Here is a 288,358-nt window from a genome sequence, read left to right as displayed (position 1 = left end):
TTTATAGTTTTTAGTTTCCTGTTTCATCATCAAAACAACCTCACAGGGTTTGTATGTCACTATAAGCTCCCTGTTTACAGACAAGGACTCTAAGTACTGGAGAAGTTAAGTGAGTTACTCATGGAGTAGTGTTTGAACCCAGGTCTTATGGAATTCAAGACCCATACTATGTATAATAAGCGTTATATTAATATTTATTCATTACCTACTCACTGTGAGCCAGGGACTAGAGCAATAAAGTGATGGTGGGTTAGAAATAGGAGGGTGAGGAGAGTATGTGTCAGCATGCAGGCAGTGCAGCTTATAAACGGACTGTAAAAGTGTTTGCCAAGAGGACTTATGTTCTGAATGGTGCAGCTTGGTTGTAAGCACGTGTGGCCTCTGACATACAAGTCAGCAAGAGCCCGAACCTCTCTGGTCTGCTCGCCTTCACTGGCATGTCTCCCGGGACCCTCATGTCATCTTGCTTGAATTACAACTCATTGTTTACATTCGCTGCCATCCACTTGTCTCCAAGGGCAGGACTGGGATTTCTTCATCTCAGCACCCCCTTGCCCAATGCCACGCATGCGATGAGTAGGACAGCACACGCAATAACAATGAACCCAGGCTCTGTAAGAACATACGCACATTTAATCACTTCTGTAAACCTTCGTTCCTTGATTGGCAAAACATGGGAATAATGTCTTTAGCCTACTTCACAGGGGTTTTGTTATGGTTAAACTGATCCATGCATCTAAAAGACCAGAACAGTGGTTCTCAACCTTCCTAATGCCCCGACCCTTTAATATAGTTCCTCATGTTGTAGTGACCCCCAATTTCACTGTTACAAATTGAACATAATTAAAGCATAGTGATTAATCACAAAAACAATATGTAATTATATATGTGTTTTCCGATGGTCTTAGACGACCCCTGTGAAAGGGTCGTTCGACTCCCAAAGGGGTCGCGACCCACAGGTTGAGAACCACTGGACTAGAACATCAGTGTGTTCTTAGCTTTCTACCAAATATTAGACCTTTCTTATACCCAAGTTGGCCCTACTTCCCTCTTTGCCTGGTCTCAACCAGCTCAGCACTGCCCGGTCTTCCCCAGGCAGAGGTGATGTTTTCAAAGTGTGGGTCTTTCCATGATTCTTTATTTTTATCTTCTTGAATTTAACCCCGTTTAGACAAGTGGTTAGAGAAAATATTGAGTGCACTATCATACTTTATAAATCTGGCATGCTAATTTAATATATGACCAACCACTGGAGAGTCACAGAAACATGGGGTGAAAAGACACCAAGCCAAAGAGATAGTCTACAAGATATAGCCTACCCCTTAGTCTATGAATTGTCCATACATACTTATATATCCATTTTTTGAATCTATAAAGCCACCTGTGTCCTGTTTGATCAATTCTTTATGTTCAAAATTCTCTAAGACAATTTTATTTTAGAGGACGCCCTAATTAGAGAAGAATTACTCAGCTAATGGTGAATGTAGCTCAAATGGTAGATGTAAATGTTCAAAAAGGTTTTGACCTTAGAAAGTAGAGTGCGCCGAACATGTGACAGGAAGAAGGAAGTAGTTTGGTTTTTAGCTTGTACCTTTCACGTTTATTTAAGGACCTGTACCTAGATCTGCTCTTAATTTAATGGTTTTGCCTTTTCAGGATGAATTCAAGGCCCTGCTTATACTGTGACCTCCATTCCATGAGGTACAGGACAGGTTGTTAAAGAGTTTGTTTTTTTTAAATGCCTGTGCGCTTTCAGGAGAGGGAGGATGAACTTGCTCAGATGTTTTGAGTTCAGAGATCTGCAGCTGTTTGAAAACCCAGGGAATTGAATGGGAATAAAATTGTCCACATCAGACAAAAGCTGTCCGTGGCTTTGTGCCCAGTCTGATTCTTGGAGTATCAAAGAAATCCTTTCCCTCCAGGGACAAATAACCCCATAGAAATCAATAAAGCAAGAGACAGAGAGAGAAAGTTTGCTAGATTCAAGCAAGTAGATAGAACCAGAGCTTGGGATTGTCGGAAGGAAGGAGCATAGCAGGAGAGTGAAGGAGGAATAGAGCTGGGAGGGGAGGAGACCTATGCTTTCAAAGGGACAGAATTGGGCAGTGAAAATCATGACAGGAGTTAATGAGAGAGATGGAGAGAGAAGAGAAACAGAAAGAAAGGAAATGTTGGGATTGATAAAATGTAGGGAAAGGAAAGGCAGAAAGAATTAACCCATTAAGCCATTCAACACATTTTTACTATGTATCTGTTAAAAAGGCACAACTCTGAGGTCTCCTTAAATTTTAGGATCTGGGTACCTCACTTCCCTCACATTAGTCCTGGCCCTGGTACTTAAAATTCATGGCACTGTCCCAGGTCCCTCCAGAGAGCCAAAGTTTCCTTTGTCCCTGAAGGTCCCCACAACCAGGGAAAAAATACACAGGCTGGATAGAAGCCAGGCATCACTGTTACTGTCTCTCTGGACAACATTAGTGCTCTGAACACACCATGCCTTTCCTGCAGTCATCTGGAAAGGAGAACAGTGAGAAGGGATTATGAATATAATTAGAGGCCCAGTGCACAAATTCGTGCACCAGTGGGGTCCCTTGGCGTGGCCTGTGGGATTAGGCCTAAACTGGCTTTCCTACATCCCTTGAGGGATTGCAAGAGGGTGCAGGCCAGGCTGAGGGACCCCACTGGTGCACAATCAGGACCAGGGAGGGATGTAGAAGGTTGGCCAGCCAGGGAGGGACCACAGGAGGGCTCCAGGGCATGTCCAGCCCATCTTGCTCAATCCTGATTGGCTGGAACCCAGCAGCAAGCTAACCTACCAGTCAGAGCATCTACCCCCTGGTGGTCAGTGCACATCACAGCGAGCAGTTGAGTGGCCTTAGCATATCATTAGCATATTATTCTTTGATTGGTTGAACAGCTGACTGAACAACTGGACACTTAGCATATTAGGCTTTTATTATATAGGATACTGGGAGGGAGGAAAGAAAGAAAGAACGTGGGCATAGTGTGGGGTGTGAAGAGGCAGCAAGACATGCAGTAAGAACCATTCCACTCAGCCTGTTAAAACTTAAGAAAAATTTCAAGACCAACTCCTTAATTTTATAGATGGGAAACTGAGGCCCACAAAAGATCAAAGTCCTCCCTAGATCACACAGCATGTCGAGGCCAAAGCCCAACTCGGCCCCAGGCTTCTGCCTGATGTAAAACTCTGACACCTCATCTATGATGAGGAGGGAATGAAGAGACAGGGGATGGAGGCCCCTGGGTAATTAAAACAATGTTAAGGGCCCGTCTTGTGCTTCTGCAATTCCCAATGGCAAGCGCATTCGCCTGCAGGCACGCCTCTGAGTTGTGGGAGCTCAGGTTGTGATACTGCAGATCTAAGCAGGTGGTGCTATTTCGGTCCTACTCTCTATTTTCAACCACAGGATGCAGCTTTCTCGCTGCGGGAAGGACTTGTGAAAGGTAGATCTGCTATCATTCCTTCCGTTCCACCCAGTCTCCTCTTCTACAAACCGTACCTCCAGCCCCGGCTTATTCCTGCAGATAAGGGGTGCTTCTATACCCTGTGGGCTCTGGCTAAGACAATCTGCTTTCTGTCTAGAATGAGTCACTCCGGCATCTGCAGGAGTAGGTATGGAGGTTACCTCATATGGCCTCTCTGTGAAGATGTCATTGGGGAAAATTGGGTGCCCCTTTCCCCACTGAGTGCTGGGAGTGGAGTCTTTACAATATCCAGAGAAAAAGAATTTTCTGAGACCCACATGGGAGAATGAGTGATTTTTGTTTGCATGAAATTAAATCCCTGTATTTCTAAAGTCCCATTTCCCTTCATCCAGCCATAGACGAAGTGCAGTTGGGCTTAACAATTTTGCACCCTGGTAGTGGCTGCGCCCATTCTAGCCAATGACCTGTTCCCAGGTGTGACTGACAGACAAGTACCTTCCCTATGTCACCCTAATTGTGCATGTGTTTATTCTCCCCCCTGTCCAGTCCCTTCCCCCAGTGACCTGCAGGGGAATAGACCCATGGCTTCCTGGGGAGTGTAAAGTTGAAGCTTCCTGGTGCAGCTGCCCCAATGACAAGCCTATAACATTTGGCCTTCCCTTTGCTCCTTTTCTGTTATTAATAACTACATTAAAGGCATGGTAGCAAAGGCACCCTGGAGATCCCTTAAACTGACATCAGTGAGTTTCCTAGCAAAGGATAAGTTTTTAATATATGTGTGCGGGGTCAATGAGTAGATGAATGAATGAATTAATGCATATTTAATCCCCTGAACAAAGAAGTTTGTTCCATCTTTCATAACAAGTGAGTAGCAGTGCCAGAACTAGAAGGTGTTCTGGCTCAGTGGGCAGGGGTAAGGGTTAGGGACCATCTAATACAGCTATGTCATAACACATCCAAAGGCAGTGTTTCAACTAAATTCTCCAGGCTCCATCCATGCTGGTGAGTCCAGGAGCAAATCAAGAGAAGATTCCAGAGACAGGAAAGAACATGAGAGTATGAGTCCTTGGATTGACCCAAAGAGGTCAGTGTTTATGGGGTGAGTAGGGCAGAGAGGGAAGTAGGAATGGCAGTAGGAAGCCTCAGAGAGGCTGTAAGTCAACCCTGTGAAGTCATCTGGCTGAATTTCTAAGAGATCCTGGAAGGATACCAAGGACAAGAGGAATGGAGACTGAGGATGAAAGAGAAGCAGCAAAGAAAGAAATTGTGGCAGCCCAGCTTGTGTGGCTCAGTGGTTGAGCTTCAACCCATGAACCAAGAAGTCACTGGTTCAATTCCTGGTCAGGGCACCTGCTGGCTTAATCCCCAGTATGTGTATGTATGGGGGGCGGGGGGAGGAGTGCAGGATGCAGCCAATCAATGTTTCTCTCTCATTGATGTTTCTATCTCTCTATCTCTCTCCCCTCCTCTCTCTCTAAAATCAATAAAAACATATTTTAAAAAAATTGTGGTGAAGGGACGAGAATTCTGCCAACCGGAAGCTGCCCTTTGGAGATATTGATTTAAGCTGTTTATTAAGAACAAAAGACTCCTAAAGAACCTTTCGCCCTCCCCCTTTTCCTGCCTGAAAGATTCAGACAGAGAAACTGCTTCAGGTAGGAGAGCTTCAAATGCTGCCTTAGCCTAATTCAAATTACATATGACAGCTTTCAGACAGGTGCCTGTCAGCTAGAGACCCCAAGTGCCTCATTGTTTCTGACTGATCTCACAAAAATTTCCCTGCCTGGTTGGTCTGCTCTCCCCCAACTACCTGTGAATCACCCTTAAATTCTCACTTCTTAAATCTAATACCTTGTCTGTCCCCACTTTCTCCTTTGTCCAACAATATCTTATACAGTGGGGCCTTGACTTACGAGTGTCCCGACTATCGAGTTTTTTGAGATACTCGCTGTCTCTCGGCTGATTTTTTGCATTGAGTTAATAGAGTAATTTGAGTTAACAAGCTCCTTAAGGAGCCCTGTCTCGGAACGAATTAAACTCATAAGTCAAGGCCCCACTGTATACCCAATAGTTATCTCAGGAATTTAATGGAATTTTCCATGCCCATGTGAATTCCCCATGTGTATGTCTTAAACTTTGATTTGTTTCTGTTAATTTGGTGATAAGCCCAACCTGAAGAAAGTTGAAGGTGGGAGGAAAAGTGCTAGTAATTTTTAGCTCCCACAGTGGGTTCCTCCAGAATCAACAAATCACACGCCAAGGGAATGGCCAATGGGTCCCCTATGTTGTGTGCACTGGGCAACAGTGAGAAATTGTGTGGAAGGAAGATATTTGGAAGAGCAGTACTACTTGAAAAAGGGTTTCGCTCTCAGAGGGGGAGAAGGAAAGGGCGGTCAGTAGGCAGGGGCTGGCCTGCTCTACTGAACCAATGGGAACCCAGAACTCATAGGTGCTGCCTTTCCCAAGGTTCTCTGGGAAAGTACGCTCAGGTGAACATGGAGGAGTGGGACCCGGCTCTCTGGCAAGAGGAATCTTCTTGCAAATGCAAAAGAGCCTAAAGGTAATTCTAGAGGAATTGTTTTGGTTTGTTTTTTGTTGGTGTGTTTCCTTAAAGTAACTGTAGAAGAACTGAATCAGTACTGGAGATGGCAGGAGACCCCTGTTTCGTAGGAGGTCAGAGCTAGGGCGGTGCAGTGAGCAGTGGGTGACTGCTCTGCTTTTAGCTGGGTCTGTGAATTGGAGAGAAGTCCCTTCCCGTCCGGAAGCCTTGGTTTCTTTATCTGTTAAATAATGACAGTGCATTCGATGTTTTCTGAGGCCCTTCCTTATATTGTCTTCTTTTTTTTTTTCCTTCTATACTTTTTGGTAAATATTTACTACATTCATTACACTTTCTTTCTTGATCAGGCAATCTCTGGGGATAGAAAAATCACTTCTCATTTAATTGCTCTTACCTGGATGAAGCTAGAGAGGCTCTCAAACCAGGAGTCTCCGGGAGGAACTTTAATTTAGAAACGTTGGTAATTGCTTAGAAATCATTCACACTCTGAGGTCCTTGAGAACTAACCTAAACGCTGAGAAGATTCTGGGTGCTTTCATATCTCAGTTTCTTGAAAGACCCCCCCCCCCCTCCTATGCATAAGCAAAATCGCTTTTTTAACTGAGGTCAGGTGAAATTGACTGGCCCCAGGTGCACTCCCCATTTGGCTGCGAGCCAGCTGGAGCTTAATAACCATCACATTCCGGCCTGTGAACTTCGTGGGTTGGGTCGGCTTCACCTCGCTTTACAAGCTCTTTTTCTGCGAATACCTCCCCTGGCAAAGAGCATTTCTAAAGGTTGACTCTTGTGATTAGTGACACACGTTTTATCTTCTCCCGTCTTCCCCTGTCTGAGGATCCCACCGCACTCCCAGTCCTTGGAGTTTTATGCCTGTATCAAGGAAATGTTTTCATCCGTCTCTCCGCTAGTTTCTTTCCTGTCGTATAAATCCTTAAAGAAATGTAGTGCGAGCGACAGGTTCTCTTCATCTGAAGCAGTCTCTACACACACAGAGGAGCAAATGGCATCTTTCAGTTCTGCCAACGTGATTATGAAGCATTTATGGAGCCTTCCCCTCTTTCGCTGTAACCGCTACAAGCAGTTTAATTAGTTGGTTTTCACCCCAGAGTTCTAAAGATAGACGATTCAATTTACCCAACCTGAGATTAATTGCGCCTTTGAACCCGTGCTCTCTGATGGAGTGTGCGGCATGGCGCCCGCGCCCTCGGTTAACCTCGTGGGCCAGCATTTTTTAAGCTGCGTGACCCGATGCAAATCATTTTCTGATTGCAGGGCCAACGTGAAAAAGAAATGCACTTCATGATTCCAATAAAGCATGCATTCTCAACGGGAATAAAACGGGGGCTCTCCCAAGGGGCTTAAAATTGGCTCTTAGGGGATGAAAAGTCTTGCTCTATAGGCATAAAGCACAGAGTTATATACTGTAAAGAAAGAGTTCTGTAGTATATTTGTACCATTAAAGTTTTATGGGGAGGAGAGTTAGAAAAAAAAGTCTTAAAAACTATCTTGATGGACAGAGGTGGCAAACACACACACACACACACACACACATGCATACAACAACAACCTTGAAAAACCATGCAGTAGATAATAAATGACTGTGTTCCAGCCCTCATGCCTCCATTATCTTCACAACCTTGTAAGGAAACCATAGGTATGTTTTCATTCTTTGTGTGGTGGTGGTTGTTTTTGATGCATCACTTTTTTTTATTAAATTTATAGTGGTGACATTGGTTAATACCATGTATGTTTCAAGTATATATTTCTCTAATGCATCATCTGTATATAGCATTCTGTGTTTACCGCCATCACCCTATATCTGGCCCCCTTTACCCTCTTCAGCCTCCCTCACCGGTTTCTTTATTTAATAAGACATGGGATAGGAGAATATGTGCAAAATACCTTTTAAGTGATAAAGTTCCATGCAAATATAAGGTTTTAGTATTGGTAACTTTTCTTTTAGTATTGGTAACTTTTAATATACATTTCACCTAGCAATGAATGGAAAACAAACCACTCAAAAGCTAGTAGCTTAAAACAACCATTTCTTTAGCTCTCATTCCCGTTGAGAATGCATGCTTTAGGCTGGATTCAGCTGAGCAGGCCTGGTGTGGGCTGGGTTCCCTCAGGCATCTACAGCAAGCTGTGGTCCTAGAGGCAACCCTGCCTCTGCAGGTCGGCTGCCTATTGGCTGGTTGTCTCCTAGGATGCCTCACATGGGTGTCTGTGATCCTCCAGCCCATTGGACCCTGTTTGTTGTCACAGGCCATCAGCAGGGTTCCAAGAGACCCATCTGACATGGGGAAGACACCTTGAGGTCTATGCTCAGAACCAACACGCTGTCTCTGCAATCGTAGCCCATATGTCAGGGCAAATCTCAAAGCCAGTCCAGTTTCAAGCAGTAGGGAAATCAACTCCACCTCCTGGTGGGATGGGCTACAAAGTCACATTGCAGAGAGTGTGGTCAATAGCAGTAAATTGAAACCCTTTTAATAAGCCATCTTTCTCAACTTACACATGGCGAAATAATGGTCAGTGGCTTATCTACCTTATAAGCAAAAGCACATCTTTAAAACTTTAAATTATGGTACGGGTATTAATCATGCCTCCATTATCTCCATTAGCTTTGGATCCTTAAAACCATGCTTGGAAAATGTGAGTAAAAAAAGTTAATACAGCCCTAGCTGGTTTGGCTCAGTGGATAGAGCAGCCTTGGGCAAACTACGGCCCGCGGGCCGGATCCGGCCCATTTGAAATGAATAAAACTAAAAAAAAAAAAAAAAAAAGACCGTACCCTTTTAGGTAATGATGTTTACTTTGAATTTATATTAGTTCACACAAACACTCCATCCATGCTTTTGTTCCGGCCCTCCGGTCTAGTTTAAGAACCCATTGTGCCCCTCGAGTCAAAAAGTTTGCCCACCCCTGGGATAGAGCATCAGACTGCAGACTGAAGGATCCCGGGTTCAAATCCAGTCAAGGGCACATGCCCGTATTACAGGCTCCATCCCCAATGGGGGGTGTGCAGGAGGCAGCCGATCGGTGATTTTCTCTCATCATTGATGTTTCTTTCCCCCCTCTCCCTTCCTCTCTGAAATCAATAAAAAAATATTTTTTTGAAAAGTTAATACAACATCCTCTTTCATAAGAATAGTGGCAAAACAAGCACTTGCTAAGTGAAATAAGTCAGTCACAGAGGACAAATAGCACCTGGTGCCACTTATATGAGGCATCTGATATCATCACACTCCTAGAAGCGGAGAATAGAAGGGTTGTTGCCAAGGATGAAGGTGAGGGGAATGGGGAGTTGTCCAATGAGTATAACGTTGTAGTTATACAAGATAACTGAGCTCTCGAGGTTCTGTACACAGTGTCTATAGTTAACAATATGGTGTGTGTGCTTAACAACTTAAGAGGATAGATCTCAGGTTAAGTGTTTTTATTACTCACACACAAAAAGCAAGGTGACAAAAGGAGGAAGGTGTTTTGGAGGTGATAGACACATTTATTACCTTGATGGTGTAAGGTTTATTATCATGATGGTATAAGGGATGTGTGCGTATGTCCAAACCTGTCAAAATGTATATATTAAGTTTGTGCAACTTTTTGTATATTAAATATATGGCCATAAAGCTGACAAGTTTAAAGAAAGAATTGAAAGAGAGACAGTCCTTTTCCAAAGCTCACTTGAAACAGCTTCCATTTGAGAAAGGAAGCTTAAAAGACACACTTACTGGCCGTTCAACCCAAGTCTCTGCGTTCTATTCAAGCATTAAGTGAGGGCCTGGGATAGCCGAGTAAATGCTTGGACACCATTATATCAGCCTCACACAAGATTGCCTGCCCTGAGCGATGATTTAATGTCACACCCTCTGCCTTTATGGAGAGCCAGACTGAATCATCCAGGAGAACAGCATTTCTGTATCTTTTGTGGAACTCCTCTTGTGGATAAAGTGCTCTAAATACTGTTGTACGTGCTAAATTTCTTCTTGAGTTAAGGTCCAGAAAGAATTTTCTCTATAGACGAATTTGTATGATTTCTACTATTATGTAATTCAGCATGTTTTTCTTTATAGCTCAGCTGCCAGAAAATAAACAAATTGTCCCAGTACTATAATCTTTTCAACTCAAGTGCCTGAAAGTGCCAATACTTTTTTTTTCAAATGACTTTTCAAATAACCTTAAATGTTACTTCTGATTGTTTTAACTGCTGATTTACCTTAAGCCATTTCAGAAGTCAAAGGACATATTTAAAATATCTTTCTTAAGTGAACTAATGCCCTAAGGAGATGTTTGCATAATGATAAGCCTGGGTTTGAAAGATCAGACCTTCAGATGCTATTTTTATCACCCTACATCCAAAGACCGGTAAGCCACCTCCACATGAAGGGGGTGCCTGTGTTTGGCTTTTTGGTACCAATAATTTTACTCTCTTAGCCTGTGGTTATCTGCAGTAAAGACAGTGGAAATGAAATGCTACTGTGAATTGTGAGGTGACGTGTGTGAGAAGGAATCTTCTTCCTCTGTGGCCTCTTTCTCATCCCCAACTTGATCCTTGTCCTTAACTCATGGTCCCACCCTGGAAACACAGTCTAGGTACTGTCCTCGAGAGTTGTTTTTGCACTAGCACTCATGAATGTGCTGGAGGTTCCCTGGCCAGCACACCTGTCCAGGGAGGTCTTCTACACCCAGGTCGTCTTCACCTTGGCCTGTTCAGTGAAAGGCCCCAATTGCTCACAATTATAGGGTATCCCCCCAAAATGTATACACACTTAACAGCTGATAGTTCAATTGATGTCTCTTTTCAGGTTTAACCCGTTGGAATTAATAATTATTCAAAGTGTGTACACATTTTGGGGGACACATGTATTGAATTCTTGCTTCTCAATTCCATACATGGCCTTCAGTTCTGTTATGCTCTCATAACATTTAGTCTGTTATGCTCTTCGCTGAAAGAAGCGTGAGGCATCTCTCCTTCTTTGTCACAAGCCATCAATGTCCTCCCATTCTAGGGAGTATAGAAGCAGGGGAGATGGTGATGATGGGAGAAACAGAGAAGACACACACAAAGACAGACAAAGCACCCACTTCTTTAAAAACTTGGAAAGGATAATTATATTTAACACATGTTATTTCACAGTGACAAGCTAATGGGACCCAAACTGTGATATAGGAAGGAAGAGAATTCCTGAAGAAAAAAAAAATACAGTTATTTTATAAGAAAGAAAACTAGAGTAGGCTACAGACGAGAAAGTCACAACAGGGCAATTACGGAGGTTGTCAGCGATTACACCTGAGGCCAGGGGAAGAGCACGTGTAGCCGGAGGCCTGGGTCCTAATCTTGGATGAGACTGCAGCTCTGTGAACCTCACTTTCCTCCATCTGTAAACTCGAAGTTCAATGTCAGGTGGTCCCCATGATCTTATACAAGTAAAAAACCCCATGACTCTGTCCACGAACGAGTGGAAGCAAAGGGCACCCATTGGATTCAAATAACAGTTGTACCAGTTGCTCCAGAGTTCACCCTTTCTTCGCCGTTTTTCACGTGACATTTGTACATTCTTCTGATGTCCAGAAGGGCCTCTGTAGCTCCCTGTGCTTTCTCACTCACAGTGACTGTGAAAGGGCTGGGGAGGGGGGCGGGGCTCCCCTCACAGATGCTCCCCTGAGACCCTGGCGGGGCTAGTTAAAAATGCATTTTAATCAAATCACCATTAGTTTTGTGTATAGTTACCGCGTTCAATGTATTTGTTCAAGTGGCAAATAGCGGCAAAGGATAGGAAAAGATGTTTAGTTATCCAAAAGAAGCATGCAGTTAACTTAAAAGTGGAAACTGAGTCCTAACCGGTTGGCTCAGTGGATAGAGCGTCGCCTGTGGACTGAAAGGTCCCAGTTTCGATTCTGGTCAAGGGCATGTACCTTGGTTGGGGGCACATCCACAGCAGCGGGTGTGCAGGAGGCAGCTGATAGATGTTTCTCTCTCATCATCGATGTTTCTGACTATCTCTCTCCCTTCCTCTCTGTAAAAAAAATCAATAAAATATATTTTTTTAAAAAAGTGGTAACTGAGCACATGTCATAGCCCATTGAAACCTGTAAGTTTCTCCAGCATCCACCCATGGGCTGTTCTTCCATGGTAAGAAATATGATTATTTTTTAACATTTTATCCTCAGCCTAACCAATGGAGGAGCCTTGATACATGTGGAACTAAATTGAATCTCTCTTATCTGTTTCCTAAATGAAAGCCTATTTGAAAAATACGACCACTGTGTTTATGTGAAACGGGACGGAGACAGCAAGCAGAACAGATCCTTAATCCTGTGAAGTTCTTTATCTGGGATTTAGTCTCTCAAATGCCTTTATAGAAAAATGGGCTCTTTTTTTTGGTAGCTATAAAGTTTTAAAAAGTACTGTGAAATCTTGAACAAGTAATAATTTTACACTGTGTGGTTCATAAAAACATCAGTTATGGAGAACTATGTAATAAATTAAATATGAAATGTTGTTGGGAGTAACAGCCCTTCAAGGTATCAACCTCATGTTACATTAGAGTTCAGGCAGACAGATATAATATTTATTGAATAAACTGGCACTATTGACAAGCTGAAAAGGGGGCAGGTATTCAAAAAATGTTACTTAAATGGTCAAAGAAATAATATATTTTGTCTTTTATGACTAATAGTGTAGAATTGAGGTTGTTTAGAAAAAGCACCTTTTGAGACAATATTCGGTTGAACCTATTGTTTGCATAGGTTGAAAGTAGTTGGATATTGGCATGTTTATCTGGTGACAAAGGTTCTCTCCTGGACCTAACTCTAACCAGGCTCCTTTGGACTCTTCATCAGTTAGGGTTCCATCCTTGGGCATGTCCTCCAAGAGCCCAGGTTTAGCAAGAATCCTAACAAGTCGGGTTGGTTTTGCCCAATCCCCAACCCTCAACATTTGATCACCCTCCTCATCAGTCAGTAACCCCCAGATGGTGTCTGATCACCTTGGCCTGCCATTATCAAGAATCCTATTAGGTCAGTTTAGCAAGTATTATCTTTTTAGCATTTTCCATCCCCCAACCCCTTACCCCCAAACTACATCTTAGCTGTAAATTCCCACTTTTCCTTACTTTCCAAACTACACTGAGGTTTTTTTCCACCACTACAAAAATCCCTTATTAATATATGTTTTTATTGCTTTAACTGCTGTACACCTCTGGTTTTAACAATGGTTCCATCTAAAACTCTAAATAGTACTAGAAATAATGGGATTTCAAAGATGAATATAGTTCTTACTATATTAACTCATTGAAATTCTATTTTGTTTGATAGAGAATGTGAAGAGACTAACCAAAAGATTAACAATGAAACGGGGTGGGGGGGCATAAATTGATTAAAAATAAAATCAGGAAATCTAAATATTATATGGAAAATCAAGATCAGGGAGATTTTAAGATATTCAGATCTGATGATCTTATCAATTAGTAAAACTGATTCAAAATATGAGTTTCCTAGCAGCCAAGACAAGGGAGAAAGAGTCAAAAGAATATTGATTTTCACATCAGTGAAAAGCCTACAAAAAATGAAATCTACATCACTTTGGCCTGAGTCCACATGGAAATGAATGGTGTGTTTAATTAATATAGATTTTTAATATCAGAAGCTAAATGAGGTCAAGGTATTTTTTGTTGTTATCATTGTTATGTGCTAGTGGTGGTGTTTTTAATTTAATTTAATTTTAATTTGTGATACAAGAGAATAAGAATCCAAAGGGAGAAATTTTGGGGAAAAATTTGTAGGGAAATGTCATTAGAATTGCATTCACAAAAGTGTATAGGATAATGATATTTAACACATATAGTATTTAATATGTACAACACATCATCCTACATACTTCACATTTATTAACTTATTAATTCTCACAACAAGCATATGAGGTAGGGGATATTATGATTTCCCATGTCACAGATGAGAAAACTGAGGCATCAAGTATTTAAATAGCTTGCCTGAGGCCACACAGCTGATATGCGCCAGAACCAGGCTTCAACGCTGGTAGTTCACAGCTTTTTTTGCATATATTTGTCCAATTTCCCAACAGCATTTATTAAAAAAGACTGTCTTCACCCCATTGTATCTTCTGGCCTCCTTTGTAAAATACTACTTGGCCCAGTGAAACCTGTAAGTGTGGGTTTATTTCTGGGCTCTCTGTTATGTTCCATTGATCTGTATGTCTCCTTTTATGCACGTACCATGCTGTACTGATTACTGTGGCCTTGTAGTATAGTTTAATTGCAGGTGCATGATACATCCAACTTTGTTCTTCTTTCTCAAGAGTGTGTGTGTGTGTGTGGGGGGGGGGGGTCAATGGAGGGATAAGGACACATATGTAATACCTTAATAAAGAAAAAAGAAAAAATAATAAAAGATTGCTGTGTCTATTCAGGGTCTTTGGGCTTTCATATACATTTTTGGATTATTTCACCTAGTTCTGTGAAATATGTCATTGGTATTTTGATAGGAATTGCATTGAATCTATATATTGCTTTTGGGAACATTTCAGTGATAATTCTTCATCCATGAGCATGATCTGTGCTTCCATTTGTTTGTATCTTTTTCAGTTTCTTTCTTCAGTGTCTTATTATTTTTCAAGTATAGGTATCTTATCTCCTTGGTTAAATTCTTTCTAGGTCTTTCATTTTTTTAATGCAATTATAAATGAGAGTGTTTTCTTAGTTTCCATTTCTGATAGTTTATTATTAGTGTATTAAAATGCAACCAATTTCCGAATATTAATTTTGTATTCTGCTACTTTATTGTGAATTTACCTATCAGTTCTAGTAGTTTTTTGGTGGAATCTTTAGGGTTCTCTATATACAGTATCATGTCCTCTGCAAATACTGAGTTTGACTTCTTCCTTTTCAGTTCAGATGTCTTTTATTTCTTCTTCTTGTCTGGTTGCTGTGGCTAGGACGTCCAGCACCGTGTTGAATGAGAGTGGTAAAAATGGACATCCCTGCCTTGTTCCTGATTTTAAAAGATTTTGTTTTTTCCCCATTGAGTATGATGTTAGCTATGGGTTTGTCATATGTGGCTTTTATTATGTTGAAGTATGTTCCCTCTATTCTCACTTTGCTGAAAAATTTTATAATTGGGTGCTGGATTTTGTCAAAAGGTTTTCCTGCATCTGTTGGTATTATCATGTGATTTTTATCCTTATTTTGTTTATGTGGCATATCACATTATTTGTAGATATTGTACTAACCTTGCATCCCAGGAATAAATTCCGCTTGATGATAGTGTAGGGTCTTTTTAATGTATTGCTGAATTTGGTTTGCTAATATTTTGTTGAGGATTTTTGCATCTATGTTCATCAGGGATATGGCCTATACTTGTCTTTCTTTGTAGTGTTTTTAGCTGATTTTGGAATTAGGACAATGCCTGCCTCCTAAAATGAGTCAGAGCTCATACTTTCAATGGCTACACCATTCTACCTCTCTTAGATCTGCTGTCTTACATATTTACAGACCTTTAGAAGACTTTGAAAGTAGCTCAACATGCACCCAGCTCCACCACAACACACACAAATGTAGGGAGTGAATGGTTTGTGACCGGGAAGAAGAGGTGCTCACACACATGGTGTTGCCAGACAACGGGCACAATGAAGTAAGTGTGGATACAACTTGGGAGGTTGTGGAATGTGGTGATGAAGACCATGGGTTCTGAAGCCAGAAAGAACAGGGTTTGAGTGTCTGCAGTTTATTGCCCAAGATATTTTTAGGACATTTTCTCATTCCTCTTAGCCTCTGTGGTCTCAATCTTAAAACAGAAACACTAATTCCTCCCCCACCGAGTTTGTGCAAGGATTACATGACAAGGTGTGACAAATGTTTTTGAGTGTATTGTCTGGCATGCGGTAGCTCCCCACAAAGGGTACCAGAGATGGTGATGGTGAGACTGGAAGGCACAGCCAGAGGAACAAGCCCTCAAACCAGGACTCATGATCCCAGAAACCTTAGTTGGGGCTCTCCCAGTAGAGAAAAGAGAATCAGGTTGATCTAAATTGAGAGACTGCCAGCCCCAAATATTCATCAATAGGCAACAGTGGAGCATCAAAATGAGCCCCTGTCAAGACTTTAGGACAACTTCATTTTATAACTTGAGAAAAAAAAAAAGTTAGCATAGCCCCCTCTGGGTTGGCACTTCAGCTTTATGGGCATCGTCACATTACAGGGCATTATAGCTGAAAGAGCCCAAAGAGTTTAACAAATTCAATGGCTCCACTCCAGAATTCATGGGAAAGGAGGCTCAGAGGTAAACAAGCTGTTCAAAGGCCTAGGGCCAGTCCATGGCCAACCTGGCTAGTGCCTCTCACGCCAAAGTACTTCTCTGCTGCCAAGGCTGCCTCTCTGAGGCTGCCACTCATTCACTGTTAATGATTAGGGGTCGCCTGTGCCAGGTACTAGAGTTACAGAGACGAGCGTGATTTTTCTCCGCATAGCTTAGCAAGACATGTATCTCTGAAGCAGACCTGGAAGAAGAAGAAAGGATTGGACCAGAGAATCTATAGAGAGATTTGCTCATTATGATCCATAGGGACCTCAGTAAAGGGCTGCTTGACTTGGGTGTGCATGAGAAATGCTCAGAGGCGGCGTCTAGAAATAGCTAATGGCTGAGCAGAGAGAGGAGGAGGTAACTTGGAGAAAGGGGAAGGTCACTTTTTCAAAGAGGGGGGAGGGGTCTGAGAAGAAATGAAGTTGGCTACCCCTGTTTAGAAAGCATAGAGCCCACACCCAGGGGAGAAGGTGGACACAGTCAGTCACAAAGGATGGGGCAGATGCCTCCCAATACAGTGCCACTGCCTTGCTGCCTCCTGATCATTCTGTTTTCTAGATGAAGAGCCGTTAGCACAGGGAAGTCAAATGACCTCCCCATGTTATGCAAGGAATGCCAGAAATTGGATTCAAAACCCAGGCATCCTGCTCCAGATTCTGCACCCAATCTTAACACATTGCGGACCAGTAGTTTTATTGCTAGCTTTACCCAGGGGCCGGATAAGTTTCTATTGAACAAGGACAAAAAACGTTTTACATAAATGTTAAAGGCATGCTTTAAAATTAAATACCCATTGCATTTTGAAGTTATTTATTACATGTTCTTACAAGCTAATATCTTTTTAAAGTATGGTACTTTGTAAAACACTGTGTAATATGAAGCAAGAATGCTCGTGATCCGTCCACAGTGTGTTAACTACCTTAAGTACCATACACTATCCTTCTTGGAAATCAGATCCGCTCAAAAGTGAATCTAACCTCAAATAGAAACAGTTCCAGAGAAAAGCATGCAAGAAGTTTGGCAGATGAAACCAAAATGCATGAACATAAGATTATTTTAGCTTAGATAGTCAGAACTTATTTGATAATTTTAACTGCATGCTAATTCGTAAAATGATCAGGAAATGAGCCAGGTCTTAATTTTTTAACAGACTTTTTTTTTCTGACAAAATTGTGTGATCAAATGAAATGAAATCCTTCACTTTGCATTTAGCTTTCCTATCATGATTGCGAGGAAGGTAATTTTTGTAAAAATATTTGATAGATTCATTGTGGTTTTTTTTTTCTCCCCTCCAAGGCTTCTCCTAATCCTTTGATATTCAAATATTTCCCTTTTGAAGTTTCTAATCACCATCCTTGTTGATTTTCTCTTTTTCTCGTTGTTAATTGGTCTAACTCGGCCTCATGCTCATTTGCCAACGGCTCTGAACGTGATTCCAGGGGACATTGGCATCACTTGCCTCAGCTTCATGACGCTGTACAGCTCTCACAGGACTGCGGTTTCATTTTCAGGTGACGAGCGTCGCCTTCTCATTATGACACGGGTGCTCGAGATAGTTTCCAAAATCAGTGAGAGCCTAAACGACAACACAAACCATTTCGACAAGATGGAAAGAAATAGGGTGACTGCCTGGGTGGAGACTGATTTTATTACTGCTAGTCTTTTAAAACATGTTTTCTGTGTAGTGACGACTTTTTTTGGACAGCCATGACTCTCCGAATTCAAGTAATGAGCACTCATCTAACTAGGATCCCACATATCCCACAGATCCCCCGGGATTCCTAAGCTGCCAGGGGGAAGCAAGAGACCCATCTGCTCTACTGGAGAAGTAGAACGTCTTGGGCAAAGAAGCAGGAAAAAGATTTTTATAAATAGAGTTGTATTTTTTTTTTTTTTTGGTATTGATTTCAGAGAGGAAGGGAGAGGGAGAGATAGAAATATCAATGATGAAAGAGAACCAATGATTGGCTACCTCCTGGGGATCGAGTCTGGAACCCGGGCATGTGCCCTTGACCAGAATCGAACCTGGGACCCTGCAGTCTGCAGGTTGATGCTCTATCCACTGAACCAAACGGGCTAGGGCAATGGTCGGCAAACTCATTAGTCAACAGAGCCAAATATCAACAGTACAACAACTAAAATTTCTTTTGAGAGCCAAATTTTTTAAACTTAAACTATATAGGTAGGTACATTGTTATTAACTTAATTAGGGTACTCCTAAGGCTTAGGAAGAGCCACACTCAAGGGGCCAAAGAGCCGCATGTGGCTCTTGAGCCGCAGTTTGCCGACCACGGGGCTAGGGCAATAGAGCTGTGTTTTATGTGTACCTTTGGCATAGGGACTGCGCTCCTGCTAATCTATTTCCCCAAGTTTCTGGGCAGAACCAATTTTCTCCAGGACTCCGATGACTTAGGACACGCTGTGACCGTGGCTTTCTGGGGAGTTGCAAGCCCGGTGGCGTGGTCCATGTGCCCACTGCCTGGAGTGGATGAAGGACCTCGGGAATTCAGCCCCTCCCAGGCACCATCCCTCCCCCTGGGAAAAATAAATAATTAGCTCTGTCTCTTAAATCTGCAGCTTCCTTGTGGTGCTGGGGAGCGGACCCTTTCCGGAAGAAACGTTGAACCACATCAGCTACAGACTGGTAAGTCTGGATGTCGAGGGCATCGCGCCCAGTTGATTTCTTGTTGTCAATACCCAGAAGGAAGAGGAGCCCCTGCTTCAGTTCAGGGGGAGTCACTGTGAGGATGTTCTCTCTCCCCGCTCTGCCCCCTGCTGGTCTGCAGAGCTGGTTTGTGCACAGAGAGCTGGCCATCTGCTGTGTGGGGTGAGGGGAAAGGCGTGTGTCTGAGTGCAGGAGGAGAAACAGAGACGCAGCTTTTCAGAACTGAGTTCCAGAATCCTGTGTCTCAGGAGCTTCCTGGAGCCAAGAAGTAAAGGAACACATGTGGTCAGGGGACTGTTCTTTCGGTTTGAAGCTCAGCCTTGGAATCCGTAAACCCCTCGAGTCCCAGCATGTGACTCAACGCTGCTCGGATCCCACTTTTTCACTAAGCTTCTTGTTTAATGAGAGTTACTATGAGAGTCATGCTTGTACCTGCACGTGTGCACACACATGCACACACGCACCAGCTACCATGTTCTATACATGCTGTATCATCCAGGTACCGCCGTTAGAGATGTATGTCCCTTAACTTGTACCAATTCTGGCAGGAAGGTCCTTTCATTTACGTTCTGTAATAAGAAAATTGAGGCCAAGAAGCTTAGGAAACGTGTCTAAGGGCACAGAGCTAACCAGCTGTGAAGAGCTGAAATTTGAAACCAGGTCTCCTTGACTCCAAAGCCTATGCTCTAAAGTTTTATCTCTTACGAAACGTGTGTGTGTGTGTGTGTGTGTGTGTGTGTGTGTGTGTGTAATAATCTAAATTATTTGAATTACACCATAATTACTGGACCAGAGATGAAAGCAACAGCTCACTGGGAAGGTATTGGTGTCTAGTGTGACTGAAGCCTCAGATCATAGACTCTCAGAATTAGAAGGGATATCAGATGGCCTTTACATGACCCTGTACTCAAATCTCTGCCCCGATACGAGTCAGAAAGGGTTATTCCCAGAAGCTGTTTCAACTCTGAGATGTTATGACTGTCATTGTTACATAATATCAGTTGCTGCTTCTCAGATTAGAATGTCTGTACATCCAGGGATATGCCAAGGATCAAGTTTACAGAATAGTAAGCATTGCAAAGCCTATCTTAAAAAGGGGGGGGAGGGGGGACTTATTGTTGACTTTAATGCAAAGTGTGTGTGAAATTTTGCTGTAAAACAGGAAACTTCAAAAAAAATATTGTCGACCATATGTCTCAGATCATTCCACTGTCATTCCTAATTCACAGAAGGTATTTGCACATTTTGAATTCCCTTCCGTTGCAGCTCTAAGTGTTGAACTTCCTCTGTGGAAGTGGCCAATCTTTTTACTAAGCAGGATTTTCAAAAGAGGCACATCCTCTCTGCCAGAATCTCAGCGCCATTTTTATCTGTGCTGTCAAATGGTTCATCAACTCTAGCCAGATCATGTGACCAGTCAGACCCATTTGGAACCCACATCACACAGCTTTCCTGCCACAGAACCTGGATTCAACCAGTTCTGGGACCCAAGGAAGACAATTCTCCTTGTGGGTGTCCATCTTTTCTCCTGGACAGCATGACAGATGGACACGGGTCATGTCTCAGGTTGGCTACTGTGGCTCATGAGCAGAAGAAGCTCAGAGCTGAGACATTGAGAAACACTTGGCATTGCCCTTGAAGTGAGCATCCTACACGTTCCTTGCTTTAAAATATCATCTCCTGGCACCTCTAAAATGAGCCAGGCCTGCAATTCCGTAGTAACCCCTAAAGGCTCGTATTTTGGCTGTTTAATTTCTCTGAATAAATATCAGAGGTGAGCAACTGCATAAGAGCAGCATCCTAAGTAGGAGGGGCACTCTTCCCTCCAATCAAGAATCAGAGCAATAAGCTAGGGCCGCTTGCGCCATAACGAGTCATTGCTGATATTTTGGAGGGCACCATAATGCCACAGAGAAGTTTAATAAATGAGAGGAACCTACATCCCAGGGGTTTCTTACTCTCTAGCATAACCAAGTAGTTTATCCACGCTGACCAGCCCTGGCTAACAACTCAGCAAGCACACACGCTCCCCTGGCTTTCAAGCCTCTTCATAAGCCCACCCTGTTGCCCTCCTGGTTCAGCTTCCCCCTGCTTCTCCCTGTTCCTTGCACATGTTTCCTGTGTCTCTGCATCTGCAGAAGCTGTTTTCTCTGCTCCTCCCCCAACTTAGCAAATTTCCTCATCATCCTTGACAATTCAGGTTAATTAAGTCTGAGCTTCGGAGATGCATAGGGCAGGGTTTGAAGCCTTATATTCTAATAGGTACATGGCTTAGGTAAACTACCTCTGAGTTTGTAAATGGAGTACAACAAGAGTTGTTATATGATTGCTGTGATCAGTCCATTAAATACAGTTTTAAAAAATGGTTAGTAGTATGCTTATCACACTGTTGCTATTTGGTTATTTTTGTTATTAATAGCATTTTTACTGGGGTTGAAACTGTATGTGCCTCATTCCTAATTACTTATTCTTAATTATTACTCAATAAAAATCCCTTTATTATTATAAAACAGGGATCAGCACACTTTTTAAAAGGGAGAGAATACTAAGTGCTCTAGGCTTTGTGGGCCATAAGGTCATGGTGAGCTCTGCCATTGTAGCAGGCCATCGCCAGTATGTAATACAAAAAATGCATGGGCTAGAGCAGCCGTGGGCAAACTACGGCCCGCGGGCCAGATCCGGCCTGTTTGAAATGAATAAAACTAAAAAAAAAAAAAAAAAGACCGTACCCTTTTATGTAATGATGTTTACTTTGAATTTACATTAGTTCACACAAACACTCCATCCATGCTTTTGTCCGGCCCTCCGGTCCAGTTTCAGAACCCATTGTGGCCCTCGAGTCAAAAAGTTTGCCCACCCCTGGGCTAGAGAGTTTTGAACTCTAGATCACATACCAGACTTTATTCATTCCGTAATGCTCAGCTTCTAGTTCAGATGTCTTCAAACTAAAGCTCATGGACCAAATCTGGCCATCCAGCTGTTTCTGAAAATAAGATTTTATTTTAACACAGCCAGTGTCATTGGCTTATGTATTATTATCTGTGGTTGCTTTTGCACGATAGTGGTAGAGCTGAGTAGTTGATAACAGATACCCTGTGACCCTCAAAATCTGCTGTCTGGCTTTCTTCAGAAAATTTTGCCAATCTAGCTCAATGCTTGGGACCTAGTTGTTGAATGAATGAAATCTGACTAGAAATAGTCAGAATCAACAATCTGGCCTGAGCGCCATGCAGGCTTTAGCAAAGGCAGCTGGACAGAAGCAGGGGTCGGAAACCTTGGCAGGTTCAAAGAGATCAGAACCAGCCAGAGTGGTCAGTGACTAGGAAATGTGAGCCTTGGTCCTAGAGCTAAGGCTAGTATCTTGTAACCCTCTTCTGGGCTCTCTGCTAGATGTCGATGGCCATGTCCAGAAGGGGAAACTGAGACCCAGAGAAGGTAATAGTTTGCCCAAGGTCATATACCTGGTGCACTGGGATGCTATCAGGCTGACTGAAGTCCAGATTGTAAATGATATGTGCACCTAACAGAGGCATGGGCCAAAATGCTTGCATCACCCTGCTCCCAAACTAGATGATCACAGTGGAGCTTCTAATACCTGCAGTGTTTACCCTTTATTTGTCCATTGGCATCTTCTTGGCTTATGGTTCAGATGATCAGCTTAATGGTGTGCTTTTTTTTTTTTTGTAATGACTACCCATTAAATTTTAAAAATACATTAGAGCACTTCATAGATGAGCAAGTCTGTGACTGATGAGGCATGGAATTTCCATTCAACCATATTTGGCCAATATTATTCTCTACCCTGGTCCCCCATTTTAAGGCCCATCATATTAGAGTCAGATACTTGTGATAATTATTTTTAGAATAATTTTGTTGATATGTCTCCTTTTTGGCCCCCAGTATTACCATGGGACTTTGGGGTATCAACCAAGTTTTATTTGAACATGGCTAGTTAATGAATTCATGTGGAACTACTTTTAATCAAAGATAAACTATTCATTTTTGCAATATCCAGCTGCTACGCTGACTCTCTCCTACATTATTTATAAATGTCTCTCATAGTCATAGCCAGATATCACATTTCTTGAGATGCTCAAAGATTGTAAAAATCTTAGCAGCTGGATTGAACTTGGAGGGGAAAAAGAAAAATTTGCATTTACACAGAAATGTTCACTGCAGGCATTAGGTATGTGTATCAATTTTAAACTTTGTTATCTGGAACAAGAACAAACTGTCTGTCTATAGCAAAATATCCCCCTATGATCAGAGAACTGACTACTGATCTTGGAAATGTCTGGCCCACTGTTTCCCAAACCCCTTTCTTGCTAGTGTACACCTTCCCCTAATGCAGTGGTCGGCAAACTCATTAGTCAACAGAGCCAAATATCAACAGTACTTCCTCAAAATAGACTCGCCCAGGCCGAAAACCTACTTCTGCACATGGGCCACGAAGTTTCAATCGCACTGTACGTGTGTGCCCGCACATGGTATTTTGTAGAAGAGCCACATCAAGGGGCCAAAAAGCCGCATGTGGCTCGCGAGCCGCAGTTTGCCAACCATGGCCTAATGCATTAGACTCCTCTGTGCACCCAAACTCCTCAATATGTGCTTTATCCTTGGGAAGAACATTTCCAGGAATGGAGAATTCAGCCTCTCTAAGGTCTCACACACGCCTGCTGTGATGTCTGATCATATGAAAATGTTACCTAAAGTCCATACACTTTAACTTTCATCCAGTGTCCCTTTTCCTGACTTTAGGGCCAAATCAAGCAAGTATCCTCCCTTCACAGAATTGAAAATGACTATCATGCCTCTCCCCATAGCTTCTCTGCCTTCAAGTCCAGTATCTCCAATCCCATCAGTCATGCCAGTTAGTTTGAAATCCCAGGACACCTCCCATAGGCATAATCCCACTCCCCAGTGCTCACCAAGAAAACTTAAGGATCTTCATTTACCAGTTGTCATATTTTACAATTGTTGAACTTGATTGCATGGTGAAAGGAGCAATACATACATTCACATCTATTATTTTTGTGAAATCATTTGTTCTAAGGTCCAGATTCTGGAGTCCAGAATTAGAAAGACTTTAATAAGATCATGTCTATCTTATTTTTCATCTGCTCCCATATATCATCTATCTTCATTTTTATCAATGATAATGATATTGTTATACCTTAAAAAAATAGAATGGTTTGCATGAGTTCGTACTGTGAAATGACATATCCAGGCAAGCATTTAGAGCTAAGAAAATAGTATTTAAGTAGAACCACTATGTGCCAAGTGCTTTGAACATGTTTTCTCATTCAGTCTTTACAGAAAGCTCCAAGCTTTCATTCCTATTTACCAGATAGTGCGACTGAGGCTAGGAAGAAAGGAAGGCCTTACGGATGCTCAGTGGAAGTGAGCCGAGAGATCTTAATCGTTTTCCAAGAAGACCACCCTGCCTTTCAACTGAGAGCCCCATTTAAATCATAGCCCTTGCAATCTTAGGCCAACAATGCTGTTGCTTTCTGAGAAAAGTAATTATTCATCTTTTCCCATAATTATAAAATCTTTGAGCAGGAAAAGACCATATGGAGGTTGTCGAGTCCAATGTGATTACTAAGAAGAAAAATATGCACTAATATTGCGTCCCTGTGTACTTTAACATCTAGCACCCTATATTTTTGTGAAGTTAATATCTTAAATTAAAAAGAATTCATCATCACACTCACGTAGTGTCACCTTATGACATCACGGTCACCATAGCAACAGCTGCGCTTTAGCAGCATATCGCCTTCGGTTAGGGATCTCAGCAATGCGTTAACAAAGTATGACAGCCTCAGATGCCGATGTGAACAGGAAGGGAGGATGGGGAAAAGGTGGAACAGGTGTGCTGCTTTTCCTGCCAACATTCCTTAGACCTGAGATGAGGTGGGAGTGAACATGTGAATAATCCTTGAGGAACAAAAATAAATCTCCGAACCACCTAGCCAATAACAAGAAGACAGGGAGGAGGACAGGAGAGAGAAGAAGGAGTACTCTGGTGTCCTATTTCCAAATGTCAGAGTGTTGAAAATTCTTGATCCTTTCTCTGCCTTTTGCCCTTGAGCCATGTAGCATTATCAGAAAGAACATAGAATTAGATCATCCTGGGTTGAAAATTTCTTATTATTTCACTTAAAAGCTTTTCACACTTGGGAAAAGTGTCCTCATGTTTTGAATCTCAGTGATCTCATCTGTAAAAGGGATGTGAAATTTGCATCCAGAGCCTGTCAGGAAGATCAAAGGGGAATGCCAGTAGGGTGCCTGATGGGGAAAGCCCTCAGTTTCCCCTTTTCTTTCTCTGGGGTTGAAGTTCAGACTTACAAAGTGGCAGGCACATGGTCGGCCATTGTATCCATTTCTCTACTTTTCTACATGTTTGAACTACCCCACCTTTGTTTAGTTTCTAAACAAAAATGGGTCATTTGTTGAAATCCCAAATGGGTATCAGTTCTAGATACATTTTCCTCTGGGAGCTTGGTCAAACCCCTGCACTTCTCTGAACCTGAAAACTGTATGAAGAGGAAAATAGATTTGTGTGCTTCTGTTATTCCTTGCTACTTGTATTACACTTGAGAACATGCCTTTCAACAACCAGATTTATCCATCACTGTACCTGCAACATCGAAATTGGATATTTCTTTCTGTTCTTTCTGTAGAATGAATGTCTTCCTAATTAGATTTCCACAGGTTTTGTGTTTTGGGTTCCCAGGTTCCAGCACAGTCCCTTACACAGAGAAGGTGTTCAATACATACATGTGTTGAATAAACAGATATGTAGCAGATATCTTTATTGGAGATAAGTACTGAAAATGTCTGCAGAATAGTATTGAATACCTATATGTGTATACTCATTAAAATAACCAAGCAGGCCCTTATATATGTCTGAGTTTGTCTATATCTCTGCCTTTACACTTTTGTCCAGGAGTCTCTGTCTGTTTCTCTGTATATCTTTCTTTATCTTTCTACATAGACACATGTGATTGTCTTCTTTCTCTGCCCTTTTAAATCCCCCTCCCTCTCTCCTATACTAGTCTCCCTGTCTCTGCTCTCTCGTCCTTAGAAGCTTTTCCGTGGGACTCTCCTGCCAACATAATTCCATGTGAGTTACATTCGTTTGCAAAACCTTTCACCACATGAAGATGTTCTATTTAATTAGTCAAAGTTCATTTTTTTTTGGTCCCTGACAGAGCATCATACATCACCAAGTCCAGAGAGTCATTAGCTCTGAAATAAATCAGGATGGAAGGAAGCAGATTAAACTCACCGAGTCTCAGGCTCAACCGTGCCTACCCTGCAGGACCCAGCCTCTCAGGAACTCTGGGGCCAGGAGTGAGGCTGTTCTTCACCCCAGCTGATGCCATGTTCCTGTGGCTGAGGGCAGGGCAGGGGACCAGAGAAACGGAGGGTGGACTATCTCCAGCTCAAAGTATCCCACCTGGGAGCCCCCATGACTCTTGTGAGAGACAGTATTCATCTGCCAGGGCCTCTTTCACTTTGGGTGGAAGGTGACTGCTCTCACCCTTGGGCGATGAAGAAGAGCCCTTGTTTTCACATTATGTCCTGCCCCATATAGGACCTTCAGGAATGCTGCCCTAAGGTTATGCTATGACTAGAGGCCTGGTGCACGAAATTTGTGCACAGATGTGGTCCCTAGGCCTGGCCGGCAATCGAAGTGCAAGCGTCTGGCATGGAAGGGGCAGGTCCCAGCTGATCTCTGGGCCCTGGGCAGCACATGGGCTCCTGGACCCCTTCGTGCCCCCCTCTGCCTGAGTCATCGGGCCCCCGCCCGGCTCCCTCAGCACCTGGAAGCCAGGCGGCAGCCCCCCCCCCCCAACTGCTGCTGGTCAGTCTGCAGGGTGATTGGCCTGGCGACCGGGCCCTGCCCAGCTCCCTCAGTGCCTGGGAGCTGAGCACTGCCCACTCACCTGCTCCACCATCCCACCACAGTCTCGCTCTTGTTGGGACCCATTGGGGCTGACAGTGCCTCCACTGCCACCTGCTGCCAGTGCCGCATGGCTGACACCCACCATGTTCCGTGCCACCACCTGGTGGTCAGCATATGTCATAGTGAGTGGTTGAACTCCCTGTCGAGGGGGCAATTTGCATATTAGGCTTTTATAATATAGGATTGGGAAAAGCACAGGGAAGCAGAATGTCTATAAAGGCCCAAGAAGCATCTGGCCTTGATATGAATAATGTTAATTGGTTGTTTTCTTGGTGTTAATGCTCTCTGGCCTCATTTTCCATGTCAGTAAATTGGGAATTATAATGGCCACTCTTTTTTTTTTTTTTTTTTTTTTTTTGGCCTCATCGTTGTGAGAGTAAAAGAATAACACGAACACTGAGATGTTAAAATGACACTTTGTTTACTTTCTTAACACTCTCAAAACGAACTGGTTATCATATGTTGGGGTTAAAAACAAAACAACACATGTGACCACCAGTCCCACACATTCTGCCCACCCTGTGGACGTGGCAGGCAGCTGTCAAGTGGCAAAGAGAACACTAGTCTTAGCTCATCTTCACCCTTGACCGTGTGACCTCAAGTGTGTCTGTGAGCTTCAGCCACAGCTGTGACATGAGGACAGTGGAAGTCCCCTATCAGGGTGTTGCTATAAACAGAATAAGCTCATTAACACGCCTGCATTTATTTTGTCTCAAAATATCCTTAGCCAAACGTGACTCTCTTGATTGCTTCAATGTCCCTCTGCAGCCATCACACTATGGATACGGCCTACAATGTTATTCTCGCTCCTGGATTTTGACATCAGTTTCTTTCTTTGGAATCCATCACTTAGGCAGCTTTTACTAAGCGTCACATGCTACATAAAGGAGTTTGCATATGCGCCCTCATTTACTCCTCTGAACGCTGTCAAAGAGGCATTCTCTCTGTTATACCCAGAGGAGGTGACAGTGTTCTGTGGTGAGTAAGCAGGAGCCCCAGTATCCAAGGTCACCATATTCACCTCTGAAGCTGGAGCTCATTCCTCTTTACGCTGCTGAGCCCCGCCCCGCCCCGCCCCCCCTCCCGCCACCCCCCCCCCCCCCAGGAGCTTTCTCTGAGGGCTGTGGGAATCTCAGAATCCCCGCTGGGATGGGAGATGGGTTTGATGCTCAGGTATCAGGGATGGGCCAGCCTGAGGTCAGGTTGGATTTCCAAGCAGCAGCTGATGGGCTTGCTTTCTGGCCTTTTCCTTTCAAATGCAAACATTATGCACAGCCCAGCGGGTGACCACAGCTAGGCCACTGGGTGAATTGTAATAACAGTTATACTTTGCATCAGTCCAGTACCATTTACCCAGAGGCATCGGAGGACTCAGCGGACATTAATTAAACTTCACAGCATCCTAATTCTTTAAGGTCAGGACTGCACCAATTTTAGAGAGAGATAAACTGAGATAATGACTCTCACAGTATCTAGATGGATCATTTGTCAGCGTAGTTTCTGAAGCAGATAATAGAAGCCCAGTCTCTAAGTCAGGGAAACAGTCATTAGATAAATATGCCAGGAAAGCCCCAGCTGTGAAGTCTGCGGGCGTGCCTGTGACCTGACCTTTCCATTCTTTATCAGGGCGGATAGAGTTGAGCCACATCTCCTTGTCCTTCTCCCTGTACCCACCGGTAACACAAGGGGGATGCTGATGACTGTCTTACATAGAATCGCTTACTTTCACAGCAGGATGGTTCTTAGGGACAATCTGCCCTCGGTTTCATAAACAGTGCTTCATGACTGGCACTACCAGGAGGTTTCAGAATCCTCTTGGTGGGTAGGTGGGGGTGGGAGGAGTAGCTTAGGGAGCTTTCAAAGAAGTAGTTGCCAGGGGGCCCACTGCAGTGATTCTAATTTAGCCTTTGCACCAGAGTGGGTAAAATGGTCAGGAGATGGCAAAGAGGAGTTTCTGGACTCTTGGGTGTGGGAGCCCTGTGAAGTGTGGTACCCAAATGCATTGGTGAAGTTCTGGTGTGGGCTACAATTAGACTGAGAGAGCATACAGGTTATTCTCCCAAATGAAAGGGGTGATAGGATTATGAAGGTTGGAATGTTTAAGCAGATTTATGCAAATAACTTATTCTGTAGGTGAGGAATCTAAGACACAGAGAGGTTAAGTAATTTGTCTCAGGTCAGATAGTAGAGCTGGGATTTGAAGGAGGACAGAGTCTTTCCTCTTTCACCCCATTTATATCTCAAATGAGCTAGAGAAGCAAGAGGATGCTAATGATGACACTGTGTGAGGAGTTTAGCCATATGAGACTTCTGAGCATCTGATGAAAGGAATGAAAGCCTCACCCAGAAAATGTTGGCTGTCATTTAAAAAGGCAATAGACCTACCTGTCTCTGTGGACTTTGGGTAACATTGTAAAGGTGGTGTGCTGTGGTTAAACACAAGAAAGATGTTTTTAATCATCACAGCTGTCAGTTTTTAATAGGTAGAGTGAGCTAACCATTGCAAAAGGTGCTCAAGCACATGCTGGTTGGCCAATTCACAGGGATGGTGCAGGTACAATTTTTCTACGACAAATCAAATTTCTGGAAAATAAAAAATACAACTTAATACTCTCTAAAGGAGGACACCAAAATCCAGAGCCTCAACAGTGTAGCATCCATAATGTCCAGTATATAATCACAATAAAATATTACTAGTTATGTAACAAAGCTGGAAAATGTGGCCTCAAACCAGCAAACTAGCCTGAGATAATCCAGCTATTGAAATTAGCAAAAGAAAAGAAAAGAAAAGAAAAGAAAAGAAAAGAAAGATGTGAAAGCAGCTGGTATAAAATAAATAATCAAGGATTTAAGGAAATAAATGGTCATAAGCTGAATCTCCAGCAGACAAATAGAAACTAAAAAAGAACTCATGGAAATTTTAAAAACAAAAAGTACAATATATACAATTTCACTGATTTGGCTTAATAACTGATTGGAGACCGCAGGAAAAGAGATCAGTGAACGTGAAGACAATAATATAAGATGTGTGACACCGTTTTAAAAAGGGTTGGTAAATTTAACTCAGTGTTGCAAGGTTCTTTCACTTTTGGAAGCAGTGACATTAACTCTAAGTAGACTAGAATGACTTAAGGACGCATAGTGGAATCCCTAAGGCAACCATTAAAAACAAATATTGAAGAGGCATAGCTGAAAAGTGAGTAGAGGAATTAAAATTAAATGCTAGAAAATATTTGATTAACTCAAATGAAGGCAGGAAAGGACAAATAGCAAAGTAATAAAAAAAAGTAGCCCTAAATTAAACTACATGAATAATAATATTAACTCTAAATGAACTCAAAATTATAATTAAAAGGCTGAGATTGTCATACTAAATTTAAAAAAAGCAAATCACAACACAATCATATGGTATTTAAAACAGGAAGCCACAGATAGTTGGAAAGTCAGAGGATGGGGGAAAGGCCATGCAAATATTAAGATTAATAAAGCTAAAGTAACTATATTAATATCAGGCAGAAACAGACTTCGAGACCTGGGGTATTGTTTTCTTTTAATTTTAAAATTATTTCAGATGTATAGAAAATTATAAAATAAAGACTCTCTATATGCTCTATCCCCAAATTCCCCAAATATTAATATTCTATCACATCTCAATATCATTCTCTCTCCATTTCTCTCTGTTTCTCCCCCTTCCCTCTCCCTTTCTCTCTTTACCTTTGTTAAGCTCTTCCACACAGTAAGCCTGTAGATCTTTCATTCTTGCATCCATAATTCTCTTCTACATGTAAATATTTTGTGTTTTCCCTAAAACCAGGACAATTTCTCACATAAATACAAATACAATTCTCAAAAGCAGGAAATTGACATCGTTACCATATTATTATTATTATTATCTAATCTAGAGGTCCCATTTGATTTTCCCAATTGTTCCACTGAGATTTTTTTATAGTAAAGTCATTTTTCTTTGGATTCAGAATTTATTTCAACCTTTAATTCAATGTTGTACTTAGTTATGTCCCTTTGCTTACCTTTAATGTGGAATGGTTAGTCTCTGTCCTTCATGACCTCAACATTTTAGAAAAATCACGGGTCTTTTTTATAGAATGTTCCTCAAATTGGGCCTCAAGGTTATGCACTTTGGACATAAGTATCTTGGGAGTGATATTGTGTCCTTTTCTCTGCAAAATATTAGGATTATCATGGTGTCTATTTGTCCGATTTCTGGTAATTAACTTTGATCATTGATGATGGTGGTGATCATTGATTGACGCTTCTTCTTATAAAGTTACTATTTTTGTATTTGTCATTAATAAGTACCTTATTGAGAGATTCTTTGAAACCAGGTAAATATTGTATTTCTCATCAAACTTCCACTTACTGATTTAGCATCCATTGCTGATCTTTACCTGAAGCAATTAGTAAGGTGACTTCCAAACAAAAGCAGGGAGAATAGCCAGAGATAAAGAAGCAACAGTTAACACTGAAAACAGCCAACTCCTTAGGAAGACATGGTCATCATAAGGGGATAGATGCCCGATGAGAGGGCTTCACAATATATGAAGCAACACTGGATGAATTAAAGGGGAAAAGAGAGAAATCCAAAACCATCTGGAAAATGTTAAATACATGAAGCAAAGCTGACAGAAATTTTAAAAAAGGAGAACCCCAATCATAATTGAAGATTAATACTCCTCCTCAATAATTGACATACTTTGTAAGTTATACGATTATCTAACCACTTTGTTATACACCTGAAATGAATACAAAATAATATTAAAAGTAATCTGTAATTGAAAAATAAAATTAGCCCCAGCTAAGGGCATGTACCTGGATTGCCCTTGATTCTAAGCCACAGTTGGGGCGTGTACAGGTGGCAACCAGTCAATGTGTCTCTCTCTCTCTCTCTCATCTATGTTTTTCTCTCCCCTCCTCTCCTCTTTTCTCCTCTCCTCTCTCTCCTTCCTCTCTTTCACTCTCTCTCAAAAAGTCAATGGAAAAATTATCCTCGGGTAAGGATTAAATTTTAAAAAAAGAAAGAAAGAAAATTAAACATTAAAAATATTTGCTAGATAACAAAAAATCCAGTAAGGATATAGCTCTAAAAACACTGTCAACCACATTGACGTAAATGACAAGGTTACCACACTACACCCAGAAATTACAGAGCAGGCAAACTTTTCTAATGTATGTAAAATGTTCATCAAGATAGACCATACGCTGCACCATTAAACAGGTCTCATCTTTCAGAGTATAGTCTCTAATCAAATGGGATTATATCAGAAATCAATAACTTTAAGCTATCTAGGGAATATATATAAATTAAAATGCTACTGGAGTGCATCAGCCAAGAAGGTGGCCTTGGAGACAAGTTCTAAATATAAATTCCACTGTGAGATGCCCATAGGGGGTCTTGGGAGATAAATGCTATTTCAATGCCATCTTTCATTATTATTTGATATTTGCATATTTCAACAGAGAAACGTACAGGTAAAGAGAGGATGACAATTATAATTAAATATGGAGGCAGCTGTTTGATCCCATGACTTGGCAAAGACTTGTATCGGTGAGGGAAGTAAAGCCTGAACCAGACCACATGCAGTGTGCTCCCTCAAACACATATAGGGAGGGCCCGGTGCATTTCCGAGGACCTGCTCCTGCTCTTCCCAGATGCCAGCATTTAGAGAGGTTGACATTATTCTCGCTTTGGGGAACTACAGAAATGAAACGGCGGCGGCAGCGTGACCTGGCAGCACGTCCTGCGTAAATGCCACCAGATCTTTATTAGGATGGGAACCGGATGCTTCTGAGCAGCTGACCTCAGAGGCTGTTCCTGCCAGTAGACTGGGAAATCAAATTGCATCTGTATCTAGACATACCTTTGTATAGTTTACTTTTTGGTTTATCTTCAGCAGCTAAATGTTTCATTATGAGCACTGTTCTTTATACAAGATATATATAGTTCTCTGTATATGTGTGTGTATGTATACAGGGTGGGGCAAAAGTAGTTTATAGTTGTTTTTGTGGGAAATAGTACAATAATTAATGCATAATAATACAAAAACAAACCCTGTTTCATGTACTCACAGCTGTATGCCTACTCTGCCCCACCCTGTACGTCTACATATATTCTCTAAATTTTAAAAGTGAATTCAATGCTCCAAGCAAAGAAAGTTCATTTTTTTCATTATCCTTTTAGAATATTGCACTGTCCCCATTATTTTAGGAAATAAATTAGGAAACTAAAGGGAGGAAAGTCACACCTGACTTGTTTTTTAGGCGATGCGCTTCACCCTTGAGAGGGAGAAGGGGCACCTGAGAGGTAGTGATGCAAGTTAGGCATCAGTGCGCTAGCCAAAGCGGTGTGGAGGAGAGAAAGATGGGGGCTGGGAGCATTACAATTTAAGAAAAGGGATTCAGTGCAGAAGTGACGCAAAAGGTCAGGCTGCTAAGAGTCCCTGCGGGGCCAGCACCAGAAATCACACGCGGCAGCCCCCGCAGGCCCACGTGAAGGACCAGAATAATTGATAGAGGAGCCAGGATCTGCGTAATTCACAGGATCTTAAACGCCCACACACGTGCAGCCCAACTGTCTCTGTGCGAACATCACGGAGCTCCGGTGATGGTAGGATGGTTTGGGGCTGCGAGGTAATCGGGAAGCTAAAGAGAGGGTTTACATAGACAGGGATCTGAAATATGTCCCTCTCCCACCCACGGTGTTTTGAAGAGAAACAAGGAGCTGTGAGCATACGCGAGTCAAATTCCCCACTTTATGCGGCTGTGTGCCAGTTTCTAATAGCATAGCAAAAGGCTGAGTTGGAATTGATGGGTAGCTTCAAAGCCGAAGTCGACATCCTCCTGCTCCTTACATCTGACTTGTGCTGGCTCACTCAAGCCTGCCAGGAGGAGATTCGTAGCCGGTTCCCAGGGGAAGCCTGGCGTAGCTTGTGCTTGCTGCTTCTTGAAGAGGTAAAGGGCATGCAAGAAAGATGCTAATACCCGGTCCCTGCTTTCTTTAAGCTCAGTTATCCTGTCTGTTATTAATGGCAGTTCAGTTCGTGACTCAGACTTGACCAATCTGATGAACAACTCTTCCTGCCTTTGGAGAAAGCTAGGAAGTGGGTGGCGAGTGACAGGTCTGATGTGGAGAGAGGGGCAGACGGGCCCCATCTGCCATATCCGGGACCTGGCAGTCTCCTTCAAGCATATGCATTTCAGTATTGAGTGAGCCTGGATGTCGTCCCCTTGAATGGATTTGAGCTCCTGGTATCTGTTCTCAGTGGGTCCTAAACCATCAGTGCTGCTACCTTGAATCTTATACTCATGACCATCTCTGAGATTTCTCCAAAACAGCGCAGGGAATATTCAGGTTCTTATGTTGGTATGTAGTGCACTGGGAAAATCACTTAAGCTTCTTGGGTTTGCCACTTTTATGAAATGTTTGGATTTATTCACTGGTGCTGAGCCAGTTCTGGGAACCTTAGGCACAAAGCTTAACAGCTGCTGGCCTTGAGGTGCTCACGATGTAGTTGTGGAGGCCGAGAATCATATATACTACGGCAGGCTGGGTTAGTTGCTAGGGCTGCCATAACAAAATTACCACAGACGGGTTGGCTCAAACAACAGAAATCTATTTTCTCACAGTTCTGGAGGCTGGAAATTCAAGACCCAGGTGTCAGCAGGGTTGGTTTCTTCTGATGCCTCTCTCCTTGGGTTGCAGATGGCCACTCTTGCCCTTTGTTACCATGTGGTCTTTCCCCTGGGCACACTTAAGTCTGTGTCCTAATCTCCTCTTAATATAAAGACATCAGTTGTATTGGATTATGACCTCCTTTCACCTTAAGGACATCTTTAAAAATTCTATATCTAAATACAATTACCTTGAGGTACCAGGACTTCTCCGTATGGATTTGTGGGGTTGGACAAACCAGTCTAGAACACAAGCATTATCCTATATAATAAAGAGGTAATATGCAAATGGTCATCACACAGTGATGCATAACGACTGATCAGCAGGAGGGTGGGTCAGTGAGCTACCTGCAGCAGAGAGCTATGAGAGGCGGTGGGAGGGGCAGCCAGCTGAGGCAAGCGGCAGCGAGCTACTTGCACATGGATTCATGCGCAGGGCCGCTAGTGTTGACTATAATAAACAAGAAAACAAAAGCCTTACTTTTGAGACATTTGAAGCTAGTGGCCACATCCCATTTGATAAATGCAAACTTGTTTGCTCAGAGATTATCAAAGATTGTTAATTATTGCCATTTAGCTAAAACTATCCTAATTCTCTCAAGGATGCTTATGTGAGAACTAGGAGGAGACTTAAAATTCTATGAAATTAAGGAAGAATGTGAATGGGATTTAGGGACAGCTGGGAGCCTCTTAAAACAATATTCAACTTTATAAGTATGCATAAGTTATTATGGATAACGTCCATATTTCTCATTACATAGAGGTCATTCTTTGATGTCTTAATCATAAAGATCAAAAGAAGACTGAAATTTGGAAGGATAGCAATGGAAGAAATAGAAATATCACCAAGAACAAAGATGTGTCCTTAGAAACCATGGCTAAGGTCATCCACACCTTCCTACTCCCAATTCCTATGTATGGATGTGACAATTGGACAGTGAAGAAGACTGATAGGGAAAAAAAACAACAACCCTCAATTCATTTGAAATAAGGTGTTGGAGGAGAACTCTATGGATACCCAAATCCTCCAGAAAGACGAACAAATGGGTCCTAGGGCAAATTAAACCTGAAACATCACTGGAGGCAAAAAATGACAAACCTGAAGCTGTCCTATGTCAGGCACATCAGGAGCAGGCAGAGTTCTTTGGAAAAGACAGTAATGCTGAGACACAAAGAATGCAGCAGGAAAAGAGGAAGACCAAATACGAGATGGATTGGCTCCATAGAAGAATCCACGGGCGTGAGTCTATAGAAGCTGAGCAGGGCTACTGAGGACGACACTGTGGCCCTCACTCATTCACAGGGTCGCCAGGAGTCAGAGCCGATTCAATGGCAGGTCACACACACAACATATGTCACTGTTTTATAGGAAACCCTCCAAAGGCTTCCTCCCATGGCACTTGGAATAAAATCCATTCTCATTACTAGGCCTAACCGCTCTCCCCCTAACTCCCTGAACGTAGCTACCTCAGCCTTCTTTCTATTCTAAAACACCCCCATCATTCTTGCTTCAGAAAATGCACGCCAGCTATTGCCTCTACCTGGAATGCCCTGCCATAAATCTGTTGCTGGCCTGGTTCCTTCTGGTCATCCAGATCTTAAATATCTCCTTCTTGGCACCAAATGATTTACTTAATCCATCATTGTTTATCACAGTACCCTCACTGTTCTGTTTTGTTTTCTCAGTATCCCCTTCACAATCTGAAATTATGTTCTTCATATCTTAGTTTACTTTCTTATTTTATCCCACACAATGAGACTGTGAGCTCCATGAAACCAAGACCCATGTTCATGGAGGTCATCCAAGCATCTGTAATTGCATCAGGCACATAGCAAGTGATTGATACATACCTGAACATAAATCCTCAAAGTGATCTGTGATTGATTACTCCACATCATGCTCTTTAAATGAACAAATAACCAACAACTAACAAGTAAAGAAGTACAACTGAGAAATACCAATTGCATTGAATCTGTTCATGTTTTAAATGAGGCCCAGAAGAGTTCGTTCATTTTAACAAGCCCAGTAAGGAATCATTCCAGCCCTTTTGTTATTTAGGAGCTCTCGTTTGGACCCCATCCAATTGTCAACACTCTTCCCAAAATGTGGCACTGGGGAGACCTCCTAATAGGGTGACTGGAAGAGAATAGGACCATCCCCTCCCTATCCTGAACCCAATGCGCCTCCTACAGTGGTTGGATTCTCTTTCAATATCTCCCTTTGCCACCAGGCAGCTCATTTCTTGCAGTTCTTTTGGAAGCAGTTGCCATATTTTCTGTTATTAGTTATTACAATCCAAACAAACACTTTAGTTTCCCCAAACTCTGGAAGGAGGTATTTTTTAAAAGGCCATCTTAATTATATGTAAGCAATGGAGAATCACAGAGGATTCATTAACATAATCAACACAAGTCTCTTTTCAGCATCCACAAGCAAGGTGATAGAAAAACAGCCAATATTTGCAGCTCAGAGCTGTGGGTTTCTTTTCCAATGGCTCCTCCTGGCTTTCTTAGTTCTGACACTCTGTTATCCGCCCATCATTTCACTTGAGGGGAAAAGGAGAGCTTTAAAGAGCAGGTGGTTGTTGGTCTTTGCCTTGAGAGAGAAAAAGAAATGAGACCAGGAATACTCCCAATAGAGTCTCAAAACAATAGAGATGATAAAATACTAGGAAGAGTGGAAATGTGAGAAAAGCATGGCCTTAGAACCAGAGAGACAGGAGGTCTAATCGTAGCTCTGCCACTCTCTAGCTGTGTGGCCTTGCAACAGCAGTATAACCTCTCTGATTCTATTTCTTCTCTGCCAAATAGCGTTATCCTCTCCTTCATTGGGCTATGAAATACATGTGTATGCGTGCATCTCCCAGTACATCCTCAGAAACCATAGTTTCATTACCCAAAAGAATGCCTTTAGTGGCTGTTCTACGCCTTTCCCCGTCTTCGCCTTATCCTGACTTGGGAACTTGACCTAACTTGATTCTTCCTGAAGCCTCAGGGCTGGTTCTAGCAGCCAGCAGGCTCTGGGTGGTCAGTGCCTGCCCATTGGCAGGGAAGAATGGTGTGCTAGAAGTGGGGATGAGCTGTTGCCATTGGAGATGGTAGCAGAGACGTCCTGGTTGAGGCTGAGTTGGCTAAATCAGAACTCTGTGGCTGGAGATAGAATCCCACAGATTTCCAGTAGGAGATTGCAGTGATAGCTGCTCTTAACCCAACCCTCCTGTGGGCTGCAGACCAGGCCTCATTCAGATGAGATTGTTAACCTAACTCGAGATCGGTGAGGGTATCCTCAACCCCCATCACACTTGAATTAGTTAAATCTCTCTCTCTGAACCTGAGGTCCCATTCCTCTTAGCTTAACAGTGATCCTGGGAGGAGGCAGAGGGCCTGAGAAGAAGAAATGGGTTTAGATTCCAACTCTACCCTTGCTGGCTGTTTAACTTCGGGCACCTGGGATCCTCTTTTCTCATCTGAAATGAGGATGATAACTTGGGTCTTGTGATGATGAAAGTGAGTGCCTGGTGTGAAAGGCTTGGTGAATGGGGAAGGACCATACAAGGTCCTCCTTATCCTAGGTGCCCCTTCGTGGTGAAGTCAAGCCCGATAGAACCAGTAAAAGAAGAACTAAGGTCAGATATAATTGATGCAAATATATTGTAAGGCTTACTCCCATCATTTAACCTCTCAGAACATTTTTTGTCTTTCAAATTGAAGTAAAATTAATAGTAGGAGCCTTGCCTCACAGGGTTTACAGTTTTATGAGTGTAATGTAGAGCCCTTTGTAAACTGTAAAGTGCTCTGTACACATGAGCAATTCTTATGTTCTTAGGGCTTCTTTTTTTTTTTTTTTTGGTTTGGCATCAGTTGAGTCAGCTGAATGCTCTGAGCAAGAACAATCTGTTTTCTTTCCTCTTGGCAAAGAACACAAGAGACAGAGCAGCTCATAGAAACTGGGGCAGGAGAAAAAAGTTAACTCTCTCTCTCTCTCTCTCTCTCTCTCTCTCTCTCTCTCTCTCTCTCTCTCTCTCTCATACACACACACACACACCCCTCCCCCACAGGTTCCCACAAGTCCAGCATCCACTGCAGAACTTGGGAAGTGGCCTCATTTCCTAACCAGTTTGAGTGTCTTTAGTCCCGATGCTCACCTCGCTCATTGCCCAGATATCGTGAAGATCTAAATTAAGAACGAGTCCCTGGCTCCCGCGGTCCTTGTCACGCTGCCTGCAGTCCTAGACTTGGATCCCAGGTGACTGGCTCTGCATTTTTTTAGTCTCTCCTCAACCCCAAAGTCAATCAGTCTGAGTTATGTTAATTTCATGTCTAAAATCCACCAACTTCTCATCAATTCCTCTGACACTTCCCAGTTCAGGCCACCGCACCCTCCTCTCACGCACCCCCTCCCTCCTGGAAGAGCCTCCCTCCCAGCCTCCCCATCCTCAGGCCAAATCTCATTTAATAGATTCTCACCCTGCAGCCAGAGGGACCTTTTTAAAATGCGTAAGTCACTCCTCTGCTTACAGCTCATCAAGATCTTGCTACATCTCTACAGTAACAAACAAAAGTCTGCACACAGCTCATAGGACAACCTATGACCAGGCTCTGCTATTCTATCTGGTCAGCCTCTGCTATACTCCCCTTTGCGCTGTGAGCACCCAGACTACTAGCCCTCTGTTTGGGGAACCTATTCCCCCTGCTTCCGTCTATTTATGGGATGTCCTGACAAGCCCCTCCTTCTCTGTTTACTCTGTTCCACTACCAACCAGTTAACTCTGTCCTCTTCCTGTGAGTACCAGGGCACAGGTCCCTCCACCCATCCTTCTCAGAACGAATACTATACATGCTCATGGCACTTCAGCTTTTCCATGCAGTAGTTTTCCCAGCTTGCCATTACATATGTGTTTCTGTGATGGCATCATTAATGCCTCACAAGGTTCAGACCTCCGAGAGTGCAGGAATCATACATTTGCTAACCACATAGTCCTAGGTTTCCACACAATACACGGCACAAAATATTTCTGGATGAATGAGCGTGAATCTGGGCAGTTCCTGTATCCTTTCACATTGTTCTCCTTTCTTCTCTACAAAATGGAGCTAATATTACTTTCTCTATTTACTTTAAAAGACATATGAAAAAGACAAATAAGATAATGCTTCTAATTAGGGCTATGCAAATAAAACATCTTTTTTAAACCTTTTTTTTCTTTAATTTTTTTTCAATTACAGTTTACATTCAATATTATTTTGTATTAGTTGCAGGTTTACAGCTTAGTGGTTAGACAACCAAATACTTTACAAGGTGTTCTCCCTGATGTTTCCACTGGCACCATACATAGTTATTAAAATACTAGAAGCCCAGCACATGAAATTGCATGGCCCCGCCCACCCACGCACCTCGCTGTGCTCGCAGCCCCGCACACCCTTGCCTCATCGCCAGGGTGACAACGCAAGTGTTCCACCTCCCCGCCCCCCCACCCCCCCCTCCCCCCACCGCTCCCGCTCTCAGCAGTCACCCGCCAGGACTGGGGGACTCTGGCAGGGCTGAGAAGACTGGGCACCGCCATCTTTGTGATGGAGTGATGGTTCATTTGCATATTACCCTTTTATTAGACAGGATTATTGACTGTTTCCTATGCTGGACTTTACATCCCCATAACTATTTTGTAACTATCGATATGTACTTCTCAATCCCTTCACCTTTTTCATCCACTCTCCCAACCCCCCTCCCTTCTGGCAACCATCAGTCTGTTCTGTGCATCTGTGAGTCTTTCTGTTTTGTTTGTTCATTTATATTGTTCTTTAGAGTGCCATAACCAAGCTGTGGAAGCTAGTCAAGTGCCCATCAATAGATGAGTGGATAAAAAAAACGGTGATATATATGTACAATGGAATATTACTTGGCCATAAAAGAAAGAAAATCTTACCATCTGTGACAGTATGGATAGACCTGGAGGGCATTATACTAAGTAAAATAAGTCAGTCAGAGAAAGACAAATACCATATGATTTTACTTATGTGTAGAATCTGAAGAACAATATAAACAAATACAGTATTCTCTTTTGAACTAGCACAGGCTGGCTGAACAACAGGGGCAATAGAAGGCAGAGGTGGGAGGCATTGTTTGGGTTTGCATCCCAGCCGTGGCACTTGAGTAAGTTCCTTAAACACATTTAAACTTGTTTTACTCATCTGCAAACTGGGTATAACATCAAAATTTCAGAATCATTATGACTATTAGGGATTGTATAAAGCAGGTAGGTGCTCAGTAAAATTTATTATCACTATTATTTTTAACATTGTAAATATTCATAAAAAGTTGTTTTCTACTTTGCTCCATTTTTTTGCCTCTTCTAAAGAGAATTTCCTGAAATATTTTGTTGATGATGTCTTTTTTTTCCCCTGAGTATTGGGTCCTCTAGCCATCTCTGAACTAACCAATGATGATTATATTCAGATGGATGTGATTCTCTGATTAAATGTCCGCCATCCCTGGAGTTTCAGGGAAAGTCATTTCCATATTATCCACATGAATTAAGAGTAGGAAAGGAGTGATTTTGACCTCGTATCAGAGTGGATACAAATAAGCTAGAGATGACATGATGTGGGCTACAGAATCATGCCCCTCTCCTTTTGAGTTAAAAAAAAAATCAAATGAGATAAAGTCACCACATTCTTTAGGAAATATGAATTAGATGGTTATATGAAAGGCCCAACCACAGTAGGCCCTCAAGAAATGTCAGTCTCCTTTCCTTCTTCACCGCCCCCCCCCATGCTATTTTAGTGTCTGAATGAGCCAATCAAACCATGTTGAGAATGCTGTTAATACCTAAAGATCGGTCCAAGTATCAAGTCGTATAACCGAACTCGAACTTCCAAGCACTTGAGAAAGTCTTTAACCTTGGTCATGAGATCAGTCCTATAGGAAGCCTGACTGTATCCTACTGAGCATTCTTTAATTGAATACACCAAAAATAGCTGTGTTTCCATACACCACACACCACACAGCCCATCGAGTTATACATATTTATTAGTTTAAATGCCACAGGAAAGACTTTCACAACTTTTCTCTCAATCCATTATGAAGAATTTTTTCCTCCCTTCTCTCTGAAGACATTAGTAGTTCAAGGTAGCTGTGACCTTTTTCTTCTGTCTTCTCTTTCCTAACTGCTTTGGGCTTCCATCTTACCTTTCTCACCTCCTCTCATCCCTCTTGATTTATCTCCTGCACTCTCTTTGGCCAGTCTCTCTGTGGCATCAGGGCAGCCTCTGTTTCCTGACTTCTTCCTGATCTTCATCTATTTTTGCCTCCTCTTGGACCCTTTGAACTTCTTCATTCCTCACCTTAGGTCCTGCCATGACATTGCATTCTTAAATATGGTCTTCCCCAACTGGGAGCCAAGCAACCTTTGTTTGCAGAAATCACATCCATATTCATAAGTTGCTAAGCATATTTTATAAATCAGAATTCACTGTGAAATGCATTAACCCCACCTGCTGTTTCAGTGCCCGATGGAGGAAGCTGCAGTCTCTTGCAATTTTGTTCCAAGGAATAAAGGCAATGTTGGGTGGTTGAGGACACACTCAGCTCCTGCCCACGCGAAGATACCAATAGATCACAGTCCTGTTAACCTGCTGGTGCTTTTGGCTCCCCAGCAGTTGCTCTCTGTGCAGGTAAATAATAATAATAATAATAATAATAATAATAATGAAACTGCACAGACAAATATATTTTTCATCAGAAGTTTCCCCTCCTTATCCCAAAACACCTTAGCGTCTGGAATGAGTGTCAAGCACCCGCTATTGTCCAAGAACCAAGAAGGTCATTCAGCCAACAAGGAACTGAAGCTCAAATATTGCCTTCTATACTAAAAGGAAAGGGGAGATTAGAACTAGTGTTTATGGGACATCTTCATGTCTGTACAGGGTTAGATGTTTGAACTTTTTGAGTCTCAAAATGATATTATTACGTATCTATATCAATATCTAGATATCTATATGTAGATATGTAGGTAGAGATGTAGGTATTTCTTAGCTCAGGCTACTATAATAAAACACCATATACTAGGCGACTCAAACTACAAAATCTTAATTTATACAGTTTTGGAGGCTGGAAGTCTGAGACCAGGGTGCCAGCATGGTCAGATTCTAGGGAGAGCCCTTCTTTATTTCCTAAATAAAGAAGTTAGGAGGGCTATATGAGGTCTGTGTCCTGCATGATTAAAGCTAGTCTTGGCTTACAGATGGCTGCTTTCTTCCTGTGTCCCTCACATGGGGGAGAGCAAGTTCTAGTCTCTTCCTGTTCTTATAAAGACACCAATCCCACTGCTGTTTTTCACGGCCCCATCTAATTCTAATCACCTCCCAAAGGCCAGCCTCCTAATATCATCACATTGGGTAAGGGCTCCAATGTATTAATTTTGGGGGAACACAAACATTCCATTCATAACAACATATGGTCCCATTCTTACAGAAGGCAAGCTAAGGCTCTGCATAGCCCAAGATCACACAGTGAGTGATTAGGGTGAGTTTCCAATCCCGACCTTTTATTCAACCCAGGAATACTTCAAAGCTTATTCTCAAAAACAACAATAGCCCAGCCTTGTGTGGCACCGTGGTTGAGCACTGACCCAATTACCAAGTGGTCCCTGGTTCAATTCCGGGTCAGGGCGCATGCCAGGGTGGTGGGCTCAATCCCCAATAGGGGGCGTACAGGAAGCAGTTGATCATTGTTTCTCTCTCATTGATGTTTCTGTCTCTCCCTCTTCCTCCCTCTCTCTAAAATCAATAAAAATGTATTTTAAAATAATACTATAATAAAATAAAATAATTCAAGCTCTTTGAGTCATAGGGGGCTCAGTTTCCCTGAAGGTATCTTGGTGTTTATCCAGTGTGGGATCTAAAGCTTGGATTGAGGATTATGTTCACTTAGTTTATAGACTAGCTTCTGCCTCCATTAAACAAGCTTCCTTCTCTGAGGCTCCGCATTTCCTCAATAAAGAAGTTGGGCGGTGCTATGTGAGGTCCGTGTCCTACATGATGAAAGCTCTGTGTTGTGGAGTGGTCACAAGGTGCCAGGTACCCTGCTCCACACTCATTTAAATCTCCCCTTGGCAGCAAACCATTTTTTAGATGATGAAAATGGGCTCAAGATGTTAAGTTGCCCCAACTATCAAGTAGAAAGAACTGCAGCCCAGATCTGACCTGCCAACATAAGAATATTCAATCAAACCTGTAGAGAATTTTTACAGTTTATTTGAGCCAAACTGACAGAATGGTGGGAAGCAGGATCTCAAATGCTCCCAAGAATTACAGTTTTGCAGTTTATTTTATACACTTGGAATGAAGGTAGGAATGTAAGGAAAATTGCATGAGGGTGGGAGAAAGTAAGGTACAAGATAGTTAACAAGATTATGTGCTTCCTTGAGGGTGGTTATGCCTTTGAGGGGTCTGGAAAGAGGGTTACTGCAGTCATTCCCAAGGTGTGTTAACCTAGATGCACAAGAACAATGGACAGGGCTGACATACCTCTTACTAAAGAAGTTATGGCCCTAACCAGTTTGGCTCAGTGGATAGAGCATCGGCCTACGGACTGAAGGGTCCCAGGTTCGATTCTGGTCAAGGGCATGTACCTTGGTTGCGGGCACACCCCAGTAGGGGGCGTGCAGGAGGCAGCTGATTGATGTTTCTAACTCTCTACCCCTCTCCCTTCCTCTCTGTAAAAAATCAATAACATATATTTTTTTAAAAAGAAGAAGGTCCAGGCCTGGGGTGTGACTGCCCTCCCTGACCTGCCAAATTAGGAACTTATGGACAGATCACCCTGTGAGGTTACTTTCAGCCATTGAACTTGTATATTTCTCATGATTTGATCCATAGACCTCATCCTTTGTCTTAATTACAAGACCAAATAACAGTTTAAATATTCTTTCCAGGGAGTGCAAATTTCTATTAAAATGTAAACAGCTCCATGTGTGGCCTTATAAGTGAAAGTGACCAGGGCACTATCACTCCATTGATCTGTCTACTGTAAACACAACCCTTCAAAAGAAAAGATAAACATGGTCTACCTCCCAGGTCAAATCCAAGCTCCTGCTAAGGTCGTCTGTTTGTGGTCCACTCATCCAAATACAGCTGAAGGATGGAGAAACAGGTTGATCTGCTTGGATTTGAGCCTCAGGAGTTTGCAGGTGTTCCACTAATTGAGCCTCCCACTGACTGTCTGCCTCACTGTCTGTATGTCATTTCTGCTAGTTCTGTACACACCCTACTTAAACTGCCATCGATACTGTACACTCCGGTAAAACCTTTCATCTTTCTATTTCAGGCTGCTTTGCAAACAGTAATTAATTAGGTCTCATAACCCCCTGATGAGATTATTATGTATAAACACAGTCTCTTGCACGGCCCGGGGGCTTTTGTCATCAGAAGTTGTAAGTTTAATTCACACCTTCACCGTGGACCTCGGGCTCCCACCACAAAGGCAAAAAGAAAGAAGAGATGAAAAAGGGTGACATTATAATTCAGATCACAAAACTCTTACTATGGAGCGAAAATAGAAATATTTTTCAATGTACAAAATTCACTGGTAGCGTGAGGGTCACTCATGGAGCACCAGAGCTGGAGGGTAGGAGGTCTTCAGTGGACACCAGGTTCATGGCAGTGATGTCACCAATGTGACCTTGGGGAAGCCAATTAAACCCCCTCAGCCTCCATTCCTCACCGGGAAATAGTTCCTGTTTTACAGGCTTCATAGAAGAGCCTTTCAATCAAGCAGGCCACAAATAAGAATGACTTTTGAAGCCTGGGAAGTGTTATACAGAGATTAATAATTGCATGTCAGTATGATCCGAGCTCAGGGTGACCTGCAGGGCATAAAGACACGTTCTGCCCCCTTTACCAGACACCTGTTGAGTGCCCAGGGATCCCTGCAGACTGTTTGGACATGGAAGGTGCAAAGAGGAATACAATTCATTTTCTGAAGGTTTCCTGCCTCCTTGGGTCTATGCCAGGATGCTATGGAGACAGATCTTGAAATTTTAGTCAGCACTAGTTGTAGTCCTGTAATCATTCTCTATTTTTTTTGCTTTTTGTGGAAAGTGTGAAGGCAACTACAATGTGAGATTGCTATGATCTGAATGTTTATGTGCCCCCTAACCCCGCCTCGCTGATTCATATGTTGGTATCCAACCCACAAAGTGATGGTGCTAGGAGGTGGGGCCTTTGGGAGGTGATTAGGTCATGAGGGTGGAGCCCTCAGGGATAGGATTAGTGCTCTTAGGAAAGAGACCCCGCAGAGCTCCCCTGCCCTGTTTGCCATAGGAGGATCCAGTGAGACAGTCCTCCTCACCCAACCAATTTCTGTTGTATATCGCTACCCAGTGTGCGATATTTTCTTATAGCAGCCCTAATGGGCTAAGATAGTGATAAAAGTGGCCCCTACGGCAAGGCTATTTACTTTTCTGTAACATAGGATAAGGTCCTACTAGCATATTACAGGAAAGGGAAGCAATATATACCCCAAGTCTACTATTTGAGTTGGAATATAAGCAGCTTTTCTTGCTTGATAGCATACTACCTCTATTGCTCACTTTGAATCTTTTTTTGTCAAATTTATGATATTTTAAACTGTATGTATATAGCATTGTGCCGAAACTTATTTTTACAACAGTCATAAATCTGAGGACTTCAATTTCTGAAAGCAGTTTTGTGATCAATTTAATATGTACCATGACCCTTCTTGTTACCCTTTAAGAAGAAGGAAACAATTTTTACAGAGAAATTTGCTGTGGGGTTATTTTGTGGAAATATAAAGTCCTCTGTATTCATTGCCAATAAGGTAGTTAATGAAGAGATATTTTATTAATTTACAAATATTTCTTGCATGTGACTGGTGGAAGCACAACATGGCACAAGCATTTGGAGAAAAAAATACAAAAACGTTTGGCAGTATCTTACAAGGATAAAAATATATGCCTAGCACATGGTCCCAAATTCCCTCAGTAAGAAAGAAAATGTCTCTTTACCTGAAAGATATAAAAATATACTTTCATTAAGAAGTCTTATATAGGAATGTTCATGCGTCTTTATTTAAAATAGCCAAAAATTGGGATAATGTGCAAAACCAGGTGAATGGATGAACAAAATGTGGTATTTCCGTAGTAGGTAATATTAATTAGCAATACAAAAGAAACTACCAATACTTTCAGTTCATCCTGTGATGGTGGATTTTATGTGTCAGCTTGACTGGCCAGCAAGTGCCCAGATATCTAGTTAAACATTATGTCTAGGATGGTGGTCCCAGGTGAGTTTAGCATTTGAATGGGTGGAATGAGTCAAGCAGGGGCCCTCCCCAGTGTGGATGGGCCTCATCCAGGCCACTGACGGTCTGGATAGAACAAAACAGAGGAAGAAGATTGAATTCACCCTTTGCCTCACTACTTGAAGTAGGACATCAACCTTCCCTTGCTCTCAGCATGCCTGGTTCTCAGGCCTTCAGACCCAGACTAGAGTCTATACCATTGGCTCTCTGGCCAGCAGGCCTTTGAACTATACCACCAGCTTTCCTGATCCCCAGCTTGTAGGCATTAGGTCATGGACATCCTAGCCTCCATAATTGTGTGATCCAAGACCTTATAAGTACCTTATAATAAAATAAATCTCTCTCCCTCCTTCTCCCTCTCTCTCCCTCTCTCTCTGAAGAATCCTGAGCAAAGGAAGCCAACCCATGAATCTATTGTGTTAGATTCCACATACATGAAGGTTTGGACTAGATAAATCAATCTACTGTAATAGGAATTGGGTCAGTGGTTGCCTGGAGTAGAGGGTGGGGGATTAACTGGAAAGGGACACAGTGGAACTTTTGGGAATGATGGACATATTCTATAGTTTGATGGAAGCAGTGGTCACAGGGATGTATACATTCATTAGAAGTCATGGATTTGTATACTTGAAATAGGCACATTTGTCTTATTGTTGTAAATTATGTCTGTCAAATTGGTTTTAGACGTGTATACAAAGATTTTTTTATCACATTCAAAGTTGTCACAATATAGGTTTCTTTCCTCACTGTCTAGCTAACTTATCACTAACTTATTCATTAGCAGAGATACATAAATGAAAGGCTCCCTCCAATGGGGAGTTTCTGTGCATCAAATAATCCACTTGAAATTTCAAACTATCAGACTCCACTTGGAAATGCTCAGGTTATTTTTATGGATAAAAAATAAACTGAGAGCACCTGTTCTGGTTTTTCAAACCAAAGTTTTCTCTACCATGTGGCATTTCACATAATTTTGTGAACTCAACCAAGTCTTTTGCAGGAATATATGAGCACATTGGAGATAAGTTTCTGAGAAAATATATAGATTGGTTCTAGCTGTTAGTACCTGCTGTGCAGGTGTGCTTAACTCATAAGAGGATTAAAATATCTGGTTCTTAAACTCTCCCAACAGAATGTCATCCTTCAACGTTCCTTTCCCATATGGTATCTGAGGCACAAAGTTCTCACTTCAGTGTGTAGGATGCTGAATAAGCCTGACATACAAATAAACTTTTCCGAGTCCTTACTCTGTACCAGGCACCATACTAATAACTACTTTTTGACATTGCCTAATTTACTTCTCAAAACAACCTGAGATAAGATGATCTTACAGCTTTTATGAATGAATGAAGTGACTAGTGAAAGTCCACATAGGTGACAGGGTTATGGCACACCTGGATTCCTATCCCAGGGGAATGGTGACCATCATGTGTGTTACCCATAGAGCACCATCAGCTGTTGGATGACACAATGTCTGCCAGAAGCTGGCTTATCACTTCCGGTTTTGGAGACAGCTAAGATAATATAACTTCTTCCCATGGGCTAAATCATCTTTTCTGAATATAATTGTACAGAACATATGATCTCAGGTCACTGGCAGAAATATCATTTCTGTGATTCTCCTTCTACTGTGTCCTCTGATTTGTGGTAGGCCAAGGCCAGTAGTCTTCATTTTAATCGCATTTATGCTTTTATGTGAATATATAAAACCATATCAGAATGTAGGGTGACCTTTGTAATAAATGGGGTTCAGTTAAAAATAGATAGTTTGGCCTTGATCAGTCTCCACTTCCCACAGATCCTTGTCCTCACCCATAGTAGAGGGGCCACACCCCAGGGATTCCAGTCGCTCATTACAATAGCAAGTTGTTTAGTACCTGGATCAAGGGAATGCATCATAGTGATGCCAACCAGGGAAAGACACCCACAGCCTTGTGCCACCCAAAGATGGCACCAGGCACAGGCCCAACCTCGTGCAGGCCCCCACTGGGGATAGAGGAGGAGGACGAAACATGTTCTTTGCTCTGCCAGTGTGATCTGGTCACCACCCTGATGGAGGGTGGCAGTGGTTGTGAGGTGAGGGTGGAGAGGTGGAGTGTGGGCAGGGCCCAGGGCACCAGGGGTAGAGAGCAGAGTCTATGAACACATCTCAGGGGCAGAACCACATGAGAACAGTGGCTCCAAGACCTTGGCACCTCTTCTATTGTCCCATCAGAATTTACTTAATTCAAAGATGAAATAATTATTTAGAATTTCAGGACAGCAACAACAGAGCATTAAACCCCATACATGGGGTCCTCCCAGCAGGGGGCTCCTTATGGGGTGACTGCATTGGCCACACCCCCATGACGCCATTCCTGTCTGAAGGCTAGGAGCATGGATTTGGGGATGAGACTGACTAGATTTGAATCCCATTCCACTGTTTATGGACAGTCCCAAACACGTGGTGTCTTAGTGTTCTTATCTCTAAAACAGTGTTGTTATGAAGATTTCAAAGTATAAAATGAATTAAGTGCCCAGGCGATAGTACCTGGCACATAGTAAAAGTCACATAAGTATTAGCTGTTTGCTTATTACTTATAAATATTGCCACATAAATGTCCCAAAGCCCTTGTATGCATGTCTCTAGGCAAATCAGTTTTAACACTAATTCGCTGATATGATTTATAACAAGTATGCCTACTTAGTAAGCTCCTGCTGCCTGGTTTTCCTTATTGAATAGATGGTTTCAAAACAATATTATAAAACAATTTGTAAAAAGGAAAAAATATTTTAAGTGCACATCCATACATAATTATTTCAATTTCTGCATATAAGATTCCAGTACTTGCCAATATGCATGCATCTTTCTACAATGCTGCAGTTGTACTGTATATATCATTCTATTTTTTTCACTTAACATTAAACGGTAAGCATTTGTTCATGATGCTACATTGCCATAATTATTGTAATGGTTGCATAATACCCTATTATGTTGATACATCATAATTTACTGTAAATGATTCCCCTATTGATGGACATTTAAGTTGCTCCATTTTTTTGACAATTATGGCTAATGCTATAGTGATGAGCACTTTAGCTTTATCTTTTTGTTAAATTATTTTCTGGAGATTCATTTCCAGGAGGGGAATTGATGGGGCAATGAGAATAAATACATGTAGGGTTCTTTCTAAATATTGAGCTATTATTTTCCTAAAGGGTAACAGTAGTAGTAATTAAGAAGAAGAAGAATAGCAGCAACAAAGGGCATGATCTGCACAGACTCTGTGCTAAACTCTCAGCAGGTATTGTGTCATCTCATTCTCTCTGTGGCCCTACAAGTTATTCCCATGTTGCATATGAAGGAACTGAGGCCCAAGGAAGTTAAGTAACTGGTCCAAGGCCATCTAATTACTGAGTAGAAAAGCTGAGAAAGGAACTAGTCTAGTCTGATACTGAAGCTGGTTCATTAAACATTCCTCTTTATTTCCTGCTGTTGATGTGGCCAAGAACTTAATAAATTTTCAAATAATTTCCATTTGGACTCCGCATCGAGAGTCCCCCTGCCACCCAATCACAGTGAATGTTTGGTCCTTTGAAAGGCTTGCTCATTCTATGTAATATCAGAGTAATGCAATTATTCCCCTTCATACAGATGTTCTGCCTTCTTCTTTCCTTCATCTGTCATTCTCTCCCTGTCTTCTCCTCTCTTCTTTCCTCCTTCTGTCTTTCTCCTCTTCTCCCTTTCCATATATTTAGATTATCGTTTATGTGCTAAGTTTTACTAGAACTTTATATGGAGTTTTTATTCTTAAGCAATTGTGCCAAATGTTAATAAAATTTTTCATCTACTTTGCATTTAAGTTTTGCAACTTGTTTTGAGTACTGTTAAAATTTAATTGGTGAAATCATATTTTTCTTTAAATACTAGAAGCTAATTAAGAAAGTTGCAGAAGTCTTAACTATAATTTGCATCCATCTAGAAAAATTGTTTTCCAAAGAGCTTGTTCATAATACCTGTAATGTATATTTTCATAATATATGAAAGACTTGTAGGTATGTGCAGCCTTTCTTCACACACGTTTTAGGGACAGTCATTTAGGATAAAGTGAAGCATATTTTGCTTCACAGAGTTCATATATTGTCCCAAGTATTCTTAGTGTGGATTTGGTCTAGTCCTGTGGTTTTAAATATAATTTCTATTATGGGAAAGGAAAGTTTACATGGTTGTATGCAAACATTTACTGAGCCTTTACTCTGTATCTTGAAAATAACTGTGAGAAAAAAAGAGATGTGAGACTAAGTAAATAAAATAAAATATAATAGCTCTGCCAGTGATTGAGCATTGATCTATGAACCAAGAGGTCATGGTTTGATTCCTGGTCCAGGCATATACCTGGGCTGGGGCCTCTATCCCCAGTGTGGGGTGTGCAGGAGGCAGCGATCAATAATTCTCTCTCATCTTTGGTGTTTCTATATCTTTCTCCATCTCTTTTCCTCTCTGAAATCAACAAACATATATTTTAAAAATATAAAGAAGAAGAAGAAAGAAGACCCAGAGAGGGAAATTGAACAGGTTCCAGTAGGTCCTGAAATGGAAGAATCATCTCACACCCAGCACAGTCTGTTACAGGTGTGACAGGTACACTGGGGACAGTCTCCAAACATGCAACACATAATTCAGTGGTGAACTTTAAAACTAGGCCCAGCTGAGAAATAACTTTCCAGATTACAATGCCCATCACTTGGGGCTTACACGTTCCTCTCTCTTTCTCATTTCTTTCCCTTCTCACCTCTTTCCCCTTTAAGCCCCTCTCCATCTATAGCAAAATGAAACATTCAAATGCATTATTCAGTCCAGAAGAAAATGTCAGCTCTTTTTTTTCCTCTCCCCGTGTATTGTTTTCTCCGATTTTCCTTCTGGTTGCTGCTGCAGACCCAAGTCTCAGTGGGTTTGCCTGTGATATTTTGAAATAGAAAGTTGCAGGGATATGTTTTCCTAAGCACTGGAGAGTTGAGCAGCTGAGAACTCAAAAATCAGAGGTTTCTAACTGTGCTCTTTGGCTGTGGTTGTAATGGGGTGCCTAGGGGACAGGACACAGGGAAGAAGAGATCAACCCAGATAGGCTCTTCTAAGACCCAGGTCATTCTCAGGCCTCAGGGGTCCTGACACCAAATTCCCTTTAAAAAATCTTAAGAGTAGCCCAAACCCAAGAGACCTTAAAGAGAGCAGCAATAATATAAATAACAGTGATTTTCTACCAAAATTGGGAGACAAGGTCACACTTGTTTCTGTCGTGCTGAATGTCTCCATAGTATCTACAGCTCATTTCTCTATCACACCCTCAGGTCTCCACACCCAGAGCTGGGCTGGCTCGTCTTTGAACACACAGCTCCAGGTAACCCTTTGCTGAATGAACTGCCTTGGGAGCAGCCAGGGAAAGAAAGTCCAAGCAAAATGCCTATTGGAATTCTTCCTGTCACCTTTTCATAGTGGATCATAACAACCCAATAGGACTTCCTGTAACAAATGGCCCACTTGAGTGATACAGTTGTGGAGCCTTTTAAATGTCTGTTATGATGCTTATTTCAGCACTGCCTACAAAGGAAACAAAACTACAGAAGATAAGATACCTTCTCAATTCCATCAGTGAAGAACTGAGGAGGTACATCCAAAAAAAATGGAATATGCATTTGAGAAGATGAGTTCATGTCAGCAGACACTGGAAAAGGCCCACATAATAGTTTAAGGGGAATAAAGCATCCTCTATATATAATATCTAGACTTAACCAATTGTTCAGATATGTTGTGGATCTGAAAGGCTGTGCTGGAGTAGCTAATGTGGGAGTTCTCACTGTGGGTCAGGCATTGGACTGATGTACATTAATTCATTTAACCCTCACAAGCAATCCTGAGAGAAAGGTCATGGCATTGAGTTTTTCACTTGAGGAAACTGAGAAGGTGAGTCACTTTCCCCAGATCACAGAGATTGGAGGTAGTAGAGCTGGACTACAAACCTGGGTAAAAAGAAGCCAGAGCAGGGGTGCTCAGCCCCAATGCTACTTCCCAGCTAGAGTCAGAACCAACGAAGACCTGGGGATGGGACCAGTAAAGAGCTTTCTCTTTCTATTTTATAGTCTTCCATGTAGTGTAATTTAGTTTTACTTTAAGCAAGTATTGTCCCAAAACAATATGTATTGTTAAAAATTAAAAAGCAGGTGCAAGATGAATTAGGGGCTATTATAAGTCATTTTGAGCTAAGTCTTAGTCTGGAAATAAAAAGAAAATATTTACAATTTCAGTGACCAGATGAGTGAGAAAAGAAGGGGAAGGTTAAGCTGAAGGAGGAGGAAAAGGAGGAAGAGAAGGAGGGAGAGCGGGAGGGAGGAACCTTCTTTTCTTACTTTATGGCTATAGGGCTCCAGGGAAGCTTAAGAGGGCCCTAAAAATAGTAACCGCAACATCAAAGCACTGGTTTGCACTACATAACTACAGCCTCCTTTTTCATAGTATTTATTTTTAAATCCCGCAAATTTCTTCTTTTCCCTTCCCTCCTCCCTCATGCCCTTTGACACCTCGTGTGGCATGGCTCCCTGGCCTGTTCTGGAACATCTGCTATGATGAGTTAGATTCAAGGCAAAAAATTAGACCTTTAATTATTTGTACAGTTCATCAATACAAGACTTAATTGTACAATTACTGGTTTCTCTTCTTTTTCTAATTGAAGTAGGCAACCTTGTGTGTAATGTAGGGCAGCATTGATCTGCTCTGCAATTCTGCCCAAAGTTAGAAGGATAGGAACCAGTGTGAAGGTTTAGGCCAGGCAAAGGGAAGGGGCTCATCCCTGGGTCCCTGCATCTCAAGGGAGCTCTGGGTGGTGAGCAGTGGGCCCAGGTGATCACACCGTCACCCGTGGCACTGAGAGGCCGAGGTGAAGGTGTAAGTTGAAGTGTAGAGTGGGAACTTCATCCTTGAGCTGCACAGCTGATAGTTTGCTTGGCACCTCAGGGGACGAGAATCAGTAGAGCCAGTTGAGTTGTTTATTCATAAACGAGTGACTAAACTTCCTGAGCTTCATGAAGTGGGTCTGACTGCCCACCTTTCCAGGGCCGCCCTGAGTATCATGTTGGATAAAACACGCATCTGTAACACTCCCAACAAATGGTAGGCTTCAAGCATTGCTCATGCTCCCTCTGCTTTCTTTCCAACTCCTTTGCCCAAGTCTTCCCAGGGCTGTTTCCACACCAACAGAGCTTTCCACTTTTTTAAAGAAAATATACCAGTTGTGTCCTTTAATAGCTGATGCAGAGCTCTGATTTCTGAAGCTTTTCTAACACCAAGCAACACTGACCAACACTGAGTGGTACAACCTCCCTGAGACTGTTTTCCCCACATGCAAAGTGAGATGGTTGTAAAGCATAATATTAAATCCCCTGAATTCCACATACTTTCATCTCCCTTTCCCTCCTTTGCATCACACTCTGCTGGTGCATAGAATTCAACATGAAACAGATTCAGGTGTTTACTTGCGTTGCTCAAAAACAAGACTTAATTGTGCAAGAATAGGTTCCTCATTTTCTGATTGAATTAGTCAGTTCTGTGTCTTCCTCCTTCCTCCCTCTGGCTTTCCATCTATTTTTAGATAGACAGTCAGAAAATCTTAATATATCAATGACATTTTTAACACATGTTAATATCTAAAGCGTCAATGCTCTATTTGTAGAAGTGACTGCTGATGAGATGCTTTTGTGATATCAGTGAATTTATATTATAAACAGGATGAAACTGTGCACTCTTTCTGGAAAACTAAATAATAATGAAGTATTCTCTGCCCCAGTTTGTCCAACCATCAGCTGCCAGTTCTAGGTTTTACTTCTTTGGTGCACTTTTTATAAATTGCTCTTTGCAACTTCAGGGTGAATATCTGTCTCCTGCAATAGATGACAGCAGTTTTGTTTGGGAGAAAGCATTAGGGAGGGAAATGCAGATCCCTGGGGATCCATTTCGTAATCTTCGTAGCTGCTCAGGCTCCCTAATGGCCCCGGTTCCTTAGATCTCTGGGGGTGGACAGTGCTGTGGACTTCATATAAAAGATATAACCTCATCTCTGCATTTCCACATTTTGCCTCCCTTTCAAGTGCATTTCAAAATTATGTGAGTTAGACATTAAGAGCGTCTGTTTGGGGAGCAGGCAGACATGAGCTAGAGTTGCCATTCTGCCCCTTACCAGCTGTGTGATTGGGCAAGACACTTGACCTCTCTGAGCTTCATTGTCTTCATCTATAAAAGATGGACAATCAAAGAGAGAGTGTGAGGATACAAGATGGTGTGTGTCAAACATGTATGACATATTAAAGGCTCCAGAGTAGAAGCTTTTGTTAGAATTATTTTTCTTATTACCTCATTCTTGAAGAATTTCTTTTCTACTCTGAAACTTCATGTCAACCTTCTGTTCATCTGATCTTCCACTGAGCTGTAGTTAAGCATCATTTGCCACTTTCTGGCTGCCCAATTTTATCATGTCCCCTCCCAAACCAACACCTATCCCACACATACACAACCTACACTCTACCCATGCAGAATTTTACTTTCATTCTCAAATGTGCAGAATTCTGCAAGCCTTGATGACTTCTTGCTATTCCTTCTGCCTACCTGTCTTCCTTTCTCACCTTAACTCATTCTCCAAATTCTTAGATTTCTCTCCCCTAGAAAGTCCTCCTTGTCTGATTGCAGGTTAATCTCTCACTTTGTGGCCCCATATTAGCTCTGTCATAGCTCTTGCCAGAGGTATTAGTATAATCGACTATGTCATCTCCAGAACATGAGTTCATGGAGGACAGACCGTCTGTCTCATTTGCCTTTGTATCTCCAAGTCCTAGCACATAGCACAATAAATTGGTATTGATCAACTAATTTCTGTGCATTTCTGATCCCTCTCAATAGATTTTTAATTCTTCTAGGGTGTGGGTAATTGTGTGGTTTTGCTGGCCTCCACTGCCTCTAGCACAAGTCTTTATTTAATCAACAAACAGGCTTGAGTTTTTATACTCTGTTGGACCTAATGTGGATGATGAGGTGTGGTGATACATTATGTAGAAGAAGAAATACTTTCCATGCCCGTCATGACTGGGGCCTTGACAAGGAATGAGAAGAGGCCACATTTCCCTAGGAGGCAAGATTGCCATACCCTCTGCAGGGTCCCGTACTTCTCGTATCTTTACTCAGACAAAGAGGAAGTGGGCCACTTGGGGCAGGCACGTCTTCTCTCCGTGCTTTTCCTTCTGTTTCCCACGTGGAATTGGTGCACTGAGCCATGTGCTGCTTCTCAGGCTTGGCCATGCTGTCACCCATCTCCCATTTCATTTCCTTCTAGCAGGTAGAGAAAATCATAAGATTTCGAGATGTAATTGGGGGAGGGGCAGTTGTGCAGTAGGAGAAGTAAAAGGCCCTATTTGGACCTTAAACCAAAGTCATGTGCACCCATCCAATCTTTCCCTATAGCAAGCATGTCAAACTCAAAGACTAACACGGGCCAAATAAATGAGGCATGTGGCCCACGGGCCTCGATTTAACATGCTTGCCCTAGAGCAGTGATGGCGAACCTTTTGAGTTCGGCGTGTCAGCATTTTGAAAAACCCTAACTTAACTCTGGTGCCGTGTCACATATAGAAATTTTTTGATATTTGCAACCATAGTAAAACAAAGACTTATATATTTATATTAATTTTATATATTTAAATGCCATTTAACAAAGAAAAATCAACCAAAAAATGAGTTCGCGTGCCACCTCTGACACGCATGTCATAGGTTCACCATCACTGCCCTAGAGTGTTGCACTGTAGCATCAGGTTTGTGGGCAATTAATAATGATTTCTAGTGCTTTGTGTTACTATGACTTGTTTATCTAGGAACTCCTTGGAATCCATGGACATTACCACAACAGCAATCAGGTATTCCTAGATTTCTCCTAACACCATAGGATAACACCACAATTTTAGCCTTAAATTAGAAGGAATACATCCAAGCCCTCACCTCCTTCACTTGCCAGGAGAGACATCCTGAAACACTAATAATTATATTATAGTGAGAGAATTATATAGAGTGCTAAGAAGTTCAGTGTGTATTTAACCAGCATTATGACATGCATGGCTTTAAGGAATAAGTCTCACTCTCCCATGCTGTTACTTCTATAGACTGAAATATTGTCTTCCATGTTTGGAAACCCTACAGGACATTTGCTGTTTTCCCCATGGCCTTTCGGAGCGTTTGTATACTTTCTAAAGGAGATGTAAAAGCTCTCTGCTTTTGACACCCCTCCAAATTGCTACAGGTTCATATAAGCATATTAGACGTTACTCATTTCTCTTCAAACGTCCCAACTTTGGAAGCTGTGGCACAAGTATGTCAAACTCGTGGCCTGCGGGCCTCATGCCTCATTTATTTGGCCCGTGTTGGCCTTTGAGTTTGACATGCTTCCTGTAGCAAGTGAATGGATATAAAGTGGATGTAAAATGGTTATGAAATAGACCAGTAGAAGGCACCTTTGGCAAGGATGAATTAGACTGTATTCCTTAGCTGTTGCCATAACAATGATCTAATAACAAACCACCCCAGGTCTTGGTGGCTGACACCAACAAGCATTTCTCTTCTCACTCAGGACTCTGTGGGCTGGTTGCGGCAGTTCAGCCTCAGTCTGTAGATCCGATGGGTGTGTTTCTAGGAGTCACATTTGACTTTGGTGTCTCCAATTCCTCCTTCAATTAGCAGAAGTCATGGTGGTTTCAGTTTAGTTGTTTGAAGACGATTTGCCAGAGGCCCAGGATCCACATGAAGCCCCAGGGCACCTGGCAGTGCCTCACATCTGGGTACTGCTGCTTCCCAACCTGGCTGCCTTGAAAGATTTGAAAGATTTGAGAAAGGAAAGAAGCAGGAAGGGGAGGGGAACAAACAAGCTGAACTTTTCTACCTTCCAACTGTCCTCAGCCACTTGCAAAGTGAACTAATAGAGGGTTAGGACTAGAGGAGACAGACCCTTGCATGCATCCTGCCAAGCGAGGAAGGAGCGGTAACATTGCAGAGGTGTTATTATGCTGTCTCGCTAGCCTCTTTAGAATAACCCCCAGAGGAGTTTAGATTGGAGTGGCACAGTCACTGCAGAGGCAAACCCGTCCTCCCCTTAGAGTGAGCCAGGGTGGCACTGCACCTAAGGACAGCCGGGTGAGCAGCTCTTCCAGCCGCTGAGATTCCTGAGTGTTTACGTCCTGTGCTGGGTTTTGGAGACACTGTGTGCACCTCCAAAAATCCTGCGAAAAGCATACTCATCCCTGTCTTTGACTACCTTTTTTAAAGAAGAGAAAATTTGCTTGGTGATCACGTGTGTGTGTGTGTGTGTGTGTGTGTGTGTGTGTGTGTGTGTGTAGAAGAGAAAAGGCAGGAGGGACACGTGTTGTTGGGCAGGCATCTGCTATGGGCCAAATGTTTTATACACTTCACCTCATTCAGTCCTCTGGACACCTCTGGGAGCCGTGGCTTAATCATGAATCCTGTGTTGCAGTTAAGGAAACTCTCGATCAGGCAGCTGGCTGATGTTCAGGGCAAAATTAGAAATGACACAAGTTTACCAGGTCATGCCTCCTTCAACTACATGAAAGGGAGTGGGCACAAGCAGCTTAGGGAACTCCAGCTGCCTATCTACCACTCCCTGGAGTTTAAACACAAAACCTGCCTCTTGGTCAGTTTCCCCTTCTCATTCTCTACCCCATGCAAGTAGCTTCACGTCCCACCCCCACTTCTGTTTTCACATCTGTCAAATGAGGGCAGTAAGGAATGAAATCAGCTAATACGGGAATGCTTTCTAAATAAGGCCTGGTGTGTATTTACGCACATCAATAAAGGTTATCCATCTATCTATCATGATCGTCACCATTGTTAGCATTAATGACCTTGATTTTTGTGCCAGTCTTGCACAGGCAAAGTCACACACAGTCATCATAGGGTCTTCCATTTCTTCAGTGTCTTCCTTACTCTCCACACAGGCACCAAGTCCTATGGATTCCGGCCTTCATCCTATCTCCTATCTTGATACCCTCCTCTTTGATAACTCAGGGGGAAAATAACAGTAGGGATTCTGTCGATATGGCAGCTCTCTCCCAGGGCTTAAGCTGAAGGATCAATGCCTACGAGGCTCAGGAGGACGAGATGGCCCTTGGAGAGACAAGATAGAGAAATGGAAGGCTGATTAACAGGCAAGATAAGTGATCACTCCGCCACCTAAGAATGTTCCACTTCCTCTGGTGTAACAGGCTCAGGGAGAAAAGAGGATTCTCTATCTACAGAGGTCTTTTCCGAATCTAAGCCAACGTCTGTTCTGCTAGCTTATCCGGCTTAACGGAGAGCAACCGAGCTACTTATGCTGGGCCTGTGGATGCAGGAGCCACATAGAGCATATTTGAAAAGAGGTGGAAAAACAATTATAGCATTAAAGGCAAAAAAGACCATTGTTTTAAATACTTGGCTGTGTGATTTTGGGGTTTGTAACCTCAGCTCTCTGAGCCTTGTTTCCCTATCTTGTGGGGCTTTTATGAAGATGAAATATATGTCATCAATCTGGCAGATAAGAGGGAATCAATAAATGGTAGCTATTATGATTACTGTTGTGGGTGATAAAATGAGTAAGGCACAGCTATTTTGTTCTGGTAAAAAAGTGAGAAGCAAATGGACATTTGTTGAATTAACTTTAATGAATGGCAACTCTATCTCCTGTCGTATGTGTGTATGTATATGTGAATGCACACATGTAATTCATGCATATTATTAATAATTGTTAAAAGTTAATGGTTGTTCATTGGTAGGAGTTGTTAATAGTATCCTAGCTTTGGATCCTTGTGGGGGTACTGCTAACTCTTGGGGGTTTAGTGCCAGAATTACACTGTAGTACACCAGTTAGTGGTAGAACAGTTAGGGTTGAAACAGAAAAGTTAATCTCAGGATAGTTATCCATCATTTAACAAGCTAAAGAAAAAATTACACAATCATATCAATCTTTGTGCTTTCATAAGAAAACGTCATAAAATTCAACTTTCATGATAAATATTCTCAGAATATGGGAACAGAGAACTTTCTCAGCTTCATAAGAAGTATTTGTTCAAAAAACAGAAAACAAAATCTTTCACCAACATTATGCTTAACAGTGAAAGATAATGTACTTACCCTGAAATTCTTAGCAAGGCAAGGATATCCACTCTCACCACGCTTATATAACAGAGTACTGGAAGTTCCAGCCAGGGCAGTAAGGCAAGAAACTGGAAGAAAAAGCATACAAATCAAAAAGGAGTCAAGAAAAAATTTCGTATTTGAAGATGACATGGTTATCCACGTAGACAATCCCACAAAACATTAAAAATAACAGTAAACATAAAACTAGCGAGTTTAACAAGGTGTTACAGAATATAAGTGTAAAAAAAATAAATGGTGTGTCTTTATACTAACAATGAATATGTAGACATTAAAATTAATAACATAATACCATTTACAATGACTGAAAAATAGGAAATCACTGAAAAAGGTGTAAATCTAACAAAACATGCATAGAACACTACAGAAGAAAGAAGAAAGAAATCAAAGAGATCGAAATAAATGGAGGGACATCATTCTCATGAATTGGAGGACTCAACATAGTGAAGATAACAAATCTCTCAAATTGAAAACAGTTTTAATTGCTGTCAAGATCCCACCAAGATTATGGTGTAAATGTATACATTATTCCAAACTTTTTAAAAAGAAGAATACAGTGGTAGGAATGTGGCTACCTGATCTCCAGATTGATGATAATAAGCTACATCAATTAAGATGATGTGGTATTGGCATAGAGACCAATGGAAGAGAATAGAGAACCTAGAAATAGAACCACGCAACATGCTCAACTGACTTTTGGCAAAGTTGTTGCTTTAAGCCACTAAGTTTGTAGTAATTTTTTATGGTAGAAATTGAAAACTAACACAGGGTTCTCACTAATTACTAAGTACATAAGTGAGTCCTGAGACCAAATATTTAAGGAATGCTCTCCTGTGATCTTGGGCATATATTTGAAATTTTACTAACCGGAGTTTTTACATCTGTAAAATAAGGATAACAATTTCCTCCAAATAATAGGGCAGTTTTGAGTATCAAATGAGATCATTTAAAGTAGATGGCAACATCCCTGGTATACGGTTCGTGCTAGTATGTGTTAGCTACTATTATTGGCAGAACTATAGTTGGTTAGATCAAAGTCACAGAGGAAAGAGGAAGGTAAAGAAAAGGACTAAACATAAAATAAACACCAAAAATAAAAGTCCTAAAAGTACCTTATCCTTTAATGAACCAGATGTGACAGCAGTAAAAATCCACTCTGTTGGATGACCCTTCTCCGGGATCACTTTTTATTGTTCTGAAAACATTGATCTCTGGAGTCAGATTTTTCCCCAATGTTTTATAAAATACTATATAATTCTGTAAAGAAAAACTCACACCGGCTCTTACTCATTGGAAATGCAATGGCTTTACTTACATTTGCAATTTTTTTTTTTATTTCATTTCTGCACATCTTGGCGAATTGGCTTGAGTAAGAAAGGCCCGGCATTTTCACAAATTCTCTTGGCGCTTGAGAGGACATTTCTTCTGAGTCTGGTCTTCGATGCGTTTGTCTTAGGAAGGATGAGCGTACAACGATCTCCCTTTTCTGAACCGCTGGTTAGACCTGCCACCGGCGGCAGGGGTGGGGTACCCACCTATTGAGAGCACGTTCTTGTTTAGAGACCAGGTGAAACTTACAGCCCCCAAAACTAACCAGCCAACACAGGATTGACATGTTTAGCCTTCCACTACATCTCTTCATCTCAAAGCCAAGGGTCATGAGGCGTTGCTGTTTCTTTATTCACGTGTCCAAGTATTACATGTGTCTTGCCCGGGTTAATATGAGCTAGACACCTATCTGGTCCCTGGGAATATGTTTCTTGCTTGTGTAGGGATTATAGTCATTCAGTGCAGGCTAGTACTTATTCACACACCAGAAGTTCCGCTAAATAGTCCATATAGCACTTCATACCACCTAGGCCCTAAGGCGTACATATTTCGTTGTTGTTGTTGTCACCATGAAGAAGAGGTAAATGAATGCATTCTCCTCATTCAGGCTTTTGTTCTGAGATTCTTCTTTTGTAATTCGATCTTATCCACTCCACTCCTCTCTGGGTTACTGTCTGTCACATCAGCCTTTTTGTTGTTTAGCTTCTTCAATACTCTTTATTGAAGTCTGAAGTTATTTTGTCCATGTATTCCTCTCCTTGCTTATCATCTGTCACCCCCAACTGATTAAATTCCAAGAGGGCAGAAATGTCAGAGCACTTTCATCTCTTCAGGCTGGTGCCCAGATCATAGTCAGTGCTCAAAACATGTTTATATTGAGTGGGTAAGGGAACCGTTAGCTAAATAGTCTCTCTCCTGTTGGTCTGGACCTGCCCTGCCCACTGTGGTGGCCACACATGGTTAGGAAGCACTCGAAATGTAGCTAATTCAGAGTGAGATGTGCTTATAAGCATAAAACACACATTGGATTTCAAACACATCATCCAAAAAAGGTACAGTATCCCATTAATAATTTTTACATGGACTCTATGTTGAAGTGATCGGATTTTGAATATATTGGGTTAAAGGAAGCATATTAGTGAATATTTTAAAAATTCATTTCCGTTTTAAAATCTTTGTAAATGTGGCTCCTAGAAAGTGTTGTGTTTTCTGTGTAGCTCACCTCTGTGGCTTGCATTCTGTTCCCATTAGACAGCGCTGGTCCACAATGGTAGCCCAAAAAGCAAACTGCAAAACGTGCTCAGGTGTGGCTGTGGGGCCCAGGCCGAAGCAGGAAGCACTGGGAATAAATCCGGGCAGCCTGGGGCATGAACGGTCCGAATTAAAAGAGGCAGAGCCAGTATTTCCTGTGAGGTTTCCAATAGAAGCCCGATGCCACACCCACACTGAGAATTTGGGAAGATGTGGTTTAGGGTTAAGGCTGCCAGAACCACATACCAGACCCCCTCAAACCACATCCCTCCCATTGGTGTGTGACCTGAATGCTGTCAGGATGGGGGCAGCTATTAATGAATGGTGACAGCTTTCTGGGCGTGGCAGTGCAGAGGGAGACAGACGGGGGGGGGGGGGGGGGGGAGGGTGCTTTTAAAGGCCATTAAATCAATACTGTGATACTTGATGCTTTGCTCCTGCAATCCTGGCTTCAGATTGGCCGATTCAGGGAGGCCTCGGTTCGGTGAATGGGTGCAGGAAGCTTGGGAAGGCGGTGAGAAGCAGGCAGGCTCTGCCTTGCTGTGGACGCTGCTTGCAGAATTGCCCGGGTGTTGAGTCTTGTCTCAGGTGGTTTTCCCAGTGGAGAGCGGCTGCTTTGTGCTCTGCGCTCCTGACCTCTATTTTTTTCTTTGCTTCAAGTGTCTGCACGTAAAGAAAGCCAAGCCTGCTAGCATTGGTGTAGCTCTGAGATTTTTCTGGAACACTGCTTCTTAAACTGTGGCGTGCATAAAATTCACCACAGCGAAATCCCTTGACAGCATAGGTGTTCTGCTTCTGCCCGAGGTCTGGGGCTCAGGAAGCTGTGGTTTTAAACCCCAGTGGTTCTGACGCTGATGGTGTGTGGTTCACACTGATCCGGGATATGTGCCCCCTGGGACAAATGAGGAAATTCAAGTCCTCATAAGAAAAGAATTCATTCAAAGCTCCATTGGATGCTGACTTCTGGGGATGTAGCCATGATGTTTTTAACGAGTCGTTGAGCTAAACCATGACCAGACTTTGGCAAAATTGTCAATCAAAATATTTGGAGGGGGCTTTATGCTCCTCAGTGCCTTCCCTGATGTGGATGTCAGTCCCAGCCCTATTCTATGCTCAGTTGTCTGGCAAAATAGAAATTTTGTGTATGACTTTGCTTCCTTCAAAACTTGCAAAATGGATTGTTAAATGGTGCTTCCAGGAGACTGAGTTCAAGGGTGAAATTAGATTCCGAAACTGCCAGGGAGTTTGTTTAGTTACAGCGGGGCTCATCAGGGCCTTTAGTATGAATGTCATGAAGTTTATTTGATCACAGAAATCTCACACATCTCTGGATGGGGAAACAACAGGGACGCTGGCATATGAAATGTTATAGAATTTTCATATCCATTAGTTCCTGCAATGACAGCCCCTATCTTGTGAGGAAAGGGCTGTCATTATAGCCCTTCCCAGTTAATGGATGAGGAAACTAACGTGTGGGTAGTTAAGTGACTTACCCAGAGCAGGGACTGAGTAAGTGACAAAGCCCTTTCCCAAACCCAGGTCTTCAGCCACCAAATCTGGGGTTCATTCCCACTGTTCTGTGTGTTAGGTTCACTGACATGAACTAAGGAGCCTTATTCAGTTAAGGGACGCTTTCCATTATGTATCTTTCCCCAAAGTACGTGGGTTTTTTTTTTCTCAAGACCCAACTTGAAGCCTGCATACAAAAGCCGGACTGTTTCAACACCTCAGATGGAGAATCTGTGACGAAATTGGTTTGGCACCTGCTGGCTCTCAACCCTTCACACAGACTGGATCCTGTGCTCTCTCTGTTGCTCATTAATATTCAATGGAAAACAACAACAAAGAATGGAGAATGCATGGTTGACCTTAACACTGACATGTTTGGTGGCCATTGTGGAGTAAAGAACAGAGTAAAACCAGGAAAGAAAGGGTCCTACTCAGTGGCCACCATGAGCCCCAGGCCTTTCCTTCCCTGGGAGGCTGGCAGGCTCCCTGTCTCCAAATCTAGTCCCATGAGAGCCAGATGTGAGAAGGAAAGGAAGTCCTTTTGGAACCTAGCAATTAGCAGCCCCCAGCATCAACCCCACGCCTCCAAAGGTAGGCTGACCAATACCAGCTCCTTTGTGATGACGTGATGAAGGATGATCTCCTTCCTAGTTCTAACCATGGGAGCCTCCACGTGTTGGGCAGCCACACCACACAGTGCATTTCCCAATCTTCTGTTTCCTCTGCGCGCCCCTGGCTGGTGGACTTAGTGTTGTGAGCATCATAACTTGGCAGTCTCTCTGGACCTAGATTCTGCTTTTATTTTTAATGGCTTTCCATTTGTTAGCCTAGTATTTGCTCCAAGAGGGCTATGAGTCTCAGGCACAATTTAATAAATAAGACAATGGCCTCCTTGAACATTTGTGTGAGCATGCACATGTGCCCGTGCATGCATGTGCGTGTGAGTGTGTACACATTTGTGCCTTGTGTGCATCATACATGTGTACACATGTGTACGTGTGCATGTGTACGTTGTGCGTGTGTGCCATACGTGAATGTGCATGTGTACATTGTATATGTGTGAGTGTGTCTGTGTCATGTATGTTTGACTGTGTACTCATATGTACCTTGCATACATGAGTGCATCATGTGTGGGGGTATGCACATATGTGTGCATGTATGTGCATCATGTATGGGTGAGTGTGCACACATATGCCTGTGTGTGCGTGTGCCCTCACCGAATGCATTGACAGGAGGGAAAGACATTTACTGGGTCCTGAGTGCCACATGGTAAACTCATGTTCTTTCTCTATAAACACATTTCTGCAAATGACAAATGCAATCATTACTTATTCAGGAGCACAGCTATCCTGGCATCTGCCACTGCAAAAGCCCTTGTAGGAAACAGTGACAGGACTTGGCACAGGTGAAGCAGGATCCAGGGATGTTCCAACACCCTCCACAGTGTGTCTTCCATGTTCATGTCAAAGCAAACCGCCCAGGCCCGGAAGTACAGAGTGGTGGTTAATGGCACCGGGCTTGGACCCCCTTGTGATGAAGAGCTCACTACCTCAGCGGAGCTCTCCTCTACCATTTTAGGGTTGAAGTGTTTCCTAGTAACAGCTTCTGTCCCTCAGTGGCCCTACAGAGCTTCAAGGGGCTGATCCATCTCTTTGTCCACCTAGTGGCTTTTGTTACCCTTTTTTGGGCCTCTGCAGGGGAAACAATTAGTTTTGAAAGGTAAATAAACAAGACCCCTTTTCCTTTACAGCATTCAGAACTTATTGAGAAATAAGATTCAAAAAACATAGCAATGAAAATCAAACATCCCAGATTGGTTCCTGATGAAAGCTTACTTGGAAGGTAGATCAGTCTGCGGTCCTTTTAAGTCACCCTTGAATCAGCTTACCCACCCCTCACAGGCAGCAGGCAGCGCTCACCCCCACCCCCCCAACCCCTGACCCCGAGGGCAGGGACTGACTCTGTAAGCTGGGCGTCGGCTATGGAGACATGTGGGTCGCGTAGACAGGCTGGCTGGAGCAGTGATAGCTTAGAAGGGCCTGCGATACCCAAGCTCAGCTTCTTCCCCCAAACTCAGCAACCACGTAAGTGAATGCCCATCCTCTGGGGAAGAGGCAGCGTGAAACCAGAGAGCAGCGGCAAGTCTCTTTCCCTCTGAGGCAGTGAAGTAGGAATTCCCTTCCCTTTGTGGCCACTTGAGTTGCAGGGGAGTTCATCATCCCGGCCTCCTCTCTAGCAATTGATAGCCTTTGTCCGGCTGTCCTCATTCACTCAGAGTCCTGGCTCACCTCCCCTGAAAGTCATTTGTGGCTCAAATTTCCCTCTTGCTTCTGTGCCTGAAAATAGATGAAACCATGATGTCTAGGCAGGGAAGAGTTCAGGTGAGGAAACTGAGTGACTCTGGGCCTCCCTCCAGGTCACACACCTGGACATCAAACCCAGGCCCCTCCCATCTGGGGTTCCTGCTACCACGCTAGGTTCCCAGGTTCGGACCCTTAACGAGGTTCCCAAGTTCCGGCCATTAGCAGGCTATTGTTCCAGTATTTTTTTTCTTTCTTTTTTTGAAAAAATATATTTCTTTATTGATTTCAGAGAGGAAGGAAGAGGGAGAGAGAGATAGAAGCATCAATGATGAGAGAGAATCATCGCTCGGCTGCCTCCTGCATGCCCCCTACTGGGGATCGAGCCCGCAACCCGGGCATGTGCCCTTGGCCAGAATTGAACGTGGAACCCTTCAGTCCACAGACTGATGCTCTCTCCACTGAGCCAAACTGGTCAGGGCTGTTGTTCCAGGATTACCTGTCCATTGAAATAATGGTTCTGCGATCCTGGCAACTCCAGGAGGAGAAAGCATTTGACTCAGCACAGTCCCTTAATCCATCCTGCTTTCTGCCTCCCTCTCACAGGGCAGGGCAGGGCCATAATGTGTCTCTATGACCTTAGCAGGTAAGGGGATGTGGAATGCAAGCTGAGAGCAGCCCACCAAAAAGCAAAATGGACGATTCTGTTGTCTGAAGCAAGTTTTTCTAAAAGGGAGAAAACAAGAACAAAGACACATGAGCCAAAATGGTGTAGGGGGGAATGAAAGATTCATGGTGCTACTACTCGCTGAGATGGAGGAGAAAAGGAGAGGGGGCCAGCCCTCACTAATGGAACCCCACACCTTGCACACCCACAATTGGCCTGGCTCTGCAGCCAATCAGAAGTGCGGCACTCAACGTGATCTCTCTTCAATGTATTGCGGTTGAATTATTTAATTCGAAATTTAGCTAGTGCCACAGGCACTGGAGCGGGAGCAAGAAGAATGGACCAAATTATTTCATTGGAAAGCGGTTTAATTTTTAATTATGAGATGGGGCACTTTGGGGGAAGGAGGTGATTGGTCCATGAAAGCTCTGTCTCCTGGATTCATGTGGAGTCGGGACGGGTACTGGTGCGTGTGTTTCATTATCCAGGCCTGGTGTCTGTCCACCGACTCTGGAACTAACAGGGAGCAGAGGCACAAACAGCATAATTAGAATAAAAACAGTGGTCATTGCAACCCCGGTTTGTATAGAGGGCGTTTCCACTGATCTTTGTTTTACTGTAGGTGACCTTGAAGGCTTTTTGTCTTTTTTGTAAGAAAGGTTACAAAGCCATTGGGGATAGAAGAAACACTTGTACTAGGAATGTGGCACATGGGGTTCCATTTTATTGCTGCTACTGCAACTTATCACCTTGAGCAAGTCCCTTTACCTCTCTAGGCCTCAACTTCCTTAATATATAATGATGCCATTTGGGTTTGGAAACCTTTGCAGTCCCTTACAGTTTTAAAATGTGCCCCTCTGGTGTGATCCTAAACCAGATGCTATTCCCTGTAGGCAAGGTTTTTGGGGGATTCCAGGTAAACACTGCATCCCACTAAATATCATTAGAGTGTTATATAACTCTTTATGGAGCACAATTGCACCATTATCTGTCATAATCAGGTGGAGTCAGACAGACTTGGATTTGAACTTCTTATGCTGATTCCTAGCCTCGTAGCACTTGACAGGTCAATTGATTTCTCTGAACCATATCTTCCAAAAATGGGAAGAATAGCAGCGATTACTTCACATTTATGGTGGACATGAAATGATGCAATCCACGTGAAGTGCCTAAAAGTGCTGCGACAAAGTAGGAACCCAGTAAATGTTCGCTCCCATGTCACCATCCTTACCACCATTGTCACCTCCATCACCACCATTACCATCCTCATCTGCTAGAGTCTCTCGTCGACATTGGTAACATGGAACTGAACAAGGTATAGTTCCTGTTGTCAAGGGACAGTCATATTCCAAGGAAAATAGACACACACTGTAAGCATCCCTTGGGTTTGAACAAAAAGCTCTGAGACTACCGAAAAAGAAGGGAAACGGAGGCCCTCCGCGACCACATGACTTGCCTGAGACCATCTAGTGCAGTGGTTCTCAACCTTCTGGCCCTTTAAATACAGTTCCTCATGTTGTGACCCAACCATAAAATTATTTTCGTTGATACTTCATAACTGTAATGTTGCTACTGTTATGAATCATAATGTAAATATCTGATATGCAGGATGGTCTTAGGCGTCCCCTGTGAAAGGGTCGTTTGACCGCCAAAGGGGTCGCGACCCACAGGTTGAGAACCGCTGATCTCGTGTGCTATCCATGTTGTTGGGACCAGAAGCCCCAGGCATCCTTCTCTGTGTCATTTACTTCAAAGCCGCCTTTATAAGGAGATATTTGAGGAAAGTAAGTGGAATGAGTCTCTGAGTCTGACCCAGCTTCTTCTCCTCCCCACACCTCAGGGATCACGGCGTGAGGAGGATTATGGTCTTCTATTGGTAACTCAATTTGGAATCAATAACAAGTGGTGTAAAAAAGGATACATGTACATACGTATGTATATGGTTACTAGTATGTGAATTTGTATGCATAGATGTGCAGAACGGATGTGTGTGTCTGTAAGCACATGTACCATGTATAGAGGTACACATTCGGTCCCGTGCACGCACATTAGTATATGCTGCAGCACATGCCAGTGCCCATGTACACATCCATATGTGGCCTTGTATCTATGTACACAACAGGCGTGCATGTGTCCAAACACACATCTGCACGGAAGGAGGGTACTTTGGCAACACCGTGACCAGCTCTGGCAGCAAGCACAGTGGATGTGCCTATAATTTAATTTGGCAACTGTCACTGAACTCCAGTTCTGGTTCAGAAGGAGCCTTAGCTCTTAATCATCTTAAGTCAACTTAAGCAATGCTTCAAACCAGCTGGTTTCTGCATTCTCTGTGCAATCTGAAACATCGAGTTTGAGCCTCAGTCCAAGTGAGTCAGAGAATGCTAAATTGAGAACAGGACGGGACAGTGATTCTCAAACTGGTGCTGTAACAGCTCTAAGAGCACCCTTAGGATGCCAGTCATTCTTTCTCAGCCCCAGAGGCTGACTTAGTGTGGGGCAAGGCCCAGGAATGTGCATTCAACATGCCTCATCAGGGGTGTATATGCTGGTGGTTTCTGGAAGACCTTCCAGAAGCTCTAAGTTAGAGCATATCTAAATCCCCTCATTTTTCAAGAGTAAATTGAAGCCGCAAAGGTGAAGTGACTTCCCAAGTTTCCACTGTTGTTAATGGCAGGATTGGTTTTGGAACACAGAACTTGTCCCTGCTTCTCAACAAGCTGGTGGATAGAGTTATTACCTTGTTTTTGTGAATCTCTCAACTTCTAATAGGATTTCAAGTTTCCTAAGGTAACATTATATTCTCTCTCTCTCTCTCTCTCTCTCTCTCTCTCTCTCTCTCTCTCATATTTGAATATGCATAATCAACCACATGAAGAGAGTCAACAGTAGAAAAAGGTATAAAAATATCTTGGTAGAAAGGGAAATGACTGAATTGGGAAAAGCAAATATGTCCTGAGTTCCTGTCTCTGTGACAGGCACTGTGTTAGAGCTTTATACCAGTTAGAATTGTGAGTGGCTGCAAATAATGGCAAACCTGATCAGCGGGGCGAGAACTAGTAGTTTGCTTAGTTATGTCTATCAATTAAGCCTCTGAGTGAGGGGTTGTTTTGACACTTAACAATGTAGAGATTGATCTCTGTCTGTGAATAGTTCTCTTTGCTGTTTTGTAACATTTGTCAGCTCATGGCCACAAGGTAGCTGCGACAGCATTTGAATTCAAAGCAAGAGGAAAGCTGAGGAGACTTACTAGCTTCATGCGTCCCATTTGTTGAGGAATGAAAGCTTTCCCAGAAAGTTTCAGCAGGCTTTGGCTTATGTATCTCTGGGAGGGGGGGGGGGTGTTTCCTTGGGAATTTGCTCTCAGAAATAAAATGAACTGTGCCAGCAAAGATGAAGAAGGGATGGCTTTGGGATATTCTGCATCTTTCTACTTATTTCAGAATAGAGAAGGGAAGGAATAGTACACTTGGTATAAAAGCAAATCAATAGGCTCTGCTTTGCCCATTGTTTGGAGATGGTGGAAAAGTCGTCTCATTCAGCAGGCAGTATTCAGGTTTCCCTTACGTGCGGAGAACTGGACTAGACGCTGCCAACATAAGGGAGAAATGTCATGTTCCAAATCCTCATTTACAGTCAAGAATATAGCCAGGAGTGCAACATTAAATTCAATATAATATGTGCTATAATGGAGACATAGGGTTCCACTTATGCATGTCATCTTCATGTTCCATAAAGTGTTTATTTGCTCTCTATGTGTCTTCCGAACTAAAACCCATAAAGTTTAATATGACTAAAACTCGGGCCATCTTACTAAATTCATCTTGTGTTACTTTCTCCATTGTTCTGTGCACACATCCATGACTACCATTCTCTCATTCCTATAGTGGGCTAAGGTTTTTCCTCTCCAGGGCCTTTGCATGTGCTGCTCTTCCTTTAAGCACCTCCTCAACACACTTCACCTGTTAACCCCTCGTCATCATTCAGGTCTCAGCTCACATATGACATCTAGTCCTTCAGGTGAGGTCATATTTCTTTTTGCCACTCCCATAAACTCACAGTCCTATCACATCTTGCTCTTATAGGATTGTGTGACAATTTGATAAGATATATCTTTCATTATGTACTTTAGACTCCATGAAGGAAGGAGCTAGATGCTTGGATAACCATTTTGTCTACTGCATCTAGCCCATAATAGTTACTAAATAAAGCTCAACTCAATGAATGGACACAGGAATGGTTGGAATGAAGCCACAAGTTTTGCTTAGGAGTGTCAGGCTACATGAAGGGTACAGCATTGGACCTGTCCCCGTTTGATTCTCAGTTTTCCCATCTTTTAAATGGGTAGGAAACAATGATTGCTAGGACTTTCCCAGATGTATTTTTCATTGAGATCTACTCTTGAGCCCTTGTTCCTCCTCTCGTTTTCTGTTTGACCCTGGGCAATGCACTTAACCACTTCAGCTTCAGTCGCCTTCCCATAAAGCAAGTGCAGACAATCTCTAAGGCCCCTTCCATGCCTGAAGCACCAGTGAGTTTTGGAAACTCCAGAAGGAACATGAAAACCACAGGATGTGAGCCGGGCGGGGGGGGGGGGTTCTGCTGAGTTATGGGTTTTGCGGGTGTATCTCCGCAGGTCCTGGGGGCCATCCTTGAAGGGACTCAGTGTGTTACCTGGAGTAATGTATAAAGGAAATGAGAAGGAAATGGACTTGTTATAATGAACCCCATTAATTCATCACTTCAGACTTCACTGTTTGAACAGCAAGTATCAAGCAATTCAGATGTCATTGGTGGATTGAATTCTGCTATTTTGCCTGTTGAAAATGACCAGCCAACACAACAGTGTGCAGACGACGACATGACTACTAATTAGCATATATATTGTTTGTCCTGGTACAAATTTATGGCAAACAGCAATATTTCACACTCCAGTAAAGTTAATAAATGAAGCTTTGAGCTATAAAATTTTCATGTTCCTTTGTGCAAAGGTCAATTATAAATAGTTAAGCACACATTCATTCAAAAGCTTGAGGCCTTGCAGCCAGGAGGATGAAATATATTCTGGTCGATTTACACACTCTGGCTGGACTTACCTTTTATTTTATAGCCTTGGTGGCATCCCTCTTTGCTGGTCTGCATGGTCTGAGTTCCCAAAGAACTCCCCAGGCTGGAGGGACTGAATGAAATGAGTATGTAAATGTTCCCAGGTCTGTGGTTTGACACCCAGAATGCATTCAATAAATGTCAGTTTAAACTGAAAGAGACAGCCCATGTGAGAGAGGGGTAATAGGGATTCAGAGCAGCTCTTTGTCATGGAGAGAACACTAAACTGGAATCAGAATGTATGGTTTCTAGTCCCTGTTCTGTTGTGAACTAGTTAGGAGAATTTGGGACTTAAGTTTTCTTATCTGAAAAGAAAAAAAACAAACCATGAAGAGAACAGATTATATCACTATTTCAGTTTAAGTTGTGTGTGTGTGTGTGTGTGTGTGTGTGTGTTTTGAAATTTGAATCATTTTATTGCCTCTCATGATTTTGTGGGGGAGGAGACTGGGCAGGGCTCAGTGGCAGATTCTTACTTTTCCATGAAGTGTCAAAGGACCCCACTCAGTGGTATCTACTTGCTAAGTAGGCTGGTCTGGAGAGTGCCAGGCGCCTTCTCTCCTGCGTCTGTGAGATGTGACATGGCAAGAAGGCATTTCAGGGGCATGACAGCAATGCTGGGTTCTGCTGGGACTGGTGACTAGAGTGTCTGTCTCCGTGTGCCTGCTCCAGCAGGCATTGTGGGAATGAGCAGACTTCATGTATGGCAGCTCAGGACTCCAACAGGGAGATTTTCAAGGGACAGGATGTAGAAGCTACCAGTTTCTTAAGGCCTGAGCTCAGAAATGGGAACAGCTCCAATTCCAACACATTTTATTGTGCGAAGCAGTCACAAGGCTACCTGAGTTCAAGTAGAGGCAGCATAGAGCTTGCCACTTGAGAGCAAGCTCAAAGATTTCTCAACCATCTTATCAACCGCCATCTGTGCTTTCTGGCTTTGTTCTGCAGTAAAAAAGTGTTACATGGAAAAGGATTTGGTGGATAAATAAGTTTAGGAAATAGTGGGTCAGAGAGTTGAGCAATTTTTTTTTTAACTGCATAACTCCTCATCTTCACTCATCTCTCAGTACTTGTTGAGTGTTTACTTTGATTTTTTAAAATTGATTTTAGAATGAGAGAGAAACATTGATTTGTTGTTCCACTTATTTATGCATTAATTGGTTGATTCTTATATATGCCCTGACCGGGGATCGAACCTTCAACCTTGGTGTATCGGGGCGATGCTCTAACCAACCGAGCTAATGATCGGGTTTATCTTTAAAGTGAAAAAGTAGAGTCTTTAAAAAAAAATAAAGACTCTATGAGACTGTAATATTACAAATGGTCCCCAATTTGGGACATGTATTCCGAGTTCAAACTGCTCTGGCACCTGTAATGGGCGTGTCTGGATGCACATGAAGGGAGCATCAAGAGCAGAGGAAGCTGGAGCCCATGTTTTGGGAAACTCCCAGGGATTTGGCAAGGGGAGGGAAGGAATAGCAGCCTGGGAGAAGAAACTGGAGGAAGGCAAGCCACAGTGGCAGTGGGGGCAGAAGCATGCCCGCAGAGCACTTTGGGGACCCCCATGCTGCAGGGAGGGCTGGGTGAGCGATGCCACAGGTGTTATCACTACCGGCCCAGTAACTAGGCAACTAAAGGATTTGTGAAGAAATCACAGCATCGTGCGAAAAGCAGGGGTGTGTTCTAAGGAGATGGTGGTGGGGATTAGCGGCCCCGTGATTCATGGAAACAGCAATTTGTCATGGGTGCTGTCTGCCATGAGTAGGGGACAGACATATAGGGGCAACACACAGGTATGACAATGAACTGAGTGATCAGCATCAATGGGCAAAGCACCAGCATGGATGCTTTAGAGCTGTGGCCAAGTAGAAGGGCATATGTTCTCCTATTTTGGTTGTTTTACTCTGGTTTGTTTTTCAAATGCTAAAATCAACTTCTCTAGATATCTTCTTGGACCCGAGGGAAAGCTTGGTTTATTGAATACCTACTAGGTGTCAGCCCTTACCTGTGGCATCTTTGAAGCCCCTCTATGACCTACAGTGTAGGCACTGTTACCCTCATTTCAGAGGTAGGTGAATTCAGACCTAAGAGCGGTGGTACAATTTTATTACAAGATCACATGTTAGTAACTGTACGATCGTTGTATAGCGTCCATGCCTGTCCAGCCATCCCCACCGTCCCCTTCTACATTGCCAATCCCATTATACATGCATCGGGCGTTTCCGCTTGAGCTGGGTGAAGTCCCCAAGACCTGTTGCTCTGAGTTTGGGGTATTACAGATGATTGCAAAAGGAGCCACAGCCTTTAGAGGAGAATCTGTTGATTTTCCAGGCTGTTCACGGATGTGACAAGTTCACATGCTTTTCAGCATTCAATTTCCTAGCAAAATGGAAAATGCAATTACAGCATTCAGCAAAATATTGTTGGTTCAAAAATAATTAAGCATCTTATTAAATTGCTGTTTTACCAAGCAGGATGCAGCCACTCTCCAGGCTTCAGCAGGGAAAAGCCAGGGCTGCTCAGAGCGGTGTGTGTGTGTGTGTGTGTGTGTGTTGCGGGGGCGTGCCTCTCCAGGGGGTCACGGCTAATAACCTGAGCCTTAGAACAAAGGGCTGCAAGGCAATTCCTTTGTAGGACAGAAGCTCTTATTAAGAATGTAATGTTAATGTTGACTGAAGCTAACTCTTCCCGTTACAGTAGCTTTGGAATTTATTTCCCCGGGATTCCTTTTCATTGCTTGACATTAAGGGGGTTGGCGGCAGGGAGAAAAATCCAGGAGGTGAAACACCAGTTTGGAAGGTACTTAGCCTGTCAGGAAGAATAAAAGATGCCTCCATCAGAAAGAGTAAAGAGGACTGAGCATTTATTGTGCGCCTACTGTGCCCCAGGCATTGGATCGGGATAGTCTCTGCTTTACCCCGAGAGAAAGAGACTGGGCTATTAATATCAACGACAGGCTGGCCATCTACAGAGCATCTGTCTGTGCCAAGCACTGTGCAAAAGCACTTAACACGCAGCTTCTCATTGATTGCCATAACAGCCTGCGTGCGCCTTGAGCAGATAAGGAAATAGAAGCAGAAAGTGATTAATACTTTGCCTAAGCCACTTAGCTCCTAAGTAGGAGAGGCGCTTTTGATTTCTAGGATCATCTTCTTTGATCATTGTTTTAAATTGGTAGCTAAAAAAAAAAAAAGAAAGAAAGAAAAAAGAAAAAAACACACACACAAAAACTCAGATACTAAAGTATTTATTCTGCATGAGGAAAAAAAATACCTTGTGACAGGTCTCATTTCAAAACGTAGCTCTGTTATGTTCTGGGACTGGGGGCAATCTACTTAGCCTTTCTGAGGCTGTTTCTTCCCCCGTGTACCTGAATGGCAGTAGCCCATTGGAAACACCCAGAGAGCTTGCTAAAGTCCAGACTGCTGGGCCCTACCCCAGGGCGATTGATTCCTTGTATTTCTGACAAGCCCCATGTGATGCCGACGCCACAGATCCAGGCCTCCACCTGGACACACTCTGCCATGTGTACTCTGCGTCCGGACACTGAGAGAGAGCTTGCTGTCGTGTCCCGAGCATGCGCTCAGAGACCTGCTCTGACCCTTCCTTCTTTATTTCCTACTCTGTGGTCTTAGGGAAACGGACTCATCCCTTTGGGCCTCCATATCTTCATCTGTCAACTAGGGCTATTGCTTTCTTTGTCACCTCCCAGTTGGTGAGGATTATGTGAAGTATTTGATGGGCAGTATCTATCTAGTCTGGATACAATGCTCAATATATGTTGATTCTCAACTTTGGAAAATTATCAGGATTATTTTTATGATGCGCTGACTTCATCTTCGTTTATTTTTTATTCACTACATATATCAGGCACTGGAACAGTCTCTTGGCGGTGTTTTATTTTTTTAAATCTCTGCAGTTCTTATTATAAAAATATGCAGTATGTGAGCCATTGAACATACAGAGAAGAGCACAGTGCTACACGCACACTGCCCAGCACTGTTGCTGGAGAAATGTTACATGTATGGTATTAGTTCAGAAGTCATGACCCACCAAATTCCCCAGAAGACAGACTTTTCAATATTTTTTGAATTTTAGGCCTCTATGACCTTCAAGGACAAGGAATCACCGGGGAAGAACCCCAGAGAGATAAAGGTCAAGTTCAAGGATGGTGAACCCCTTGATGCCAGAGGGACTGTCTCTCAAATTGAGAAATTTTCTACCCTCTCGTATCAAGAAGGCATTGCTGGTAAACCTGCATTAATAATAAGAATAAGAATAAGTTGATCAAACCAGTTAGAAACTCTAATGGATTAAAAAATGTTTTATAATGTTAAATAAAACCTTAAGCCTCCCACCCCCTCCACTCCAAGCAGAAGTCCCTGGATACTGTGTTCCCTCTCATCTTTGCCCAGGTGGAAAATCAATGCATTTGGTTCACCTTGAATCTCGAGCTGTGTATTTTTAGCAGCAGAAAAGCCGATGTTGCCAGGATTGCAGGGAAAAGGCAGATGACCCCACAGCGTCCTCTAACCAAGGAGGAGGGCAGGGGGCGCAGAGGAGCAGAGCGCCTGCAGCTCCGCAGAGCCAGCAGCCTCTCTTCTTGACCCTGGGCCTGGGTGTGCTGGCTGGTGCGCGTGGCTGAAGGACCATGGCCAGGAGTTAGAATTTTTCAGAGAAGACCCTGATCTCAGGCCACCAGTTCCTTTAGCAAGTGAGAGCCATGTGGGAAGGAGGTTCAGAGTAAGAAAAGGGCTCTTATGCATGATTTTTATTGTTGCTATCAAGCAGTCCCTATTAAGGAATAGGTGTGACATGTAGTAGGAATTATAAGAGTTAACACAGAGACGCTTGCTGTGTGCCACCCACTGCTCCTAGTGTTTTACCTCTGTTGACGCATCTTATTATCATTGCATTTCATAGGTGAGACAAAGCAAGGAACCGAGAGACCAATGAGCTACCAGGTGCTCTGTCATGAGTTCTAGTATGATTTGAAGGGAAGGGTGTTCTGAGAACCCCAATTTAGCAGATTAAAAAGTTGAAGGTGATTTCCCTGAGATCACGCAGCTTTTGTGGGACATATTTGATAGATCTGAGCCCACAAGGTAGAAATCTTTGCCAGATTAAGCTGAAGGCTTCCCACAGGGGATGAGACTTGGTCCAGTTGGAAGGATGGAGCAAACGCGATCAGAGAGTGCATCTTGTTAAGATTCAGGAAGACCCAGTTCTCCTGGTGCCTCCCCTGCTGGCCCACATTCTCTGTCCTGTTGATACGCCCACGGTTATCAGATATAATCTCTACCTGGACTGTTCTTCCTTGGATGGATTCACATAGCAAACTCCTGCTCACCCATCCAACCCTCAGATCAGGGGTCAACACTCCAAGAGGCCATCTCTTCCTCTGCCCCTCTTCTCTGGGGGAGAGCTTTGCCTTAGTGGTGTCCTCAGCCCTGTCACCTAGCAGAGAGACAGTCACATAGACAACACACAGAAGGGCTCTATGGGCAGGGCACTGTGGTAAATGCAGGGAGAGAGAGAGAGAGAGAGAGAGAGAGAGAGAGAGAGAGAGAGAGAGAGAGAGAGAGAGAGGGAGAGAAAGAATAGCTTATGCAGCTTATCCATTTGTGTACCAATTCATATGTTGAAACCCTAACCCCCAATGTGATGGCTTTAGGAAGTAGGGCCTTTGGGAGGTGATCAGGACCTGGGGGCTTGAGTAGTTGAGTAGGGTTAGTGCACTTATGCAATAGGCCCAACAGAGTTCCCCTGCCCCTTCCCTTCCACATATGAAGTTGCAGACATAGAACCTGCTGAATTTTACTGTCCCTAGAACTGTGAGAAATGAATGGTTTTGGTTTATAAGCCACCCAATTTATGGTGTTTTTGTTATAGGAGCTTACATGGATTAAGACAGTCATGTATCCATTGACTTGTTCATAAGAAATAATAAACTGTTTACTATATGCCATGGACTGGGCTACATACCAAAATGTAATCTTAAACAAGATCTAATCACAGCCCTTATGATACTTATGCCCTAGCCAAATCCCCAGTCATCATCAGTGAGCATATCCCCGGGATTTTAGCTACAAATATAGAATTAGGAATTGAAGAAACAGTCCTGCCTATGTTGGACGTAGCCTGTCTTACAAGACTCCCCCTCCGCTCCCTGCTTCCCCTGTGGTCCCTGGGGCAGCACAGCAGGGACATGTCCTCTGGCTATTCCTCAATCAGCAGCACCGAAGGAGCAGGGGCCCATAGGATACCTCAATGCTGTTTACTATCTCTCCAGAGAAAGTCTCTGACCTCAATTGCACTTCTTGTTTTTTATTGACCCATTTCACACTGGTGGAGTGAATTTTCAAGGCCCGTTAGGGACATAGCGGCCACTCTTGTCCTTGTTTAATAAACATACTCGGTGCAGTCATGGATGGACACAATTTCATCACTGGGAAGATGAGGTCTGACGTGCACGGAGAGGCCTGAGTTACCCAGACTGTGCCTGAGTCTTCCCTGTGCTTGCAGAAGCAGCTGCATGTCATGAGCAGGACCTAGGATCGGTTCTCCCTAATTTGAACAGAAGGAGGGCAGATGGTGTGATTCTGCCCCTAAATTCAATTATACTTATGCTTCCTCTGGGAGACACTTCCAGCTAAGGAGAACTGCAGAAAAGAGTTGTGTAGGACAGAAAGATCGAATTGAAGGTGGAAAGAGAGAGAAAGTCACAGAGGAGGAGAAATAAGGCCTCGGGGATTTAGAGTATCACCAAACAGGGAAGATTCCCAAGAGAAAAAAGCAGCTGATTAAAATTCACTCATAGGGTGGATGTATCAGTCAGGGTGGGCTAAGTTATGTTGTAGTAACAAGCAGCTCTAAAATGTCATGACTTCAATCATCAAGAGTTTATTCCTCACTTAAGCTGTGAGTCTATTGTGAGTGACAGGATCATTCCTCAATGCAGGCAGATGGGGAGACACCTCAGGATCATTGCTGCTCCCCACATCAAAGAGAAACTGAGTTCAGAAGGCTGCACACTAGCAACTAAATGCTCTGAACCCACCAGGGGCACACATAGTTTGTGTCGGATGGGATGACCTGGTCCCATGCACCCACTTCCCCACAAGGGACCACAATCCTGTGCTTGGGAGTCAGGGAGTGATGTCTACCTGGGGGACCAGGGAATAGGAGATTCCTCACAGGTGCTTATGCCACTAAACTGTTTTCTCAAAGGTCTCTAAACACTCTCTGATTAACATCCTAGTCCTTAAATTTTTATTAAATTTATTGGGGTGACATTCGTTAATAAATCCCTCTTCCACCTACAAAAAAGAGTCTAGTTCTGGTAGGAATGAGACCATTGCTCCCCAGGATTGTAGAGGAAACTAAAAAAGCATGGGAAGGACAATAGAGTAGACAAGTGATGTGTAACGAGTTAATAGCCTATGTTTTCATTTCTGTTTTCTGTCCAAGTTTGATTCCTGGCTCCACCTTTTACTAACTGTGACTGAGAGCAAATTATTTCTCACTCCACCCAATAGATGCATTACTTTATGAAAATGAGGAAAACAGTATTAGCAAATCCCCAGACTCTCTGCATTTTAATGAGTTAATGAATGAGGTAAAGGGCTTAGAACAGTGCCTGACACATGTGAATAAGTATTCCATGATGTTCACCATGTCTGTTCTTCTGACAACTCAAGAAGGCAGCTGTGAGTTAATGTTTAATGGGCTGGAGAGCGAGGCCTGGGAGGTTGAGAATGATCAAGGTCACACACAGAGTCCATGGTGGCGCCAGGGTTCACCATCAGGCATCTTGATTCCACTGAAGTTTATATTTCACATCAAAACTATCATATCCATTGATCCCCTCAGGAACCCTGTGGGCTAGAAGCCATGATATTTTTCCTGTCCCTAACCCTGCTGCTACCAATACCGCCATTGCGACAGCTCCTGGGAATCATTGACAAATCACCTGCCCCTGCTTTGCACAAATCATGCCTAAGCCTCGCAGGCTTCCCTGAGGTTAAGCATGCTTGTCCCTTTTATACCACAACAGAACGAGGCTCTAAACAGCAGAGATAGGTTTCCTCATTTCTGGAGGCTGGAAGCCACAGGTGTGGGCATGGATAGTTTCTTTTGGGGCTCCCTCTTTGGCTTATGATTGGCGGTCTTCTCCCTATGTCTTCATGTCTCCTTCCCTCTGCGTGCGTCTGTGTGTCTAATCTCCTCTTTATATGAGGACACCGGCCGTATTGGAATAAGCCCTATGCATGTGAATGCATTTTACTTCAATGGCCACTTTAAAGGTCCTGTCACCAAATACAGCCTCATTCTGAGGTCCTGGTGGTTAGGAGCTCAGTGTTTGAATCTTGGGGGGACAGTTCCACCTGGAACAAGTAGCCTAACCTCACATGGAGTGCAGATTTCAACATAGGATATTCTGATTCCCAGCCTGCGTCGCGCTTCTACCTTCTAGCCATTACTAAGGCTGGGCTGTGTGGCCAGCACCATGCCTGTTTCCCCTCCCTTTTTTTTCATGTGTATACTAGAGGCCCGGTGCATGAAAATTCATGCACTGGAGAGGGGCGTCCCTCAGCCTGGCCTGCCCCCTCTCACAGGGGCAGGAGGCGACGCCCTATCACATCTCTGCTGCTGCCACTGCTGGCAGTGCAAGCCTTGGCTGGACCTGGTTACCTGCGCCTCGGGCCAGCCCTGGGTGGCTGGGGGGCTAAGGGGACTGGGGGACTTTGGAGGCAGGCACTCCTGCAGGGCTGAGGGGACTGGGCGCTGCCATCTTGTGGCTGTGGGCGCCGCCATCTTTGAGAGTGGGGCATTCAATTAGCATATTCCCTCCTTATTGGCTGTGGGCACCACCATCTTTTGAGGGTGGGACAGTCAATTAGCATATTCCCTCCTTATTGGCTGTGGGTGCTGCCATCTTTGCGACAGCATGAGGGTCAATTAGCATATTCCCTCTTTATTAGATAGGAATTTTTACTGTTGGTGGTATTATAGAGTTCTCAGAGGAAGTGCTGGCTCCTTGGGATAGAGGAAGAAATTGGGGTTCCCGGTAGGGAGAAATTTCTCCCAGTTTGGTCACTGTTGTTCACCTTGGGATAGGTTCAGGTCTCTTGACCAAGAAGCAATTTTCTCTCTCTCCTAGCTTGCTCCTTGGGGGATGAGGCAGCCCCTTTAAAAGGACACCGTGTCCATCACATCCCCAATAACAGCATTTTAAATGTTCCAGCTACATGAAAGCATGAGGACAAGCACTTAGCACATGGAAACCTAGACACAATGCCAGGTTTCTAGGAACTGGCAGCCTAGATGCAAAGGCAAGTAACGGGCAGTAAAATACAAATACCACTTGATGTTTGCTGAGAAGTGCCGTCAGGAAATCCCGGAAAAATTCAAGGGAAGACGTAAGTACCATAGACTGCGTATTCAGAGAGCACCTTTTTGTGAGGGTTGAAGGAATGCATTGGGCAGTTGGTGGTGGGTGGGAGGGGGTTAGAGTGCGAGCAACAACAGAGATGGGTTCTCTACACGTGTTTGTGAGACAATTTCTATTCATACTCTTCTTTATATCTTTAAAAAATGTTTTGTTAATCCTCACCAGAGGATATTTTTTCCATTGCTTTTCAGAGAGAGTAGAAGGGAGGAGGGGGGAGAGAGGGAGGGAGGGAGGGGGGGGGGAGAGAGAGAGAGAGAGAGAGAGAGAGAGAGAGAGAGAGAGAGAGGGAGAGTGGGAGAGAGGGAGAGAGAGAGATGTGAATGAGACACATCAACTGGTTGCTTCCCACACACCCACAACTGGGGGCCAGGAGTGAACATGCAACCCAGGTACCTGCCCTTGAACAGGAATCAAACCTGAGACCCTATGGTGCATGGGCTGATGCTCTAACCACTGAGCACCCGGCCAGGGCTCTTCTTTACATTGGAATGGCTCACCATCGTCTGCCAGGTAAAGCCCAAGATTCCTAGTTTGCATTTTGCATCGGGTCTAGTTTGTGCTTCAGCTTTATTATGTACCAGTTCCCCCTTGAGTAATCATGGGCTAAGATTCAGTTCCAACGCGCCTTTCATGTCCTGCTCGGGTGGAACTGTGGCAGAGAGGAAGTGCCCGGGCCTCAGGCAGGGAGGTCTGAATTCTGGCTCTGCCATTTCTTAACTAGTGGGACATTAATAAGTTATTTAATCTCTCACTTACTTGGCCCATAAAATAAGAAAAGTAATAACTACCTGGCAAGGGATATGTGAAGATTTAATGAAATGAAATATATAAAGCACCCAACTTACTGCCTACTCTATTATATACACTCAGGAAATGGTAGTTATCATTATAATAATGATGCTTTTCTTGTGCCAGCAACTCACTTCTACTGCCTCTTAACCTAAATAATTCCCATAGCACTTTTTCATATTTATACCGCAGCATTCTATTGCTGCCCGGTATCATCTGTAGAGAGAAACCAAGCAGTGTGGTGCACGTACGTAGGAATCAGCCTACTTACTTACTGTGTGGCTTTCGGCAAGTTACTTGGCCACTCTGTGTCTCCATTTCCTTACGTATAAACTGAAGATTAGGACATCATCTCTTTCACAGAGACGGTTTGAAGACTGATTAAGTGCCTGGATGTCATGGTGCCTGGAATATAGTACACACTCAACAAATGGTAGTTGTTATCTCTGCTTTTTAGAGGAAGAAAGAAGTAATGTAATTTGAAGATGAATAACTAGTGGGACAAGAACTTTTTTTCCTTTCTTTTTCCCCCCATCACCATTTATGCCCCCGTACCCTTTTTGCTGACCAAAAAGGACAAAGAAATAAAAGAGAAGAACTCATGGGACAAGTGCTTTTAGCGCCAGAATTTTGGGATGAATCCATGGTCCCTGTTCTTAATCACCAGGCATTCCCCTCTCCCCCGCCCCATAAATAAGAAATACTTGCACCTCCAGGTCCTTCCCCCTGTCATTATCTGATACACATACTTGGCAAAGTGCAGGCTGGGCAACAATCAGACTGGAGAGAGGACACGCTGCCTCCCACTTTCATTCACTTCATGAAGAAATCTGCATTGATGCCACCCCACTTCCTCATCCACCCTCAACACACACAAGTTTTGCCTCCGAAAACAGAAGGCTCAGTGGTGAAGCAACATGGGTGGGTCACAGAGTTAGGAGACAAATGATCAAGACCAAAATCTGGGTCACATGCAGATGACTGCTGACTTGTGAGCTTAGGCTAATCGCCAGAGCATTTAGGCACTGGTGTGGGAGCCTGGAAAGTGTGCACGTTCCGTTATGTTAGGACGTAGCCCATGTTTGTCTCTGGTAGAGGGGACATTCACTAAACATTTGCTGAATGAATGAATTCACACACCTATCTATTAGTACTCAATGCCCTCTCTAGCTCTAGCATATCCTCTCTGTCTATCTTCTCTCTCTCCATCTAGCCAACAAACCCCTGCCTCATTTTACATAGCAAGCCCTCATGGGGAGGGGAAAGTGATGAAACCAACTACATGCTGTATGTTTCGTCAAGAGCTGTGATAAGAGCGGGTGCTACAGGCGCCAAACAAAGCTCGCATGACTAGCAAAATTGTACGTTCCCTTCCACCCAAAGTGCCTCCTGCCCACACTTATTTCTTCCACACCAGCACAAGAAAAGTCACGCTTATAACAAAGGCTAGCTTATATAAGGCAGTAGTCATGCTCTTAGCAAGCAGCAACAGTCACGAAAAGAACTTTAAATACGAATGGAACAAAGAATGGAAAAAATAAAGTTGCATTCTCTACTATGAAAAAGTACTACTTGTATTTTTTTGAGAAAGAAAAAAAAAAGTGATTCCCCATGAAGACCAGAAAAGTAAATACTGCCCTTTCTTAATAGTCTGAAACATAGATTCACTAATATTTTCTCTTGGCCAAAAGGTCTTACTTGGTACCAAACAAAAGCTTAGCTTCATTTCTATTTACTTTGTGAATTTTATGTTTTTTAGTTCTTCTCATTCCTCACTCTCTTATTTACCTTAAGTCTTTTGTTATTTGTTTTGGCTTGGCTCAGTTAAGTTTAAAGACACATCAGTGTTTTAAATTATATATATATATATATATATATATATATATATATATATATATATATAACGTATTAGGGGTTCCTTGATGTTTTTCTCATCTTTCCCTTTTCATATCTTGAGAGTCACCAAGCCTTGTTAATTCTATACCCTAAATTTCTCTCAGACTCATCTCTTTCTCAGACCAACATTAGTCACTACCATACTTCAAGCCCTCTTGATATGCATTGACCATTGCAATGGCATGTTGAATATTTGGCTCCCCAGGAATGCCACTGATCCCCTAAAATGCTGCCAGGGGGGCTTTTCTGAAACCCAAGTCTGATCATGCTCTGCCAACTCTGTGGTTTCCCTCTGTTAGAGGGTTAAGTCTGAGCATGGTCTGATGGACTGACCTACTGTGACCTGACTTCTGCTTTTGCCTCTAATGTTGCCTCTCACCCAGACCAACTAAAAGGTAGACAGGTAGCAACTCTGGGCATTTCATTGTGTTCATTGCCTGCAAAATGACCTAAGCCTCCTGTTCTTTGTACACATGTTCCCTTGCCTGCTAGAAGTCTCCATATGTTTTGTATGCCTGTTGTCTCTTTTTCTCTAACTGTCCAAACTCAAAGATAATCTGTATCCTTGCAAAGAACATTTATTAATTTCCACCCCCCTTTATTTTTAACTACTTAAGTACCCCTTTACATGGATTGCATTCAAATATTATAGCTTTCTTTTTATTGTAAAGTAACATATGCACTTTGTAAGGCATTTTCAAAAAGTAGATAAGCAGACTAAAAACTTAAAATTACTCATAACTTGGTGCACTCAGTTGCAAAAAATGTTAATATTGTGGTAGACTCTATCTCTAGTCTTTTCTCCAAATGTATATAAGTATTTAGTTTATAAAAGTATAATCACATTGTCCATATTGTTTTATAAACGGCTTTTTGAAATGGAAGAGTATCTGGTAAGAATTATCTCCTGCCTTTAAGATTATTTTGTAATATTAATGCCAGTGTTGAAAAGGATATCCTTAGATGAATGAAACAATTTCCTATTGTTTGAACTACAGTTATGTCCAAATGTTTCACATGACAAGAAAGAAATTACTTTCTTTATAGCTAAATCTTTGAGTGTGATTGCAATTACTTCTGTTTGACAAATTTTGACTGGAGGAATTTCTGGATCAGTGAGGATGTACAAATATAAGCCTTTTGATATAAATTTCTAAATTTCCTCCCAAAAAGATTCTATTAATTTGTACTCCCCAAAGAAAAATATATGCCCATTCCCTCACCAAGGTAATATAAACATATGATACTTAATAACAGCCGAATAAGCCAAAATGTATACCTTGCTGATTTAACATAATCCCTCTGTGAGTTATATTTTCCTCTGTATATTAAACTCATATATATATACATTTTTTTCCTTTTGTGATTTTCTTAATTGGGTCTTCTGATTCACTTTCCACTGTGGTGCTTTTTTCCCATTGGTTATATATATCACCCTTTGTCTGTCATGCATGCCTCACAAAAATTTTATCTCCTTTTAGCTGTCTGCCTTTGAATCTGAAAATGATTTATGATCCAATTCATTCAATCCCCATTGATTTGAAATGCTACCAGCATTATATATTGATTCATATATAGGATGGAGAGAAAGTTGGTTTACAGTTGTGAGTACGTGAAACAGTTTATTCTTGTGTTATTCTTTATTAATTATCACATTTTCCATCTGAACAACTGTAAACCTATTTTTGCCTTGCCCTGTATATACTTAGGTCAGTTTATGAACAGTTAAAAATAATCCATCAGCCAGTTCTTCCAACACTACTCTCTTTTTAAGTTATTCTGGTTCATAGTAATATTATTCATGTCGTTGTTATTATTAATAATACTGTATTGTTTTAATAGCTACCACGTCCTGATCATGGCCAGTATAATATTTAAGCATACTGTGCTTTAATATGTTCACAAAATATATCTGATTTGCTTTTTCAAACAACTCTGTGAAATAGGTCCACCTATTATGTACATGTTTCTGCTAAGGAAACAGAGACCTATACTGTGGGACCTTGACTTACGAGTTTAATTCGTTCCGTGATGGAGCTCGTAACCCAAATTACTCGTATGTCAAATCAATTTTCACCATTACAATGACACGTGATGCTGGGCTGCTGTTGTGGCGTTCACTGTGATGTTCGCTGTGCCAACTAGCGGTGGGGTATCTGAAGCTGGCTCATAACCCGAATTTTAGCTCGCAACTCAAAGCAAAAAATCGGCCGAGAGACGGCTCGTATCTCGAAAAACTCGTTAGTCGGGACACTCGTAAGTCAAGGCCCCACTGTATTACATACTATCTAATCTAACAGAGATGAAAACTGGTGACCTGACACCAGACCTTCAAACTCAAATCTATATAAATATTTCTCTTTGTTCATTTTCAATATTTTGTGCCTATTCTCAGATGATTTACTCTTGGAGATAAACTTTAAAATAACTTACTAACTTTATAAAACCAGGCTTTGAATTGTTTTAGTAAACTTTTAATATGGTATATGATATATATACATCTATTTGTGTATGAATGTATATGTGCATGTGTGTATATATATGTTTCCTATTTTACAACCCTTTTTTCCTAAAAAGAAAATGGTTTTAATTCTGGTGATGTCTGACTAATCCATTTTTCTCATTATGGTAAATGCTTATCCTATAATCCTAAATAATACTTTTATGTTTCTTCTAAAACATATTTTTAGTTTTTATATTTACATACATATGATCCATTTTGATAGCATAATTTTGTAACTATTATGAGTTATTGGTCAAGGTTTATGTTTTTTTCTACAGAGATATACGGTTGTTCAAGCATCACTTATTGAAAATACTCTGTCTCCATTGAATTGCTTTAAAACCTTTCCATAAAATCAATTACACACATCTAAGTGTGGGTCTATTTCTTAACCCTTTCTTCTGTTCCTTGACCTGTAAACATATACTTTTGCTAAAAGCACTGGATTATTGAAGCTGTATATTTTGCAGGTCATGCAAAAGTTTGTAACTTTGTTCTTTGCTTTCAAAAATTGTTTTCACTGTTCTAGGTCCTTTGCATTTCCACATACATTTTAGAATCAGCTTGTCAGTTTTTATTTTAAAAACAACTAGTGGGAATTTAATTGGGGTTATAATGAATCTGTTGATCAATATTGAGTCCTATTATTTTTGTAATGTTTATTAAGGCCCCTCACCTTTTCTGGTTCCTGATCTCCAATTTTTATCTGGTCAGCTCTGAAAAACTTGGAAAACTCTAACACATAAAAGGCTTCTGCATTGCTTGCTATTCTCCTGGTCTCTACAGTTCAAGAATCCATCAGGTGTCACCAGGAAAAACCAATTGTTCTCAGTTCTGTCAAATGAAAAGCATTTTTTTAATCCTCATATTCATTAGTTCACCAAAAGTTGTGCTGGATTCTTCACCGCCTAGCCATGGCCATTGCCTCCATATTCCAATGATTGGCAGATGCCCTGAGGAATACTGTGTGAGTGTGAGCAAACCTCTCTGATTCTCTTCACGATGGACTCTGGTTACCTTGTCCCATTTCCCCCAGCAGTTCTCTTATGTCTTTGGAAAATTATTTAAATTGTTTTCTATTTATTCTCAGTGGCAGATTGGGCTTACACAAGCTACTGCATTATAGCCTGAAAGGAATTCTCCTTTTTGTATGTGACTTGCCTTTCAAGACATTTGTCCATTTCATTTCAGTCATCAAGTTTATTGCCTTGAAGTTGTCCATGTTATTCACTTGTTATTTTTCAATGTTTGTAGAACCTAAGTGATGTCCTGCTTTCATTCTTGATACTCATAAATAGGTCATTCTCTCTCTTTTTTCCCCCTCTACCAATCAAGCTAAATTTTTGTTGATTTTAATAGACTTTAAAAATGAAAGGGCTTTTGTTTTCAGTGTTGCACATTTTTTGGTAATTTTTGGTAAAACTGAACATTGCAGATAACATGTCATGGAGACTCTAGAATCTGTTGTTTATATGGGTACTGTCAATCCTGAAAGGCAGTTAGCTCAGTTGCACTCACACTGAGTTGTGTCTCCCTGTGGTATGCAGCAACTGGTATCTTTGGTCAGACTTTTGGCTTCGAGCTGTTGTGTTTTTTTGTTTTGTTTTAGACATATCTTCTGGGTATTCCCCATATCTGCTTATTTTAGTGGTCAGCCAAAGTTTGGGACAGACTTTTATACTTAGTATTTTGGGAGGCTCCCTTCTTGGTGATTCCCATGAATTAAAGTTTCTCCCTTCATTTTCTGGTTCTTTAACTTCTCATTCCTGTCCACTAACACCTTAAACCAAGAGGGCTTCCACTTTTCTGGGGCTGGAATTCCATGAGGGTTGGACAGCACCTACATCTTAGTTCTTTTTCGGTGCAGTAGCCATCTTGGAAGTATACGCTCTTCTGCAGTTTTGACCAGCTCTGTTTTATTTTGCAATGTCTTCCAATGGTTGTTGTTTTTTTTTTTAATTAATTTTGTCTAGTTTTTGTCATAATTATCTGTGTAGGAAATGACCTCTCCTCATCATGTGGCCATTACTGGAAGTCGTGATCCTGATTTAATAGTATTATCGTCATACTAGTTTCCATTTATAGGTGTAGGCAAAATTAGATGCTGTATTTCTCACATTTTGGAATAAGTATAATGTTTATTACAAACACATTTTAAAACACCCCTTCCTTTTATGTACTTAAGAACTGTCTAAATGGCATAGAAACTGTTTCCTACAGATGAGTAAGCCTTTCCATTGAGCACGCTGGGCTTGCAGTGCCTCTGGATTGGCTGTGTGATTTTCACATCTCCGTGATCACTCTGCATCTCAGACTTTCACTATATGCTCACACCCATCTTGATCACTCACATTTACTTAGGAAATAATGTTCTAGATCTGTAAGGTTGATTAACTAACAAAAAATTGCATATTGGCCGGGTTGGCATGGCTCAGTGGTTGAGCGTTGACCTATAAACCAGGAGGTCAGGGTTTGATTCCCAGTCAGGGCACATGCCTGGGTTGTGGACTTGATCCCCAGAAGGGGGCGTGCGTGAGGCAATGATACTTGCTCATCATTGATGTTTCTATCTCTTTCTCCCTCTCCCTCTCTGAAATCAGTAAACACTTATTTTTTTTAAAAGGTTGCATATTGTATTCTTTGATCCATTTAAATAATTCCTCTCTACCTGTTGTTATATGTTATTTCACTTTCCTAACACAAGCTACTTGAGTTTTGTCTTCTATTGCATTTCGGTTGTCTGTGTCTAACAGCCCTGTTCTTTACGCTCTGAATACCTGGAAGTCAGGAATTCTGCTCTGGGTCTAAAACATCTAGTCCAGTGCCTTTCACATGGTCAATTTTTATGAACTGTGTGCTCAAATGAACTACAAAAACTGGGGGTTACTTATGGAGAAATGACCTATTAAGCTGATCTAAGCATTTCATTTTACACAAGGTGAAACAGAGAGGAGAGTTGACTTGCCTAAGGTAACACAGGAAGTCTGTGGTAGAGCAGAGACTTCTTTGGAACAAACCATGCTGTCTGGCTGAAATAGATGGAATCTAAGGCAGCTCCTACTACCACCGCTTCCACACATATATATTCAAGTAAAATATGTACTGATTCCAAAGCAATTTCAGGCTCTAAAATGTTGAAAAGCTTTCAATTAATATACTGCTTTGTAAAATCATTTTTGGTTATTAATGACACCTACATTCGGGGCCTCTTGTTCTTAATGTTGTGTCATCCCAGGAACATGTCAATCTGTGATGGATGTGGCTAATTTAGTGATTCTTCACAACTTTGTAGAGAATCACCCTGCCAGTTTTTGGCAAGAAGGTTTGCTTTATTAAACTTGGAATCCTCCATCGAGGATAAATAATGTCTCTGTCGGTCCCATCTTAGGGATGTGTTCCACTGGAGGGAAATATATAAGCTGTCTCTTTTTTCTCAGCCATGTCTATTTGTTTTGCTATGACAACAAACACAGCATATTGGAGGAGGGATTAGGTGGAACGTCAGGAGCCCTGGGTTCTGGACAAAACTCTGCCATTAGGTTGCTGATGACTTATTTCCCTTCTAGAGACGGCAAATTCCTTACCTTTAAATGGAAGCATTTAAATAGGCACAGAGTCAGAGAGTACCTCGGCCATGCTTTAGAGGGCTCTAGTGAATGGATGAGGCCAGAAAAGCTTTCAGAAGCCGTATCTCTGTCTAACCTTGGAATATTAAAGGGAAACCCCGTTTTTTAGAGAAGCTTTTCTTTTAGATTCTTCCATTAAGCAGGAGGTCAAAAAATAGCACCCTTGTTGCAATAGAAGTCATTCTTCAAATATTTCACAAGGGAAATATAGGAAATAGGTTTTACATATTCAAATAACTGAGAGATTGGGGTGAGAGGAAGCATAAGACAAAGATTTATATAAGAGGTGGCATTAGAGATAGTCCTTGAGGAGTGAATACCATTTTCACATTCATTGATGAATCCCTCCATCCCTATAGTGCAGGGGTGGGCAATGTCCGGCCCACAGGCCATATATGGACCAAGAAATCATTTGGTCTGGCCCCATCAAGGCATTAAGGCTGAGTTAATTAAATGTTTGACCAAATATAGCAGGCTACTTTTTAAGTTGATAATTTTGTAAATCCCAGGAATGAATAAATATCCAAATGGCCCTTGGCAGCAAAAAGGTTCCCCATCCCTGACCTAGTGCATCATTTATTCAGTATGTGATTATTGAGATCCTACGATGTACCAGGCACTATGCTAGTCTTGGAGAAAACAGTGGTGAGCATTATGGAGCTTATGGTCTAGAGAGGAGATAGACATTAATCTAGTAACCACATGTAAGTATCATGGCAGATGACTATGGCTATGACACAATAAGAAAACGACAGTGTGACTTAATTTAATCCAGTGAGGGTAGGAAGGGTCTTCAGGGAGGGCCGACCTCTTTCAAGAAGTGAGTGGGGTGCTGATAGCTGACATGCCCTGGGTTAAGGGAGGTGGGGAGTGAGGTAGAGAAAAGACCTTGAAAAGGGAGGGAGCATGGCACCCTAGTGGGATGGAAAGGAGGTCATTGAGGCTGGTGCCCAGAGTCAGGAGGGGGCATTGGAAAAGGATATTTGGGGCTAAGAGAACAGGTGTGGGGAAGCATGTAGCTTGTCCTGAGAATTACAGATAATTGCATTTGGTGCAGACTCTCAATACCCGAGTAAAGGAAGAAGTTTTCCAGGGGAAAGTAGGTTGACAGTTGAAGGCACCATGTGTCACAGAGAGAGTCTGGAAACTTACAGGCCTCGCAGCATGCTTTTATATAATCTTACATTTCCTGCCAGGTGAGAGATTTAAGAAAAAAAAACATTTTAAAAAGGGAAAAGAAGAAACACACCCTTCAGCAGAAGAAATGGGCTCTGGGAGGGACACAGTGTGCAGGCAGCCGGATGAGTGTGGCACTGATGTCACCACACATCTTGCGGGGCCTTTTATGCAGCTCGTAGCGAAAACGTGTGAGGAATGGGAGCTTAGCCTCTCCCTTTTCATCACCGATGCCGTTTGTTGTTGCTTTCTGCCTTTTTTTCTTCCTTGAGGTGTCACCCGAGCAGTACAAAGTGGCACGGGGGGGAAATGAAAGCATCCCTTTTTCAGAGTTGGGCTACAGTAACAGATGGCCATGTTCACTCAGCAAAGACAAACAGCTCAGGTGGTAAACACACCAGGGTGGAGAGGTGCAGGAGGAAGGATTTGCCGGGATCCCCCTTCATAGCTGGCTCTGGAAAGAGAGCAACCTGCTTTCACAGGTGTGGGGAGGGGCACTTGAATACCTGGCTGGAAGGAAGGTGAGAGCTGAGGAGCCTGCAAGGATGGGTTCATCCCGCCCTGGGTGGTAGGTCCCATTCATGCCCCCTCAGTGTCGACATCCCATCTCTCGCCAAGTCCCATCAAGTTTGATTTTTAAACCTCTGTCTGTCTCTCTCTTCTTCGACCAGTTTATACAGACCTCTGTTACCTATTGTCTGTGTTATTTCTTTTTTTTCTAAATTTAGATTTTTCCCCATTGATCTTTCGATTTCAGTAATTAAATGTTCAAGACAATATCCCCTAACTCAAATGAGCACAAAATAAACTGTGAAACCTAAATTATATCTGTGCCTAAGTCTGTTCTAAAGACAATCCTTTCTTTCAGCCTTATTGGATTATAATTGACAAATAAAATTGTACATTGTAGTAATTTGATAGACGTATACATTGTGAAAGGATTTCCCTCCATCTAATTGGTTAATGAACACATCCATCACCTCACATATTTAACAGGGTTTTAGTGAGAACGTTTTAGTTCTGCTCTTTTAGCAAATTTAAATTACACAATACAGTGTTATCAATTGTAGTCATAGTGTTATACATTAGAGTCTCAGACCTTACCCATCTTATAATTTAAAATGTTTACTCTTTACTAACCTCTCCCTACACCCTTATACCCCCCAGCTCCTGGCAAGCACTTTCTACTATTTTCTACTATTTCCATGAATTTGATTTTTTAAAAAGAGTCCACATATAAGTGATACCATGAAGTTTTTGTCTTTCTCTGTCTGGCTTATTTCACTTAGCATAATACCCTCTAGGTCTGTTCATGTTGTTGCAAATAGCAGGACTTCTTTCTTTCTCATGGCTGAATAATATTCCATTTATTCTTTACATGCGAATAATAATGTGTGAATAATATTCCACATTTTCTTTACCTAGTCATCTGTTGACAAGACGGTTTGGTTGTTTTTAGATCTTGGATATTGCAAATAATGATACTGCTGCAATGACCCTGGGAGTAAAAGTTATCTGATATCCTGTTTCCATTTCCCTTTGATCTGTACACAGAACTGGGATTGCTGGATCATGTCTCTTTTATTTCAATAGCCTCCTAGTACTCTCCTTTCCTTTGCAACTTTTCTCTTTCTAGTCCCTGAGCTGCTGGCAAAGTCATCTTCCTGAAACGCAGATCTGACCATGCTGCTCTCCCATTTTACCTGTCCAAAGACTGATGGCCTACTTACACTTCCGCGAATGTTCTGAACAATCCCATGCTTTCTCTTTCCAGTTTGCTCTGACTGGAGCAGCTTTCCTTGCTCTTACTCACCCATCAAAACCCTACTCAGCATTTCCTCTCTCTGCGGTCTGCGTTGAGCTTATCCTCAATAGCACTGAATAATTAACTACTCCTCTTTAGCATCCACGGATCTCTATGAGTTTTGCCATGACTCATTGTTATAATTATTTGTTAATGTGATAATCTCCCTACTATTCGGGGGCTTCCTAAAGAAGATGGGGCTTCTTCACTCGTCATCATTTGTCCCCAGAGGCCATTATGAGCTCTCTTGGCAGCAGCACTAACAGCTAATGTTTATGGAAGGTTACTGTGAGCCAGGAATTGTGCTAGAGCTTCCTTTCAATGGCAGGGTAGTAGGAGCTTAATATAGTTTTTGTGATTCCAAGTTGGTCCTCTAATAGAGTCTGATCCATTTGCTGATTCACAAATAATGGAAACAATAAATTCTGTCTTTAAAAGCACAGACTCAGCTAAGGACTCGAGATGGAAGGAACAATTAGGAGATGAATGAAAAAGTCATGTCTGCCATCAGGAGGTTCCAACTAACATAAGAAATATTGATCAGATACCTGCTGCGTACCCAACCTTGGACTAAGCAATTAATCAGGCATTTGCTTCAATAGAGGTGCTCCACTTTATGCAAAGTCAGTTTTCCCAATCTGTGTGTAAAGACGTATTAGTGTTTTCATCAATGAGTTTCAGTTCCATGCACATGAGAAGTCAGAGCAGGGTCTGCATGCTGTACCAAGGTCAGATGTCAATGCTGGGCAGTTAGAGCAAGACAGGGAACACTGGCCTAGGAGCCATCAGGGCCCAGTCCCTACTCGCTACTTTCTCATTGTGTGAACTTGGGCATCAGAAACTGAGAGACCATCTGGATGGGCTCTCTGATCTCTCCCATCTTTGATATGATCTGTGGTTCTATGGCTTCCTCCTCAGAACTTTTTGTTTGTTTGTTTGTTTGTTTGTTTGTTTGTTTGTTTTACATGCTGTTTTCTTTACCTTGAATTGAAACAACCCCCTTCTAGCCTGGCAGTGATCAACACCAAGAGAAGCTTCCAGTGACACCAGGGGCCCCTCTCCTTAAGCTACGACTTCTGTAAGACTTTTTTAGAGGATAGGATGTGTCCCCAGGACCAAGAAATAGATCTGCAAATAACCTGTTTCAGGGCCCCATGTGATTCTGATGTCCTGGGTTTTTAGCCAAGTACTGTCCAGAAGTTAGAGAGGTGGCCCTGAAGCTACAAGTCTGAAATCATATCTCAACTAGAAGCTCAGTGCACAAAATTTGTGCATGGGTAGGGTCCCTAGGCCTGTCCAGCAATCAGGGCTGATCGGGGCCTTCCTTCCCCTAGCTGCCAGCTACTAGGGCCTTCCTTCATTCCGCGCCGCCCCCTGGTGGTCAGCACACGTCATAGCAAGTGGTTGAACTCCCAGTCAGTCGAACTCCCAAAGGGACAATTTGCATTTTATTATATAGGATTCCACCTACAGTGTGACGAGATGAGAAGCTCAGCCTTTCCATGTCTCATTGTTCTCAAAGTCCAAATAGAGTCAATAATGGTACGTAGAGCTAAGCTAATTTTTTAGTAAATGCATGTATAGTATTTAGGACAGTTTGAGAGCTCCTTAAATATTATTATTGTACATTTCATTATCAAAGTCCTACATTTAACCTAGGAGATAACCAAGGTTCAGGGAGGTGATATGACATTTATGTCATCACAGAGCAACCCCCTTCACTAAAAAATAATAATGGAAATATAAAAAAAGAATCACTATCATAGCAACTGATCCTATATAATAAAAGGCTAACATGCAGATAGACCAAATGGCGGAACAACCAGAACAACCGAACAGCTGATCAACCAGTTGCTATGACATGGGGCGTGTGCAGAACATGGCTGGCGTTGGCCACGGCGGGATGGTGGAGAAGGAGAGCAAGGGTGCCAGACCAAAGCAGGGTGCCAGTCGCTGTCATCGGGGCGAGCCTCTGGTAGTTACTGAAAATTCTTTGCTCCCGGGTGCCACAGTCCTGCCCGGCGCTCGCACCTGCTGCCGGTGCCAGCCCTGCTTGCACCCACCGCTGGTTCCCAGTGCTGGGCCTGATCACTCGGTGCCATCAGCAGGTGCGAGCAGTGGCTGCTGGCACTGATCATCCCTGAGGGCTTTACCACCCCCCCAATCCTGAGGGACGATTAGGGCAGCAGCTGCCACTCACACCCACTGATGGTGCTGGCCCTGCTTGCACCCACTGCTGGCGCCAGCCCCAATCACTCTGCCATCAGCAGGTGCGAGCAAGGCCAGCGCCGTCAGCATGTGGGAGCGGTGGCAGTCGGAGCAGGGCTGCAGGCAGACAGGGGACCTAGGGCCACAGTGGCAGGGGCCAGGCAGGGGTGCAAGATGGGCCAAGACCCGCCCCTGTCCCTACCGCAGCCTCGTGGCCCACAGTTCCTTTCAGGGTGCATGAATTCGTGCACTGGGCCTTTCGTATTCTATAACATTTCAGCTTTGCACATGTCACCAGATAGGAACACTTACTCTCACTTTGCAAGAGAAGAACCACATTTGGAGAGGTTAACTGACTTGTCCAAGGTTGCACAAGTAATTCTGAGGAAAGCTCAAGTTCACTGGGATAATTTAATGCCAAAGCCTCTCCCTCATCCATTAACTTCACAGGGTTGAGAGTAAATATAAGCCATCACCCCACCCAAAACCCCCAGTGCCTCCTTGAATTCTTGGCACCTGAGTCAGTTCTGTAACAAAGGTTTGGAAAATTTGGACATGAGAATGTTTCAAGGTCAATGTATCTGTCAGGGTGTCTGTTCATCAACCTATCCATCATTTGTCTTCCAGTTACCCCCAGTGGATGAAGCTGGAGGGTGTGGTAGGGGGATGTTAAGCCCTGATTGTTTAGACTTTGCAAACTATGCCTCCTCAAGTGCTCCTCTGGGCCCATCAGGAACCTTAAGTTTCCTTTGAAACTTATACCCCACACCCCCAAGCAGATGTGCAAGGACGTTTGCTCACTTAAAACCCTGCTTAAGAGGCTTAAGGGTCCACACTATCTCTCCATCAGCCTCTCTGAAACATGCATTATCCATCCGTCCTTGAAGCGGGTCCCCTGATGCAGTGATTAAAACGGTTCTGTGTTGGATAAAACCGATGCAATTTTCCAAAAGTCATCATCTCGGCACTTCCCCCGCCACAGTGGAGCACCCCGCCTCCAATTGCTGGGCTTGCTCATTTGTTTTCCTTCAGACAATCTTGAAGACACTCTTCCTCAGTGACCTCTCTTCTAGGGGAAGGGAACGGTACACTCTTATCCTGATATTATGCAGACACAATGACAAATTGGTCTATTTTTTATGCTTGACAGAAATGGTAGGGGTGGGAAACAGGAGAGACACATTAACTCTCGATATCTTGGACCACTGGTAGGTAGAGTTTAGAAAACTTGCTTTTTCTTTCTTTCTTCTTACATTTCCCTCCTCATGTCTGTTTTCTTGTGTTCGTCATCCCTCAATTAGTCCTAGAACATGACAACATTTCCAAAGTAGGCTGCAATCCTAGTAAATTTTTGAAGGCAGTATGATCAAGAACAAATTTGTCATTAATCTCTTAAACTGGCTCCTCCTAGCCTATCTTTCCAGCCCATCTTTCTTAGTGACACAGTCACTCTCCAAGTTATCTGCTATCCAAATGCTGGAGTCCTCCACCCTCTTTTTCATTTGGCATGTCATTAAATCCATAGGATTCGTCCTTAGAAATGTGGTTTTTGTTCACCTCTCTTTGCATTTCTATTGTGTGTTCCTAGCGTGGGTCTAGGAGGGGATGACTCCCCTGCATCTGTTTGTATAATCCTTGCTTTCTCAATCACATTTTCTCACGCTGCATAATCATCTGTTGTCTTCACTGAATTTTAATGAAAGTAAAGCCTGGTCGCACTGACTATTCCTCCTCACCCAGGAGGGTGTTGGGTTGGTGTTCTTCCCTGAAAGGTACAGTCATGGAGGTGTCATTGTCTTCTGTGTCTCTCAGAACAGAAAGCAACCAAAAGAATGAGCTATAGAAGGAAGCTTGATGAGAATTTATCTTCTGTGCTCTTGATCGTGGAGGGGTCAAGGTGACTGGGAGATAATTCTGTGAGGTGAATTGTAAGATGGCATGGTCCACTTAGGGAAAATGGAATATCTGTAGTCATGTCAACAATAATAATACTATTGTTTATATTATTAATACCTGCAGGATATGGTGTTGCATTGAAGGGAAATATCGCCAGGACACCATTGCATTCCAAAAAGAAAATCCATCAAAGAAGGTAAAATTCTTGAAAAAATAGGCAATCACTTGTTCAGGGTTTTAGTTGCTAGAATTATGTTTGTAAGTAAAAATGAAAAACTGATGTAAACTGACATATGCAAAAGTGGTATTGATTATTTTTGCATCATAAAATATCCAGGACTGAGGTAGATTTGAGGCTGAATAGACTCAAAGAACCTGAGTTATTTCTCTCTCTTTTCTGCTTTCTTTTGAATATATGCTTGATCCTCAGACTGATCCTTCTCAAGTTCACGAGATTGAAGCCAGCAGCAAATGGGACATTGCATACCCTTATTCACATTCAGTGGGGAAATGAGATCCTGTGCTGATCCCAAGATGAATAATAGACAGGAACAGAATATAATTGGCTTGTGTGGAGTTCACTGGATTCCTGAAGCCATCTGTGGCAAGTTACTATGATTAGCTTAGCCAGTGGTTCTCAACCTTCCTAATACCTCGACCCTTTAATACAGTTCCTCATGTTGTGGTGACCCCCAATTTCATTGTTACAAATTGAACATAATTAAAGCATAGTGATTAATCACAAAACAACATGTAACTATATATGTATTTTCCGATGGTCTTAGGTGACCCCTGTGAAAGGGTCATTCGACCCCCAAAGGGGTCGCGACCCACAGGTTGAGAACCACTGGCTTAGACCAAGGTTTCTAAACCATCACACTATTGACATTTGAGGGCCAGATAATTCTTGTCCTGGAAACACTATCCTGTGTATTGAAGCAGCAGTGTCTCTGACTCGCTAGATGTCAGTAGCATCCCTCCCAGTGTTGACAAATAAAAGTATCTCTGCACATTGTCATAGGTCCCCTGGAGCAGCAGTCGCCAACCTTTTGGACCTCATGGACCATCAGTTGGCGACCACTGCCCTGGAGGATAAAGTCGCCCCCAGGTTGAGACCAAGTGATTTGAGTATTTCAGAATCCACCTCAGTGCCAGCCCTAATCAACTATCCCTCTCTTCACAAAGTTTCTCCTTTGAAAAATGGATGGTTTATATTTACAAGATCTTTTTTATTGTATGCTCAACGTCTTGTCCAATTTAGTCTCAGATATTTGCTTCCTGAAATCAGAAGGCAGTCTGCAATGGCTACATGTCACCTACCTGTCTGCCTAGTTTTAGCTCATACTAACTATGCTACTCTCTAGCATGGTACCTCTTTAGCATCCAAATCAGAAAGATGCTATCTAAGGAAGGCAACCTGTTTCAGAGTAGTTGATGTTACTGTGAGAGAGGGGGAAAATGTGAAGTGTGGAAGCAAGCAAAGTTCTTCATACTTATTAGAATAATTACCATTTCCTCGGCTTCCATTCTGTGAACAAGCCTTGTGCCACAGGCTCAATGTGCATTATCTTATTTAATCCACAATAATGCCTGTACTTTCTGAATTTGTATATCCACTTTACAAGGGAGGAAACTGAAGCCAAGATACGTTTTATTCTCGACCGAGGTCAGAACTGGCATAGAAACACTGTTTGAACCCAAACCTCTGCCACTATAAACACTATTTTTTAGTCCAATATCTGCCAGTCTCTATGTTGCTCTCCTTTTATGAGCTCATCTCTTGGAGCTCTAACCCTCTAGGATCCTATCGTTCATGAGCACAGGGATACTGGACACAGGGAGCAAGAGGAGGCTGGTTGGGAGGCTATTCCATGAAAGCCTGAATCTGCCTTACATACTCTTCTTCACAAGGCTGCCTTCTGAGTCGTGATAAATCCTGCTCCCGGATCAAGTCACTTTCTTCAGCCACAGCTGCACACAACACAGTAATCACCATCAGAGGGGTCATCTCCAAATTGCAAAGGACAGCCCGGCAGAGGAAATGAGAACGGATAACAAATACCGCCTGTATCTGTCCGTCATGCCAACAGGTGCTGCCTGCAGAATTCTAACTCCATCCCTTGTATTTCTCCTCCACCTTCCTTCCCACCCCCACCACTCCCATCATGTTGGCTTGGACCACATTTTTTCAAAAGTCTTCCCACTGGTCTTCCTGCTATTTCTCTTTCCTCTCCAACCCATTTTACTTAATTGGATTAAAAATTTTTCCCCTAAGCCACTTAACATTTCATTTCTATGTTACCAAAATTGAAGAACCAAACCAATAAACAACTAGAGTAGAAAGGAACTTTGCCGTGGCTTCTCATGGCATTGTCACAAAGCCCCTGGCACAGTGTCCCCATCCTTCTGTGATCTGGTCCCAGCTTCAGCCTCGCTGCCCTCCTTCAGGCTGCCAGATCCCACCACACTGAGCTTCCGCATCCTTCACATCAGACCGTCTCTACTACCCTTGCCCAGGCTACTCCTTCTGCTTAGGATGCTCTCTGATCACTGTCTCTGTGTCCACGTGCCCTGCTTTGTGACCATCCTCCTTTCCTCCCCAGTATTACCCTGAAAGGCTAAAATCATTGTACCCTTTTGGGCCCAAAAAGGGGTCCAAAGTTATAAGATGCAAGATCCAATCATGCAGTTTGTAAGTTGTAGGGCAGGGGACTGAAATCCTTATCTTTTGATCTTCTAATGTTTCATCTGATGTAGTAATAATCCTCATTTTTCACCACACAATTCAAGCATAAATATGTACTGTTGACTCAAACAACACAGGGGTTCAGAGTGCCAACCTCCCATGAGTATAACATTTGACTCCCCCAAAACGTATACCTATACCCTACTGTTTATTGGAAGCCTTACAGATAACATAAACAGTTAACACATAGTTTGTATTATGTACTTTTTATTATATTCTCACAATAAATTAAGCTAGGGAAAACAACATGTTATTAAGAAAATTATAAGGAAGAAAAATACGTCTACAGTATTTATTGAAAAAAAAAAATGTGCTTATGCCTAGACCAGCACAGTTCAAACCCATGTTATTCAAGGTCAACTGTATAGTCAAAACCGCACCCAGCCCCACTCTCACACCACGTTATTGTCACACTTCAGCTGCCACTATCAGCACAGCCCACTTAAGAGCATTATCCACAAACCCCCTTTCCTCTTTCATTGTCCTAAACTCAAAGGAACCATCTCCATAAGTTTAATTCTGAAGCTGCCCTGGCATTTGCATAGGCGATGCCATCTTCCGTTATCTTAATTGCATATTTGGGAAACACGCCCTGCACCTGTTTCAGATGGCTTGCCATTTGGTGTTTATGACCATCATCTGAGAGTTCACAGCATACGGAAGCTCACCCACTCTGAATGCTAAGCTTATCCACTCTCTCTTCCACAACAGACATGAGAAATAACTAATAAAAATGATTATCATAATCGAGGGTCATATAAATGCCAAATGCCATAGCTATTCTTCATTCTAAAGTTTCTTAATATCTCTTCTCCACCAACATCATAAAAGTGGAGGAGGGGCAAAGAAAGATATTGCTCATAAATAATCAGAAATATTTCTTCAAGCTTTGTTTTGAATCCTTCCATTAAAAGCTAAGCTTCCATTTTAGGGTCAACCTGAAGGGGAGGCAAAGTTTCAGGGATAATTGAAGTTGAAATTGTGTGACCTTTCCAAAGAACTTGCTTTGTATTTATGTATTTTTTTTCCTCCAACCAGCAATAATAATAATATAGAAAGATATAAGAATAACACTTAACTAAATCAGATGCAGATGGCTGTTTTATCAAGCAGAGGCAATTTTTATCATTTTAAAAGCTTTTGTTTTTGTAAAGGAAAGAAAATGGGCCATGTTCCCTTGCCTTTTTTTTTTTAAGAGAGGAAATAGCATATGTTTTTTAATTTGAAATGGAGTATGAATGGTGTTATCTCCCGAGAATTGCTGCGCTGCGGTGAATTGTAGAAAATGCATTTGCTTGCAAGCTTTCTGGTAAATTCTTCTCTGACTTAGAGGGTCCGTGGCATATTACATCAGCCTACCTTTCTAAGAGAACTGCATGCACATCCTGAGAGTCAATTTCCTGAGCCTCTTTTACTAGATCATCTTGTTTTCTTTGTTTATGTTATTGATTTAGGGGAAATCATTTGGTTGAGTATTGAGTGTTCATTTAAACGAGAATGTGGCAATATGTGGCAAGAAGCAGAGAGGGCTAGAATAGCCCTGGGACAATAAAACCTTGTATTTGCACTACAACTTATGGTCTGCGTTATCCTATTTGAACCATTGTACCTCTGAGGATTGTGGGGGCAGAGACTCTTATCCCAATTTTATAGAAGTCAAAACGTGGAGGGTGTAAGTGGCTTTCTTGTGGCCATCGAAGCAGGACTAGAACCTTCTCCAACCAATTTAATGTTCCCTCTTCTGCACAAAGCTGCCTCTGGATGAAAAACCGACCAGTCCATTCAGAGCACTTGGGGCACCAACTTTGTAGCTGTTACTACAGTTGAAACAGTGACGGGGTGCCAGTGTTTTGGGTACTGTCTCAGGACAATAGGCGTTTACCATTGAATGGAAAAGAAAACAGAAATGTGCAAACTACTTTGTAAGATATGAGTGTAAAACCTGCAAGGTCACGGTAGGCGGGTGATGTGGGAGGCCTCCCTCGGGAATGCACAGAAAATGGATTGATGAGAAGAGCTAAGGTTTGTGGAGCAGTTTCTGTGTTCAAGCCACTTGACATGTAACTTCTGTCGGTCATTCAACAAACATTTTCCAATTTTGACCCAAAGATGGCATTTTGGAAACGTGTAGGCAGGAAATTCTAGTTCTGGCACGCGCAACTAGTGAGCAGGAACATGCGCTTTCACCGCTGGGGGCCTCATTTTATTCATCTGAAAAAAGTCTGTGTAGAAGAATTAACCAGTTTTAAAAGTTTCTGTAAATAGTGCGTAAAGTAAAAATAAAATACTGACTAACAATACGGTTATATAATAATTTGGGGCTTTTTTTGGTAATTCGTAGAGTTATTGTTGTTGTTATTATTCTGTGGTAAGGGCTGGAGATACAGAATTGAATAAAAAAATGCTCCTAGTCTTAAGAAACTTCAAATAACAAGAAAGATTTGCACGTCCAACTCTTCCTTTGACCCTCCCTCCTGCCTTTCCACCCTCTCTTTCTTCCTGCCTTTTTTTCCAATCCTTTTATTCACTTGTTATTTCTTCCTTCCATCATTATTTATTGAGTGCCTTCCCATTCCAGAGAAAGCACTAGACTCTCAATTTTCAAGAATGTATGGGCACTGACCAGGCCCCGAGGGAGAGCTCAGTCCAGAGGAGGGAATCACTCACACTAGTCACAAGGCAGGGTGAGAAACGCTGAGATGGAGGTGCACCCAGAGGCCAGGGAGCACACACAGTTCAGTGGAGGCGGGTGAAGGGAAGATACAGGAGGCTTCTCTGCAGAAAGGAGAACTGCACGGAGCCCTCAAATGCAATTGGGAACTGGCCAAACCAATGAGTACTGGCAGACTTCTCCCGTACCCCACCCTTTGCCCACCCCCACCTACCCCCGCCTCCCCCTCTTTTGGCCTTCACCACACTACTGGCTGTGTTTAAGGGATACGCATATATGTTCTTCAGCTAATCTCCTCCCCCCCTCTGTTCTTCCAGCATCCTCTCTTTTCACTATGCTTAAGCAAGTGGTCCCTTTACAACGTAAATTGAATTATGTCCATTTCTGTATTAAAGTCTCTAGTGGAAACCCAAATGTCTTTTAAAAAATTCCACACTTGAGTGTATAAAATGGCCATAACGGTACTGGCATCGCCAAGCTCACAGGCTTCATGTTCTTACTCTGTCTGCAGCAGCCTTTCCTTGGTAAACTCCAAACCGGTTCCCAACTCAGGACCCTTTGCCGGCTGTCCAATTACCTGGACACACTCCTGCCTGACACTTTGATTGATTTCCTCCATCACACAGTTCTCATCAGAGAAGCCTTCCACCTTATTAAAATAGCCATCTCCCTTAATTAATCAATATTCTCTCTTATCTTACACTGTTTGTTTTTTCAGTGCATGTAAATTTCTGGGAAGCTTGCATTTCTGGGAAGCCTTGTGATTAGCTTTCTCATCCACTAGAAAGTAAGCCACATATAAATGGAAACTAACCTCCCTTATTCCTTAATTTGTTTTCAGCCCTTAGAACAGAAGAGTAGCAGAGGGAGTGGGGAAAGAATAAACTGAGAAATTAGCAGGTTCACGCTGAGTAGACAAAGATATTTTGACACAAGAATTTAAAGACTTGTGAAGTCAAAGCGGAACACTGCTAGGCATGGGAAGCTCGCAGAGCGGACGTCCGAGAGAGAGGGGAGAAGTGTGGTACCGTGTTCAGCTCACCAGACACTCGTGGAAACTTACTGGGTCAAAAATGTGATACTAGGAACTGGGGTATAGAAACATCTAATGCAAACCCCTTTGTATTCAGTCGAGTGCTAAAAGTGCTGAGAGTAATAACAGCTAACGTGCTGGCCAGTACTGATCATTTCCTGTGTTCAGGCCCTATTCTAAGGACACAACGTGTATTATCCCCTGGCATTTCTTTCTCAGGACAACACGATAAGTACTATTAGAGTCTCCATTTTTAGAAAAGGAAATTGTGACACAAAGAAAAGAGAGAGTGACTCACCAAGATCCAGTAGGCGAAATACTTACAAACAGCTACCAATGTAAAAATCACACTAAAAAACAACCAGTGTTGCTGAAGCATTTGCCACATCCCTCTGGAGGGCTGGAGGGTGGGAGTGATCTACCAGGACGCCAGAGGAGGCTGCAGGATGAGGCAGGTGGCCTTTGGTCTGTGTCTGGAGGGATGAGGAGAGCCTTGGTACCTGCAGGCTAAGGGGATGGTCTCTCCTGGAGGACCATAGCTGTGAGCAACACTACAGAGATGTCAAAACACAGTTGATGCTTAACTGCTTGAGCTCTAGAATCTGAGTTCAGTGTTTAAATCCCATTCTGATATGTACTAACTCAATGACCCTGAGATCAAGGTCAAAGGCTCAATTTCTTATTCTATAATAAGAAATTGCACCTTTTGCATTGGGGAGTGCTGAGAATTTCTGCGAACCTTGCATTTGAAGCATAGCAAATCACCAAAGAAATATAGTTTGATGTAGGTGTGTAAAAAGTGATCTGAGCCTAGTTCACTGAGAGCTAAGAATGTGACAAGTTTGACATCGTTCCATAGACCAGAAGTGTTAAACTCACCTAAAGTGGGCAAGCACAATAGGCAGGAATTCTAGGTAGTTGTGGTTTTGAGATGCATTCGATAGGAACCTCAAAGTATTATTATGTTTATGATTATTATTATACACAATTCATACCAAAATTGTGTATTCATACCTATTAAGAGTCAAAAGCAGTCCTCTGGCAATTAATATGAGATGTCAGTAGAAACAGCGGTGATGTTTTGAAACAAAAAAATCATTCCAATTTATTTTTGGAGATATCATTCAAGCCACAGTGGGGAGAAAGGATGGTGGTAGCTGGGACTTAAGTCAGGAAGTCATTTTGAAGGTTATTGAAATCAAGTGAGCTGCAAGCACCAAACAAAAGGAATTACAGAGAATCTGAGAAGACAGGGTGATTGGACAAGCACTGGGGTCAAAGGGAAAATGAGGCAGAACCAAAACTGAAAATGAGAAAATACACACAGTGGCTATCATAAAAAATAATCCCAAGTTTCCAAAATTTCTAACGTTGTCCAAAGCCACACTTGGGGCAACTGGGTTTGCTCCAGAAGACCCAGATGACGTTTGGGGCCTAGAGTTGGTGATGTTGTGAAGACCTCTGTCCCAGGGTGATGTTGGCAACTGCGCTCCAGTATCCATCATGTAGTTAAGGAGGCAGAAAAAAACAACACAGGCTTTAAAATGTCAACATCAAATATCAGAGACTGGCATTTAGAAAAGGTGATGGGGTAACCAATGAAGACTTCCTCCCATAGTACATCAGCTTCTTCTACGTCACAGGAGAAAAGTCTGTCTCCGAAGCTTCACAAACCCATGTCTCCCACGGAAACATTTATTGAAATAATTCTTCCCAATTGACTTCATTGAGCACCATTGCACAAATGATTGTACTCTGGGCAGGGTGCGGGATGTTAAGATCAAACCCCAGGCCCTTTAACCTGCATTGTCTCTAGTTTTGCACTGTCCAGTATAATAACCACTAGGCACATGGGGCTGGTGAGCCTTGAAATGTGACTAATTCAAATTGAGATGTACTCTAAATGTGTAATACACTCTGGGATTTAAGATCCTGAATTTAAAAATGTGAAATATCTTAAGAATATATTTTAATTTATTAGATGTTGAAATAATCATATTTTGGACATGTTGAGTTAAATATATTATTAACATTAATTTCATCTGTTTCTTTTTACTTTTCCAATGTGGCTACTTTTTAAAAAATGCAATTGGCTTTCATTTATGGCTCATTATATTTCTTTTGGATGGTGCTATTCTAGATGGTGCTATCCAATGAGACTTCCTGCTGCCCCTAGAATAGCTGGCATCTGAATGCCTCATGTCTTCCTCCATGCTCATCTGTCAAAAATCCTGAAACCCACCTGAAAGAACAGCGCTTCAACTCATCCTTTTCTGACATCTCTAACTGCATGTGATATTCTCGCTTGAACTTCTAAAGGAATTTATTTTTATAATATGTTTCTCTTAGCTTTCTCTGTATTTTTTTCATTTATTTTACCAGGATATAAATTCTTTGAAGACAAGATCATATATATAACACATTTTATGACTCATGGAGCCTAGCATAGTGCTACAAATGTATATTTTCTTCTGAATTTAAAATAATTTAAAGATTCTATAATTGGTTATGGAATCATGATGCTTCAGGAATCCCTTAAACTCTGATATATAAAAGGGAGACATTTATCCCCTTGTGTTTGCTTTTGTGATAGTGTAGCTACTAACATAGATTGTCAACAGCTTTGGATCGGGAGAAATACCGTAGATGAAAAATAAGTTCCTAAGAAGAGGGAAGCTTAGACTTGGAATAGAGGCCGTAAAAGAGAAGTTAATAAAGCATGCATCCATGTACAAGACAGTCAGAGAAAGAGAGATAGAGACAGACAAACGGAGGCTGGACAAGCTGATCTCCGCCCGCTAGGGAACAGCACAAGTCCAGGTCAGCTGTTAGATGTAGTACTGGACGTAGTCTGACTCCTGCAACCTACAACCCTCACCTTTCAGTGGTTTAATGAGATAAACAATTAAAGTTCATGAAGGAATCAGAAAAACATTCACAATCCAATTCCATGTGGGGGAAAACAGGGGTGGAGGGCATGCTCTGCTCTGCAACGCCATTCAGGGACCCGTATCCCCACCATTTCCATCATGCTGTGTCTTCTCCCTCCCCCAGGGCATCGGAGAACTCTCCATTCAACTGTTGCAAAAGGAAAAAAGAGAGGCCTGGAGGTTGGTTTATCAATGGCTAGTCCCCGAAGTGTCACAAGTAAGTTCCATCTACATCCCCCTGAACCAAGCTCGGTCATGTGGCCATGCCTGACTTTAAAGGGTGGTGAGGAAACATGGCCTGGGTGTAGGTTGAAACTGAGGAGCAGACCATGTTGGGTCATGGAGGTGAACACTGGAGTCTGGCACAGTAGGGCAGTTGTAGGACAGGCCTGTCCACTGTTTGTCCTTTCACACAGCCCTTTGATACAGGATTTCTCAACCCTGAGGCTGTTGACATTTCGGGCTGGACAGTTCTTGGTTACACAGGGCTGTCCTGTGCACTGTAGATTGTTTTTCGCCTTCCTGGCCTCTGCCTTCTAGATAGCACGCCTCCTACCCCATCATATCAATCACACATCCCCAAATGCTTCCATATGTTCTGCATGAGGGAGGGGGGAGGAATAACTCCTGGTTTAATTTAATATTCCTTTATTGAGTATCTTCTGCAAGTCATGAAATACCTCCTATTTGCTCAAGTGGTAAAATGATAGAATTTTGTATTTAAAGACATCAGTAGTCTTCCCCCTCCCTCCTCCCCCTTATCCTTTATACATAGCCATCCTTCAAGCATCACACCAGGGAGCAAACTGCAGACAACAGACCTTACCACGTATGTGCCTGCACAGAATGTTTATCTCTACTTTCATTTCCCTGGTTCTCTTGTCTCGGGATCAATAATTCATCTCTGGATTATCTTCTATTTTTAATCCCTGTTTAGTCACCTTGTACGAGAACATTGAGTTCACCTTCCCACAATACTTGAGTCATCATGTTTAGTCCAGGGTACAGTTGTTTTCCTCTTTTCTAACAGGAAATAGAAATCATATAGGAACTAAAAGCACCATACCCTAGGAAGGTCAGAATATTGCCACTCATGCTGATGTTACCACATCCTTTGTAGCCGTCACTCACCAATCACAATGCTCTTTCCTCCTGAACCCCGAGTCCACTCAGAATCTAGGCAACACTGTCAGTCACCGTTGATTGACCAGGATTGTAACAGGACATTAAAGTGGTTTGGTCTCCAAGCTCTGGTCCAGCTCCTTTGTTCTAGAGATAATGAAGCTGAGACCCAGGTGATGGAATGGATTGCCCAGGTCACACATAGTTTTAGCTTTCTGGCCTCTTCTTTTTTCTTGTGCCTCGATGGTATGAATGAACAAGACTTGCCCAAGTCCTGTGAGACTTTATTTTTTGGAAGGATAGCCTTGGAAAAGCTTGCTGAAAGTTGGAGCATGGCTTACAAAGGTGGTTGGAGTGAACTTGTGTTGAACCGGGTGTCTGTTTTCTTTGCTTTTTGAACAAAAAACATATATTGAGCAGAAATTGCAGGGGTATAATCACCCCCTGCCATTCGGATTTTTAAAAGATCAAAGAGAAAATAAGATTCTGAATGCTAACTAAATGTCTGAATTTAAAATTCAAGAAATATGAGAAGCAATCCCCCACGAGAATAGGGTTAACAGCAGAGGAATGTGTGGAGGGTGGACATGGCCTGTGTATTTGAATGACAGGATTCAGTGTTAGCCACAGCCTTTTTAGAAAAACAAATTCATCAGAGTCTGGTGGGAAATAGAAGCTGTTTATGCTTTATCGTTTGAATACAATAAAATACATTGGGAAGAAACATTGATCCTGGTTTATTTTCTCATCTAGGTTTTATTTCTCTAGCCTCGGCTTTCCTGGCTGGGGCTCTACCATCCATGTTTATGTCAAATGGACTGATGTTCAATAATTATAGGTCTCCCCAGGAAAATGGCTTTACAGAGGAATTTTATAAAGGTTTTAAAGATTTTATGATGAAGGATTCAGCTCTTCCACCATTATTAGTTTTAAAAGGTGCTCTATAGCCACTGCTCGGAGCACAGCTATCGATCCCTTTACAACGGGGAGACCGACTGGTCCACCCACGTGAGCGCCGTATCTTGGCATCTTTTAAAGGGAGGTGATAACGTGGTGAAATAAAAGGGCCATTTTCCTTGTTAGAAGGCCTCTTCTCCCAGCTAATGGTGACAGAATAAACTTTAGGCCTCTAGGAAACAGTCACCACAAATGTCACCTGGGTTTTAACAGTTACATCAGAGGCTGTAATGAACGTCATGTTGTGACATGAAGTTTGCTCAAGAGGTAATTGCCGAACTTGTTAAATAGACAGCCTTCTAAATATCTCTCGACTCAGTCATTGCTTCTCCACCATCCCTTTGCCACCTCCTCCTTAGGTTGTCACTATTGAAACTGAGCCCCAGTGGGTCTCTCTCCCAGTTGTGGGTGCCCCTGCTAAAATGATTTAGTGCCTCTCTTTTGCTTCTGGGAGTGAATCCAAATGGCACCATCTGCAGGCTGAGCCCGTGGCATCTCATTCTTATATACTTTGTCTCTTAACTTGCTCCCACATGGACCTCATGAACCAGCCTAACACATTGACGATCATATCCTATCTCAGTTGGTGGAGTAAAATAGTTTACAGTGTGTCATTCACGGCAGCTGTCCAGTCTAACCTAAGGCCTGGAAGTTTTAGAGCCAGACATACCAGTTTTGATTTCTGTTTCCTCACTTAGTGAATGACCTTGAGAAAATCACTGAATCTCTGACATCCTGTGTCCTAAAATAAGCATAATAATAAGAACAAACAGATGTGAGGGGCCAGACATAGCAGTTGGCGTACCATTGCTGTGCCATAAGAAGGTACTTTATTTCCCTATGTTATATAAGATATTGATATAGCATAGGAATAGCAAGGCAAGCGGGTTGAAACATCTCAGTTTTCTCATCTGTGAAATAGGGATCATGAAATAGGCCTCACTGGGTGTTAGGATGAAACGTGAAAATAGATATAACGTATCCAGTACCATGCCCCCCAGAACATTAGATATTATTACTCTTATGCCCTCTGTACAATAAAACAGCACTTTAATGGCATTTCAGCTACACGGTGTTGGTAGTGAGTGAGAGTTGAGTTCATGCTTGTGGGTCACTTATTCTTCTTTTGAATGAGTATTCTTTTAAGTTGCCATTGTGGTCCCACTATGGCTCCAGGTGACAGAGGCAGAGGTGAATGTTATACCTCCGTGTAACAAGTGATGATTTTCAAAAAGGCAGAACAGGAAATAGACATGTGGGAAACACTCAACCAATGTTCTGCAGACACAATGGAAAACCAATGTGCAAACCAATGGCAGCAAAGAAAGCTTCATGGGAGTGTTGGCAAGTTGAGCATGAAGGTGGAGTGATGTCCCAAGCAGGTAGTGGTTAGAGTAAGGGCGTTCTGGAAACAGGTAATAATTGGAGCACAGGCACAGAGATAGGAAAGGTGTGGAGATCCTGGAGCCCAGGTGATGGGAGGGAAATGGAATGCCACAGGCCTGGAAGCATCAGTTGGCAAGAGATGGAAGCTTAATCTGGAGGTGATGGAGATAGTGAAGTCTTTTGAACTACAGAGCAACATGGTCAGGAACAGGCTTAGAAAAATCAGTCCAAAAGAAAGTATAAGAGGAGGGACCAGATGAAGATTGGGAGATCATTTAGAAGGCTGTTGTAATAGTCCAGGTAGGTTAACAAGGAAACTAAGGTGCTGATAGTGGAGATAAGAAGAAAGTCCAGATGTGAGACAGACTGCAGCTGTTCTAAGTGAAAAAAACGTTTAGCCAGTTATTACTAAGTGGGGAAGACTGTACTCTTTGTTAATTATCATCATGTTCTGGCTTATAAACCCAATAATGACCTTGATGTTGAAACTAGAAAAGTTGGTCTCATCAAAAACAAATTTGATTAGTGAATAAGGTCAAGTGAATTACCTATGGTCACACTACAGGAGAGATTGGAACCAAGATGAAAATGTAGGTTGGTCTGTGGAAAACAGAATGGAGGTTCCTCAAAAATTTAAAAATAGATCTACCATATGACTCAGCAGTTCTGCTTCTGGGTATACTAGTATGCCCAAAGGAAATGAAACAGGATTTCAAAGAGATTTTTGCACACCCATGCTTATTGCAGCATTATTTATAATAGCCAAGACATGGAAACAACCCAAATGCCCTTCAACAGATGAATGACTGTACAAGGATATGGTACATATACAATGGAATATTATTATTCATTCAGCCATGAGAAAGGAGGATATCATGCCATTTTCAACAACATGATGGATCTTGAGCACATTATGCTAAATGAATAAGTCAGAGAAAGACAAGAACTGTATATCACTTACATACAGAATCTAAAAAGTCAAGCCTGTTAAAAACAAAACAGAGAATAAAATGGTGGTTACCAGAAGATGGGGAGACGGGGGCATAAGATCGATAGTGCTTAAGAGTACAAACTTGTGACAGGTAGTAAATAGCCATAGAAATCTAACACACAGTATAATGAACATACACAATAATACTGTGCTATAATTATGTAATGTAATAAATATTGCTTCAATGGAAATTGTATTATCCGCTATAATAAAAGCCTAATATGCTAATTGTCTGGTTGGCCGTTCAACCAATCAAAGCATAATATGTTAATGATATGCTAAGGCCACTCAGCCGCTCGCTATGATGTGCACTGACCACCAGATGCTCTGACTGGTAGGAGCTTGCTGCTGGGTCTGGCCAGTCGGGACTAAGCGAGACAGGCTCCCGGCTGGTCAACCTGCCACATCCCTCCCCAGCCCCGATCGTGCACTGGTGGGGTCTGTCGGCCTGGCCTATGCTCTCTTGCAATCCGGGACCCCTCGGGCGATGTCAGAGAGCCAGTTTCAGCCCAATCCCACAGGCCAGGCCAAGGGACCCCACTGGTGCACAAATTCGTGCACCAGGCCTCTAGTAATATATAACTGTATGAATGTAACACTGCACACCTTAGATTTAGAAACTGTAACATGTTACATTTATCAAATTAAAAGAAAAGAATGTAGGTCGATCTGGACCCAAAGTTTATGTGCTGTCCATGTGTATGTTCCCCATACTGCCTGCTGGAGAGATGTGTGCTAGAGCACTTCTCTCTGCTGTGTGAGGTGAGCAGGAGCATCAAGTTCATGGAGGAGTGCGACGGAGCCAAAGCCACGCAGATTCAATCACGCAAAGTCTAGTGTTAAACGCAATGGCCTTAGAGCCTGTGGGCAATGGGGGATACTTGGAGAATTTTGTGAGGTTAAGAAACATGAACATGGGAAAGAATGAAGGCAGAGGAATAAGTTGGGGGTTGTTACAAAGATTCAGGTAGATAATATATTAGCTTGAACTAAGGCTTGGCAGTGGGATGGGATTGTACTTATAGAAGATATTGGCAATGTAGGTTAAGGCATGAAAATAGGTTTCCCAATAATACCAATCCCATTTTGTGTTTAGAAGGTAAATTACATGGGTCTCTCTCTCTCTCTCTCTCTCTCTCTCTCTCTCTCTCTCTCTTTCTCTTTCTGTCTGTCTCTCTCTCACTCTGTATTGTCTTCATATGTAATCCTGGAGTGGGCTGATGGCTGTCATTTTTTCCCCATTCTTTTTTATTATAGTTAATATAAGTAATTTCTGTGTCAGGAACTGTGCTAAGAGCTTATGGTCATTTGCTTACTTAATTTATAACAGTTTTATGAGGTAGGTATTAATGTAATGATCACTAATACTATTACTGGTATCCCCATCTTAATGTGAAATCAAGGTTTATGGAAAGTAAGCAAGCTGCCTAGAGCATAGTTTCTTCATTGACTGGATGAATACAGATTATGTGTGTTTTAGTGACAGGGCAAGAACCTCAGCCAATGCCTGCACGCCTCCATGGATTAATCCTGTAACCACCATGCAATATTTTATAACTTGTCTATTAGTTCCTTTTATTTAAGATAAAATGTATTTTATATATCTGTAAACTGATTAACATAGGCTATGAAATATTCTTTACAAATAATACCGTCATATAACTCCCACTGTTCATAGAAATAAAAGGCCATTTTGTTTCTTTTAAAACTTTTATTATGAAACAAATGCATACATATGGTAAAAAATTAAATGGTTTAAATGGTGAAATGATAAAAAACAAGTCTCAGCAAAAAGTCTGCCTCATATTCAGACCCCAAAGAATACTACTGCCAACTGTGTGTGTGTGTGTGTGTGTGTGTGTGTGTGTTTGTGAATCTTTCCAGAAATGTTGAAAGCACAAGCAAGTATAGGGTATGTATCTTTTAAGTAATTTGTTAAAAACAGGAGAGATCATACTATCTGTTGTTTTGGACATTGATTATCTTATTTTTCCCTAAATGTGCATTAAAGATCCTTCTATCATGGCACCTAAGAAAATTCTTAATCTTTTGAATGGCTATACCAGTAAAATATCCATTGTATGAATATACCTTGTATACCTTTATTAGTTTGATTAGTCTTGTATGGACATTCTAAGAAAATTAGTGCATGCATGTGACCAACAGTAACTACAGGATAAATTCTTCAAGGTTAAATTGCTGGGTAAAATAATCTGTACGTGTTTAATTTTAATTAAGATAGCCAAATTGGCTGTAATACATGCATTCATTAGCAGTACATGAGAATGCCTGATTTTCTATATACTTGTTAACACTTTTTGATCTGTGGCAAAACGATAATAAAAATGGCATCTAGATGTTATTTTAATTTGCTTTCCTTAAATTATGAGACATTTGGAAATGTTTCTCTTATACATGTTGCCTAGCTATGTGTGTGTATCTGTGCATGAGTGAATTTTTCTGTGAACTGTTCTTTTATGTCCTTTCCAGTTTCCCATTGAGCAGTAGCTGTTTTTTCTTAGTGATTGACAAGAGTTCCTTATAGATTAAGGAAATTAGCTATATTCCCTGTGTGTTGCAAATCAAGTTTTCATATTTTACTTTTTTTATTTTGGATATAGTTTTCAATATCTCACAGTAGTATTTATGTAGGTATACCTAATAACCTATATTTGAGTAGTTTGTAGTCTTAGGTTAAATATAGTAAGGCCTTCCCCCCTCAAAATTTCCTTTAAGGATATTTTTTCTTTATGTTCACAGTTGCACACTTTATCTCAAATCTTTGCTCCAGCTAGAAGTTATCTTGGCGTGAAAGAAATAAGATAATAATTTAGTTTTTATTCCTCTCCTCAACACCAAAGGTTTCGTTTGTTGTCCAAAGAAATTCTGTTCAATAGATCATCTTTCCCCCTCAAATTTTTAAGGTACATTTGGGCCTATTTGGAGAAATTATTAAGTTCCATTAAGTAGTTAGATGATTCTTGGCTACGGTAACACATAGTTTTATTGCTGTATCCTTGTGGTGCATTAGAGGCCCCTCTCATTTCTCTTCTTGTTCAAAATGTTTCTGGCAGTTTCCTCATGCTTATTTTCCAGATGAAATATTATATTAATGTATTTGTTATGATTGCATTGAATATTTAGATGAATATAATTGATTTTCTAAACCATTTATACCTTCTTATACAAGAATAAGGTATGTCTATTCACTTATATGAATATGAGTATGTCTTCTTTCATGGTTATCAGTAGAGTTTTAAAGGTGTTTTTCATTTAGGCCTTGTACATATCTTGTTAAGTTGATCTAGGCAATTAATTTTTATTATTACTTTTATAGATGAGGTGTGTTCTCACATTAAATTTATATTAACAATTATGTGTTCCTGAATTCTCATTAACAATTTAACCAATTATCTTATAAATTATCTTACTTCTTATAATTTAAGTCATTGCTCTGAGTTTTTAATGATATATAGTTATTTTATGGGTTGATAATAATTTTCAATCTTTCCATTTTTATATATCTTATTTTTTTTCTCTTCTCTATGAGCAATGGCTAATACTTCCAGAGCTTGTTAAATAATAACACAGTATTTTCTTTACCTTGTTCTTGATTTTAATGGACATGCTTCTATTGTTACAAAATGAACAACCTTTTGCTTGATGTAGGGTTAAGGAAGTATCCATCTACTTTATATTTTATTAAGCCTCATAAAAGTGAGGTATAGATAAATGTAAACATTTACCTGTTTCAGTATTGAGATAACTCATACTGAGTCTCTTTTCCTTTGATATATTAAGATATTGAGTAATATTAATTTAATACTTAATCTTGAATAGTTTCCTTCCTAGTTGGTTATCTGTTGTTATGTATAAATTCAGGTAAAAAATTATATTTGCTAAAAATTTAGGATTTTTATGTCAATATTCAGAAATGAGATTAATTTGCATTTTTCTATTTTGTCCTAATTATCTGGTTTTGGTATTGATATTGTCTTTTTTTCTAGTCACCTACCCCTTCTCTCAACACACAAACACACATACACTTCTTTTAAGTTGATAGTTAATGAAAGGTCTATTTTCACCAAAAAAAACAACAACCTTTCATTTTATTTATTAAGCCTACTGTATTTCTGTTTTCAGAATCATTAATTTTGTTTTTTACTTATAAATTCTCACCTTTTGCCTTCATCTTAGTTTATTTCTAAGCTTTCAAGTTAGATAATTAATTCACTTGTTTTCATTTTTTATATCATGGTGTGTATGAATTGGTCTCCAAGCATAATTATAACTCTATTATATAAGGCCCTAGCCCTGGCATTTCCATTATTGTTATTTTTGGCAATTTTAGCTGTGCTTTTCTCTTTGTTCTGGGGCCAAAGAAGAAGGTGGGGTTGGTGGGATTTCCAATCTTGTCCCTGTCCTTGCAAACCCACTATGATTTTATTGTGACCAGAAAATACAATCTTTCTGTTTCAACTTTTGATCAGTTACTGAGGTTCTAATAGTAACAAATTCAAGCTTGAGATATGTAAATGCTCCATGGGCACTTGTAAAGAATGGCTACTTGCTGTACACTGGTATAAAAGTAATAATTCCTGCTTCATTGGTTATACTATTTAGGCAGTATCTCATCTATTTTTTTTCTTCTATTTGCCAGAAGAAAAGTGTCTTTCTTAATCTAAGAGTTCAGTTAAGAAGCCTCACCAATGTTGTGTTTATGTACTAATTTTGACATTTTCTACATTTAAAAAAATACATTTTTATTGATTTCAGAGAGGAAAGGAAAGGGGAGAGAGAGAGAAACATCAATGATGCGAGAGAATCATTGATCAGCTGCCTCCTGCATGTCCCACACTGGGAATCAAGCCCACAACCTGGGCATGTGCCCTGACTGGGAACCGAACCATGACCTCCTGGTTCATAGGTCAATGCTCAGCCACTGAGTTACAATGGCTGGGCTCCACATTTTTTTAAATATAAATGCTGTGATATTAGGAACATAAATATCCATGGCAATGAGATCTCTATCATTGTATCATTAGAAAGTACCTTTATTTGCCTTACTTGGTTCTTTTTCTCCTGATTTTGATTTGTGCTTGCAACTTAATCCCTGATTTATTTTTAATAATATACCTTTATTCAGTATTTTAGAATCATTCAAAGGCACATGTTTTAACTGCTTAAACTGCATTTTTTTAAACTGCATTTTTTACTGAATCAATAGGATGGTCTTTTTAGATAATTTATTTATGGACTTCTCATTGTAATCAAATACTATGTCTCAATTTTGTTTTCTATCATGTTATTTTATGTTAACATCTTATTTTTGTTTCCATTAGATTTCCCGTTATTTGCTTTTGGATATGTGCTTCTTTTATTAATTTTGTATTTCTGATTTCCTCCTGATAAGTTGGGAAGTGTTTTTTAACAATAAAAATAACCTATTTTTTACAATTATAGTTAGTAATAATATATCTAAATATGTTTTTCTCAATTTAACAAACATAAGTAATATTTATAGAATCCTCCCACCACAGTGAAAATAAGAAAAATTAGCACACACATACATACACTCAGACATGCACACTCTTCCTTCCACCTCCCATATTCACATTTCCCATTTTTGTTAGTTTTGTTGACCTATGTATCTTCATGGTTTATAGCAGTTAAATGCTCACAATTCTTTAACTTTACTTCTGCATACAGAATAAAGTCAGTGCAAAAGCATTTGTTTCCATCATTCCTCCTTTCTATGCATTTTAGTTGGTTCCATTTCTTAGTCAACTGGATTTTATGAGCATGTCTCTTTTCAAGAAAGGCACATGGGTAACATTGCCTGATGTCTGCCAGATATACTAGTAAAAATGCCTTTCAGTTGCCTTTATGGTATCAAATTCTTGCGCTGCCTTTCTTTCCCTTGGACCAGGGTGAACATGGCTATCCACGGGGCTTCACTGCCTGCTAGCTCGGGGTGTTGCCCGATGAAAGCAGAAGCCAGTCTGTTCCTCGCGCCCTCTCTGTGGGGGCCTGTGTATGCGCTAGCATGCCTGGAGGAGGTGTTTCTTCAACTCAACATTTTTTCTGTCATCTTATAAAAATATTGGGGTTTTTTGTCTAATGTGTCCCCTTTTCCAGGAACATTCATCAGCCATATTTTTCCCTCTTCTATTTCACAGCTCAATTTTTCTTACGATCACTTTTACTCTTTTTATTTTTTTCAAGTTATTTTATATTATTTTTCTAAACCTGTCCCCTGTAACTTGGTTTTTGATGCTCAGTGAAGTCTTTCCTCTCGTTTTTAAAAACTTCACATGATGATTTAATTTTTATAATGGAATTCTAATTATTCGTTTATTCTCTTCTACTCATTTGCAAGTCCTCTTCCCTGGGTTTATTCCTCTCCTTGGTGATCCATTTCTCTGTTTCTGTAAGAATCTCTCTTGTGCTTCCCTTCAATCCCTATATGGTCATGGTTGTCTAGGTGATGACTTAGATCTGGTTCTCTTTGTTCAGCTAATTTTGCCGTGTGAAAAAAATGACAGAGGTGATCCAGCAGCAAACCTGTGTTCCAGAGAGGTATGCAGGAGGTGAATTCAGGGACCGCTGTGAAGGGCACGGCTGCAGGTCCTAGGAGATGGGTCGGGTCAGAGTTTTTGCCATCTGATTTTTCAGGCTTGTAATGAGCGAGCATCTTATATAACATAGCTCCGTGCAGTAACTCATCTAATTGTCATGAGTGAAATCATCTCTCCCTTCATATCATCACCTTACCAGCTACCCCCACATCCGTGCCTAGAGCAAATATTGTCAGTGCCTCAGCTAAAAAAACTGTCAGGCTTTTCCCACGGTGACCCCAGAATTGTTGAAGCTTAAAAAGATGCCCAGCCACCACACAGCTATTAGAAGGGCTGATACAAAAGAGCAGGCAATCCCAAATGCTGGTAAGAATACAGAACAGTGGGAACTCTCTGTTGTTGCCGCTATGAATGCAAATGCCACTTTGAAAGATAGTTTGGCAGTTCCTTAGAAAATCAAATATAGTCTCACCGTGCCAGGAAACATTTGTGCACCTAGGCTGCTCCCCAATGATGTGAAAACGTATGCCCATATAAAATCTGCATTGTGAATGTTTACAGCAGCTGTATTATAATTGCCCCAAACTGGGGACTTTTCAGATATCTTTCAATAGGTGAATGGATAAACAAATTGCGGTAACATCATAAAGTGGAGCAATTCAAGGCCATAACCTATCGAGCCATTGAGGGCATGGATGAACCATAAACACATACTGTTAAGTGAAGAATCCCGTCTTAAAAGGCTGCATCCTGTATGAGCTCCACTTTATGCCATCCTGGGGAAGGTAGGACAATAGAGACAATAAAAATCTGAGTTGTTTCCAGGGGAGATGGAAGAGGGAGGGTTAACTAGGGAATTTTTAGAACAGCAAGTCTCTTCTGTCTTAGAGGACAATGGTGGCTACATGACATTATGCGTTAGTCAAACCCATGGAACTTTACAGGCAAAGAGCAGACCTTAATATATGCAAATTAAAAAATAATTTAGAAGCTTGGTCATTCCAGGAAGGAATGCACACTGTGACAAGAGAATTAAACTATATTACAAATGTATGAAACCTCCTCAGTGAAACCTCCTGGTGGTGGGAGAGAAACCGCTGACTTAATTGAGAAACGAGTAGAGCCTAGAAGACAAAAGACAAGGAAACTGCTCGTGCACATTGTGCTCTAGTAGATAGAGTTTTCTGTAAGGGCGTGTGTGTAGAGAATAAGCATTGCATGTTACACCTGGGAGGGGTAGGTGATCATGAAGATGAAGATGCTATTCATTAGAAGTTATAGTAATAAAAAGGAAGGTATTAGGTATTATAAAACACTTTATCCCACTTGTGCTCCTCCTCAGCTGTATATGTTGACCATTTTACAGAAAATTGAGGTTTAAAGAGATTAAGCACAACACTCAAAGACCATGCATTTAATTGATAACACAATTGGCGCTCAAAATTCAAAGTGTCTGACCGCTAATCCAGTACTCTTCCTAAATGACTTTTTTGTTTTGTTTTTTCTCTGAGCCTAAAATTATGTGCCAGTCAAAAGTGGAGTTATCCGGTTAATCCAAACCCAAGTTTAATCTCAAGAGTCAAACATTGAAATGTAAGAACGACCATGGGAATGCCATCTGGCTTTTAGGCTTGTGACCGATGCGCGTCACGGTGTTCATGGCAGGGCCTTTGGGTTGGCTGACTGGGTTGGAATATTACCTCCGTTATCTATCAGCTGTGGGAACCTGGGAAACTTATTTGATATCCCTGAGCATCCAACTGTGATTATTTGTTGGGGGGGCGTGTGGGGGAAGTAAACTCTGTCTGGAAAAATGCATGGAAATTTACCAACTCAAGTAAGATTTGCAATGCAGCTGCAATAATTTTCATGGTAACCTGTAGTCACTGGCGCAGTTCTGTTGGAGGTGGTTAGGGCTCGTTATGGCTTACAAGGAAGGCAGCAAGTAACCACATGGCCTACTGCTTTGTGTGTGAGCTGTCGCTGTGACTGACGCCAGTGAGCTCCTGGAGATCACACATAAAGGCAGCACCCACTTGTCCTCCTCACCTCACACAGTCCTGACCACAGAATAACAGATGATTACTGACACAAAATAAGAAGTCAACTTGGATCATTTCGTATTCTAGAAAGACTTCAGGATCAAGCTGCCACTCACAAGGAAGGCGCAAAGATAGATTGAGGCCTTGTGGTAAGCCAGCTTCTCACTCTACCCACCAAGTCATTTTATTCATAAATGCTGAATAGGGCCCAACTTTATTCTGCTGGGGCCCAGGGTGGGTCACCCCAGAATATGCCCACAATGGCACATCGATCATTGTGAGTTAAATTTACTCGAAAAGCAACCTACTACTAGATGGGTGAGTTGACCCTCCTTTGTTTCCTTGAATGCAGGAAATAAATCTCCCTTGTGAAAGGTGCCCTTCTGGCTCCAGGGGGCGTCTGGAAGAGACACCCCAATTGCCAGATGAAGGACAGAGGCAAAGAGCCTACATAAACAAAATGTATTACTTCTTTACTGATTTACTATCTCGAGCCATCCTTCTGTTCATATTTCTTACTAATAAGCACCCAAACCTGAATTTCTTTGTCCTGTCAAATCTTCAAAAATTCAGTGCTTCCTTGTCTAAAAAGTATAAAAAGCTGCCTATTTTTATCACTTCTCTGATGATCATTTATGATCTACATGCACATATGAAATCAATTTTTCTCCTGGTAATCTGGTCTTGTGTTGATGTTATGATTTGCCCAGCCATAAGAACTCAAAAGGTGTAAAGTAGACACCCCCCCCCCAACAATTCCATATAAATAAGCTATTTGGGGGAGAATCCTGTTAAATATTAGAAAATGTTAATGATTTTTTACATTTTTATACTGATAAAAATTACAGAAACTCTTACAAATATAGAGAATAAAAATCACCTTTAATTCTACCAACCATAGTCTACTTCATTTTAAGATGTTTGCATTGCATTTTTCATGCAGACACACATATTTATGTGTGGGTACACTGTGTCTGTAACGTATTTAGCATTGTGGAGGGCAATGGAGTTGATGACTATTTTGAAAGCCTTATAGCCTTATTGTTTTTCAACTCCACAGATTAACAAACCAAAGAAAACATTGCCGAGTAGGAAACTATTCTGGGAAGAACAAATCTTTGGCTTTAATCAACAAACACAGGGGAAATTATGTGTTGCTGGCCCTTCTGGAATCCCTGAAGGTATTTGGGGACACTACCTTTTACACGGGTGAACCCTTCTCTTCGACCTATAGTCTTATTTCCATCATTAATTTAGTTGGGAAATCTTTTGACTTCTAGATAACACAAAGTTATGTTTTCACCCAGCCGGAATTAGTGGGGTCTGAATTAATGAGGTTTGCTTGTATTGGATTCAGCTTCTTTAAGCATGTTGTTCCTCTTGATAAAATCACCTTGGATGCAAGAACAAAACACTAAGGATTAAAATATGCACCAGCAGAGTGCCAGCTTGCTGCGTGCCTTAAGAAATCAATGAGACACCATTAAGACTTTAAATCTCGCCCCGCAACCAGGAGGTGAGTGGATTGTGTTTCAGCTTGGATAAGCAATTCCAGAGCACAGGCTTGCCATGGAAAGTGCCCTACAGGCACTAGATCTCCGGGGGTACAATTTGGGCTCTGTCAGCAAGAACCTTGCCGCAAAAGAAGATAAGGCAGGCCCAGCCCAAATTTGAATGGCACTTGAATTTGATACAGATTGAGCATCAGGCTGGTGTTCAGTGGAGTATTTGGTCTAAACCATTAGGGTTGGTGAGGGATCTAGATACTGAAGACACTGGCCACATCATGGGTGGATATTGGGAATAATTGAGGAGGCAAACAGGCTGAGAAGGCAGAAAAAGAATAGATGTTTTTGTAATGCATGGATTGGACCACTCCCTCATCTCTAGCTTGACTTTCTCCTCCCGAGACATCAGTCCCAATCTCCGTATACCTATTTGCATGATTTGAAAGTATACCCAACTTGCTAAAACCAAAAGTAAATCCTTTGAGGCAAAGACTTAGTTGTTGTTGTATCTGCAAAAAATAGAATAACATCTGACACATGGCTAATGCTTAATGAATGTTCTTTTAATAATGAAGGAAGGAATGAGATTGAGACACAGAACCCCTATGTCTCAGAAGAGCATTTTTAGTGTGTAAAGGGGGAGAGAGCTGAAATAGGGCTAGAAGTGGTTGATCTCGAATATCTGGCTGCATTGTGCTATGATGCGAAGCAATTTGAGCACCATTGAAGGTTTATGCTTATCTTGAGTATCAGGTATGGACTTTAGGAAATCATTCTGGGTCTGAAGGAAGGTGAGTTGGTTTTCCTAAATAGGTGTGTTAATCAAGTTAAATGGAGGTGACTTAGGGCTTTTTACATTTCAAATTTCTGCAGTACCTTACATCTTCATGACCCTGAGACTTGGAAATCAACAATGAAAAGCATAGAGCTTGCCAAGGAGTCAAGGTGGAATGGTGTTGGAGGACACATCCTGGACACAAGGACCGTGGGGATTCTAGTCCTGGTAGCATAACTTACTTCATGGTTCACTAATTCCAAGCAGAAGGACATCTACACTAATAATAATAATAATAATAATAATAATAATAATAATAGAATAGACAAATACGTAAATTGACCGTCCCTCCATGACACCCCACGGCCAATCAGGAGTGAGTATACAAATTAGCCCAACAAAGATGGCAGGCCTGTGGGCAGCGCGCATGCGCATAGGTGCTGAGTAGCCGGGGGGGGGGCGGGGGGGTGAGGCGGGACACCTGCTGTGTCGCCCTGGTGACACGGAGGGCATTCCCACCCCCTGGCCATTCCGGGCCTACAAGAGCAGGCACCAAGTGGCTGGGGGCGGGCAGGAACAACTTCCATGTCGCTATGGCCTGCCTGTGGGCAGTGTGCACGTGCTGAGCGGCTGGAGGAGTGGGGTGTTCCCACCGCCCCCAGCCGCTCCGGGCCTACGTGCGCAGACGCAGAGTGGCCTGGGTCCTGGGGATGCCACTGAAGTGTCCGGTTTTGTCAGCCCGACTTAGGGGCAGCTGAAGTTCCCAGTCCTTTTTGTTTCTGCAGCCCCTGGATCAGAAGTGGAAGCCCAGAACACGGGCAGCACCAGGAATGCTGGGAATCGTAGTTCTGGTGGCAGATGTGGTGTGGGATCTCCTAGACACTAGAGCAAAATGAGCCTGGAGCAAGTTACTGTTGCGGGTGGGGGATGGAGGGAAAGCAAAGGTGAGAGAAATAAGTAAAGTCAGAATGTCGAGGAAAAATTGAAAGGAAGATGTCCTGCAACCTCTAGGAAATCTCCACCAATGGAGCAAAGCAAAAAAAAAGACCTCTACTATTCTGTGAACACAAAACCAAACTGAGTTGGGGTGTCAGACAATTCGCTCATATGATTGCAAAGACAGACAGAAACTCCCGGATTGGAGAGGGCTCCCCTGAGGGGTCCCAGATCAGAGAGGGTGCAGGTTGGGCTGAGGGACCCACCCCCCATGCATGAATCTTTGTGCACTGGGCCCCTAGTCCATTAATAAGAAACATGCTCCAGGCCACTCTTTACCTTGTCATTTATAACCTCACATGGCAGTGAAGTGAGTGTTCTAAGTGTTGTGTTTGGAAGGCTGAGTAGCCTTTCTTCTCTGGGATCTGGGATCAGTGTACAGTACACTGATCTTCTCCAGAACATGCCAACACTTGGGATGGAAGCTTTGCCTTTAAGGAGAGAGGCCTGTCCATTGCCATTATATATCCATAATTCTGGTGCACACCTAAACCATGTCCTCCAACCTTTCCTTTATCAGTGTGATTGGTAATATTTAAATTTTCAACTGCTTAATCATCAGAATCTCCACTGGTTTAGAATGCAGGTGACCTTGGGCCCTTAGAGGACAAAGACCGAACTTTGTGGGTGGTATATGTGAATGCACGGAAAGGACAGTCATGGTGGGTGGTTACTTCTTGTTCATTTACGATGAGCCTGTATTCAAGAAAATAAGACACAGTTAAATGTCAGTCAGGATATTTTGCTTCATTAGTGATGATAATTAATAATAATAGCTTGTGTTTACTATGTACCTGGTGCCTTATATACATAATCTCTTTTAATCCTCCAATCTTAAGAAGTCGTTGTAAGGATCCAAATCAGAAATGTAAGCAGAAAATGCACTTTCTGAGGAAGGATGGAGAGGAATAAATATTTATTTTACTCTTACTCTGTGAAAGGTGCTGCTCTAGGCATTTTCTCTGCATAAGTTGTTGTTTTTTTTGTTTGTTTGTTTGTTTGTTTTTGTGTGTGTGTGTGTGTGTGTGTGTGTGTGTGTGTTTAAATATTCATAGCTCCCATGAGGTGGGGGTTAGTATCTTCACATAAGGATGAGAAACCACCCTCATAGGTGAACTAACTTTCCAAAGGTCATCAGCTAAGGCTGGGTGTAGGCCAGGGTTCACCCTCAGGGGGAGTTGACTCCAGAGGCTGTGCCCTTAATCCCTATTCCAAAGAGGTGTGGTGGACTGGATGGATTCTTGCTTCATCACTAGGCTGCCCCAAACTTTGTGTGAGATAAATCTGCTGAAGTGGATCGGTTCCTGGGCACCGGCTGGGATAACGCAGAGCTGGGCAGGCTATGGGAAGATGAGCACTTAGTGGGTTTTATCAGGTATCAGCAGGATGAAGAGAGAGTGAGTGGTTGAGAGGTAGTCTAAGCAAATGGCATCAGGGGGAGTCATATTGATACGTGGGTACCGACAGGAGGGGAAGCCCTGTGGCTTAGAGTCTTAACATATGTAGTCAGAAGGGAAGGCAGGCAAATGGATGATATGTGTGCTCAGGTTCAAAAGCAAAACTTTCATTCTTCAGGGAAAGAGGCCGAAGACCAAGCTAGGGAGAGACTAGACCAAGGACCCAAGTACAGGAATCCCAGCACAGAGTGAGGTAGCAGAAGCACTCAGTCGGTACTAGTACATTTGATCACATGTTATGCTGGAAATTCTGGGATGGCTGCCACTTGCTCTTAGAATGAAGTCGAGAATCTTCATATGAGTTGCAAGACCCTTCATCATATGACTACATAATGCTCTTCCTCCTCCGCATCCCCATTCCCAGTTCTCTCTCCACCTCTCTCTTTCTCTCCTCTAGCTGAACTGGACCAGTGCATTCACTACTGCACATGGAACAATGTTTTCTTCTTCTCTTTGTTCAACAATGACTTATCATTCAAGATTTTTCTAAAACATCAGATCTCCGGCTGCTTCCCATGGCTTTACTCCATTCCTGTCCAATCCAGGTTAGGGGCCCAGGCTTCGTACTCCCATAGCACTTTATACTCCCCCTTCCTTAATACATATCACACTTAAAATTGAATGCCTGTCTCCCCTCCCCCTTTTAAACTGCCAACTTCAACAAATATTTGTGGAATGAATGAATGTAGACTTGGGCTCTAACACCTTCAGTCTCTACTGACTGAGAACAATATTTTCTCCAGATCTGATTTTGAGAGCGAACTTGTGGGTGGCACTCAGGTGACTGCAGCTGTTGGGAAAGGTGGCCCGCATGAATTGGAAACCAGGCATGTCCTGCTGGCCTTAATTGCCACATCACCATTCAATGAAGCACACTCACCAAGTCCTTAGCTTGGCAAATTGTTCTTAGCACATCAAGTGTCTGCAGTGGTTGAAAGAAATGAAAAAGTACTCTCTATATTTTCCCACTAATTTAGAGCGAGTTTCACCCCCTTTGCCGCCTGCTCAGCCTGCCTTTGCAGTAGAGACTCTGCTCCCAGGTGCTTCCCCCTTGCAGGTGTCCCTTGTGCTGTAGGCGGAGTTTTAAGTAAAAGTTTGGTCCTTTTCAGGACACCAGTAGCAGTCCTTACTACACCAGGGAGTGCTCAGCTTGCTCTGCTGTTGCAGGCTGGGTTGCTAAGCAACATCCCTGCTTGCCTGGAAATGGGGTGAGGCTGTACCAGGCTTTGTCAGGGAGGGCGCAGGGAACAGTCACTGGTAGCTGCTTCCCATCGTTCCTCCTCTTACAAACTCAACCTTTCATTCTCCTTCTCCCTGATTCCATTCTTATCATTGAGAAACAGCATCTTCTTGGATCGAATCCTCCCCCTATTTCAGGTTTTAAATGTATGTGTTGTTATTAGTCATCTGTGAACTTTCGGAAGACAGAGATTTGCCTGACTCTTCCACTCAGTTCCTATGCTCTTGATTTCAGAGGAGCCCCATGTGCAACTGGGGAAGCCAGGCCCCGTGCATGAGCCACACCTGGCCCAGGGGAGAATGAAAGCTGACCTTTCCTGAGTGCTCGCTATGTAGCAGGGAGTTCTGGGCACTGACTCATGTGAAGGGTGGAAATACTAAAAAAAAAAAAAAAAAAAAATCCTCATGGCAACCCGATGAAGTGGGAGTAATTATTCTCTGCACGTGACAGTGAAGAGTCTGAGGTACACAGAGGTTAGGGAACCTCCCAAGGTCACGGAGGTTGTCAAGGGAACCAAGACTTGAACTCTCCCGGCCCTGGGCCTCATGCTGTTCACCACTCCATCTTACCGCTTAATGTTATACTAACTAAGTCAATTGTGAAGCTGGCCTGCAGTTACCTGGCCTTTTGGTGCCCTCGTTTCCTCACCTGTCTGATATAGATAGTAACTTTTTCTTAGGGATTTATGAGGATTGAGGTGCATGCTAAGTACCCAAATAGAGGCAGAGTATACATTTCATACTTTCTTTTCCCTTCTGGAAACATGTGCCGAGCCCTATTTTCTAAGACCCGGGTGGCCTTACAAGGTTAGAAGGTGAGATGGGCATTTATATATAGTCCCCCTTCCATAGGCTCCCGTGAGAAAATGCATATAGAAGTGATGTTTGTAAATACTTAAAATCCCTTCATCACAATGTAGTTCATTCCTTCTGCCTTTCTGTCTTCCTGCCACTGTAAGAGAAGTCTGGGACTTCGGGGATGAGGGAGATGCAAATAGTGTGAGAAAGTGCGGTGATAGCAGGAAGCTGAACGAGGAATGGTGGCAATGCCTTCACAGAGCCCCGCCTACTGTTTGTAGAAGTTACTCCCCGCTCCTCCCATTCATTCTAAAGATCCCCTCCAGCGGCTGGGGTGAGTCTACACAGGACAGGCCTGGGATGGGTTTTCAGGAGCCTTGGATCAGATTGGTTCCAGCTCCACCCACTCTGTTGAAATGTGGGGATTGGCCAGGCTGGAGGTGGAAGGCTTCCTCTTTGTAAGACAGCTGTGAGGACTGGACTAAGGCTTTCATCTCCTGCTCCTCACCTGCCCATTTCACCCCCTTAGGGCTTCTCCTTCCCTGGAGCCAGTGGGCTTCCCTGAGGTTTGAGAAGGTGTTTTATACATGTATAAAGTGCATCTGGGCCCTGAGCCTCATCCGGCTCTTAAAGATAGAAAATCTGTCTTAGACTGCCCATTCTGTGATGAATGTAACGCTATCTGGATACCCTTGACTCTAGTTCATAGAGGAATTTCATGGTTATATATGAAGAGTGGTGCCAGGTGACTTGTAAGGTCTGGGTTATTCTTATGATAGCTTTTTTTTTTTAGGTAGCTTGTTTGCTCTTATAGGCGAAACTGTGTGGCATAATTAGGAGATCTGATTTTGGAGACTTAACAAATCAAAATTCCATCATTAGCCGTGTGGCCACAGACGTGTAATTTCATCTTTCTAAGACTCGGTGTCTTCCTGTGTAAAACTGAAGTGATAATTAGACCCACCCCATTGGGTTGCCAGGAAATTAAATGAGTAACTCACATTAAGTTCTTACTGCATTGTTTGGCCTGTAACATGTGGTCAATTGATTTTTAGCTATTATTATAAAGATTATTAATTTGCATATTATCTAAAGCATATTTTTATTTGTGTCATTTATTTAACCAACAGATAAACTTTCAATATACTAGTCACTGTTCTAGGCTCTTTAAATGCACTTAGTTCACATAACAACCATACTAGACAGGATCTATTAAGAGCCTCATTTTTACAGAAGAAGGAAGTGGAGCCCAGAGAGGTTAACTATCTCAGCCATTGCACAGGTAGAATGTAAATGAGCTCCTGTGTCCAGGGCTGAGCTCTTAGCCAGAGCACTATGCTGTCAGTATTTTTCATGTCAGGAATCATGTTGAATGTAATGCTTAAACACTAACCTGGGAACTGGGACATTTGAATCCTAATTCTGGTTCTGCAGGTGCCTGCTCTGGGGCTAGGCTTTAAGCTCAGCATCATTTTGCACACTAACAAAATATTAGGTGAGGTAATTATTACCTTATAATTATGTGTTATATAACTGATACCATATAATTAACAATCCCTTGGCAGTGTTTATAATCAGCCTCTAATGTATAAGAACATTCCTCACTCATGCAAGCCTGTGGCAAAGTCAGACCAACCTTCAGTCCCTGGTTAAGGCTTACAGGGATCGCTTGACAGGAAAAGACAATCATCCACAATATGACAGTTTCCACCTGCATCTTGGGTATCTCTTCTTTCTCCTGCAGCTTTTAGTTACATGTATTTTTAATCAAAGCCATCTTCTTCTTGGGGTAAATGACTCCATTTAGAAGTTTTACTGAGATGTGAAAACCTGACTGTGAAGATGCTCTGCGCTTCATTCATTCTCAGGGAAGTATTGGCCCTTGGGTGGAGCCAATACAGTTTGGGTGGTCACCTACCAAGCAAGGAAGTTTGGGAATAGAGGTCATATACTCAACTTAGAGGGCAACTCAACTTGTGATTCATGAGGCTCATTTGTTTTTCCAAGCAACGTAGTGGAGGCTTTTCCTTTAATAATTTAACACTGCATGTTTGTGCTCCCCCCAAATTCTTATGTTGATACCCTAACCCCCAAGGTGATAATGGTATTAGAAGAGGCAAAAATGATTAGGCCCTAATGAATGGGATTTGTTCCCTTATAGAACAAACCCAAGAGTTCTCTTGCCCCGTCTGCAATATGAGGACACAGTGGGGAGATGGCCTTTTACGAACCAGGAAATGGATTCTCACCAGACATCAAATCTGCCACAACATTGATCTTGGACTTTCCAACCTACAGAAGGTGAGAAATAAATATTTATTGTCTGTGGTATTTTTGTTATAGTATACTGAATTGACTAAGACAGGTACTCTGTCCTTCAAACTTCATGTACCATTGTACCAGGTTCAGTGAACTAGGGTCTGTAACTACTGGTGATGCAATATGTATCAATGTATTCCTGCCCATCCTTTAACCAAGCACGTCACTTTCCAGTTTAGATACTTCTTTCTTATTAGTACTTACACAGAATATGTCTACTTAATATGTTTGGGATTTCATGTATGTTAGGTTTTATTAAAGTGACCATAACTACTATAAAACATTCATCCTTATGTTAAAAACTGCCTTCCCTGAGGGTAGGATTCTACTGTATGCACTACATTAACTTGATATGCAATTTAGACCAAAAAAATGCTTGAGATAGTGGAACAGTAACTCAATTCAGGCTCAGTGTTCAAATTTGTAGAATGACTTTGGGTATAACTCCTCCTCTCTGAAGGTTGAAGATTGACAGATCTTTAATGACCCCTGTAGTCCTACAAATCTGTGGTTCTAAAAGCCCACTCCCTTCTCCACTTTCCCTGGTAATTGGCCATCTTTAAACCCAATAATGTATTCTACCTTAAAGTCTATTTTTACTGATATTAACAGCGCTACATCAACTTCCTTTTAGTTAATATCTGTCTAGTATGTCTTTATCCATCTTTTTATTTTCAACCTTTCTGTTTATTGTTTTTTTAATTTATAATTTGTAGGCTGACTACCTCTGTCTTTTTAATGACCAGTTTTGTCCAATTACATTTATTGTGATTATCAGTGTGGTAAGTTTTGCTATGTCTATGTGTCCAGCTATTTTAATAATTTTCTGCTTTCATTTGTAAAATGCCCCCCCCCCCATTAATCTAAGTCATACAAGCTATAGCTTGTATTGTAGAGGTTAATCACTTCTCACCCTTTGACTTTGCGATCTCTTCCTCCAATCATTCATCACCATCTAGTGGATCCATATTATTCCTTCTTTCCACAGAAAAGAGAATAGGAGAAAATGTTTGTCAAGGAGATAATTAGATTAGCATAGACAACCTAACAAGATACTTTATATTTAAAATTATATTCTTGTACCTGGATAACCCAAAGCCTCTTTCCTTCTGTTGTGTCCATTTCATTTGTCTTCCGAATTGTTCTCCCATTTGGTGACATGCAGTCTCTGTGCCACTATGATATTAGTCACCTAAGGAAGCCTTGCTGTTAGTGTGACCTCTTCTTGGCCTCCTCTTTGAAGGGAGCAGATAAGCCAGGGTCCAGAATTTTCCAATGATTTTATTTGATAGCTAATTAATGACCTTCTGTGGTTTCCATGGCAATGCCATGCTTTGCTGCCAGTCCTTATCCAAATGGGCATTCTGTTCACTCTTTTGCCTTAGCATCAGCATATTAATCAGACACCACAGGCCCTTGGTTGCTGCATCGAATTGGTAAGACACTAATTGAATTAAAATCTCACTTGAAGGCATCAGGCTTTCTTTTCTCCCAGCTCGGGGGGGAACTTTGTTAGCTGAAAGGGCCAGAATCAAACAGGAGACACTCTGAAATCTACAGAACTTTGTCCTTTTATAGCAAAGTATTTTCCTTTCGCCTTTGAATAAATATTTTGATGTCTGAATCTCTCTCCTTGAAAATTTCTCTATTGCCCTGACCTTTTCAATGTATTCTCTTTGTAATATGGAATATTTTCAAGGTGAAGGGAAGAGGCCCCTCTCTCTCTCTCTCTCTCTCTCTCTCTCTCTCTCTCTCTCTCTCTCTCACACACACACACACACACACACACACACACACACAGAGTTGGTGAAGTTTGAAGGCTCTAACTGAATTGTGATAAGGATTAGGTAGCACAGTGCATATGAAAATTGCCTAGAAATCTGTAAAGTGCTGTGTAAATAGAGGGATTATAGATCATGAGTCCTTGGAAGGTAGAAATGAAAGGGGGGAGGAAGAGAGACAGCTGAGGGATGATCAGCCTTAAATTCATTCTTCAGCTCATGAGGATTATGAATGATTATTTCACCTTCTGATATAGAGTTGAAACCCTCACTCTCCTTGGTAGCTTACCATTTAAAATGACACCTTTCTGTAGCTATTCTTGTAACTGACCCGCAAGTGCCCGTGCATGCTTCCACCCTTGTGCTTTTGCATTCTCTGCTCCTTGGCCCTTTGCTCCTTGTGAACTGCCCAAGTCCCATTTATTCTGAACGCTCAGAATGCACTCGCCTAACCCTATGAACACAGTCAATCACTTCTTCAGGGCTCTTCTCTCTGTGCCTGGCCCCACAATAGCACTCATCATGGTGTCCTGTAATTATTGTTTATTTTTTAATCGGTGCCTATGTCTGTCTGTTTTCATTAGTCTGTGAGTGACACAAAAGCATGGACCATTTCTCACAAATATTCATTTTTCTGACATGCTCCGTTCGTGGACTAGGTGTTGTAAACATGTTTCATGATTTACTGACCTGCAAAACCTTGTACTTGGTGAACAACTGCTATGTGCCCTCTGGAATGAAGATTTTCCAACTTAAGTGAACACCGAATCCTCTCAGAATCTGAGGTCCAAAAAAGTGTATTAATGGGAAGTGCATGTCAAGTGTTAAAACTGGCTTAGAAATATGTTAATTTGTACTAAGGAAACTAGAATATTAAAATTGGAATTTACCACTATGGAAAAAAAAATTCCCCCTAGACACACAAACTAGATAATTCTCTACTTCTTATGCATGGCAGGCCTCAGCTTCTTTCACCTTAAAATAAACTATATTGGGACTGGTGTTCTCTTTGAGTCGTATTACCATAGACCCCGGTGACCTCTGAGATAGGTCTTTGTGTTTTAGCTAGGAGGTATGAGAGGACTGCCTAATAGTTAAGATATTTTTGTAACACAGCCTGGAATGAGCACGATTGCTCCCCTTCAGTAATCACAGAAAGTGGAAGATAGCACGAATGAGCTTCCTGTCCCTGAAATGGCCCAGTCAGCCAACAGCAGGCATCTCCCTAAGATGGTAAAGGGGTATTTGCACTGGGCAGATGTTTAGACCACAGGTGTCCTGCTCTCTTTTCCAGCCCGAAAGTGTACCATCCTGTTTCTCTGCCAATACAGAAGCGAGGATCCAGGTGCTCAGAAGCACATCCAGCAAGTTCCTTAGCAAAAGGATCCACACAGTGTTTCTGGCACCTGAGTGGCACCCGCCCAAATCCTCTAGAGGTGAGCTTTGCAATCACTTTCCTCCTTGAGCCTCTCCACCCAATTCGATCCCCAAGCCCTACGTGAGGCTTCTCAGCTTTCACAGATGCCAAAGAAATGGCAGTGTTATATTATGGATGTGTGCGTATTCTGAGTTAATCAAAAAAATAATTTTTTAGAGACTTCCTTGGGGAAGTAAGCTTGGCAGACCAATGCACTATTTAAGCCTACCCTAGTTTATTTTTTATTTAGGTTATTGATTTTTATTCAAATTAAATTTTAATATGTGTGGTATTTCTAGGAAATCTGACATAATTTCTGTTTTTGGAGAAAGTAGGTGAAAGGGGTTTCATGACTAAAAGAAAAAAAAAACCTATGAAAACAACCTGAGACTGAAATATACTCTGTCCCTTGGCATTTAGCCTGGAGAACACAGGAACATGGCAGCATGATTTAGGAGGGCCTGCCCAGGAACTCAGGCCTCATGCAGGCAGTGACTGTGTGTAGCCAGGGGCATGCCTTTCTCTCTGAGTCTATTCCCAGAGAAATCGAGGCCCTCGACTGCTGACATCTAAGGTAGTTATTGTTTTAGCCCTGTGTGATTATGGGAATACCTCTGTCCCCAATCCCATCCGTTGTCCAGCTTCAGTGTATTCACCATGAAAGACGTGAGGTAGGCAAGACAGCCCTATTACCGCATCCACCACCCTTTTGTGAAAATGAGTCAAAAGAACCACAAAGAAATAAGCATAGAGAGGGAAGGAATCGTAACCGAAGAAATATCTTCTTTATCTATGTCCATTTCCTCCCACAAGGAAAAATGGCAGTGTCGGTTGTACATTACATATAGCTCGCTTTCTCCTTCGCGTGTCACCTTAGCACCTGCACAGCAGAGACCTTTACAATCCATTGCATAGGCTCTCCCCGCCTCCCCCTCCACCCAGCACCTGAGGCCTAAGAAGCAACTCCAGCTCCCTCCACGCTCCCCCGAGGGCTGAACCCCTTCTTCCTGACAGAGTATAGAAGTAACAAACATGCCCCACGGTTTCAGACAGTCGCTAGAACGTGTTCAGTGTCCAACGAATGAAGATCTTTCCTCTGTCTCTTCGAATAGTAATTACATTTTACAAATTTTTTTTTTTAATGTACTTCGCTTGGTTTTCGTCCTGTTACTGTTTGTACAACAAAAGGGAACGTCCCGCGGCCCGGGAGTGGCCGGTTAGCAGAGCTTGGCCGTCATCTGGTCGGACTGTTTGAGGATCTCCGTGTTGTAGAGGTCCAAGGCGTGGTTCACCCTGATGATCTCGCTGTTGGTCAGCTTCAGGCGGTGCTTCAGCATACAGGAGAACAGGTCCAGCTGGGGCTTCCCGGGGGCCACCGGCGGGGCCAGGCGGTTGATTCGGTCCCGAATATCCAACAAGAGGAGCATCACGGACGACGAGGAGTAGAACTGGCCGCCCTGCGTGTAGGACTGGTTGACCTGCTGCACGGCGCTGCGGAGGAGGTCGGCGTTGAACCGCAGGCTGTAGCCGAACACCTGCACGTCCGAGATCTTGATGTAGAACTGCCTCTTGTTGGGGTCGGACAGGTCCACGGGGCCCTGGCCGGTCTCGTTCCGCAGGACGGTGGCGAGCCGAGTCCGACTGCGCAGGTAGATGTGGACAGTCTCGAAAAACGTCTTCCACCGATTGCCCAGCAAGAGGGTCCAGTTGTAGCACTGGCTGTTCTGGAGGCGGACCTTCTCCCAGCGCGGGTAGCCGAACTCGCCGAAGGGCATGTTCCAGCCCTCCGAGTGGCTGCCGCTGAACGGGTTGACGTAGACGAAGAACATGGGGTCCAGGCTGCTGTTGCGCATCTGGCAGATGCGCATGGACATGCCGATCACCATGTGGATGAAGTCCATGCGGTTCTTGTTGCTCTTGAGCGTGAGGGACATGCGCTTGCGCCACCGCGGGTCAAAGAAGGTGTCGAGGCGGATCTCGTTGCTGACGAAGGTGGTGTGCACGTAGAGGCGCGAGTCCATCTTCTGCAGCAGGTACTTCAGCTCCAGGTCCTGGAAGTCCAGGTCGGTCTCGAAGCTGATGAACTGCTCGCTGCGCTCCGAGTCCACGTTCTGGGGCTCACAGCGGCCGCGGTACAGCTTGTAGCCCTTGTTGCAGGAGCCGCAGAGCGAGATGTTGGCCAGGCTGCACATGGCGCAGCTGTTGTTGCCGCCGATGATGCAGGGGATGGGGCGCTGGCACAGCGTGGTGCTCCCGTGGCACACGCAGCTCCTCTGGCTCTCCAGGAAGGTTCCCCAAAACCCGTTCTCATTGCAGTAGAGAAGCGACTGCACCCTGGCCAGCCACTGCTGAATCGTCCTGCGGACAGAAGGAGAATGAGAATGTTAGCCACCATGGGCAGGCGGTGAGTGACGATTGGCCAACTGATAATGTACATGGAGACGCCCTAAGAATGAAAGGGCTCTGAATGGAAGTTAGGAGGAGGGCCCTGTCAGTCCTTGTAACCCACAGGCCAGCTATAGGACGCTGGACTTTCCCCTGTATGTTCAATGTCCAATCCGTAAAGTGAAGGGGTTGGAGTACACTTCTTTGTGGGCCCTTTCTAACTCTTTGATTCCATTATACATCTGCCCCACATAATTTGATTCAGGAAATTAAAATGTATAAATTCAAACACCCCTGCTGGATGACAACAGATTGAAAAAAGGGAAAAATCAGCAATAGAAAGTAGCTTTAACCTGCATCACATATTTCAACCCTCACAGATTCTCCCAGGTGGTTATATAACATTCAGCCTCAACAAAAACAAGTTATATTTTATATCACTCTACAGATGGCGAAGTGCTACCATACTGATGACCTGATATGATCCTGACAGTGGCTTCTCCAACAGGTAAGAAAGATTTCGTTACCCCCATTTTCCCAGAACTCCTCTCAACTCAGTGGAATTTCCATCACAGCCTGTATGTCTAGGTCTCCCTCCCCACTGCCCCTCAACGCTGTGTAAATGATAGCCAACCTGTTGCCAAATCCCAGCCACGGAAACGTTCCAGGAAAGACAGATACTCCACCAGATAGAAAGCAACAGAACAGGTAAAAATACGCAAGGCAGTCAGCTTAGCGCCTCACTTCTTTCCTCATTCCTGTGCAAGTCACCTCCTGGCTGACTTTCAAGCTACGAATGATTCCTTTCATGCGTCTTACCCTGCACGGGGCACGTTCACTCCCATTTTCTCGCTTGAGCCTCACAACACCCTGCAACTAGCTGCAGTGGTGCTGGGCATCTCCCTCTCCTTCCTAATCATGCCGCCCACACTGGGCTGCAGTGCATTTTTATGTGAAAGCTTAGCCCCAAACCTGATAGGTATTGAGGGCTCGATAAAAGTTAGCTCCTATGGTTCCTGCAAAGGGGCTGCCCTGCGCCATTTTAGACGCATGGCAATAGAAGCTCAGAGATGAAAGGACGGACTAAGTGAGCGAATAGAGAAGTCCCTTGGCTCAGAGCTTTGGCTTTTTCCATTAAATGTCAAGCAAGAGTGAAGAAAGCCCTTCTTAAGGCTGCCATGGGCTGTGGTGCTGGTGATGATGACGAAGGTGGTGCATGATCCCCACTTTAGGAAGCTGGAAACAGAAGCCCTTTTGCATTGTACTGCCTGTGGAAGGGTCAACCATCATCTACTCCAGGGGTTCTCAACCTTCCTAATGCCGCGACCCTTTAATACAATTCCTCATGTTGTGGTGACCCCCAATTTCATTGTTCAAAATAAAGCATAGTGATTAGTCACAAAAACAATATGTAATTATACATGTGTTTTCCGATGGTCTTAGGAGACCCCTGTGAAAGGATCGTTCGACCCCCAAAGGGGTCTCGACCCACAGGTTGAGAACCGCCGATCTACCCGATCATTCCTATGGTTAAGCCACCATGGCCATGCTCAGGAACCATCGGTTTGGCATTAGAGCCTAAGGTTAAAAAGTGTGCGTGTTGGCCCAAGTAGAAGCGAGTTCCGAGCTCAGTTCTGTAACCAGGAACCAGTCACTTCATGTCTGTAAGCCTCAGTGTCCGTATCTCCAATGAGAATGATAAAGCCCATCTTCTGTGGTGGTGAGAGGACTGAGTGAGATATTTAAAGGCTGGAGCCCAGCATAGAACAATCATTGAAGAGGTAATAATACTCTTATCCCAGGGAATAAGCTGTTCCTTTGAAGGTATTGAGGCACTCAGGGATTTCACTATCTCTCTGGAGTTTGAGGAAAACCAGTTTTTCATACGGGACATTTGAAAATCGATACTGTTGAACCAGCTTCCCAGGATGCTGTGCTTTGAAATGAGTTGCTTATCAGCTGAGAGGAATGGAGGCATAATTAGCGAGCTCCTTGAAACTGCTCTGCCTTTTAAATCCATAGAACCACCCAGCCCCTGGCAATAAAATCCCCACCACATTCAGAGCATGGGCTTTCTTGTCAGTTTCCCCTCCAGGCTCTAAGGCTTGGGGGGCCGGGAGAGTCCCTCCTTCCCTGAGCATCTAGCCCAGAGACTGGCTCCAAATTAGTGTTTGCTGAGTGAATGAACAAAATTAATATTTTTGTTGTTTTTCATTAAGAAAACCTACCTTCCCTTCTCCCCTCCGGACTGCAGTATTAGTTTTCGATACCATCCACCCACACAGCTCAGCCCCAGTCTCCGCTGCGTGAGACCAATCCCATCCCAGCCTGGAGAACAGCAGCAGGCCCGGCCTTCAGGCCACGCAGCTGGAATGCTAATGAGCTCTGCGGCTCCCACCTCCCAGACCAGAACATTGACTGAATATTGGCTATGAGTCATCCGATAGTTTTGTGAGCTGCGGGGACCCGCCACACGTCTCCGATTGCACGGTTCCATCTGAGGAGAGCCTAATTTCAAAATGCCTCTTTCACATGGCCCACACTTGCCCCTGTCACTCCCTCTCCAAGTGACAGGACAGTACCCCATTTAGAGCTCCTCTGTTCCCATCTGCAAGGCACTCTATAACCCCGCAGAGCGCCCCCTTTCTCGTGTCTCATCATTGGGGTCCTTTGTCAGGGCCGCAGCCCCCACTCCTTGAATCAATGCTTGATTGTGGCTGAACTCTCGGAATCCTCGGGGGGGCGGACTAAAAAGATGAAAGTTCCTGGTCATGCTGCAACAGGCAAAGGGGCTAGTGGCGCATTAGGATTCTAGCCCAGTCCGGCGGGAGGGACTGTGGACAGAGGCCCTCTGAGGCGCGTGAGCGAGCGGCATGGCACCTGCATCTCCTGACCTCAGAATAATCAGGAGGTTGTGGGCTGTATCAATGAAGGCATTAATGATATAGCGAGAGGACTTAGAAAGAGGCAGCGTGCAGGGAGGGGGAAGAGTAGGGAGAGAGGTGGAGCGCGGGGAAGGGTGATCAGGGAGGAGAAAAGGATGCCGTGTTGGAGCTGATGGGGGAAATGAAGGCGCTGGATGAGCAGACAGGGCAATGCAGGAGGCACCTGGAGAGGGGAAAGGTGATGGGAGGAAATTAGAGTGGGGCGGACAGAAACAAAGAAATGCAGCCACTGTGATAACTCACGGAATATGGGCACTCAGTGGGCTCTGTGAGGGCGAGTGGTCCTTGAGGGAGGGGGCCAGATGGGAGGCAGTGTTACTATTGAGTTCTGATTCCCAAGGTCAGTGACTTTTCCTTTGCTTTTTAATAAACTTGAGAAGAGCAAAACCAGAGATACAAGCTCCTTCCAGTTTGTGTGTTTGTTCTTAACAAGCAACTTCCAACAATGAGGACGCCACCTGAATCAGATCACCCTCCTATCCCTTCTCCATCTGCAGCCAGGGCTCTAGGTAGTCATTACTGATGGGCAGACACCCTGCCATGCTCAACAGAAGGCAGCACCCGAAGTGGGCCAAGGCAATCAGTGGCTGACAACTACGGAGCACGCACTGTGTACCAGGCATTGTGCTGGAGCAGCATAGCCACCAGCTGCATGAAGACAGCGAGGCCTGGAGCAGTGAGATAACTTGTCTGAAGTCGCGAAGTGACTCCGGGGTCCCTAACTCCAGCACGGGCGCACTTTCTACAACGTACCACAGTGTAAAATTATGACAAGAGGCAAGCGAGAAGTGAGAAGGCCACAGAAAGAGAGATACATGGAAATAATGGAAAGTTTGAGCACGGGAAGGGCCTATTATCACATGCCTGGCTTCCTCTGGACCTGCCAGGATCCTTCTCCGCCATTCACAGATAATTGGAGCTCAGGACTAGTGCATAGGGAGAGGCTGGGGACCAGGGGTAGGCGGGACTATGATCTATAAATACCACTTCCCAGGCTAGTTGGTGACAGCCTGCCTCAACCCTGGCAACAGAGGACGGCTTAATAGGCCGGCTGGAGGGAGGGGCTCACCAGGGCCTGACACAGCCCCACTGCAAGGCAGTCAGTTGGAGGCAGCGAGGACCAAGTTTTAAAATGCTTTTCTCTGTCCCTGGGGATCCAAAGCATCTTCCATTCGCAGCCAGAGCTGAACTCCAATACATCTAAATCAGCATCTTTCTGTTGGATGGGGTTTCAATTCATTCTGACGGGGCCTGAGGGGAGGACAAAAGGAGGAAGGGAGGGAGGGCAGGAAGAGGTGCTTTTATTTCTAAAGCCCACCGGCGTGTACCCTCTGAGGCTCACAGGAAGCGGCCTGGACCACAGAAGCGGAAGACGGAGACGCTGCCCTGGACCTGTCCGGCCGTCTCCCTCCTGCTCAGACTGAGCACAGAGACCTGAGTGGACCCAGGTTTCTTGAGTGCTTTCCACCTCAGGGCAGCTGCCCCTCTCCTCCCATCAGGCCCATGAGGTGGGACTCCCGCTGATTTCTACTTTACTCATGGGGCTTTGAAGGCCAGAGAGGGGCTGTGACTTGCCACGGTCACACAGCACGGATGTGGCACACCAGAGCTCAGCATTTCTGTATCCAAACGCAGTGCTCCCTCGCTTTGCCTGCTGTTCCTTTCCTACCCGCTACACCCCAGAACGGAGGAGAAGCTAGGCTCCGCGCCATGGAGACACCGCTGCTCGCCTGCAGGCCCTGTCGTTGCCTCAGCCAGGATTTTCTGGCGACATGACAGGTCTCCCAGTGACACAGCGTGGAGTTGCTCGTCATTGGAGGACGGAGGCTGTGCCACCCAGGGCTTCCCATCAGTGCTTTCAAAGGCACACACCTCCCTCTCAGAGCCACCTGGGTGGGAGCCTCGGCTGGGACTCCTAATTCAAGCAAACTCCCTGCTGATTTTAATTGGAGGTTTTGCCTAAGACAGGAATGCAGCCTGGGCCAGTGGCATTTTAGGGAAGATCATACAATTCGGGTGCCAAGGATGGGGGGTGAGGAGGGAAGAGACAGACCTAGGCTAAAATAGAAACCTATAGTCCATAATTCCCATTGGCCTACCAGAAGTGTTCGTTTAAAAGTGGAGAGGAAATGAAAAAAAAAAAAATGGAGTTCTGATTTACTGTGTTATTTATGCCCTGTGCTTCATCCTTGGCGTGTCTCTGACATCGTAATGGGTGTCTGAGTGATTCCGTGAGACTCACAAAATGTATATATACTGTAGACCTTCGGCTACACTGGGAAGACAAACAGTTGTTTTTAGGTTTCTGGTGATGTACTGTTTTTTGGTTGTGCGAGTGTGTGTGCATGTGCACGTGTGTACATGCACAAGCACGTGTGTGTTGAACAAATGGTGCTAATAAGAGATGCATACATCAATGGTGCCAGGATGCTGGGGGCTCCACCGAAAGCAGCCCGGTTTATGGATGTGCTGTATGCATTATAACTGGCCATAGGACCCACTCTGTGTTCATCATTTTTCCCAGATAAATATGTCGCCTTTTAATCATTCCCCTCTGGAGTTTCTATCAGTGCCTCAATAACCTGCTTTCCCTCCTTCTCAGTTCTTCACAGGATGTCAGAGCCTCTGTGAACGGCTCAAGCAATAAGAAGGAGAGACCAAAAGAAGACTTCTGCGGTCCCCTGCCTGGACAAAGATGCTTTCTAGTTCGGTTTTGCAGAGGCAACGGGGTCGTGTCTGCAGGGGACAGAGGCGAAGGGTAGAGGGAGGAATGGGGAGAAGAGCAAGTAAAAATCCAATAGGGGACTCTTTCCAATTAGGTTGTCAGGAGCTTAATTGGGGAGGATTATGAAACAATTTTTGCAATTACACAGTTCTGTGTCTGCAAGAAGGTGACAGGCAGCATCAGCTACATATTTAAATGCAGCATTTTGCTGTGGGGCATGGGTGTGCTGGAGAAAGGGAAGGAAGGGCTGGCAGCAAGGCTAAAAGTAGCGGGTTGCTCCGGGCGGAGGGGCAAAACTGGCTGCTTCCTCCTGGGCGGTGCTCAGGCAGGAGAATCAGGGACTCAACAAAAAGCTAGACAGTGAGAAGGGGCTACCCCCGAACCACAAGAATGTTCTTCAAGGTCAATGCTCTGGGCAGGAAGAAGGGTGACCATAGGTCTGGGAGTCAGTTGAGGACATGCTGAATTCAGCCCGTCCACGATTTGGCCTTGGATAAGTCACTTCACCTCTTTGATTCTCAGTTTTCTCATCTGTCTCGTGGGGAAGGCATTGCCTACCTTACACTTTCGTCTTAAGAACTAGAACTGAATGGGCAGAGCTGCTGGGAGGTTTGCAGTGAAAGGAGGTTCTGACTGGCCATTAACCATTATTGTTACTGTGGGTAAAGAATGCTTTGTTTTATCAGTGTTCCGGGTAAAAATATTCTTCTCCCTGACTAGAAAGGCCAGCTGATTACAGATTAATATCCTAGTCTCACTGGTTCCTCACCCTCCACAGTGTATAATGAATGCTGTCTCTGTGATGCTTGAAGAAAGAGCTAGCGACGTGGGCTTTGGAGTAAGAAAAATTGGGTCTTGAATCATAGCTCTGCTCTTCATTATTTAACCTCGAGCTAATTGCCTTTCCTTCCTAAGCTTCAGTTTTCTCAACCACAGAACAGAATAACAATATGGTACTTACAGGATTGTTTTGAGGCTCCGATAAGATAATGTATTAAACTATTGTGTTTCTCTTGAGCTCACATAGAAAATGATTCCTTTGAAACAGGTAATTGTTGCTTTAAAAATCCAGGGAAATAGTTCAATAAATGTTACTGGGTCAGTTGAATATTGATATTAAAACAGCAACAAGAACAAAACCTCTTCTTGACACCTTATCTCTTATGTACCCCCAAATCATTAGCAGATGGATTAGAGATCTAAATGTGAAAAGTAAAGAATAAAAACAGTACCAACATTGACAAGACAGGGTTTAGAAGAAAACATAGGGGAGCATCATTATGATACTGGAGGAGGCAAAGGTTTCTTAACGTGGCACACATTATAGGACAAAAATTAATAAGGATAGGGATATATTAAGATTAAAACATATTGATCAAAGATACCACTCAAAGAGTGAAAAGACAACCCTTAAAGAATGTATTTTCAATACCTCTAGCCAATCAAAGACTATTTCTAATAGGTATCTCCTGCACTGATTGGCTGCTGGGGCTAGTCAAAGGCATTTTATGCTGCCTGGGGTTTGCCACCCCTTTCTGGGTTTCTTTAAACCACAGTAGATGCAAATATCACAATCTATATTTATCTTGAGAAGGTTCTCACTGAATTATTTAATAAGTGTAATTTGTCCTAGAAAAAACACATGCCTACAAATCAGTAAGAAAAAGTCAGATAACCAAGAGGGAAAATAGGTGAATGATATGAATAGGCACTACCTCAATGAGGATATTTGAAAGGCTGATAAGCACAGGAAACTCCACTTCCTTAGTCACCAGGACCATGCCAATTAAACTGCAATGCGACAGGATTGCAGCAGGATGGCTAAACCCAAATAAAAATAGAAAAGATGGGAAACACCGAGTCTTGGCAAGGATGCTACCAGCGGGAGGGAAAATTGGTTCCGCAAATTTTGAGGAAAACGAAGTATCTACTAAGGAATCTACAACATTGAACCTACAAATACTCTTACATCACAGCAATTCCACTCCTAGCAAGTACCCAACAAAATGCATATAGGGGGTCACCCAAAGACCCCTGTAAGACGACAGCGCTACTCATCATAACCCCAAACTGGAGGCTGTGAGAGTGACCATCAGCAGTACAACAGACTTCCAGAAAAAAAAATATTCTTGAGAGTAAATGAGCCCAAACTACACAAAACTACATGGAGGGATTTCACAGAAGAATGAAAAGGTGAAAGCAATCAGACACACGAATCCATTCTGTATAGAAAGAGGCAAACCTGAGCAGGGTTTCTGCAGGGCCACACGTGTGAATTCCTTTTGTGCACGCTTATGTTGCTGTACACTTAGGATGTTTTCATGTTCTATCGGAATACTCCCATAAAACATTTACCCCCAAAATCGTCCTTTAAGACAAGCAGAATACTACTACTAACATGTGATACCTTACATTTTTCACTATTAAACTCTATATTTTTATGTCACCATTAAACTTCCTAAAGCTCTTCGGCGTGGTTCCATAATTTATTTTTCTGTCTTTTTGTATTGTTTAAAGTTTTACATATGTCTCCTTTGTCCCCAATTGACCCCCCCCCCCAGTGGTTCCATAATTATGATCTTCACAACTTCTGTGTGTCATGGGATGGGTGGAGAGGATAATCTGGATCTCATTTGAACGATATGAAAAACGAGGCTCAGAGAGCAGAGTGACTTACTGAAGGTCACGGGTGGCTTCCTGTGGCATCACTAGGACTAACTCACCCGTGTGAGGGTTTGCTAGGGCCCTGTTGAGGTCTGAGGTGGGCGGGCTAGGAGGTAGCTCTGGAGGAGGATAGGAAGGAGCTATCCACAGAAGCAATAAGGACCCAGCTCTATTTCTTTCTTTCTTTTTTTGTTTTGTTAATCCTCACCCAAGAATATTTTTTCCATTGAATTTTAGAGAGATAATTGGAAGGGAGGGGGAGAGACAGAAACATCACATCGATGTGAGAAAGACACATCCATTGGTTGTACAAGCTTGGACTGGGGACAGGGATCAAGCCTGCAGCTGAAGTACATGCCTTTGACCAGGAATGAAACCTGTGACCTTTCAGTCTGCAGGCCAACGCTCTAACCCAGTGGTCGGCAAACTGCGGCTCGCGAGCCACATGCGGCTCTTTGGCCCCTTGAGTGTGGCTCTTCCACAAAATACCAACTTCTTCACATGGGCCACGAAGTTTCAATCGCACTGTACATGGGCGCCCGCATGTGGTATTTTGTGGCTCTAACCACTGAGTAACTGGCCAGAGCTAGGACCCAGTTCTATTTCTGACTAGGTGCTCTTGAGCCTCCAGATTCTATTCTGAACAGGAAGCCACTTCCAGGCCCAAGGGAAGAAAACACACACAAATAAAACAACCTAAAAACAACAAAAAGGGTCTGGAGATGCTGATTTTCTTGCCCTGTGTCAGATGAGCCAACCGCCCTCCTTGCTGCATGTGCAGAATGAGAGCCAGGCCTGGTGTTATGTCGCACAAACCCTACACATCACTCACCTCAAACTCTGTCCTGGTCCGGGTCATACACCCTTGGGTGGCCGCCGGGTTCAGCCTCACTGGCTGCCATCTTTTTACCCCCATAAATAGAAAAGCAATGCCAAAGCCATTCTTAGGTAAAGTGTCGTCGCCCCATGGTTAGGAGGACACTTGAAGGCTCCTATGACGGCAGCTGCCCCCAGCTAGCCTGGGCTTCTTGTGGGCTGTGCCTCTTCCTCAGTAGGACCATTTAATACTCACTTAAAACAGGTCTTAGTCACCAAATGGCCACCTCTCTCCAATCCCCCCCCCGCCCCCCCAAAATCAGTACATCAGGGACTATCAAAGTAGCAATTTACTCCTGGGGGAGCTGAATGATGCTGAGACAAAGCCTGGTCCATGGGGAAAAGCCCAGAGAGGTGCTGTGACTTGCTTGTGATCACACAAGTAGTACCTGGAAGCCCAGAACCAGAATCTTCCCCTTGGGGAAGGCCACCCATGTACACTCTTCATCCCCCCACCGCCAGCCTCTCCGAAAGGGACGGCAGCGTTTTACCTGGTGACGGTGCATTGGAGAAAAGGACATATTCACACTGTCCAAGGACTGCTGGACACGGGCTCTAAACTAATTCCAGGAGACACGCAGTGTCACTGTGGCACCGGTCAGAACAGGTGCTCAGGGAGGCCAGGGGATCAATGAGCGTTAGCACAAGTCCTCTCACAGTGGGTCCAGCGATTATTGCCTGTAGTTTGCACGTGGCTTCCAGAATGCACACTTGGAATTATTCCATAACTGGAATCCTTAGGAACTGGCAGAATCGTCTTCCTTCCCACTTCCGGTATCCACACTCTACACATACCCTCCAAATGATAACACTGTGGAACATTCCCTCCCGTTAACCAGCTTCCAAGAGAATAAAACAACAAAGCGTGCCCTTAGGTTGAGGCATGTGGCAAGGGGCATAAACTTAAGATAAGCCCACTAAACCACAATCTTGGTTGACACGGGTCTCCAGGCCACTTTTCTATTACAAAATGCTTCCTCGCAGGTCTCTGAAGGGCGCAGGCCCCTCTGCCCTAAGGTGTATGGTGATGGGAAAATACATGAAAGGAAAATCCACTCTGGGTGGCAGGTGGGCGCGGATCCTTCCTCATTCCTCCCTTAGGGATAGGTCTATATTCCTGACCCTTAAGTCTGGGCAGATTCTACCATTGCTTAGAACAACACAAGAAGGCAGACACGATTCACACAGTTTATGATGCAGATCTCAAGAGACTAGCAGCTTCCACGCCACCCCCCCACCCCCCGCCCCATCTCCTGGAAAACTCCCTCTTGGAGTGCTGAGTCCACTTAGAAGCAATCTGATCACCTTGCTGGAGTGATCACTTGGGAAGACCCTGGAGAGAGGGGTCCGCCCAGCCTTCTGCCGTCTCTGCGAAGGCAGCAGACAGGTGAGTGCCGCTTTCTCGGAACCTCCAGCCCCGCCCCTCTGCCAGCTGAATACAATGAGCGCCTTCCATCAACTCCATGTGTAGAAGAAGAACTGCCCGGCCAATCCTGGCACACACTCCTGGCCCATCAATCATGAGCATAATATAATGACTGTTGTTTGAAATCTCTAAGTTTGGGTCGATTCGCTATACAGAAATAGATATTCAAACTACTACATACAATGAGCCCAAGAGAAAAGCCAGGATCTCTCTTCCCCATTGTTCCTACCAAGCTAAGTGACTGCACTAGGCAGAATTCTAACATGGGCCCTCCTTCCCCAAGATTCCAGGCTCTGCTCCCCAGGCTCTGTGAATACAAAATCCCTTCCAGGCCTGTGCCCAGCGGATGGCACCACTGACCTACATCCTGGGGTGATTAGCTAAGGGGATCTAAAGTCATCAGAGGTGTCCAGTTAAAAACAGTGTTTTCTCTGGCTGTTGCAGAAGGAGAACTCCGAGAGATCAAGCCTGAGAAGGACCTGCTGCATCTTTGTTCCTTTGAAGATGGAGGGGTACCTGGCGAGGGACCCGAGAATGGCCCCTCAGAGGTAAAGGTGAACCTTCTCCCACAACCAGCAAGGAGAAGGTGACCTCAGTCCTACAACCACAAAGAAGTGACTTCAGACAACATCCTGAATGAGCGTGGAAGTGGGTTCTTCCCCAGAACCTCAACGTCTTCGTTCCTGCCTGTGAGACGTAGGCAGAAGGTCCAGCTACACCTCCCCAGACTCCTGACTGGTGGAAACGGTGAGAAAATGAATGGGTGTGTTTCTTTAAGCCTCTAAAGGTCTGGTGGTTTGTTACACAGCAATACAAAACTCATATAGTTATTCTGGCCAAACACTTTCCCACTGTTTCATTTTACTCCTTAATGAAATGACAGAAATAGGTTAGATGATATTTTAGGTTCCCTGACAGCCATGGCATTTCATGATTTTGTAATTTTAGGTTTAACCCTCCTGAGTCTCAGCTTCCTAAGGCAAGGCATGGATGCAGGACCCATTCAGTGCCAATTTTATCTTATCTACTAGATTTCAACCTCTCTGCAAACAGAGATACCCTTTGTCTTGTTCACCCCTCTACCCCCACCCCTTGCATAATGCCTGGAACTTAGCTGATCACTAAGTATTTGTTGAATGGAACAGTGGATGGATGAATGAATGAAGATTCCGTATAAATATGCCCGTGACTACTCTTTGACAAGAACAAAGGGCTGTGCCAGTGTAGGAAGCAGCAGTGGGCCGGTCATTAATTTCTGTGGGCCTTAGTCTCCTCACCTGTAAATGGGGAGACTAACCCTTGCTCTCGCTCCCTCACGGGGAATTATAAGAATCAGATAAGCTCACTGGTATGAGAGCCCTTGGCCAACTTTAAAATAACCTGTGCATGAGGTATTGTCTTAGTAAGAGTTTATTTCCCTAAGCCAAATGGTGTAAATCTATTCTCTAATTACAGCAGAAAACGAGGGCTTTCCTGCTGCTCCGTTGGCTGCTGCTGGTTCGCAGTCACACCACCTCTCTGCAGGAGCGGCACCTGCTGGGTACAAAGCCACCAGCATCTATCTGCTTAAGACCAGCTGAGGGGGAGCAGCTCTAGCGGCAGAAGGGAAGGCACCGCCAGAGGTACCACACCGGATCATCTGGGTCACTGCCTCTTCATCTGGGCCAAGTCACTCTTTTCCAAGGCTGTGTACTGAGGAGCCCAGTCTTCCCGGCAGGGATGTAGTTCTCTCTTCCTACCTTTGTATGCTTATAAAATGGAAAGCATAATGGAATCTGAGTTATAGGGATGTTGTAAGGATTAAATGAGTAAATATATGCAAGCACTGAAAACTGTCTGGTACATAATAAAAGGTCAATCCATGTTAACTATTACATCTTTTTTTTTTCTCACTATATGACCTTGAGCAAGCTGCTCCAGTAACAGTGGCAAATTACTAGGAATAAGAGCTTCTGTCTCAGGACAAACTCATAACTGACCACCATGTAAGTGACCTGCCACACTCCCTTCCATCAGGTACATGTGGGGTGTGACCATCACAGGACAATCAATACTCATGGCTGGATGTTTGCGGTCCTACAACCCGAGAGTCAGTTTTGTGTGTTCCCAAGCCTGTTTATGCCAGTTCTACTTACTATCATTTTACCATGGAATTAAAAGCAAATAAATTTATGAAATATGAACTTTTACTGTGGAATTTGAATTCTATAAAAATATTCTACAAAGTCCAGTTGCTGAGAAAAACTCCCATCCATTTAAATAAAGGGGGAGGATCTGAGAAAGACTGGAAGGATTTATAAAATTCTACAAACATGTAGATCATTTCTTAAGAGTCTTTAAACTACTGATCCACTTTGAATAAACCAAAGTTGGAAATATTCTACAGATATTGGTCAGGCGTATGCAAAGATACATGCATACATAATGTCAAATAAAATATATGCACACCCTCCAAAAATATTTTAATCCTATTTGAAAAGACTGGCTGAGGAATATGCATTTGTTTTAAGTTAAAGTAAAATGTATTTATGTATGTGCAGCATATATACATTGTAGGATTCCCCACTTTAACGTACTTTTTTCAATTAACCAACAAATTATTGGTCTCCCATTTGTCTGATAAGGAGCCGTGCGCTTTGAATTCTTACTATACGCTACAAGTGGCCTATATGTTTTTTATTGATTTTCAAAAGCTAAGTATTCTTTTTATCTGCACCATTCCCGTTAGGAAACTGATGCCCAGACACCTTAATACAGTGCCAAGGTTGCCATGCCATTGACGGCAGTCACACGACTTGGCCTGTCAGACTTCAGCATCTGAACTCTAAGTACCTGAAGTTCCACAGCCTCTCTCTCTGCTGTGTTACTACATTTTGTGGGGCTCCTGCTTGATCTTCTCTAATGGAAACATCCATTTCCTGGATGAAAGCGTCTTCATCAAACACCTAGGGTCTACTACTGCTGTGTTCTTGATTATGTTAGCATTGAATCTATTCATTTCTTTACAGGTTATGAAGAGTCTTCACATACATCATACAATTGACTGGGGCATGAAACTCCACAGGGCAGCTACTCTTATTATCCCGATCATACAGATGAGGAAACAGAAGGCTCCAATAGGTTGAGAGACTTCGGGAGGTCATGCATCTAATAAGTGGCATAGCTTTGTCAGTCTAATAAACCAAACCTGACTTCAGTTCAATAAAATATAAGAAGTCACCTCTGTCTGGCCCCCTGAGTGTGTCTATGGAGATAAAATCCCAAGGCAAGTAAGCATAGGGTTCAGAGAGAAGAATCAAAATCAGCATGGATATTGAGGGTCATCGTAATAGAGATAATGACTATCTTGGTAGGCAGAAACTTGCCACAGACACCAATTAAACACTGTATGGAACAGGAAACGTGTTAGAAGCTGACATGGGTTCAGAAGCTATGGCCCCAGGATTGGAGATGACGAGGATGCCCCCAAGAGGTTTTCATCTCAACAATGCATAATTACCTAGTGGCTGGCGAGGGCCTGGACTGCGGGGTCAAGGCCATGTGAATATGGGAAGTAAAAATAAACCAAAGACCAAGAGTCATTGGAAAATGCCAATAATGATTCCACCTGCCCTCACATTGAGGTCCCGTGCATCTGCTTTGCCTCCACAAAAACCAGGTGAGGGATGGAGGGAGGAAACATCAAATCACTCTCTCACATCAAGCATCTACTTGGTGCTACGTCTCTTTCTTCATTCATTGATTTTAATAGACTCTGGGACGTATCTATTTTTGCCCTCTTCCCTCCCGCCCCCCAGGAGGGTATATTTCCCAAAGTAACAGAGTTAGCAAGAATTACTTTCAGGATTTGTATCCAGGTCAACAAGACCATCTCCTCTTACAGTATCCATTCTACCCTGCTGTCTGGACCATCGCAGACCTTTAGTCATGATCAATTCACAAATCCCCCAAGTGACCCTGAGCTAGCCCCTTAATCCCATTAGCCTTAGTTTCTTCCTTTGTGAATGAGGAAGATGAGCGAAACATACTATACCGGTGGAAAATCTATAGATTCTTTACATGGCAATGGGACATTATTGTAAAAGATTATGTCAACATGTCTTTGGGACCCCATTCCAAGCAGAAAATGAATGATGTACCCATCCATCAAACAAAGATTTTGAACAGCTCCTGCGAGCCAATGAAGGTGCTAAGAGTGATGGTGATGGTTGGTGGAGAGCATGGGTACAGGTATATGCCCAGAGCAGATGGTCTCACAGGAGACAGAGGCATTAAGTAGATAGAAAAGGAATGGTAAACTGAGATGTGGGCTGCACTTGGGAAGTCAGAGTGCTAGGAAAGCATACCAAACCGGTCCCAACACAGCCTTTCAGTACAAGGATCACAGCTTTATGCACTGAGATCTGAAGGACACATGGAAGCTACTGCAGGAAGGAACCCGGAAGGCTGGTTCCAGGTGGAGGGAACAGCCTGTGTGGAGCCTGTGGAAGGGGAGGGAGACGTGAACACCTGGGGAACTGAAAGGAGATATACTGGTGATGCATTACAAATCCATGCACTTGAAACTTATTCCATCTTATTAACCGATGTCATCCCAATACATTTAATTTTTTTAAAAAAACAGAAAGATTAGTGGGGTTGCAGCTGAGATAGCCAATAGAAGGCATGAAAGCAGGTGTAAGAGGCAGGCAGGGCTGGGTCCCGGCAGCCTTATAGGTCATCTTTAGTTTTTGCTCTTTCTCCTAAGAGCAGTGATCAGTCACCCAAAGGTTTTAAGCAGGTGGCGAGATAGAATTTGATTCTTAAATCATAATTCTGACTGCCTCCTGGAACATAGATTGGAAAGTGATTAGATCTGGAGACTTAGTGAAAAGGCCATTGTGTTTTGGAGGAAGAAAGATCTTAGTTTGAACTCTCCGCTTCTCATTAAAATGGACTAATTAGCATCATCTGAGAGCGACACTGCTCACAGATCCAATGACTGACCTTGTACCAATATTTTGGAGTTGAGCTGTTGCTCTCTCATTCTCTGTGACATTTCTCCTGGAGCTGGGAAGGACCTCGGAGAAAATGAGCCCAGTTGTTTCCAAATTGTTGTAGAGAAAATGATAAAGTGTCACCTTAATTTCCCAAATGAGTTTTAATTCACAATTCCATAAAGACAATGGATGAAAGGTGGCACTAGAGGTGAGGGGCCACTGTTCCCTACTCAAGCTGCACCCCGCCCCTGCAGGGCACAGGGCGCAGTATTGCAGCCAGAGTTCCCGGAGCACCTGCCCCAGGCCCCCAAGGATTGAGTCCGGCCCATGCAGGGCAGAGCCGGGACCTGAACTCAGACCCCTGGTTCACACCAGTGTCCTCTCCAGCATGCCCTGAGCCTAGAGACTGAGGTTTGGAGGACAAAGGCCCTGTTGCTAGTGTCTGTAAATGCCTCTTGGCAGGACTGGGAGACCAGGTGGTCAGTAGATATTTAAGGAATGCACAGAAGTCAGCTAAGTCAGCATCCCCCATGCTGACTGGGGCTTTTTTCTTCTCTCCCTAACTTCCTTTTCTCTCTTTCTCTTTCTCTCTCTCTTTCTCCCTCCCTTCTTTGCAATGAGAGGTGATTTCCACCATAAGACAGTGCTTATTCCGGGCAGGTCACCCATCACCTGGATCATCTTGCCTCCAACAGGTAGAACAGCATAGAGGTGACAGGAAAGGAAGCTGCCTCTTACTTGCTTTATAGCTTTCAGGAAGTCACTGAACATCTCTGTTCCTTAACTTCCCATTCATAAGATGGGGTGTGCCAGAGCTACCTGATTAATGAGGCGAAAGCACACAGAGCAGTGCCTGGCACATGGTACAGAGCAGTGCCTGGCACATGGTACAGAGCAGTGCCTGGCACATGGTACAGAGCAGTGCCTGGCACATGGTAAATGCTGTAGAAGTGTCTGCTATTCAATGTTGCCTTGGACCTACAGTCAGTCTCTTCTGACGAATTTGGTTTCCAGTTCACCCAGCTTGCATAATCCCTCTTCCCAGAGCACTCAGCGTTTACAAAGTACTTACTTCCCAGCACACCATCCCAGGTGAGACAGACACAGACCCTCCAAGGCAGCAGAAAACAATTATTATGCGCATTTTACAGATGAGAAAACCAAGGTTCGGGAAGTCTCACTGTCAATAAAAGTCAAAGTCTACTTCCCAATCTTTCCCACATTTTAACTGTACAATGTAAGGATCTCCTGGTAGCCAACCATCCTCAGAAACCTCCCTTGTGGGTCCTGCCTCCCCTTGACCTGTCCAACCACGGTGCCACGGTCTGACACTAGGGCCAGCTCCTGCAAAGGCTAAATCTGTCACAGTGCCCCTGGGGTCCCCCCAAAATCCTTGTGCATCATGGGCACCCAATAAACATCTGGTTGGGTGTTGGACACCCCATTGGCAGGTCTGGTCTAGAGCCTTGCTGCCCACATCCCAATAAGCACCGAGTCCTGGGGTGGATGAGTCTGACTTATCTTAGTGCTTGCAGAGCCCAAACCAGAGTAAGCTCACAGGAGACACTTGCTGCGTTGACCTGCGTTGACCTGCACTGACCCGGGCCTCTTCTCTCTAACTGTGGGGCATGTGCCTGATGTGTCTGCCTGGACTTCAGAATGGGTTCAAGGCTTAGCAATGGAATCTCAGCACACCACACGGGAGACTATAAAACTCTAATCCTGCTTCCCCTCCCATGACCTTGATGAACTAACCCTGCCTTTGGCATCAACATACACTCAAACCAGGGAACCCAACCAAGCACAGCGGCCTCTCTCTGCTGCTGCACACCGCGTAAAGCCTGCACAGGGCTCTGGCCCACCACGCCCAGCAATGGAGTCAGCGAGACAATTCCAATCCTGCCATTACCCTGCCCTGTGACCGTGGACACGTTAATTCCATCTCCGACTCATCGGTTCCCTCATCTATGAAACAAATCCAATAGCATCAACTTCACCGAGATAGTGTGAGGACTGGATGAAAAACTGTGCCATCATCATCGACACTCAGAATTAATGTGCATTAAGGTGGGCTAAACAACTTATTTATAAGCAAAATATCAATGCCTGTTTTAAAAAACAGCAATAAAAAAAGTAGCTAACATGTATTGTTTTCCACCTGCCAGACAATCTGGTAAGCACTTCATGTGAGTTACAGCCTTTAACCTCCAAAACACCCTTATGAGGATGGCAATATTATTAATCCCATTTTACAGATGAGAAAATTGAGGCGCAAAGATGGTAGTAAGTTCACCAAGGCTCCAATATAAGCAGATGGCAATGCTGGGATTGAACCCAGGATGTCCGGCTCCCGAATCTTTACAATTTGCCAGATCTGTTGCCTGTTACACTAGCTACTCAATAGCAATTGTTATTGCTTTGTGTTTGTTATCATTAATCTTATTTGTCCTACTTATAGGATAGGCATCGCTAGCTCCAGTTACACTCAATTTATCCTGCGGTACATAACTCCAAAGAAGACTCCCTCTGCCCCCGGTGACCCACATCTCCCAGTATTCACACCCTGGATCCTGGGCTTGGCTTTTGGCCAACAGAACATGGCAGAAGTGATGCTCTCTGACTTCCAAAGCTAAGTGGTAAGGAGTCGTACAGCTTCCTTTTAGTCTCAGGATGCTGCCATGCTGTAAGGACTCCAGGCCACATAGAGAGAGCAGGTGTAGGTACTGACTGGCAGGCCCACCTGAGCTCCCAGGTGACAGCCAGATCAACTGCCCGCTCTGGGAGTGAGCCATCTTGGATGTCAAGTTCAGTCAAGCCCCCAGATGACTCCAGCACCAAGCAACTTGACAGACCCCCCCCCACACACACACACCCCTACCCCTGACTTGTGTCCAGTCCACCTACGGGACCATGCAAGATGATAAAGCGTTGTTTTGAGCCATTAAGTCTTAGGGAGAAAGAACTGCTTAGCATCAACTGATAAGCAGAACACCTGCTCTGTCTTCCAGCCCAATGCACAGGTCCCAGCACACCTTGAAACAGAGTTCTAATTATCTGTATTTGACTTCTCACTAAAGTTTATAGGTAAAACACCTCTTTCAAGGAATAAAAATTACTATTTGTGGATCTTAGGCACACTATTTAACTCTCTGTGCCTCAGTTCCCTTATCTACTAGTATAAAATAAGAATACTAAGATAGTAAGACTACCCAGTTCAGGGGTCCTCAAACTACGGCCCGCGGGCCACATGTGGCCCGCTGAAAACATTTATCCGGCCCGCCAGGTGTTTTTGCTGCCGCTGCCTGTTGCTTAGCAGCCGACTAGTTTTTTTTTTAAACTATAGTCCGGCCCTCCAACGGTCTGAGGGACAGTGAACTGGCCCCCTGTTTAAAAATTTTGAGGACCCCTAGTTCAAGGTTGCAGTGAGGAGGAAATTAGTTAATGCAGATAAGATGCGTAGAACAGTGCCTGGCATTTAGAATACGAAGTAACAACTCTCTCCCTCTTTCTTTCCCTCTCTCTCCAACTCCCACCCTCTTAGCAGCTCTTCCATTTTCTTTTAACTGAGTCAGGCACTGTACTAGGCTTTCTACATTTTAAAACCTTAATCCTCACACTGAACCTGAAGGCAAGCGTCATTATGCCACACTGCAAATGAGGTGCACACGAAGCCTCCGGGCTGAGAGATGATGGAGTCAAGAACTGACCCAGCCTCCACAACGCCACCCCCTGGGACCCCTGTACAAATCCCTGGGACACACGTGGTAGTGGCAGCATCCGCTTGGTGGCCTCGTCTCCCACGGAGCCCGGCACACAGTGCAGCCCAGCAGTCAGTTCACTTCCAAATTCCACTCCCTCGGTGCAGGTGGCCCTAGATCCCCAGGGTTAGCACCCCTGTGTGCCACTGCTCCGTGGCAGGGAGCTGGCCCACCTGCTGGCGTGAGAAGCACTCATTGAGGCCTTCAACTCGGATGTCAGGAAGCAGCCCACAGCAGCGAGCAGGTCAGCCTTGAGGGACCAGCACAGGTCCTGTGAGTGGAGGGGAGATGCTATTGGATGTAATGGATTGACCTGCGCAGGTGGGAGTCCCTCCTCTCCTGTGAGTGGAAGGAGGGATGCTACTGGATGTAATGAACTGACCTGCCCAGGTGGAGTCCCTCTTCTCCTGTGAGTGGAGGAGAGATGCTATTGGATGTAATGGATTGACCTACCCAGGTGGGAGTTGGGCGAGTGGAGTAGAGATGCTAGGTATGATTACCGTGCATTTTCTCATCTCAGAAACAGAGAAGGCAACACTGCGAGGTGTTCTTGGAAGGCCCTAGTGCGGGAGGACATCTCCGGCTGTCTACCCCTGACGGCTTGCACAGGAAGAGCAAAGTATTCTCAGGTGTGGGCGTCTGTGCTCAGGGAAGTGAAAGACTTGCTCCAGGTCATGGAGCTGTGAGTGGTGGACATGCTCTCACCTCAGCCCCTGGGTGATTTCCAGGGCTCTTTCCATCACCCGGTCCTGCCCCTCCTCCCTCCCTCCTAATGCCTGTCTAGCTACTGCCCTGGGGCTGCCCCAGGCCTTCCCTACACCTGCCACACCCTGCGTGCTCTGTGCCCTGTGCCTGCACATTCTTCTCACTTTTAGCAAATGTCTTCCCAGTGTCTGAGGGCCTCTGGACCCCCCACTTCGTTCCCTAAGGTGACAACCAGCAAAACTGAAGCCAGTCCTATTTTCAGCCTGGGAACTGTTACCCTTTCCCACACGATTTGGATCCAGACTGGTCAGTCCTGAGGTGCACAGTGCTTCACCCAAAGATCTTATCAAAAGCCAGGTGGTGTTTATGCCGAATGACATCCCCCACAATACACATGCTCCAGGCCTCACCCCAAGCACCTCAGAATATGACTCTATTTCGAGACGGGGTCTTTAAAGATGGAATTAAATTAAAATGAGGCCACTGAGGTGAGCCCTGACCCAATAGGACTGATGTCCTTAAAAGAAGAAGCGATTAGGACACAGACCCACAAGGAGGGAGAGACGGCCATCGACAAGCCTAAGAGAGGGCTCAGGAGAAAGCAACCCTTCCCACACCCCCAGCCCACACCCCCAGCCCCGCACCTGTGAGAAATCAATGTTGTTAGACCACTCCGTCTGCGTTACTGTGCCACAGCAGCCCTAGCAAGCTAATACGGACCAGACAGAACACAGAGATTGAAAGTTCAGGGCATATTCAGGCCACAGCGAGACACCCATTGTTCCAGGGCAGCCGGAACCGTAGGGGAGAAGCCAGGGATGATCTGGACCCCACAAGGCCTCGCTTGCCACCTCCAAAGGTATCGTCTGCATTGCATTTGCCCAGGGGTGGGCAAACTTTTTGACTCGAGGGCCACAATGGGTTCTTAAACTGGACCGGAGGATGGATGGAGTGTTTGTGTGAACTAATATAAATTCAAAGTAAACATCATTACATAAAAGGGTACAGTCTTTTTTTTTTTTTTAGTTTTATTCATTTCAAACGGGCCCGATCTGGCCCGCGGGCTGTAGTTTGCCCACGGCTGCATTTGCCCCTGAAGCAAGCAAATGCAAGCTCACACCAGGCCCGGCCTGCAGAGGCTCTAGGTGGAGGCGGCACTCACCTCTCTCTAGGCAGCTGGTGGCTGGGATTGTGGCGGCAGCGGACGCTGAGGCCAAAGAGCTTGCGGGCGGTGCGCTGGATCTTCTGCCGCTGGGCCTCCATGGAGCTCTGCAGGAGCTTGTAGCGGTTCTGCAGGTCCCAGTCGTTGCCCCAGTGCTGATGGATGCTCCCGATGGTCAGGAAGTGGTTGCTGGGCAGACGCTTCATAAACGATTTAAACTCATCTGGCGGGAGACAAAGGCCAGGAGAGAAGGCTGAGCCTGCAAGCCCCCGCTGAGGTCGCTCACCAAGGAAGCGGCCTGCAAGGAACACTGGCTGGAGGCCCAGGGAACAGGGCGCTCGCTTGCTCCGCTCCCAGGGCGGGGTGCAGAGGCCACGTGTCAACACGAAGGCTCTTTGGCTTTGCTGCTCCGGGAGCGACCCTGCATCCTGCTGACGACAAACTTGTGTCGTCTGAGTGCCAACTGGATAGCAAAACCCGCATATCACGTGTTTGTATTTACTCAGAACCGATTACACCCAATTTTTGTCCAATTCTACATAGAAAACCACATGCCTCCAGTAGGATGGGAGCTGTAAACATAAGTATGGCGGAAGCAATGTTAATAAATCCTAGCCAGATACTGTTCCCTGCTACATGGCCAAACCCCTGTACCTGCTCTCACTCTGAAATACAGAGAAGTAGTAAATGGTCGATAGGTGTTAAAAGCACATTTGCACCCACGGAAACCTCTCTGATGTGATGTTCAGGTGTGAGGGAGGGCTGAATGGATCAGCCTCCCCACCATGGGACCTAGTCTAACGGGAAGTCGTGTGTGCCTGCCATCTTATGTCAAGTCCCATTTGGGGGAACTCCAGCTTAAGAGATGGGAACAAACTCCAGAGCCTCCCGGGGGAAGGTCTTTGTCTGCGTGATGCTAAGTTTCCCGGTGTCAGCAAGTGCTACAACTTGACAACTTGAAAGTATCTGGGTCAGCTCTCTCGTTCTACATATAGGGACACTGAAGTGCAAAGTGAGGGAAGGACTTTCTGGAGGTAGAACAACCCGTGAGTGCCCCAGGCAGGACTAAAACCGGAGCTGCTGTTTTCCCATCTAATTCTTACTGGCCCGCCTCAGCGATGCCCCGCTCAACTATTGGAAAAAATAAAGAATTAAGAGGTTACATTTTTGGCAGGTAAAAAGGTAAAGTGATTATATATATATCCTAAGCCTAATATTTTCACTTTGTTACAAAACCTACAAGAAAATTTCAGGTATAATAGGCATTCATTTTATTTTAAAAAATGCTTACATAGCTCTCTTTAAGCATCAGGCTCAGTCTTAAACACCTAACACATATAAGTGATTTTATAGCAAACCTGTGCGCCGTTTCATAGAAACTGGGGCACAGAGAAGTTCATTAACTTGCCAACGTCACACAGCCAGTAATGACAGAATTACAGCTCTAGACTGGCTCTGAATCTGATGCTCTGAGTTACCATATAACACTTTCTCTCTATACAAAAGAGGATCGTGGGAGAAACAATGAAATGAAAGGCTCTAAAAACATGCGCACAGGAAACCCATCTCTGACTCCAGGACAGCCAGACATGCAAGCCTGCAAACTGCATCTCGCCCACCCCCAGCTGTGTGACCATTATTCTCTCAACGCTTCAGTGTCTCCGTCTGTCAAGCAGGTATAACAGCATCCAATTCAAATGTTGAGAGGGTGACATGGAACCGTATCTGCCTAAATAGTTCCCCAAATCCAGAAGGTGCTCCATGGATGGTTGCGGGACATGGAAAGGATAAAACAGGGCTGCACAGATTGATGTAGTCGGTGCACAGGCTGCAGGCAGGGCACTGGGCTCCACTCTGCTGCTCTCGCCAGCCCGGTGCTCCTCCCATGGAAGACACGCAGCTCATCCTACAGACGCAGCTCATCCTATAGACCAGGGGTCCTCAAACTTTTTAAACAAGGGGGCCAGTTCACTGTCCCTCAGACCGTTGGAGGGCCGGACTATAGTTTAAAAAAAAACTATGAACAAATTCCTATGAACACTGCACATATCTTATTTTGAAGTAAAAAAACAGAACAGGAACAAATACAATATTTGTATTTGCATGTGGCCCGCGGGCCGTAGTTTGAGGACCCCTGCTATAGATGCAGCTCATCCTACAGACGGCTCTGCTGACCTCGAGGGAGGTAACAGTCCTTTCAATGGACCCGAATTTGGGTCAGATAAGAAAAAGTAATTTAAAAGTTCAGATGATGTATTTTCTTGACTAAAAGTGGAAGGTTCCCTCCCAGTGAGGACACGCAGACCCCCATCTGTGTGTGTGAAGTCGGTCCTGTTTGACCACCAACACTCCAGGGCCATCAAGGCATCCATGGCTTTTCCCTTTGGCTGGTTGTGAATCTTTGGAATTACCTGGTGCTGGGTCAGTAAGGTTACAAGCTCAAAACAAGGAGGAAAAGACATATGCACAAGCCACATGGATGTGGATGGGTGGATGGATCTGTCTCAATGGGGAAAAACCTTTCAAATGGCTAAGCACACGGTATCTAGAGTGAGTATGTGCTCCTATGGGGGAAGCATGGCGCCAGGGACTCCCGCGGACCATCCAGCTTACTCGGCAGCATCTCAGCTCTCTTGTTCCCTCACCGGCTGCCCACTCCAAGTAGTTTTTTCCTTGGGTGTAAAGATTCTACGCTAAAGACCCTTCTGCTCGTGCACATGGCTGCCGTTCCCCTCTGCTTTTTAGCAATGGGGAGAATCTCTTTGCAAAAGCATTTAATCAATTGCTCCTTTTGTTTGAGGCCAAATAGCCATCACAATCCATTTCCATCTCGAACGCCTCCCTTTGATGCGTTCCCAGAATTTTAAATGGACTAATGGGTGCAGGTTCCTAAGGCACCCACAGCCCCCGGGGCTGCGTGACCTTCTAAGAGCAGAGTCACTGATGCGTCCTGAGCGCTCAGGGCTGGCTGGGGACTCAGAGTTCATGGCAACCAGTGGTTTCCAAACACAGCTCCACGGAGCTCAGCTTTTATCTGCGGTACACAGTGGCTCCGAGGTATGATTCTGTTTGATCAAAGGGTTTCTTGGCTACATATTTAAATAAATTCAAAAATTAAACACATAAACATGTCCTCTCATTTATTAGATGAGGGAACGGAGGACTGGGGGGAAAGTGGAATTAATAAGGTACAAGAGCTGCTGTGAGCACTGGGTCTGGAACCAGGGATTCCATTACCGACTCTGCCATTTGCTATGTAACCCTGGGGAAGACGCTGGGCCTTGGCACCCTCCCTGCTCTACAATATAGGAACACCACTACTTACTCTAATGCAGTTCTCGGAATAGATTTAAGGAACATAAAGTTGTTTTAAAAACAGTAATGCTCTCTCTATATGTCCATTTACTTAACAGATATCTGAGCACAAATTATAGGCCATTATTTGGCATCCCTTCGTGGAAGTCTCGAGGATTCCCCAGCTTTCATGTCCAAAACAGAATACAGTTTTCCTTCCAAACCTTGCAGGGTGTTCTCGCTCAGCGAACAGCACCGATATCCATCAAAGCACCTGACAAATATGCCCAAGAGGAGTTCTGGAGATCTCCTCTCGCCCTTCCTTTCTCAAGTCCTGCTAATTCTCCCTTGTAAATAGCTCAGCCTCTCTGCACATTTCCCACTGTTACTCCCTGTGCCATGGTCCCAGCCCACTTCACAGGCACATCTCCTCGATGCCTGAGGTGGCCTCCCATTGGCTGGGTGCTCACCCTCTGACCTCTGGCCCCAGTCAGACACGTGGACCCTGCTCTCCCCCAGTGGCCTCCCTGACTCCTGGCCACGCCAACCTCCAGCTCTACACTCTTTGCTCACAGCAGCTTCTCATTCTCCACACAGATGTGGTTAAAATGTCAATGACTGGCTCGGTCATGTGATTCATGCCTGGCTTTCCCATTAAGCAGAAGCTGCATGAGGACCAAGATCCAACTTTGCACCTCAGCCCCGCTGTGGCCTGAGGTGACTGCCTTTCCTCCCCTGAACCATGGGAAGCAGGTAATGGCTACGTTACCTGAGCAGTGACTTCCAGCTTTGACAGTTGGTGAATTATTTGGATATCTATATCAATATCTACATAGAGATGTACATAGACACAGACATATATACACATATATGTGTGTTTCTTAATTTAGATAGACTCATACACTCCAGGAATTTGTACAAATACTTTGAACTCTCCACTCTGCAGAGGCGTCCTATGTGCTATGGGGCATCTCTCTCTCTGTCTTCCGGGTACAGCAGAGACAATCCATCACAGGCCCACAAACCTGATTGCACTGTTCATTATTCCATCCCGTAGAGATTTATTGAGTGCCTACCCCCTGACAGCTACGAGACCCTGCCCTGGACTCTCCAAAGTGGAGGGGGGTGCTCAGTGAGTATTCCCTCACAGCAGCCCTCACCCCAGTGAGACACCCGCCTTTGCTAGGCTTGGCTCAGGGCCATTCGTGCAGCAGAACTAAGCCAGCTCTCTACCTGAATTCTCCAGGTCCTTGTAAGCCTCGGCCCAGGACTTGGCCATGTTGGCCAGAGTGTACTCCATGATCTGGATGTCGGTGATGGGGCAGTTGCACTGCGGGAACTCCTCGGCACACTGGCATCGGCACTGGCTGTTCTGGCACACGTACTCGCCCTCGCCGTTGCACATGATGTAGCTCAGGGCCGACTGGACAAACTTCTCTTGCAGGTACGGAGGGAAGATGATCTGCAGGCCTGTTTGAGAGGAGCAAGAGATGGGGAAACGGAAAGGTTAGAAAAGGTGTTTCATTAACAGCTTCAAAAGGTGACGGGAGGAATCTGAAGCTGCTAGCTGTCTCCCAGTGTGTCGTAACCAAAATATCTCGGAGCCCGCCTCGACTCAGACAGGCCCCTGGTTGCATTGCTTCTACTTAAACTTCTCAGGTCATGACCTTGGCCATCTCTGAAATTCAGGCTCCATTTCATTCTATTAGGACTGAGATCTGGTATAAACCTTTTCCATTTGGGGAGGAGAAAACCCTTATTAAAAGCAGAGGATTACTGTTGTGTGTTGTTTTTTTTCTTATTTCCTTCATTTCTTTCCTTTTCCTTTCTTCAAATATTTATGAGCCCTATTTATGAAACACAAGTCCTGAGCGAGGCACTAGGTCTATGGAGATAAAGAAGACACAATGCTAGTCTCTGGGGAGTTTACAGTATAATCAGCAGGGAAAGACATAGACACACATCATCCTCACACGGCTTTATAGGCCTGAAACAGGAGGGCAGGGTGAGGCGTCGGGCAGCCGAGGGCTGCAAATAGCCCTGCCCGGAGAGCAGGGGAACCTTTCTAGAGGAGATGGTACTGGGCTGGTTTAAAAGTGAATCAGAGACCATCATGTACAGAGAACAGGAAGCACATTCTGAGGAGAGGAACCACAAGAATAAAGACAGAATGTGAATGAAACGAGTTTGGCTGGGTGGGTGCCTGCAGTAGGAGAACAGGTTTTAGAGAAGGGCAGAAGCCAGAGTGCAGAGAGCTTAATTATATGCTAAGGAATTTGAACTTCATTCTGCAGATAAAGGGGATACTTTGGTAAATTTCAAAGTAAGACTGATATCTGAAGAGAGATATCATTTCATAAGACCACTGTATCATACAAAATAAAATATTAGCCCTGGCCAGTGTGAGTCAGTTGGTTACACATCGTCCCATGCACCAGGAGGTTGCCAGTTAGATTCCAAGTCAGGGCACATGCTCAGTTGAGGGCTCAATCCCTGGTCGGGGGGTGGAGGGGGGAGGCGTGCAGGAGGCAGCCCATCTGATCGATGTTGTGCTCTCACATCAATGTTTCTCTCTCCCTCTCCCTTCCTCTCTAAAAATCAATAAACTATTCTTTAAAGAATATATATATATATATATATATATATATATATATATATATCATCAGTGAAGAATGATATCAGAGAGAATTAGTTTTCTCTTTTTTGTTCTAAAAATGAAGAAGCCAGGGCCCACAGAGGGAATGTGACTGACCCATGATTGGTTATAGGAATAGCATTCTTGACCACAGCTCATGATTTTTTTCTCTATACTTGCTAATCAGCCTTATTCCTCAGAGCCAGTGATGGAGAGGGGTTGATCTGGGCATGAGCACTACTCCTTTACCCTTGAAACATCGGCATAGCAGGCTATTATTGCCCGTGGTGCCCAGATGGAAGGACAACTTGGGGCTAAATTCGTTCCTTAACGTACTTTCACCGGGGACCTTCCTCTCCACCTCATTTGGAGCTGCTAACAGTTCCCGCCACCAATGCACACGAGCCTCATGGTTTTACTACCCACCGTGTAAAAGAGAGCTGTCATTCGGATTAAACTTTTATCACTCATGCTTCAGGGACACCCCCTACCTACCCTGCTCGCCAGGGATGTGTTGAACAAGCTCAGCATTTCTCTCACTCTCTACTTCCTAGTCGTGTTTCTAGATTTTTATCTTCCCCTCTCGCACCTTCAAATTATTTTTTTAAAAAACGAAGCTCCATCACTTCAACTTGTCTTCAGATGACATCTCAAAAAGACTATCTGAGAGGGGCATTGTGGGAAGGAAGCTCATGCCTGGAGCATGCCATATGGTGGGAAACCATAATAAAGTCGGTAAAAGCTGAGCACCGCTGGAGTCAGGTTCCTCTTCTTCCTGCCTGAGTCCTCTCAAGCAAGTTATTCCACCTCCACTCCCTTCTCTATAAAATGGGAATATTTTGAGTACCTACATCAGAAGGTTGTCGGGAGGACTAAGTGAAAGAATTCCTGCAAAATGTCTAGACCAGTTCCTGGCACATAGCAAACAAACAGTAAATGTTAATGGCTCCTATTTTTGATGATGATGGTGATAATGTTCCTCCTCTGATTAAAGTCTTTTAAAGTTTCAGCAGAACCTACAGAATAAATGAATAGCTGCCGGTATTTAATCAGAAATAGACAGTGCTGTGGAATCTAATGAAGAAAATAAACTGATGAACAAAATAGATCCAGGGACACAGAGACATGGAACAGACTGATGAATCTCAGAGGGAAGGCAGGGTGGGGGGCTTGGTGGGGAGAGATTAACCTGAGAACTTATATGCAAATATGCATAGCCCATGGACACAGACAATAGTGTGGTTAAGGCCTGGAGGGTGTGTGTGTTGTCGGGGAGGGGGTCCATAGGGAAAAAAAGAGGACATCGATAATACTTTCAACAATAAAGATAAATTGAAAAAATGAAATAGATCATGCTCAAAAGGCAGTCTTTAGATATTTGGAGAGATTTCACAAGAAGTAGGGTGTAGAAGTCTACGCCTGTTGAGCCAGCAATGGTGGGCTATTCAGGAAGGTGGATCCTACGTGAATATGTCTGGAAGGCGTGCTAGCAGATAGGGCTGTGCAGCTTGGGCACCAGGCCTCCGCAAGCCTAGGTGACGTCCACACCGATGGGCAAGGGGTCCATGTGAGTTTGAGTGACTGCTCTGAAGAACTTACTGTGCAGGGGCACAATACGAACCCCAAAAGGTGGGCCGAACAAATCAAACCAAGCGGAAAAGTCCCTTCTAAGCCACGTCTACAATTCTTCCTGAGTACGCATTCTTGAGCCATTTTATCTGTCTCGCAATTTTCACTTCCAAAGCAAAATTTATTTTTAGCTGATCCCAATCCCCTATAGGCTTCTGAGTCTATGGATTGGGGTTAACTTTCTGTTGCTTAAAGGAACTCTATACACTATACTCACAGTCCTATTTTTCTAGCTTGCTCATCATTTTCTTTTTCCCTTTTGTAGGGGATAAAATATTCTATTCTTGGTCCCAGCCCAAACGGAATTTGGGGAGAGCATTTTTAGAAAACTGCGTCAAATCATTTCTCCGTTTGGCATGGATACAAAAGGCCATATTACCTACCCCACTTAATGCACTGAACACAGATAAAGTTTGGGGGTGGGGGGTTTCGGGGAGCAGCTGAAACACAAAACTGGCTGCTCTTTAAAAATGGAAACTCGGGACACGTGAGCTGTCTCTGAGGCAGAACCTCCTGGGCAAATTTGAAAGAGAATAATGAAGACATAGCAATTAAAAAGCACTCTTCTGCGAAATGTCATTACTGTTGAAAGTTATATAACCATTTCTCCAGCAGCGGAGGTTCACACAGCAGTCACCGCCGGAGTCTCTCCCAACGACCTGTGTCCAACAAAGAGGCCCATGGCTGACCTCCCAGACGGGCGCCTGCGTCCCGCGGGCTTCAATGGGCACCGTAAATAATTTGTAGGGGGATTTGGCCTCTAGAACGACTGTGTGAAAGATGATATACAGCTGCTGACTGGGTTGGAATATTCTGTCCCCACAGTTCCGAGAGAGGAGAGAGAGAGAGAGAGAGAGAGAGAGAGAGAGAGAGAGAGAGAGAGAGAGAGAAACTGAGGAAATGGGAGAGAGAGAGAAAAAGGCCACCATTATTGCTAAGCATATAAATTTTGCTTCACAAAACCCAGGAAGGCAATAGTTGAGAGTTTTACTTGAACACCATTTCGCCCACACAGAACATATGGAATATTCCCCCCAATCTCATTATACTTTGGGGAAAAAAAAGTCTTGTTAGACTTCAAAATGGAATGTTTCAATGTTCCGCAGAGAGAGTGGGCAATGTAGATGTGGGAACACCCACGTTGTCCTCTCTCTTTCTGCTTTTTGCCCCATTTTCCTCAGACCTTCCTCCCACCTCACGTCCAACATGTACATCTCGCAATATTTTTTTGCATTTTCCGTACAGTCTGAGATATGATTTCTCCTCTCTGGCACCTGGTGCAATAGCTCTATCTCCTTGCCTCCCACCTTCCTCTGATCTCTTAGTAGTCTCTTCTTTATTCAGAACACACCAGGCATCCTGCCCTTTTACAATCCCTCCATGTGCCAGTCATGTCATTCCTACAGTCTGTGCTCTTGCCCATCCCTGAGCCTAGAATATTCTTTCCCGGATCTCTGCATGAATGCCTTGTTTTTCAGGCATTCTGACCTTCCCAGACCACCCAAGTAAAAATGCCTCTTCTGTTTTCTTCATAGCATTCATTACTTACTGAAATTATCTTACTCATTTGTTCTCGTGTTTATTTTCGCATCTCCCCCCATTAGAAAGTGGGCTTTAGGGGGTAGGCCTTGCCCATCCACTATAGACCTGAGTGTAAATCATGGCCAAGCCCAGTGTGGGCTCCATGAACTCATTTGTTAAATGGAAAAAACCACCACCACCAATCCTCTTTTTTATCCCAATGGAAAAACATATTGCCTCATCTAATTTAGAAGATGCTAGAATTCAAAAGCTCCACAGCTAAAGTAACAGACTTGGGACTCAAATCCAGGAATACTGAGTTCTGAAACACATGAGAGCCCTTCTGCATTTCCACTGGGAAAATGGAGACAAAGTCCTGGCCTAGTGTTCCTATGGCAGCTCTGGCGCAGCAGGGCCTCTGGGAATGTTGTAGTCTCTCTAAGGTTTCTTGCCTGTGTCGTAAAAATCTAAATAACCACTTCCAGGGCAGTTATGAGAGTAAATGAGGGGAGAAAAGGCATAAATGCCACTTAAACAAGAACCTGGCTGTCATGGGCTGAATGTTTGCATCCCCCCAGTATTCCTATGTTGAAACCCTCATCCCCCATATGATAGTATTAGGGGGTGAGGCATTTGGGAGGTGATTAGGTCATGAGGGTGAGGCCTCCATGATAGGATTAGTGCCCCTATAAGAAGAGGAAGACACAAGAAAGTTCTTTCCCTCAATGCCTCATTCCATTTTTCTTCCCTTCCTTTCTTTTCCTTCCTTCCTTCCTTCCTTCCTTCCTTCCTTCCTTCCTTCCTTCCTTCCTTCCTTCCCCCTTCCCTCCCTCCCTCCCTTCCACCCTCCCTCCTTCCTTCCTCCCTCCTTTCTTCCTCCCTTCCTCCCTTCCTCCCTCCTTCCTTCCTCCCCTTCCTCCCTCCCTTCCATTTTTCTTTTCTTCTTCTCCCTTCCCTTCTTTCCATACATATTGCTTAAGCCCTACTGTGTGCCAGGTACCCTGTCATGATTACCAGGGTGAATAAGGCAGGCAACTCCTTGCCTTTGCAGATCTCACAGTACAGGAAGGAGACAGGTGTGTAACCAAGTTGCTTGGATGCAGTGAGACCAGTGCTCTACCAGAAGTGCAAGGTTGCTTGGGAAACAAGAGGAAGAACACGTAACCCAGGATGGAGTAGGGGCACTCAAAGTGGCTCTCCTAGAAGAAGAAACATTCAGCCTGAGACCTAATGGATTAACAGAAATTAGGGGGTGAAGGGTCCACGTGTAGAGTCATCTAGAAAATGAAAACTCCATGGACAAAGGTCTCAGGTGGTAGAACTTCCAATTAAGACCCAACTTAGCAATTACCTTCCTCTCTGATTTAGGTTCACCATTTTTTGTTTGCTTGCTTGTTTCCAAGTTTCCTAGAGAAGAGAAGAAAGAGTTCTGATGCCTCAGAGAAGATCACAGCTCTAAAGGGAAGAATGGCACAGAGCAGAGATCTGTCACTCATTAGGGGAACAGCACTTCTACAGCAACAAAAGTCAAGAATCCTTGTTCCTTACAGACAGGGAATCTATCTGAGATTCATGCGGGGCCGGGGGGGGGGGGGAGGGGGGAGAAGGGCTCACTGTGCTGTTGAGTTTTGACCATTGGGGTTAGGGGGGCTGTTAAAGTAAAAAGAACTTTCAGGGAAACCCTACCTTGGATTCCTGGAGACCTTTGATAATGTTGTCAATACTATTATTGTCTAAAGCAAGCCCCTGATTTAGGTGACTGTATTCAGTGAGGCTGGGAGCATTTAAGGTCTGGAAATGAAGACCCAATCAACAAAAGCTAAAAGTACTCCTAAGACTTGAGATTATAGTCCAACCTTCCTCTCTGACCTGGATCCTGCTCTTTTGTCGATAAGGAATTCTTAGCCTCTTCCTCCTTCCTTCAACAGAAGTACACAGGGAATTGATGCTTCCTACCCTTTAAGCACATAGTGGGGTTACTTGAAAATTCAAAACTAAAGTACAAATTCCAAAAATAATAGACAAAAAAACTTAATTGATAATTAAAACATAAAATATAGCATCATGTCTGGTCCATGGCATCACACCATATTTAATAAATATATTTCAAATATTGAGTGCCAGTGATTTATTATGAAGATGAGAGAGAATACGCCTGGAGACAGTAATTATGGAAGACTTTGTGATGTGTGTAGGATGTGGGTAGAGTCTTGAAACATGAACATGGCCTTCGATAGATAAAGGGCAGCCACTGTGTTCCATGCAGAGGGGTTACCATAAGCAAAGATTAATATGTGAATAAAATGGATCAATCTAAGTCTTGTTCAAGGCAAGGACCATATATCTTCCTGTGTTTTTTTTTCCCCTCAGCTTTGTTTTATTTTAATCTCTACCTTAATTGCTGAACATAGTACTGTTTTTGATGGATTCTCTCTTTTCTGACCTATTTTATTAAATATTAAATGCACGATCTTGTACTGTGCTAAGAGGAAGAGATAAAATACAAGTGAGGTTCTATTTTGGTTGAATATAAACATTTTTCTATCCTGTTCATGCATCAGAATGTGGCCCCCTGTAGATACTTCTGAGCCCTATACAAGTTCCAGCTGTTATCTTGTATCTGCTAAGTTCTGCTTGTCAAATTCTGTCTATCTCTGAAAAGTACGAGGTGGGAAGAACAACAAGGACTGGACCTTTTGCACAAAGTCATCCTGATCCCCTTCCTTGTGAAAGCCCAGGGATTTCAGACTGGCAGATAGAGGACTTTATGGCTCCAACAGCCATTCTGAACTCCAGCGTAATGAAAGCATGCAGGTCAATTACCCATCTGTTTGTGTTTCTATTGCTATGAATTACGGTATCCATTGCTGACAGCTCATTGGAGTGGAATGAAAATAAGACAATAATTCACCGGGTGAAACTGTGCAGAAAGGGCAAAAAGGCTATGATCTCATTCAGAAGTTCAGCCCTGTCTCCGTGATGGGTCATTTGCTCTCTGGGAAATAAAGAAAGGCAGCTACCTGGGGGAAGAGTGGGTGGGTTCTGGTGCCCCCTTCTGGAGAGAGTAACCTTTTGTGTTCCCAGGTCTCATCACCGATTCTGTGGAGTCATGGAGCAGACTTGGAACCACTGAGTGAAAGATGCAGGTAAGTGAAATTCAGCAGGATAGCACCAATACCTTTTTACCTAGCAGAAGTTCTGAGGTTTGATGGTAGAGCTTTAGTAGGTAGAGGACTCCTTTCTCCTCATTGAAAGTGTGCAAACAGAACCAGAAAACTGACACAGTAAGAATGCTCTAGAGAACCCATGGTGCGCCCTGACTGGTTTGGCTCAGTGGATAGAGCGTCAGCCTGTGGACTGAAGGGTCCCAGGTTCGATTCTGGTCAAGGGCATGTACCTTGGTTTCGGGCACATCCCCAGTAGGGGACTGTGCAGGAAGCAGCTGAATCGATGTTTCTCTCTCATCGATGTTTCTAACTCTCTGTCCCTCTCCCTTCCTCTCTGTAAAAGAATCAACAAAGTATATTTTTTAAAGGTCCAAATGGTATGTGGCAGATTGGATTATCATTAACTCAGACTCAGTGCCACTCCTTGAAGTGTTCTCCTTTTGAAAACATTACCCACCCCCACCTTCTGAACTCAGGTGTGTTCACATGACATGTTTGGGCCAATGAAATGGGGTGGAAGTGATGTGTGCAACTTCCAAAAGGAAGCTATAAGAACCAACAGGTGATTCCAGGTCAGAGCACATGCCCAGGTTGCATACTTGATCCCCAGTGTAGGGCGTGCAGGAGGCAGCCAATCAATGATTTTCTCTCATCATTGATGTTTCTATCTCACTCTCCCTTCCTCTCTGAAATCAATAAAAAAAATATATATATATGTTTTAAAAAGAACCAACATGCGGGTTCATCAGGTTGTCTTTGCCCATCCCCACAGGAATAGCCATAATCCATATGGAGGCCACCAGACAAGCAGAGTCACCAACAATGGTGACCACATCATAGCGTCAGTAAGAAAGGAACATTTCCTTTCGCCAACCACTGAGATTCAGGGGTTGTTTGTTAGCACAGCATAACCTGGCCTACACTCACAGATACGGAAACTAGAAAACTATGATCCAGGGGTGAAATTAACCCACCACCTATTTCTGTAAATTGACTGCATTGGAGCACAGCCACACAGATTGAACTATTACCTATAGCCGCGTTCACAATGCAATGAGAGTTGAGTACTTGCAACAGAGACCAAGTGTGGCCCACAAATCCTGGGACCATCTGGCTCTTTCCTGAAAAGCCCTGCCAGCCCCTGGACGAATTGCTCATTAAGATTCTTTCAACCTTGACTTTCTAAGAGTCTACTCTGTGCTGCCATTCACTGCCATTAAGCAAAGATCAATGGTGATCTTCTGGTGTCAGACACTCTTCCAGGCCCAGGAGAAAAGACAGGGAAGTAGAAACAAAGTCCTCCCTGGCATGGAACCTACTTTCAGTGAGGGAGATACACAAATAAATGAAAGAATAAAAACAGAGGAGGGCCGAAACCGGTTTGGCTCAGTGGATAGAGCGTCGGCCTGCAGACTGAAGGGTCCCGGGTTCGATTCCGGTCAAGGGCATGTACCTGGGTTGCGGGCACATCCCCACTGGGAGATGTGCAGGAGGCAGCTGATCGATGTTTCTCTCTCATCGATGTTTCTGGCTCTCTATCCCTCTCCCTTCCTCTCTGTAAAAAATCAATAAAATATATTTAAAAAAAAAACAAAACAAACAAACAAACAAAAAAAACAGAGGAGGACTGATCCTGACAAAAGGTGTTAGGGGCAGGGAGACTTCTAAATGCTAATTATAACTAAAAAAAAAAAAAAAAATGAATGTGCTCTACACTATGGAAATCACCAAGGATAAACAGGTGACTATACTTTTTAAAAATTAAATTTCATAAAATGTCAACATAAAGATACCCTTTACCTTTAAGAAGAAGTTGATTCCATTTAAATCAAAGGTTCTTCATAGAATTCATGATTAAAAACACAAATTTGATAACTATAAGCCTCCGTGCTGCCTGATCAGCAGGCATCTCCCAGTTCTTCCCTAACCTATGGCCTTTCCTCGCTACACCTGCAGCTCCTCTGCCTCTGCCCCCAAGTGCCAAGTTCTCGCCTGCTCCAAGTTTGGCCCAGCTGTCATTAACTGCATGACCTTGGGACATTAAGGCTGAGGCTTAACCTCTCTGATTCTCAGTTTCCTCATTAAGGCTTCCCTTGTAGGGCTGGTGTAAACATTAAATGAACAATTTCACATTTTGATTATGGTGGTACCTTGACTTCATGATTGGATGTGTTTGTCAAATCATAGCACCCATTTACCTCAAAAGGGTAAATGTTTCTGGATGTAAATTATACCTCATGAATTGGAAAACAAAATCAACTATATGACAACTTACAGTTTTAGGACACGACAATTATTCAACTGATGTCATTTCCTGACCTCACCTGCTTTCTGTTGCTTTCCCTGGAGGCCTCTGGCCATCTCTGGCATCCCCCTGTTGGCACCCAAAAGCATCTTGCACATACCTCAGATTTTAATTGGACATTGATCACATTGTATTATGTGTGTTTCTGTCTGTGTTCCTCTCGATCTGTGAGCTCCTTGAATGGAAAAGGCAATGCCTCATTCACCTCCCATTTCCCTGTCGCCTGGCACACACACGGGCACCAGTCAATGTGTTTGAATGAAGGTGAGTGTAGACGGAATGTGCTTTGGAGAGGGCTGTGCTTCTCCGCTCTGTGCCTAGCATGACCTCCCGTCTCGAGCCATCCCTCATGAGCAGGACCTGTGTCATCTTTCCCAACCTGATGCTATTTTAACTTCAACTCAGTGGAGAAAGAGTCAGGTGCTCAGATGATACGAAAGGACCTGGCCACTAATTTCAGCAGGTATTTCCTTCTGGATCCATAGCTATAAATTATGATTCTTGAGGACTATGATTGCTTTGTGTGTGTGTGTTTTTAAAATATTTCTTTGCATTATTTCTGTGCCAGGTCACAGTTGGTGTGCAAAAATAAAACTGCTCAATTTAGCAACTACTTGGAAAGTCCTTTCCCTCATCACTTTATTAAATCAGGTGTCCTCGATGCTGGAGATATGGAAAATGAATTAGACATGATTTCTGACCTCAAGAGGCAAGGAGATAGAACTGAACCCGAGTGGTCCAGCATTTGCCAAGCTGTTTGCCACAGAATCATAAATCTGCAAGTGTACCCAGAATCAAATACCCTCAGGACACTCTGGGTATTTAATCCACCTCTTGAGACTCATAATGCACATTAGCACAGTTAAGGCACTGAGAAGGCCTGCAGTAAGTATGTAAGTAAATGTGGTTTATGTCATTTAATCCAGGGCTTCAGTATTATTGAGTTTCCTTAAGTTACTGTGAGGTAATAAATAACCTCAAAGTCTCAATGACTTCTAACCACAACGGTTTATTTATCGCTCATTTCATGTTGGCGGGCCTTTGATTCTTCCCCAGGAGTCTTCTTCTTTGTGGATCCAGGCTGAAGGACAGCCTTTCAGGTATATGCCATTCATCTGACAAAAGGAAAATAGCAAAAGCCAAAGCAATGTCTCCTAAAGTGTCTCCTAAAATGAGGCAGGCATTTTGTCCTCTCACAGCCCATTGGCCAAAGCAAATCACATGGCCAAGTCCAATGTCAACTAGGTGAGAAGTGTGCATCTCCCACAGGACAGCACTGCCAGTCACACAGCAATGCCCTGGCAATCCTCCAAGAGGAAGTGAACTATGCAATCCTGTAATCGACCACCAAGTACACTTATTTTTGAACCAAACCTTTTCTAAAAAAAATTAATCATCATATTATTCAGCAATTCCACTCTTAAGGTATATACCCAAAAGAATCGTAGAGCATTATTCAAGCAAATATATGTACGCGAATGTCCACAGCAGCACTATTCACGATAGTTAAAAAGCGGAGGCAACCTAACTGTCCATCAACCTATGACGCCGAACACAAAATGTAGTACAACCATAAAAATGAAGTGTAAGTTAGCCATGGAAAAAATGAAGTGCTGAGACATGTTGCCACATGGATGAACCTTGAAAATACTTAACAAGCCAGATATACAAAAATCACATATTATATTATTTCATTGACATGAAATATGCAGAATAAGAAAATCTACAGAGACAGAAAGCAGATTAATACTTGCCACGGGCTGAATGGAGAGGGAATGGGGAATGACTGCGGAATGGATCAGAATTTCACATTTGGGGTGGAATTAAATAGTGATGACAGTTGCACAACAGTGTGAATATACTTAATGCCACTGAAGTGTGCATTTTAAAATGGTTACATAAACTTTATGCTATGTATATTTTACCACAGTAAAAATGAAGGTTCAAAACAAAACTGATTTGATAATTTGAATAGACTTAAGTCAGTACATATGTGTTGAGTACCTACTAAGAGCGAAACACTGAAGTAAGGAAAAGCGGATGATAAACAAATAAAAAGGGATACGGTCTCTTCTCTCAGGGATCTTAATTACAGCTTAGTAGCCAATATGTACAACTGTGCACATAAGACGAGGTAAATCTACCTGGAACAGAATACAGGCACATCGAACTGCTCTGTGTGCGGTGCCAAAGGACAGTTTAATTCTCACTGAGATGATTTGGGGGAGGAGGAATAAGGATTGACTTAATCATCGTAAAAAATAAACTGGCACCATATCTATCAGAGTCAATGAATTAACTTTCCCAAGTGATTTATTTCTGTTTTCACATCTTGATGCCTGGATTCTGCTCAGTCAATGAGCTCAACAAGGAAGTGAATGGAACCTGGTTGTTAATGGAGAGCATATCACCGCACTGACCATCCATCCCACAGGATCCCACATGCACACTCGGCCAAGAGTTCACTGACAGGTATAGCCCCATATGACTGTGAGCCAGGAGGTAAGTGCTCTGCCTGGTTGGCGTGGCTCAGTGGTTGAGTGGCAACCTACAAACCAGGAGGTCACAGTTTAATTCCCCATCAGGGCACATGCCCTGTTTTCAGCTTGATCACCCAGTAGGGGGCATGCAGGAGGCAGCCAATCAATGATTCTTTCTTATCATTTCTGTTTCTGTCTGTCTCTCTCCCTCTCCCTTCCTCTCTTAAATCAATCAAAATATGTATGTATTTTAAAAGAGGCAAGTGCTCTGATAGCCCTTCGGTCATCATCAGCCTTCCATCTGAATTTCCACCTCTTTGTGCACGACTAAGTCTTGATGATTCCAGATTTCCTCAGGTTAGAGGCAGCATTTTCTAAAGTCCAGTCAGCAGAATGTTGCAAGGCCTCAGTCACTATTCTAAAGGCATGTGATCTTTTCTGGCCTGGATAATTCAGAGAAGAGCTATGGAAAGGATATACCTACCCACATACACAAGTTGCCAAGTAATTTCAGAAAAATCACAGCCTTTCTAAAGTATCTAGCAGAACTTATAACCATGTGCTCTAATAAAAAGCATGGTTATGATTTATATGCTCCAGGTTGAAAAACAATACGGTGTACAGTATAAGAGCACTGGCATTGAATGGGCCTGGCTTCAAATTCTTGCTCTGCCACCTACAACATGGTTTTAAGTCCTGGGAGCCTCAATTTTCAAATCTGAAAAATGGATCTGTGTTGAGGTGTACATGAGACATGGACATTAAAATATCAGCTCTGTACCTGGCATGTGAGAAGTATCCAGTAAATTGTAGCCATCATTATTATTTTATTTCAGCACCCTTGGTTTTCAGGCAACATGCTTTCTACATATTTTCCTATTAAGTGCAATACTAGTATGCATAATAGTATGCATGCATTGCCGGGGGGGGGGGGGGGCAGTGGGGGTGTATTCACTTATCTAAATTCCCTCAATTACCTAAATTCCTGGCAGAGGTGTTTTTATCCCCATGTGGCAGATTAGAAGTCCCAAAGAAGCTCGGAGACTTGACTCACTAGTCCAAGGTCTTGTCACTAGCAGATGTGCTCTGCTGATCCTCCCGTCCTTTTGTTTTCTGCTTGAGTCTTTAACTGGCATTTCAGCTCACTTCTCAGAGGAGCTCCACTTCTCCTCTGGCAACGAAGAGGAGAGGGAGCTCCGTGGCTCATAAAGGAAAACCAATTCTTGGATGTCAGCAGCCGGGTGAAGGTTGGCAACCCCATTTGGCATGAGGCGTTGCTCTTTTATTCAACAGGCCTCATAGACATAGCCATGCAAAGGCAGAAACAGGACTCCCATCGGTGCCTCCCAGACCCTGCTAATGGGGCGAGAAGGACCTCAGTCATAAGCAGTGACGGATTCTAATGAGGCTGATTCTAATGGGGTTAGAATCTAAAGACTGTCTCATCTCAAGGATGCACCGGCCATGGTCACTCAGCGGTCCTCCCGAGGTCACAGGGCCACACGAGGTGACAGATGTGGGAGAGGAGGGAGCTTATGAACAGGAGACCTGATCATGCCCTGCCCTTTCCCTCTACTACCACATTCGGGCAGGGACGAATTACCATTCTACCCACACCTAGAATGGGTTGTGCTGACTCCCAGCTCCCCCGGAGAAGTAAAGTAGCCTGAGGAGCCCAGGTGACTAAAACCAAGAGCCAGGGAACCTTAGGGAAGAGATTTTACCTTTCTGAGCCTCAGTTTCATCATCTGTATAACGGGGAGAATAATCCCTCTCTCCTGGTTGGTGGGAGGGACAAATTAGCTAGTGGATATAAGTACATGCCTGAGAAGGAGCAGCAGCTCAAACCAGTGTTATTTCTGAAAATTCTACAGTCTCTGTTCCTTTCTTTCTACCTCCTATTGCAAGATGATTTTGAAAAGAATGATGTGCATCTGGGAGCACTTCCATTTGGAAATTCTGAATGAAGTGGCAATGAACATTCATGTCCTTTGGTGAACATAGGTAACCTTTCTACCGGGCATATGCCTAGGAGTTGTACCTGCTGGGTCAGATGGTGAGGACATGCTGAGTTTTTAGTAAATACTGCAAAAGAGTTCTCCAAAGTCGTACTCACTTATCACCATCACCCTCCTGCCCCCTGGCAATGCATGTAAGTTCCCAGGCTCCGCACTGTCGCTCCTTGGTATTGTCATATTTCTTCATTTGAGCCCGACTGACTGCTGGGTTATGACATTTAATTGTGGTGTTAATGCACATTTTCTGAGGACTAGGAAAGTTAATTACCTTCTCGAATGTTTACTTGCCACTTTGATATTCTTGTTTGTGAAGTGCCTGTTCATATCTTTTACTCATTTTCTTGTCTTGCTGGATTGTCTGTCTTTTTCTTATTGGGTTTAGGAGTTATTTATATGTTTTGCACAAGCGTTCTCTGTCAGACACATATATCACAGACATTTCCTTCCACTGAGTAGCTTGCATTTTCGTTCTATGAAGAGCAGCTTCGGATGAACAGAAATTCTTAATTTCAATGTAGTCCGATCTATCAGCCTTTCTCTTCCACCTAGTGCTTTTAATGCTCTGCCGAGTAAGTATCAGACTACTGAAGAGTCCTGGGATGGTAGTCTTCTGTCTGATATTTAAGAAGCTTTTTCCTTTCACCTTCCAGCGCCAGAAGATTATTCTCCCTCAGATACCACTTTTTCCCTAAGATTCCTCTATTTAGACAGACAGAATGAATTACTCCCCTTTCTGGGTCTCCATAATAGTATGCATTACTTTTATTATCTCTATTATATATCACCTTGAATCATACGTATTTTCCTGTCCATCCTTTCTCTCTCATCCCCACACTCCATTCCCTCAATTATCTAAATTCCTCACGGTTTTTTTGCTGAATCCTGGTCATGATGCCTTCTAAGTAACTCTAAAATTGGTCTCTTTTCCTCCACCCTGACTGCTCCCTTCATATCTAAATGTGTGACCTCTCATTGCAAGTACTGCACTAGCCTCTAACCAGTCACCAACCTGTAACCCGCCCTTCTCTAATTAACAGATCACTCAAAAGCCAGAGTGGATTTCCAAAACATGAATCTCTCATGCTGCTTCCCCTGTAAAAACCCTTCCATGGTGCCCAGTGTTCTCAATAGTGTTCAACTCATTCATGTGCTGCTGAGGCCTTCCAGGATTTGAAGGATTCCTTTGTCTTTCTCATCACTGGTGTCTCAGCTTTCATCTCTAGGACTTTTTCAGTTCCTCGAATGCTCTTCATAAAGACTCCTCCTCCGTATGCTCCATATCCACGACCCTGTCCTCCTCTCCTCCTCCAGGTCTCATCCTACACATCTCTTTTAGCAAGAAAACTTCCCTGACTCCCTTGTAAGTTAAGTCCACATACAAACTGCTACCATAAAACACTCATATCTTCCCCCATTAAAATGCATGATGTCTATTACTGTTTAAGTCCATCTTTTCTGGTGGAGCATATATTTCCTCCTTGTGCCTAGCTCAATGCCAATATGGTTCTTTAAAAAATATATATATATGCAGGGTAGGGCAAAAGTAGTTGTATAGTTATTGGTATGAAAAATAATACAAAAATTAATAAATAGTGCAAGAATAAACTGTTTCACATGCTCACAACTTTAAACTTACTTTCCCTCCACCCTGTATACAGTGAATTGAAATGAACTGATTTGTTCTCAGATGCTCATGGTCTAACATTAAATTTGGCACATAGCCAGTTTCAAGAAAAGTCTTCATACAACCCTAGAGTCAGTATTGAGAAGGCCTTAAAGACCACTCACTTCAATCATCAACCCAATGGAACGATGATTAAATAATCTCTGTAACGTTCCTACCAAATGTCATTTACTTATAACTCGGAGCCATCACACACTTGAGCAGGCCACTCTAGGTTCGGCATGAATGTGCATTAGAAGATCTATTTTAAACTGAGTTTAAACTGAGATCTATTTTATCTCAGTTAAAAGCTGGGGTCCTTGGAGTTTCCAGTCAGTAGATTGGGCTTAGCCCATTTTATCCATGTTAATGAATTTGACCACCTTTTCTGCAAGACAATCCTTTAGGTATCTGCAGACAAGACGTTTTTTCAAAGTCAACCTTCTTCGGCTATTTATCTAAGACACCCTCCTTCAGGCACACTATGGTTTCTTAGTATCCCCCTTGAAGTGCGACGTGCAGACTTGAGTCCAATGCTTCAATGATCAGTCGAGAATAGGACAAAGCTGTCACCTCCTTTTTGTGTGGATAATATACTTCTAGTAATGTAACCAATGGCAGACCTGGGTTTTGGGGGACTGAGACTTATAGAGAAAAGTAATTCAAAATTAGATATGAAAGTGAATATTTAGAATGAGAAAAGATGAGGATTTAGAAGGTGAGGGAACCCTGGACTTCAAGCTTCATTAGATTTATGGTAAATCAGCCTTTAGATGTCCATATGATCTAATAACTTCCTAGTAACATCCTGTGAACACCTCCTAAATTTATCCCAATGCTAACTCAGAGGTCTCTCCACCTCTAATGTGCACAGCAAGGTGATCAATGCAGACTGAACCCCAATTTCCTGGGTTCAAACCCTGCTGGCACTTCAAGGTCGCTGTAGCTATCACAGGAACTGACGTCGCTGGCACACCTAAATGAGTTCAGACCTTCTTATTAGGCATTACCAAACCCAGCTGTCTACTCTTTACTAAAGGAGGTAGGGTTATTCTTCATGTATTTGAGGATATGTTTTGTTCTAACACTAAACCACTTTCTTGGCCTGAATTTCCCTGAGGATTTTCATTCATTGCACCTCAGTGACACTTCCAAGCCCTCCCTGAACCATTTTCCAACCATCTTCTCTAACAAGAGCATGCATCAAAGAGTTGCCAAGGAACCGGAATATAAAAGTCATATCAATCCCTGCTTAGCTCAATCTGCCAATCTCAACCCAACTTTCCTCCCACTGACATTCAGAATCACCTTACTAGAAGGTCACATTTTGAGTCTGCTCAAAGTTAAAGCATGCCTCTTCTTTTCCTGACTATAAAGTTAAAACATGATCACCTTAGAAAAGTTAGGAAAGGAGCTGGAAGCCCAAAATAGATAACATATAACATAATCATCCAGAGGTAACCTCTTTTAACATCCCAGAGTATTTCCTTACAATATTATAATATTGTGTGTTTTTCTTATTCTTTTACATTGTCATGCCATACATCCAATTGGAAATCATCCATTTTTAATTAACATTATATCCAATCATTGTCACATACACTTGGAAATTCCTTATAAACAATGTGTTAGCACCTGCCAAATGTATGAATGCTACAGTAACTCAGTCTCCTCATGTGAACAATTGAGATCTTCATGTTGTTTCTCTGTTATTATAAATTATGCTTTTTAAAACAGAACCATCTGTACTTAAAGCCTTGTCAGTTTCCCCTACAATCTCCTCTACACTTTATGATGAATTAATAAGGGTAAAATTACTATTTTAAAGGTTATATTATTATAAAGTCATGAGTATATATGGAGCATCTAACAGGACCTGATATATAATATATATGAAATTAATACAAATATTTAAATATAGCAACAAATTAATCCTTAGGATTTTTCCATTCTCACTACAATGCCAAAGAGCTGTCTCTATACCCCATGCAGTGTTGAGTGTTCGCATTTGTCAGCTCTGTTACAAGCACATACACATGCACAAACACATGTGTGTAGGGATATACTGAAGACCACCAATGATGAACAAACAAGGAAAAAATTACATAGAACCAAAAACTCCTCAAACTCTCCTATAGCTCTTAGAATTCAAATAACACCTGCCAAAATACATTGAAAATCAAACACCATAACGTATGAAATCCAGCTGATATAAGAAAGTTTAATATATATTAGATCTAGGGCATCTATCAATAACACCGTTTAGACATTTTCATCAAAATAATCAGATAAAGCTCTCATTTCCATACTTGGTATCTGAAAACTAATGAATAAACACGAGTTTCATGTCCTGTCCATGTTAAATTTTTTAAAGGACTTTACATCATGGATGTCTCAGTTTTTATTGTTTTTCTGTCTTTCATCTTCTTCTTCACTCTCCCAGCACAGCCTGCCTTCCCCAGGCTGCCTCCCCCCAAGGCTGCCTCTCCACCCTCTGGTCCCACCATTGCCACCAGCACCTACCCTGAAGGTGAAGTTTGCTCTCGGTGCTTTGCAGAAGGACAGAACTCACAGAGTCCAGATTGTCGTAGCTGTTACAGCCCAGGGGCCCAGTGCGTGTCTCTGTGACCTGGAGTGGACATCAAGGGGGACAGATGTGAGACATATACCCTTTATGCAAAGTCAGACCCCAGCAGAGCAAAGCTGGCAGAGAAAGACCCTACACCCAAGCCCATGGCTGCTTCCTGAGCACCTTGCCTTTGCCAAGGGCCATGCCTGCTGTCACCAAGTGGAGGACAAGAAGGCAGGCCAGTCAGGCTGGAGGCAGAAGGCACAAGCTCTGTCCATGGTACTTCACAGAGTCTCTTTAAGTAATATAGGAACTACTAGTAAGTGAAAGCGGTACACTTCAAAAGCACGGCCTTTAGAATCAGAAGCACCAGTGTTAGATCCTGGTTGGTCCACTTATGACTTCACTTCTCTAACCTGGAAGGTGGCGAAATTATATGTGATGGATGTAAGCGCCTGATAATAGGGCATATGTTCAAAAATGGGCATCTTACTGCCAAAAGTCTCTAGAAATTGTGATACACGAATATGCATTATTATCAGGTGAGAACAATCAAATTGTCCCCACTTAAAAATAAACTCAGCAAGAAGCGCCATCACCACCACAGCAACACAAAATGTCTGATGCTTTGCTGGTGCATTTCCGAAACACTGTCCTAGAATAACTGAGGTGGTGGACCCGGGGGAGCAGCTATTCAGAAAGATAACTGTGGAATAGGAGCAGTTTAGTGGGGAAAAAAGAGGCTTTGTCAGCCCTTTAGCCTTCACCTCCCATCATTTAACACTGCCAGCTGTGGGGCCTTGGATCTGGAACTTTCTTTTTTAAGCCCCGGCGTCCCCATCTACGAAATGTCACTAATACTCTCACCCACCTCAGTAGGTGAAGGGATCATATTTTTGAAGTGTCTAGCTCTTAGGAATCAATAAATAAATGCAGGACCATTCGCTTTGGGGTTTTTGACAAATCATGCATTCTTTTTTTTTTTTTGAGCAGAATAATAATACAGTTATTAGAACCTAGTTGTTATCGAGTGAGAATCAAAACTACCAATTCGTTTTGCTAGAGATGCCCAGGGAAAGGAAACCCTGGGGAAAACTTCCCCACCCGGGAGGGTCAGCCGTGTGTCTTACAGCCGGCGGGGTCTCCAGGGAGTGTCAAGAAATGCCAGGGAAAGTCAAGGCCCCAGGTGAGTGGGGAAGACAGGGCTCCTGTGGGAAGGGCTGGGTGCGTGGGCTGAGATTTCTCTGAGAAAGCGCTCCGGCTGCACTTCCTGGATGCACAGAGGAGGATTAGCCGGTGACAGTGCTTCGATCTCTCAATCTGGCCCCTTCCAGTGGGGAGAGAACCATTTGATGATAATAGAAGCCAGGCCTTTGCTTCACTCTGACTCTGACGGCTTCATCAAGATCTGCTTCTCTGTGCCAAGTTCCCCAACCACATAATCCCCCCAGTACAGGAGATTCTTGGATAACTGGCTCTTTGTTAGTTGAACTGATTTATTTCTCTCCTTCCTACCTCCCCCTCTTCAGTAACTCTCTCCCGCCACATTTTTCTCTTGCCTGCCACAATTTCTGACTCTTCTGCCCAGGTCTCCTGTACACTGTCCCCCCCCCCCCCCACACACACACACACTTTTTTCCTAGGGACATTGTAGGAAGTTTTAATAACAGACTAGGTCTGCATTTTATTCGGGGGGAAAAATTAGACTGAAGACTGAGAAGCACAAGGCAGGTATAATCTGGTTTTTTAAAATTGAGAGGCAAAAAATCTGCACTGAAACTCTCAGAATAGATTAATTATATCAAAAAGGTCCTCCTCCTTTATTCTCTTTATAAAGGAAACCCCTGAATTTATTGCACTGAAAATGGAATCTGGTTTTTTTTTAAGTTCCCGTGCAGTAAGGCATTGAATTAAAAGTCTACAGCTGCTCTATTTAGTGTGGCTATTAAAATTAATTAAAATGAAATAAATGTATACATTTAGTTTCTCCGAAGCCACATTTCAAGGGTGGCTATTGTCTTGGCCAGACCAGACACAGGGCATTTCCATCACCTTGGAAAGTTCTATTGGCTAATGCATCATGTAGCTAAGCCTGACAGACTGCCTGTCTTTATAAAGTTTTATTGGCACGCAGTCACACCCATTTGTTCACATATTGTCTATGGCTAATTTTTGTGTAATAGCAGCCGAATTGAGTTGTAGCAACAGAGACTATATGACCCACAAAGCTTTCAATATTTATTATCTGGCCCTTTACAGAAAATAGTCACTGACCCCTGGTCTAGAGACTAGAGTTCTAGTCCCTGTTAAGGTACTCTCTATCCGTGAACCCCTGAGCAAATGTTAAAGAAATTACTGTAATTCAGTAACTCTGTGACCTTCAGAAAATCATCACCCATTGTTGCCTCAGTTTCCTCTCTTAGGACAGAGCCTGGAAATCATCCATACAGGAGAACTTTGAGAGTGAATGACAAGATTGTTGCTAATTATGCTATGGCTATAGCCGGGGCTGCCCTAGTGAATCAGTACCGATGGTCATCCCAATGACAATGCCCATGCACTTGACCACATCAGTCAGGGGGTACTGTGAAGGTTCATGGGGGTGAAGCCAGGGATTGTATCTGCCCATCAACTCTCAGAACACTGGGCTGCAGTGCTGTTGTCTTCGGAAGCTGCCACCCAGCCCACCCTCAGGCTGTACCTTGATTGCTCCAGTTGATATCTGGATCTCATGGAGCCTCCTCATGGTGCCGTCACGGTCCACAAAGTAGGACGATGCAAGCTGGTGCAGAGCTTCAACACTTTGAGTGGCATTCCCTGACTTCCTGTCGAGGCGACTTTTATCCATGTACATGGTCAAGGCCTCCTCCCCTGCACAGAAAGGAAAGAAGCTCAGGCAGCCCTACTAGCCTTGGGGTGGGCGGGACAGCTCCAGACCTTGGAGGCTGAAAAGACCCTCAAGCCTCCCACTTGGTTTCGCCCAAATTTCCTTCTGCCAATGAAAATCAAGAGCACAATGAAAGAGAAATAGACCATAGGTGGCTTTGAGCACTAAGCCCCATTGAGACGAAGGTCACAGAAAAGTTCTTAGTCATCAAGTCCAACTCCTACTAATCCATTTTGTATTTCTCACCAGCAGCATCTCACGACTCACCTCCTCTCTTTGAGGTTCAGTCTCTTCTGTAAGTTGATGAATTTGCCATAGATGGCCCCTTCCCATTCCTTTCTCCTCCTTCTGTTTCCTCCTCATCATCCAGTTCCTCCTTTTCCTTTTCCTTTTCTCACTCTCCCCTCACCTCTTCCCTCCTTCCCTTTCTCTCCTTCTCTTTCTGCTACCCTTTCCTAGATGGACAGATGGATGGATGGATAGAATAGTGGAAATCCAAAGAGATAGATAGATGGTAGGTAGACAAATAGATAGATAGATAAAGACATAGTTGAGAGAAAGAGATAGAAAAAAATGTGCTTGTTACAGAGAAAAATCTGAACTGTGAGCTCTGTGAAGTCAGACACTGTCTATATTAGACACTTCTTTATCCCTTGTACAAAGCCCAGTACTCAGCATATAGTAGACAGTAGTGAATAATTAATCTTTTTTCTTTAACTACCTACATATACCAGGCACTATGTTTCTCAGAGTGCAATGGAGAAAAGGTTATATCCCAGTAAGAAGGTTCACCAACACCAAAATTCCTCTCTGCGTTTCCCATGCCTCCACTTGAGTTAAGTTCAGAATAAGACACTCCTGTCTACAGTTTCCCATGAAGCCCTCACTGGTTATCAGAGAGGACATGATCTTGCATCCTTTGAACAGCATAGCAACCTGAATAGGTTTGGCTTAAAAATAACTTTAGATGCAATCAGACTTAGAGTGCAGGGTGGTGGGTGGCGGCCTGGGGGAACAAAGACTCAGTGCTTCTCCTGGTCAGAAGACGAGCCGATGCTCCATTATCATCTGAAGGATAAATGGATGGGGAGATGGATGGATGGGTGGATAGATGATTGACTGAGTAGATGAAGAGATAGATGGGTGGAAAGGTAAATGATTAAATTAAGCGAATACGTTAGAAGGTAGAGGCAAGCGGCAGAGGAAATAAGTCTTCCAAGGGTCAGCTCAGGCTCTAAGGGCCTGTGAGAGAGGAGGTGAAATCAGCGGGGTCCCTCTGGACTGAGGACTGGCAGCAGCAAACTTTAGATCAGGAGGGGTTAATGGGCTTCTCACTACATTATTAAGACTTAATTTCTTGTTTATTAAGAGAATGTTCTGTTTAGAGTTGCTTTCCCATTAGGGCATTGCTGCAAATTGCCTCTTCACCTCACAGAGGCCTTTCCTAGGCATCTGTCCTCGGGGAGCCCTGCCTCTCTCTCTGCAGCCAGACTTGTTGAGGGGAACAAAGTGGACTCAGCCACTCTGGGGGGTATGGTGTGGGGGGGTGAGGCTGAGGTGGGAGCTGAGCACCTGGCCTTCTCAGTCAATAGGGGCTACAACTTCCAGATGGAGGGTGGGGGTCTGAACTCTACTAGTAGCTTCTGGGTACCCCTCATCCTTCCCTGCAGAACCCCTGTGACTTTATTCTCAGCCTTCCTCTTAGACAAGGGGAGATATCCCACAATGCAGGGTGAGAAATGAGTAGACACACAAACATACACACAAGTACAAAAACATGAACCCTGGCACAGAAAAAAAATTCATGCAATGTACACACATGTGCATGTGCAAGCTCACATATACCCATATGTGGACATTGCATCCACAAGCACAAGTCCAATGAGTGAGCCTGTGTGCACTGAGTATGCAGGGAGGTCCACACACGGGCTGACTTATATCCAAGTGCAGGTAGGCATGTGCACACACCTGTCAATGCGTGTTGCAAGCTTATCATGCACATCACACAGACACAACACCCAGGCTCCAGGGGGCTTCCTTTGGGCCAAAACATGATCTTTTGAGGAACGAAGGGAAACTGGTATTCCTGTGAGTCACCTTCCACCCCCAAAACTTCCCTTCACCACCCTCCGTAAGAAAATCACTCATGCCAAGCATTTTAGGAGTTTAAGATCTCAGCAAAAAATTGAGGATCCCATGGATATGTCTTAGTTGTCAGCCCTCCCACCGCCTCCGCGTCTTCCTTCTCACTCCCTTTCTTCCACTTTCCTCTCCCTCAGAGCCATAGAGATGCATTTCCTTGTCCCGCGTGTGACAGTTTACGGACTGCAGTAGTTGTCTGAGTACGCCCTTAGGAACTCACCTGACACCTCAAACAGCTTATCAAAGCATTTCTCCTAAACGGAAACAGAATTCTCCTTGGGAAAAATTACAGTGAATAAAATTTTCTACAACTCCTATAGTTAGACAGGAAAACTCACATCCGGACAGAAAAATGATTTGTTCAATGTCTCCCATTCATCTAGTGAGCGGTTCCTTAGCCCACTAAATGATAACAAGTAAAATATCAACAATCACTATCCCAACAACAATAGCAACACTTTGTTAGGTGCAAAACACTGCACTGAGCACTTCGGATGCATCATTTTATGTAATCCTCACAATCTAAATGAAGGAAGTACTACAGTTATCTCTATTTATACAAGGGGAAGATACAGCTCACAGGAAGAATAACTTGCCAAGGGGACCCCAGAGCCTGCCCCTTCGTTCACTACAACTTACCACCTCCCTCCCCTCCCTCTGCATGAGGAGGCCCTTAAGAGATATTTTGCCATGAATGAATGAATGAAATGATGGTGTGAGAAGGACCTCACAGGATTCCTGGTGCCTTGTGTTCAATCAACAGTCAATCTTTCCCTTCCTCCTGCCCACTCCTCCACGTGGAGGGAACATCTAGGGCCCGCTGTCCAACACCAGAACTCACTCCAAAACTTTGCATATTTTAAAATGTTGTGCCGTGGAAACAGGAGAGGAGCAAGGCTCTGTGAATAATTCACCACCTCGCCTTGGAAAATTAAAAATATATTTCACCGCAAAAGAAAGGTCTGTCATTTGGGGTTTCCAGAGACTCAGACAGAACACAGCCTCTAATGGAAGAACTGAATTGGTGGCAAGAATTTTATTTTTCAGGTAAAATGGGAAGTAGGAGAAGTTTAAAAAAAGGGCTACAGGTTAATGCAACACTCAATTTAGAAGTGAGTTTCACTTTACAAGAGAATAGAATTTATACTCCATGATTTAACATTCATAGTCCGACTTCACCTGATCCCTGACTAGCAACAAACAACAAATCCATGCTGCTTGGTTATTTTGGGGAGTGGGTGGGTTGGTGGATGAATTACCAATGCATGGCTGGTGTTGGGTCAAAAACTAGTGCAGGCTTTGTGGACTGAAAGCCCTAAATTAAAAGCTAAGGGTTAACTTTTCTGTTTTTGTTTAAATATATTGAATTTGGAAAAAAACAAAACAGAAAAGAAACTTACCTTGTCACATACTAGCCAGACTCTTCTAAGTCTTAGCCTCTTTATCTATAAAATGCAGATAATCTGACTTAACATGCAGTTTTGAAGGATGAAAGATAATATACAATGTGTGGTATGAGTATGTACTCAATATTAGTAGCTATTACTGTAAGAATGAATGAATTTGCCAAACCAATCCACGTTCCTCACATCATCAACTTCCTGATCTGATCTTCCTCAAAATGCAACTGCCTGCTCAGCCTAGAAAGCTTCCCTCCTTCCCTCCACCTGGTCAGCTCCTGTCCACCTGACAACCACTTCCTCCCTGCGTGTGTACAAACCACGGCGGCCCATGGTGCTCACCCCTCCTCTGAAGGAGAAGACATCTAGTATCTTGTGTAGCTGCCATAAGCCCTATCCACAGGCCACTTAGCACGTCTGAGGAGGTGGCATGGTGACTTACCACCAAAGGGTTTTCTCAAACTTCAGTGGACCCAGTCACTGTGGTAGAAGAAAACTGATGACCGAGGGATGGCAGTTTATAACATAAAATGATGCATGCAGGCAAGAACCATGAGCATCTAACTGCAGTAGTCTCTACCCTCCTCCCCTTTTTGCATTTCTTTGCTGCCTGTTATCCTCCCCTCTTCTCCTTACACCCTAAAGACTGATTGGACTTGGGAGGGATGGGTAAGGCTGAGCAGGGTGGAGCAGCTAATCGGCCTTCCAAGTAACCTACTCCAAGAAGATACAAATGATACTCCCTTGGTAAAATTCGAACCTCAAACTATCAGTCTCTCAAGCAGACTTAAATTAACACAGGCAATTCTCCAAACAACACCTGCATTTTAATTATTTCCCCAGATTAGACTACCTTGAAAAGGAACTAAGACAATAACCAAATGAAGCATTCCCAACAACAAACTGAGCTAATTCCAAGGCGAAGCCATGCTTCCACAGAAGTTAGACGGTCCTAGACAACAGAATCAACTGCTCTGAGAGGACCACAAGAACCCAGACCACCTGGCTTATGTGGCGATATCCGCTTTGGAGAGATGGGCCATGGCAGAGATGTCAGTTCAGCTTTGATCCCAGGGCATCCCACCCTCCCCTCTGTCCCAGACCCAAAGTCATGATGAGGCTCTGGCCCCGTGTGCTGACCTACCTCCCAAGGTAGCAGAGATGAGGAGGTGGGTGCCGTACTTTTTGATGATGGTGTCGATGAACTGCTGAGTGGTGGGTCTCCTGCCCAGCAGGCGGATGCTCCTTTGAAACTCTGGCATGAGCGGCACTGGGTGACGGACCAGGTCTCTCCTCTCGATGGCTGTGTTCCTCACCTTCCAACGGGCAAACTCCCTGGGCAGGAGAGATGAGTGAGACTCTGCAACTTGCCACCTCTACCCCAAGCCAAAGTCTACCCACCATCCAGACACCCCTCTTATGGGAGAGAGTGACTACAATTGTTCTTCATATTGTCAAGTAATACTTAGAGCCGGAGCTCTCAATCCTCTTCAGCCAACAAATATTTATTGAACACACTTCTCATCCCTGGGAGACTTTGGTGAACCAGGGAGACACAGAGCAGCAGGGATATAAACGTATCACTGTTGTCTCCATGCTCATCCACCTCTCTCACTAGACTGTGAATGATACCACAGAAATGGGACAGTCCTAGGTACATGGTGCATGTTACATGGTAGGACTCATGAGAATGCTAACTGGATGAATAAACCAACAAATGAATGGATGAAAGGAAAGAAGGGCGGGGCAGGGGGAGGCAGGCTATGTAACAATGGACAAGATCTATGGCACCAAGCAAACTGAGACCTATTCTAAAACAATTACAAAATCAAATAGGCACAGAGCTCAGTTTAATTAAAAAATTTAACATGAATTCATTGAGCAACTACAATCTGGAAGAAATTAAGCTGGGTTCTGAAGCCTGGGGGCTGGGGGTGGGGTTCGGTCTTTCCCTTCACTAATGATAAGATGGATCAAGACCAGAGAACACTGAACGTGGGAGTCCAACTCAGCAGGCTCTCACTCCACCTCTTGCAAACTGTGATGCGACCTTGAACAGAGCATGTCTCTTCTCTGGACCTACCTTTCTCATCTATAAAATCCAACTAAGAGTATCTCTCTCCTGTGAAGCACAGGTTCCATGAAGCATAGGGAGTGAAAATGCCTCTGGAAACTGCCAGGCACTAATTCAGTGTGAAACATTGCTTCATAGCATTATTCCCTCACAAATTCCGGACACCTAAATCATTAAGGTTCCCGGATGATGGACACGGAGCATGCACACTGAATCCCAGTAGGAACTTAAGGGGCCTTGGTTCAGGTGCCCTTTGCTTTAGTAATGACCTCCGTTCTTACCAAAGACGAAGTTACCCAGGAATAATCAGCTCTCCAACCTGCCTGAGTTACAAGCTCTAGGTCCCTTGAGAAAAACAGACCAGCCAAGAGGAGTGTAAGGTCAGCATAGATAAACGATGGGAACCGGAGTTTAATGAAAAGGTCTCTCTCTCCTGCCACAGGATGGGAGAGACAAATGAAGGACGAGGCACGGAGCAAGAAGAGGCAGAAGAGTGTGGGAATCCTGCCGGACCTGCCCAGGTAATTCAGTGGTGGTGTCTGATCCCTGACACAGAGGAGACTCGGTCTGAAGAAAGCTTCCACATCGGAATAAGTTTCCAAGCCTCAGAGCTACAGTCGATGTCTGCTTAAGGAACCTCTGTCCACAATTCATAGCATAGTTCAAATTCTAAATGAAGTGAGCTCAGTATTGTAGACGTGGGTACTTATTAAGTCAATCTGCTGCACTCAATGAACCCTTGCAGGGCACAAAGGATCATGTCTACAAAAGGTGGATGGGGATGTCACGGTCCCATGGCCTGAAGAAGCTCACAGTCTGACAGGGAAGAGAAATTTCCAATTTATTGCAAATCAAGGACTACAGAATTCAGAAGAAGGAACCCAGATGTCTCAGGTCTCCTGGGGGTGCTCCAGAGAGGAGGTCACACCTAAACTATTGTTTTGAAGTTCCCACGGGACTGAGACAAACAGAAATGCTGTTAACACAAGGAAACACACACAGCTATGCACATGGAGGAAAGGGCAGGAGCACAGTGAATGCGAGGGGGATACATAACACATATGGGAAGGGCTGAACAAGACAGGAGATGCAGGAAGAAGGGGTGAAGATGTTGACAAGATGGGACAAGTGGGGTGACCAGATATGGGGACATGAGAGCTAGTGGAGAGGAATTCTATAGGTGTGGTAGGTAGCTTGGACGTGAATCCCAATGACCCTAAGCCCCTGGTGTTCACACTCCATGCAATCTCTTCCCAATGAGTGTGGGCACAAGTGGACCCAGCAACTTGCTTCCAAAGAACAGAATAGGAAGGAGAGTGAATGTTACTTTCACAATTAGGTTACATAATATGGCCGCTTCTCTCTCTATAATTCTGATTTTTTTTAAAAAGAAACATATCCTTGGGTAGGAGTAAAAATAGAAAGCAATGAGAATCATCAGATATTTCTGAAGAAAGTATTCTTTCCTCATCAGATTATCCCTGAAATGTATTAAATTATATTAAATTATATACATTAGCTATGGAATTATATATATATATGTATAGAAACCTTTACATAGACATATACTAGCTGAATATATAGTTTTATGTGTTATATATTATCATTATAATACTATATCACATATATATCACTTTTATTTATAACTTATGACCCTAGGTTACTTTTTTTTTATGTGACTATGTCTACATTCCTCAAAACTAACACACAGAGAGGCTATGCAACATCACAAAAGTCACAGACTCTACCAGTTAGTGGAAGAGCTGAAAGTAGGAAACCGGTATCCTGATTCATAAATCACCCTTTCAATGTAGACACTGTAAGGTAGATATGAAAACCACAGTAGAAGCAGGACTGGCCCAAAGGAATCTGCCACCCACCACCAAAGCACAAACCCACGACTCAATCCCATTTGGCTTTTTTTAACAGCCTCCATCATCTTCCCGATATGCACAGCTACACCCCAGGGCCTGCCCTCTGTGTTGCTTCCTTGAAAACTAGGAAGGAAGCTGAGGCTGGGCTCCCACTCCTCTCTGGCAGGTGATGCCAGGCCTAAGGGGGGAGAATGGTGGCCTGCTGAGCAGGGCCAGGCTCTTGGGAGGGGCCCAGTCGCTGGGGCGGGTTGTTATGAAGTGCTGGCTCTGTGCCAGGCTCTCCATGCTCAACATCACCAATGGAGCTCCGAGCCTAAGGAACCCATCTTCCTGGAAAAAGGGTATGACTAGGAGAGCCATGTAACAGCGGTGTGCTACTCGCAATGGTCATTATAGTCACACAGCGATCGGACAGGAGGGTCCCTGACCCAGTCGGGAGGAGGGGCTGGGATGGAAGCAGACCTGTCAAAGAATTCTCTGTACAAGTTAAATCTTAAAGGGCATGTAGGGTTTGGGCAAGGATAGTGAAAGAATGGTTCAGGAAGAATGAGATCTATGTGCAAAAATGGAGGAGAATGAGAGAAGGTAAGACAGTTGTAGAGAGAGGGGTGCATGTGTGTGCAGCATTTGTGTCTGTGTGTGTGTGTGTGTACATGGATGTATAAAATGATAAGAGGTAGAGACAGACAAGTTGTCAGGGACCACATGACAAAGCGCCTTGTGTGCCAAACTTTGTTATTAGACTTCTGTCTGTAAACTGTTCTTATTGGCCAACAATCCAGATGAACACCTTTCAGAGAATAAGTTCATGTGACATCATAGGGATGTTAGAGCAAAGACTGGTAGTCACAGGATTCTACTACTGTGTACTCTTCACCAAAATGCACACAGGTGAAGGGCTTTATGGGACCAGAGCCATTCAGAAGTAAAATTAAACAACACTAGAGTTGAAACGATGGATTTAGGTTTTCAAAATCTGAGCACCTACTATTTTCCCAGATCAGAGGATAGAGCAGTACACAAATTAAAGTCCTGCTATCAAGGATCATGCATGCAGGTGAGGGTGGACAGCTAACAAAGAGACAAATGTGTAATGTGTCAGAGGGATATACATGATATGAAGACAAAAAGCAGAGGAAGGAGATTAGGATGTCCAGGGGTGGGTGAAGGTGTGGTTTTACATAGATGGTTGGAAAAGCCTTCCTGATTTGATGACATTTCAGGAGACTTGGTGGAAATGAAGAGACCATGGAGTTACTTGGCAGAAGAGTGATCTAGGAAGAGAAAAAGCAGGTGCAAAAGTCCTGAGGTAGAAATGTGTTTGCTACATTTAGGGAGCACTGAGCAGGCAGGTCTAGATGAGTAGATAAGTCAAGATAAGATGAAAGAAACAGTTATAGGAAAAAAAACCCTCAAAATATGAAATTAAAAGATCTCAAAAAGATAAGTTAGATTTGATAAAGATTTTTTTATTTTTAAATTCTAAGTAATATAGAAAGTCAATAGAAAGTTCTGAACAATGAGCCAATCATACTTATGTTTGAAAAGAGGAGCAGGCAATCTTGTTTTCTGTAAAGGGCCATTATAGTAAATATTTTGGTTTTGCCACCATAAACAATACATACATAAGTGAGCATGGCTGTGTTCCAATAAAACTTTATTTACCAAGCAGATGGCAGGCCGGATTTGGCCCAGAGGGAGTATGACCCCTGTTCTAAAAGCATCACTGACGCCTTTCATAGACGTCATCAAATATAACTCACTCAACCCACAAATGGGGAAACTGAATTTCAAAGACATTAAGTTATTTGCCCAAGATCACACAACAATGACTGGCAGGGCTGAAATCAGACCTTAGCTCAGCACCTCAGCACTCCAACTATAGTGCCCTTTCCATTGCAACGTTCCACCTTAAAACACACACACACACACACACACACACACACACGTAAAAAATAAAAGAGAGTGAGAAAGCCTTGCTCGTCATCTTGCCTAACTGCTCTGCTGGCCCAGGAACAATGTCATGTAAGTTCTCAGGGAACTGAGCACAACGGAACACGTATCCTTCCTTCTGAGCCCACAGCGCAAGTTGATTCCCCTTGGAGGGGAAGGAGCACTCACAAAGGCACAGGATCCCTGGAATATGCTCATGCCCAATTAGGCCTCCCAGCAGGACAGGCATACCAATTAGATGGAGATTAAAAAGGGATCCTGGATGGGGGACAGGGGGTAGCTGCAGCAAGGCCCATCCCAGTGAGGGAATGGAAGCCGGAGGCTCCTGATGACAGAGGCAGAGGACGGATGGAGACTGGGGTCGGGGTGGCAGGACTTCAGATAAGACTGGAGAGAAGATGGTCAGTCCAATGCTTAGCATCGCCTCAGTAGGAAAGCTCACTCATCCTCTTTACTAATGCTCTGTTCTCCTGTGTGCGCGCCCGTGTGCATCCCCCTTCCCCAACACACACACACGTACACACACCCATTCAATGACACACTGAGCATGAGGTGGCACTGAAGGAGAAAAGATGGTAAGAGACAGGAGAACTGGGAACTGGCTCTGTGGCTTAGAGAAATAAGCTGATGTATTAGGTGGTCTTCAGTTCTGTATCTCTCAGCTTGGGCTCTGGAGGGAAAAATCTTGGGTTAAAACCCGACTCTGCCACCGATTAGCTGTGAGATAGAGCAGCGGTCGCTAACCTTTCGGACCTCACGGACCACCAGTTGGTGAGCGCTGAGGGAGAGGACAAGTTTGCTTACAGTCTATGAAATGTTGATGTGATCCAGGGGACACATGTCTACCCTAGAGGGATGGGTTTAGAACTGTATTGATTCATGAAACACAGTTAGTACCTAGAACATAATAAGGCCTCAATAACACTCTAGCATTAAAGGTATTATCAATATTCTAGTTGTTGCTATGCTTATAGGAGAGGCTACAATGGGAAGTTGGGTGACAGTGGATGGATGGTGGGATGGAAGAGAGAGAGAAGCAACCGTGATCTTTTAAATGTCATCAGTAGGTAGACCTTCTGGGATAGGTGGGGTTTGAACCTTGTGATGTATGGTACAAGTACTGAGTCTGAATTGCACCAATAGTTTATAAGCTCCCTCCCAGCCTGTTTCCTCCTATATGCCATGCAGACCAACAACATGCATCTCCACGCAGTGTGCTGAGTTAAATAAAATAATGGTTGGAAAACTTCTTGGTAAATTGCAACAGGGTACACACAAGTGTAAGCTGCTGTTGGTATTGTTTTATTATTTGCGTAGGGCACGTGTATAATAATGCTTCTAATGCTTAGATTTTCCTTTTGTGTTTCCTCCTGAAAAATGGGGGGGTGACAATTTCTACTTTTTGGGGCCTTGAGAGAGCACCCCCAGGGTGAGTGCTGGAGAATGTGTTTCCTCCAGTTTCTTCCACAACTGAGGCTACTAACGATGAGGGAAGAAGTGAGGGGCAGCTCTGCTCTTCTTGACAGAGCATGTTTTGCAGCTTGTTTTTTAATAAATCTGATCTCATAATGGAAATAATTGGAGGTGATTTCCAAAAACACATTCCATATAGACTCAAAGTACAGAAAAATGAAAAAAATAAAGAGAAAAATGAAATAAATTTTGGGTTAAGATGAACATGCAAAATTCAGTCTATGGAGGTCTGTACACTTGATCAAAATGGACTACAAGTGTCTCCAAGCTTCCCTGAAGCCAAAGGGAAAAGAGAATTCCATCCAAAAGAGCCACACAGTCAAGGTTTCCTTAAACCAGCGGTCGCCAACCTTTTGGACCTCATGGCGACCGCTGGTCTAGAAGATGACTGAGCAGTTGCTCAAAGTTGCTGTAGAAACACAGATGTTCTGGATATTACGTTAGGACACAACAGTCTTCCATAATTTCAAATAAAGAAGTGGATGTAGTGGATGCCGGTAGGGGGTGTCTTCAACAATACCCCATTGTTTGTTTGATGGGCTCACTATAGCCTTAGGCATATGTCAAAGCACCATACAGTAGAGCAAATCCATGAGAGTCAAATGTAGTACAGTCCAAATATGTAGCTCTCTAGTGGTCTGATTTAATCCAAGGGTACATTTTAGAGTAGTTTATAGACACTGTGGTCTCCATAAATGTTTATTGAAAGCATGACTGATTACGGTTATAGGATGTTTGCATTGTTTACTCCTGGCGGCTTATCCCATTGGTTGTGTTAACAAATCATTTGGAATTAGAATAAAAACAAGCCTCTGAACAAGGAGTGCTGGGGGTGAGGACCCTAGGACCACTTCAGTTATTGTGAGTAGCAAATTATCCCCAGAGATAAACAAGAGCAGGAAAGAGAGAGAGAGAGAGACACTGAGACTTTGGGAAAGGTGAACCCAAGGGCACATGTGAAGTGGAAATGATGCATCTTAACAAGCAGGGAGTCCACAACAAGCCACCTGCCTGGGACACATTTCCTGCCTGCTCCATGCCCCAGAACACAAGTGGGAGCCAGGTGGATCTCTGGGGCATTTTGGCCCCAAAGGGATGAGGAGACATGCATATGAATAGTTTTATGTTAATTATAAAACATTGGCTTAATGTTAGAGAAGAAAATAACCCTTGCTTACAATATGCATATAAGCCTTCCCATTGCCTAAAGTGTGCTCACTTCAACACTTTGAGCCACAATACCCCAGCAGCCACTCTGAAGGCGCTGGGAGAATAAAGGTCTGAGAAGTGGGGGAAGCTCATCCAAGGGAAGTGCCTGGAACGAGTAAGCTCCCTGCTTCTGTTTGAGCAGAGACTTGAGAGGGAACAGTAGAAACTCAACAAGCACACTCGGAGCTACCCAACTCTCCTACGAATGGACCATTTTCAGAAGAGCAAAGGGGATTCTCCATGCAGCACCATTACTGAGGACAGGGGCCACTATGGGGGTCACGGGGATTCATCCAGGAAAGCAGCTTGCTTGCTTTTCCTGGAGGGGCTGGAGTGTCCTGAGAGGCCCCTAGTCAGCTGAGCTGCCTCCCTGCCCCGCATACAGAATCCAGCCAGATGGAAGAGCTTCGGAGTGATCATCCAAGGAGATCGCAGCCATTTCACAAATGAGGAAACTGAGGCTCAGAGAGAAAGGGACTTGCCCAAGGCCACAGCACCGTCAGGGGTAAGAGGGACTGGGCTCCGGGTTCCTGGTCTCAGATCCAGTGTTCTCCATCCCCATCCACTGTGCTATCCCCTCACCTCGATTCTGTGGGGTCTGTAGTACTCGGTCCTTTACAGAGTTCTGTCATCACATACACCATCTTCCTGACAAGATGGGGGCGAGGGTACTGCTATCCCCATCGGAAGGGGAGGAAACTGAAGCCCAGGCCCAAGAAGGCCACGTGGCAAACCCACGCCCATGATGGGACAGAACTCAGATTCAAGGATCCCTGCTTCCTCCTGCTCCCTCCTCCTCCTCTGGCCACTGGAGACACAGGTCGCCATCCCTGGAGGGGAGTGTTGCCGGAGCCCCTCCTTGCTCTGCAGGAGGAGGTGATCTACATGATATCGGAGAAAAGCAAATGCTCGTTCAGAGCATCTGAAAAGGAGACACACAACCGGTCCGTTCCCGGAGACCTGGCACTGTGGGAGGAGCTGAGCCTAAAGTCAGAAAGGCCTGACTGAATCCCAGCAGAACGCCACTCATGAGCTGAGTGACCCCTTGCCCAGCGTCTCTGAGCTTCCTATCTGGGCAACAGAATCCCATCTTTCCTGGCAGCGTTGCTGGAAGGAGTGAGCATAATGAACGCAATTAATCCGGCAGTAGTAGCTACTCAATAAATGTTCACTATTTCCCCTTAGCAAGGCATTCTAAAATGGGAGTTTGTAGCATAACACATAACTTGTAATGAATCTTTTAAATAATCTTAATATGCCTATGGGCTCCAGGGATTACGCAAACTGCATATAAATAAAATATTTAAAATTCTGTTTACTCGATCTGTCTCTCTGCTTATTTCCAAAGCATCTATTGTGAAAGCATGACTCATAACTAAATATAGATTAATAAAAGTTTGGAGCAGCAATTATTTTCCAATTATCATAAATCCCATTAAACACTGCAATTATACGAATTCTCTCTTTGAGATCACACATTCTGAGAGCTCCAAGGGACCACAGAGAAGGTCTTCGTGCTGCCTTCCGTCTTCGGATGGAAACACAGACCCTGAGAGGGGAAATGGCTTTCCAGGGACGCACAGCTGTGAGGGGTTTAAAACCAAGCTCATGCCCTAACCAGGGGTGGGCAAACTTTTTGACTCGAGGGCCACAATGGGTTCTTAAACTGGACCGGAGGGCCGGAACAAAAGCATGGATGGAGTGTTTGTGGGAACTAATATAAATTCAAAGTAAACATCATTACATAAAAGGGTACGGTCTTTTTTTTCAATAGTTTTATTCATTTCAAACGGGCCGCACCCGGCCCGCGGGCCGTAGTTTGCCCACGGCTGTGCCGGTTTGGCTCAGTGAACAGAACAGTCAGTGATGGTGAACCTTTTGAGCTCGGCGTGTCAGCATTTTGAAAAACCCTAACTTAACTCTGGTGCCGTGTCACATACAGAAATTTTTTGATATGTGCAACCATAGTAAAACAAAGATTTATATTTTTGATATTTCTTTTATATATTTAAATGCCATTTAACAAAGAAAAATCAACCAAAAAAATGAGTTCGCGTGTCAGAGGTGTCATAGGTTCGCCATCACTGGGATAGAGCGTCGGCCTGCGAACTGAAAGGTCCCAGGTTCGATTCTGGTCAAGGGCACATGCCCGGGTTGTGGGCTCCATCCCCAGTGGGGGACTTGCAGGAGGCAGCCGATCCATGATTCTCTCTCAGCATGGATGTTTCTCTCTCTCTCTCCCTCTTCCTTCCTCTCTGAAATCAATAAAAAATATGTTTTAAAAATAAAAATAAATAAATAAAACCGAGCTCATGCCCACACAGACCTCTGCTCGCTTCCCGCTGCCACAGGGCATCTCTTAGGAGAAAAAATGAGCAGCTTCTTCCCCAGAAGAAATACTCCCCTGGGGGTGCTGCCATCTCGGAGTCTCCCCACACCCACAGTCCTACTTAGGCTCTTCTTTGGTTTCCCTCCGGAATTTATGATTTGATAGTTAAACAAGCTCCCCTGTTCCTGCTCTAAACTAGTGAAGAAATATCTTTTTCTTCAACGCATGCACTGGCCTTCTCGTCTTATGTCAAAAAGTTGGGATATGAAGCCATCCATCACCTAAAATGCATCAAAATCCTCAAAAACGGTTTAACTCAGGGGTCGGCAAGCTGTAGCCCACGGACCAGGTTTGTCCCACTCTGTTGTTTAGATACGTTTTTATTGAGACACAGTCACTGCATCTGCTTACGTATTGCCCATGGATACTTACACACTACAATGGCAGAAAAGGATCCTTGCAACGAAGACCACTGGACCCACAGAGTCTAAAATATTTACTCTCTGGCCCTTCACAGGAACAGTTTTCTGCCCCTAATTTATCCCATTGACCTAGTCAGTGAAATAATGTGTTTTAAGGGAATACCAAGGATATGCCAGATCAAAAATTTATAGATTGAATTACTCAAGATCAGTAAATTCTGTGGGTTTTTTTGTTTTTGTTTTTGTTTTTTTTTTTTAACAAAAAAGGCTTCCTTGTCTTAAAAATATTTGAAAACTACTGGACCAAAGTAAATTAGCGAACAAGGATATTTTCCCACACTGCCTGCTTGGAGCACCTTTGAGCCTAAATAAAGTCACCCTTTAAAATATAAATTAGAAGGAACTGATCGAAAAAAAATGCCAAGATCACAACACCTGAGTATGGAAATAAACCTGTTTCAAGTGGAATTTATGATCTGATGATTAAACAAGGTAATTGGCTTAATGTATGCAATGATGAAAAAATACCATCTGGGGTGCCTAAGGCACATTCAAAGGTCTTCGCCCAAACACCACAAGGAGAAGAAAGATAGCACCAACTTTCCGTTACAACCCAATGCACACTGTGAGGCCATGAAAACATGGCCCTGACAGCCAGAATTAGGAGGTCTGGGAGACACCAACAGAAAAGCAAAGCCCCACTCAACAAAGCAAGTCTTTCTGACTGCGAGAACGAATCAGAAGAGGGCAGGATGCCCTAGGACAGGAGTGGGCAAACTTTTTGACTCGAGGGCCACAATGGGTTCTTAAACTGGACCGGAGGGCCGGAACAAAAGCATGGATGGAGTGTTTGTGTGAACTAATATAAATTCAAAGTAAACATCATTGCATAAAAGGGTACGGTCTTTTTTTTTTTTTTTTTTTAGTTTTATTCATTTCAAACAGGCCGAATCCGGCCCGTGGGCCGTAGTTTGCCCATGGCTGCCCTAGGACAAGTATGTCAAACTCAAAGGCTAACACGGGCCAAATAAATGAGGCCTGGGGCCCGTGGGCCGCGAGTTTGACATGCTTGCCCTGGGAAGTAGGGAGACCCCTGTCTGAAGATATGGAAGTGGAGATCGAATAACTGATCGGTGGAGATGCTTATTAGGGGGAATTCAGAGCCCACAGGGTGGTTGGAAATGTTGCTGTTGCTGTATTGACTGACTTGGAGAAACAACGAGTTTCAGGAAAGAGACCATGTATGGAACATTAGTTACTGTCTTCTGTGCGCCCAGGTGAACTGGAAATGTTTCAGCGGGAGCTTGTCACTGTAACCACTGACAGGTATGTTAGTTTCACATGGGCACACCAGGTGACAGATGACAGTTATGGGAGAGAGTCCCTATGTTTCTGTTTTTAGCTCCGGTTAGTGGGATGATAGTCCAAAACACACTGAGAGGTCAGTCCCCCGGTCTACCCCATGGCTTCCCCCAGAGTCTGTATTTCAATTCTATTCTTTCTCCTAAAGCACATAAAGATGGTTCCTTTCCACTGAGTGGTCCTTTGGGTCCTCCATTTTGCTGTTCGCACAAATGACTAGCAAATGTCATTGTTCTTGGGCATAAGAACATTTCAATGGCCACATCCTATGAAAGCCACTGCAAGCTCATTGGTACTTTCCAGGGAGTACCAATCCCTCTCTCACGCAGAGGCTTAGACACCTAACTCCACAGATTCAAGCACAAATAATACCTATTTTCCAACATTGGACATGCTTGATGCTTCACATCCATATGCCTACGCATAAATTATACATGCCCCTAATATGGGCCAGCTGCCTTGCATTAATACTCACAAGCACCCTGGGAGATGGTTATAATCATCTCCCTTGCACATATGGAGAAACTAGGGTTTAAGGACCGAGCCAGATATAACTCTATGACACTATGGGCACATTATATTTGACTTATGATGACTTTCAACCCAAGATTCTGTCTAGCAAACTCATTGCCTATTATGAACCTCAAGTCCATGAATGTATATAAACTGTTCTTAAACCACATCTTGCATTTTTGGCAATGTGCTGCCAATATTTTTGGCCTCCTTAAAGGCTGACATCAAGTCCAGAGGAACAAGCTTTGAACTTCAAGCAAAGGCATCATAAATCCACCGTCTACTTCACCAGGATACTCTGGGCTACCTTAGACAAACATCCTCTTTGCATTTCACTTTTCCCATTTGTAAAATGGACAGCTGGACTGGCTCAAGTGTTTATTTAGATCTGAAACATTTGGTTCATCAATGCATTCTTTCAAGTATGTATTTTTGTTTGTTTATTTTGGAGCATCTGTCTGTCTCTATTTTAGGTGCTTGGTGACAGAAGTGAACCATAGAGACAAAGAATTTGCATTTTGCTGGAGAAAACACAAATAATAATAGTCCAATACATATTTTGCAAAGTAGACATAAGTAGAACTTCCCTGGGAATGGGGAGGGACACAGAACCCTGTCTCTCCCCTCACCACCTATGTTTCAGGCTACAGAGCCCGATCAGAGTCGGACTCTGTGTGTGCTTTGTGAAATGAGGTCCACAGGCCATCTGCATTAGACTTCGATGGAAATCCATGTTAAAATACAGAAACAAGAGCTCACTCCCCCCAGCAAGTCAGAGCTCTGTCTCTGCCTTTTGACCAAGGTGCTGAGGGACGCTTCTACAGAGTAAAACTGAGAACCTCAGGACTGATGGGCCCCCGAGGTCTCCCCTGCTTTGCATTGTCTTCTCCTGCATTCCCTCGTAGTCATCCCCTTCCCAACGCACTGAGCCTCAGCTGAAAGTCACTTCTGCAGGGAACTTTCCCCACGCCCCCAGCAAGCTCATGTCCCCCAAACCACTGAATGTACCTGGCAATTATATTCTTCTGTGATGGTTTTATTGTCATCCCCTCCATGGGGCTGGGACTGTATCTAGTTTGCTCAGCTCTAGTACATTCCAGGAACGTATAAAGTGCCCAATAAAGAATTCTTAAATAAATGCAGACAGCACGAGTGAGTTTATGCATAGATGTCTCCTTTCCAGCATTAAGAAACTCATGTTTCTAGACACCACCCACAATCAGATCCTTTCCCTGCCAATGCTCAGCCCCCTGGAATCTGGCAAGTTACCTTAGGACTCTGTTTCCAAACTGCCCAAGCCTTCAGTGACTTCCTGTTTCTATTTATGACTGTACCCTGTTCCATGTGTAGATAAAGGTGGCAATTTAAGCCTCAGGAGTGAGAAGTTTTGGAATTAATCCTTAACATCCTAGTGCTTTCATTTTTCCCTTTTCTAATCAGTAGCACGTCTAATAAATCCCAAGATCTGCAGGATAGATTCTTATGGGATTAACTAAAACCAGGTTCTTAGCCAAGACACATGGAGGTGCAACTGCCACCCACCTGGTTCCCTGCTTCCACCTTGACAACCCTACAATTTTCCTCATTATTACAGCCAGAATTCTCTTCTCAGAGTAGGGCTTGGCTCATCACACCTCCTCCACCTTGTTGAGAAACCATCAATGAATCCCCGCTGTCTACACAATTCCTATCCAAGCTTCCCCATGGCCAGAGTTGAACCTCAGATTTCCAGCTCCTTCCTCTATTACCACAGCCTGACTCCACTCGCACTGAACTGCTCTGTGGACCCACCTTCATCTTTTCCTTAGATTTTAATGAACTTCCAGAGACTAGCCACTACCTGAAATACAGCCCAAAGCACACAATTCTGAGTACGATGCCTTCCATGGCCTGTCCTGCCGGGACCCTCCGGCTTCATTTTAACACCTAATCTCCCCCCGGTCCCCGCAGGTACACAGCGTGTTTGTTACTGTTTTATTGAGCTCCCTCGAGTGTGCAAGCCCACTGTGACCTGCAGGCTTTCCTACCTGTTGAAAAAACTCCCTGCTTTTGCTGGTTCACTCTTAGTCACCAATAGCACTTTGCACTTCCCCAATGAAAGTGTGCATTACCCTGTGCTACAATTGCCTGTTTACTTCCTTCTGTTCCTGCTACATGGTGCATTCTGCGTGAGAATAAAAGAGATAACTTTTGCAGAGTGTTCTCAGCACCTCGCTGGAGGCCGGGCATAGAGTAGGTCTGAAATATCTGAGGAAAGAATGGATGTGTCACTGTCATGCTCAGTTGGCTCCATGACTTCCCAGGTATTCGCTCAGTCCACCAACTTCTGAGCACCAACTATGTTCAAGGCGGTCTTCTATAGGAAGTAGATACAGCAGTGACAAGGGCAAACTGTGGTCCTTGTCAAGCTTATAGGCCAGCAGGAGTGCCCGTCAATAAAGCAATGAATATGCCATGAAATGCCAGACAATGCTAGGTCTCATGGAAAAATAAAACAAGGTAAGAGGACAGAAAATGAACAGGGGTAGAGAGGGTTCATTTTAAAATGGGGCAGTGGAAGCTTCTCCAAGGAGGAGAAATACGACTGCAGACCTGAATGAGGTAAAGGAGATTCAGATCTGTTCCAGGCAATGGGAAAAGCAACTTCAAAATGCCCAATGCTGTGAGTAAACATAGAGTAAGTGAAAAATGCCCAGAAGGTCAGTTTGGAGAGGTAGGGAGGGGTGGCAGGGGCGACCTGAAGTAGGTCCTGGTGAAGCCTGATGAGGATTCTGGATTCTGTATTTAGTGTAGTGAAAGCCACTGAGGAGCCTGGGAAGGGTGACAGAAGCTGAGTTATTTCAGATCCCTCTGGCTGCTTGGTGAGCAGAGCTGAAGGTGGGGATAGGACACGAGTAACAGGCGGGATGGCACCAGGTGGCCAGTGCAGTGGTCCAGAAGGAGGCTGACGGTGGCCAGGATGAGGGTGGCAGAGGTCAAGATGGCAATAATACTACAGATGTATTTTATAAGTAAAACCTATAGGATTTGCTGGCCTGGGATATGGAAGCCAGAGAAGAGTCTTGAGTGCTTTAGGCAAGGGGTGCAAAAACTGGGTCAATAGTGAGGCCATTAAATGAAAGTGGAAACATTGGTAGAGAAGCACATTAGAAAGAAGAAACCAAGAATTCAGAATTTGATATGACACAGTTAAGAAGGCTATTAAATAGTTGGGTATAGGAGTCTGGAGTTCAGGGGAGTGGTCTAAGCTGGGGATATAAATCTGAATCATCAGGATAGATCATGTAAGGCCACGAGAACAAATAAGAGCAGATGAAATCACCAAAGCACAGGTACATGTAGAGAAGAGGCCATATATTCTCCAGGCCTCAGCCCTTCCCCCTCCTACAACATAATCTCCAGGATAAAAACATTGTCTTATTCACTGGACTGTTTGTTGTATGAGCCTATTAACTGTGTCCAGCACTTAGGAGGTGCCCAAAAGAAAAATCCTGCTTCACTTACAGAAATTCCCCTAACACCTCCATCTCAAAGCAAAAGACGAGAGACAATAACGTGGCAGAAAGAGGACAGGCCTGGAAATCAAGACAGAATGGGGTCCAAGCCCCAATACTGCTTCTCATCAGCTGGGCGGCTCGGTACCACTCACACATTTTTCTGAGCTTGTTTCCTGCACCATGAGGATCATAAAGGTCCTTCCTCCACAGGTTTCCTGTTCAACAAAATGTACGTAAAGGGCTGGCCACACAGAGGTGACCATAAAGGGTATTATCTCCTAATCATTATCCTTGCCTCCTCTGCATTCCCCAAGCAGGCACTTGAACCGCTCATGACCTTGGATTGCAATTCTTTTCCATGTGGGGACTGACCCCATCAAACACTGTGAAATCATCAATACCAGTTCCACGCTGAGTGCACTGACTTGCAATTTCCAAATTCCCTGTGAACGCTTATAGAATGAATCGGCCTCCCCTTCCTGGGGGCATGAAAGCGTTTTTGACCTGAGTTTCTTCCACTTCATCTTTACTAGTGTCTTATCCCCTCAGTGCTTCCGTGGGACTGTGGGAGTTTGCCCACATAATCCCCTGCTGGTCACTCCTACCTCCTGGTTTCCTCCTATTCTTTTTTCTCCCCTGCCCCCGTTAGGCTAACATTATACAATGCTTTCTAGTTTGCAAATATTTCAAATACCTCCGTTTAATCCTCAAGCTGTTCTATGTGTAGAGATTTTCACTTATTCCATGTTTAAAATGTAGAAACAGAAGCTCTATAGGCAAGCTGCCTCCAGGTACATGTGGCTTTGAATTCTCGGCTCTCTCCACTTTGCCACGCCTTTCATTAATTCATTGAATGTTTCATTCATTCATTCCCACACTCATTCGGCAAATAATTGATTTTGCACCAGATACTATTCTATGCGCCTGAGAAATATCAATGAACAAAATAGTCACAAATGTGAAACTTTTTTTCTAAGGGGAAGCAACATACAAAAGAAATGATAAGTGGTATAGAAAGAAAGAAAAGTGACGCAGGGTACGGGAGATTGGAAGTGCCCGCAGAAGGAGGTACAATTTCAAATAGGATGCTGAGGGTCAGTGTGTCACTGAGAAAAGACATGAAGGTGGCGGGGAGTGAGCTGTGTATAATGACACCTGATGGAAGAGCTTTCCAAGCAGAGGGGACACCAGGAGTCCTGGTAACTAGAGAGCAGTGACTGGGGTGGGGGTGGGGGGTAGCGGAAGGGAATGTCAGAGGGGATACAGGAGTCTGACCGTGAAAGAACTTCCTGACCACTGTGAGGATGTTGGTTTTCATTCTGAAATGAATGGGGCGCTACCGCAGGGCTTTGAGCTGAATAAGCGACATGATCTAAACCAAGTTTTACAAGATCACTCCATCCTGAGGATAGGATGACGAAGAGCAGCAGTGAAACTAGGCAGGAGGCTTCAGCCACAGTCCAGGGCGGTACAGGAACCAGGGGAGTAATAGGAGAGGAGATAAGACGTGGTCAGATTCTTGATTTGTATTTTCAAGAGGGTAAAAATAGACTTTCCCAATGGATGCATGAGGGATGTGAGAGAACGAGGGAAATCAAGGAAGAGTAATACGGTTTTCGGCTTGAGCAACTGCAAATATGGATCTTCCATGAACTTGGATGGGAAAACTCATAGCAGGATAGACCTGGCTGGTAACAGGGAGGGGCCGTCAGCAGTGCAGGTTTGGACACGATATATTTGAGATGTCCCCTTGACATCTGGGTGAGATGTCCAGTGTGCAGTTGGGTGTACAAACCTGGATTTGTTTCCTGAGAGGTTTAAGCAGGAAATATTATTGATCCCCCCCCATACACACACACTCACTTTCAAAAATGATCTGAGTGAAGACTGACTCATTCGACCAACCAATACATGTCTACCATTCACTAGGAACTGTGCTAGAGAATGGTACTAATATGGCTGGTCCAGCTGGTGACCACTATGACATGGCCAGCAAACTCTTTGCTGAATACTAGACCATAAAGGTCCAAAAGACCAATCCTCCTTCTCAAGGAACTGAATCCAGTAGAGAAAGTTAAACTCTAAGCTCCCTAACATCAGGGACCACCAGGACTGCTCTGCATACTGCATCATCCCCAGAGCTTAGCCTCAGTATGAATATTATGGAAACACACCCTAATATTTTTAAGACAAGAAAGCATGGGGATTCATATTGGGAATTTTTATATATGGTGGGACAAGCATGTACTGCTGAAGGCAGTGGCAACTGATATAGAGTTTATGTTCAGTAGATGTGCATACAGCAAGAGAGGTGATGTCATGAGAGACGGTGGAAGAGCCCCAGACATATGGGCTGGGAGACTCATCATATCACCCATGAAGTATCCAGGCCAAAACGGAATATACTGAATCCAATCAAGAGTCTAGACCTCATGCCCAGTTTACAGGAAATACAGGGGTCAGAGGGGCAGGTTAACACCACAGGGAAATAATCCAACTAATCCAGAATGGGAACACTATATAATACTGCTCTGCATTTTTCATAAAGTCAATGTCATTTTAAAAAATCCTAAATAAAGGCTGGTGTGGGCAATTACAGACTGAAAGATATTAGAGACACACACACACAAAAATGCAATGTGTGAACTTTGATTCCAAAAAGGAGAAAAGCACTGAAATAGTCTTGGAGAACACTATGGATATTTAAATAAATAGACTAGTTATTAGACTGCATGTTGGAACTATTTCTAGTTTCTAAGAGGTTTTGTTGATATAATTATTTTATTATGAAATGTATGCATTTCATATTTATCAGAGGATGTATTATTTATTTTAATAAATGCATTTATTATTTATGCACGCCTTATTCCTAGAAGTGTGCTGAAATATTGTATGGGGAATGGCATAATGTCTGTACTTCCATTAATTTAGGGGAGAGAGAAAGAGAGAGAGGAGGGGGAGGGGGAGAGAGAGAGAGAGAGAGAGAGAGAGAGAGAGAGAGAGAGAAAGGAAGCAGATGTAGCAAAACATTCATGATTCTCAAATCTAGTAAAGTGCATACAATTGTTGATTTCTCTTCTCTTTCATTTTTTCAAAATTTTCGACTTTTGTGGAAATATTTTAAAAACATTTTTCAAAGTAAAGTTAAGTTATTTTTAAAGGCAATTATGTGCATTGCACTTCAAAGTGACATCCTATTGAGGGGACTGACCTGGGTGTCCAGGTTGTAATGAGTGTGAGAATGACCTGTGCTGAATTCATAAGAGCAGATAACACCATCACTTCCCAGTCTGCTGTGCAAGTGCCTCAGGGACGCCACCTGCAACTCCTGACAAGCCAGCTCCCAGGAGGCAGAAGGAAACCAGCTACCCAGGCACAGTGGGGCAGCCCCACCGGGACCCAGCCCCTGTGTGGGTTGAACTTGCTACTTCCAGACATTTTCTTCCGGCACCATTTCCTGCTCCTGCAACACACATGAAAAACCAGCTTTCCCAGTGGCCAAATGGGCTTGGGCGGCCACACTGGCCCGTCTGAACTTCTCGGGCCTCCTTTCGGATTCATACTCAGAATTTCCCAAGGTGCCCACGCGTTTGTTCTCTAATGGTGTCAGAGAATCGTGGTGTATATTGACCAGGACGTCAGGGAAATATTATCCAAACCTTCGATTTTATAGATGGGAAACTGAGGCCCAGAAAAAAAGAAACCACTGGCCCAAGTTCACAGAACTCTTTGATGACAGAACCAGAAGGAGGGTTCTGGATTCGGTCTGTTTCCAGAGCTTTCCGAGTTTTATTTCTGTGTGGACTGTAAATGTCTCGGGTGCCTGACTTACTCCCCGGGCCGTGGGTGCTGACAGCTGCTAGGACTGTGCTGGGAACCACAGGGCCCACCCGAGGCGGCTGGGCAGGTGTGATTTCAGCACCTGCTCTTTGGAGGGACCTGAAATTTCCTATGGATTTTTCTCCAGGGACCCACATACTCTGACCTGACAACTACCACCAGCTCAAATCACTTCAGTTTTACTTCTAAACATGAGTAAATGTAACAGAGATGCACACTGCCCTGGGTTACTGACTGGAGAAGGGAGGGCTAGAGCAGGAGCAACATCCAGGAGAAGGGTCTGGGGGCTGGTGAGGATTTGAGTGAGCAAAGAAAAGGGGTAAAGAAATGTCAGGGGTGGGGAGACTTGTGAGCAAGGCCCAGAGGCTAAACTGAAAGCAGCCTGGGGGAGGGCTGGGCAGGGGTGAAACCGGCATGCAAGGATTGGCCACTCTGTCCTGGTCACGCCGCAAGGCCATGCACAGTGCTACCGCTGCCAGGAGCCTGCCAGACCGCCGACAGCCACGCTGCCTCTCCAGCCAGAATCGGTGCCTTACAATCAGTTCACCTCCTTCCTACACGTTAGTCGATACCAATTATTGACCACCCACCCTGAGCCACATGTTTCAAAGACTATCTCACTCAACTGTTTCAGCCCAAAGGCCAGGATGAAGATGCAAAAAACAGCAGGCTCAGAGGTGATGTTACTTGACCAAGGTCACCCGTTAGACCAGATCTTTGTGACTATTCACTCTGTGTGTCCATGGCTTATATTCCCCCAGGATGAAGAGCTCCCCAGGACAAGCCACCTTTACCTCTGTCTTCCCACGGCCTGGTCCACAGTTGAAGCTGAGACGATAGCGGATGCCTGGGCAGGCTAGAGCCAGCAGAGGCTGGAAGCTGAAAGCGGGGAGTGAATGTGACTGGCAGCTGACCCTTCTGAGTCCATCACTGTCTGTTTATCCTGAGTCACTCCCCTGATTGCCCAGCCAAGGAAACCTCTGCCCTCCTCTCTCCCCAACCTACCAGCTGTGTTCTCTGAATGGCAGGTGCTCCCCAGCCCAGTAGGGAGCACACCGCAGGGGATGAGGGTGGAGGAGAAGCCAGCTTCCCTCTTCTGGCCATGAGTGACCCAGCCCTGGAAAGCAGGGCACCAGGAGAGGACACGTGAGGGAGAAGCAAACTCTAGTAAGAAAAACACAATGACTGGTAAGAGTTAAATGGTTCTATCACAGCAGCTAAGGGATGAGTGTGGTGGAGATGACAGAGAGCCTTTAGGAGCCCATGAGCTCCTGCCAGTGGGTGAGCTGGATGGGCCTGCATTCATTTCACTGGATGATTTGGGACAGACCATGTGCAGAGCGGGAGGAGCACAGCCGCTAGAAAGTCCCTTCTGTGCACCAGGGTCCTTCTCCAGAAAGTGGGAGGGGTAGTCCAGCCCTGCCTACCAGGGCCAAGCGAGAGATGTGCATGGAATCAAGTGCATAGCCAAGCTGCAAAACAGGAAACGGGCTCAGAGGGGTAAGTGATCGGTCAGAATCATAACACATCAGAGTGGGTGGCGCCAAGTCACAGAGAGCAAATCAGCACTTGTCTTGGAAGATCTAACTAAATTATAGATAGATGTAGAAATCGATACATATACAGATATAGATGATACAGATATAGATATATAGATATAGATATATAGATATAGATATATAGAAATAGGTATAGGTGTAGATATGGACATATAGATATACACATACACATACTACACACACATATATACTATATATGTAGTACATATACAAACATGTATACAAGTACTATATATAAAATATATATGTAGCATATATACAATTATACACACTGTGTATACAGTATATATGTAGTATTATATCTTTTATATGTATAATATATATAAAAGTATATCATATAGTCTGTATAAAATATCTATGTAATATATATATATATATACACACACATATACACTAACACATATGTTACATAATCACAGTACTTAATGCTCATCATGACCATGTGGGTTAAATCATATCTTCACTTATATTCATGAAAACGAAGGCTTAGACATGAGAGTGATGTGCCCAAGGTCACTCATAATGTATCATATATCAAACCATCACACTGTATACCTTAAACATACATAATTCATAGTTGGCAATTTTATCTCAGTGAACCTGGGGGTGGGGAGGAGCTGGCAACGCGGGTCCTCCTCAGGACCAGACCACATCCATAATGACTCCAGCTGCACCCCGTGTCCTTGGCCCCTTGTTCCTCTGCCCAGTGCTTCGGCCAGGGAGACAAATCTTGTCCCTGTTTCTTTCTCTTCCTCTCTTTCTCTCTTTCTCTCTCTCTCTCTCTCTCTCTCTCTCTCTCTCTCTCTCTCTCTCCCCCCGACCTTCTGTATTTACAATTTGGGATTTGTTTGCCAGGAGCCCTGAGTCCCCACCCCAGTCGGACCGGGGAGCCCCTCACTCCCTCCCTGACTCCCCTCCCCTCCTTTAGCCCTTCTGCACCCAGGGCCCAGGCTGTATTTAGAGCCTAATCTTCCCGAGCAGTGAACCATTCCCCACACAGTCAGAGACAGCGCTGCCTCCCTGACTGATTGTTGGCTGATTTTGTTTGGCACTTTTCCTCTGGCCTCATCTAGAGCTTATTAGGAAACCAGTTTCACGTTCCACAGGCGATATTTGCGATCCTTCTCCAACAGGGAGCTTCAAACGAAGAGAAGGATGAGGGATTCATGAAGAGCTAGGGAGGCCCTGTATCAATGGAGTAAATAAGACATGCATTTCCCTTGCCTCTTTGTGATACATTTAAAGCATTTTTCTTTCTATGGCTTTTTTGTACTCATAATGCCCCAACTAAAGAAACAGGTTTTCATTTTATTGATGAGAAAACAGGTTAAGACTCATGCCCTGATCAATAACAGAGCCACGCTTAGAACTGTGATCTTGGGTTCTCCCCAAGGGTCTTTGCGGAGGAGAGAAATAAAGCATTACACATTCAGATTGTTTGGGGAAAGTAACTTAACATCTGAAAGCAAACACCACCTTCGAGTAGAGAAAGTAACTGAAACACGTGTCCCATTTAAAGTCTTTGGTTGGCCAACTCCCAGTCCTTTAGAGCTCAGCTCAGCCACAAGACTAGCCACGGGTTCTGCCTGGCCCCTGGCTCTGTGAGGTGCCCTCGGAGGTGCTGCCCTCATCCACCATTTCTCTCACCCACGGTGCTGCATTTGTCTGCCTGCCAGTCTCCCTTAGGAGATGTGAGTTCCCAGAGAGAAGGGGCCTTGTCTTACATACCAGTTTTCAGCACCTAAAATAGTACCCAGCAAGTGTAGGGTGCTCAATACATGTGTATCCATGAAACCTCTGGGGGACCCAATACAGGTAGCCAATGTCTCATGCTGTAGAAAAAGGTGGGAATGAGTTAACCAAGTGTTGATCATTGAAGGCTGCCCTCATGAACTGATGAGACTAAATTATAATTAACATATCAATTCCATATGCAAGAAAGAGACGCCTACAAAAATGCCTAAATTGTTGGCATGAAATACCGTCTATAGCACCTTGAAAACTGTGTTCATGCCAATTTATTATTTAGCAGCCTTCCCTTCAAAGAGAGAGTAAGAGAAAGCTCACTACCTGCCCAAATCGGCACAAAGTCTGAATCAGTGGGGTCAAAATGAATGAGGTTCGTAAGAACGTTCATATGCTTTGACCTAATAATCCTTCTCCTGGGAATCTATCCTAAGGAAATAATTCAAAAGAAGAAAAATGCTATGTGCACAAGGAGGATCATAACAGCCGCGGTTATAATTTTGAAAAGATGGCAATAAAATAAAATGTCCCACATAAGGAAAGCAGTAGATGATCTCAGGAGAGACTTTTCTGAACCCAGGCAAGTGTTGAGAAAATTAATGTTAGAGCTGTGGATATATGGTGACATGAAAGGGAAAAGAAGCCAGTGGTTTCCAATAGTGGAACAGAGAGTATTTTTAAATGCTTTTGAATTTAAGCCCAACTGAAATTTAGTAGTAATTATTTAGTAGGCCTAACTGAACCAGGAATCTCGCTACTCAATTTATTGCCTAACCATTTCCTCCTCGTTCGCCCTTTATTTCATTCATTGAACAGCTACTATGTATAAGGAGCTACTCAGAATACAAAGGAAATGATGTGATTCTTTTTTGCTGTTGTTGCGAATCCTCACCCACCTACGAATATTTTTTTCCCATTGATTTTTCAGAGAGAGTGGAAGGGAGGGGGGGAGAGGGAGCGACAAAGAGGGAGAGAGACAAAGAGAGAGAAACATCAATGTGAGAGAGACACATCGACTGGTAGCCCTCCACACCAATGAGGCCAGGGATCAAGCCTGCAACCTACGTATGTGTCCTTGACCACAATCAAACCCATGACCCTTCAGTCCACCAGCCGAGGCTCTAACCCAGCCATGGGCAAACTACGGCCCACAGGCAGGATCCGGCCCCTTTGAAATGAATAAAACCATTGAAAAAAAAGACCGTGCCCTTTTATGTAATGATGTTTACTTTGAATTTATATTAGTTCACACAAACACTCCATCCATGCTTTTGTTCCGGCCCTCCGGTCCAGTAAAGTTTGCCCACCCCTGCCTCTGAGCCCAACTGGCCAGCAATGACGTGACTGTTATCCTCAGGAACAATCTGGGATGAAGAACTGGCATCAACTGAGGGTAATACAGGGCAACATTAATAACTGCTCTAACAATAGAGCAAGTGGGGTTTGGTTTAATCCTGAAAGCGGAATTCACAGAGGAAGGAACAGTCAGTCAGGTCTTAAGACTGCTTAGGATTTTAACAGATGGAGGCCATGTGAGTGAAGCCACAGAGTGTGGTCTAAGAAAGGGGGACACACACAGAGCCACCTGCATGAGGGCGCAGGAAAGGGAGGTGATGGAGATCCTTGTGGTTTGGGGATAAATGGTGGAGGGGCCCTGAGAGCCAAGCCGAGGAGCCCAGCCAGCGCCGCTAACACGGGTTCCGCGGGTGTAGAAATGAGACAGGCTACGGGTAGGTCGGGAATTACACACGGTTCTCATTGCTCACTGCCTTTCATGCCTGGCCTGGCAGAGACAGTTCTCCTCATATGGGATCTTTTATTCTGTTTGGAAGAGCTCTTCATTTGTCATTTGGGACAGAAAGTTGGAGCTGGTTGCGATCTGCAATCCATCAGCCTGCCTGTGCGGAAGAGCTACCAGGAAACCAGTGCTCTTCCTCTGTGGGTCTTTTAGCATTGATGCCAGCCTTCAGAAATCACTTATGCAGCGTGCGTGAGAGGGGCGGGAGCGGGGAGGAAGGGAGAGATGGAGAGATGGCGAGAGAGAGCAGGAGGGAGGGGGGAGAGATAGTAGGGCTAAGTAGGATTTTCTCCGGGCCAGGGAGAATCAATCAGCATTGTCAAGGAATAGGAAGCCTGGGGGAGGGCAGATTTTTGGGAAAACATTTTAAATATATTTTTTATTGATTTTTTGCAGAGAGGAAGGGAGAGAAATAGAGAGTCAGAAACATCGATGAGAGAGAAACATCGATCAGCTGCCTCCTGCACACTCCCCACTGGGGATGTGCCCACAACCAAGGTACATGCCCTTGACCGGAATCGAACCTGGGACCCTTGATCCGCAAGCCGACACTCTATCTACTGAGCCAAACCGGCCAGGGCTTTGGAAAAACATTTTAAACCACTCATCATTGTACTGGTTTATTATACATTGTCATTCTCTTATTTCTTTTACCTAAGCATATATGAATCTAGCATCTATCCCTATAGACAGTTTTTTTGTCTTTTAGCAAAAATCAAGCCATGTGTGTATGTACCACATGCTTTATTTTTCATAAGATGTTCTATCATGATTCTTTCCAGATCAGCACACATGGATTGTCTTCATTATTTTTACTGGCTTTGTGGTGTTATGAGGACGGGCCTGATTTATTTGAATAGTCCTTACTGAGAGACACTAAAGTTGTTCCCATGTTTGTCCTTTGTCGGCGGGTACAAACAATGCTGAGGGAAAGACACCGGGAAGATGAATCTCTGTGTGCATCGAATTTCTGGATGGCGATTCCTGAAGTGGGCTTAGAGAGCCAGCAGGGAGGGGCACTGAATTCTCCAAAGCACAGATAGGCACTTCTCTCTCAGTAGAGGCTGGCAGTGTTGGCTTCTCCACGTCCTAAAGGTTTGAAAAGTTCTGACAAGGCCTTTCACCCCATCTCACCCCACCCGTGTCCCTTGCCTGAGAATTACCACATGTAGAAGAGACGTCCTGTTGAGAAGTGTGCTAAACTCGTGTACAGTGCTGAATGGGAAACGGCTGAGAACCAAGGGGGGAAGGCGCCAAGACCGGGGTCAGACCCTGCCCTGCAGCAGAGCAGTGCTGAGAGCCTGGCCCGGCCCCTTCTGGACGGTCCAGCAGCTCAGGCTGACCTTTCTGCACCTGGGTTTTCCACCTGGGAGGCAAGTCAGTTGGACTTGATGACTGAGGGTTTCTTTTGGCTCAGACATCCAGTGAAAAGTAATAGAGAAAAAGAAGAAAAATAGGTAACAAAAGAAAAACAGAGAAACCAAAGAACGGAAGCAGTGAAGAGTAAGTCCTGTTACAGAACAGCCTTTTAAAAATGCAATAGGAGCAATGCCAGGAGCTATCACCTGTGGAGGGAAGAGAAAGGAATTCCGGGAGCGGCGTCAGGAACAAGAATGTTGTTCTTTTATTTTCAAAACCCCCTCCTTTAATTTTGCCCAGAAATAACGTGTTTCATGTTGAGCGAGACCAAGGGGAGAGTAATAGCTGGTCACAGGGGGGAGAGCGAGGTGACAGTTTCCCTCTCACGCCCCGTGTCTCCCTGTGAACCTTGGACACAGCAGGGCTCTGCCCCGGAATAAGGCGGGTTCTCTTCCCTTCAAAGTCCTATGAATCACGGCGGCCCAGGTCACCCTCCTCACTGGCCACCCGCCCCCCCCTTAGGTTCCTCCGAAACCTGTTGAGGGGCAGAAATCGATGCCAGCACCTGACCAAGGATACATACAGAGAGACAGGAAAATAGAAAGAGCAGTGGCCTAGTCGTTAACAGAGTTTGAGGCCTGAGTCCGCCCCTCACCGGTCCCACAACTGTAAGCAAGGTCATTTCCCCTCTCGGGGCCTCCTCTGATGTTCTCTCACATGAAGGGGTTGAAAGGAAACAGGGGTCATCACGGTCTCTGGGTGGACGGCGGCGGCAGCAGCAGCACCTGGAACTTGCTAGGAATGCACAACCCTTGGCCCTGCCCAGACCGACTGGCTCAGGAGCTCTGTGAGCGGGGTCCCGCCCGGCTGTTGAAGCAAGCCCTGCAGGAGACTGTGATGCAGGCTAAAGTTTGAGGATCCCTGAACCAAAAGACCACAAAAGTACCTGCGAATTTCACAGAACCCAAGCTTAGCCCTAAGGATTTCAAAGAAAGGGGGGATGCGTGACATTAAACACTTTCCTAGTCTTGGGTCTTCCAGGCTAAGGGTGACAGCTGGTGCGATCATCCCTCCTGCTTCCTCTCGTGTCTCGCCGCCTTGCTGCTTAAATTCGAGTCCTGGGACCGACAGCGTCCTTGTCATCCGGACCGCTGATGCCAACTCTGCATTTTTCATAAGAGGTGGAGCTGATGTGAACACACATTCACGTGTGAGAAGCCTGCCACCAGATCTCTTCTGTTTCTCTCCTTCCTTCCCATTCTTGATTCTTCGGCGTTCATTTTGCACCACTCTTGTTTTTCCTTCGGCCACCCCTGGAAATGCCTGCGCTTTCTAGAGGCTCGGCTGAGACCTGAGTTGACCATCACGTTGAACAAGTCGCACACTGTCCAGCGACTTGAACATCAGATCGCATGTCAGAAGGGCCAGCTCATGAAGCTGCACTTTTTCACTTCTCCCTGTGGGAGGCAGTGTGGTACAGGCCAGAATCCTGAACTCAGCCTTCCTTCCAGTCCCAGCTGGGCCCCATCTCCGTGTTTGACAAAAGCATTTAACCTTCAGAGCCTCCTTTCTACAATGGAGACATCACGCCTTTTCCTTGGGCTGGTTTTGAGAATAAAATGTGATGAAGGAAATGAATGTAAAAGACCCTATTCAAATGCAAGGAGTGGCGATAACTGTTACCCAAGCCATGCACTGCCTCACCCTTTCCCCAGGGCTGTTTCCAAAGCAAATGTCAATTCCTGGCCCCCCACCCCCTGCTGCTAAATAAGGACACCAATTTCCACATTCCCAAGCCTGTCCCTGGAGACTTTATTAGGAAAGCAAATACTGGATCCCTTCACTCCCTCCTTCTCAATAAATGTGTTTATCGCCCTGTAAATTCCAATGTACTAGTAACTAGTATATTGCAGAGAGAAAAGGTTGTCGCCAAGAAAGATGTGTCACTCCACAGGAAATTTGGGTTTCGTATGTACAAGGGAGCCGGCACATGGAGATCTCTTTGGAAATGACAAAGTTCTATAATGAAAAATAACACGACAATCCTGGGCTCATTTCAGCAGATAAATATTTAATATAGATCAGCCAAGATTAATTGCCAACTGCAACTCGCCCGCCCTCTGGCTGGTGAGGAAAAAGAAAAAAAAAAAAAAAGAGCATTTTTGTGTTAATTTACGACAGAGTGTTTGAAACAAGCAAAGCTGAGCTTGTCCAGGTCTGCTTTTCTGCCTTTGGGAATGCAAGCACAGTTCCCAGGGCCTCACTCTGCTCCTACCGCCCCTTCCGGCTGCAGAGTCAAGTGGGCAGGCCACGCCTCCGCATACTAATCAGTCCTTGGCGGCAGGAAAAGAGTTCCAGAGAATCATGCACAAACCAGTGAGAGAGAGCCTCTTGGTTCTCCTGGGCTGGAGCAGAATGGACCCGCACACTCAAAATAGAACAGGGACCACAGCGGGAAAGAAAGCAATGAGGAAAGTGCAGCCTGTAGCAGCCACTAAGGAGACTGGCTTCAAGCACTTACCTATGTTTAACCCGCGCCGGCAGGCAGGTTCAATGGGAATGTCCCCATTTTGTGGATAGGGTAGTGCCAGAAGCTCAGAGCAGCGAATGGATGTACCCAAGGTCCACACGGCTAAGAAGTGGTAGAGGCACAATTTCAATTTAGATATTTCTGACTCCAGAGACATCCTCCGAAACCTTAATCTAATGACTCATGGGATTGGCAAGGTTTTGTCCTTTGGGATTAAAACCATAGAGAGAAGTTCAAATTCAGGCCTTTGGGCTCTCAGTCTCTTTATACCCCCTCCTTCTTTCCTTCCTCTCTCTCTCCCACTCTCTACCCCTCCCCCACCTCCCTTCTTCATCTATTGATTCTCCATGTGTCCTCCTCTGACCACCCATCAGACTTTCTCTGTGTCTGTCCCGCATGGATTTCTGATCCCTCAGTCATGATATCTGTTATCATTCAGTAAGAAACTCAACTTCCTGGCCGAGAAGCTCCAGCAGGGCCCTCCTTCTGACTTTTCAGCAGTGGTATGGTGCCAACTCTTTTTTTTTTTTTTTTTTAGAAGTGGGGATCCTGCTTGTACGAGAAAGGAGAGCCAAGTGGGTTCCAACAGAACCACACACATGCCTGTGCAAAATGCTGGGCAACCTGGAAACAGAATCATACATATCACCCTCCTCCAATAGCAGCACCTCCCAAACCATCGCTGCCATCATCTTCTGCCATCATTAATATGAACATCAGCACCGGAACCAGCTGCAGGTATTGCTGTTTCACCAACAAAACTGCCATCTCTACTCTCTGTCATCGCCAACATTACTATTATCGGCAACTTCATTCGACATAAGGAATATATCTATTCTCTGCAGAGCTGAGGGCATCCAGAGTGTCAGCACCAGGATCATTTTTGACAAAGAGCATCACACCGAATGCAAGCCTACTACACACGGGGAATATAAAAAATAAAGTGTACAGTCTTTGCATAGATGAAATTTTGATGTGGCTGGATAGGCAAGATAATTAACAATACAAGGTCTGATTCTAAATGTCGCAGAGGGCGTTTTGGTATTTTGAACGATCAGAGACAGTCCACCTGCATAAGAGGCTACCCAAGAGGACAGGGGGAGCTCGCTAGGCAGGCCGTACTAGCCCGTGTCTGTCATTCATACATGAAGAATTTTGATCAAGTCACCTAACCACTCTTATCTCAGTTGATTCAATGGAAAAGAAGTACTAGAGAGACGTTAAATTCTTTTCTAGGGCTAAGGATTCTTCAACGTTCTTCAAACACTTGAATTGCACTAACATGGTTGGCTGCATCCCCCCTCCCTCCCCCCCAAAAAGCCAAATTGTCCGGTTGATTTCACCTTAAAGAAATCAGAGGCAGAGAGAAATTTGAGACAGGAGAGGGAAAAACCCACCTAACAGAGCTCATCTGATTTATCTCTCCTCTCTGGGGACCCAATCTTAGATTATTCGAAATTCTGTTTACAGGGTACAGAGCACTTTAGTTTTCCATCATTCACACATGGTGCTTTAAGCTCTCCCCTTTGAGAGTGTTCAATCGCAAGAGGAACCTGCTTCCAAGGAACAGTTCTTGAATAACATCCTTCACATATCATTGCAAGATGAAATGTCCTCATTATCCCTGCTCCGAGATGGTTCGCATTTTTAACTTTTATTCCACATACTCTTCTGGGAGTAGACAGCTCTAGGTTTGAATCCTAGCTCTCCTCATTATTTTCTGTGTTACCTGTGATGAGTTGATTAACCTCTCTGAACCGTAAACATCTCATCAGTAGAAATGCTATCTCTGTGGTAGAGTAGTTATGATTATTTGACCGGTGATATATATCAGAACACTGAGCCTGCTACACCGGACTTGTTCCCTGAAAATCACAGAAACAGACCTATAAATAAGGTAATATAAATAACCGAGGGAAGCAAAAATCTCCAAGGCTTTCAGGGCCATGGAAGTGGTGCTCAAATGCATAGAAACTTTCCACAGTTTCTGAGTGGTAAAGTCTGATCACTAGCCACATCTGAAGGGAACAGCTGTAACAGGGTTCCTGTCCATTGTTAAGATGCACAAATAATGACAAAAACTTACCAGACTTACCAATCAAAAACGACAATCAAAGGATATGTGGATTTTTCATCATTCCCTTTAAAAACTCACTCTGAGCCAAGCAAAAACACGTCCTGTCTTTGGGTCAAGGTCTACATATTACATTGCAGAACCAGAACAGTTGCGTGGGTAGTTTGTTAAATGTCTGGTCTATTTGCATGCAAGGACTTCTTCCCACCATCCTTCTTTCTTCTCATCTCATCTGACGAGATTCATTCAAGGAAAACAAATGACTTCAACCTCTAAGTAGCTTTCTATTAATAATCCACTGTGAATGATGTTGTCAGTATGTGACTCCTGGACGCCGGATATATGAGATGACAGTCACCACTCAGTACTCTCTTTATTTCATTTTTTTGGGAAAACTTTTGCAAAGCTGAGATATAACTTTGTGATCTGATCCATACAAATATAATGCTAAATGTTTTGGAGAAAAAAAATGGATAACTAAAACATGAACCTTGACCTCATCAACCAATAGACGCCTTGTGATGAGAAGAGGTGGAAAAGAATAGCAAAATTATAATACAGAAAGCAAAACAGGTCTTTCAGCAATCATTTAATTGAGCAACAAGCACTGAATACCTATGTGTTATGTATCAAAGGTAAAACAAAGGCTGAGAGTAATAGGAGTTAGAGGAGAAAAGCCATTTTTTTTGGTGATATCTTCAGTAAGTGGTGGGAAAGGGCTTCTTACTCAATCTTATAGCCTTAGAACAGGACACAATGCCTGGCACATAATAGGTGCTCAGGAAAATATTTGAACCAAATATAAGGAAGTGAATGCACCAAAGAGGGGGTGTAATTTAAACCAGTTCTTAAAGTCTAATACAGTTTCAAAAGGCAGAGGATGGAGAGGAAGGAGGAAGAGCAGAACAGGATGACCAAACGCACAGAGGCAGAGCAGCGAGAATGAAATCCAGGGAGTGGTAAGTAACCAGAGATGGCCTTGCCTCTGTAAAGAAATGCAATAATAAGGAAATAACTGGAAGACGAGGCTAGAACATTTGCGTTTATATTTGTAAGTACTGGAAGCCAATGCAGATGATAGAGAAGAGGAAAAGGATGATTTGAGCTTGATTTTAGGAAATCGGTGAAGTCTAGCTGTTCTGTGCAAGGGGGTATCTAACTAGGAGATCACTGTACCTATGGGGCTGAGAGACACTGAGAGCATTTATTAGGGCTGGGGAATTAGAGGGCAGAAAGGGGAAATCAGGAATAGCAGTGTTTGATGCCCCACTTCATATGACATGTTTAAGGTCTCCATTAATCTTCTGCACAAACTCCTTAAGGATAGAATCTCCTACAGAGCCTCAGTCACCACAGATAATGTCTGTACTGTGCTGAGTGTCCCAACAGTTACTTGTTCTAAGTTCTCATCAGCTCAGAAACCTTGAAGAACCCATGCGTTTGCCAATGACCTAAGGGCACAAGTCGGAAGACTGTGGCGTTTTCCACCTGTGACTGACCACACGGTTTGACGCAGCAATCCTTTCATCTTCAACGTTCTGAGTTAGATGGTTTCTCGCAAACTCCACTAAATCACTGAGTCCAAGCCACTACTGTCTGCTGCCTGGGATTCTGACAGCCTCACCTGGTCCGTGCTTTACACTCTATAGTCTTCCCCTGCTGGTAGATTTACCTACAGTGACCCTTAAACTCCTAAATCAGGAATTTGCAGTAAAAGCCTCTGTGGACAGTCATCAAGCAAAGTTTCCTCCGGATTAGAATGAGAAAAACAAGATAGGCTTTAAAATAAACACAACAACAACTATTTAAAGATAATGGAAAGTACGCCAAAGCAGACAAAAGCCATCTTAAAGTTTATTCTTAAAAAACTGAAACTTGGAAAGTTAAAAATTTCAAGTCTATGGTTTTCTGGCCTGAGGGTGCTCCTCAGCCCCAAGGCAAAAGTGCTGGAAATCTGCAACAGAGAGCAGAGGTCAGGAATGGGAGAGCAGGGGGAAACGGTAAGGGAGAGTCTTGGCAGCAACAACTGCTAAAGGTGTGAGGACCAAACTCTGCCCAAATCATTTGCTGATGGCTAAAGGACACATGTGGAGAAGAGACCCTTGGGGACCTGGTGAGAGAGATGGCAGAGCACAGCAAAGAATCTCCCCATTAGTCGCAGAACTGCACGGGGAAAGATCTGTCCATTTGCTGCTTTTTAATACTAAGTGCATACTCTATATGTGCACACTTTAAGTGGCAAAGTTTGAATCCTCATGGGCTTGAAGTTTCAGAAGACAAAACCAAAGGTAGGCAGAACAGCTGGAAATTAAATGTAGAGAGAAGCCTTAGAAACAAGAAAGCCGAAGAAAGAGGGCTCCTCCAAACTGAATTATAACCTCTCCCCAAATGTTTGGCTGACCACAAAACTGCAAGGTACAGAGAAGACTTGCGGGGGCCAAGCTGACAAAGCGGTAGCTGGAACTCATAAAAGCGAAGTAGCAATATTGTGCCTGCACGCCATAGCTGAGACAGATTTTGCAGCAATAAGTTCAGACAAGTTAACAACATACAAGAACAATGATAAACATCCAGAAAAATACAACATGATCCAAAGGTACTGCATCACGTTATTGCAATGTCTAGTTTTCCACCAAAAATGACTATGCTTGCAAAGAAAAAAGAAATGTAATCCATGAAACAGGGGAGGGGGAGGGGGGGCAATAGAAACGAATTTCAAATAAACCCTGAAGTTGGACTTATCAGACAAAGACCTCAAAGCAGCAACTATAAATATAAGACATATGTATAAATATAAGACATATGCTTAAAAGATTAAAGGAAATAAGAAAACAATGAATAAACAGGGAAACACAACAGGTAAGTGGAAACTTTGGGTAAAAATGGAAATTCTATAGATGAAAAGAACAGTAATTAAAAGCACACACTTTTGAAAGTTCACAATGTAGACTTAACAGAATAACTGAGATGACAGAAAGGAATATAGTTGAAAGGAGATCATTAAAAAAGTATATAATCCAATGAACGAGAGAAAAAAAGATTGAAGAAAAGGAACTGCAGCTGAGTCCTGTCTGTAAACAAGTACTCCAAGACACATGTGATTCAAGTACCAAAGAGAAAGGAGAGAACAGAGGAGAAAAATATCTAACAAAATAATAGCTGAAACCTCCCCAAACTTGGTTAAAAACATTAGCTTACATGAAGCGGGTAAAGCTCAAGCAGGATAGAAACAAAGGTGTCAATAAAACCCCTCCAGCTAGCATCATATTTAGTAGTGAAAGAATAGATGCTTTCCTTCCCAAATCAGTAACAAGGCAAGAATTTACACTATCAACACGTCTAGTCAACATTTTACCAGAGGTTGTTACACGTGCAATAAGGAAAGACAAAGAAATAAAAGACATACAAATTATAAAGGAAGCAGCAAAACTCTTCACAGATGGTGTAGAAAATCCTAAGGAGTCTACAAAAAAAGCTACCAAAATACTTAGTAAAAATGGTAAGTTTGGAGAATACAATATATCTCATTCAATTATATTTCTATATATTAGAAATGAAAATATTAAAAATAAAAATTAGAATTTCATTTAAGTACCATTAAAAATATGAATATGCCTAATAAAGCATGTACAAGACTTACACACTAGTGACTGTAAAATATTACTGAATAAAATTAAATATCTAAATAAATGAAGCAATAAACAACGTTCATGGATCAGAAGACTTGCTGTTAAGATGCCAGTTCTCTCCAAATTTATAGATGCAACAAAATCCCAATGAAATTTCCAGCCAGTAATCAAGAAAGTGTAGCCTGGCCGGCATGGTTCAGTGGTTGAGCGTCGACCTTTGGACCAGGAAGTCACAATTTGATTCCCGGTCAGGGCACATGCTCAGGTTGTGTGCTCCCTTCCCAGTGTGGGGTGTGCAGGAGGCAGCCAATCAATGATTCTCTCCCATCATTGATGGTTCTCTCTGTCCCTCTTCCTTCCTCTCTGAAATCGATAAAATATAAATAAATTATTAATAAAAATTAAAAGAAAAACAACAAACTTCTCACCCAGAAGACTGCCTTCCAGTGACCACTACCAATTCTCTCCCAGACCTGGCCGGGGAGGAGCTCTTTGATCCCAGGGCAGGCTCTGGGGATGTAAGTTCACCAGCACATAGTAGACATTGGTCCAGTGTCGGGCTACTTTCTCTGGTTCTCTTTGAGAAAAAAGATTGAAGAAAACAAACTGCCCCTCAGAGTCCTGTCTGTACACAAGGCTTCCAAGTTACTCCTGAAAATCCAGCACCCACTGACAAGGGGATGAGGAAGGTGAGACATCTGAAGATGTCTTTCACATGGCCTTGTCTCCCAGCAGTAGGTGGGTGGTGCTTGGTAAAAGAGTAAGTTCCAAAAAAAAAAAAAAAATGAGAGAGAGAATTATAGCGCAGACTGAAATAGAACAGCGTAAGAGGCACGGCTATGCATTTCATGCCTTCTGTCCCCCATCATCAGGAGACCCTAACTGTGGTGAGTTGGTTGTTTTGGATGATACCACTTCAATCTGCTCATTTTAAGAAAACAATCTTAGAAAAATGCTCTGTTCTCAGATTCAGGGGATGATACTTGCTGCGAGCTAATTTTCTGAAATCTTTGAGAAGCCAAGGGACCCACAGAACCATACCAGGTAAGAACTGCATATGCTTCATTCCTCCTCCTTTTGAATATCACCTCTGAATCCTTATGCATGTACAAGGTGAAGCACTGCATCTTAATAATAGTTATTAATAACAGTAACTATTAACAATAGTTGCTATTATTTTTAAAAGGAGGTTGGGCTGAAGCTGTTAGAGAGTGAGAATGCTGTTGTCCACAGGAAATGCACATTTCTCTTTTGCTGGCAAGCATCCGGGCCTGGGGGGGCCCAGTGCTTTTTTGTAAACCAAGAAAATACTGAGCTCATTATGTTGAAGCACAAGTTATCCTTTCGTCAGTCAACCTGTCTGGGTCAACTGTCCTCCCATATTCACTCTGCATATCTAACAGCCCTCTCCAATATTACAGCTGCCGTTCATTTTGTTGCCCTAGAGTGATATTCTGAAATCAGGCCATTCAAGTGCAATCATTAGGCACCAAATGATTGCTTCTGTCTGAGCAGTGGAAGGAATCTAAAGTGAGTGCTGGGTGCCTGTAAGCAAGAACAACAGGGCCCATATTGACACTAAGGTGCAGAGCTCACCAAGCACATTCCCTTCCATGTTCCCTGCCTCACGACTCTACAAAGAGGTAAACTTGGTAAGTTTCTATTTAAGGCGAAGGAAATGGAGGCTCAGTGGGGATGGATCATTATTCAAAGATCTAATTTAGAAAGACAAAAACACGTGAGTGCAAATCTTCTGCTGCACACTGAGATCACCTCCACCCCATCTTCTTCCTTCAATTCTTCCTTGTGTTCAATAACCAACTTTCAAGGAATTCTTTCATGTTAATTGAATGCTTCAGCACTTAATTTTCACACTGTGCCTTAACCCCAAGTGCCTAACGTCCAATACCTTCAGCCCCTCATACTCCATCTCAATGACTGATCTTCACCCCCACCCTCTTCCAACCTCCTTCTTCTTTCCATGGTTATGCTTACAATGCGTCATCACCAAAGCCCCTCCAACTCTGACATCTTGTATTAAAACATTCTAGTCTCTGTTGTCTATCACAGCACCTGCTCCCTACCTCTTCAAGACCCCTAGGCCCATGACAATCCCTTTTCCTTTACCTACTATCTACTGCCTTCTACTCAATAATCCATCTCTACATTTACCTTTGGCCAATTCTTTTAGCTCCTTTACCCATTGTCCTTCCATCTCCTTGACAAACCGAAGCCCGGTTTGAACCCACTTCCACCACCCATTCTCAAAGTTTCAGTTCTTATAGAGAACAATTTCCTAGAGCTGTTAAAAAGTGGTGGCCACCAACATTATCAAAGTCCTCACTGCCTCCTGGTGATCCTCTTACATTCCCTTAATCAGACCCCTCTATGATTCTGCAGACTAACTATTTCAAAGTTTCTCCACACACTGCCAACCTTATTTGCACTCCCAGTACCCCTTCCTCTGTGATTGACCTCACAACCCACTTCACAAAGAGAACAGAAGCATCGGAAGTCCCTTCAAACCCCGAGTAAAATCAATAGACTTATCTGCACCCACACCTCTTTCCCCCCTTTCTTCTTGTGTCCTTGGAAAGGTGTCCCTCCTTTTACCGCCATCCGTGTGCTCTTATCCTTTCCCTCCCTGCCTCTTGAGAAAGTGCTTCTTCAATAATAACCCTACTCTGCCCCTCAGCAGCTCTTCCTCTCTTAATGGTCTCTTCCTTCTTAGAAACCGAAGAAAAGCAACAAAAAGAAACCCTCTTTATTTCAAGTCTCTGCTCCCTTTCATAGCTATGCTTCTTTTCTAAAGAAATGTCTACTCTCTTGCTTCTCACATACTCTTCAACCCACTGCAATCTGACTTCTGCCCCTAATGTTCCATTTAAACAGCTCTTGCCAAGGTCAAGATTTAGGTATAAAAGATTACTTTCAGTCCTAATCTTATGTGATATATCAGAAACCATGGCTCTGATTACCTACACCTTCCTTCTTAAACATTCATTTATTTGAGCTTCCAGGGCACCCAATGTCCCTGATTTTCCTCCTTTACCACTGGCCATTCCTCAACGCGGCAGAGCTTGTCTCTGCGCATGCTAAATAGGCTCCTCCATGAGTGAGCACATCCCCAGGGGAGATAGATCTGCAAGTACCACTGCCAACCGGATGGCTCTCAATACCGTCATTTTTTATCCACGCTCTCTCTTTGGAGGGTCAGAACCATTTATAAAACAACTGCCTACCAAGTCTTTATTTGGATGTTCCAGGTAGTTTAAACTCAACATTTCCAAAGATGACTCATCTTCAAACATTCACAACCCCCAAAAGTCTCTGTTTGCCTTCCAGGGCTCCTAGCTTGATGGAATATACCACCACCCACCTGGCTGACCAAGTTAAAGAAATGTCCCCCTCTTCTTCCTATGTGACCAAATGCAAGGATTTGTCACTTAAGGTGCAATCTTGTCAAGTCCCCCACTTTCCGAATCTTCCCTCCCTTTCCACCTTCAGGCTCAAATACGGAGTCTTCCTTCTCCTTAAAGTATCTCCAGCTATAATTTCATTTATGCAACAATTTTGAAATGATGACATCATAGACATGGGGAACAAATTAGTGGCTGTCAGGATTGGGGATGGTAGGGGAGAATGGGGGGGTGTCACCATAGAGGGACAGCAGAAAGAAGATCTCTGTGGTGATGGAACCATCTGTATCTTCACTGGGGTGGTGATTACATGGATCTACATGTGGTAAGTGCCACAGAACCATGCACACACATTGCACCCATGTCAATCTTCTGGTTTTGCTACTGTGCTACAGTTATGTGACCTGTAACCCTTGGGATAAACTGGGTGAAGGGTAAATAGGACCTCTCTGTACTATGTTTGCAACTTCTTGCCAATCTACAACTATTTCAAAATAAAACATTTAAAAATATTTGTTTATTTATTTTTAGAGAGAGAGAAGAAACATCAACGTGAGAGTGAAACATCTATCAGCTGCCTCCTACACGCCCCCTCTTGGGGATAGAATTCACAACCAGGGCATGTGCCCAGACCTGGAATCAAATCAGCAACCCTTCGGTGCATGGGACAATGCCCAGCCAACTGAGCCACACCGGCCAGGGCTCAAAATAAAAAATTTAAAAAAAAAATCTCAAATCCCCATGGAAGCCACTTTAGTCTAAGACACTCCTCCTCCTTGCCTGGGTCACTGCCATAGCCTTCTATTTCCTGCCACACACTTTGCACCGTCGCCCAACTTCCCCCCATCAGTCCCCTTCTCTCCTGTGTAGCAGGACTGATCTTCCCAAGAGGACAACCTGAATCTGCTCTGTCTATGGGCAAAAGCCTTGGGCCCTGGTCCCACATTGTGTGCTGACATCATAGCACATGACAGGGCACAGAGGACCATTGTAATGCTCAAGGGAAATGAGCTATACTTGACATTTATTGGGCATCCCCAAACCTACTAACTTGAGGTCTTTCACAGTTTCAGTATTAAAACACTCTGGAATCTTTCCATGATGGCGTATTTTTCTGAAGCTGGGTTTCAGATAGTTGGTACAATTACCAAGTACTTCAGAAAAATTAACGAGGGACAGGAAATGAGGGTGGCAGTATCCAACTGCACGATTTGAGAAGTAGTAACTGTGGTTATTTGTGGATAAAATAAAAACATTGTTTTTCTCTAGATTTGCATGTATTCCTTGTCAAATAGCCACTAAACTTACTGGGACATAAACACTTCATTAAGTTGTTTGGACCTAACTACTTAATAAGCAGAATTATTAGTATTTCTCTGGCCTAGGGGACCCATAACACAATCACTGAGACATTAAGAGGGCATCCTGAAATGAGCAAGTGTGGGAGCCACCATCTGAGGATAAAGCTCAAAGTCTTTTATACAACAGACATCGGGCTCCATCCCAGCCTAACTCCCCGACTTCTCTGGCCAGCAGCGATCATTTTCTCTGCCTATCACTCATGTCTGTCCCTTTCTGAAACACCACCTGAGAAAACACACACATACACACACACACACACACACACACCAATACCTTCCTTCACCTAACTCCTACTATTCAGATCTCAACTTTAAAACAAATCAAACAGCCCTAGCTGGTTTGGCTCAGTGGATAGAATGTCAGCCTGAAGACTGGAGGGTCCTGGGTTTGTTGCTGGTCAAAGGCACGTGCCTGGGTTGGTGGCTCGATCCCCAGTAGGGGGCATGTGGGAGGCAGCCAAGCAATGATTCTCTGTCATCATTGATGTTTCTCTCTCTCCCTTTTCCTCTCTGACATCAATAAAAATATATTTTAAAAAATGAAAAACAAATCATCTTCTTGAAGGCCTTCCTTAATCTTGCAGGGCCCACTCCAGTGCCCTTCTCTGTGCTATGACCAGCCCTCCTCATGCGGGACAGCAATCCACTGCTCATGGCCGCCCCTTCCTGGCTCCTTATGGTCCTCCTCGAGGGCACAGCTCAGTAATGCCTTCGTGTCATCAGAGGCTAATGCAGTCCCTGCACATGGTAGGGACTCAACACATACTTGCTGAATTCATGCCCACACCATCCCCAACCATTTGGCAGTGCCCAGACATCCCTATCCTTTGCATTCACCCCCTTCCTTCTCACACAAACCGCACTCCTCCGTCACTGCACTATCACCCGGGTGTCACGCCACAGTCACAGAGAGGCTGTCGCAAGTGCTCAGGATGAAGGCTGCATCTTGCTGCCTGCTCTGAACAACAGGCCTGTGATTTGAGCAGAAGCAGAGTTCCCCCGCCACCCACACACCCCAGCCTGCAATGCGGGTGATTGCTGCGAAGGTGCCTGGTGAAGAGCCATCCCTGAGGGACAGTGTCTCCTGAGCATTAGATATCAAAGACACCCTGGCGGGCTCCAGGCAGCGGGAACTGGAGACGAGATGTGGCAGACTGCTCCCCTCACCTGGGCTGATTAATAAATGAGACGCTTGCAAATCATGGACGTGTGCTGTTTACATGAGTCAACCCAAGCTGCCAGCTTAAGGACACAGTGCCAGTGTGGAGGCCTCTGGATTCCTGCTCCACATGCCCCAGGGTATCAGAACCTTCCTTTCTCTGCTCCCCTTTCTCCATCTTCCTCCCAACAATAGTCTAAGAAGGAAGCAACACTGGCTCCACAGGGCACCGAAGCTACAGAGCACACAAGCTTCCCGCCTGTTGGAGTCTCCTAAGCATTTGCAGTCTTGTGGCTGAATGTCCAGGGGTTGGTGCTGCAGAGAGCGGTCCTCCAGCCCTTTCTCCGTGCCGAATGCCTTCACAGGCTGTCTGCTTAGATCTTCACAACTATCTTGGAATGTCTCCCCATTTTGCAGATGAAGAAACTGAGGCTCAAGAAGTGTCAGCAGCATGCCTAGGATCGCATGAGTGGGAAGTGGCAGAGCCGGGACTCAAACCAAGGTCGTCCTGAGCCTAAAGAACGGCTCTTCATCACTAAGCTATAGTGACTGTTTCAAGGTTCACACAAGCTTAGCTGCTAACTTGCGGCTGTAACTTTCCATCAAGGTTTGCAGGGGCAAGTCAGGGGGTAGGTAAAGAGTGGAATCCAAGGCCTTCCTCCAAGCCAGTCTGGGAATCCACTGCTAATGAGACCTAGTAATTCTTATGCCCAAAAAGAAGGCCTTGAGAGAGAAAGAAATTGCCTAGAGACAGAAGCTTGGGCATTCTGGCTCCTTTCATGAGAGATACAAAAGTATCCAGCCGAGGTAGAACGCTACATAAAATAAGGCATCCAGCCACGGGGTGCCCAGGATGGAACTGGGGCAGGTAAGCCCGGATGTGGCTGAGGAAGCGAGCTGCCTGACAGGCAGAACAAGCAGCTCTGCTGGTGGCCCTGAGTGGTACCTGGGAGTTAATGAACTCCATCTTTGCTGTTGCAGCACTCCCTTTCTCTCCCTTAAATCACTGCCACGGGCTTCTAACCCCTCTCTGACTCCCACCCATGCATTCCTCAGGCTGCAGCCAGAGTGGTGTCTCTAAATGCCTGTCAGACCATACCTGTCTCACGTTTCAGACCCTTGGTTGATTTCCATTGCCCAAGTCAGAGAAGACTCAGGTTCTAACCTGCTTACCCTGGCCCATGGCACACTCTGCTAGCTGAACATGGGACAGTTTTCCTCTGAGCCAAAATGTGACCACAGTGGCTGGCATGACTCAGTGGTTGAGTGTTGACTTATGAATCAGGAGGTCACGGTTCAATTCCTGGTCAGGGCACATGCCCGGGTTGCAGGCTAGATCCCTGATTGGGGGTGGGGGGTGGGGGGAGGAAGTGTAGGAGGCTGCCAATCAATGATTGTCTCTCATCATTGATGTTTCTATCTCTCTCTCCCTTCTTCTCTGAAATCAATTAAAAAAATTTGTTTTTAAAAAAAGAGAAAAATGTGACCGCAACATAGATAAGTGTTTTTCAAATGGTATGGCCCAGCCCATTAGTGGAGGCTGAAGTCTATTTGGTTAGTGCACACCTGCATTTTTTAAAATAAATGAATCAGAAAGGAATAGATTAGGTTAGAATGGAATAGAATATGAAATATTGAGATTCATCACAGGTAGTAAGTTATGATTTTTTTCATGAATTTTCATTTCACATATCTCTAGGTATATTGAGTGCCAATGTTAAAATGCATTTTTTGTTGTTGCATGAGTTAGGGTCAAGAAATGGAAAAGCAAAACAAACAAAAACACTACATAGCTACATGGTAATACTCTGACAATGAACCAGTTTGAAGGTTGGTTACAATCCATTTGCCATCCCACATTCTCCTGCCCCCTTGCCTTTGCAGGTGCTGCCCCACCTGCCAGGATTGCTTTTCTCCCTACAGCCTTCCTAGGAAATGGAATCCTCCCTGAAGCCTGGGTTCAACACTCTCTCCTCCAGGATGCCTTCCTAGCTTTGCCTTTCCTCCCAGCCTTCCCTGCCTGCAGATTCCATTGCTGGAGGAAATGCCCTCCCCCCACCCAAACACAGCATCCAGGGCACCTCCCAGCCAGGCAGCTCAGCAGGAGGCACTGTGCTTAGGTGTGTTTCAGGCAGTTTTCCTCAAGAAAACTACCCAGGGTCCCTGGAGGGCAGGGGGCAAGGTTTTCCTCTTCCTTTCCCCGGGAAACAGGGCAGAGTCTGGGTAGTAGGAGTCTGCAGCCCAGCAAACGTTTTCCAAGTGAATGAGAATGTAATAGGTACTCAGATCCTGCATCCAGTCCCTCTTCTCTTTAACCGAGATTTGCAACATAGTGTCCTAAGCCCCAAAGGTTCGTCTCCATCCTCCTCCTAATTTCCCAGGTCACATGGCGGCCGTATTTGGGGTCAGTCAGTCAGTCCATGTGAGGGCGGCGTGCAAGCTGGTCTATTTTCAGACGCTCTCCTGACTAAAGCTGGACAACCGCAACCCAGCATGTGCTCCGACCGGGACCCGAACCAGTGACCTCTTGGCTAGTGGGTCAACATTCAACCACTGAGCCCCAGAGGCCTGGCCCCAGCTGGTTTTTTAGCATTACTCAGGCAATGCGTATCTGAAACATCCTACGAAGTCTGAACTTCTTATTTCCTATGGAATTTGCAGTCTAAGGGGAAACCCACCAGCCCTCCCGGATCTCTGGGAGGAAGGGCAACTTTTATCTGAGGTGGAAAACCACCTTCCCTTAAATGCTCCCTCTCTGCAGAACCCCTTCCCCTTCGGTCCTGCAGCCAGACTCCCTGGGAACCCGGCTGTACGCTGGTGCCTGTATTTCAACCCTTCCAACTCAAACTCATGACCAGAATCAAAGACCATTTATTCTAATATCCTTCCCACCACCCTGTTTTCCTTTTTGTCCCAAAACACTTGCCCTGGAGAAAGGTTTCTCAACCTCTACATGACTGCCACCGCGAGCCAGAGTGTTGGCTGCAGGGGGCTGGCGCGCACTGCAGGGTGGCTCGCAGTGTCCCTGGTCCCTGGCCTCAGCCCCCTAGACGCCACCACCCAAACTGTCCGCAGACATTTCCAAATACCCCCTCTCCCCCAGGAAGAGAAATGACCCCTGATTGACAAGCATTGCCCTAGGTCAGAGGTTCTCCTGCCTGTCCTAGACCCATGACATCCAAACACATGACCAAGGACCCAGGCACTGGTGTTTTCTCAGAGCTTGGCAGGTGATTCTAATGTGGAGGCACTTCTTTGCTTCCCTTACTCCTCATCGTGGCCTCTGCTGAAGTTCCTATCCCTGCACCACAGGGTGGAATGCCAAACTTAGAAATAAGAGTGCAAAAACTGAGGCAATGAAAGGGGAGAGGAAGAAAAGATAAGGCGATTATGGTCAGAGGAAAACTGAAGCTACCAATTCCATTCCTTCTCATTATAAACCAGGAGGTAGATTGAGTCCAAAGTGCTCAAAAGAAAAGCTCAGCAGGGAGGGTGGCCTCCTAGGCCAGGTGCCAGCTTCCCAAGCTGCAGAGATGTCCCTTTAAGAGCGCTTTGACATGGGCTGGCATCCAAAGAGACTGCATTCGAGCTGCCAATGCCAGAGAGTGCCAGTGACTCCTCAAACCTGCTCTCCAAACTCCAATCATTTCCAGAAAAAGAGGTGGTTGTTCAGTCAAAGAGGTCTAGTCAAAAATTATTAAACGAGAGGCCCGATGCAAGAAATTCGTGCAAGGGGCTTGGCCCTCACAGCCCCAGCTGCCTCAGACCTCGCAGCCCTGGCTTCCTCCGGAAGGTTGTCTGGATGGTCATTCTGCTGTTCGGCCATTCGATTCACATATTATGCTTTTATTATTATAGATATTCTAGGAGTGAGCCGTTTCCCCAACAAATAGATTTATGTCACTTGGGAGGCAACAGAGCATAGTTAACCATGCAGACTCTGGAATCTGCTTGCCTGTGAATTAGCCCTTTCCTGGGACAAGTTATGCAAATGGAGATGGCAACAATACCTAAGGCACAGGATTATCGTGAGGATCAATCAATTGGAATAATTTTTATAGACTGTGTCCATGCTAAGCACTTGGGAGGCTTTCCATTTAGCAACCAACTTATCATTATCATTACTGTTATTATTTATTTGACTATTGGATCATTTTTCCCCCCAGAAAACATCTTTTAAAATCACATTAGAGATCCATATAACGTGCTTTAAGAAGTGCTCACTTAGAGTAGTTTTAGCCTCGTGAATAGAAATACAACCTTTGCACCATGTGATACTTAGATTCCATCTGGAATCCACAGGTTGGTGGTTTCCTTTCAAGTTCAACCACAAGCATCCTGAGGGGTGCTAGGATGGACCTCTCTCTCGCCACCACCTGTCTGTTAGCCCCTCGAAGGCAGAGACCTGTCTACCCTGTGATCATCATCTCCCCTACGCACAGCATCTAGCCTGCATGCTTGAATGATCTCTGGGTAAGGACCACATCTCATGTATCACAATAGAACCATCCACCCAGCCCCAGCCCCATTCATTTAGCAGCTTCACCACAAAACCTACTGAGCTATTTTTTGTGAAACACATAAAGGCACCATCAGGAGAGCCGACTAAAACGGAGACTTATGCAACTCTGAAATACGTGCAAGAAAGTTAGGCGATCAGACTTGGTGTGCCAAGATTTGGTTTATACTCAAGTTTTAGGTACTTATTTAAGGTTCAAAGAAGGGTGTACCCTAAGCCACAAACCTTGCTCTGCAACCCACATGGAAAACCACTCGATACAAAACCACCTCTATGGCACAGTGACTGCCATTATCAAAGCCCTCCCCTCTGCCCTGGCTCTCCAGAACCAAAGCCTCCAGAGGGTACCACAATACCCCCAGGAAACCCACCTCTGAAATAATTGCTAAATCTACAGCAACTAATGATCTCAAAGTCAGGGTAAATAATCAAACCAATAAAACACAACAAGGCAGTGGGAACACAGGAAACACCTTTGGACCAAGCTGACTTTTACATTCACCTGCGTAAGAAAGAAATAATTTCTAGCAATGAATGCAATCAGTGCTCCCACGTGGAGGAAAGAACTTGTATTTATGCAGCTCCTGCAAAATTCCAAGCTCAGTATGCTTGGTAGCTAAGGTATTTCTCACCACAAACACACATTTAACAGTGTCTTCATTTTACAGATGAGAAAACTGAGTCTCCGAGGAGTTGCTTATGGCATCGTTTTTTCCTCTACCCTCCACTGTGGGTTTGTGTGTGTGTCTGTGTGTGTGTGTGTGCCTGTGTGTGTGCTTTAGTGTTTTCTATTGCTCAACTCTTTACCTTCAATCATAGCACAGCTTACAACGTATGATTTGTGTTCTAAAGCAATGGATGTATGAATGACTGAATGGTGAATGAATGAATTTGCCCAGGTTGACAAAGCCAGAAAGCAGCTCCAAACTAAACAAAACCGGAGTCTCCAGACCCCAAGTCCAGGGTCTTCTCTGCTATCCCATGTTCTGTTTTCAAATGGCAATATTTCACAGAAGCATAGAAGTTCAGACCTGGATCTGGAAACCACCTTAACTAACAATCCCATTGTACAGATGAGGAAACAGAGGCACAAAAAAGTTCCATTACTTGGCTGAAATCATACATCAGGGAGGTGAGTGACCAGGGCCAGTGACGGGTTCCCTGAGTCCACATCAGTGTTACTGCCACTGCACCCTGGCAGAAGCCAGCAGAAAATGCGCCCAGCCTCCGCGTGCCAACTCAGGCTTGTGAGTGACAGAGCGTGTGCCTCATGCACCCAAATCACTGCTTGTGCACACATGACTGCTCAGTTTGTGAAATGACACGAGAGAGGGCTTCAGCTGAGATTTAATCCGCAAGGTTCTCAGCATTGCCAGTGGCACTGTCCCCCCCCCCGCCCCCCACCAGGACTCTCTGAGCTGAAATCAGCCTCTGTGTGCATATATATGAGGAGGGAGATGGCCTTAACCCACTCACATGAGGAGGGGAGACTTCAGTGTCTTTCGGAAGCTTCTAGATCACTCAGGGCTCTAGCCTGGACTCAGGGCGGGGGAAACTGGCCAGACCTTGAGGTCTAGAGTATTTCCATGGGGCTTGCTCTGTAGCATGTGACAACATGGCACATTCTGGTAGGAAAGCCTGTCTTTCCTGATGCGGATGCCCGGTTTCTAATGTGCGACATGCATGTTAGCACATGGGAAGCAGGGGAAATCACCGGGGGCCATGCTTTAGTGTTTCAACAAAGCGGCATGCCATGGGGAGGAAGTGGTGGCTGACAGCCACCCGATGAGCATGAGCATGCACTAGTTGGCTTTTGCTCTGGTCTGAACCCGGTCTGCAGAGGCACATAGGTCTCTGGGTCCCTATCTGCATGTCCATGTGCGGATTATGACAGAAGCCCCACCAAATCTCTGCACATAACAGGTTCCAGATCAATGTGGATGGTATTACTGTTGTCCCAGCTATGCCTACCCTGCTCTTTCTTCTTTGTAGCACTACATGTGTGTGCGTGCGTGTATGTGTGTCTGTGTGTGTGTGTGTGTGTGTTTAATTAATGTTAGTTTCTCCTCTGAGCAGGGACCATGTTTGTTTCACTCATCATTGTATCTGCCCCAAAACAGCACTGGGCCTGTCGTTGGTGCTTAGTAATTATTTGAGGATTAAATAAAGGAAGGAAGAAATAACTAGATGACCAGGGGCCCGACTTCTGGGGTGAACTCCATCATTTAATTAACCATGTGACCTTGGCAAAAGCTTATACTTGATTTTAGAGCTAGAAAGGAGCTTAGAAATCAGCATGTTGGGGGGTTGCACACTTTGTTTTAGCGGCGGAATCCGAAGGAAAGCACGCGTACAGCCTGCACACAGAAGCAGAAGCAGCAAACCTCTCACAGAGGGGCTGGGGAAGGCCTGGGAGCCTGCCTGCCGGCCTCCTGCCCTTTGCCTGTCTTCTCACACTTCACTGGCTCCTATGACTTTTTTAAAAAAAATTTTATTGATTTAGGAGAGGAAGGAAGAGGAAGAGAGACCTAACATCAATGATGAGAGAGAATCACTGATCGGCGACCACCCGCACGCCTCACACCGGGGACCGAGCCACAACCACAGGCATGTGCCCTGACCAGGAATCGAACCTCCTGGTTCATAGGTTGATGCTCAGCCACTGAGCCACGTCAGCCAGGCTCCTCTGATCTCTTTATTAACCCTCAGGATTTCAAAGGGCATTGGTGGAAAACACTGACCTACATCACACCGGTCCTTTAATGGGTAAGAACAGGGGGATCCCGGAACGGAGGGAACTTGCTTGATGTCACTAGCCCAGTGTCTGCAGAGTGGGAATGAGTACCCAGAGGTCCTGACCCCCAACCTCATTAGCAACCGTTCACTTCTCAGCATCTCTAAAACTACCGCCGAAATGTTGACAAAATGATTGTGAGAAAAAATGTCTGGAAGAGGAGTGGGTGACAGAAGGACTGTGTTTGGTCCCCAGTTCCACCTGTCACCAGATAGATGGGCTACAGCAGCAATTTTCCACAGGTGTGCCATGGCACCCTGGTGTGCCATGGCACCCTGGTGTGCCGCAAGAATTTGTAAAACATGTGATATCTGACTATTTAGCCAGAGGCCCTGACCACTTTTCCCTTAGATTGTCAAATAAAAAAATGAGAGCATCCAGCACAACAGCTGTCTAATGAGAATGAGTCAAAATCATACTTTTTTTTTTGTCAGATCAGCAAAAAAAAAAATACATTTTTGGTGTGCCGCACAATTTTCGTAATTAGTTTATGTGTGCCATGGGATGAAAAAGGTTGAAAATCGCTGGGCTAGAGCAATGCGTTCTGCTTCCCCAGGTCCTGGGTTTCCTATGTGTAAAATGCCAAGACACTGCTCATCTCACAGAAGATGGTGTGAGAATTGATTGACCTCCCAGTAAAAGGTTGCTGCTATTGAACATTTGGGAGCTGTGGTTCTACTGAGGATGCCGGTTTAAGTCCAGGTTATTTCAACAGCAATCACAAACACAGATTCATCACCTCAATAGCCTGATAGCTCCCTTGTGACCATCACCTGTCAATCATGACCAACTTGTCCCTACTGGCTAGCACAGGGCCAGGCACACCATAGTTGCTAAGAAACATTTGTAAACAATGAATGGATGCCTTCAGTTCTAGCATATTTATTCATATAGATGAACCTATCCTCGGATTTTGTTTCCAGTTCAGGCCCCAACTTTTCTCAGCTACATAATTTTATTCAAGTCAATCACCTCCTGATCTTTAAAATGGAAATCTGAGCCCCAGTTATCCCAACTCTAAACTGTCCTCAGGAGGCTCACATGGCAGAGAAAGACACAGATAAAATCAAGGCGTCAATATTATCTGACAAATCACAAATAACTGGGGCTTTACTACTTCTTCTCTTCCAACATTTCAAGCCAATGTCTTTCCCAATACCAGGGATTTCAGATATTGAAGCATTTGGTTGAGTAATCAATGAACACCCTTATTTAGTTTATGCATATTCACTGAAAGCAATAGTTGTATTGTGTCAGAAACTATTTTAAGAATCTAAACTTGAAATTAAGTAGATAACTATTGTTCTGGGGTGATTTAGAAAGAGTTCTCCTAAGGAATAGTTTATATTCAATAACTGTATTTTTTTTGAATCAGTAATTATTTTTTGAGGTTCTGATATTCTTTTCTTTTGAAAGAAGATGCACCACGTTTCTCATCCTTGTGTTCTTTTTCTTTTCATGCACATCCATTATTAATTCTCCTTTGTGACCCTGCTTTTCATCATGCCCAGAGTACCTCCCCCCAGTAACTCGGATTCTCTACAGCTCCTCAAGGCTCACAGAAAGTTCATCTGTGAACTTGTACGAATGGAACCAATGCAAGACCCCAGTCATTAATGGGCCAACTTTCAAACTAGAATTTGAATACTCAGCATAAAAGCAGAACTATTGGCAGCTGGTAGAAATTTCATGAATAACCCATTTTTAGCCTATAATGTCACAAAATGTGCAAAGGAGACAGGAGTATTTTCATATCAAGTATATAGAAGATCTAAGACCTAAAGCCATGCTTTCCCAGCTGCAGGCCAAGATTATAGCCTTCGTTATGCTTCCTGGCTGTCTTATCCTAACTGGCCCAGAAATATTAGGGATTTGTCCTTCTTCCTTGACCTTTAAGATAAAAATCACACCTCTAGAGACTTTATGCATTCTCTAATTCACTTATGTCCATAACATTTATTATGTGCATATGATACAAGGCAGAACAAAAGTGACTCTGGGCACCTAGAAATGAAATTTTACATCCTATATAATAAAAACCTAATATGCAAATCAACTGAATGGTGGAATGACCAGTCGCTATGACACACACTGACCACCAGGGGGCAGATGCTCAATGCAGGAGCTGCCCCCTGGTGGTCAGTGTGCTCAGCCAGAGGTCGGGCTCATGGCTGGCGAGCTCAGCTGCAGTGGCAGGAGCCTCTGCCACCTCAGAGGCAGTGCTAAGAACCCCTAGGGCAGCAGTTCTCAACCTGTGGGTCACGGCCCCTTTGGCGGTCGAATGACCCTTTCACAGGGATTGCCTAAGACCATCCTGCATATCAGATAGTTACATTACGATTCATAACAGTAGCAACATTACAGTTATGAAGTAGCAACGAAAATAATTTTATGGTTGGGTCATAACATGAGGAACTGTATTTAAAGGGCCAGAAGGTTGAGAACCACTGCCCTAGGGGGATCCGGGCCTAAGCCAGCAGGCAGACATCCCCTGAGGGGTCCCGGACTGTGAGAGGGTGCAGTCTTGGCTGAGGGAATGCTCCCCCCCCCATGTGCACAAATGTCATGCACCAGGCCTCTAGTATATATAGGCACCCTGCCCTCAAAGAGTTTCCAATTAGATAAGAAAGAAATATGCACTCTACTAGTAATTGCAAATGGTTTAAAACTCAAGAGGTATAAGTATAGAAAAGTACAGAAATACCAAAGAGAGGGTGATCCAGTCGAATGAGGAGACTCTGAGATGGTTTTAAGCAAAAAAGAATTTGGAGTTAAGTCCTTTTTGTATGAGTAGGATTCCAAGAGGCCAAGAACAGTTCAGATCTGCTCAAGAAAAGATGGTTCACCGAGTGTCCTCTCTTATGTCCAAATGTGTGCATGTGCTTGGGTAGGTTATTGGATGCATTGACAGCATATGCAAAACAACACTACCAACACCTGATGTGGTTGACTAAAAATATTTGACCATTTCCAATGTGACTTAATACAAGTTATTTCACCTCAAAGAAGCTCAGTCACCTCATCTATAAAGTAGAGAAAACAGACAGAACCTATCTCTGATGGTTTATAAGGTTTATACAAGATAGTATATATCATGCCCAGAGCACAGTAAGTATTCAATAAATGTTAACTCTTTGTTATTCTCACTGTCATTGCTAATCTCTTGTGCAAAGTGAAAAATAAATAAATAAATAAACAAATAAGTGAAGAAGTGGCTGACAGCCTGCTGAAGGGTTCCTTAGCCCAGACATTCCCCCTTACAGTAAGGCCCGTGCCAATGGCTGACCCCGGAAGCTTTCTATGAATGAAAGAAAGGCAAGGACCAGCTTAGCCCCGAGCTTACCTGTATATTTTATATCTGGTTGTAAATCCTTGACGGTGTCTTTCCACAAAGGATAGGTAGCTCCTGGAGTGGTGGAAAGGCCCCCTGTCTGAAATGAGCCAATCAAATTCCTTGGAGACATGTTGGTCTGTCCCAGCTGGTTCCTGGTGGGAGGGCTGCACTGAGATACGGCCCCATATAAACAGGAAGTAGAGGAGCTCAACAAACCTCCAGTTCATGCTTTTCTGCCGGCCTTTTTCCTCTCATTCTTGCTCCATTCTGTGGAGTCCTGTGGAGAAAGGAGGAGAGAGGGAGGGAGAAAGGGTGGGAGAGACAGACCGGGGGGGGGGGGGGGGGGGGGGGAGGGGCGGGGAGAGAAGAAACACGAAGGAGAAAATGGTATTAACACATTTTCTTAATACTATCCTGCATCAGTACAGTGCTTTAAGGTTTACAAAATTCAGTACAGTGTCTGGTTAAGAGCACAGCATCACGTTCCTGCTTGGCTGTTCACATGCTGTATGAACATGTAAATGCTTAACTTCTTAGGAATGCAGTTTCCTCATCTGCAGAACATAGGATGAGCTTAAGTGCTATATCTCGGCACTGGGTACATGGAAAACCTTCAAGGCTTACGTGTTGAGAGAATGTATGAAATGAGCAAATGCAGAGACCGAGTCTCAGGGGTGTGGAGACAGAACTCAAGGGTCTGGCCCACCCACTATCTTCACAAACAACCTGCCTCTCAGGACAGGGACTCGGGAAATGAGAATTCCTTTCTCGCCTTCTCTCACACAGACACGTAGCTACTGAATGTGCACTTTGCACGACTACATGGATGCACACCATCTTGGACGGATTATGAGCATGGCTTTCTGGGTGGGATGCCTACAGGGGAAGCGTCTGTGGAGCTCGTTAGAGTCACTTCTATAGGGCGGAGTAGGGGGCCTCCCTCACCCCAAAGGAAATGTGACTGAGATTCACCTGCTGGTGATTCTGAGCCTCAAGGTTTCCAGATGCTCAGAAACTAGGTAGGGCCTTAGCCCCCTCTTATTGGGGGGATGGTAGAGTAGCACCGTGGCGCCATGTTGGAGAAACGCTTACGAAAGGGGAGCTTAGAAGAGGCTCCTTGTGAGGGAGGGGAGAAGAGAAGGGCGGCTCCATGGCCACACCTTGCCTTTTGAAAATGTATAAATTTTGTTTTTATCATTTCATCAAAATTCTACTTGCTAGCCTATAATTGTGCTATCTATGTCCCCCACCCCACTATTCTAGAAGAGCTCATTTTAGTCCATATTGAAAGGTAGCTTTGAATCCAGGTCTCCTCAGTTATAAAAAGTATGACTTCAGGCAAGTCACTTAACCTCTCTGAGTCTCAGCTTCCCTGTCTGTAAAATGTGATTAACAACATCACCTAATGCCAGGCTGGCGCGGCTCAGCGGTTGAGGGCGTGGCTCAGCAGTTGAGCCTGGACCTCTGAACCAGGAGGTCAGGGTTCAATTCCCAGTTGGGGCACATGCCCGAGTTGCAGGCTTGACCCCCAATGTGGGGTGTGCAAGAGGCAGCTGATCAATGATTCTCCCTCATCATTGATGTTTCTGTCTCTCTCTCCCCCTCTCCCTTCCTCTCTGAAATCAATAAAAAATGTATGTTAAAAAAACACACAATAGCACCTAGTGTTAAAATGCAATGACACAATTTATGTGACGTATTCCACCCAGTGGCTGGCATGTAGCAAGTGTTCCGGGATGGTGAGGATAATGATAATAATGAATGTTGGTACTGATGGTGTCCACTCATTTCCTGCTGGGAGTGTCCTTGCTCAGACTGTCCCCCTGCCCAGCCAAGTCCTGTTCATCCTGTAGTAGCCAGCTGAGTCAGGTCCTCAGACGTCACTTCCTTTTTCTATTCATCTCCAGAAGTGTTAGTTGATCCTTTCTCCCCACTCTAGTTGCTCACTTTATATAACTGTATGTTAGTACTTATTATCTTTCATTACACTTAATTGTTTGTGTCTGCCTTGCTCACTGGGCTGTAAGCACGTATCTGGCAAGAACCTTTAAAAAACTGTTTCTACTCAAGGCTAATGGTGTGACTTTGGACAGTTATGTCCTCTCTCTAGATCTCAGATTTTTATTTTAAAATGTGGCAAGGACTCAAACATCTTGCCAAGTGTAAAATGATGTATAAACACGAATAGATATGATATCTTATTTGTCTATCCTTCCAACTGAAATGGGAAGAAAATCCAAGCTAGAAAAAAAAAAAAAAAGAAAAGAAAAGATGGAGCTCGGCTGGTGTGGATCAGTGGTTGAGTCTCAACCTATGAACCAGGAGGTCATGGTTCAATTCCCATTCAGGGCACATACCCAGGTTGCAGACTCAATCCCCAGTGTGGGGCGTACAGGAGGCAACCGATCAATGATTCTCTCTCATTACTGATGTTTCTCTCTTCCCCTCTCCCTTCCTCTCTGAAATCAATAAAAATATTTTTTTTAAAGAAAATAAAAAGGAGATAGGAATTTCCTACTCAATTAGATGTTTCCCTCCATTGCCCAATTGCATTATGAGGAGCCACAGAAATCTGCTTGGCCCTGCGAGCCCCAGCTGTCAGCGGCCAGGAGAGAGGCACGTGAGCAGAGGAGTGGCTGTCAGGAGCTGTGGCCTGAAGTTTTGTTTAGAGCCTCAAACAAAGCCATGCGTGTTGAGTGCAGAACTGGAACAGCTGCAGCTGCCAAAACTGTCTGCCAGGACCACCTGAGTGGCAAGCAGGAGGTGGAGGCGACTGCTCAGAGATCTCGGTGGGGAGCTACGACACACTGAAATCGCAGCGTGTCACCCATACAAGCCTTCCACATGGCTTCTGTTGTAAGTGGGTGTGGGTGGGAGCCTGTGAGGGAATGCTTGGCTGTTACACTGTTTGTAAGGAAACACGATTCAGAACACTGCAGCTTTCCAAAGTGAAAGGAAGCTATGCATGGAACAGCAGCGAGTGAGCCCTCAGCCCGCAGTCCTAGAATTAGCGGCAATTGGGAAGATCTAACCCAGTGCTTCCCAAGTGGTGGCCATTTTGTCTCCCAAGGGACAGCTTTGATTGTCATGACTGAGCGTTGCTACTCACATCGAGTGGGTAGAGGCTAGGATGCTGCTAAACATCCTACAAATGCACAGCGCCCCACAACAAAAAATACTGGGCTCGAATGGCAATGGTGCAAAAGGTAAAACCCTGCTCTAATCCAGCATTTTAATTTTTACAGATCATGACCTCAGATGCCAATTGTACTAGGTGTCTACCTTTTAGCTCCTGGTTTACATTTTGGCACGTTGCATCGACAATGCAGTGGGTGTATGTAGCTGTGTGTGAACCTTTGTGGGGCCTATGATAAAATCTACACTAGAGCAAGTAGAGATGAGTGCTTTGTGGAAGGAGTCAGAATATATATCTCTAGTGACTTAGAAAAATCACAATAATCCACAGAACACCAAAAGTAAAAATAAAAGTTTCTATACAGTGAATTTCATTAGATGCAGATATTTTAGTGGGCAAGAACAAGAGCCATTCATTCTAGTGGGTGCCAATAGATGTGTTACCTACATGTTGTCATACTAGTATTACCAATAGACACTGTGACTCCCATTCTGCAAACAAGACCCTATTAGCACCCGCTGAACTAGAGATTTGAGATCATGTAAAGGTCATGTGACTATTTATTGGGCATCTACTGTGTGCTTAGATCTGTGTCCGCCCTCTTGGTAGTAATTAAAGCACTCAGTACAGAGTAGATCTTAACAAAGGTTTACTCCACGAAGTGGCCACAGCTATCCCACTTTACAGATGAGCACCTTGGGACATAAAGCCATTGAAAAACTTTCCCAAGCCCACAACTCTGAAGTATTAGATTGAAGATTCTAACCCCTGCGTTTCTCATCACAAAGACTGTACAATTTCACCCTCATCCCGCCCCAGCTGAGGTCAGGATCTTCCCTCCACAGGTTCAATATATTGTGAGGAGTCACACTCATCTATGAAAAATTGGAATATGAAACATGCTGTCATAAATACTAGAGCAAAAGGAAAAAATCCAGTGGAGGAAGAGAGGCCAGAGATAATGCTTTCAACCAGGAGATCTGAAAAGGATCCTATAGAAGAGGTGGCATTCGAGCAGGGCCTTAAATAGCAGGTGAGGTTTTGTTAAGCAGAGATGAAGTGAAGGAAATTCCAGTAAGGCAAGTGGCATAAAACAAGTCTAGGAGTAGGAGAGGGTAGGACACAGGGTAGCAGAGGTTTTAGTGAGAATAAGGGCCCCTGAGGTATTTGATCACTCATATTTCTCTTTCCCTCTCTCATCAAGCAAGACCTGTGTATTTCAATTCAGTGCCACATGCTAAGGACAAAGCATTGGGGATGTCCAATAAATTTATTCATTCATCCATTAACATATTTAACTGGTGAAAAAAAAAGGACACATATGTAATACCCTTTGTAATACTTTAAGCAATCCTATCTAATAAAAGAGAAACATGGTAATTAGCGTATGACCGCTACCCTTCCCATTGGCTAATCAGGGAGATATGCAAATTAACTGCCAGCCAAGATGGCGGCCGGCAGCCAGGCAGCTTGAAACTAACATGAGGCTTGCTTGCTTCAGTGACGGAGGAAACCAACGTTCCCCGCCTGCCTTGCCGGCCTCTGAGCCTGCAGTTTGAAACACTGTAACAAATATAGAAGCTAAACAAAACCCCAGAAACCTGCTTTCAGCGAGCGGGGATCTCAGAGCTGGAGTTATACATTGTTTCGATTATAGAACCCAAACAAACCAGATACCTGCTTTCAGCAGCGGAGACCTAAGAGCTGGAGCCCCAGAGCTAAAGCTGGCCCAGAATAAAAAGAAAAAGAAAAAAAGGAGCAGTTGGGAGCTTCCGTCATCCGCCAGCCTAAAAACAGCCCTCAGCCCCTCACCCAGACTGGCCAGGCACTCCAGTGGGGACCCCCACCCTGAAGGGTGTGTGAGCAGCTGCAAACAGCCATCATCCCCTCACCCAGGCTGGCCAGGCACCCCAGTGGGGACCCCCACCCTGATCCAGGACACCCTTCAGGGCAAACCAGCCGGCCCCCACACGTGCACCAGGCCTCTATCCTATATAGTAAAAGGGTAATATGCCTCCCAGCACCGGGATCAGCGGAGCCACGAGGCCTCCCGGCTCCGGGATCAGCGTGACAGGGGGCAGCACCCAAACCCCCTGATCGCCCTGTGGCTCTGTGTGTGACAGGGAGTGGGGCCACAACCTCCCTATCGGCCCTGCTCTGTTCGTGACAGGGGAAGGCATCCCAACACTCTGATCAGCCCTGCTTTGTGCCTGATAGGGAGCTCCCCAACCCCCTGATTGCCCTGCAGCTCTGTGTGACAGTGTGCGGCGCCCCAACACCCTCCCCCACCACGGGCCCTGCTCTGTGTGTGACGGGGTAGAGCCATAACCTCCCCATCGGCTCTGCCCTGAGTGTGACAGTGGTGGCACCCCACCCCATGATCGGCCCTGCTCTGTGTGTGACGGGGGAGAGCCATAACCTCCCCATTGGCCCTGCCCTGAGTGTGACAGGGTGCGGCACTCCAACCCCCTGATCCGCCCTGCTCTGTGTGTGACAGGGGGCGGTGCCCCAACTCCCCTATCGTCCCTACTCTGTGAGTGACAGGGGGGAGCTCCCCAATCCCCTGATTGGCCCTGCTCTGTGCGTGACAGGGGGCAGCGCCCCAACCCCGATTGGCCCTGCTCTGTGCGTGACAGGGGGTGGCGCCACAACCTCCCCATAGACCCTGCCTTGAGTGTGACAGGGGGTGGTGCCCCAACCCCCCAATCTGCCCTACCCTGAGCGTGACTGAGGGTGACATCACAACCTCCCCATCGCCCTGCTCTGTGCATGACAGGGAGCAGCGCCCCAACTCCCCAATGGGCCCTGCTCTGAGCCCAACCAGGGGCTGCACCTAGGGATTGGGCCTGCTCTCTGCCACCCAGGAGCAGGCCTAAGCCAGCAGGTCGTTATCTCCCGAGGGGTCCCAGACTGCGAGAGGGCACAGGCTGGGCTGAGGGACACCCCCTTCCCCCCAGTGCACAAATTTTTGTGCACCGGGCCTCTAGTATAACAATAAAAAAAAGAGAGAGAGAGAAAAAAGAAAAGAAATTTAAAAGAATGAAAAATAATAAAAAATAAAAATAAAATAAAAACATATTTAGCTGGACATTATATAGTAAACAGAGCAACCTCGGTCCACTGGGAGTTTATTTTCTATTGGGTTGAGAGAAATAAACAGATGAGAAGTAACTGTATCTATGACGGGGAGAAGTGCTCCAAAGAAAATCAAAGAATCAAAGCAGGTAAGAGGGGACTGAGAGTGAGGGTGCCACTTTACACACAAGGTGTTCAGGAAAAGCTTCTTAGATTAAGTGGTTTTTCAGCAGAGACCTAAAGGAAGTGAAGGCAAGAGGTACAAATGCCTGCGGGGGTAGGAGGGTGGGGAGAGGGAGAGGCGGGGATTTCAGTAGAAGGAACAGGGAGAGAGAGGGTTAGCACTGGTTTATTTCTAGATAGAGTCCATCTCCCACAAGGAGCTTGCAGTTTAGTTGCCATGGAAATCAGTTTGAGGAAAGAACCACACATTTACTGAGCATTTGCTATATACCATGAACCACACTAGTTGCTTTACACATGTGACCTCCTCTCTATACTACGAGAGATGATGATCTCCATATTATACATGAGAGGAGGGAAACTGAGGTTCAGAACGTTTAAGTAACTAGTCCAACACATCAGAGCTGGCAAATAGCAGAGCTAGGATGGAGTTTGCACTGCCCAGTTTGGGAGCCACTGTGGCCCTCAGCACTGGAAATGTGGCTACTCCAAATCGAGGCGTGCTGCCAGCTTAAAATACACAGCTCCGGATGTCAAAGACTTAGTAGGGGTAACAGAATGTAAAACATCTCACTAATATTTTACACTGTTTACATGCTGAAATATTACTATTTTGGATGTATTGGATTAAATAAAATATATGATTAAAATTCATTTCACCTGTATATTTTTAATTGCTTTAATGCGGCTGCTAAAACTTAAAATTATATATGTAGATGGTATTCTACTTTTACTGGACAGTGCGGGCTAGATGTGCCTTTAAGATCTGCCCTATGACACAGCCTGAGAAGGTCACTCATCCACCCCCACGTGTTTTTGTCTGTTTTTTTTTAATATACTTTTATTGATTTCAGAGAGGAAGGGAAAGCGAGAGGGAAATAGAAACATCAAGGATGACAGAGAATCATCAATCGGCTGCCTCCTGCACGCCCCCTACTGGGGATCGAGCCTGCAACCCAGCCATGTGCCCTTGACCCGAATCGAACCCTTCAGTCTGTAGGCCGACTCTATCCACTGAGCCAAACCAGCTAGGGTCACCTCCATGTTATTATCAATATTTCGAGGACCTGTTTCACTCTGCAGCTGTTTGGTTGAGCACTTGCTTCCTTCCTTCAAAATCAATAAATGGACAGACATTAAATACATTACAAACAAACACTTCCACATTCAAGGGCCACCCCTCCCAATCTGCACCTCCTAGATTCAGCCTGGACATATATACCATGCATTTCAGAGCTGGTGTTTTCCCAACAATCATACAGGGAACTTCCTGCCACTGGGTTCAGAGCCTGTGAAAGAGGCTGTTTCTATTCCCAGTGCTACCCTTGTCCCCCCTCCCCACCCCACCCCCCATGACTTTCTGTGAGTCCCAGACCTTCTAGTGCAAGGTGTCCCGGAAGATGTGGAGCCCTGACAAGGGCTGTAGAATGGAGGGTACGTGGGACCCTCAGCTGAACCGTGCTACATAGAAGCCTATAGACTAATGAAGGGAATCAGGCTCATCCTACACAGAGCACATTCTCTCACTGTTGCCACTGTAAATTATTTACATCCGAGGAGCACGCAGGAGAGATGGGAGAAGGGCCTTCTGTAGCTTTGTCACCAAGCTCCTCCGCTGGCTCTGTATGCATTGCAGGCCGTGGCCCATGTTCTGGGCCAAGGGTGGAGGGACTGCCTCCTCTGTCCCCCACCCTCAGGGTCCCTAAGGCGAGTCACCGGATCTGAGATCACCCACAGTGCCTACCCCTGGAGCCTGGGTCAACCTGATGACCTCATCCAGGCTTCGCCTTTGAAACCTGGATCTCCGGATAAGACTCCTCACCAGAGACACAAACCTACAAAGCCGGGTGACCATGAGCACTCAGTCTCCACATCTGTAAAACGCGGGCAATAAGAGGAGGCTGAGTACCTTGTGGGGTTCAGAGAAGGAGTAAATAGGATTTTAAATGCAACTATTTTAGTCTTGGTTTTAGTTGAATCCCAAGACAATAGATACCATATTCTAAAGAGAGGTGGGTGACCACTATTTAGGATCTCAAAAAAGGTAGCCAAAATGAGCTTTCTGAGATTCTCAACCTTCCCGTCACATGATGGCAGAGATCGCAAATGGCATCTGAATGAGAACAGACAGCGTGTGGTGAATCCTCCTGCCCATCCCCAAACAACTTGGGGGCACAATCAGGGTAGAAGCCCCTCACCATGAGCTTCAACAAGACCACACAATCAACATGATAAATGTCCCCTGGAGCCCGGCCGGTGTGCCTGAATGGTTGAACCAGGAGGTCAAGGTTCGATTCCCAGACAGGGCACATGCCTGGGTTGTAGGCTCAATCCCCAGCGTGGGGTGTGCAGGAGTCAGTCAATCAATGATTTTCTCATCATTGATGTTTCCATCTCTCTCTCTCTTCCCTTCCTCTCTGAAATCAATAAAAAAATATATTTTTTAAAAATGCCCCCGTGTAGATTAGGGGAACAGGGTGCATTGGTGTCTGACTCACACCAGAAAAATCTAAAAAAAAAAAAAGAATTCTACGGAGGGAAAGCTAAAGAGGGGCCTGCAGAAACCTGGTGGCAGAGGGGGGCTGCCATTTGGGAGGTAACTGCTTAGCTCATGTGTAAAAGGATGTGTCCCCCATGAATCAGAAGTGGCCACATGCAACAGAAAGCCAGAAGAGGTCACCCTAGAACCTGACCTGGAGGGAAAGGGGATCCCAGCCAAAGGAACTGAAATTGCCTTGTAATTTACAAAGGACACAGCAATGACTGGTCAGTGAACAGCTGGAAAGAGGTGCATTTTCCTTCATCAAAGGAATCACCAGAGACAAAGTGACAAAGTGGCACCAGAGACAAAGAGAAGCTCCAGATGCCACCAAAAATATACTGCATGTGAAAAACGTTAGCCTGAACACCTGCCAAGCCCTTACAGCACTGATGCTAAGTTGACGAGAAAGTACTAGTCTAGGAAGACTCTTGCTACCTCTTTGCCTCGGTATAGTGAGAAAACTCTGGACCCTGAAGAAGTCAGCACCCAGGTCAGCAAGACTGAGGAGATAAGGCAAAATCATAAACTGGGGAAAAACAGAAGAATCTGGAGGAATAGTGAAGCTTCCCCTTTAAATAAAATTTGATTTGTTATAATATACTGAACTGGACACCTTAATTGCTGAACCAAGACTGAATGTGAGGAATAGAGGTGAACAGAAAAATGCTGAATGTCACTTGAAAATATCATGGCCTTGTCTTAAGTTTCATTCAAATAACAGGGATGCCTGATCCAAAAATAAGTTTCAAGAGTGGGAAACAAGAATCAATAATTTTTTTTCCTGATCATACTCTCTATATATTTTTGTCATTAACAATACATCTATAAGTTATGTATAGCATATTTTTCCTCATAAATATTTCATTTGAGCCACATTTAGAAATGCAAAGATCTAAATTCAGGGCAACTGCCTTTTAAGCTTTCCCTCAAAATTATCAACAGTCTTTGCAGGAGATCTTTCAAAAAGGAAAGTGAAATTAACATTTTTGGAATGTCTTTTCTGGGTCAGTTTGATAAAATTCAACAAATATTTGTTGAGTCCCTACTATTTTAATTAGTTCTCCCAATCCACAGTAGGAGATGGACAAAGAAGCAGGTAATTTAAATATAACAGGACAAAGACAGGGTGTACACAGTGTTCGTGGAGCACAGAGCCCCAAGCAAGGGTCTCTGGGAATGCTTCCTGGAGATGGCATCCAGGCGAGGGGTTAGGGGATAAAGAACTTTGTGAGGTGACAACATGTGGGCCCTGCATTTCAGGCCAGGACAAAAGCATGTGAAATCATGGAAAAGTATGGTATGAATATAATATCTATAAACATTTCAAAGTTACTGCAGTGGAATGTTAAGGGAGAGAGTGACAGGAGATAATGCAAAAAAGCTAAATGGGGTGACTTGTTTTATAATCATACTAGAGGCCCAGTGCACAAATTCATGCACAGGTGGGGTTTCTTAGCCTGGCCGGTGATTGGGGCCTATTGGGGCTATCTCTCCCAGTCCTAATGGGGGCCGGTGGCCAACCTCCTGCAGCCCTTCCCCCTGCTGGCCCGCCCAGGCAGGCTGGCTAGGGTGAGGGGCCATGGGAGGTTGGCTGGCCACGGGAGGTTGGCTGTGGGAGCACACTGACCGCCAGGGGACAGCTCCTGCATTGAGCATCTGCCTCCTGGTGATCAGTGCAGTTCATAGCAACTGGTCAACCAGTCGTTCGGACACTTAGGCTTTTATATATATACTAGAGGCCCAGCGCGCAAAATCGCATGACCCCACCCATCTGTGCACGCCCTGCCCACTCGCCCGCCGCCCCACCGCGCTCACAGCCCCGTCCACCTGCCCACCACCCTGTCGCACTTGCAGCCCCGCCCACCCGCACACACCTCGCTACACTCGTAGCCCCGCCCACCCGCACACACCTCGCTACACTTGTAGCCCCATCCACCTGCACGCACCTCGCCATGCCTGCCTCGCCATGTGCACCTTGCTGCACCTGCCTTGCCACACTCACCCGCCTGCTGCCCCACATGCTCACCAGCCACCAGCCTTGCTGCAATTGGAGCCTATGGGCTGCAGGGAGGGACCGAGAGGTGCTCCATGCACTTCATAGTGACTGGTCATTTGGTTGTTTTGGTCGTGACGCCTCTTGGCCTTTTATTATCATGACTAGAGGCCCTGTACACAAAAATTTGTGCACACGGGGGGAAGGGGGGGTCCCTCAGCCCGGCCTGTGCCCTCTAGCAGTCTGGGACCCCTCGGGAGATAACTACCTGCTGGCTTAGGCCTGCTCCTGGGTGGCAGAGGGCAGGCCCAATCCCTAGGTGCAGCCCCTGGTCGGGCTCAGAGCAGGGCCGATTGGGGGGTTGGTGCTAGGGTCCAGTCCCAACAGGCCCAGGGGTCCCCAAAGGTGTGGACGGAGTCAGTGAAGAAGGAATGACACAGAGGCAGCGTTCAGGTGATCATCATAGCCGGGCACCACCCCGTTACACTCAAAGCAGGGTCAATGGGGAGGTTGTGGCGCGACCCCGTCACGCACAGAGCAGGGCCAATCTGGGGGTTGGGGCACTGCCCCCTGTCACACACAGAGCAGGGCTCATCAGGGGGGTTGGGGCTCCGTACCCTGTCATGCACAGAGCAGGGCCCATCAGGGGGTTGGGGTGCTCCCTCCTGTCATGCACAGAGCAGGGCCCATCAGGGGGTTGAGTAGCTCCCCCCTGTCACTCACAGAGTAGGTCCGATAGGGGAGTTGGGGCACCATCCCCTGTCACACACAGAGCAGGGCGGATCAGTGGGTTGGGGCGCTGCCCTCTATCACCCACAGAGCAGGGCCAATCAGGGGATTGGGACGCCACCCTCTATCACCCACAGAGCAGGGCCGATCAGGGGGTTGGGGCGCCGCCACTCTCACACTCAGGGCAGGGCCGATGGGGAGGTTATGGCTCTACCCCGTCACACACAGAGCAGGGCAGATCAGGGTGTTTGGGCGCTACCCTGTCACGCTGATCCCGGTGCCGGGAGGCATATTACCCTTTTACTATATAGCATAGAGGCCTGGTGCACGGGTGGGTGCCAGCTCGTTTGCCCTGAAGGGTGCCCTGGATCAGGGTGGGGGTCCCCACTGGGGTGCCTGGCCAGCCTGGGTGAGGGGATGAGGGCTGCTTTCAGGCTGGGGGTGACTGAACTCCCAAACGCTCCTTTTTTCCTTTTTTTTTTTTTTTTTTTATTCTGGGCCAGCTTTAGCTTGAGGCTTGGCTCCAGCTCTTAGGCCTCCGCTCCTGAAAGTAGGTTTCTGGCCTTTGCATACAATGTTGCGAATCTGCTGGCTGAAGTCCAGCGGTATTGGTTACAATGTTTGAAACTGCAGGCTCAGAGGCCTGGAGCTGCAGGCAGGGAACGTTGGTTTCCTCCAAAGATCCTCCGTCACTGAGGCAAGCAAGCCTCATGTTAGTTTCAAGCTGCCTGGCTGCCGGCCGCCATCTTGGCTGACAGTTACTTTGCATATCTCGCTGATTAGCCAATGAAAAGGGTAGCGGTCGTACGCCAATTACCATGTTTCTCTTTTATTAGTGTAGATAGATATTTATGCATGACTGGTAGTTTTTTGAAGACATAGATTCTTCCCCCTTTCCTCCTATGTATGCCCAGGATTTTATCCAAATCGTATGGTAGGCATTAAATCAGTACTTAATGAATAAATGAACTGAACAAATCTAGAGCAAGGATGAGCCCTGTGGGATCATGGGGATCCATTGATGGCTTTTAAACAGAGGAGTTCTACCTTAGAGTTCCATTTTAGATGGATTACTCCAACTGTAGGGGTAGTGGATAGATTTAAGAGGAACAAGGATAGACTGGAGAAGGATATCACGATAGTTTAGGCTAGATATGCTAGATATGGCCTGAACAAGATATCTTACACTTGACAGAGTGAAAAAGATGGAGAGGCAAAATTAGCAAGAGTTGCTGCCTGGGTGGATGGGGTGGTGAAAGAAAGATGCCAATGATGACTCCTCTATCTGGTATGATGATCAGTCTGATGACAATGTCATTCATGTTTTAAACAATAATAAAAAAGAATAGGTTTAGAGTAAACGATGACAAGTTCCCTTTGGACCTGTTGAGTTTGAGGTGTCTGTTGAACATTTAAGTCAGAATTTTCAGTAGACTGAAGATTCCTTGAGTCCAAACCAAAAGAGAGGCCAGCGTAGAGGTAGAGATTTGTAAAACAATTTGAACTAGTGGTGTTAGAGCTCTGCAGGTGGATGAGAACACCCAGTGAATACATATGAGACAAGAGAAACGGAAACAAATATGGAGCGATGTTCATGTTTAGGAAGAATCAAAAGGGAAAGAATCCCATGAAGTACAGTAAGAAAAGATTGTAAGAGGAGGAGGAGGAGAACCACGAGAAAATAATATCAACAAAGCAAGAGGAACAGAAACATTTAAGAAGAGAAGGGTCTCAAGTTTCAAAAAACTAGAGTGGTACAACATGAGAAAGACTCAAAATGCCTCTTGCACTTAAGAATCCAGAGGTGGTTGACAGCGTTTCAATGTCTTAATGGGAACTGAAGATTCATTGAAAGAGATTAAGTAATGAATGGGACATGAATAAATGGAAGCATAGAGTGCAGAGTACTTGGCAAAGAAAAATACCTCAAAGGCAGTAGCCAGTGCTTCCTTTCCCTCCACTAGAGAAGGAAGCAAAGAGTCCATGGAGGATTTTTTCCTTCTTAGAAAGATGAGGATGATATTTATAAACTCAGAGAATAGCTATAAAAGAAAATAAAAATATGAAAGAGAAAGAAAATTAGTACTTGGGATGTGCCAAGACCAGGAATCAAACCAGCGACCTCTTAGTGCATGGGTTGATGCTCAACCACTGAGCCACACTGGACGGGCCAAACTGAGTTTTATTGGAGACCTAAACAAAGTGTTGGAATGAATGAGGGGAAAAGTAATTCAAACAGAGCCAGTTGAAAGTTTCTCAGGGGTGCTGAGGTTGTCCTTGGGTTCTGATGGTTCAGTGGTGACTTCCAGCTGAAGGGAGAAAAAGGACTTTATAGAAGACATTTCAGCTAGTGGGACCAGTGGGAGCAAAAGGCATCGAATCGTGCAAACCCACCGATGATGTGCAAATCAGTAAGTCAGATGCCGCACAGGACACAGAGATGAGTACGGAAAGGATGCTCTCTCTACAGAGGCGTACTGAAGAGCCCAGAGTTCGAATGAGATGCCCAAGACAGACGGGAACTGGCACTACACCGGTGCTCAAAATATAATTGTTCAATAAATAAACAGTGCTCTGCTGAGTTAATGGCTCTAAATTCTTCCCTGTGGCTAATCTATTCCCAATATTCAGTGGAGCAAATAAATAAAACACTTAAGTTTCCCTCCGAACCTAAACTTCAACATTTACTCATCAAGAGCTCTGACCCTTGGCTTGATGTTTCTAACAGGTCACTAAAGAAAACAGCTGAAAGGCTCCTGGCGGGTGCATTTGGATGGAAGCTCCTTGGGCTCGGATAGTTTTGTGCAATGGGTTCATCCTTTTATGGAGTGCTTTTTAAATGATGAGCTAAAAGGACCGCTCCCACTGCTGCTTGTCCATGACAATCATGGAACCCATGGCAGAAGGCAGGGGACACACTCTGAATATTTAAGCAGTTGCTGGGTTGGCAATCACAGTGTTAGAAAAACATGGTCACTTTGGATACTGTAAGTGCCCTCTCTCGCCCTCACTCTTTTAAGACACTCCTCATTCCATCCTTGCATTCCAGCAAGACTTCATGCTGCAAAGGGACTGAGCTCCCATCTGATCTCAGAGCCACTGTTAACATATACAGGGCAGGGATTTATAACTCTCATTCCAGAAGTGAGAAAATAAACCTTCAGCGAGATAACACCAGTGAATTATTTAAATAAGACACACATAATTCACTTAGTCCTTAAGATAAGCTTCCAAAGAAGGTTTGATTATTATTCCCACTTAATGGGAGAGGAAACCTGGTCCAAAAAGATGCAGTAATTTATTTATGGGAAGCTAGTGTGTTATTTTATTTTGCTTCTTTAAAACTTAATCCAGTGTGAGTTTGGTTCTCTATTGCTACCAACACACAAAGGCCTAACAGATAATAGTGATTCTTCAACACACATCTGCAACCCACATAAAATTTGCTCAGCTAATGCTACTTCATTACCCCTTCTGTGGTTCTTGCTTTGGGGTGTTCCTGCTGCCATGAGAGTTCCTGGGTAAGCATGTGCATGGTCAAGTCCATCTTCCTCTATCACCACTATCTCTTTCCAACAGTCTCTAAGCTCCCCCAGATCTGAGAGCTGTCCTGCTGCCACAGATGATCTCTGGTCCTATTAATGTGAGATTCAACCAGAAAAAGATATAAGGGATTCAGTACTTCTTTTCCTCAGGTTTCAAAAAAGAGTGGTCACAGACCACTTCGGTCCAAATCACTAGAGATGCTTAACAAATATTTAATCTTCTGGACCCTTCACCAGACCTACTGAATTGCAATCCCTAGCAAGAAAGGTACAGGGATCTGCATTTTAAATCAATGCCCCAGGTGAATATTATGTATGCTAAAGTCATGTCTTCTTGTAAGACCCATGTCCTGGCAGGGAAGGGAGATGGGCAGGATCATCTGAGGCCATTGCCTAACTCTAAGAAATGCCTCGCAATTGCTGGAATGTCAGATATCACAATAAGCTACAACCAAGGTCCTTCCTGTCATCCTTCAAATCCCAAATAAAACAGCATTGTGCTGTCTGATTTCTAAGGGCTCAACCTGCCGCATCCGTGTGACGTCTGAGAAAGCTTCATCACCCCTCTGAGCACCTGTTTTCCTATCTGTGTTGCGAGATTTGGAAACTCTAGATTAATGATTCTAGCCACCATTTTGAGTCCTTTCTATAGTCATGACCATGATGAAGACAATTAAAGGCCATGTAGTGTTTGACTGGAACCGTGTCAGGAACTGTACAGATATGATCTCAGTTGACTTTCAGCACCACCTATGGAATAGGTGTGAGAGATTAATGCCCCCCTCCCTGCGCCCCCCTCCCCTCCCCCCGTCCTCACCTTTCCCTGTGACCACGCACTTTGTCATGAGGTTCCCCTGAACTTCTACTAAAGAGGTGAAGGCTATTCCCCATTCCTCCCGCTGAAGTTCACCGCCGTCAGTCCCTGTGGCTCTTGGAATGAGGCGGGAGTGATGGCGTGCCAGTTCTGAGCCTCAAGAGGTCTCGTGGGTTTCTGCATCACCTCCTGTGCTGCTTCTGCCACAGGAAGGATGTGACTGGTGTTTCAGAAGGATGATGAAGGATGTGGAACAGACCAACCTGCTAAGGTGCCTCAGTCAGCCAAGCTTAGGGCAGGGTCCCCTGCTGAAGCTGAGGAGTAAGGGCAGCCCACCCTGGACCATCAAGGCTGGCTTAGACCAGCAGGCCCCTCACTGACCCACAGATGCATGAGCTGTGATCATAGATGCCAGCTGGTTAAGGCCACTGAATCGGCAGTGGTGGTGGTGGTGGGAGGGTAGCTAGCAGGCACACAATTCCCATTTTGTACTGAGGCAACAGGGTCAGTGAAGGTCAGTAATTTGTCCCAAGTCACATGATGAGTAGTAAGAGTCGGAGCTGTGATTTGAGTCGAGTTCTCTCCGTAGTGTAGGCTCTTCACCACCACACGGCACTGACAGTTACTGGGCTGGGGACTCTGGTCCCCAAGCCAGGTTATCTTTACGCTGGAGTCCCAAGCAGTCTCTGCTTTTAAGATGCATTTTCTCCTTGAGACTCATCAGAAATTCTGAAGGCGAGGGCCCAGAATCTGCAGTCTGAAAACACTCCCAGATGATTGAGTGCATTTGCAGGGATGACTGGCCCAGACCGGGACTAGGAGAGGAGGGCCAGTCCTAAAAGAGGGGGGGGGGGTGGCGGCTGGGGGTCACTGAGTTCTCTCCTCACAGCCCGTGAGTGTGCAGTGCACTCTAATCCATCTCCGCATACAAAAGGAGGCTGCAGCAAACCAGAAAGGAGCATAGTGTTTCTTTGGGAGCTTGAGGAAATAAGAAAAAAAATGCATCTTTTGGATGAAAGGGCCCTTAATCTTCAAAACACAAACCATTTTTCCATACCAAAGCCCCTTGGAGCCTAGGAAGTCTGCTGAGGCCGCAAGTCAGGCAAACAGCTTGTGTTTTGCAGATTAAGGAGCCTTTGACCCAACGGATCCATTTTTATGAAACTTCCAAGGAAACCACTGGCCTGTTTCTGGCTGAGACAGCCCCTGACCAAGGCGGCTTTCATGCAGTCCCAGAGGAGGGCTGCTTCCAGGCTGGGACGGGCCGAGCATACAGTAGGCAGGGAGATGAAGGAGAGAGCTCCCAAAAGACAGGCTTTGCCCCCAAATACCACACCCGCTGCCATGCTCCTTAGAGAATAAACACAACTGTGAAACATGGACAGTCCCCGTTCATGGGAGAGGCCCACTGACCGCAAGCAGCAGGAGAGGCGCAGGCCTAGCAGTCTAGCACCGTCAGGAACGAAAGACTCCATCCGATCCCCTCACTACGTGCGGGTGACGAAACCGAGCCCTCACTTCATAGACAAGGAATCCAGTTCCCAAGACTTGAAGTCCCCAAGTCTGAGATTCTGCGGACATGTCTCCAGCTCCTTCCTGATTGGGCCCCAGCTCTCGGGCCGTCAGCAGAGATGAAGCCTGTGGCCGCGCTGCTTATGGAGGATCAAGGAGAGGAGGCCATGAGGTTTACCCGACAGGACTAGGTTGAGTCTAAATTCTAGCCCCGGGCCAATCCCACTGCAGAAGCAAGACGGGGTAACATAACCCCGCGTCTCAGGAACCTGGTCTCTGTACTTACTAGCATCAGGGCGGTGGGCTTGGGCGATTTCTTCCAAATTTAACATTGTTTCGGGTTATGATTCCATATTGGTGCAAGAAGGAAGAAACTTACATATCACTAGAGAGATGAGAAGAAGAAAGAGGGAAGGAGAGAAGGAAGGAGAGAACCATGCTCACTTCTGCTTTGCCTTGGATGCAGGGAAATAATGCCAGACGAGAGAGAGTGTGAAGAAGTGGCTGGGTCTGATCTGCCTAAGCCTTAGGAAAGCAAATATTACTGAAATGTTGGCTGGCCGCCCCTGACTTCCGAACAGAAAATGGCTTCCAGATACACGGTGGGTGCCCAGAGGGTCTGTTGCCTGAGTGATGGGTGGCGTGCGCTGCTGGGGAGCAGGGAGAAATGATCATGTTCTCCTGGCAGCAACCAACAGAGAGATGCAGCCCAGGAGCAGGCGAGAACTCACCAGCTCAGCCTCCCCCCAAAAGACTCAGATCATTAACGCAAAACCCACAAGGGCCCCCGGAAATGGTTAACCTGAGACTGAGCCCAACGACAATGTGCGATGCCACGAGGGTCGGTCTGTGCCGTCTGGGACAAGGCTCATCCTGTCCACGGACCGTGTAGGATACAGCACAAAGTTTTAAATAGTCTCTAAGGGTCTTTCTGATGCAGGCATTCTATGGCGTTCTATGATCAAATACCAGTGACTTTCTTTCATTCAACAGGTACTCGTGGGACACATTTCATGGGCCAGGTAACATACTAGGGGATTAGGTAACTGACATTCATGAATGTAAATTTGGCCATTTGTGAGATTATGGACACTCCCCTGAGGTGGGGAAGGACCCAGAGAGATCTGGTCTGCTCTCTCACCGAGGATCAAGTCCAGCTGCTTCATTTTAGGAAAAAGGAAACCAAGGCTTGCCCAATGTCCCGCAGCTAGTTAATGGTAGACACCAGGAGTAAAGACAGAGCCTTCGTGCCTCCTCCTGCACACTATTCTCTACTCCCAGCATCCTCTCCTGTTCCTGCAGGCACTGATTTTTTTATTTTATTTATTTTTGTTAAGGTTTTGTTTTGTTTTAGCATACAGACCATTTCCAAGTGATGCCAACTTCCCCAGATTCAGCAACTCATTACTTTGAGAGCAATCATACTGAGATGTGCGGGGGGGAGGGAGACATTTGGGCCTTGGGGGGACACCCTGCAGAGGTGATGAGGAGGGTGGGTTGGGAGGGTGGGAGCCACATGCAGGAGAGAGCAGCGCGCTGGGGAGCAGAGGGAACGGGAATCTGCAGTCAGACCAGAGGGAACGGGAATCTGCAGTCAGACGCAGAGACGGAAACAAAGCCGTTGTATTGATTTGAAAGGCAGCTCTGAGGTGGACGCTGCCAGCCTGGCTCTCCCTGGCAGGTCTGGGAGGCACACGGAGGTTGATGGCCATCTACTCTGTATGCAGGGGCTGAATTGCCTAGAATCAGGGCCAGGCGGGATGTACCCACTCGACCAGATGAGAATGAGAGTGGGAGAGAGGATCTGAGAATGAAGCAGGATGGATCCCTCTTCAGAGATGAGTATAATATAAAAGAAACCGGATGAAGGGGGCCAAAGGGACAGGTACCTGATTCTATGGAAATGGGATGGGACAGGTTCTCTTTAAAAGGAGGACTATGGGGACTGACGGGAAAGGGCTCAGCCTCCTCCCCATCACCATGGCTCTCTTCCTAAGCAGATTTCATCCTCTCTCTCGTCTGGACCTCTGGACCAGCCTCCTAATTCATCTCCTGAACGAATCCTTCCCTTTAAAAGCCTGGCTGGAAATAGACGCTTACTAAATGTTTGATGAGCAAATCAACAGCCTCTGACATTGATATCATCACATCGATCATGACGAATTTTTAGCACATCACCACTTCTTCGTGTAAACTCCAAAGCCCGGGACATAAACAAGAGGGAATGGGGCGGCGAGGTCTGCAGCCTAAGAAGGGAGTATGACGACACCATCCTGTCCAGGACAGCAGGCTGTGTCCATGTGGGGATGATACCTCTAGGCTGCCACTCACCTGATTTCTGGGAGAAGCTGGAAATCTAGATTTTTATATGAAATCTCTCCATTTTTAAGCAAGGACAAATGGTCTTTCTCCCTGACAGGTGAGGGTCAAATACAACACAACCAAGTGCAAACAGGTGCATGTTTGTGATTCTGGTCTTACAGGATCAAGTCCAAATAACTTAAACACCCAAGCCTCACCCTTAACTAAATGGATCCTAATTCCCTAACCTTGCTTTTCCTTCCTATGCAACAGTATGGATCATGTAACCATGGTTAAGTCCAATTTCCCATCACTTTGGGAAATAGACTGCTGTTTTCGTAGGTGCAGAACATTTTTTCTACCTGTTTTGCACCACGTAAGCCCCGGCTCCTCCATGAAGCCTTTCTTGACTACATCAGCCCCTTCTCAAAGTCTATAGCTAGGAGGGGTTTTAACTGTCCTTTTCCTTTAAAACATATACCATCATTTCATGGTTAGTTAACAGGATCCCACAGTGGAAAAGTGACTGGAAAGCAAGGGTACCTCGATTCTAATCCTGGCTGCCCCCCACCTGACTGTGTGGCCTTGGGCAGGTTAACTCCTCTCTCTGAGACTCAATTTCCACAACTTTTGAAATAAGAATATTGACTTCAGCAGTTTCTACAGTAGGCTCATATGTGGCCATGATTCAGGGAGGGGTGTTGAGGTGTAGGGGGGCTCTCCAGGCCAGTCTTGAAAACCACCAACTTCTAAGGCCGTGCCTAGTTTCTGACATTCAGATGGTGGGTCTATGTTTCTTTGCCTCTGCGACCAGAGTGGGCTTTTCTTGAACTCAGCTCAGCCTCACTGATCATTGATTGTGCAGCAGACACTGTGCTCAGTGCTTTGCCTGCATCTGCGTATCTCCCGCCTCCCCTGAGCTCCCAACCATGGTCTGTGCACACAGTGGAAGGCACGGGGAGAAGAGTCACCTGGGAAATGCGTGGCCCTTGGTGGCCACTCTCTGACCGCCTTATCCTGTGTCACTTCCAGTTTCCAGAGTTCAGTGTCCTCTTCAAAAGATAAGAAAGACTGCCGGCGGGTGTGGCTCAGTAGTTGAGCATGGGTTTGATTCCTGGTCAGGGCACAAGCCGGGGTTTCAGGCTCAATCCCCAGCAGGGCTTGCAGGAGGCAGCCAATCCACGATTCTCTCTCATCATTGATGTTTCTATCTCTCTCTCTCTCCCTCTCCCTTCCTCTCTATGAAATTAATTAATTAGTTAATTAATTAATTTTTTAAAAAGACTGCCCTGGTGGGCAGTTGTAGGTTCAATCCCAGATCAGGGCACATACAGGAATGGACAGTAATCAACCAGTAGGATTGGGTGGAGCAATGAAGTTGATGTCTCATTCTCTCTCTCTCTCTCTCTCTCTCTCTCTCTCTCTCTCGCGCACGCTCTCACTCTCTCTTTCTCTAAAATTAATAAAGATTTTAACAAATAAAATAAAAAAGACTGAACTAGAAGGAATCTTTCAGCTCAAAAGAGAAGGAAGAGAAAGAAAGGAAGGGAAAGAAAATGAAAGGAAAAGAAAAGAAATTAGGGAGGAAAAAAAATGAGACACACTAAATGCGGGGGGGACTTTAGCTCCTTTTTTTACCTAGACAGCAGCTTCTACAAATCTTGTTTTCCTCTAGAGCAAGAATAGTAAATATATTCTTTAAAGGACCAGATAGTAAATATTTTAGGTTTTATGGATCATACTGTCCATGTTTCAATTACTCAGCTCTGTCATTGTAGACGATCAGTATAAAATATGCATGGCTGTGTTCCAATAAAACTTTATTGGCAAAACAGGCAGTGGGCCAGGTTTGGCCCCTCCCCAAGTACCTTGTCCTCCAGAAAGGATTCACCTCTCCAAGTCACCCTCTTGGGAGCAACCTCAGCTTTTCCATCCAGAAGAGGACCCTCGAGCTGTTCTCCTCTCCAGAGATGGCTCTAAAATGCTTTTACTTATTTATTTAGAATTCATACCCCACCTACGCCCTAGACATGGCTGAAGTGATATTACAAAGTTAAATAAGATATAAATCAAGACAATTAAAAATAAAACTGGAGCAAAGAATAGTTAAAATGAGTGAAGGAAGAGATGCTACCGGGCTCCTGGGAAGAGCTAATTGATCTGGATTCAGTTTTGAGGTCCCTGGCAGCTGAAGTAAAGTGAAGTTAATTGGCCCCCAAGGGGCACAAATCCATGAGTAGGATCTCATTAACATCATCCCTCCACCAGTGAACAAAGAAAGGCTGGGCTGAGAGGTGTGACATTGTGCCCGACCCCCAGGTGTAGGGACAGGTCCCCAATCCAAGAGCTTCCTTTTCCCCAGTCCAAGAAAATCTTCAACACATCACAGTAACAGAGAGAAAGCACAGGTTCTGAGATAGTTGGACTCTGTAGGCCTCAGAAGCTGTGGGACTTGACTGACATTCCCCATATTGAACTTTCTGATGTGTCAAATGAGATGCTCACCCTTGTTTGCTTCCTTGAGTTATTGGGGGAAGGGACATTCTATACGACAAATGCCCAACCAAAGATGGGAACAGAGAACACATGATTCTTGTTAATTCCTCCTACATAATTGTTAAAATCTTTATTAGACATAGCTTTTTAAAAATTATCTTTATTGATTTTTAGAGAGAGGGGAAGGGAGAGGGAGAGAGAGAGAGAGAAAAAAAAAAAGAAAATCAATGTGAGAGCAGAACATTGATCGGCTGCCTCCTGCATGCCCCCTACTGGGGACTGAGCCCAAAACCTGGACATGTGGCCTGCCCAGGAATAGAACCAGCAAACTTTTGGTGCACAGGATGACTTCCACCCAACTGAGCCATACTGGCCAGGGCAGAGGTCGCTTTTAAAATGGATATCAGCCCTGATATCATTTGTCTCTGGTGAACAAGGGAGAGAAAGTAGGTAAGAATCATAGGAAAGGCCATAGAGAATAGGGAGCTAATGGTTCGAATGGGTGTTCCAGAGACTCCAATTCATGCTTCCCTTCTGGATGTCTCATGGTAGCCACAGCATAGCGACTGCTCTCTTTTTATTCCCTTCTTCCATGTCTCAGTCTAGACTCAGACCTTTCACTACATCATCCAATCAAGCCTACTTCTTGCAAACCGGATCTTGAAGTATGTGAGGACCCTTAGGAAGTTCTTAGAGTGAAAGAATGCGAGGGCTGAGAAGATGTCCAGCATTTTATAGAATTGGGGCTGTCAACGCTGGCTGGAAGTGACGTGGTTTTAAGAGGAGACCTGATTACTGGTTCACATACTAACTCACATAGAAAAAAAAAAAAATCCCTTTGTTACTCTGTCTCAATCCTGATTAAGGCAAAGAGAAAGGTTCATTTTGGTGCTACTACATCTTTAGCTTCTCTCTAACATTTTCAAATATTCCTTTTCACCACAAAGAAAGCAGGCCTAAAGATTAGATCCTTGGGCAGGGAAGAATATGGCTGAATATAGAAGCCAGACTCTAAACTAGAATATCATTGCATTGTTTTGTTTTACTCATATTATTTGTGCAGTTGTACCACCTATTTGGCCAAGGACGTTTTAAGAAAAGAAAATAGTGGTAGTGATAGGAAGTCTCCTTTGTAAATGTATGCATTTCTGTAAGAAGTGGATTAATTTAAGGAAAAACACTAATAGTACAGCTGAGACAAAAAGAGAGCGGAAGTTAAGATGGCACCTGGAAAACTGACATTTCAGAAACATTCACAAAGAAACAGGGACAAAGACAAGGATGGTGGCCTGCACAAAATACCATGTAAGAACATGGGCTTTGGAGCCAGATCAGCCTTAGTTTGAACCCCCAACCTGCCAACTACCACGATCACCTTGGGCGTATTACATCACCCATCTAAGCCTCCATCAGCATATGCACAGAATGGGAATCTCCCTTGCCTTTGTGTCATGGCCTGGAGCCAGACCCAAAGTTAAGATGGTCAGCACCTGGGAGATCTCTAGACATGAGATCTAGATGGTGACTGGCGAACTGTGAGAAAAATTAACTCAATGGTATTTGTGAAGACCTGAGATTCCTTTCAAAACATAACTATCATTACAGCACTACCCAAAACTGGCCCTCCCATTCCCCCTCCCACCTCCCTAGAAAACCTATGTACAGCATCAAGCAAACAATATACTAGAGATGACGCACATGGTTCGGGAACTGAGACATCCCCAGTTCAAATCCCAGGCTTGCCTGTCATTAACTAGGTAACCTGGGCAAGCTGCTTTATTCTCTTTGCCTCAGTTTACGTATGGATAAAATAGAGATTAATATAATCCAGCGGGCTACTGCCCAGATCAAATAAATAAATGCATGTAAAGCAGCGAGCAGAGCGCCAGGAATACAGGAAGGGTGCACTATCAGGGCACAGTGTCATGTCATGCCGAGCTGCCCCTGGGTCATTCAGCATAATGGTCCTTCGACTGTTGTGCTGTGTCCAAGACGTGAGCCACCAGGTGTGACGGGAGAAGGACCCTCAGCTATAGAAAGTGCAGATGCAAACAGATCACTCCGCACTGCCTCCAGGGAATGAGATATGGAGTCGGCGAAGGGTGAATTTTAGAAGAACATCCGATTAAAAGCACATCAGTAAGAGCAAGCTGGCTATCTGGGTCACGTTCTTCAAGTCATAAACCCTGAACTTAACAACGGCTCCTTTCCCCGCCTGGCACCACGCGGCCTTTTCCCCCTGCTCCTCCACTGGCATTTCCCACATTCACTGCGTTTACAGTGAACTTGAGGGATCTGACTTTTCCTAAATGTGTCCCCCTGACAGCACCCTGTTTGAAAGCTGCCCCTGCCCCTCAAAGGAGTTCTTAAATCTCGAAGCCCCTCTTTCTACATGTAAGATCTGCCTCCTCATTCTTTATCTCCATCTCTGTGGGGTAGCTCCTAATCGGGTCAGTGAGTTCGCTCTCCCTCCCTGGGTCCCGGAGCGGTGTCACCTGCCCACGGTTGCGCTGTGTGGAGGGATTGGAATATCCCTCTCCTGCTTAGACTCCCTGGCTGCCCCCAACCTTCTACTCAGAACTAATTATTCTTCCTCGAAGGTCTGGGATGGTTCAGACCTCTGCGTGGTTCCCACACCATGAAATGCTCTTCCCACATGTCTTCCTAATGAGCTCTCACTAAACCCATAGTGCTCAGCTTAAGCATTTCTCCTGCCTCTGCCTCATCTCAGAACACAACCATGAAGTTGTCCCTTCCTCCAGAGTCCCTACTACGTGTCAGGGAGTCAGGACAGACGGAGAGAAGCTAAGGGGACGGGCACTGCAGTCAGCAGCCCTCAGTCCGTTTCCCACTCTGTTGCTATTCTTTGGTTCCCTTGGGCAACTTACTTAGCATCCCTGAAACCGTTTTCTTATTGGTAAAATAGGGATGGTAACTGTTTTCTGCCTCCTTCAGAAGGAGGCATGGAAAATGAGTTGAGACAGTACATACAAAATGTTTTAGTACTGTGCCTCGCACATAGCAAATGCTTAATAAATATATATTATTACTATTATTATTATTATTATTATTATTATTATTATTTGGAGTACATATATACATGTGCACGTTCTAGCACTCTCATATTATCCTCTATCTGATTAATATTACTCTTTCTCCAGAATTGCAAGCTCCTTAAAAGTCAAAGTCATACTGTCTTGCTCACTTTTATCACCAGCACTTAGCACACAGTAGGTGTATGATATATATTTATCGGTTGATTCAACTCCAGACAGGAAGGTATCGTTTTAACCACAGCCTCTAGCACAAAGAGGAGCCTTTCCACGCAGTCTCGCTGTATAAGCAGGTGAATGTCTGAGCATACATACGGACTTCCAAGATGCTCTAGTTGCAATGCTTATCTGATACCCAGTGCTGAGGTTTTGAACAAACCCCCACCTCCCAGTTTCCCACCACACATTCAACCTCAAATGCCACAGCCACCATACAACTGTGCAAATGCCTTTCTTTTCCTAAGAGGGGTTCTAATCAGATCATCCTTTCAGCAGCCTCTGCTCATGCCTAATTTTTTTTTTTATCTCAACCCCTGATGTGGCTTATCAAGATCCCCCAAGCACATAACTAACAGAGCCTAGGCTTCCTGCCTCCACCCCAGTCTCCTCTCATAACCGTCATGTTCCAGCATTCATTTCCTCTCTGCACAAAAATAAACAAAGGGAACTGTTGACCAACGTTGTTGAAAATCAGCAAGAATCCATGCAACATCTTGGAGGCAGGTATTATCCAGATGGCAGCCTAATCTCTGGCAACAAACAAAATCCAGAGAGCCGGAAGCAGCCACAACCTCTGTCTTATTGAATATTCACAAACACACATCTGATTCCACGCACGTCATGCAGAAGCCCTTTCCAGACGGATCCCGTCTTAAGTGCACTTGGTAATAATTCCAGACCCTGAACAACACTTGAACAATCTGAGTTCCCTTCATTCCACTGTCAATGTTCATTTCATCTTTTCATCAGCCCCTTATGATAAGAAGGGTCTTCATGAGGGTAGTCAATGCCTGGGAGAATGGAAATTCTATTTCGGGGTATCACTACAAAAAAGAACGTCCCATCAGATGCAATAGTTTCAGTATCTTCTATGTTAAGTGCAACAAATAATCTGACTAATACTTCAAAGAAATTTCTGGAAAGAGGAAACTAGGTGGCTCTACATCTTTTCCATAGGCTACATCAGCTTTTGGCCCACTCACCTCACTGCCTCCTCTACAGCAATACCATGCTCATCCTCTAAGGTTCCTCTTCATGGAGGCTTTTCTACTTCTCCATCCAACCCACACTAGCTTTCTCAAAGTCTTATTGGCTGTTAGTTCTGAATTTGATGTTAGGTGACTTCCAAGTTTACTCAACAATCAGGCTATGGAGCAGGAACATGGACCTGGTCTTTGGATCCAAGTCAACCTGGGCTCCCAACTCTGTCATTTCTGATCATGTGACCCTTAACGATGAGATTACCATCTACTACGCATTTCCTATGTATCAGGCACTCCTCTAACATCTTTACCTCAGTAAACTCACAACAAACTCTATATGAGGCATTTATTATACCCACTTTACAGTTCAGGTGAGACAGGCAGGCTGGTTCCAGACTCTAAGCCCTTCACTACTAACTTACTCAACTCTGAAGTCTTGACTGTAAGCTTCATATCAAACTGAAATTCATTTACACTGCTGTGTATGTTTCACTACATAAAGCAGCCCGGAACATAATGCATGTTTGATTATCTGGAGATCACTTACATTATCACACATTTAATGATGACCTACCATGGGCAAAACATTACCAAGATATTACAGGAGATGATAAAATACATGAAGATAACGATAGTAGTGTTCTGGAGTTGAATGCGGGATGAGAAACGGACTTATTCTGTGTGACTATAGCATCAGCATCTGTCTTTCAAGCTCCATAGCCAAGTCAAATGTATAAAACCAATTTTTTGGGGGACCAACATGAAGTTATCAACGTATTCTTGTTCTAGAAAAGGTCATTTAACTAAACAGAAGTTGCAATTACTATTACCAGTGTTTTATAAGAGAACATACACTTTACCCAGCAACATAAAATAGGGAGGGCATAATCTCAAAATAGAAGATTGCTCCTCACATTTAGACGCACATTTTAGACCAGCATTTAAGTGCCATCAATCTACAAGTCTTGACCAAAGGAGAAGAGCACCAAAAGGCATGCAAAAAGGGAAGTCCACTGGGCAGAGATGGTGGCAATAGACCGAGGTGGAACTAAGGGGTGGGGACCCTGGCATTCATAAATCGAGCAAGAGACTAAAAATCTCAGAGTCATTTCAAAACACAGAGGATATGATTCTATGGCTCTTCCTTCAAGGATTTAAAAAATGCTATAAAAATGTAATTACCGAAGGACAAAAAAATGAAGTGTATGGGTTGCTTTATGGCCCTTTCACTTTGGAGTTCTGTCTCTGGTGAATTGCCAAGGAAGGCAGCTTCCATTACATCATCCAGAAATGTCAGGTGTCTCCTAGGAACCCCCTACAGTCACTGTGCAGGATGTTAGTTAACAGAAGCCCGAAGACCTGACTTCCTCCCAATTTCCATCTCCTGCCCTGGGTGCACCAGGAAGTTACCCACACAGACTCTCCTCTTCGCTCCAAAATGTCTCCCTATAAAGGTTACAAATTTTACCTGAAACTCCATGATCAGAGTGACTTCTTTTTAGACTTCTAAGAAAATCTCTCACTCTAGGAGTAACCATAAATGTTACTTGCTCAGCCTCTCCCTCTTTCGAAGCTCCTTTCCAGAGCTAACCAGAGATGCCTGCAATGCCACTTTGCATAGCAAAGAGAACAAGAGCAGACACTGCAGGCAGACAGGCCTGGTTTGGGCTCAAACAGTGGAGCCCCCTGTCTATGCTGGCAAGTCATGCCAACTCTTTTAACCTCAGTTTCCACATCGGTCAGAATGGTACCTCTCCCACAGCATCTGCTTTTTTGAGCCTTTGATGACATGATTAATGTAAATCATTAACACAGTGTCTGCCATAAATATAGGGAAGTGTTTGGTAAAATGCAGCTATTATTATGTTTGTTTCCCTTTTTTGTTATGCTGAGACCTATTTAAATGTGGGATGGGGGTAGGGGGGTGGTGGTGGTGAGGCTGCTATGCCAACCACAAGCAATGCTTGGACACCAGCTGGGTGTCCTACAATTCAACTCAATTCTGACACTATCTACCCAGAGATAGCAGCAGATCCCATAGGTTAAGGGCTCAGTCCTATAAGAATGTCACTCCCCCAACACTTCAGATGTCATTTGCAAGCCTGAGCTATCACCTGTGTTTCTGACTGACCTGCTATAGATCAGAGGTTCCCAAGATCCCATCCTTGGGTTTGATTAATTGGCCATGGCAGCTCACAGAACTCAGGAACCCCGTTTACTCACTAGATCATTGGGTTATTATTAAAGGATATAACTCAGGAACAGCGAGAGCTGCATAGAGCTCAGGAAGAGAGGCATAGAGCAAGGTATGAGGAAAGGGCACGGAGCCACCACGCCCTCTACAGGTGCACCACCCTCCCAGCGCCTCCTCATGTTCCTCAGCCTGGAAGCTCTTAGAACCCTGTCCTTTTGGGGTTTTTTACTAGTACAGACGCTTCATTGCATAGGCATGATTGATTCACTCATTATCCACTCGTGAGTGATTCAACCTGCAGCCTCTCTCCCTTCCTGAGGTCAGTGGGGTGGAGCTCAGAGTCCCACCCCTTCATCAGAGGTTGGCTCACTGGCAACCAGCACCCACCCATGTTTTGCTGAAAATTATTTCATTAACATAACAAAAGACACCTTTATCTCTCTCATCACGAAATCCCAAGAGTTTTCGAAGTTCTGTGCCAGAAAGAAGGATGCAGACCAAATATACATTTCTTATTATAAATCACAATATCAGATTGGGTTACTTCCTTGATTACATCTATGATGGCTCCCTCCCCCCTCTGAATGTCAACTATTACTAGTAGCTGGTGTCACTTTACCCCATTATTAGCCATGCCTCTTCCCGGCATCTCCGCCTTTGCTTTCTGGATTCCCGGCAGATATTTTCAGCATGTCCCTTCTGTGTTACCCCTCTGTTACCTTCTCCCAAGCCAATCCCTCTGCCCAGAATGCTCTCCTATCCTATCCCCAAACCAAACCAAATAAACCCCTTATTTTTTAATATTCAGTTCAAAGTCATTCCTTGAATTGAATATTGAAGAATCCCATGATCTTCCAGGAAGAGGAAACCACAGCCTATGCATGCCTCCATGTTATGCTGCCATACATGTGGGCTTATGGAGGGTACGGACTTTGCCTCATTCACACAGCATCGCCCACTCCAGGGCAGGGCCTGGTGCATGGCGCCCATCCAGCATCCTCCCATAAATAATAACTAAATGAAAGAACACACACACAGAACCAACAGAGAAACAGCAGGATCAGATATGGGTAGCATGAGTGCAGCACTTCACACTTTGCAGAGCTTTTGGGTTTTAGTTGAACCATTTGATTCTCCCAACATCTTGGGGCTTTCCCAGCAAATGGCAACTCAATTTTGAGCCATTTGCCAGGTTCAAACAGGGCGAAATAAGGACTTGAATTCTAGTCCTCCAATGCCTAGTACAATTCCCCTTGCATAACAAACACTGTCCTTATTAAGAACTAATATTTTATTAGAAAAACTATATAGGATCTAGCTTAGAATAGGGAGCAAACAAAAATGAGACCAGAATTGATGGTTCCACTGCAAAAGAAGAACGAAAAAAAACCGAAATGTGGGGTGCCAGCATACACGGGGGAACACACTGGCACTGGCTGGGTATACGGGAGAACCTTTCGTTTGGGCAAATGATAATCAAAAAGATATCTCGAACAGATTTTTCCAATTTCCTCATGTCACTTGATGGCCACCCCCATTTCCTGCACCGCATTCCTTGCTACAACTGAAGTTCCAGCCCCTGGAGAGAAGCCGAGAGATTTCTGCAAATGTTTTCTCCTCAACAGATGGAGCCGAAACGGAGAAGCATTACAAGGAAGATGGATCGGTGCGTCACATTTGCAACAATAAAAATACAACACCGGTTAAAAGCAGTCGCAGTTAAATAGAACCGGGAACCCAGGGTTGGCTTAAATCTTTTTTTAATTAAAAGTGAAGGAGAATTTCAAAGTTCTATTTCAGCCCCTTGGAGTGTCAGTGCCGTGAATTCAGAATGTTTATGTGGCTTGGCGGGGTGTCAGACTGCCTGAGATTTATGTGGGTTCAGATGGGAGCCTGAGAAAACCCCAGCACAGGAAATTGTGAGGGGACGTGCAGGGGAGGGGAAGCACGTGGGCTGAAAACCTGGGTACAGATCCTGTCACTCAGATGCTCTCCCCTACAGCTCACTCCATCCACACTCCCTTGCCCCCAAGACCAAGCACATAATTTACTTTGCTGGATGATTATGGCTTCAGCTGGTGTATATATGTTTGCTATATATATATCCACATATTTACACATCCATGCATACAAAGAAATGCATGTGAAAAAAGAAATGCATGCTTACTCACATGTCCATGAGCATTAGGATGCATGCACACACACACACAGACACACACACACACCTGCACACTCAAATCAAAAACATATAAACAGACTTGTATGCATGCATATAAGCATAACCAGTGGACACAGACACCAGGGGGGTGAGGGCATGAGCGGGGGTATGGGAGGAGAAGGGGGGGGATAAAGACACATATGTAATAACTTAATCAATAAAGAAAATAAAAATAAATACAAAAATTTTTTAATAAAATGCAAAAAACACACATGTAAACAAAAAAGTCTTTATAGAGAGACTCCATTTCAAATACCAGCCCTGATCACTTCAATTCTAAGAGCCTTAGTTGACCCCTCTTCAAAATAGAAACTGTAATGCCTACAATAACTACTTCAGAGTTGTAAAATCAAATAGAGTAGCATCCATGAAAGCACGTACTTCATTGTCAGAAACACAGTAGATGTTCAACAAAGGTATGCCAAAAGCCACATAATCATTTACATATCTTACCTATTCATGAGCACTTTCTTTTCCACATAAGGTTATACACATATGAATGCACATAGGAATTCATGAATACGTTCAAATGCAATTGCATACTCATGTGGAAAATACCCAAACTCACACTGTATAGGAGCAGCACATACACACACATGTAAACACACACACACACACACACAGCATCCATGGCATACTGCAAAGAGCTCTACACACGCTACACACTTCTTTAGGCAGGTGCTTCCTATACTGTCTAACGATGCGATTCAATTGGAGGTGCTGTGAGAGAATGTGGAAGGAACCCCTGTTGTACCCAAAATGGGTGCCAGGTTAAAATTTTTTTAAAGTCTTGACAAAACAAGCCAATACTTCAGAGGAAACATCAGCAAGGATGTAGACCAAACAGTGCACCATGTGTATGCAAGAGGAACCTCTGAGGAAAAAGACAGGAAGACTGAACACCAGGAAAGCCCCCCCCCCCCCCCATACAAAGCACTTCTAGAACTTTACAGGTGCCATATAGAAACATCTATCACTACTAACCTCCCGGAGCTTACAGTCCAAAGAAAGGAGACCAATGTTTAGGGGACTATTTTCCAAAATGACAACATGGCTAAGATTGGCAGCCATGAATAATTACAGCAGGGATGGTCAGTGAGCAAAGTCATTCATTCCTACCTTGTTTCCGTTTTCTACCAAGGTAAGTGTTTGTTGCAGATGTCAGTAAAGTCAGCAATCATCTCACCACAAACTTTTACAATATTCAGAAACTCCACCTGTCTCCACCATCAGTGCCCCTGGCCAATATATTCACCGTTAGTGCTATTAAGCATTCTATTTTCCTTATGGACACCTTTTTCCTGTATCAAGATGCTCAAGAATGATTGCATTTTTTTAATGCTATATTAGTATTTCCCATGAACTCGGCAGGAGGGTGGACCAGATAATCATAAAATACCATTTTCTTCTAAAACACTCTAATTTCATGATTCTGTGATTTTTTTTTTTATTCTGTGATTTTTAAGATTTGGCAGTACTAAGATTTATTTTTTATATTCTGTGAATATTATATTCTATGAGTCTGTGAGATCCTAACTCTGAGTTTTTATTATCCTAAGATTCTGATTCCAAGGTTTGATAGTTCTTAAAATTCTACCACTATGATTGTCAGATACCAACATTATAAGACTCTGACGTCTTGAGCTTGCAATTCCTACGCCTGGGTGCAAAAGTGTTTATCAGACTCTTCCCCATGACACAGATAGAACCTAAGTCAGGGTCTAAGCATCTACACAGGAATCGGAAAGACAGAATGGTTGTGAAAAGAGAGGAAAATGCCCAATAAGAGCTCCTGTACTATATCTCAAGGCTTTCCAAACACTTGATCTAGTACCATCTTCTTCCTGAACTCCATTCCATGGCCTAGAGATTGAGAATATCTATTGCTAGGATATAGTTGCCACAGAGGCAAGGTTCGGCTGTTGCTTGCCTTTTCCTCCCCTGCATCAACACGGGGCCTGAATCTAGAAGGCGCTCAATAATTACTGAGTCATGGAATGAGGCAATTAGACACATTGCAGTGCACTTCCTCTTCTTGCTTTTCCATGCCTCTTTCTAACCATCCTCCACTTTTTTCCTCATTTCTTCTCCTCATTCATCCTCCTCCTCCTCTTTCTCCATCATCTCTTAATAGTACACTAGAATTTCCATGTGTAATATTTACATAGCCCTCATTGGAATCCAATGATGTCTGGATTTATTATCCCCATTTTACAGATGAGCAGCCTGAGGCTAACAAATAAAACAACTTACCAATGATCACACAATTAAAATGAGAGGGAAAGCATGAAAACTAAATTCTCTGACCCCAAGCTCAGTGCTCACTCCTTCGTTTATCCCACAGCTGCCTTAGCATGCTCTTAATCGTAATACAAATAACTTCACAAAAGATTAAGAAAACCAAAAACCAAAGCCTCAAGAGAAGGCCTACACCTCCCATCCCTGAATTTAACTCTGAATTCATCTTTTCAATCAATACCAATTCTCCTTTCAGGATTTCCAATAATGGAAGGCCTACCACACCCAACTGTTCATTTCATTTCCCAGCTCTTTCTCCTCCTCCTGCGAGTGCTGTACATGGCATGTGTTTATTTTTCAATTAAAGCAAATTAAACTTAATTTTGTTTTGAGAACATTTTTTTAAAGAATTTCACAGCCCAGGGTGAGATAATTGAGACCCTGCTGTTTGTGGAAGCACTATTTAGAGAAAGCAGGCCTAGATGTTGCATAACCTCCAAGGAAGTCACTCTTAAACCCTCCCTCTACCTTGTCCCACATCAGTGTTTCCCCAGTACGTCCACTCCCTTGTCACTGCCCAGTCTGTCTGGAAGGACATCTTCTGCCATCTGAACCGTGACCATAACCTGATAAAGGGCCACCAGACTCCCTCCTCCCCGCTTCCTCATCTTCCTTAATCCCAGATCTAATCAAGTCAAACATTTTCTTAACAGCTACCAACAATTTTCTAAACACAGATTACTTATGATGAGTTCCAAAGCCTTATAGCATCCAGCCCTTCACAAGCCCTCCAGTCACATGGAACTATTTCCTCTCCCACTCTCTGCATGGAATGCCCTTCTTCCACCTACCTTCATGGCTCACACCGACAGACCTCATCTCTGCTCCCTAACATGCTGTGGCTCCAATTTCAGCACGAACTACTCTGTATGATTTCACGCTGGTTCCCTGATGCCCCAAATTCTACTACTTAAAATGTTACTTACCCAAGTAACACACATTCATTAGAGAAATATTAGGAAATATAGGTAAGCATAAAAGGGAGAATGGAATTCCCTCCTAACCTACCACCCCAAGATAACCACCCAAATAGTAAGTGCATCTTATAAAACAGGCATGCTATACATAGTATTTTGTACACATATATGTCCATGTCGATAAATGCCATAAGAATCATTTATTGAGCACTTACTATATATGGGGCATGTTGCTAAGTGCTATATTTATGTGACATTCAAGACTGCCAGGGAGGTATTGCTCTTAGCCCCATTTTCCAGAACGTGTTCTCTATCGTCATTCCTCTTTCTAACGTATAAATGTGGCTCCCCTACAACCACTCTGAATGACTTGGTGAATATTCTCAACAAGTTCATGCACAGATGCTGCATCTCCCAATCTCAAGATGAGGAAACCAAGGCTCAGTACAGTGACTCCATTTGCCCAAGTCCACACCCTGAGTCAGGGAAGTGCCAAAGATTTGGACTCTTTCTGTCCGGCCTGGAGGTGTGGTTGAAAGCTGGGACGCTCGAATTTGGATGCCAGCTCTGCCGCTGGCAAGCTCTGCGTCCTTGGCCGAATTACCTGATGTTCCTGTGCCAGTTTCCTCATCTATAAAATGAGGGTGACAATAGCAACTCCTCAAAGAGATATTGTGGGGATTTAATGAGTCTATATGACCGGTGCTCCAAACGTTGCCTGGCAGATCACCAACATTATATAAATGTTAACTATTATTACTTTGGATTATTATTACACTCTGTTGCATTAGATGAAATGTTGCCCATGACCCCAGGTATGTTCTCCAACTGGAAATATCTTGTAGGAAAGAGATCATTACCAGGTCCGAGGCACTACCTTGCAAAGGAGCTTGCTCAATCATTTGTACCAATCCCCTGCCCCTTATATGGCCATGTGATACCAGTAATCAGGGGAGAGATTAAAAGTAGGAAAAGGCTCTGAAAGATGTTAAATAACTGAGGCAGATGTCTTTACTCTCTGTATTCCCATGGGTCAGCCACCAGAAAGAGACATAGGATCTTCAGCCATTGGAGCTGAAAGTTATCTTCATCATAGTCCAGCTTAACTGTCTCTTACTTTTTAGATATAAACTATTTTCTCTTTAAGATCCCACAGTATCTGAGCTGGTTCTCGTACCCTAGCCCTCTGCAGCCTATGTCACTGTAGCTCTTGATTTGGTGCTCTAATCTGTAAGAGCAGCGTATTCAGGAAGTGCATAGGGAGAGCGGCTGATTGACAGCCTAGCCTGCTGCTCGCTCTGCGTGAACTGTGTTTATCATCCTTTCCCCCACGATTCCCCTCTTCCTCATTGTTACCATTTATTTCACCAAGTGCTTGCATGTCTTAACATGCTCTATGTCATCTACCCTTTCCTGTCACACTGTGAAGCTGGAATTATTCTCTCCATTTTCCCAACGAGGGCCTTGTGGCTCAGGGGTGAAAGGATTTGCTCCAAGTTATACAATAAATGATAGCAGTAGGTCTTCAACCCATATCATCAGACACTGGACATAATGTTCTTTCATTGAACTGCCCTCCTGCCACCCACCCCTCTGAGGCATCCGTCCAGCTCTTAGCAGCTTGGTGGCCTCCCCAAATCAAGGTTGATGATTGCTGCTGGGTTTATATTGTCTTAGGTCAGGTCCATTGTTGCAAATCTTCCACCATTCTGTCATTCAGGCCGTGCCCTGCATCCAGGTCTTCTGTGAATCTGAATGAGAAAGGCATCTATCTTACACCTTTCAGGGGATGTTATAAATGGCGCCACTGCAGGGTGGCTTCTTAAATCTCCTTAAGACCTGAATTTTCCTTTCTCTCCTTTATCTGCCGACACCATGAATATCTTCCCCTCTTCCAGTGCTTTCTGGCTGCCAGCTTCATAGTCTCTTAAAATAGTAATTTAACTTCACAGTGCCTCGGCAGCAAACCTTAGCTTTGTGTGTTTATTTGTGCCTTTAAGCTGTGGAGGTTCAAGTGTGCTGAGGCGAGGACCAGTTGTTCTAACTCTGGGCCAGAGCTAAGATCTTATTTTTCTTGGGAACGGAATCACCAAAGCCACCTCTGGTAACAGTAGCAATTTTAAAAGCAGCTTATGAAGCAGAAAGGTGGAGATGGCATGAATTGGGACAGCCTGAGGTTGCAAGAAAAAAGAAAAAAAAATATATATATATATAAACACACACACACATATGAATGTATGTATGATGTTTCTCTAAGTATACATGCACACACATATGCGCAGGTATGTATAAAGAAAGGAATACTGAATGGGGTTAAGAATAGGTAGGAAGGAGAAGAAAAACAGATATAGGGGAAAGGTTCATGGCAGAGTTCTTCTTCCCTATTAGTGGAACTTGAGTGCAGATATGATCCTAAGCTCATCTACTAAAGAATGTGATCTGGGGGTGGGATTTCTAGCTAAAAATACAAATAAATCTATTAAAAACCTCAAAATACTGAAGTGTACCAATAATAAAAAATGAGAATAGCAATGTGGTGCCATATAGCATTAACAGGTTGTGTGTTGTGTTGTTGTTGTTTTCACTTTGGGTTTTTTGTTTGCTTGTTTTTTGTTTAATTCAGTCTTGGCAAGAATGCAAAGGAAAAAGACACTCTTGTGTGGCATCGGAGGAAACCTGTATAGAACACAGACTTTTAGGAAATGTGATTTGCGTTCTTTCATTGAAAAACAAACAAACATTGTTTATTGAACATTTATTTCATGCCAGACACTGTTCCAGGAGCTGGAAACACAGCAGTGACAGCACTGACTTGTCCCTGCCTCCTCGGGGCTGATAGTATAGTGAGGAAGAAGATAACTAGGTAAACACAGGGCAGTCAGATGAGCATAACAGAGATGCAGGTGGGCGCGGAGGCCCTCTCTGACAGGCTGACACTGGGGCACAAAGAATGTACGACATGCTCCGCGCATTCGCTTCGCCACTCCCGAGAGGGGTTTAATAATTGTGGCGTTTCAGCCATCTCTAAATATTGTGGAAGAAGATCCTTCCAGAACCTCCTCACATTCCATCCTACCCTCTGCCTACATCTGTAATCCTCACTGCCAGGAATGCGGGAGGACAGGGCAGGTGAAACTGTGGCTGATCAGGTAACGGTTTCAGAATCATGTGTAAGGCTTCACTGGAGTTTGAATGAGGCTGTCGTATTGATGCGCATTCAGAATAAAATTCTTATGACCCCGCTCAGCCCTCCCTTGCCTTGCTGTCTCTGGCGATGGCATCTGGTGAGAACCACTTTATCTCAAAGGGTCAACCCTCCAACACTGTCCCAGCAGAAAAACTGTACTGCCACCTCCTGCCGGGTATTTTTCAATCTTTCCCTACATTCCTAAGGATGCCAAAACACTGGTTTTATTGTTGTAATGGTCCCTGTGCAGATGTCTATACGTGCCAGCCACGGCTCCTTTTGGTCCTCCCCCTCGGATGTGGCTATAAACTCAGAGCCCATCACATTCCACAAGAAACGTAGCTTGTCTATGAACATGTAAACGGAAATGGACTTAAGGCAGATGTGTGCCACAGCTCTCGGAGGGCTCTTTCTGGGGTATCTTGGGGCTTCAGGGTCTCTAGGAATTCCACAGCCCCTCAGGGTTCCACCTGTGTTAGTGGGCCACATATTCTTGGAATGGCGACTACGAATTGACCGCTTGGAGGAGTGGGTCCTTTGAAAAGCAATCATCCCAGATGCCTGCTCCTTGTCCGCCCGAAGCAGCTTGTGATCAGTAATGTGCTCCACATCACCCCAAGACCCCTGATTTCTCCCAGAGGTTCCCACTGGTTCATCTGCCAGACCGCTGGACAGCAAGATAAATTCTATCTCAGAAACCTCTCTGGGCCAGTACTGGGCTACCCTCACAAAAGGTTCTAGCTGTTCAGAGGGGTCATTTACTTGGACCCCCCGCTGCTTCGACCTTAGCAGTTTACACAAAAGTGATTGCTTTAATTGCCTTATGACTCTACCTCCGCATCCTTGTGGGAGACAGTCTCTTAGCTGTTCCCAAGATGGTCCCAGCATCATTGCATGCAGCTCTGCACCCCGGAGAAAAATCTCTGCCAACGGAGAACGGGATTTGTTCAGAATGATATATTCTGAGCCCTCACCAGGCTCTCTTAATTCCTGTGTGTGTCCTCCGCTGGAGAGCAGACAGGCCGGGTAATTTACCACTCGTAACTTTCTCACACTCGGTCTATTTAGTCTATTCTCCTGAAGTCCGCCTGCAATTTCTAAAAGAGAGTTCCTTTGAGAGACAAAGATCCCCTTCACCCTCATATGAAAAAAAGAAATTAATCTGACTTTTCCTCAGCCTCATTATCTTCTTAATTGTCTTCTTTGCCCCCTCAGTAGCAAGGACTGTCTATGGATTTCTAGGCAGGCTACTGTGTTCCAGAAGGACGGTGGTTTTCAAGCTACCACTCAATCCCTCTGATGGTAAGAGTTACCATAGCAGCACATCCACCCCACTCGGCCACCCTGTCTTGAGCCAGAGGATGTGCCCCAGGCTATGACTTCCTTAAGATCAGCTCCTTTCGGAGTAGACATCTCACTCTCAGGATGAAGCAGGGCCATGGTGTGTGTCTCTCCCTGCGTTTATAGGCATGCCATCATGCAGCATTTCCAAAGAGCTTAGCAAGCCCCTTCCATAGATAGGCCATAGTTTGGTCCATCTCAATTTTGCAAAAGGCAAGCCCAGGAAGGGGGCAGTTATGTTCGGAAGATGGTCCAGATAAACAGTGGTAGAAGCCAGGACTAGAGTCAGGTGCCCCGAGTCCCTGTTCTCTTATTACCTGACATTTAGAATGAATATGGATATAAAATGGAAAGACACAGTCTCTGATCTCCAAGACCTTACCGTCATGGCCTCCCTCCTCCTCCTCCTCACCATCACCACCTCTGTAACTTCTGCTAATCTTCCACTTCCCCAAACTCTCTGAGAACTTCAGAAATAACAATTACCAGTCAACTGTGAATGATAATTATTTACAAATTTGCAGGTCTCCTCTATTAGATTGCCAGCACCTAGCAGGATTCACCACCGCACCCCCCAAGTCACTGTGTTCAAGGCCTTTCCCAGACGAGATATGCAATAAATATTTGCCAATCCAAACAGCTTTCATCTTTTTTCACCAGATTTCATTTCAATTACCTTCTTGCCTGGTATTTATTCCCTTCCTCATTTCCTATCCATCTCCCCTCTCCCAGCTTCTCCCCCTCCCTTTAGAGTTAGGTATTTCCAGAGCATGTAGCAGCATTCAGAGCAGGACTAGAGATGAAGATTAGAAAAGTTCATTGAAATGACTGATGAAATATGGACACGGGGAAAAGCCAATGAGAGAGTATTTGATGATGACCTTTTATCAATCCCCAAACTCTGCTCAGCTAAGTCCTTAGACTACCTGCTTCCCAAACGGGGAGAATCCAAGGCCGGGGGGGGGGGGGGGGGGGAGCGGGGGGCGGGGGATGTCTCAACTCTTCATCCCCTCATCTTGTATAAGGCCTCATCTTGTGATCTGGCCCCTGCCTACCTTTCTTATTTTTATCTTATGACACAGAAGCTCACTCACACTACCCCTCAGATTTCCTAAGCTTGCCCCTGTTCAGTGACTTCATCTCTGTTCTTGTCTCTACCTCTCATATCCTTTCCCCACATAATCACATGGCTGGTTCCTTCTATTTAGATCTGAGCTCCAACACCACCCCCTCAGAGAAGGTTTTTTCCTGGCTATCCTATCAAACATCATACCATCTACATTCCTTTCTAGCCTATTGCCCCAAATTATTATTTGCAGGGCATTTACTATATATGAAATTATTTGATATATTTTTGAATCAGTTATTGTCCATCTTGCCCACTATACTAGGAGCTCCATGAGAATAGGACTACGTCCATGAGCTATCTCTAGTGTCTGGATCTGTGTTGTTTACTAACAGCAGTCCTGAGCCACATAGAACTATTTAAATTATAAAATTAAATCAATAAGATTAAAAATGCAGTTCATTGGTAATACAGTCACATTTCAGTGCTCAGTAATCACATGTGGTTAATGGCTAGCATATTGGGCAGCCCTGAGAACATATCCATTATCACAGAAAGTTCTATTTCACAGTATTAACCTAGAGCAAAGATTGGAAAATAGTGGGCACCCTATAAATATTTGTTGAATAAATGAATGAATCAATGACCCTTTGTAACCTTCTCTCAATTAGATTCAGGTCACCCTCCCCGATTTTGTGGCTTCTAACCCTTAAAAGTGAGATAAACTAGATAATGTCCACAAGACAACTTCCAGCTTGGTGAGGGACCCAAACGAATGTTGCAGGAGACGAGGCTATGAAATGGAGTCTAAAAGAGAATGCTGGTGGTGATATGGTCATGCTTCCATAGCATCTGAAGAGTGGATTATTGGGAATTATACTTGTGCTGTATGACTTCACAGACTTAGAGAGCAGATTTAGGGTCAAGGTTCCAATAAAGCTCTTTCTATATAACACAAGGCTGGTTTGTGCGGTAATGGGTTTGCTGTTGCTAAAAGTACTAAAAATGAGACTGAGTGGCCATGTGTTATGGGTATTACGAAAAGGAGTCCTGCTTCTTGAATGAGGAGGAAGATTTGGTTACTGAGAAACTGGAAAAGACAGATTCTTTGATCCAATCACCCCCTGACTCCCCCATAACATCAATTTCAAAGAGGTAATAAGCCCCTCGCTATTCCTAGCATCTATTCAACAACCCGATCCTGTTTGCCATTCACAGTGGTTACCATTAAGTCAGTGGTACACTGGAAAGAGTAGAGATGCTGAAGCAAGAATTAGGCTCCAATCCTCTCTCTGTTGCTTATGTGACCTTGGGCAGGGACTAGCCAGCATGAGTTCACTGTCCTGTGAAAAGGGGGCTGTATCTGCCGCACTGGGTGAGAAGAAAGATGATAATGAGAACAGAACTAAAGACCCTAGAACACAGTAGGGTAATGCTCTCTTCAAGCAGGACAGAATTTTACCTTCTGTATCATCATTGCCATCCCTATGTTGTGGGCATAGTGACACAATTTTAAAGCCATGATTGCATTGCTTTGAGTGAATATGAAGTAGAGAGAGAGAGAGAGAGAGAGAGAGGGAGAGAGAGAGAGAGAGAGAGATATTATAGCTTCTGTTGAGACTGGAAAATAGCAATAGCAAACATTTATAAAGCAACTATTATGTATCAGTCCTTGGGGACTTAAAAAAAATGCTCATTAGAAGACCATATGGAAGAGGGCAAGCTAGACATACACCCACAGAGCTATAAAGCAAAGCAAACAGAGACACAGTTAAAATGGGGTTTCAGAGACATTTCTGTGAAAGAACTGGGGAGAAAGAGCTTAATCCCCAAAATAAGATTTCGGGAAGACCTCTTGGAATGGTCATTTGAGCTGGATGTTGAAATATGGGTAGGGTTATTAAAAGTAGACACTGAGGTTGAGAAATGGAAGAGAGAAGATAATGGTATTCCTAGCAGAAGGATTAGAGTGGAAAACAATGAGGGGATTATTTGGGGAATTACTTCTGAAGGCTTGTCCTTTTCGCATGACCCCTACCTGTCCTTAACCATGACCCCTATCTTGTCCTTAACCATGATTACCAGGGTTTCACTGGTCAATTTGTTAATCTTTGGAATTCAGCAAGTGTGATGCAGGGAGAGAATGGCAGGATATGTCTAACCTTAGTGGCCTGTTCAGGGGATACGTGCTGATGATTTTGTCTAAGGAATTGGGAAGGGACAAACTAGAGGATGCAAATCACAAAATGTGTCTTCACACACCTGATGGCCCCTTGGGCAAAGAAAGATCTTTCCACACAAATATGATGACTTTGTGGTCAATGGCACAAACTCTTGCAAGCCCAAGATGTTTTATCTGGACTGAGCAGGGGAGAGTGTCGTGAAGGTCCCCACCTGTAGTGCTTCAAATAAATTCACTGCAGCCTTAGCTGGGCCATCTAAACTCAACAGGGGCCCAGTAGCTGATTTGGAATCTCTGAGCTGCTTCTCCTTGGTTGAAATGGAGTCACAGCTCCCCCTTCTGGGAACCCAAGTGCCATCCAGCCCCAGAAAAACCTGTGTGGAAAAGGCGTTATTGCAGATGGTCCTGAAACCTGCACATTTTTTCCCTCAGTGCTTGCCTGCACCCCCGAAACACTCATCTCAGGGTCTGGGTACATACTTCTGTGAGGGCCTGATTCTGACTTCTCAAAAGCCTATCTTTCATAGGCCTTTATATTTCTCCTTCTGTGTGACCATGAGTCCCAGTCTTCCTGTTGGGTGATGCCTTTACATAGGGGAACACGATTTGGTGCGGAGGTTGCAGTTCCCTTTGGGGGAATACAGCAAGTAGGAAAGGTTTCTGGATCTGTGTATGCACGCCTGTATGAGTGCATGTGTGCCCACACAGGCTCCTGTGACTGGGAGATGTATAATATGCATAAGGGCAAGATTCTCAATAACATAAAGGCATTAGTTGGCCTGAAGTATTTGCATCAGTGGATGGGTATACACCTGGCTCTATGCAACGCAGTCATACCTTAATAAAGAGCTCAGGTACAGTTCAGATGCTCTACAATCACAGCCCGTATTGGACCCCTGCCTGCGTGCAATTCTCTGAAGGCATTGGAGAAAGAATGTATGTTTATGTGTGTGTGAGAGTGTGTGTGTGTGTGTGTGTGTGTGTGTGTGTGTGTGTGTGTCTAGTGAAGAGAATGATTGAGGCATTAGACCCTTTCTCTCCCGGATCATGTTTCCAGACGGAGCAGCTTTGAAATGCGTCTCAAAAAGTGTTTGATGAAGGAAGACGGCGAATGTCTTGGGTAAGAGCACAGTGGCAGGATAAGGGTGAGGAGCAAGATATAGTCCCTGGGCAGCGTGGCATTGATCTGGGTGGCAGGTTCTAGCCCTGGGCATACCACCAACTCCCTAGAGAATGTTGGAGAATTCTCCTTCCCTCTCTGGGCCACAGAGTCCTGCCTGTCTGTTCTTTAACAGTCCTTCCAGATTTGGTTGTCTATGGATTGAAAGAGAGAAAATGTGAGCAGCTCCTTACATAGGATCTCCTCTGCCTCACACTCCCACCCAGAATGAACTTGGGAGCTCTGGTCTGATGGAGTTTCTGGAACAGATTCCTTGTAGCCTTATGAAGGCTTCAGTTTCAGGTATCAGCCTCTGGCCAGAGACTGGTGTGTCTGCAAGTGCTTGCAAGTAGCACCCCCACCCACCCGTCAGGGCAGGTTCCTGCCAACACACGTTTGCTTTTATTTCTCCCCAGAAGATACATATATACATACATATAAATGATTTTTAAGACATGTATATTTCGACTTTTATTTCCCCAACAGGTCTTTTCAGCAGCCCCTTTCTAGCCAGATAAGAGGCTATGTCCCAGCCCCTCAGCCCTTGTCCTCCCCTAGCCTTGCTTCTGAGAGCTGAACGGCGGCAAACGGCTGCCTCTTACCTTGGAAAAGTAACAGCTGCCGAATCTGGAAGCCATGAACAGCAGTAAAACTCAGCATTTTTGCTGAGTAGGGCAAGCCTTTAGGAGGCCGCCAGGAATCCAATCAATGGCTGGCCTCAACGTCCCAGCCCAGCAGGACCTAGCCAGGGTGGCCCAGGGACTTACCTAGAGAGCCTCCTGGGAGGTGGAGGAAAGAGGAAAGAGGGTCTTGGCCTGAACTGTCTTCCTTACTGAGAGCCTTCCCACCACCCCTGTGCCCTTGGCAGTATTTTGGAGCCTAGCAAGAGATGTGAGGTGCAAACAGACAGCAGGGCAGCAATTTAAGTCAATTACCGCCATATCCTGCCACGAGTTCCCACCCACAACCTGTTCCCAAATTGTAGGTCTCCCTCAGTGTACACACACACACACACACACACACACACAGCCTCTCTGCCTCCTCCCAGGGTCCTCCTAACTCCAGGGGAGCCATGAGGAGGAACAGTTTAGGAAGAAGATATTCTCGTGGGCTCCCCAAGCCTGTCTGAGATGGGGAAGGGAAGAAGGAATCTGTCATGGGGAAGCACCCCATCCATCTCCTTTCGTATTACCCAGCGCGTACTCCCAATGAAATTTGCAGGCATTTGGGATCCTGTGGAACTATGATGGATGAGCAAGTCCCCGAGGGCTCTTTCTCCTTTTCCTTTAGGGGGATCCATGCAAACTTGCCCAGATCCTCCCCCAAAGCACCAGAAGCCGAAGGTGCTGTTATGCTGTTAAAATTCCAAATGAAGAAGCGGGCAGACTATCCCGGACTTGTCAAGCCCCAGATAAGGAGCCCGCTGCCGACTTCCCCCTTTCTCTGTCACCCACTATCCAGTGACTCCCAATTCCCATCAGAATGCTGGAGTCTGCCTAGTGTGGAATTTAAAGTGACAGCATCTCCTTGCCTCAAGGTTTGGCCATTTCTTTCATATGAAATGGTGAGTCCAAGCCTTAGCAGGTCTGCATCCTTTGGAGAATTTCCTTCATGGGTACCAATATTGGGCTAAATAAGGCACCATCCTTATCCCCATAATCCTCCCCAAACCCCAAGCCCAGAGCCCCAGGAGGAAGTCCACAGCGGGTTTCCCAATAGCCTACGTGATCCCATAGTAAGGATCCCATTTTCGTGTAAGCTGGAGACCTAATTAAAAAGACACATACAAACACATACGTACAAACATGCACACACACATCGTGCCGTAAGTAGGTTATAGGACCTCTCTTCACCCCTCCCGGGTACGTATATACACACATTCTCTTCTCTCTCTCTCTCTCTCTCTCTCTCTCTCTCTCTCTCTCTCTCACACACACACACACACACACACACACACACCAAGCACACACGCATCAAACGCACGACGCTGCACACGCAAACACACACTAGCACCACATCAAGTTCCTACCACGGTACACACGTCGGGAGCGCGCTGGGAGCACACACGCCACTTCCTAAAACCCGCATTTAACCCTATCCACCCCAGAATACAGAGCCCCCCCCCCCCCACCCCCCTTCCCGGGAACCTAAGAGGACTCGGAGGCGGCAGACGAGGGGAGAGGGAAAGGTGCCGAGAGGAACGGGGGCGGGGCGGGCGGGGGCGCCCCTCCTGCGGCCCGGCGTCTCCAAGGGCAGATGGGCTGCGGGGCGCTGCGCCCGGGCCGCCTTACCTGGAGTCAATGTCCGTCTTTGGCGGAGAGCTGCGGGCGGACGCTTTTTATTCGGCTCGGTGGGAACTTGGGAGAGCCCGGCGTCCAGCTCGCATCCCGGGAACGGCGAGGGGACTGCAGGCGTGAGGGTACCTGGCTCCTAGCAGCCTGGCTCATACTCAGCCGTCAAGTCCCCTTGGCTGGTCCCGAGGACAGGCATGAATCCCGGCTCCGGAAGGCGGTCACTAGTCCCTCTGCCCCTCGGCTCTCTCGCTCTCGCTCTGGCTCTCCCGCTCGCTCTCCCTCTCTCTCTCTCTTGCGTTCGTTCGCCTGCGCTTCCCTCCTCCCCCCGCGCCAGATCAGTTCGCAGCCGTGGGGACCCGGAGCGAGGCAGCGAGCGAATGGAGAGGGAAGTCCAAGTGCGCCGCGGTCTCTGGGCGGGGAGCGAGGAGGCCGGGCTACGCCGGGGGAGGGGCTTACCGGGAGACGGGCGAAAATGAATGGGGGAGCGGGCCGGGGGTGGGGGTGGGGGGTGGGAAGGGAGGATCCCAGAGCCCGGTTTATTCTGAGTAGTGTTTTGTACATCTTTAGGCGATGGAGGGGTTCAGGAGGAGAGGAGGAGGAAGAGGAGGAAGAGGAGGAGGAGGAGGAGGAGGAGGAGGAGGAGGAGGAGGAGGAGGAGGAGGAGAGGCCTCTTTGGAGGGAGGGGGGACCTGGATGGGCTGAGGCTGGGCCACTGGGGACTCTCTTAGGTCTGAGGCTATGGGGCGGCACGTCCCCGTGTGTGAGCAGCGAAAGGGACTGTGAAACCCGCATCGTGATGTTCTTAAAGCGCGTCCGTAGCGGTGCGAGTCACGACTATCTGCTTGTTTCTGGGTATGCGGGTGCTTGTGTGTCTGTGTGTATCTGAGTGCGATTTTGTCTGGGGAGGTGCCCGTGTGGGTCCGTTTGTATCTATGCGCCTCTCTACGAGTATTTCAGCCGGTCTGTTTCTCTGATTGTGTAGGCAGGAGCCCACGGAACCTCCCAGAATTAAGCAAGCGCTTCTCTAGGTGGGCAGGATGTAGGCGTGAGAAGCTGAGGGGACGCAAAGTTCTCTGGATCAAACCAGAGGCAGGGAAAGGGCGAGGGTACTGCGGGGGCGAAGGCTTTCACAGAGAGGCAGCCAAAGAGAGGAGATGGAGCCTGAGATGCACGCTGCCCTGGCCAACACGGGGCCTCTGCCCGAGGCAGAAAAGGAGGCCAGTAGACACTCGGAATTCTCACACGGTGCACACTCAGTCTGTTCGCTGCCTTCGCTTCCTTTTTAAACATCAACTAAATCAGCAAGGACGATTCCTAGCCCCTGGAAGCTTAGGCAGTTGCAGGCAGCGCCAGCGAAGCTACCAGATGGAGGAGCAGGGAGCAATAAGGGAAAAGTGATGAGAAATTCAAAGGAACCCGGATTCAGTCAAAGTGCAGGCTCTAGACCGGGTGGAATCCTGCAGCTAATGTGATCTTGGTCACACTTCTTACCTCTTAAGCCTCAATTCCTCACCTGTATAATGAGAGAGTATAACTACCTATCTAACATGGTTGGTGTAAGATTTAAATGAGTTAATGTAGCTAAAAGTACTTAAAATTCTGCGGACACCTAGCAAGTACTCAAAGCATGTTATCTGTAATTATGATTGCTAGTGTTATTAACGCCATTATTATGCAAAGGAGGCTAGGAGAGGTGTGAGAACTACAGAGACCCAGAAGGACCAAGGGGCTAAGTGAATTAGAGGAAGAGGAGTCTTGAAACAAAACAGAAGATACATTTTTTTTTTTTGAGTGAGAAATGAGGAGGAGACAGAGAACTAACCAGAATGAGCCTAGGTTTCAGCAATACAGGCCTGGGGGGAGGGGGAGGAGGAGGGAGAAGAGGGTAGCGCTACAGTTCAAAGCTCCTCTCTGCTTCGGCTTCATTCTCATCCGAATGAGGGGTAGTCAGCACCACGGACAGCTCTCCAGCCACTGACCAGGGCAGTGATTGATTTCTCTCTCTGCCAGGGGAAAACTTCTCTTTTTCCTTAGGACCGTTTTTTTTCCCCCTTCCCTGGGCTTCTGTCCCAGGTTCAGACTCTGTGCCGTGGTTCCTGAGACAGCTCTGACTTTGATCCCAACCACAAAGAGATACCACTCACCATCACACACTGCTTCTCCTGTCCAGGTTAACGTCTCCTGGTCTTCCCCCCTTCCTTTTTTCATTCTCCCAAGCCTTTTCTCTCGGTCTTTCTCTACCCTATCCCTTCCTTTATTCTTTCCTTCGTTTCTCTTTGTTTCTCCATCACCTCTCCTTGAGTGAGAGTAGGCAGCAGCAGCCCCGCTGGGAATGTAGTTTTGAAATCAGTCTGAAACACCTAGTTAGGCAGCTTCTGAGGAGGCCCGGGTTACAGACTGATTCCTCTTAGCTCTTCTCTCTTAATGGACCTCCCAAGATGGGCTGTGGTCCAGATGCCTTAGAAAGAGAGGACTTCACACTGTGGAACATTTCCCTTTCTTCCTCTCCTCCACCCCACACAGCCAGTATTTCCCTCAGGAAACACAGAGCCCTTCCCAGTTCCAACTATTGTGAGAATAAAAGAGAAGAGGGAATGAGAGGGCTTTTGAACTTTTACCATGCACCTGGAATTTCATTTGCAGCTTTCCTATTTTACATTTGATAATTCTCAAAATGCTGTGAGGTATGAGGAAGGTAATACTATCCCATTTTTACATCGTAGGAAATGGGAGCTGGGAAAACTTGAGTAGCATGCCAAGGCATAATTCCACACCCAGTCTGAGTCCAAAATCTTTACTGCGGCTTCTGGAAACAATGGAGAAGCATTGGGGTATTGGAAAAGCTTAGGATTTTAATGGGGCCACCACACTCAACCATAAATATCAACTTAAATGGCTGAGACCATTGCATCCTTTGTGCCAATGGAGTGTGTATCGGCTCTTGTCCCTGCAGGAGGAGGTGAAGGCTTTGCATGGACAGATGTAAGACTTAACCAAACCCTATGGTTTGTGAGTTTTGAATAAAACGCCAACCTTTCCAGGTCTTACTTCATTTGCATGTGGCTCTGTTTAGCTCCCCTGTTTTTATGAAGAAAGGCTAAGAGAGCCATTTTAAAAAGTCTCCAAAGACCCCTGGGTCATCAGAAAAGTTGTCAGTGTAAAGCATTCCTAATGACTTATGGAGAAAGCAATCCGGACCATCTGGGTAACATTTCTGCAGAAATGCACACGGGTGGGAAAAGGTTTAGAGGCCAAAAATATATTTCTTTTTTTTTTCTCCTTTGCCAAAGAAAGAACATTTAAGGCAGCTTGAGATATGTGAGAAATGTCTTGTTCTTTCCTTGGGGTGGGTGTTGGTGAGCAGCTGTTTGCTATTTCCACTGAATTTACCAAGGGCTTGCATGTGGAGAAGCTGCCAAAGAATTGGGGTAGACTTAAGAAGGAACTTCCTGTCTTTAGATCTTGGGTGATATAAAATGGGACCTTCGCCAAGGACATTTTAATGAGACAATGTGATGGTTCATTTTTATTTTCCCATTATGATGATTTGATAAGCATGGTATATTTGCAGTCATAGACCCCTTTGAGAACCTCACAATTTCAAGAGACCCCCTCTCTTCTGAAAAATATACTTACAAAAATGCCTACAAAGTTTTGCATGGCATTTCATTTGCCAATCTCATTCATGGATATGTTTACCTGGAACCAGCTTCAAGATCTCTAGAGTGGATGATTTTTCTGCTCTCTAGTCTGACCTTAAATTTTATAGGTTGCTTCATTATAGTTGAGCTTGAGAATTTGGAAAGTGGAAGCCAATAGGGAAATAAAAAAGCAGGTAAACAGCCCTTTTTGTAGAAATAGACAAGAAATATAGATAAATGTTCAGTGACAAAAATGGAGGTTTTACTTCCCCCTCTGTAAATAAAGATAAGATTGAGCCCTATTTGTGCAGGACTCTGAGCCACCTGCCACTGCCTCAGAAGCTTAAGTTTACTACTCCTGTCAAATCTCCAAGGAGTTAAAATACCTTAATCTTGGGTTCTTTGGGTTCAGAACAGACGGAACAACTTAAGCCCACATGTGTTCAGTGCCTACTGAAGATTCAGAAATAAATATCCTCCCTGGTATCTGCCTTCTAGGAGCTCAAGTCCATTACTGAGCCCTACTTATCTCTAAACAATCACAACGTACCACAGTATGTAGCTGGCATGGCAGGGTCTACAGGAAAAGCTGCAGAAGCTAAGAGGAGAACAAGTTTGCCTTTATATGAGATGCAATGTTTTGCACCTAGCAAGAGTTATTTTTACTTTGTTTTAAATGCAGCTGAATTAATAAGAACTAATATTTACTGAGTGATTACTATGTATGAGCAACATTTAAGCCTTTCATATCTTTCTCGTCTAGATTTTTATTAGCATGTCCTAATTGAATAAAAATGAGATATGCCATTTAGTCTTCTCTCTCTTTCTCTCTTTCTCTCTCTTCCTCTTGCTCCCCGCTCCCTACCTATTCCTTTTCACTGTCACCCTTCCCCTAACCTGCTGGGGCAATAAGCTTAAAACACAACTCTTACCCACCATTCTATTTATCCAAACCCTGGAGGATTTTGCATTGCAAACCAAAGCACTAAAATCAGAACCTTTCTGCCCAGAATTAAATGCCCTCCATCTTCTGGCTGGTGTTCTTTACTGTATTATTTACACCTAGTTATCATCCCTGTATATTCACTGTTAACAAAAATCAACTCCTCATTGCTTCCAGTTCCAAGTGCCCCTCTTCCTGAGCCCTAATTAGACCCAGTCCTTCTACTTTCATGTCTTCTTCTCCCCAGTAACCCTTCAGTTCTGCATGATACCAGGTGCCCTATTATCAGCTTTCTCACACCTGAAGTCTCTGTCATAACATGTATCATCATTGTAATTAAACAGCGATGGGTGATATTATTTGTTTAACATGTATTTCCTGAGCTAGAACTAGAACTCAAGGGCTTAAAAGTTATATTCACAATGAGACTCTGGCACATAAAAAAAATACAGTGAAAAGGTATTAACTGTGCCCAGGAAGTACTCGGTGTACTTCACAAATGTTATTTCATATCCCTCAAAGAGTCCTGCGATATCAGTACAATTATTATGATTATAATCCCTATTTTCAGATGAGAAAAACTGAGACACTGGGAGGCTAAATGCATTTCCCAGTATCACATACCTGATCCAAGATTCAAACCCAGGCCACCCCGCTACAGAAGCCATGCCCATAGCCACTGTGCTGCCCCAGGCCTTTGCATGGGAGGAGCCCAGGATATATTTATTGCACAAAC

The 288,358-nt window shown here is 44.2% G+C and overlaps 1 protein-coding gene across 2 annotated transcripts; it reads right to left on the bottom strand.

Annotated features, from left to right (window-relative positions):
* Positions 1-133,202: 133,202 nt before the first annotated feature.
* Positions 133,203-283,440, bottom strand: BRINP1 (BMP/retinoic acid inducible neural specific 1). 2 transcript variants are annotated; one of them, XM_081103008.1, is made up of 8 exons: positions 283,036-283,440; positions 237,611-237,878; positions 186,919-187,109; positions 182,047-182,216; positions 179,300-179,405; positions 160,592-160,828; positions 156,065-156,287; positions 133,203-134,797 (listed from the first exon to the last, which is right to left on the bottom strand). In XM_081103008.1, the coding sequence occupies exons 2-8, from the start codon at positions 237,826-237,828 to the stop codon at positions 133,657-133,659; spliced, it is 2,286 nt and encodes a 761-aa protein (XP_080959134.1). In that variant the 5' UTR covers positions 237,829-237,878; positions 283,036-283,440; the 3' UTR covers positions 133,203-133,656. The 2 variants fall into 2 exon arrangements, with proteins under 2 accessions (XP_080959134.1, XP_080959135.1); XM_081103009.1 differs by lacking the exon at positions 283,036-283,440 and adding an exon at positions 281,347-281,523.
* Between the last annotated feature and the right edge of the window lie 4,918 nt (positions 283,441-288,358).

This window comes from Myotis nattereri, assembly GCF_964212035.1.
Source record: "Myotis nattereri genome assembly, chromosome: 12".
Taxonomy (NCBI): domain Eukaryota; kingdom Metazoa; phylum Chordata; class Mammalia; order Chiroptera; family Vespertilionidae; genus Myotis; species Myotis nattereri.
The sequence above is the reverse complement of the archived record's forward strand: the minus strand, read 5'-3'. Positions and strand labels throughout refer to the sequence as shown.

Coding starts and splice junctions, on each gene's coding strand:
- BRINP1 (XM_081103008.1), bottom strand. CDS start 237,828: ATGAACTGGAGGTTTGTTGAGCTCCTCTACTTCCTGTTTATATGGGGC. Junction 187,110..237,610: donor ACCAGATATAAAATATACAG/GTAAGCTCGGGG, acceptor TCTCCTGCCCAG/GGAGTTTGCCCGTTGGAAGG. Junction 134,798..156,064: donor CACCAGCTGCCTAGAGAGAG/GTGAGTGCCGCC, acceptor TTCTGTCCGCAG/GACGATTCAGCAGTGGCTGG.